The sequence below is a fragment of the Pleurodeles waltl genome, chromosome 7, assembly GCF_031143425.1.
Source record: "Pleurodeles waltl isolate 20211129_DDA chromosome 7, aPleWal1.hap1.20221129, whole genome shotgun sequence".
Classification (NCBI taxonomy): Eukaryota; Metazoa; Chordata; class Amphibia; order Caudata; family Salamandridae; genus Pleurodeles; species Pleurodeles waltl.
The window spans coordinates 266,986,283-267,274,640 of NC_090446.1; the positions used below are offsets into that span (position 1 = coordinate 266,986,283).

Below are 288,358 nucleotides of genomic sequence, written 5' to 3' on the forward strand. Positions count from 1 at the left end.
ATCCTCGTGCTTCAACACCCTTTGCATGTTACGCAAGACTTTCAAATGGATTATTTTAGAAACAAGAAGAACGGTCACCCTCGCCCTCATAAGCAGCAGACTGGACTACGGCAATGCCCTCAATGCAGGGACCACAGCCAAGTTTCAGAGAAAACTCCTGCGAATCCAGAACGCAGGTGCACTTCTCATCCTCAACCTCCCTCGCCACGAACACATCTCTGTCCACCTCAGATCCCTACACTGGCTGCCCATCAACAAAAGGATCATTTTTAAAATCCTTGTCCCCGCTCACAAGGCCCTCCACGACACCGGACCGGCCTCCCTCAACGAACGAATCAACTTCCACAAACCAACTTGACAGCTCCGCTCTGCCGACCTCGCCCTCACTACAGTCCCCCTCATCCAACGCACCACCTCTGGTGGCAGATCCTTCTCGAACCTTGCCGCCAAAACCTGGAACTCCCTTCCACCAACCTATGCAAGACCCAGGACCTCCTAACCTTCAGAAAGCACCTCGAAACATGGCTTTTCGAGCAGTAACCCCCTGCAGCACCTTGAGACCCTACCGGGTGAGTAGTGCACTTAAGAAATTTTTTGATTGATTGGGAGGCAGCAATGTTGTTGGCAGTTGCTGAGTGCGCTGTGAAATGCTCGACAATCGAGAAGATCTCCTTGCAGCTGTTAGAGCTTCCTGTGATGCGGTCCATTAGTGCTTTTTCTTGGTGCCTCTAATTTTCTGGTGATTGAGTTAGACTGCAGCCTTGTAGGTAGTTTCGTAAGTGGTGTCATGCCTGGCTCTCCATTTTCCTTTCTAGCTGTTTACAGTGTTGTATGGTGTCTTCGAGGTCTTGTGTGTACCAGCTGGCCTCTAGTATAACACCAGTATCTATCATGCTCCATAAGGAGTTCAACACTTTACTGCTTGAATACCATTTTCTGCGATACTATTCTTAAGTACTACCGCTGAAGTACGTTAAGTTTCATATTATACAATTCTTATGTTCCCAAGTCTGATTTAGTGGTGTAAAATGTTGGCTAGCATTTAAACTTTTGGTATATAAGATGCAGTTATGCCTACTTCATTCTTTTATCATATTATTACAGAAATCAATGAATACATAACTACTGAAATTTATGTTTTCAAAGAAGTTTAGAAACGCATTTCTCAACATTTTTTTCTACTGTTCTTTACTGGCTGAACATTTGTCGTGCTGGCTTAAAAACAGGAATGACATCTATTACCTACCTAATAACCAGAAAAAAAGCGACCAGTCCAAAACAACAAATAAGCATATTGGTGGTCCTCCTTGAAAAAATATGGTGGGTGTAGCACCCTTTGACAAGAAATGGAAGTTGCTCCAGCACTTCTAGTACCCAATTTCAAGTGGGCTAGTGGCACAATGTGGTAATACAGCCTCTGGAATTACCAAGATAAACCCTGATTTCGAGCTTGTCAAAGACAAGGTGCTATTGATCACTCCTTGTTCGTTATTTATTGAGTGACATAAATCGTTACTACCAGTTATTGGTGAAGAACATGCATATTTTGCCACTTAGTGCACCACAATCTGCATGGCACGGTAAATACCATACACTTTACCCGTATTAAATTTAGGCAGGTTTGACCTGTTGAAATTTCTTGAAAGTTGAGATATTTAACACAGTCTGTAATTAAAGGATGGGTTAAATATCACTAAACATGTAACTCCGGCCCCTTCATAAACCCGGGTTTACGTAGGGTGTCAGAAAATAACCACCCAATCGTATTAAGTGACATGAAGAGCAATTACCAAATTTATTGAAATCGGGCCCTTGGTGGCTTATTTCCAGCTGACCGCCTCTGATAATAGAACGTTCAGATGAACTCTTTTAAGCTGAACATCTGCTTTGCCTTCCTTTTCTGATTACCATATTCTTAATGAATATTTAACAAGCCATGAACTTCCGTTTATTTATCTGCTCTTTTCGTAATAAAGATACCCCACGCTGGACGTCTGGATCGTTTTCCGCAAGCATCCATGGATTTTTTTCTCGGAGAAATGTATGTATTGGTTGCTGAGAGACATCTGGGAGAGAGCTGGCTCTAAGCAAACACGCTGCATGCATTTTTGTTTATGAAAACAGGTTCCTTGTGCCGCCAAAAAGAGTGAGTCAAGGCTCTAATTGTAGGAGTCATGGGCAGCTGTGAACACTCATTGAACAAAAATGCATCAGAAGCCACAGGCGCTTTTATTGCTGCCCAGGCCAAGAGATCCAGTTTCACTCTGACAAATAACACAGGGGCTCAGACGTTTTGATAATCTTTCTCAGTTGCTAAGCAACCCGCTGCTGGGCTGCCCAGTCTGCGGTGATGCACGAATATTTATGAATGAATCCTTCAGTGATTTTTGGAACTTCCTTCATCATATGTGACGCTTTCGTAGACTCTTGAATGCTGATGTAAATGAGGACCTACAGCACTTTTTTGGACGCGAGCAAACTGAGTCTCAGAGGAAAGGTATGTGTGCGCTTTAGTGATGTTAGATGTTTAATGAGTGAAGGGCAAAATAGACAATTCTGTAATTTAAGAAAAAGGTTTGTACGGAATTTTATAAAATAAATAAATTTGAAAGTTCAGTATTTTCCCTAGATCTCTATAGTCGGAGGGAAAATCTAGGAGTAGTAAAGACAATATTCCATGTGTTCCCTTAAAGCCAGAAGTGTGGGTACTGAATCTTCACTTGAAAGCTGACCTTCCTCGCCTACTTGATTCTCCATGGTAACTCGGTTCAGCAGTTAACCTCTGGCTCAAAGGAGCGTGAAAGTTGAGACTTGTAGGGCACATGTACGATGCTTTTTGCACCTGCAGACAGTGAATGTGGCTTTTTGCAACATGCAAAAAGCACTTCCTGATGCACAAACCCAGTTTTGCGATTCAGTAACTTTATTAACGAATCGCAAAACGGGATTGCGACTCGCAATTAGGAAGGGGTGTTCCCTTCCTAATTGCGACTCGCAGTGCGATTTAGGATTGTTTTGTGACCGCGAATGCGGTCGCAAAACAATCGCAGTTACCACCAGTATCTTACTGGTGGTAACACATTCGCAAACGGGAAGGGGTCCCCCTGGGACGGACCACTGCCTGCTCTAAAAAAATGAAACAAAAATGTTTCATTTTTTGTTTTTGTAATGCATCGTGTTTTCCTTTAAGGAGAACGGGCTGCATTACAAAAAAAATAAACTACTTTATTGAAAAGCAGATACAGACATGGTGGTCTGCCGTCTCCAGCAGGCCACCATCTCTGTGAGGGCCGCCATTCCAAAGGGGGTCGCAAATTGCGACCTACCTCATGAATATTCATGAGGTGGGCATTTGCGACCCCCTTGCGAGTCGCAAATAGTGTCAAGGACACTATCCTACATTCAGATTTGCGACTCGCAAATTGTGAGCCGCTCTGACTAGCAATTTGAGATGCAAATCGGAAGCTTTGCTACATGTGGCCCCATGTACAGTAGAGTACAGTTGCTATATTTGCGAATGTCAAACCAGAGCTGTTACTCTATATTACAAGAAAAACACTTTCTTAAAACATTTGACACGTAATTAAACTTATAGGAAAAATAGGCACTACAGCACTAGTCAATAAAGAAACAAACGATCACACACATTAGAGTTGCAGAACTGGGCACGATACTACTAACAGTCTACCCTGTTCGAGAGGGTTAACTGATCACAAACACAGTGCTGTTCATACTTAAACTGAGAACATAAAGGCCCGATTTGCAAAGGTAAATTTGGTAATGAGCATTAGTTTACATCTGAATTTACCTTCGTATACTTGCCAGGAATCCACAAAGAAATCCCTGGAATACATAAACGCTTTGACTAGTAGAGACTTCTCCACCATGAGTTCAGAGGGATCGGCACTCTTAAATCCCACTCAAGAGACGGGTAACGGGCATTCCAAGTCATGCTTTGCTTTGAAGGTCTGGGAATGTCCACAAATCCTGTAAATAGTTGAACATGTATTTGACACTGAAAAGTGATCACGACATTTGCTGGGGGTGTAGAGAAAAGGCTATCTCAGGAAATACAAATGTTTTCCCTTGGAACAAATTGAAGTGTGTGCTGCTCAGGGGGCCCTTTCTCCGAGACTTCTGTTACACTATGGGAAATTCAACACAGGGGAAATAGGAGCAGCGGAGAGCAGACCTGGAAGCATACACCTTGTGCAGCCTTATGAACATATTACTGAGGTAAAAATCGATCCTTGTATATAACCTTAAATACCTAAAACAACAGGTGCAAATCTACTACTTTTTTCATGAATCAGCCCCAAAATATTATGAGCATCCTGATAAAACAGAAACTCTTACTCTATATTTGCCTTCACTAGAGGATCATAATTACTAAGAATAATATCAGAAACACCTGGGTCCTCATTACAATTTCATCCTTAAAATCTGAATTGCGAGTTTTATCACACCCTCGTAGTTTTCCCCTGCTTTATTCTAACAGGTCAAATCTGTCATAACTTATCAGGAGAAAAGTGTCTGGTATTGACAAGTACATGTGGAATTTGGTGCAGTAGGCATCAAAATCTGCATATCCCTAAAAACATGTACTAAGGTTATTTAACCAAAAACACAACAATATGACTGCTCCAGGAAAGACACCTTCCTTTTTCTATTATACATTAACACCTCTTAAGGTAAATTACTGGACTCACAAGACCTCACTCAGGTCATTTCCCTTTATGGAAGTAGAAACCTCCCACACCTCATAGTCTCATATTTCATCCTTGGCTTCTACTTTCCACCCTGGTAAGGTCGGTACCACCAGGATGGACTCAACCGTCTGGCTCGTTTTGAGCAGAGGGGAGTTCTTGATAAATATTAACTGGATAAAAAGACCAGGATCCAGACTTATAAAATACCTTGTGTTTACCCCTGGTCATTCCTTTATTAACGGCGAAAACAGGTACTATTAAAACCATACAGTGAAGTCACAATAGTAATGGTTTGTGTCACCCATTCAAGCCAACATGTTTCTGCCCATTCTTATAAGCCCTTCCGGGTCTTGGGCATTCATCAGGGCCTCGGATCCCTATTCACCAAAAGTTTAATACACTCTACAAGACACTGTGCAGGTAGTCACCCACAAAGGGTACCTTACATAGGACCACATCTGTACTAGGCATCCTTAATTTGGTAGTCTCTATTTTCTAGGTCCATGTGTAGGGTGACACCCTTTATAGTCACACCTTCTTCAAAAGGTGTGCCTCCTAAAAAAAAAAAAATTCTCCCCTCGTCAGGCCGGACTAATAGCTCAGATTATTTAAAACTTCAACTTTCTCAGTCAGATTTTATCACTTGCAATAATATTCACAGCTTTTATGAGGCCGCTCATAATGAGGGCCGTAGCCTAAATAAATGTTGCAACATGTGCATGTACAAGGCAAATCTTGAAAAATGGGAAAATGAAGTCATGGTAATGGAAAACCATACTTTGTGAAGTGATTTATGGTTTGCCAGTATATTAAAAATAGGATATCTTGCGATCCAAACATGCTAGCAAACCTAAATTAATGGCTCCAAGATTAGTGGGGGACTGATCTCTGTAGTAAAGGCCGGCAAACATGAACCTACCCTGAGGGAAAGTTGGTTTGCAGGCCCACAGACACTAAAAGCATATTTATCAAAGTTTGCATCACCCTTGCACCACACAAGGTAAGGAAAGGGTGGCACAAAACTAGTCCTGTGCAGGGAGCTCTGTTGGCAGAGCTAAGGGAGTTTTTGGAACTCTGCGCTCTGCTCGGAGCATGTAGTTATATAAAACATTCCGCTAGTCCCACCAGCGGAGCAGAGTTCACCCAGTGTGCACTGCAGCCCATAAGCGCAAACAGTCTGCATTGCGCTGTACACCCCATTACTGGGGTACAGCATGCACCGGAGCAGAGGAAGGAGGAAGCCGCTGGAGAGGAGAACTCGTCATCGTTGTCGGACTGCGAGGAGAAGAGGACACCCGGTAAGACCCAGGTAAGTCCTCATTTCTTTGGTCGTCATTGTTTGTGGACACTTGTACACAAACAAGGATTGAAACTGCAGTTTTCGCTGCATACGGCTCTGGCCTGAATTCAGGCCAGGGCAGTAGGCAGTGTAAGCTGCCATTTCAGGGCTCTTGTGCACTGGCCTGTCGAACTTGCGAGGCAGCATTGGATTAAAGAGTTGGTGGTGATATGAAGAACATCAAGAGAGAGTGGAAAGTGTTAGTTAGGTAAATAGCGGAAAAAATGGGTAAATCTTCTGGTAGCGCACCTGGTTCTTAGTAAATAAACTTACAAGGGGACGCGTATAGGTCGATTAACCTTTTGATTCGCCTGGAATATCCTTCTATATAGTAATCGATGACCATCAATAATCAATACACAAACCAATACGCAAAAATATTAATCATCAGAGAATAGCGTCAACATCTCATGAATAACCACCACTCAATTATACATTTTATAAATTTTATTTCCCTATTTGTTACAATACTAAGTCATAAGGTTAATTCAAACTTTATTCAATCCAATCAAGATTAATTCATTAGTGATCACCAATAACATAATCTAATCAGAACTTGAGAAAATATACGTTCTAATGCCTCAACATAAGCCAATAAAGAAGAATATGTTAACATGAGTAGCAGAGTTCCACAAATCAGTCCATCAATCATTTGTCATCGTATATGTCAGCGTCTCAGAATCAGAACCCTGCCTAACACAGATTAGCATTAGCATGTGGGACTTCATGCGAAAAGCAATTTGGAACATGAATTTGGAAAACATCTAGCTAGAAAAACTATTTAGACAGCGCTGTTGGTACCTAGAAAGAAAAGACACAAAAGTCAATCAGTCACATTGTTATAGCTACCTATCCACGGTATGGATCAGCAACAAAGTCAGCCTTCGTCTTCAGAGCATGAGCCCAATGACAGAATCTTGAATCTCTGCTCCCCCGATATCGCATCAATTTCGGATTAAGATCGGAAGATTTTTCACTCTGTCATAGCATTATATTAAAGTTGCCCAGACTATCCCCCAAATCCTAATTGGTCAATTAGTCACCATATATGACTCTACCCAATACATTCAGCTCTTCAAATCTATGAATTCTAATACTATGCCGTTCTCAGTGTGTCGATTGGTTCACTGTACGATGTCCTCATAATCCAGCTCATCAGGTATTGAAAATGTTGCATCTTCTTCTCCAGTCAGTGTCTCTATTGTTTGAGTTCTGGGAAAGTACATCCCGTATGCTTTACACAGACCTTGATACAAATTTGATTCCCTCATCTTCTATCCATCGATTCATTGCAGAAAATTCTAACTAAGCAGATTTTATTAACAAGAGTAGTTCAGGGTCAGTTCAACACATCAGCTGACATCAATTGTTCTCTGAAGAGATTTTGATAAAAAAAATAAGTTAATATGTTTAAATATAAAGAGAAATGAGATACACAGTAGTAGATGGCAAGGTAAGAGCATTTTGTGATTAACGGCAGAATTATGTTTTTTAATCACTCAGTTTAAGTGTATGGGGAGTACAGTGTGATCAAAGAAAAGTCAGGCAGCAGAGAATTGAGAACTTGAGAACCAGTTGCTTGATAGATTAGTGTCTAAAATGATGATAATATGGCCAGGATGAGATGCCACGTTTGACTAGGAGTTATCAGTACCAAATGGGCAAAATGAGTAGTGTAAGGGGAGATGGATTTGTGTGCTCCTGCTACTTAAAATGTACTCCATTAAGTGACACTAACATCATAGTCACTGCATGAAAGTGACAGATACAGATTGGGTCACTATATCGCTGACGACTCCTTTGCCAAAGGTAATATAATTTCATTTAAGTTATTTGTAATTTAGAAAAAATAACTAACATTAAGGGCCAGATGTATCAAAGAGTTTATACCATTTTGTGTGTATAGGAAACGTGTTCATATTTATGGCCCCAAATTAATTAACCAAATAAATGAACACGCACACACACAAAAGGAAGAGATATATGGATGGCGGAGCGTTCACAAGAGGAATATTAAATAGATATAATAGCCACACACTTAAAGTTCTAAGGAATGTCGATGAGATGTATGAAAAGGTTTGCATTGGGATAATATTAATTCATAACAAATGTTATGGAAAAATAAAAACCAGGGCTGTAATATTTAAAATATTACACAAACAACACTGTTAAATAAGATGCATACATTCATTAAAAAGTATATCACAAAATGAGGGCACTGACAGCGTTTTGCTGTGAGATTAAGTTATTATAGTAAACAAATTATAAACAAATATTTTATAGGATATGGGTAGTTTTCTAAATTAATTTAAAATATTTAATACGTATATGCTAAGAAAAGTGCTACGTTATAAAAAAATAATAATTGAATAAATTAAATGTAAAGGTTAGGCTAAAGTTATTAATAACAAATTAAATATGTGCATTTAAATGTGAGGGTTATGGTTTTAAAGAAATACATTACAAATCAGTTCAATTCAACACGCCTGAAAGTCAAAAAGTAAAAATATATTTAAAAAAGTAGATATAACATCAGTGCAGTGGTGGTCGATATATTAATGAAAGTTATTTAAAAAACTATCCTGATGACAAAGTGGTGTTAACTGTAGAGCGAGTGATGTAATGACCCAAAATACAGGGTTGATCAATGTTGTAGTAAACCAGCAGTGGGTTAATAGATGCAATATAGAGATAGGCAGAAATCAGCAGTATGGAAGAAGTATTAATAATATTTATTTAGTAGGCATTAGAAACTATTGCTTAACTGCCAAACCTCTACGTTGATCTCTCTGACCAGGATAGAGAGACACTCATAGACATGGAACTTGAGTACACAAGCCAAGTTCCAATTGAGAAGAAAGTATGATCTAAGAGCTAGATCTGCTCCAAACAAACATGCTTTACATTTAGGGGACATCATACTAGTGAAAAACCATGAGTAGGCGAGCTGATGGAAGGTTGATATTGGAGCTCAAAGATTTGAAAAATGAAGCAGTCAGCATATGGACTCTTAATATCGCAAGCTGTGCCCATAAAACTAGTAGCTATTTTGGGTGGTGAAAGATGTATTATTTCCTAGAGAAGTAAATGAGCTGTTTCACACATGTTGGACCTGGAATGTAGACTGGTTCTGGATGTGTGCATCCTGTCTGCTGTTTGAGGTTTTTTGTCCTTAATGTTGAGGCCCAAGTAGTTGTAGCCAAGCAATATGCCTTATACATCTGGAGTGCAGGATTTTAGAATATTTAAAAAGAGACCACCTCAAGTAAACCTTGAAGCTGGAAGGTAGGCCCTCAAACATCAGGTCTTAGCTGGCACAGGAATTGCTGTTGACAGCCAATGTGCTGTGTGGTGAACCTGTCCCCAAGGGGAATAACTTGGAAGCAAAACTGAAGATAAAATTGTAAGTGTGGGTTTTCCTAGACATTGATAGAATCAGCCACATGCAATAGTATTTCAAGTCTGCATAACACAACTAGGACAGGTACCTTACTTGATCCAATGTAGATCCTGACCTGTTCAGATGTAACTGGAACATTTTTCACTCAGATCCTTTCAATCACTGGTATGATGCTTCATTGAAGATGCTGTCAAACTAAATCTGAGGTTGTATAATATTCTCAGCATGCACCCTGAACAACAAAAAATCTGAAGGAACTGAAAAAAAAGAAGCTGCTCAGATTATTTGACCACTTTATATAGTGGTGTAGGCTCTGGTGTTGCCTTTCCTCAAATCAGAGCATTTTCTCAACAGCCTTTTCTATTTGTTATGATTGCCAATTTTCCTTATGTGATGTTTTGAAACTCCTTGCTTGATACCATTTTGAAATGACTATCAATACAGATATTTCAGTTCCTAACAGAAGTTTCATCCAGCCAAGTTAAAGCATTTCCCTACATTCTTCAGGGTACATTTGCTAAGTTTTAGCACCGTGTTTGCATCACAAAAGGGACGCCAATTGACACTAAATCTTTTTACTAATTTACTGTCCAGCACTAAATTTGTTAAGGACTGGAAAATCACTCAACAGTAGCGCTAGGAGTGAATAGGGGTGATTTGCATAACTTAGAGCCAAGGAGGGGTGCCATGTGTGGTGCATGGGTGTTTCCATGCAACCACCCAAGGTTTCTGATGCTAATCCCTATTTAACTAAAAATGTAGAGAACGTTTAGCGTCAGAAAATGGTGCCCACTTCAGCTGGGCGGTATCATGGAGAAATGCTTTCATTTCGCCTTTATTTTATAACTTTGCATGTGTTCTGCACTGTACAGCACACATGCAAAGTGGGAAACGTTTTAAGGTTAGTCTAAGCATAGTATTTTGTACTGGAATGGTATCCTTCCAGTACAAAACCTATGCTAGTCTCACTTAGACAACTTTGCACTATGGCGCAAAGGTGTGTATTTCGCCTAGACGAGGATATTTCTGCACTGGCACTAGGGAGAGGGGAGGAGGGTGCCATATTTTTGTAAATATGGCACTCTCCTACTCACTTTTTCTCATGCAGCACTGTGCAGCATTTGCAGCTGATGCACTGTGCTGCATGATTTTATAGTCATTACCAATAAAAGGTGAGGAACTGACATTCCTTTGACGTCGAGGTTTGAGTTAACACCATCTGATGAGCCACTACAGGCTGTTTGAAACTGAGAGAGGTTCATTCAAAAGCTTTCAGATTTTCACCATTACCCTGAATCATGGCCATTTCATTAGTATCCATTAGTAGTAAGTTTTCTATGGAGACAGAAGTAAGGAAGGCATCAAACCTAAAAATTCCTTGGATGCTCAAACATTTTGATGTGGAATGTTCTTTTAAGAATGTAGAATGATGTGCATCTGCTTTGTGGGGAAAATAGGTTAGTTATGAATTTGCATGATTTTTGGGAAACTAGATTGATATGTATCTGCTTTTGTCAGAAAAATAGTAGGTTACTTTTGGGGTCACCATTTCTTTGGCTATTGTATACATATATGTGCAACAAGAGATTCTGAGAGATTCTGAGAATCGTTGACCATTTTAAACTATTTCTCAAATTGTTTGATAGTGTGGTAGGATATTATGAGATAAGTAAGCTCTCTGCGCTGAAATGTACAAGCAAGTGGGTTGTGTTCTTGTTTGATGGTGGTGGGCAAGTTTGCAGGGAGACACATCAATGAAGTAGTAGGATTCAGCAGAAGATTTTCTTATTTTTTCATTAATTCTCTCTCTATTTCTTTTTATTAGTTGAGCAGCTTTGGCGTAGATGACTAAAGAGCTTTGCCAAGTTGTAATTTGCTTAGTGAGATGAATGTTTAATGATTTTTCAATTTTTGTTCTTTCTTCAAGCTATTATAGAGTGTTTGATGTTTCATCTTTGTACATGCTTGGTTTTAATCAGCTGTGAGTTGCCATTTACATGACAGTGGCACATCTGAATTTCTTCGCCCTACACCTGCAAACGTCTGTGACACTCAACCTGGTCTCCATGCCAAAAGCCTCCCTCTCACGACCTCCTCCAATGCGAGCATAACTCTTTGTGCGGACTTGACAAGGTAGCTCTTCAGCAGGACTGAACTGTTCCCTTTACCTGACCTGCATTCCTTTGCAGTTGGCCTGACCTTGTGACTCCCCTCCCAGGCCAGTGCCACCAGATAATCACATTCGCTGCTTCCTGCTCAATGGTGCTATCATCACTTAAAACCTGAAAATGCAATTACTTTGGTTCTACAGATTTTTTGTCATTCTAGTATATTTTATTTTTTTAAATGAGTCTGCACTTTTTCCTGTGGTGTGTTTTCACTATATTATTGTTTGTGTGCTGCATGAATACATTTTGCATTGCCTCTAAGTCAAGCCTGATTCCTTTTGTGCCAAGGTACCAGAGGGAAAAGCATGGGCTAAGTTAGTGACTTATGTGGTTCAACCTGACAAGGCTTGTAGTTGTTGCCTGTGTAGTACTTCCACCCTCTGCAACCAATAGCCCAATTTCTTACATTAGTGTTCACTGGATTGATCACCACTGAACACTAATATAACCACTGAACAACTGGCTCAGTTGTGCAGTGCCATTCAGTGATTTGTTTAACAAAACAATTCCCATATAAATTATCTGTCAGAATTGAATTCTTGCCTCATATTTGCTCCACTTGTGATACATGCTTGAGTACAATGAGTTGAAGCTTAGCAGCATTAACAACCTCAAGATGGCAGAGTTGGGGAAGCTCTGCAAGGAGAAAGGGCTAACCTAGGAGAAAGGGGTAAAAAAGTGTCTATTCAAATAACCCTCATAGTCCAGGAGGACGTCCACAGGCTGCAGGCTGCAACTGGAGCACTGCAGGAGAGTGATCCTGAGGAGGAAGTGGTGAATGAGAAGGACGAGGATGAGGATGAGGAAGGACATGGCATAGCCACAGGCCCAGAGATAAAGCAGGAGGAGTAGAAAAATCAGTCTACAGGAACAAGGAACTGGAGGACAGGAACCTGAGCGGGAGTTTCAACTACATATGGCCAAGGTGAAATTGGTTGCAAAGGAGGCTGACTGGGCTTTGGAGGAAAATAAACTATTGTTGGTTAAAGGGGGAGTCCGAAGGAGCTGGACCTGAAAGCAACAATGGAGCAGCAATGGTGGCAGTGAAAAATCACGGCCCAGTGGAGACAATAGGGTCCATATCCCCAAAGATCTGGGGCCTGTTTGTGTTGTGAGGTTTGACATAGAAAAGTAGTTTGGGGCATATGAGATCACTCTAGAAATGCAATAGGGCCCTGAGAAGGATTGGGGAACCAGTCCCAGGGGGTATATATACCTACTGAGGGGAGGGATTCTCTGTTGGCCTAGGGAGACTTCTGACAGGATAAGGTGCCCACTCATGAAATAAGCCATTGTCAGGAAATATGGTTTGATCCCTGAGAAGTACAGATTAAAGTTTAGAGGCAGACAGAAGCTGTCAAACCAGTTCTTGGATGATTTTGAGGATTATGTTGGCAAGTCACTGGATGATTGGGTGAAGGGCTATGGAGTGAGTATTTACAAGGAGTTGTGCAATCTGATTGAAAGTGAGTACATGTTCAGTAATTGCTTTCCAGAGCTGCACCAGCACCTGGTAGACTCCAAGCTCACTGTTCCTCAGTTCTAATGAGAAAAAGCCCTTTGGTCAATTCGCCCCCAAGTGCTATGAGTGTTATGATCCCAAATGCCCAAAAAGAAAACAGCACCCCCACAGGTGGGCAGACTCTTGGAATGGCAAATGTAGTACTCATGGAGCTGGTTGCCTCAGTTAGTATGGGGGAATGCAGAGATTACCCTAGTGTTCCTGGGTGACAGAGAGATGGTACCCAAAACTTACAAGCCTAACAATACTAAAAAGTACAGGCAATAAGTCACCATCAATGGGCAGCAGGTGGAGGCTCTGAGAGACAAAGAAGCTAGTATGACTACTGTTAGTTGTCATCTGCTGTTCCCATAGCTGGTAATCCCCAAAGTATTCCACCAGGTTGTAATATCTGACAATCACGAGAGTCACTACCCTATGGCTCTGGTTCCCTTTAAATGGGGAATGCTTAGTAATGGCATGGGTCACACCACTGGTAAATAGGTAGAGATCCGGTCACACTTGGAGATGTTAAGGTTGGATGAGTGGATATACCTGAACACATGATACATGGAAGCCCAAGAGGAATGTCAAAACCTGAGCCTGAAAATATGTCCCAAGTACCTGCCATAAAGAGAAACAGCGGGGGTGGTAAACCCGCAGCTGAGAATCCCATGTCCGGGTGGAGGTTTGATTCAGATGGTGATGCGACCGAGCTGACATGGGAGGAGTTGGTGTCCTGGTGGACCTACCCGAGTTGGTCATCTGCCAAACTGAAGAGGGGCCACTACAGACAGAGTTCTGCAAACACAGACAAAGGCGGTCATTACAACATTGGCGGTAAAAGCCGCATAACGCTGTGCAGAAGACCGCCAACACACCGCCGCGGAATTCCGCTACAGCTATTATGACCCACATTTCGGAATCCGCCAAAATTCAGACACCCACACAAGTCTGCCACACCAAAGGTCAGTGATAAACTGGCGAAAACAAAACCTCCACCGTCACGCCAACAGAAATACGCCCACACTATCACAACGCACGAATCCACGCGGCAGTCTTTCAACCGCGGTATTCCATTGGCGGTACACACCGCAACGCTCAAAATACACACACATTTACAAAACACTACCACATTGGACAATTTGAAATACACACACCTGATACACATACACACACCACTCCCACACACCCAATATAATATAAAACACACACCCACATCACCCACAAACCCCTACGACCACATTTGCCGAGAGAAGGCCAGAGAGAGAGCACCAGCAAGAACAACAGCATCCACAGGCACACAACACCATCACCCACAGAACTTCCACGCACCTCACACAACACACCACTACATACCAGCACACATATCACCACACACTTCACCCCACACATCACCTACACCACCCCATGGCACGGCAAAGACACCCCAGGTTCTTGGAGGAGGAGCTCAGGGACATGGTGGAGGAAATCGTCCGGGTAGAGCCACAGCTATTCGGAGCACACGTGCAGCACACCTCCATTGCAAGGAAGATGGCGCTATGGTGAAGAATTGTGGACAGGGTCAACGCAGTGGGACAGCACCCAAGAAATCGGGAGAACATCAGGAAGAGGTGGAACGACCTACGGGGGAACGTGCGTTCCGTGGTCTCAAGACACCACCTGGCGGTTCAGCGGACTGGCGGCGGACCCCCACGTCCTCCCCCAGAACTAACAACATGGGAGGAGCAGGTCTTGGCGATTCTGCCTCCTGAGGGCCTTGCAGGAGTAGGTGGAGGAATGGACTCTGGTAAGTCACATCTTAACTATTACAACCCCCACCCTACCTGCATGCTATCACATACCCCCACCCTCACCCCAGCACCCCAACTCCTCACATATGTCCCAATATCACAAACCACTCATCCCAACACCAAGCCCTGCATGCAACAACAAAGCATGGACACCCATCACTAAAGCATGCCCACTGCACATACCCATACAACCCCCTAAACCATCCTCACACAAGGTCTCACACAGGAATGCAAGCACTGGGGTACACGGTCACCCACCCATTGAACACCATGACACACACAGATGTAATAACCATCCTTTTATACCCCTGCAGGACCCCTACCCAACGTCACTAGACAGGAGGGTCCAAACATGTCCACACCACCAACAGAAGAGGCCCACAGTGATGACAGCACCTCTGTTCAACTGGATCTAGATGACCAGCCCGGCCCATCGGGGACCTCAGGACAGTCGGTTCCCATCACCCAGTCACAGGCCACTACAGACCTTCCACCCTCTGGAAACACCAGCACAGCACCCACCCAGCGGGCCCATACCTCCGTCCCCAGGACACGTCAATCAGCTGTGTGTCCACCACTACAAGGAACCCAGGATAACCCACCACCCCAACAACAACAGGGACCTGGGGGCAGTGGTAGTGGGCACACGGTCTAGGGGACGGAGGCCCAGGAACACAGGGGAACTGGGAGGGATGCTGTGCGACAGCGGGCAGACAGGCCAAGGGAACCCACTCTCCACGAGGCCCTCTCCTAAATCATGGGAGCCTACCACCACTCCCAGGAGACAATGGCAACAGTACTGGCCAAGTTTCAGGAGACCCAGCACCTGCAGGATGAACAGTATATGGGCTTCAGGGAGGAACTCAGAACCATCAGCTCCACCCTCGGCACCATCGTAGGGGTGCTGAAGGAACTTGTGAACACCAGGAGGGACACTGTGGCACTACAAGGGGCCCCTGACACTAGCATGGATGATGAACTGCCCACCACCTCCGCCGGCGCCAGTAGACAGGAGGCACCACCATAGGACCACCACACCAGCACCCCACCCCCTGCAGAGGGAGAACCACCTCGCAAACAGTCCCTGAGATCCAGGACAAAGACAGAGCACGATGTCAAGACCCCCGCCAAGAAATGAGACCACCCTGATTGTCATCCTACTGTCCCACTTTGTCACCCTGTCCAAACTGAAACTGCCCCAGCTCCACTTCCTATGCCCATATGGGCAATGCACCTGTGAGACTAATAGACTGGACTCTGCCATGGACATTCATCCGCCATCACCCCTCACCATTTCACTACCCCCTCCAATATTGAGCACTTAAATAAACACACTTAAATCACAAAACAATCTGGAGTCTGTCTGTGATTTCGAAATAGTGTATTAGCAATTACAGTGACAAAATGCTCTTTCAAGTTGAATGTCAACATACCTATGTCACACAGCTCTAGTCCATGAGGAATCTAAGAGGATGTCACACAGTGAGACCCACATCTGTGAGATCGTAAGGGAAAGTGACAACTCAGTGACCATACACTGGGTGAAAACGACTCACAGTAGAGAGGTAGTAGTGTTAAAGTACATGTAGTAGGCAGCTCTACATTCTTACCTGTGTCTCATTGGAAATATTGCTGGATCACTGAGTCCCTGTTGTGCATGTCTTCTTCCCCTGCTTCCTCGTCTTCAATGTCCACAGGCTCCACAGCTGCAACAACATCGCCATCTGGACCATCCTCCTGCAGAAAAGGCACCTGTCGTCGCAAAGCCAAGTTATGAAGCATACAGCAGGCCACGATGATCTGGCACACCTTTTTGTTGAGTAGAATAGGGATCCACCTGTCCCATGGAGGCACCAGAACCTGGCCTTCAGGAGGCCGAAGGTCCGCTCGATCACCCTCCTAGTTCGCCCATGGGCCTCATTGTAGCGTTCCTCTGCCCTTGTCCTGGGATTCCTCACTGGTGTCAGTAGCCATGACAGGTTGGGGTAACCAGACTCATCTACAAATGTTGAGGGACAACTGTTAGACACGCACTAACCTGGAGGGATATCCCCAGACCCAGACAACTATTCCCACTGACTTGCTTCCAGGTGCTCATCTAATAGCCACACACGGTGCCTCTGGAGTTGACCCATCACATAAGGGATGCTGCTATTCTGCAGGATGTAGGCGTCATGCACTGAGCCAGGGAACTTGGCATTCACATGGGAGATCTACTGGTCTGCCAAACATACCATCTGTACATTCATAGAATGATAACTCTTCCGGTTTATGTACACCTGTTCACTCCTGTAGGGGGGGAGCAAAGCCACATGTGTCCCATCAATGGCACCTATGATGTTGGGGATGTGTCCCAGGGCATAAAAATCACCTTTCACTGTAGGCAAATCCTCCACCTGAGGGAAAACAATGTAGCTCCTCATGTGTTTCAGAAGGGCAGACAACACTCTGGACAATGCGTTGGAAAACATAGGCTGGGACATCCCTGATGCCATGGCCACTGTTGTCTGAAAGGAACCACTTGCAAGGAAATGGAGCACTGACAGCACCTGCACTTGAGGGGGGATTCCTGTGGGATGGCGGATTGCTGACATCAGGTCTGGCTCCAACTGGGTATACAGTTCCTGGATTGTGGCACGGTCAAGCCTGTAGGTGATAATCAAATGTCGCTCCTCCATTGTTTACAGGTCCACCAACGGTCGGTACACCGGAGGATGCCGCCATCTCATCACATGTCCCAGCAGACGGTGCCTATGAAGGACAACAGCGATCACAGAGTCAAACAACTCAGAGGTACGTACCCACAGTTTACACAGAACACCTATCATACACAAAAGGTGGCCTGTATGTGTGTTGAGTCTAGGCCTAGGTATGAGTGACGCAGTTGGAAATGAAGCCATGTGGGCCCCTGAAATGGCGGCTGCCTGACCTCTAATGTGGGACAATGGGATGTGAGGTAACTGCGCTGGCGTTGTACATCGTCGCGGTAGGCGGTCGAAGACCGCGGCGCAATGCTGTATTGGTTAACATTGGACCCTATGGGTCCCATGAGCCAATGACGATGTACGCCGGCGGTGACGGTACGCACCGCTGCGGACATGACCGCCATTTTATATCTGTTCAATCATTCGATACCTGATCTTCGACAGGAGAGGACCTACACTGCAAGTGCTGCTGTGACCTTGGTTCTGGAAGAGCAATGGCTCGAGTGTCTGGGGAAAGGGCCCCTGCCTTCACATCGGAGGAGTTGGAGAAACTTGTGGATGGGGTCCTCCCCAGTATACGCTACTCTACGGTCCTCTAAACAAACAGGTAAGTACTCTGGGAGCATGCTGTATGGGCTATGCCTGTGTGGAGAGGGGTGGATGTAAGAAGGAAGGGGTTAGAGTGCGGCGTGCATGAAACAATGGTGAGTGCATGTGCCACATGCCAAGGGTAGGGATGAGGGCCAATAACTGTGACGGTGCAGTTGGTAATAAGTTTCTCTTCCCCCTGTACAAATCATGTAGGTCAGCGCCCACCAGAAAAAAGATATTTGGCGTGCCATCGTCAAGGACGTCCGGACCCTGGGGGTCTACCACAGATGGAGCACCCACTACCGGAAAAGATGGGAGGACATTCGCCGCTGGAGCAAGAAGACGGCGGAGGCTCAGCTGGGGATGGCCTCCCAACGTGGGAGGGGCACCCATCGCACCATGACCCCCCTGATGTTCAGGGTCCTGGCGGTGGCCTACCCGGAGTTGGATGGGCGCTTGAGGGCATCACAGCAGCCACAAGGGGGTGAGTACACTCTCATCCTGCTGATTTAGCGTGCTGTGGAGGTGTCTGGGTGGGGGAGGTGGGCTGTGGGTTTCCCCAGGCCAGGGCGAGTTTAGTAGGCAAGGTCCCTCCGTAAGGCAGGCCATGTGGCACCCCACCCTACCTCTGTAGAGTCCCAAGTACACCTAGTCATGCCCCTGTGTCATCCATGTGTGCAGATGTCGTCCATAGCCTAGTAGGCCATTTCCCTGGAATTGAACAGTGGAGCCCAAGAGCGCGGCGTAGTGCAGGGGGCTTCTGTGTCTGTTGTGTCCACCAACGGTAGCGGTATTGCATGCACTCAACATGTATTTCTTCTGTCGTTCCCCCCCCCCTTTTTGTGGTCTCCCTGTTCTTGTGTGCATTAGCATCATCAGGCGAAGGAGCAGTAACACCGGAGCACGAGGGAGCTGCATTCCACATGGCCCTGGAGGGCGAAACTACGGACTCGGAGTTCACCAGTGAGACGGAGGGCGAGGGGAGCTCCACAGCGGGGACAGGAGCTGACACCAGCGACACGGACTCGTCCTCTGATGGGAGCTCCCTTGTGGTGGCGGCAACATCTGTGCCCCCGCATCTACAGGTACAGCCGCCACCCCCATACCAGCACCGCCCTCCCAGCAGCCCCTCAGCCTTTGCCCCATGCCCACTCACCCAGGAGGGTGGGCATCACCTTCACCCCAGGCACCTCAGGCCCTGCCCCATTCACCCCTGCTGCCCTCAATGAGGAGGCCATTGACCTCCTCAGGTCCCTCACTGTTGGGCAGTCTACTATTTTGAATGCCATCCAGGGTGTAGAAAGGCAGTTGCAACAAACAAATGCATTCCTGGAGGGCATTCATTCTGGTCAGGCGGCCCTTCAGCGAGCTTTTCAGACTCTGGCCTCAGCACTGATGGCAGCCATTGTCCCTGTCTCTAGCCTCCCCCTCCAACTTCCTGCACCCAGACCCAATCCCCTGTACCCCAGCCTATCCCAAGCACACCTTCAGACCAGCATGCACACACGTCAACACACAAAGGAAGCTCTGGCAAACATGAGCACCACACATCCCACAGGCACTCACGCAAGCATCACACACATGCAGACACACCAACATCCACTGCCTCCACTGTGTCCCCCTCCTCGTCGTCTCCCTCCTCCCTCCCAGTCTCGTCTCCACTCACATAACTTCATGCACTACATCTACAGCCACTACTGCCATCACCAGCTCACACACCACCACACCCCGCTCACGTGCAGTCACCACCCCCACTACCATTCACACGTCCCCTGTGTCCTCTCCCAGTGTGTCTGTGACCCCCCTCCCAAGATACACAAATGCAGGCACACACCCACCCAACGGCCATCCACCTCACAACAGCCTCCAGCGCATGCACCTTCACCCAAAGTCAGCAAACGACACCTCCTACAACCACAACCTCTTCCTCCACTCCCAAACCCCCTCCAGCTACCCATCCCTGTGTCTCCCAAAAACTTTTCCTGTCCAACCTTGACCTCTTTCCCACACCTCCCCCACCCCGTCCGTCTCCTAGGTCCCGAACTAGCACCTCAGCCACAACATCTCCGGGACCAGTGGTGCCTATAGTCACCGTAATCTGGAGTGCACCGGCCACCAGGGCAGCCAGTGTGGCATGGAGCCACAGCACAGACAGTCCCCCACCTGTAAAGCATCAAAGGTCGGCCAGTGCCCGGTGGGAGAGGGGGAAGACTCCAGCCGCCAAAGCCGCTCCCAGGGGTCCCGGTGGGAGTGTGGAGTGAGCTGCGACACCTTCCAAGGTGGGGAAGGGACACAAGAAACCAGGAAAGTCTGGGAAGAGCAGCACGGTGGAGGAGACCGCCATCATCCCCGCTGCCCAGGAGGCCACAGCCGTCATCCCCGCTGGCCAGGAGGCCACAGCCATCATCCCCGCTGACCAGGAGGCCACAGCCATCATCCCCGCTGGGCCAGAGAGGACCGCCAGCACAAGCCCCGCTGGGCTAGAAAGGACCACCAGCAGAAGCCCCGCTGGGCCCTGGGCCAGAGAGGACCGCGAGAACAAGCCCTACTGGGCAAGAGAGGACTGCCAGCCCAAGCCCCGCTGGGCTAGAGAGGACCACCAGCACAAGCCCCGCTGGGCCAGAGAGGACTGCCAGCACAAGCCCTGCTGGGCTAGAGAGGACCACCAGCAGCTGAGTCACTGCAAAGGAGCCCGCCGCTCCAAGCACCGCTGAACAGGGCACCGGCACCTCAAGAACCGCTGAACAGGGCACCGCCGCCTCAAGCACCGCTGAACAGGGCACCGCCGCCTCAAGCACCGCTGAACAGGGTATCGCCGCCTCAAGCACCACTGAACAGGGCACTGCCGCCTCAAGCACAACTGAACAGGGCACCGCCGCTCCAAGCACCGCTGAACAGGGCACCGCCGCTCCAAGCACCGCAGAACAGGGCACCGCCGCCTCAAGCACCGCTGAACAGGGCACCGCCGCCTCAAGCAGCGCTGAACAGGGCACCACCGCTCCAAGCACTGCTGAACAGGGCACCGCCACCTCAAGCACCACTGAACAGGGCACCGCCGCTCCAAGCACCGCTGAACAGGGCACCGCCGCCTCAAGCACCGCTGTCCAATGAGCGCTAAGGGCACTGATGCTACTGAGTCCGTCACGGGCAGGATGGAGCACTCTGGGCACAAAGCCCCCTCCAGAACCAGTGGAGAGATACATCCACTACCTCTGTCCTTAGCAGGATGAAGCACTCTGGGCACAAAGCCCCCTCCAGAACCAGTGGAGAGATACAATCACTACCTCTGTCCTTAGCAGGATGGAGCACTCTGGGCACAAAGCCCCCTCAAGTACCAGTGGAGAGATACATCCACTACCTCTGTCCTTAGCAGGATGAAGAACTCTGGGCCAATGCCTCCTCCAGAACCAGTGGAGACTGTTATCCATTTGCGAGACTGTGGCTTTGCACTCCCCATGATTGAACAGTGGGCAACCCACCCACTGTAGAGACTTGAGAGACTGTGGCTTTGCACTCCCCAGGATGGAACAGTGGGCAACCCACCCACTGTAGAGACTTGAGAGACTGTGGCTTTGCACTCCCCAGGATTGAACAGTGGGCAACCCACCCACTGTAGAGACTTGAGAGACTGTGGCTTTGCACTCCCCAGGATGGAACAGTGGGCAACCCACCCACTGTTGAGACTTGAGAGACTGTGGCTTTGTACTCCCCAGGATTGAACAGTGGGCAACCCACCCACTGTATAGACTTGAGAGACTGTGGCTTTGCACTCCCCAGGATTGAACAGTGGGCATGTGGCCCTCTCATGGATTTGGCGTCGTGCACTCAACCGGCTGAGGTGCCCCCCTTTCCCTCCCCCTGAGGTGCCTGTTTTCTTGCTCTCTGATGCCCCTGCAGTGTTTTCTCTTCGTCATGGTCGGGGATATTGTGTGGGCCTCGCCCATACCGTGTGGGCCCAGTGTTCCACAGACTTAATTGGAGCACTACCTGGACTACTATGCTTGGTGTATATTTTGTTTATGGTGTATATATATATATATATTTTTGCCTACTTGATTTTAATATATTACAATGGTTCCACTAATTTCCTTTTGTCTTTGCATTCTTCCAGGGGGGTTGGGGTGTGTGACTATCATCTATTAATATGTATTGGTGTGTGTGTTATAGTGGGTGAGGGTGGGGGTGGGGGTGTTGCGTGTGTGTGTCCCTGTTTTTTCCCTCCCCCCTCCCCTGTGTCGTAGGTGCAGTAGTCACCGTGGTCTTCGCCGCCAGCGTTCGTGCTCCTGGTAGAGGAGCAGGAAGACTATCGCAGGGAGAATTTGGGGTTCCGGCTCCATGGTGTCCTAGTTCCTCGTCGGGTGTGTAGAGGTGAGCGTTTTCCCTTCGGAATCCTGTTTCCGGCGTGTTTTTATCCTCGGTGAATCCGCCCCGGAAAAGGTGGCGGATTGGCCTGTTGTGAGATTGTGGGCGGTACTTTGTCTTCCGCCTGTCTGTTGGCGGTGACCGCCAAGCTGTTTGTTTGTACCGCCGTGGCGGTCGGAGTGTTAAAGTGGCTGTCTTTGCTGGCGGTTTCCGCCACGGTCGTAATTGCTAATTTTTTACCGCCGGCCTGTTGGCGGTCTTACCGCCGCTTTAACACCGACCGCCAGGGTTGTAATGACCACCAGAGTGTCTTGTCACTGTTGCAAAGCAAGTAATGAAAGTAAATATCGAGTGAGAAATGCTGACCATTTTACCATGCAAAATTAGAACACAAAAAGGCAGCTAGTTTCCAATCTTCCACAGTGTGGAGAGCATTTGAAATAGAGTCCACTTTATCAATCAATTGTAGTTCCTTGAGTGACAGGAGGTTTAGTTCGTCACCACCTCTCAGACCAAATCTCACATGCTCCTTAACGTGTAACAGGAGCTCCTCAGACATGTGTTGGAGCAGAAAAAATGCTTGACTACTCAGATGCCTTCTGCAGATCATGTCCCACTCGCCAGACCAGTGGGAAGTCAGTGGCAAAGTACATGCCCTTGCCTGTTGCCACCCCTCATAGTAGACACACCCTCTGAGAGGGTGGGTACAGACATTGATGGTCCCCTGAACCCCAAAACTGCCCTAGGTAACAGGTTTACCCTGGTGTTGGTGGACCATGCCACACAGTATCCAGAGGCCAGTCTTCTGAGGATGGTGGCTGTGTGCCTGAGATGGCCAGGGCACTGAAGGGGACCTTTACTCAATTGGGCTTCATCAGGGAGGTTGTGACAGACCAAGGTACCAACTTCATGAATGCTTACACAAAGTACATGTGGGATAAGTGTGGGGTAACTGACAAGTTCTCCACACCATACCACCAACAGATGAATGAGGTTTTGATACGTTCAACAAGAGCTTGAAGGGCATTATTATAAGCCTGCCAGAACCCGGGAGGTGTAAGTGGCATGATCGCTTGCTATGCCTTCTTTTTGTATGCAGAGAGTTGCCTCAGAAGGGAGTAGGGTTCAGCCCCTTTGAACTTCTATTTAGCCATCTTGATAAGTGGAGCAAACTCCTAGGAACCCCGCCCCCAAGATCTAGTGAGCTACATGATGGCACTCAGGTCTCAGGCTGAATGCTTCTGGAAGGACACTACTGAGAATAGGGAAGCCAGCCGGGAAGTGCTAAAGCACTTGTGCAGCCAGAAGGCCACTTTGGCTAAAATGTGTGGGTTATGAAATGTGTGGAGTCCTGGTCCTTAACAGAATGGTGGACAGGACCCTATCAGTCAAGGAACAAAAGGGTGGGGTCACCTACTTGGTGGACCTCAAGACATCCATGATCCCTTAACCCTTAAGGTTCATGTGTGCAAATGGCCTTAAATCCCACTTCAAGAGGACCCTAGTAAACATGCTTCACATGAAAGATGAAGGGGTGGAGGAGGACAGTGAGCCTCTATCCAACCTACTGTCCACCAAAGATCAAGATGAGACAGTGAAAGGAGTTGCGCTCTCTTCTACCCTGATCCCAGAGCAACAGATGGATTGTCGTTAACTTGATGGGGCAGTTTTCCTAACTTTCCTCACTTAACCCCAGACACACCATTTGTGGTACCTATTATATTGTCACTGGGCACAGCATGCCTGCCAAAAAAAAGAACAGCATGTCGGACAAAGTGGGAGCCAGCATCAAGGAGAAAGCCTTCTAGATTCTGGAGTTAGAGGTGATTGAGCACTCCAACAGCCCTTGATCCAGTCCTACCTCTCCTATTGACTAACTCTGGGCTCCTTATTACATTTAATAAGTGCTGACTGCAGATTAAGAGAACAGGTAGAGATATGCTAATTAACTCAAATGAGTTGTAAATGAAAATCCACTTTAAGGGTAGAGTCATATAGTTAAAATTCCAAAAAGCTTGTATTTTCTTGCCCAAGTTGTGACTTTCTGCCAGTCTCCTGGGTCACATGAATGTAAATGTCTCTGCCATTGGCATTTGTGTATTGCTTCCAGACAGTGAGACTGAGGGAGCTGTGTAGATAGGATGGGCCATCCTGACAGGATAGCTGGGGGAGGAGCCAGTCTCACTTACACTTTAGAGGCTTTGCCCAAAGGAAACACAAAAGAACTGTATAGCAAGTTGGCCCGGATGTTTGTTCCCCTAGACAATTTGGAGCCTTGACCAGGGAAAGGAAAATAACAGACCAGAACCAGTTTATGGGGTAGGTCAGGGCATTCCCCTCACAAAGCCGGGCACTAGGTATAAACATAGGAACTTCAGAACCACTCTTCAGAGAACTCCTGGATCTGTGGAAAATTCAGAAAAATGACTTCCCTGCTACCAGAAGGACTGCCCTGCTGCATGAAGGACTGCCTAGTCTGGACCTGCTTGTCATTATCCCAGGCTACACAGAGTGACCCAAGGGTCAGTGGATGACCTCCTGTGTGAGCACAGGGACAGAACTAGCTTCTAGAAGCTTCTCTGTAATTGCCCTTCTGACCAGCTGCCACTGAACATGCCCGAACTTCCTGCTTACCTCTGCTGGAGTGAGTCTTTGAGCCTTGGCTGACATTAGTTAATGCTCCTCTTAAAAAGAAACTGTGAAAATCCTGAAGTTTGGGCTCCTTGTGAGTGCGAACGGGCCGAATTGGATAGAAACTCTGCCACCTGCAATGACCACCAACTCGAAGCCCCGGTGAAACCTGTTATTTTGTGCAATAACGGCCATTGGGCAAGACCTGCATTTTGAGCAACAGCAAGGGTAGACCACAAGGCCCACCAGCATGAAGCTCCAGTGACAATGGGCTCTTTGTGCTACAGCTATGACCACCTGCGATGCTTAACCTCCTGTTCACACCAAAAGCCTCCACCTTGCAGCTTCCTCTAACACAAACAGAAGTGTACATGCCAGACAGGTAACTCTTCAGCGAGACTAACCTGGTCCCTTTACCCGACCGATGTTCTATTGCAGTTGCCTGAACATGTGATCTTCCCCAAGTCTACAATGACCAGATAACCGCGAATGGTGCTTCCCGCTTCTTGGCATTAATTTCATTTAAAACTTTAAAATTCAATATCTCCAGTTCTACTGATTGGATTTAAGTCGTTCTAGTATCATTTTATTTATTACACTTTACTCTATTGTTCTAAATTGGTTTGGAATTGTTCTTGAGTTATATTTTCACTTTATTACTGTTTGTGCCTATAAGATAAGCCTAACTGTGTTTGTGCAAAGCTAGCAGAGGGTTAAGCACAGGTTAATTTAGGGACCTTTGTGGTTCATCCTGACAAGGATGGTGGTTGTTACCTGAGTGGGGTTTCACTTTCTACCCCCTCATCAAATATCCCAATTTCTTACAATTTTGTTATGTAAATAAGCAACAGAAGAAGTTGAGATAATATAAAAAAGGGCTCCTCTGTTGCCATGAAACTTTGAATTTTTAAATGTAAAAAGGTTTGGTACAGAACATGATTTAAAATGGTGGTCATTTCTTTCACTAATGCTATAATAGTTTCCCTGTTACATTTTGCTGCAATAAGCATGTTGTTTTAATTACAGCTGCATAATACATGTGTATTATTGAACATGGATGGTCCTAACCCCTTGGGTGCTGTGGACGAGCTGGTCTCAGTTGCTGTGTGCAGAGGATGAGACAAGCTCATCCTGCACATAGCCCATGGGGCTGGGAGGTGGAGGGTGTGGGGGGGGGTGATGGGCACTAGCACTTCCCCTTGGGCCACCCAGGCACACAGGGGAAAGGGAAGGGGAAGTGCTTCCCCTGCCACCCTAACCCCACCCTCAGCAATCCTATGACATCAGTGAGCTCACAGCACGCCAACGTCATCACATGCTGCTGGGGACATGCTGGAAGCATTTGCTTCCAGCGCAAGGAGGAGAGAGGATGCCCAATGGGTAAGTCCTTCTCCTCGGGAGGTGGTTGCGGGGGGAACAGACACCAGGGTTAATGAAAAAGTTTTTCCTTTCTGCGTGCCTCTTTTGAATGGATTCTTGTTCCACGATCACGGGAGAGGCCTGTGATCATAGAGCAGGAATCCACCCACTAGGCACCAGGGATTTTTTTTGCTTATTTTGGGAAGGGACCCCTTAGGCAAGCGTCGCTCCCTATGAGGGGGAATATTTCGTCTGTGTTTCGGCCCCCCCTGGGGGTTAGATCACACATTTTTTAGGTGATCTGCCCCAAGGGGGGTCGCAACACACTATGCACCAGGGAATGTTTATAATTATGTTTTAGGGCAGTGACCCCTTGGGCAAGGGCCACTGCCCTGGGGGAAAGATTTTTTTTATGTTTCAGCCCCCCCTGGGGCTAGATGAGCCATGTTTGTGGCCGATCTGTCACCCGGGGGGTCTAAACCCAGTAGGCACCAGAGATCTGTGTGTGTGATTCGTGGGGGGGTGGCCCCTTGGGCAAGGATCACCCCCTAAAATGGGCACATAACTCTTGGCCATTTCTGCCTCCCTTGGGGGCAGATCGGCCAATTACTTTTAGGCCCATCTGCACCCAAGGCGGGCAGAAGCCACAAAGACACCAGGGATTTTTACTTTGTTTTTTTTGTGTGTGGGGGTTGCCCCCCCCAAAGGGGGCAACACGATCTGTCCCTCCCTTGGGGACAGATCGGCCTATTTTCTTTTTTAGGCCCATCTGCCCCCAAGGGGGGCAGGCTCCACTAAGGCACCAGGGATTGTTTTGTTATGAGTTTTATTTTTGTGGGAGGGCTGGCCCCTTGGGCAAGGGTTGCTCCCCCAAAGGGGCGCACATAACTGTTGGCCATTACTGCCTTTTAGGCTCAACTGCCCCCAAGGGGGGCAAATACCACAAAAACGCCAGGGATTTATTTATTTTATTTTTTTGGTGTGGGGGCGCTCCCCATTGGGGGCACACACCTGTTGGCCATTCATGCCCCCCCTTGGGGCAGATAGGCCTATTTTTGTAAGGCCCATCTGCCCCCAAAGTAGGCAGAAAGCCCACTAGACAAAGGGAAGATTTCTTTTTTAAAAAGAGGGTGGGGGTATGGCCATATCCCCACCCCAAATAAATGGGGACAAAGTTGTTCTGCCCAACGGTGGGCAGATGGGGCAATTACCCACAATCCATTCCCGGGGGGGGCAGAAAGCCTACTAGATGCCAGGGAATTTGAAAAAAAAACTAAAAACAATAGTGGGGTGGTGACTAGCAACCAGTATGGGCATGGTTGTGCCCCCACCCCAACTGAAGGGGGTAACAGTCTTTCAGATCCCCCCACACACTAAAAGATATTATCCTGACGGCAAGCAAGAGGGACATTTGATTCCTTTGGGTTTTGATTTTACATTTGGGCCACAAGAGCTTGGCTAACTCTCAAAATTGTCCCACTTGGAATGGTGAGGGCTGCACTTTTTGGACTTTGGGACGCTGACAGCTGGAAAACTCTATGAGACCTAGACATATCTGAAAACTAAACATCTGGGTGAGTCCAGGGTGGTGTGCTTCACATGCACATCACACCAATTTCTCACCCACAATGCCTTGCAAACCTCCAACTTTGCTTCAAATCACACATTTTCCCCACATTTTTATGATCGAACCTTCTGTAATCTACAGGAATCCACAAAATTCCTACCATCCAGCATTGTTGCATCTATACTGGTAAAAATTGTGCCCCATTTTTCAGCCTAAAACCGTTTTTTCTCCAACTGCCGTTTTGGACCCGCTGTTGGTTCCCCCTCAATTTCAACATGTTTTTGGCTGTTCTTCAAATCACACATTTTCCACACATTTTTCTGATGGAACCTTCTGGAATCTGCAGGAATCCACACAATTCCTACCACCCAGCATTGTTGCATCTATACCGATAAAAATTCTGCCCCATTTGTCAGCCTAAAAACGTTTTTTCTTCAACTGCCCTTTTGGACCTGCTTTGGTTTCCCCTCAATTTCAACATGTTTTTGGCTCTTTCCTGTCACAGGCACGTGGCCCACTAACACAAGTGAGGTATCATTTTTATCAGGAGACTGGGGGAACGTTGGGAGGTAGAAAATTTGTGCCGGTGCAGTGATCCCACACTGAAATGTGGGGAAATGTGATTTTTTTAGCTAAATTTGAGGTTTTCTGAGGATTCTGGGTAAGAAAACACTGGGGGATCCATGCAAGTCACACCTCCCTGGGCTCCCTCGAGTGTCTAGTTTTTCAGAAATGTCTGGGTTTGGTAGGTTTCCCTAGATGGCTGCTGAGCCCAGGACCAAAAACGCAGGTGCCCCCCTGGAAAACACAGGTAGTTTTGCAAGTCACCCCATCCTGGTTTCCCCTAGGTGTCTAATTTTCATAAATGTCCAGGTTTGCTAGGTTTTCCTAGGTGCTGGCTGAGCTGGAGGCCAAAATCCACAGTTAGGCACTTTGCAAAAAACAGGTCAGTTTTCATGAGATAAATCTGATGTGCCCATGTTGTGTTCTGGGGCATTTGCTGTCGCTGGTACTAGACCTGATGAAATGAGGTAGGGAGGCAATGAGATGTGGTAATAACTTCCACTTTATTCAAGTATAATTAAGTACACCCCAGCCATCACATATGCTTCTTCTTTGTATATGATCTCCCTCTTCAACTCCACATTGGCTTCCATAGAAACTAAGAATGACATCATGAGCATTATGATGTTATAGATTCAATACAGCAAATATAGCCCAAACTTGATCCCCCACCTGTGTAAAGGAAAGTCCACAGGGAAGGGGCATCAATGGGGCAGCCAGGCACCTCAGGGGCAGGGGGTTTTGGGGATGGGGACTCAGGTCTTGAAGGGGGGTTCTCGGGCTTAGGTTTAGGAGGTGGAGGGGGTTTGGGCTTGCACTTGGAAGGAGGGGGAGTGGGCCTGGATCAGGGGGTGGCGGAGGGACCTGGGGCAACAGGGGGCTTCTTCCTCCCTGGGGAAGGGGCATGGGAATGGTAAGGGCGGATTGGGGCAGACTTAGATGAGGAAGGAGTGGACTGGGCAAGGACATGGGAACATTTAGGGGCAAGTCGGGGTGGGCCAGTGGGTTCAAACAGGTCAACATGGGAGAGGAAAAGCTTCTTAGGTGCAGTTGGAGGGGATCTGGAGCTAGGTCTGAGGGTGGAGGTTGAGGGAGTGGTTATATGAGGTGTAGGTGTGCTGGACATGAATGCAGGTGCCTGTTGAGTATGCTTATGTATGGTCGATGTGTGTGGTGTGGCTGTGTGTGAACGTTTGAGTGTTTTAGGAGGGGGGTGGACACAGTGGGAGAAGACAGGCTGCCAGTGTAGATGGATGCTGTGTGGAAGTCTGCAGGTCTGGTGAGTGTGCTGCAAGTGTCTGTGAATGTAGTCATGGTGAGTGTAGGTGTGGTGTCTGGGGTGCATGACTGGATGTTAGCTGTTGTGGTGACTGCAAGAATGGGGGAAGCAGCAGTGACTGAGGGTTCAGTGCATGTGGGTGTTCATGGTGAGGTGACAGGCAGGGTGGCGGGGAGGTTAACATAGTGGGGGAGGTGGATGTTGTTGTGTTTGCTTTGATATGTGGGGTGTGTGCCTGCCTGTGGTGGGAAGTGTGATGCTTGTGTTTCTCTGTGTGCTTATTTTGTGTTGATCTGTGTGCAGGGCTGTCTGTATGTGTGCTTTGGGAGTGAGGTGCTGGAAGGGGTAGAGGTGGTAGGAGGGGGGAAAAGAAAGACCAGGGACACTGGCTGCCGTCAAATAGGAGGTCAGAGCCTGAAAAGATGTCTGTTGGACAGACGTGGCACCGTGAATGCCTTCCAGGTATGCATCGCATTGCTGCATCTGGGATGCTAGCCCCTGGATGGAATTCACGATGGTTGTCTGCCCTACAGAGATGTTTCTCAGGAGGTCAATAGCCTCCTTGGTGAGGGCAGCAGGGCTGACTGGGGCAGGGGATAAGGTGCCAGAGGCGAAGGAGATGCCCACCTTCCTGGGTGAGCGGGCACGGGCAACTCGGTGGGGAGCAACTGGGAGGGTGGTGATGGTATGGGGCTGGCAGAAGACGACAAAGAATGGGTGCGCCCAGTTGGATCCGCCACCACCAGGGAGCTGCCAACAGAGGAGGTATCAGAGTCACTACCTCCAGTGGTAGTTGCCTCCCCCCTGGTACTCCCCTCGGCCTCCAACCCACTGGTTCTCTTGGCATCGGTCGACTCTGCATCCTTGGAACCGTGGGCTGCTGCATCCACACTCGCCAGTGTCTCCGCTCCCTCACCAGTTGATGCAAATATACACAGGGATACAAGAGCACAGGGGTGGGGAAACAAATCAAGAAAAGAGTGTGTCAAATCCTTGAAATAGGTACATTTTGGGACACAGACACTCCCACCCAGGTCAGGCACGAACCCACAGCAGACACAACAAACGTTATGAATGTGTCCCTGACTAGTAGGCATGACCTCAGAATACACTACATTACCATCCTGAAACACAACTCTGATACACTGTGTGAAGTAGACTCATGAGAGACTATGCCAAGCCAATACATCTACAAGTTCATGATACCACAATGAATACCTTATGACAAGGCCTACAGACCCTGCCAAAACTAGCTATGACAGTACTCCAAGGATGTGGAGGGGGGAAAGACTGCAGGGACACACTTGTCTAAGTGTGTGGCACTACAATGCATGCATCCCTCAGCACCCAACTACATCTATCAAAGTGGCATCACAACAGTGTAGATACTCACCCCCTTGTGGCTGCTGTGCTGCCCTCAAGCGCCCACCCAAATATGGATAGGCCACTGCCAGAATGCGAGCCATTAGGGGGGTCAGGGTCCGACGGGCACCCCTTCCTTGTTGGGAGGCCTTCCCCAGCTGGGCCTCTCCGGTCTTCCTGGCCCAGTGCCTCAGGTCCTCCCACCTGTTCCTGGAGTGGGTGCTCCACCGGTTGTAGCCCCCCAGGGTCCGCACTTCCTTGGCGATCGCTTGCCACAGGCCCCGCTTCTGATGGGCGTTGACTTGCATGGGACACACAGAGTAAAGAAACAGATGATAGTGTGGGTGCCCCATACACAAATGCCATGCCCGTTCATATTGACATGGCCCATGGAGACTTGCAAATGAGCAAATTACCAGCAGAAAGTGCCAGACACACTACGGCTGGGCAGTCACACAGCGAACACAAACGCATACAGGCAACTGCCACAATCACACACATCTAAGGATGACAGATAGCAACTCATCTGCTCCTCTGGTTGCCCATACAACTTTGCATACAGGGATAGGACCCCGTCCACCAGCTTCTTAAGCTCCTCCGCGGTGAAGGCTAGGGCCTGGTCCCCTGTCACACGTGCCATCTCAGTGACCAGAGTCAGGACACAGCAGCAAACGCAGTGGAGTTCTACCCTTCACGTAATCCAGGAGTCAAGTGTCAAGGGTCTGTCAAAATGGCGGTAGGTACTGCGGTGGTGTGCACCATCACCGCCGGAGGCGAACATGATTGGCCCAGGCTCCCCATTGACAACCATGTCAATTACTGACATGATTTTTTGATTCCCACATGTACTCATGGTTAGAGGTGTGTCTACACTGTGATGCCATTATAACTGAGCAACCTCAGCACACATTAGCCTGACGGTGTACTTCATTCTTTTTGTTTGTGTGCTTTACCTATGTGTCGCATTGTAAAAAAGTATAGTGGCATCATGTGATGCAAGTGTATGTTGAAACTTAAAATGTGTTCCTTCGAGACCCATGTGGCAAGGGAGGGCCCCATCTGTTTACAGACCCCTGGTAGATCTGGCCACCATTGAGGAACGTCACATCATCATTACCTACCGACTTAATTGAGCTACAATCCTTGACCTCTGTGCAGTAATGGACCCTGTTCTGAAGCCAGCCAATCAGAATCAGCATGCCATACCTACAACTGTGCAGGTGCTTTCAGTGCTCCATTTTTTGGCCACAGGCTCATTTCAGGTGACAGTGGGCATGGCTGCAGGGGTATCTCAGCCAATGTTCAGCCACATCCTGTCCAATTTCCTGGATGCATTCGTTCAACACTTGCAAACGTATGTCCAGTTACCCAAAGGGCTGATCTCACCACCATCAAATCAGGATTCTATGCCTTTGCTAAAATCCCCCATGTGATTGGTGCCATTGATGGAACCCACATACCCCCAAGAGTGAATGAACTGGTGTATAGGAATTGTAAGAACTATCCCTCCATGAATGTCCAATTAGTGTGTATTTCTGATCAATACATTTCACATGTCAATGCAAGGTTCCCAGGATCAGTACATGATTCATTTGTCCTAAGAAACAGCAGTGTGCACACATGATGGTACAACTACAGGGGGACAGAGCTTGGCTCATAGGTGAGTGTGTATGACACTGGGTCAGTGACATAGCTGACAGACAGGCTGTATGCAAATACAATGTGTGTGTTCAAGTCCTCTTTTGCCCACTTTTGCAGGTGATTCTGGATACCCCAAATTGCAATGGCACCTGACACCTGTGTGGAATCCCAGGACAGATGCAGAGAGGAATTATAATGTGGTCCATGGTTGTACTAGGAGGGTGATAGAGCGCACTATAGGACTCCTGAAAGTAAGATTTTGTTGCCTCCATCTCTCTGGAGGATCCCTGTGCTATGTCCCTGACAAGGTGTGTAAGATAGTGCTAGCCTGCTGCATGCTGCTCAGCTTGGCTGTGAGGAAAGCTATCCCACTTCTTGAAGAGGAGGGTGCTGTCCAACCTGCCATGCCACCTCAGAGGAGGGATGAGAGTGATGGTGAGGAAGAAGAGGCGGAAGATATCAACTCCAGGACCAAGCTAATCCAGCTATACTTCCAATGACTCTCAGGTACTGTTCAATGATGCTGATGTCTTCACTGCATTGTTCCAGTCTGTCTCATTTAATAAGTACTGTGGTGTCCTTTGTCAGTAACAATGCAAAATCATGACTGAAGTAGCAGATGCCAGGGAACGCAATTGTGTGTACAGTGTGCCATACTTCAGACAGTACACTGTGTTGGATCCCCTCCTGCAATAAAAGTGGCATTATGATGGTAATTCATTCACATTCACAATTTATCTCTCATATTGATTAAGGACATCGATTTTGAGTGTACAGGTGTATTTATTCAATGTCAATATATACTTGAGTGTTTGGACAGTGAAAGGGAGTGGGCACATGGTGAACAACATACTCAGGTACATATGATCAGCTGTTGGTTGCACAGGGGTATTGTCCCTGGGGCCATTGGAACATGATGAGATGGCAGTGGCCTGTCAGCAAGGTAGCTCAGTGGCACACAAGGAAGACAGTTCAAGGCAGAGTCACTTCCTGGCACTGGGCTTGGTCTTGGCTGGTGTTTCTGTGGGATATCTGGGTCTGTGGGCACGTTTGCAAAGGTGCAGCTGGGATGCATTGGTAGGGGTGCTGATGTCCTTCGAGTCCTCTGACAGTGCCACCAGTCCAGTGAATGCTGCATAGATGGCAGGGCATTGTCCTGGTTTTTGGTAGGGGCCTGCAGGTGGGTGGAGGACTCAGGCTGGCTGTACTGTACTGCAGCACCCCTGCAATGGAGGCCATGGTGACACTGAGCTGTTTCCATTGCGCCATGGCCTCCTGGTGGTGTGCTATCTGCAGCCTCTGATTCTGCTCCAAGGTGGACAGGATCTGGTCTATTCTGTCCTGGGAATGGTGGTATGCTCCCAGGACCTCAGATATCACCTCCTGGGCTGCTGCATCCATCATTGGCCACCTCCCTGGGCCACTGATGCCCTTCCACTGGCCCTAGCCCCTTGTGCCTGTGTCCCCTGCACAGGTGTGACAGTCCCACTTGCAGTTGGCCATTCATCATCCTGCCTGTTGTTGGGTGGAGACTCTGGACTCTGTACATGTGGGCAGTCAGTCCATGGCCTAGCGACACTGGTGTGGGGTCGTTTGGCCAGAGCTGATGTTGGTGGCTGTGTGGTAGGAGTGTCTGTGGTGTCATGGGTGGGGCTTCTGGAGGTTGACTGTCCAGGGGTGTGAGATGGACCTGGGATTTCCTCTGTGTCCAGACATCCCTCTGCACTCTCCTGAGTGGGACCTCCGTCTTCAGGTGGAGGACTGGCACTCCTTGACGTCTCTGTCCAGGTGGCATGGGTGGTGGTGCCTGTGTGTCAGAGAATAGAGATGTGGGTGTCCTGTACTTTTTTGTCAATTGCAGCACTGGTCAGCACTAATTGATGCTTAAATTCCCATGTAGTGGCATGAAAAGTCCCTTTGTGTACATTTAGGTGCATTTTTTGAGGGGGGTAGAGGTGCATTGTGGGTGCTCTAGTGCCACTAGGATTCCATGCAGTGGTAGGTGACTGTGCACAGGGGGCTGTATGGTGATTTGTTTGGGGGATTGTGGGCATGCAGGGGACTTGGATGTGGGTGTGTCGGTGTTGTGGACAGGGTAGGGGATGGGGTCCTGGTGGTAGTGAGGGGATGGGGTGATACATGCATTACAGGTGTGGTGACTGTTAAGGTTTTGTAGTTGACTTACCTGAGTCCAGTCCTCCAGTGAGTCTGGTGAGGCCCTCTGGGTGCAGGATAGCCAGGACCTTCTCTTCCCAGTCGGTGTATTCGGGTGGAGGAGGTGGGTGACCACCACCAGTCTTCTGTACAGCAATGTTGTTCCTGGATGCCATGGACCGAACCTTCCCACCCAGGTCGTTCCATCTCTTCCTGATGTCATCCCATGTGTGTGGATGGTTTCTCACTGTGTTGACTTTGTTGACAATCGTCTGCCATAGCTCCATCTTCCTGGCAATGGGTGTCTGCTGTACCTGTGCCCTGAATAGGTGTGGCTCAACCCTGAGTATTTCGTCCACCATGGTCCTTAGCTCCCTGTCTCTGATGCGGGGGTGTTTAGGGGGTGCCATGGTGTGTATTGTGGGTAGTGTGTTGTAGGTGTATTGGTGAGGGTGCTGTTGTGTGGTTGGGTGTGTGGCTTGTGATGGTGGTTGAGCACTGTATGAGTTTAGGTGGTGTTTTTGTGTGTGTGACTTGTGTGATGGTTAGTTCAGTGTATGCATGTTGTGTTGCCAATATCTATCGTGCTATTGGCATTCCAAAGGATTGTGGGTGTGTATGTGGGTGTTTTGTAGTGTTGTGGATGTGTGTCAGGTGTGTGGTTTTCAAAATTGCCAATGTGTGCATTTGCTGTTGGCGAGACCCATTGCTGTCCGTGGCAGTCCGGACCGCCAATGGTCGTTCGACATTCACTGTCCGCCAAGCTGATTTGTACATCATTATTTGGTGGGCGGGGATTTGTCTGCATGGCGGTGGCGGGTGAGGTGTACTGCCTTTCAGCCGTTGTTGGCCCTGGCAGTGGGTGGAGGTTGCAAGATTTTGGGAGGTTTGTCTTTTTGGCATCATTCTACGGCGGTGTGCAGTTCACCGCCACTGGCAGTCTTTTGTTCACCGACAGCACGGCGGTTGGAGGTGATTGCCGCCACGTTCATAATAAGGGCCATAGATTTTCCCTGCAGTTAACCTATCTTTAAATTGTATTGACCCCATAAAATAGCCTAACAACTTAATGGGCTCACCACCGTAACCCTTAAGACAAATATCCGGTATGAATAACTTTATCCTGGTCTTAGGATTTTTTTCAAACATATCTCTGGGGATAAGTGTTATTTTTGCCCCTGAATCAAACATCATGGGAACAGATACACCTTCAATTTGTACAATTTCTACTGGACCACTAATGCCATCTTTCACTTGTAAAATTATTTCCTCAGATGGAGAATCATCTTCAAATGTGACCTCTTGTAATTTCTTCTTTTTAAAATTAACACTTTTACAACAAGTGGTAATATGTCCTTTCTTACCACACTTTTTTACAAGTGACTTTCCATCCAACACAACCCTTGTAATTCACGTAGTGACCAAACTCACCACACCTAAAACACTTCCCTTGTCCCTTTTTCTCTTTACTATCTTTATTAGATTCTTAGTCACTACATGATCAGTTATTTGTTTTCCCTGACCAACAGATTGTGCTTCACTTTCTTTGTCACCAAAACTTGCTTATTTTAATCTCTTCAACACATGCTGAACTATGTTCACATGTCTTAGCAATCATTATAACCTCAATGAGAGAAGTATTTTATTCATGTCAAAAGGATTATTTTGCTTTCTCAATGTTACACCCTAACATGAATTGGTCTCTCAATCTTTCTTACTTCCCCCAAAACTGCACGTTGAGGCTAACCTTTGTAAAACAGTCACATACTCTTCGACAGATTCACCTGATTTTTGTATTCTTTTACCAAATTGATATCTCTCTAAAACTGTGGACATTTTTGGAAAATTATGTAGATCTAGCTTTTTTATGCAAATTTCATAGTCATTTAGTTCACCAGTTTCTTCTGAAGAGAGTTCTGGCAAATTTTTAAAAACCTCTTGCCCTTCAGAACCTAAGCAATGCATTAAAAGTGACATTCTACGTTCAGCGCTCAAAGAAGTACTGCATACTCTTGCGTAATGTGTAAACACAGATTTCTATTTCTTCCAAGGTATTTGTGAATCACCTGGAGAAGTAAAAAAAAGGTGAACAAGTAACGTTTTGCATAATGCTTTCGAGTACAGAGGTGGCTTGTTACCAAATGAAGTAAAATAATTAAATTATTCTACTTAAGTAATGTAAATACATATGCTCTTAAATGATAACAGAAGATGTGCTCATCATCGATTTAGAATTTAAGGAAAGCACAGAAAGTTTCCCAAACAAATTGTGCATTTGTCACTTTAAGGACATGCTTATCACCGATTGCCTAAAAAATGAAAGCACTATTTAAATATCGAAAGAAGATGTGCCTATCACTGATTTCCAACATTAGTAAGGCACAGGAAGTAACAAATGAAACCAAAGGTCTGTCGCTGTTCAAGGTGTGCTTATCACTCATGATAAAAGCTCAATAGGAATCGTGAAAGCATACTGTGAGATCGCATACAGGTGTGCCTGTCACTGAATGACGTGAAGTTGGTTGATACAGATTGCAACCAGCCCAGCGATACAAAATGGCTGCCAAAAAGCATGAGGATGTAATGTTCATCAGGAAATCTGGCTTGTTTTGAAGACGTGATGTTTTCACGTTTGTTTCTCAGATTAGTAGAGCACAGGCCACAAGAACACGAAGAGCAGCAGAATTCAACTAATAAAATTCCAACCGTTCTCCTGAAGCGTCGGGAACACAGCATGCGCCATAAAGGTAAAACCTATATTGATGTTGATGTTAAAAATAATAGCTAATTCCTTTACGCTTGACGAGTTAATGGTAAAAGCAAGGCTTTTGAGCAATACTTATGAATTACATACAGTTAGATGGGGTTCTCCATAAGTTGTGAGATGAGGTGGTGAAGACAGTGGCAGGTCTGTAACCTCTTCTAAGAACTTGTTGCCAATGAAATGAGGTACGGAGGCAATGAGATGTGGTAATAACTTCCAGTTTATTCAAGTATAATTCATTACAACCCAGCCATCACATATGCTTCTTCTTTGTATCTGATCTCCCTCTTCAACTCCACACTGGCTTCCATGGAAACCAAGAATTACATTGCAAGCATTATGATGTTATACATTCTATGTTCAGAATACCACACAAGTGAGGTACCATTTAGGGGAATGCTGAGTGGAAGGAAATTTGTGGCTGCTCTCAGATTGGAGAACTTTCTATCACCGAAATATGAGGAAAAAGTGTTTTTTTGCCAACTTTTGAGGTTTGCACCACGATTCTGGGTAACAGAACCTGGTGAGAGTGCCACAAGTTATCCCATCCTGGATTCCCGTAGGTGTCTAGTTTTATAAAAATGCACAGGTTTGGTAGGTATACCTAGGTGCTGGCTGAGCTAGAGACCAAAATCCACAGCTAGCCACTTTTCAAAACACATGTCAGTTTTCAATGTAAAAATTTGATGTGTCCATGTTGTGTTTTGAGCCCTTTCCGGTCGCAGGCATTAGGCCTACCAACACAATTGAGGTACCTTTATTGGGAGACTTGGGGGAATGCTGGGTGGAAGGAAATTTGTGGCTCCTCTCAGATTACAGAACTTTCTATCACCGAAATGTGAGGAAAAAGTGCTTCTGCCAAATTTTGAGGCTTGCAGAGGATTCTGGGTAACAGAGCCTGGAGAGAGCCCTACAAGTCACCCCATTCTGAATTCCTCTAGGTGCCTAGTTTTCAGAAATGCATAGGTTTGCTAGGTTTCTCTAGGTGCCGGCTGAGCTAGAGGCCAAAATCCACATCTAGGCACTTTCCAAATAACACGTCAGATTTCAATGTAAAAATGTGATGTGTTCATGTTGCGTTTCCTGTCGCGGGCACTAGGCCTACCCAGACGAGTGAGGTCGCATTTTATCGGGAGACTTGGGGGAACATATAATAGAAGAACAAGTGGTATTGCATCTTGTCTTTCTCTACATTTTTTCCTTCCAAATGTAAGACAGTGTGTAAAAAAGACGTCTATTTGAGAAAAGCCCTCTAATTCACACGCTAATATGGGACCACGGAATTCAGAGATATGCAGATAACCACTGCTTTCCAACACCTTTCGTTGTGCCCATTTTGGTAATACAAAGGTTTCCTTGATACCTAGATATATTTTGGCTAATTTCTTGGTCTCCTCCAGGGGAACCCACAAACTCTGGGTACCTCTAGACTTCCTGGATGTTGGAAAAAATGACACAAATTTGGCGTGGGTAGTTATGTGGACAATAAGTTATGTGGGCCTTAGCACAAACACCACAAATAACCAAAAAAAAGCTTGCAATCTGACGGGAAAAGGCCTGACAGCAAATGGGTTAATCAACCATTTGAGACAAAATTGTTTTTAAACAATGTAACTATGAAAATTGGTTTCTATCATAACTTTTTAAATGGTTTGTAAATTGTAGGAGAACATTTTCCTGCCCATGAATTAGTTTAAATGACTAATAAAATGTCTGCTGCATATTCGGCAATACCCAGGAAATAAATCTAGATGATTACATAGTTTTAAGCCTGATTCATTCCATGAATGCTGAGTCTTACCTCCATAATTCAGTTACTGTATTTGACGCATGACTTGGTGGTTATTGCATGGTTTTAGCTGTAACAAGGAGCACTTTGTTTTTCATGCTTTGGAAATGAGACTGGTAACATGTACGTATTAATGGCAGGAACATTTGTTTTTTTCTAGATGCTAAAAGTGGTGCTGCGCCTTGCGGACGCGAAACAAAATGCCACAAAAATTATATGAAATTATGCAAACTGCAGTGAGGTATGTTACGTTTTACTGCAAAATGCTTACTCACATGTTGGATGTGCGGACGCTTTTGCATAAAAGATAGGGCAATATCAAGCAGGATGCGAACAATACCCACCGGTGTTCTATTCCTTCATGTTATTCCCGGTCTCCCATGATATGAATTTTTAGCCGAATGAAATCACAGTTTTGAGATTTGACGTAAAGGCGTAATATCAAAGACATTAAGGCCCATATTTATACTTTGTTGCGCCACATTTGTATCTTTTGACGCAAAAACGGTGCAAAATTACAAAACACAAATGTATTTTGTAAGTTTGCGCAGCTTTTACGTCAAAAGATTACGCAAATGCGGCACAATGCGGCAAATGCGGTGTAAATATGGGCCTAAGTAACAATTGTAACTTGAAATCTTGGAAATTACAAGCTAATATACTGTGGAAGAGACAATTTCACCCACACCTATTTACTACAAAACCCACAATAAAACTGTGCTAATTGGTAGCTTTTAAAAAGGTTTGTAAATTGTAGATAAACACATTTCCCTGGCTTTGAACAATGACCCAGGAAAAATCTGGATGACAACATGGTTTTAGGCCTGATTCATGAAGACTGAATCTTACCTCCATAATTCAGTTACTTTATTTGACGCATGACTTGGTGGTTATTGCATAATTTTAGCTGTAACAAGGAGCACACGTTTTTCATGCTTAGAAAATGACACTTGTAGCATGTACTTATTAAATTGTAGTCTGACTTTCCTGTGTTTCTCTTGTGTGTTCCCTAGTGTGCTGCTGCCTTCTCAGTACACGAAGAATTTAGGAGTCGGGTTTCTAGAAGACATTGTGACCTTTGTCCCGTCTCATTTTGATGAGATATTTGATCCAGGCCTGAGAGTAAGTTGAATATACAGATCATAAAGGACTGTCTGGCCCTTGACCATGTTCTTCATGTACCCTGTCTTAAATATATCAATAATACAATGCCAAGATAGGGAGTAGCTTTTCAATACTCCTGAGAGTAATGTCTAGGTAGACCGGATAAGATTTAAAGTTCACTGCTTGAGGGGAAGTGCCTTGAATAGGGAACAGATGACTTTAACGAAGGTACACACACGCAGCAGTTTGCATTATGGAACCATATTTATCGGTGGTACCTAGAGGCCTATTTAAGAGCCCTTAGCGCCACCGTAGCATCACTTTTCGTGATGCTCCAGTGGCGCAACGCCCTGCGCCATATTTACAAGGTTGAGTTCAGCCACTTTTTGTGTCTTAATGCCACATTGCAAATACAGCCCATTCACACACAGCACTTTGCGTGGAAGGGGTGCAGAATGGGTGTTGCTGTGGGCGTGCCACAGCAACACCCATTGCATTTTGATGCTGCCCCAGAGTTATGAGTTTTCGTTAACCTGAGGCAGTGCCAAAACCTAACGCCACCCCAAAGGTGGCGTTAGCATGGCTCAATGAGGAGAACTGCTTCAGTTTCTCCACGTTTTTTTCTCTTTCTATGTGTGCTGCATTCTGCAGCACACCTAGAAAGAGCAAATTGCCATTTAAGATTGTTTCCTGCACAAAAACAATCTCTTTCACAACACAGCCGTCCTTGCACTATGGAGCAATGGTTGCTGCGTTAGCGCACCGCAGCAAATTTAGTGCTGGTGCATGGGGAAACACAGGGGTGCACCGTATTCTAGTAAATACAGTGCATTCCTACATTTTTAAAATGATGGTGCATGAAGCTGCTGAATCTGGCGCAGCCACACACACCACCATTTTCTGTTAAATCTGGCCACTAATATGTATGATTGCTTCTTACTCACTAGGTTCAGGGTGGATCTGCTGCATTACTTGTTAGCATTCCCTCGGCGTGGATCTTGGGGCTACAATTTGGAGCTCTGCGTCTGCAACAACGTGTCTCCGCAGGACACCTTACACTTTACTATGTTTTGTAGTTTTTATGTGGTCCCAAGAAAGGCTTTTATTTTTCCTATACTTAAGTGGACACATTTTGCTTAACTTTGACCTGCCCTTATGTACCTGCACATTCTCCCTGGTGACATTATCATGAAGGCAGATAGCTTTTTAAAAGCTGCAGTAACAGTGAGAAATAGTTGTGATTTTTTAAATTTGTTGTGTTTTAGATATTGAGGCCCATATTTATACTTTTTGACGCAAAACTGCGTCAACGCAGTTTTGTGTCAAAACAATTAGCGCCGGCGAACGCCATTCTGAAGCACCATGCGGGCGCCGTATTTATTGAATGACGTTAGCCGGCGTTAGCCGCCGGCGCCGTCTGGTGTGCGTTAAAAAAAACAACTTACACCAGGCAGCATCGGCGTAGGGGGATATGGGGCTTGGGCGTCAAGAAATGGGGCAAGTCAGGTTGAGGCAATTTTTTCGCCTCAACCCGATTTGCGCCATTTTTTACGACTCCCAACCCCCATAGAAATGACTTCTGTCCCCTGGGCATGGTCATTGGGCATAGTGGCATGTAGGGGGGCACAAATCAGGCACCCCTATGCCACAAAACAATTTTAAAAAAAAACTTACCTGAACTTACCTTAATGTCCCTGGGATGGGTCCCTCCAGCCTTGGGTGTCCTCCTGGGGTGGGCAAGGGTGACAGGGGGGGTCCCTGGGGGCATGGGAGGGCACCTCTGGGCTCCTTCAGAGCCCACAGGTCCCTTAACGCCTGCCTTTTACAGGCACTAAAAAACGGCGCAAAAGCGGACGTACGTAATTTTTTTTTACCCGCCCACTCCCGGGCGTGATTTTTGCCCGGGAGTATAAATCCGACGCACATGCCTCGGAGTCGATTTTTTAGACGGGAACGCCTACCTTGCATATAATTAACGCAAAGTAGGTGTCCACGCTAAAAAATGATGCTAACTCCATGGACTTTGGCGCTAGACGCGTCTAACGCCAAAGTATAAATATGGAGTTAGTTTTGCGTCGAAATTGCGTAAAAAAAAACAACGCAATTCCGGCGCAAACGGAGTATAAATATGCCCCTAATTGTACTCCTATTTGATCTTCCACCAATACAATCAGTATTTGTAGGATCATTCTGCTGTTTTCAGTCTTTTTATATTGTGGTTCCAACTTCTAGACAGTTTTGACTTTTCTATGTAAAGGATTGTAACTTATGTCGTGCTATTTTGTAAATGTTTTTAACATCTGCTTTTATGGTTTGTTCAAAAACCGAAATAGAGCTTGCTTTGACTTGACTTGAATTTCCCGTATATCTTTAAATATAGAAAACAAATATTTCATCATCACAACTAAAATGCACTGAAGAAATAACAGAAGGACGATTGGACAGAAACTGAATGTGAGTGAAGGAAGTGTAATTCAAACTTTGGTTAGTGAAAATAATTGGAACGTACCAGTTAAAAAATGCACTCCTGCCGCCTTCTCGGCAAGACAAGGGAACAAAGGTTGATAATCTAGGTTTTTGCAAAGTATCAAGATGTGATAAATGCTACAGGCAATGCTCAAAACATTAGTTTATGCTGACAAGCTTCAACTAGCAGTTTTCCTTGAGTAACCTGGTATAGATTTGGGTATTTTGAAATATTGAACAAACTGTATTGCTCCCCTGCACTCTACTAAATCTACTAGTGCGTATTTACAGCTTTGCCGGTGAATCAGCTTTTCAGTCATTCATATCCAGCCTTAGAAATGCAACTAGAACCTTGATGATTCAGCAACAAAGGGGCAGATGTAGGAGCCCCTAGTGCCACCGGAGCATCACTTTTTGTGATGCTCTGATGGCGCTAACCACTTTTTGTAAATATGGCGCCCTCCAATGCAGTTTTCTGCATCAGAGGGGCGTGCAATGGGTGTTGCTGTTGACGTTCCACCGAAAAACCCATTGATTTTGACACTGCTCCAGATTTACGAGTAATCATAAACCTGTGGCAGCGCATGGCAAAACGAGGAGAAATGCTTTTATTCCTCCTCGTTTTCTGCTTTTCTGCAGCACACATAGAAAGAGCAAAATACCCAGGGTGATTGGTTATGTGCAGGAAGGTGTTCCTTCCTGCACATAAACAATCATTCCAAAATTACCCTTTGGTACTTCTATGTGTGCTGCACCATTATAGATTGTTTACGTGCAGGAAGGCACATCTTGCTGCACATAAGCAATATATCCCCTCAACCCAGACACCCTTGCACTATGGTGCAAGGATGCCTGTGTTGACGCAGGAGCTTAATTGAGCGCTGGTGTAGGGGGAAATGCAGGGGTGCACCGTATTCCTCTAAATACGGTGCAAAGCTGTGTTTCAAAAGTGGCGCAGTGCAATGGTGCTATTTTTGGCACAGCACCAGGCTGAGCCACCTTTGAATAAATCAGGGCCTAAGTGACTCAAATAAAATTGCAAGGGGCACCATTCCCATGAAGAAAAAGGGCAAACAGTTCAATTTCTGTGAGATCTGTCTCCCTTTTAACCTTGAGGCTATGCAGCAGGGGTGAAGCTTGCTTAGTAAGATTGGGGCATATGAGCTTCAGGTTAGATTTGCTAACAATCACGCTGGCACATAATGTTAAAATGCATTATAACACAAGCAGGGTGCATCGGAGGGGCTCAAGGTGCAGTGAAAAAGGAGAGGAATGCAGATTGGTAGGGGTAGGAAGTGAGATAAAAAAATTATTTGGTGAAGTAACCAACATTTTTCAAGCCTTTTCAAACAGAGAGGAGGGAGAGTGAGCGTGCGTTTTGTTTGTATTAGTAAACATTCGTGGTGAAATCTGACAGTCTTCCTAAACCGAAAGAGCCCAACTGTTATGTGTGAAAAAAGCATATGTCCCCTATAGGTAAATAGAGCACTTAGCTTTTTTGTGAAAAATTCTTGGGGAAATTTGACAGACACTACACCATACCATCTGAGAGCACCTGTACCCAACTATTTATTACAAAATACATTTATTAGTGGGGGGAGTAACACAACAAACACCAACCCTGAAGCTACATCCCTGGCTATGCATTCCTGGTATTGTGAGAATGATACTACTGGGTATGAAGTTGACTCATTACTATTCTATTTTATCTCTTTAGTGGCTCCCAAACCATTCCAAAGTCTGTAATTTCTTTCCTCTCGGACTCTGTCATGGCTCTGTTTCTCTGACTATCTAATCCAGTGGCAAGGTTGCTTGCTCGTTTTAGCTATTGTTTCAGCCTTATGGTAGAGCTATGACTTTGTTAAACTTCCATCTTAAGTTGCTACTAACCATAAACATTTTAGCATTTGGCTTGCCCTCCCAACATTTAAGAGAAACTAATAAAACTAATAATGCTTTGTTGGTTGTACTTGTATTCATACTATAGGATTGAAAGATTTCAGTTAAGTTCCATTCTTTGGCAGTCTAAGCCTGTTCTTAGTGTAAGAACTATTGGTTAAAATTAGTATAGTCTTAGTGCCTTGGCTGTTTGGTGGCCATACTTTTGAAGACTGCTTGGGTGGAAGATTTATGTAGAGGAGTATAGAGGGAATCCAAGATTTCTGGAGCCTAGTATGAGAAAACTGTGTCATGTTTAGTTATTTGTGAACCCTCAGATTTTTACTAGCAGAGTTTCAGAACTCTGAAGGGAACACAGTTCTATAGACATTTTCAGGTGCTGCAACAGATCATGTGGAGAGCCAGTGGTATTATTTCATAAATCTAGCAACTTGTTTTTCGATGCACTTAGCATCTACTGGTAACTATTGGAATGAGAATGAATACGTTTTATCGGCTTGAAGATTTAACTCCAAGAAACAAATCAAATTCCTGCAAGTTGCTCAACTTTATGATAGGGCAAATGAGTTTTTGCAATGGCATTTAGCAAGGTGTTACTGTAAACTAACCTTGTTAGTATGGTGTGGCCAAGCAAGATGGCTGGAGGGACATGTTCCTAAGAGGCTCCTCTTCTCCCTGGCCTAATCGTGCAGCATGGTGAACTGCCAGCCGCCCGGGGGAGTCTTGGAGAAGTGGGATGAGGCTCTGACCCCGGCTTCATTCTCCCGATCGAGGGCTTGGGGGCCGGTGAACGTGGGGCTGGCCTGGGCCGCGTGACACTCAGCCCCAGATGGGCCTGGAGTGGACCCGGGCGTGGCCTTGCCCAGTCGGCCTGCGTCCTCGCAGGCTGCATAAGGAGGGGGTGTACCCTGAGTCACGGGGTGCCCGCGTGGCCTAGTGGATGCCAGGATTGGCCCGGGGGCCCCCTGCCTGGAGGAATAGGAGACACAGTACCAAGGTGTCCCTTATGGGGGCCTGGAGGATGGTGGTGGGGCCCCAGCGAGGGCTCGCCTGCCCTTTATATTGATGCCTCGGAGGTCGCGAGGGGAGCTTTGACTGGAGCTGTGGACCAGTGCAGATATCTTGCTGCGGGCCGAGAGGGGTCTGAGAGAGCTGCTTGGCTGGCCTGGGATTTGTGGCTTCTGGACTTTAAACCAGGGAAGTGGCAGAGGAGGTGCAGCGGCTCGAGGTTTTGGCCCCTTGGGCTCCGTGAAGGTATTATTAGTGGTGGCACACAAATTCTGGAGGTAGGAAGGAAGCTGGAAGCCACTGGCTGATCCACTTCAGACCTCGAAGAGTGCAGTGGCATTGGAAATGTTTACCTGACATTCTAGGACTGTGCGGAGAACTGCCCTGGTGAGCAGACAGATTCTTTGCTGGTGCAGAGTCTCATTCTACTGTGGGAGTTGAGGAGAGCAATGTTACGTCTTAGATCCTTGGAACTGGTGGAGAGCGCTGGCTTCCTTGCCTACTGGATGCATCCTTGTGGGGCACTGATCCCAGGCCTATTTAGACTGTGTGGAGTAATGTTGTGAGGCACCTGGGTGAGGTATGGGTGGGTGATTCCCGCCTTGCCTTCTTCATTTGGTGTGTGCCGAGATGGGGCAGCACAGGGAGACGGCTCCTTCGCAGGGAAACACCATGGAGCAACACTCCATGATGATGATAATGAAAACCAGATCACATGCATAACCATGGAGGAACCATCTTGTGCTGAACTTCTCATGGCAATTCAGGGCTCAAGGGTTGCACTTGAGGGAAAAATAGAGACTGTGGCAATGAGGTGAATCTTCTCCGGGCAGATCTCCGGAAGGAATCAGATAAGGTCAAGGTGGTAGAGGGATCCATTGTGGAGTTGCAGTCAGAGGTCGACACTCTGTGCAAACAGATGGCACAGGTCACATTCAGAATCTTGGAGGCGAAGTTGGAGGACCCTGGGGGTAGGTTGGGATGGAAGAATATCTGCCATCTTGGATTCCCAGAGAGGTTGGAGGGACCTAGTGTGGAAGTCTTTGTGGAGCGCTGGATAACGGATGTGCTGCAACCTACAGGGCTATCAGGCATGTTCGTGGTGGAGAGTGCCCACGGGGCGATGGTGTGCCTCCTCGGCCAGAAGCCTCTCTGCGGGCTATCATTGTTCGCATCCCGAACGATAGGGATCAAGACTGTATCCTGCGGGTGACCCGGGAAACTGACAAAGCCTGGTGTGACAACTACAGAATCAGTATTTATCCTGACTATACAAACAAGGTGCAAACGTCGAGAAAGGGTTTCATGGAGGTGAATGCCAAGCAAAGTGCAATAAATGTACGTTGTATGTTACTGTATATGGCAAGCTTGAAGGTCATCTCAGGGGGAAGATCTAATTTCTTCGACTGCCTGGGGGAGGTCTGGAGATGACTGGAAATGTGCGTCAAAGCCTCTCCAAGTGGGTTGAGCCTGGCCCAATCTGCTGCCAGATCAGTGGGTAGCTCCGGTGGCCCTTACTGGAGAGCAGGTAATGAGGACCAGATGGGCAACTCTCCAAGGGAAGGGGGAAGTTATAGTAATAGAAATAGATTTGAAAATCAACAGGACGGCACAAAGGCACCAGTTTCCCCCGGCCAGTCCGCTCCACTTGCTGGTCCTACCCAGGCTCCTCACCCGGGACCGGAGTTGGTGTCAGCTGACAGTTAATTTTATCCTTGTTAAAGTGACCTGCTTCTGCTCTTTTTTTCCATGTTGTTAGGCTTGGGAGAATCTTGTCTACAGAGTAAGAAATAAGAGGTCTGTAATTGAGCTGATACTGCTATGGTAGCATTTGCACCATTATCCTATAGAGGGAGGACGTATGGCCTGGTCTGGAATGCTATTTTGAGGATATAGGCATGGTATATTTGTAAACATGAGGTGGGGGTCTTCTCCACCGCAGTGATAGGCTTCAGTGGTCGGGGGAGGGGGATCTTAGGCTGCGTGTCCTTGCAGCACATACCCATATGGAACTGCAGTATGTTTTGATTTATTTTGTTCTACTGTTCATCTGGGGTGGGAATGGGGTTAGGGATTGTTTAGTATATGCATGTTGGCGTATGTTCAATGGTTATACCAGCAGTGCATACTCGTATGAGAGACATGGGGGGTAGCTTTGCTGCATTACTTCATCATGGAGGGAGGGGAGCAGCGGCTGGCTGATGGGGAATTCACAGTGTTATCATGGTGCGATAGGTAAATATACTGACCTGGAATGTCATGGGCCTGAAAGACTACACGATACAGAGTGCATTCCTTTCTGTGGAGGCATAAGATTCAAATTGCCTGTTTATAGGAAACACATATGATGGAGGAGAACGCTCCGAAGCTTGCTAAGAAATGGCGGAGGCAGTAGTTCTATGCATCATTTTCCACGTATACCAGGCGAGTGGAGATATGGGTATCCCCAGGGATTTCATTTAAACACATCTATAGTGAGCTTGATGTTGAGGGGTGGTATATACTCATCCAGGGTACACTTGATGGCCCACCCCTTACCATACTCAATTGTTATGCACCTAATACTGATGATTACACCTTTTATTACAATGTAGCTAGGCTGCTGGAGGCTGGAGTGGGTTCCCCCATTGTGTGGGCTGGAGACTACAATTGTATATTGGATGGTGAGAAAGATCGCCATCCCGCCAAACAGGGCACTAAGCCTTTGATGACGAGATCCCTTACTGCGACTAGGCATAACCTACAGTTATGGGATAGATGGAGGGGGGTTGCACCCGGAAAGTAGGGAACACCCATGTCATTCAAAAATGCACAAAGTGTATATCCACTTGGACCGATTTCTACTGGGAGGCCTGGATATTGCCCAGGTGTTAGGCATATCGCACTTGGGAAGGTTTTTATCTGATAATGCTCCTGTATTGATGGGGCTGAGATAGGGATCAGATGGCTGGGGGACTCGTAGCTGGTGCATGCCTCCTGACTTCCTGACAGACGCTGGGTGTTGTGAGTCTATGGCACCAGTGGTAACAAATTCCATTCATATCGAATGGGGCACTGCGGCAACCAGGGGGACTGAGTGGGAGGCAATGAAGGCCGTCCTGAGAGGAGTATGTGTAGATACTACCTGTGGGGTGTGTAGACAAATAGAGCAAGATCTCAAGAAATGGGAGGGGCAGCTAGCGGAAATACAGCATTGTGACGACCTCACGAGGGAAGCACAAAGAGAGCAGCTTCGATTGCTCAGGGAAGTAAGCAAGAGTAGGTGAACGCTGGATAAGGTAACACTTAGGTCTTGTAGAAAGAGGCTACATAGGAAGGGGGATGAGTCAGGCAGGCTTCCGGCATTGATCCTAATTTGTGAGGTGGAATCATCCCCTGTCTTGCATATCCGGAACGCTAAGGGCGTACAGATCAGCAACTGTAAAGATATATTAAGTGTGTTGGTGGAGCATTTACAAATGGTGTTGAGGGCTGGTCCTCAGGTGACAGATTAATTCCTGTGGGGGATTTTGCGGGACACACAGCTGCCACAGTTAGATATTGAGTGTAGGAGAGAATTGCAGAATGTGATTACTGTGTAGAAGCTGGATGTGGCAATGGCAGCGTTGTCTAAATCTAAGACCCCGGGGGGGATGTGCTACCTGTTGAGTTTTACCAGACATACTCCTCCCTATTGGGAGATAAATTATTGGCAGTATTTGAGGAAGCCCACGAACAGGGAATTTTGCTAGAGTAGCTGCGGCATGGTATTGTTTGTCATATGCTTAAGCTTGGGGGTGATTCAAGGGACCCCTCCTCCTACCGACTATTCACAATGTTGAATAGTGATGTAAAGATCCTTTGTAAGATACTAGCTAGTAGATTGTGAGGAGTGGTTCGGGGGTTGGTTCATGAAGACCAATGTGGAATTATACCTGACAGGAGTATGACCTTTAACTTACGACATTTGGCACATGCGCTGCATGAAACTATGGATGTGGCGGAAGAACTGGCATTGTTATCGTTAGAACTTGAAAAGGCCTTCATTACTGTGGAATGGAGCTACATTATGGCGGTACTGCAGGGAATGTGGTTTCGTCCCAAATTCTGTGCTTGGGTTCACTTGCTTTAAAGTGAACCTATTGTATGAGTACGGGTGGGAGGGGAGGTCTCGGAATCGTGGATGGTTGGCAGGGGAACCAGACAGCGGTGTCCTCTTTCACCCCTCCTCCTTGCCCTTGCTGTGGAGCCATTGGCAGTGTTACTGAGCAGGGAGCTGGCATCTTGGGGAATTTGGTGGGGCTTGCCAGATGTTTCGGGGGGCTCATGAGATATGCACTGCATTATGTTTGTCTGGTTCTGTACATACCAACTCAATAAAAAGAGTTCATTAAAAAAAACTTTTTAGCACTCTGAAGTGAGCAACTGTGTGAAGCTATTTACATTATTCTCCCTTTTGGGAAGCTTAATTAGAACTGTGGGGGGTTTTGCGGGACACACAGCTGCCACAATTGGATATTGAGTGTAGGAGAGAATTGCATAGTGAGATTACTGTGTAGGAGCTGGGTGTGGCAGTGGCAGCGTTGTCTAAATCTAAGACCCCTGGGGAGGGAGGAATGGCTACCTGTTGAGCTTTACCAGATGTAATCCTCCCTATTGGGAGATAAATTATTGGCAGTATTTGAGGAAGCCCGCGAGCTGGGAATTTTACCAAAGTAGCTGCGGCAAGGTATTGTTTTTCATATGCTTAAGCCTAAGGTAATTTGAGGGACCCCTCCTCCTACCAACTCTTCACAGTGTTGAATAGTGATTTAAATATCCTTTGTTAGATACTAGCTCGTAGATTGCGAGGAGTGGTTCAGGGGTTGGTTCACGAAGACCAATGTGGATTTATACCTGACAGGAGTATGACCTTTAACTTATGACATTTGGTGCATGTGCTGCATGAAACTATGGATGTGGCGGAAGAACTGGCATTGTTATCGCTCGACCTTGAAAAGGAGCTTCAATACTGTGGAATGGAGCTACCTTGTGGCAGTACTGCAGGGAATGTGGTTTTTACCCCAAATTCTGTGCTTGGGCTCGCTTGCTTTAAACTGAACCTATCATATAAATACGGGTGGGAGGGGAGCTCACGGAATCGTAGATGGTTGGCAGGGGAACCAGACAGGGGTGTCGTCTTTCACGCCTTCGCCTTGCCCTTGCTGAGGAGCTATTGGCAGTGTTACTGCGCAGGGAGCTGGCCCCTTGGAGAATTTGGTTGGGACTTGCCAGATGTTTGGGGGGGTCTCATGAGATATGCATTACATTATGTTTGTCAGGTTCTATACATACAAACTCAATAAAAAGAGTTCATTAAAAAAACAACTTTTAGCACTACGAAGTGAGCAACTGTGTGAAGCTATTTAAATTGTCCCCCCTTTTGGGAACCTTAATTAGAACTGATCACTATTCAAATGTGGGTCATGATTAGAAATCTACTCATTGATGAAGCCAAGATATTTGGGAATAACTTCAGATCTATACTAAACGATAGTAAACAAGATGATTAGCAAATCAAGGTAAGGGGGATCAAACTCATTTTTATTTCTAGATTCCCGCTTAGGGAATGGAAACTCACCCATGACTGAATTTTTTCTAATGTCAGGGACTATCATGTATGTCATCAGGGGATGAGTTCTGCAGGCACAAGTGAGTGTCATCTCTATATAGGTGGCATCATACGCCTCGATACTGGAGTGAGCTTCCACAGAGTTTGAGGTACAAACGGAGGAGAGCTGGGGACAGAATAATGCTGGAGCCTCAAGAAACACCCTAAATTAAAAAGACTGGTTCTCTGAATGGGACTGTAATGCTTATCAGAGATCAACGTGAAAGAGAGGAAGAGAACCAATGAAGGGTAGTTTTATCTACACTCATGCATTCATTTGGTATTTCTAGCAGAAATACGTAGTTAATTGTATCGAAGGCCAATAATACATTCAAGAAAATCATTGAGCAGGATTCACTTGGGTAGAGTATTCACAAAGCTTGAGATATTCATTTAAGCATAACAAAGTCAGACTATCACCTAATTGAGGTTCATCCAATCAGTTTTCTACTCAAAAAGTAAATTGAGTGTTGGAGCCACACGCATTCCTTGGACTTTTGTTTTAAAAGGGAGAACTGAAACATAGTGAAAATTGATTGATTCACTTGGTCCTTAGAGATGATAGTGAATAGAGATTTCACTTGCACTGTTTTGGGAAAATCTGTGAACTCTCTGCTAGTAGGAGAATGAATTGTTACAGAAGAGAAACAGGTTGTTAGAGATCAGCTGTTTATTGTATTAATGATTGCTTCTCAAGAAGAGGAGAGATGACTGGTAAATGCAATTTCCAGTGAGGTTTGTTATTTTTGACATTTTCATCCAAAGATTAATCAAATGCTTCACATTTCCTTAGGTATTTCCAGTCTTGATTGACGGGGGAGTTTTGGTCACCTGGTTTTTATCAGAGCCTGTTTTGGTCTATTTTTGGCTGAGCTAATTATGGTCATAATGAAAAATGCTATTACAACAAAAATCTGTCAATGTTTTTGGTGTCTGAGACCCATGTCTGTCATCTTTTAGAGGATTGGCACCCCATGGTGAGAGAAGATCACATTGAAAAGACATGTTGGTACCTCTGAATTAGAAGGCAGTATATCCATAGACACAAAAAAGAGTAGAAAGGAACATTGGGAAGAGGAGTGTTCCCGCTGCGACTCAGGGGACGACAACGATATGGGATCGGAAACCCCGACCCCCTGGTGGAGGCCATTGATGTTCTAGAAGGAGGGGATGAGTTAGTACCTTTCGACGACATGGTGAAAGGACCAGCAGCGGTGTCATACTATGAAGCATGGTAGTACATCCTGGGCCAGACAATTTAGAGGATTTGACCCACCTCGTCCAAGAAGACTCCAAAGCTTTGATAAGCTCTTTCAACAAAGTTAGCAGGGCTGTTGCACTCCAGTTTACTGTAAGTTTTGTTGATGCTCTTTTAAAACTTTGGGGTAGTGCACAAATAGATAATGAGTGGGCTACTGGCCTCTCAGACTCTCTTTAAGCATAGTTTGGTGCAGTTGGCATGTTTAAGTGCTGGGCTAAATATTGGGGTGGTGGTGGGGGGAGAAGCTGGTTATCTGGATAGCTATATTGAGTTCAAATGTTTCTTATTTTATTTTAACAGAAGCAAAGCAGTCACACAGTCAGGTTCCCATCCACTCTGATACTCTGACACTAACACAATACAGACCTGCATCACACAGGCCAGACAGGTAGATGACCCGGCAATAAAGATATTGACATGGAACATTAACAACCTCTGTAAGAAATTAAACGGTGCCTAGTGGTGCAAAATATGTAGAGGTTACTGCCATATGTGGTCCTTCTCTAAGAGACCTACCTCCAAGGTACGTACTGTAAATTCTTGGGTGGATGGGTATGTACTAGCCGAAGCAAGTTTCACCAGGGGGACCAGGCAGTAGCCATACTGATCAGGAAAAAGCTCCCTTTTAAAGCGTCAAGGACATGAGTTGACCATTAGGGAAGGTGCGTGAGGGTACAGGACCACAGGGACCATACTGAGATGACCTTGTTGAATATATATGCACCCCCTAGACTCCAGGCACCCACATTGCCAAAATTACAGACACTTTCTTGGACTCTACATTCATGTAACACATAGTATGTGGGGACTTTAACAACGTGATGGACATGGCAGCAGACCTCTCTGGTGTATACATGCAGGCTCCCCAGATGAGGACGCAAGCTCAAGTTGCTGATAGGGTGGGATTAGTTGATATCTGGCATCATAAGCATTTAAACACATGGAAATACTTATATTTCTCAAGGGCACATAGGGTGTACTTGAAGCTGGACTACATCTTTGCACCCAATGTTGAGGTGGGGAAGTAGGACAGACGAAATATCTGTCAAGGGTACTCTCAGACCACTCCCCCCTATTGGTTCAAGTGGGACATCTTAAAACTAGGCAGATACAGGTATGGAAATTAAATGCCTGGGACCTGACTGAAAGTGAGGTCGCACTGGGCCTCCAGACCGATATTGAATTCTACCTTGTTGAAAATGAAGATTCAGTGGATTTCAAAAGCATAACAAAACAGTTCTTAGGGATCTGGCCCTCAATATGATAGCACAGAAAAAGAGGCAGGAGACTAGGGACTTGGAAGATCTGGAAAACCGGATACTGCAACTAGAAGGATTACCTGGGATAGAGACTAAACTCCTGACCCTCAGACAAATTGCTTCCTTACAGGCTGAATACAGGGAGCTGGCACAGAAGGAGGCCAAAAAACAAATGATGGCCTCTCTTCACTTTATGTGACAGGGGAGAAAGTCAACCTGTTGCTGGTGTGGTTGAGCAAAGGGGAGCAAGAATCCAAATGGGTACATAGTATAACTGGTCCAAACGGAGAAACGTATCACACAGATGACTTCATAGTCAGTGAATTTGCCTGCTACTTGGAGGCAGCTCTCAGCAGCAGACACCATAAGATAGTACTTAGCGGAAATCCCTACCCTTGTACAGGAGGTGGAGGCCAGGGACCTCCTAGAGAGGGACTTAACGTCATCTAAAATACAAGCTGCCATTATGAAACATCAAGGAAGGCACTGGGACCTAATGGCATCCCAACCAAATGTTATAAACGATACGCAAAACTCCTAGGGCCTCATTTGCTGCATATGTTCCAGGAAGTGGGAGAAGCAGGATAACTCCCCAAGGATCTTCGAAGGGCCACTATTGTTGTCCTTCTAAAGGAAGATATACCTAGGAATAAGTATGAGTCTTACCGCACAATTTCTTTGCTTAACATAGAAACCAAACTTTTGTCCACTGTCCTTTCCAACACATTGCTACAGGTCATTGTTTCTTCAATTCACCAGGACCAGTCAGACTTTATGCCTGGTAGATGCAAACAACTCAATCTACAACGCTCCCATAACTGGCTCAACATAGTTCTCTCTACCAAGTCTGCAAGTCTTCCTATCCCTAGACGCCAAGACGATGTTTGATAAAGTCCATTGGCCATTCTTAGAACAAACACTATTGAAATGTGGTTTTGGCCCTAAGTTGTGGCACTGGGTAGAGGTTTTGTACCGGAACCCAGTGGCAGCAGTGAAAGTTAACGGGAACCTGTCTACTGAATTTACGATTGGTAGGGGAACCACACAGGGCTGTCCCTTGTCCCCTGATGGTAGAATCCTTGGCATGCCTGATATGATGTCACTCGGGGGTTTGGGGATTTCGGGTGGCAGTGGAAGACTAAGAAATTGAGAAAATATCTCTGCACACTGATGACACTCGCCTCCATATAACTGAATTGGAAAATACTGTCCCAACACACTTCCGACTTCTTGAGGCGTATTTGTGCCCATTCTTGCTAAAGGATTAAATGGAATAGGTCAGTGTTATACACCCCCAAAGGAGTCAGGAACATCTACATTTGTCCTCTGGACTCCGGAAATTGGTGGGAGGTTTTAAAAGCCTAGGGATATTCATGACGTTGCAAAAAGAAATATGTTTCAGTTGAAATGTGGGGAGGGTGGTACTCAATTTCCAGGCAGACGCAACTAGATGGAGAGGCTTGCCTCTCTCTTTGATGGGGCATGCTGCAATATTCCAAATGATTACAATGCCTAAACTGCTGTATCTACTTCAAAATACATACTACCTGGTTCCGCCAAAGCTATTCACAGATAAACAGAGAACTGACAACTCTGCTATGGGACAGGAGAAAACACTACATAAGAACCAGTACAATAGGGGCCTGGCATTTCCAGACATATAAGGCTATTATTGAGAAACACATCTGATCATTATTAACAATTGGATCGACGCCCCACAAGATCACCCAGCATTTTGACTAGAAAGAGTCCTAATGGAGCTCATGACAAACACAGTACATATATGGACGGAGGGGCATCCAGGGACTCCTGCCGGCATCACAGGTGACCTTGGGAGCCAGGGCAACGAAGACACTGGGATGGGCCTACAAAATAACCCTGCAAACACTCCTCCGGAAAGTAACATGGTTGCGAGGAATAGCAGAGATATCGGGCTTTGGGGCTTGGGATAACATAGGTATCTCAAATGCAGGAGACATTGTCAAAGATGGGGACATAATGTCCTTCTCTGTGATGCAGGAGGAATACTAGATACATTCATCTCAGTTTCTGCAATATGCTCAACTTCGACATGCATGGAGGGCGGAGGGAATGGGGATGTCGGCCACACCGGAATATGCACCTCTAGAGGGTTATGTACCGGTGGATGAATTGGATGGGGTTGCCTTTTCTGCTATATATAAAACCATAATTAATATCATAACAAACACAGTAGACCAACTGGAAAAGAAGTGACAGAGAGACATGGGTGATATAGAAGACATAAATTGGGAGGCAGAGCTTATACACCCCATTGAAGTAGCTACTAAGGCGCGCCTACCCTGTTCTTTTCTAAATCATCTATGCTTGATTCTAAAGAGCCCACATTGCCCAAGAGTTCACTAAAATACAATCCTCAATCAGCTTTGATAGTTCTAACTTGCAGGTTAATATCCCTAAAAAACTGCTGCTTGAATTCAGGAGTTGGGTCCACCTTCTCTTGTTCTACTGCTGGCTTCATTAGGGAAAGGTGTGCTGCATCTGCTGTGTGGGTATCTTCATTTTGTATTCTATTTGTGAGTTAAATAATCAGGTAGTGTGTGTCTGCTGCAGTTGCAGGCCATTGTGCTGCTGTTAGAAACACACAACTTGCTTCACTGTGAGCAGCAATCTGAATCACACAGAGATTCAAAACCCAGACAGCAACGAGCTGCAGACCTGATCACTGTATGGCACAGATTACTTGGTGCACCATGATGACTGGGTTGGTTTTAGTTATCTCCTCACATCTCCTTTTAAGGAGCACAGCACTGTTGGACTACCTGCTTTAAAGCTCTGATTCGCTGTGTAGGTACTTTGCCTTTTCGATAGAAAGGCCTCCATAACGGTTACATCACCTCCCACATTGTTTGACTATGTAGGTTACCAATCAATCTGTCTCACCTCCCCTTGCTAAGTAATGTTGTCGCCATTCAAAGTTCTTAATGTGTGAATTACTAAATGAATTAAAACATTTATTGCAGGTTTAATTGAAAGTATTGCAACATTATAAAACCACCCTTTAAAATGTTCAGTATCAAGAGAAATCTGAACAAGTGCTTACATAGCATCTATGTCAATTAAGCATCTGAATGTGTTCTGCAGAATGGAAAACAATAAAATTATGACTGACATTAAGAGATCAGTTTTTAAAACAGTCACCATTGATAAAGTAATATCCACTCTATCATGATCTCCTTTAGATGCCATAATTATCAGGTACTCAACCTAATATACATTCCTCTATCTGGCAAAAACTGCAGAAGAACCCACACCGCCAAGACCAGGGCTCACATATAAAAATTTAGTTAGGCCCATGCTTAAAGATACTATTGAGTGCAACTCTTAGTTTCAGAGTTGCACACCCTAATTAGCCCACCAACTCATTGTCTCTTTTTCTCAGGGCAGCTTATAGCCTTGCTGATTGTCTTCATATATTTTTAAAAACCTGACATTAACTGTCCAGAGTCACGCTATAGGCATGCATCCACTGCCAATTTACAGTAGTGAATGAACAAACATCTAAATACCAGGAGAAGCAGATATTCACGAGGCTCTGCTAGATAGGCAAATATAAGTAACTAAATCAATGTGTCAATCGCTGAAAACGCATAGACTAGATGAACCGTCTGAGCCATGGCCTATCTAGTCTACCAATAGATTTTATGGTAGGAGGCCAAAGCGGTTACTTATCAGTTCTACTTTACATTCTAACACCCAGTGTTGTGTTGAGTAATGTGCAGCAGTTAGAGAGTCATGAAGAACAAGTGCAAGTTTGTCATGAGATTTCTTTCTTAGGGTCTCAGGATCAAAATGAGCTAATATTAATTTTGACTGTTCATTCTAAAACTTGGAAAAAGATTTGCCTGGGAGACCCTTGCTCCAAAGATCCACACCATTTAAGTCCAATATAGATTTTCCAGTCAATTAATCAATCAATCAGTATTTGTGAAGTGTAGCACTGTCCCCCCTGGGGGTATCTGTAAGCTGGGGTGCGAGTTCTCAGTCGAAAAGCCAGGTCTTGAGTTTCTTTCTATAGTCAATAAGGGTGGGTGCTATTGAAGGTGGAGGGGTAGGTTGTCCCAGGTCTTAGTGGCAATTTTAGAGAAGGAACAGCCACTGATGCAGCTGTGACAGATGTGGGTGTGTGAGCTAGGGCTAGTTAGGACACGCACAGGTGTGTAGTGGGAAAATTCAGTCTGTGGTTGATGTAGGCTGGTCCTTGATCGTGTAAGGCCTTTTAGGTCTTCGTGAGGATCTTGAATTGGTACCTTTTCTGGATGGGGAGTCAGTAGATGTTTCTGAGGTTGGGGTGATGTAGGTCAGTTTGGGGAGGTCCAGGGTGCGTCTGGCTGTGGCGTTCTGTATAATTTGGAGTTTTTTGAGTAGATGGGTGAGGATGCCAGAGTAGAGTGCATTGCCATAGTCGAATTGCCTGGTGGTGATGGTCTGGGTGACAGTCTTTGTGGTGCTCACTGGGATCCATCTGAAGATTTTGCAGAGCATATGGAGGGTGTGGAAATAGGAGGTGGCAACTCAGTTAATTTGCAGTTGCTTCATGATCAGTTCGCTGTTAAGTATGATGCCTAGGTTGTGTGCGTGGTCTTTTGGCGCAGGAGTTGGTCGGAGATCTGCTGTCCACCAGCTGTAGTCCTATATGGATGTATTTCTCTCAAAGATCAGTACTTCTGTCTTGTTGGAGTTGAGTTGGAGGTAACTGGCTCTCATTCAGTTGGCTACATTGGTCATGGCATCACAGAAGTTAGTTCTGGTGGTGGTGGGTCTTCGGTGAGTGAGAGAATGAGCTGTGTGTCGTCTGCTGAGGATATGAGGTTGAGACCATGTGGTCTGATGATGTCCGTGAGTGGGGTCATATAGGTGTTGAATAATGTGTCACTGAGGAATGATCTTGGCTTCAAAGATGAAGTGAGGAAGCTCGATGCTCTGCGTACGTCCTGTAAGAAAAGAGGTGATCCTCTTGAGTGCGTTCTCCTGTATGCTGATGTTGAATAACCTGTTGATGAGAGCATGGTGGGATACAGTGTTGAAGAATGCTGCTGAGAGGTCAAGGAGGGTTCTGATGTCAGCAGTGGCTGCGATCAGTGCAATCTCAGTGCTGTTGTTCGCTCGGAATCCTGATTGGGAAATTACAAGCACACTGTTTTGTGCCAAGTGTTCAGTGAGCTGTTGGCTGATGGCCTTCTCAATAATTTTAGCAGGGAGATTGGTTGATAATTTTTGAGTTCGCAGGAATCGGAGAAAGGTTTCTTCAGGAGAAGTCTGATCTCTGTGTGTTTCTATCTGTCCAGGAAGGCTGCTGTGGTAATGGAGGTGTTGAGGAATGCTGGTGGGTTCTGTACAGATTTGGTTGGTTCCATGTTGAAAAAATGGTGAGGGCATGGGTCGGTGGGTGCTCCGGAGTGGATAAACGACTTGATGGTCATGATGGCTTGTGTGGTGAGCGGGATCTATGTAGATATCAGTCAGCTGGTGTGTGTTGGTTGACCAAGGCAGTTGAGGTTTAGAACTATGAATTGGAGGTCGAAAATGTTATGGATGGTGGCAATTGTGCTCAGGAAATAGCCCAAGAGTGTGTCAGTTCTTGGGAAGGGCAGATTGTGTTCTCTGTGGCTGCCTGCCTTGACTATTTTCTTTTGTGTGTTTGGCTGCGGTGCTGCTGGAATCTGTGATAGCTGCTCTCTTGGCTTCTATGATGTGCAGGTGGTAATGGCTGAGGGCCACTTTGTGAGTTGCTCTGTTGGAGGGGTTCTTGGTGGAGTGCCATTGTTTCTAGAGTCTGTAGTAGTTGTGCTTGGCGGTTCTGAGCTCTGGGTTGTACCTGCTGGCTTGTCTTGATGTTTTGTTAATTCTTGCTTGTTATATCGGGCGACTTTGTGGGCACATTCGGTGAGCCAGGTGGAGAAGTTCTGGATGGCCTGTTGCAGGTATGATGAGTAGTTGGGTTGGACGGTCCCTAGGGCTTGAGACCACTGTGTTTCTGTTAGATTGCTCCAGCTGTGGTGGGAGGAGCTATGGTGCCTGGTGATTGTATGCTGTGTGCCAGAGATGGTGAAGTGAATGATGGTGTGGAAGGACCAGGTGAGTTCTGTAACATGGATGAATTTAACTCTGTCACTGGAAGCATTGATAGGGTCGAATGTGGGTCCAGTTATATGTGATCTCGATGACCAGTTCGGCGAGACCAATGTTTTTCATGTTCTCCAAGAGAGTTGTACAGTTGGGGTCATTGATGTGGTTGCAGAATAGGATGTAGTGATAGGAGTTGATGGTAAGTGGGGCGATGAAGTTGAGGATGGCATTGCAGAAGGCCTTAAGGTCCTGGGCTTGTCTATATACAAGGGCAATCCTTACTGTTGTCTTGGCTCTGTCTGTATTTGGAAGTTGAGTTGTGTTCCATGAGTGGAGTGCAGTCATCATCCGTGGCGATGTATAGGACGGTTTCTTTGAAGATGATGGTGATGCCTCTGCTGTGTTTGTTGGTGCTGTCTAGGCGTATCATATTGTAGCTATCGGGATTGAGGAGGGGGTGAGTCAGGCTCCGGTGATGATTGCTATGTCAGGGGAGATGGTAGTGATGGTGTCCCAGATTTCCTTTGCATGTTAGCAGAATGATCGGACATTGAGCAGGATGCACTGATGTTGTTCCGGGTTGTTTGTGTTCTTTTGGGCCGGTGTGGCTGAGGATCCTGTGTCGATTGGTGGTCCTGTATTGCATGAGAATTGACAGTGTAGGCAGGTAAACGGTCCTTTAGTTGCTCAAGGGGAGGAGGTGCAGCAGTTGGTGTTGCAGCATCTGGGGGCCAGGGCCAGGAGCTTCTCTGTGATGTAGCGGTGTGTGGCGGGAGGGCAATGGTTCCTGGTGCTAGGCACTGTCTGGGTGCAGATCGGCACAGACGGGCTTGTCTTTGGTGCACCGCCTACATTACGTAGGTCCTTCGGGGAGGGAGAGGTTCTGGGTGGCAGGAGACAGGAGGGAGGAAATGGTGGGAAGTGGGAGGGGAGCATGCAGCAAAAAGTAAAAATTGAGCAGAGGCGAGAAAACTGCAAAACAATGGAACAGAGGAGAGTAAAGGCAAAGCAGAGGTCAATAAGGGCAAAACAACCAGAATAAGGCAGAAGGGGGGCCACAAGCAACCAGGTGGCAAGAGGGTAGTGGGCAGAGAGTGGCCTACGGGCAGAATAGACAGGACACCTGTCACATTGGAAGCTGGCACAAGGATCTGCTTAATGGGGTTAAGTAGGTCCTGGGTAGAGGGAGAGGTGCTGGATGGTGGGAGGTGGAAGGAACATGTGGCACAAAGCAAAAACTGAGCAGATGAGAGAAAAAGGCAAAACAGACGAACATAAGAGAGAAAAGGCAAAGCGGGTGTCAATAAGGGCAAAACGAGCAGAATTAGGCAAAATAGATTAGAAGAAGAGAGAAAAGGCAAAACAGATGAGCAGAGAAGAGAAAAGGCAAAGCAGAGGTCAATAGGGCAAAAAGAGCAGAATAAAACAGGACTGATAAGCAGAAGAAAAAGCAGAGGTCAATAAGGGCAGAAAGAGCAGAATAAGACAAGACTGAGGAGCAGAAGAGAACAAAACAGAGATCAATAAGGGCAAAACAAGTCAAATAAAGCAAAACAGATGAGCAGATGAGAGAAAAGGTAAAGCAGAGAGGAGAAAAGGCAAAGCAGAGGCCAGTAAGGGCAGAAGTAGCAGAATAAGGCAAGACAGATGAGCAGACGAGAGTAAAGCCAAAGCAGAGGTCAACAGGTCAACATGAGAACAATAATGAAAACAGAGGGCAACAAGAAAACATATGGTGAGAGGGTAGTGAGCAAAGAGCAGACTGCAAGCAGAACTGACAGGAGACCTGTCGCAGGGGGAGCTGGGGCGAGGAGGACCACCTGGATTTTCCTTTCATTATTGTCCTCCACAGGAAATACTTCAAGGTGTTGTTATCTCCCTTCTGAGCTTACTACAGTATGAAAGGAATCTGGCTTGAGGCAGTAGTTTACAGCTTACGAGGTTGAACTCCAATCATTAACTGTGGTTGAGAAGAAATGTTTGGCAGTCGCAATGCGGAGCAGTAGATGTTACATTATTTGAGAAGGATGAAACTCCTGGTCGAGATGTATGATGACTTTATATATATATATATATATATATATATATATACATATATTTAGGTACAATATGAATATCAATAATGATCTTAAAATGCTGGATCGTCATCCAGTGTATTCTAACATAGCTAGTTCTTGAAGGGCAAAGTGGGTGTAAGCTGCAGGCTGATTTGATTTGAAAAGGCCATTCCGAACTTGAAGGCCCTGATTGGACAATTAAATAACTAAAGATTTTCCTTTCTTGCCGACTTTCAAACCACACCTGTAATCATTGGCATGCTCCAATATGAGTGGGGGGTGGAGTCAAGCTTGTGAGTGTAAGTTACTACTACCGTAACATAAACAGTAGGAAGTCCAGCACCACAAATATACAACCACTGATTCTGCAGAACCCTTCCACAGAAAATAATGGAGGTATGGAATTAAAATACAATCATATAAGAATTAAATTAAATTAAGTTTCAACATTTAAACAGTTTAAAAAATAATTTAATGTTATAAAAATTCTAAGATGTGTTCATATTTAATTACAAAATATTTGAATAACCTCTATGAATTAAAAAAATATAACATACACTTTTAATAACAATGAAATTACTTTTAAGTCATTATATACATCCTTTTAAAAATTATTAAGGTATAGTAAAAAAATATTTCAAATTTTATCATAAACTTAAAAAACTATTTTTAATTTAAAATATGTTTATATCTCTTCATTTTTTTTCTCTTTTTATGTTTGCATAGCAAGAGGGAACAGTCTCAGATTAATGTTTTTATGCAGAAAGGTGTTATTTCATGCAGAAAACTGTAACACTTAACAATATTGCACCATGGTGCAAGGGTGCCTACATTGGTGCGAGCCTGCATTCAGTGCACCACTGCAAGGAGAGGACAGGAATGTGCCAAAACCTAGGAGATATGGTGCACTCCTGCCTTCTCCCTGTCACACAACACTGTGTAGCAAGTTAGCTTGCTGCAGTGCATTGTGTGACGTATTAGTAAATATACCGCATAATTCAAGGGACATGATTTGGCAAGAGTCCTTTTGCCAAAAAAATAGGACAAGTATGCTTCCAGAACCCTTGGTAAGTAAAGATCACATACCATAATGCTGAGTTGGACTTATCCCATTGTCATCCCTGGCATGCAGGGTTTAGACCCATACGATGAAAGAGGATGTGAGGCTTATTTAACAAGGCTTATACCCAGAAATGTTAATTCCTATTAGTAAGTAAAAGAAATCCTTCTGATACATTTCTCTCCATTATAATGCCCAGCCATAAGCCTGGTAACACCCTTAACTGGCGACAATGATTGGACCTCTTCCAATTGCTTACTTTGAAGAATGAGGTTTGACTCATTTAGTCCTTTGGAGATTTTTTTATCTTTTGGAACACCCCGGTTTTGGATCTCTGCTGTGAGCCTCACTCGCTGTAAGATCTGGTAGAAATGTTTTGAATGCTGACATTGAGGGCCAGCGTTTTAAAATAAGGTCTGCAATTGGGATAAGAAACTGAGGTCTGGTTACACTTGATCACCTGCGCACATGTGTGAGTGGGACTACTTTTTAACTCAGACAGTGCCTGCAGGGGGTGTGTAATTAGCACAGAAGTTCATCCCCTCTCTTAATATGGGTGAGAGGGAAGGCAAGGAGGCTGCTCCTGCACTTGCTTCACAGAGATGTACCACGCATAGGCAACAGCTCTGAGTGTGAGGATCCCTCATGAACCAAACAGAGACCCTGTAGTGGCGTTACCTGCAGCCACATAAAAGGGGTTGAATGAGCCTTGAATGAGTCCCCTCTACATTAAAGGGCTTGTGTGAAATTTCCCTAGGGGATCTGTGTGATGTCCTAGAATCAATGGACACTAATTAGAAAGTTGCTCTACACAAGGGAACATGAGTGACAGTGAGTCAGCCCACCACGCACTGGCACTTTGTCACCCTATGTCTTCCTAGTGAGTGAATTGATGTTCCCACAAGAGGCTTTCATTGTTTTAAGCACACCTGGAGGTGGCCTTTAACTTTTAATCATATGGGTTTAGGTTCCATAGGGCCAGATGTAGGAAACTCCAATTTTGCGACTTGCAAATTGGATGCAGAAAGGTGTCCTCCATGTCTGTGACTGCTTTTTCAATAAAGCAGTTTTTTTTTCTCCATTTTTCAGCCCGTTTTCCTTAAAGGAAAACGAGCTGCAAAACGAAAACTAAACCGAAACCATTTGGTTTCGTTTTTTCAGAGTAATGGCCTATGGACCACTGCCTGCTCTGAAAAAATATTTTTTTCGGCATTCACAAAGGGGAAGGGGTCCCATGGGGACCCCTTCCCTTTTGGGAATGAGTTACCACCAGTGTGACACTGGTGGTAACTTCGAGTTGGTTTGCGACCGCATTTGCGGTCACAAAGCAACTCTGAATTGCGATGTGGTCGCAATTAGGAAGGGAACACCCCAAATTGCGATTTGGTACCGACTTGCAATTTGGGAATGAGCATCACGTGAGGCCGCTTACATGGCGCAAACTGCGTTTTTCGCAGTTTGCGCCATGCAAACGGCTTGCTACATCTGGCCCATAGACCTTTGTTTTTAGGTTGTGCGACTGCTTTGCAGCAAGTGCAAAAGTATGAAAGAAAGAGGAATACCTTGCATAGTATAGAATAATGAAACCTTTATTGACAGTAACAATATTAGCAGTGAATTATTAACATATTGTTGAATGATAGTGAACAGTGATGCCATTATGCACAGTTGTCAATATTAATTGCATTATGTATTGGGTTTATAGTTTGCAATTATTAGGTGACACACTGCCAAAACCAGTAGATCTTAACTTTGATAAATGTCCCCTCCCGCTGCGATAAGCTTATAGGGGATATTGAGTTTTTAGGGTTCTGTACTCCTAAACCTGGGACGTTTAGACTCAGACTTAGAGAGCCCCTGCACAAACACAAAGTGGTGTGTGGTCTTTACTGTTCAGAGCAAAAGGCATTTTGAGCTTGAAAAGTGCCCTTTTCTCAATACAAAAAACACTTTGTGCTGCATTGCACCACTTTGTGTCAAGCGGTTGCTACTGGGGTGTTACTTTGGCAGGTCAGCACAAACACCCATCAGTTTTGAAACACATCCTGATCAACTAATACAGCCAGTCTGGGTTTATGTCAGGAACCAGCGGCTCCCTGAAGCAGGCTGTAACAAGGAGAAATGTTTTCATTCCACAAAAAAATAAAATGCATTGCATGCGTACTAAAGTAAACAGCACAAATGGAGTGTGTAGGATCATTCTAGGCATAGCAATTTGTCCTGGAATGGTATATTTCAAATATAAATCCTACGTCATAGTTTACACACTGACTCCTGTAGGGTTCTGCATCATGCAAGACAGCTTTTTTAGAGCACTAGTGCAAGCGATAACAGTAGCAGAAAGCTAATCTTAATAGATACGGCTCTATGCTGTGCATTTCCAGTGTACAATGCAGCAGAGCTAATGTAGCTGCTGCATTGCACTGTGTGAAAAAAATATTAACATTGTGCCTTAGCCTTATGATGCACTGACTGTGCTGGTGCACTGACGTTTAGAGATGTCTCCAGGACAGGGACATTGAGGGTAATGATATGTGGGGCCTTTCTTCAGTGTGGGACCCTTTTTGGTTACGAGGCACCTTAAAGGATATCATTATGGGCATTTCCACTTACCATTTCTTTACATTTTTTTAATGTGTGTTTGCATTTACTAAGGTATACAATAAAAGTATTTTTTCACTTTATAAGAAAAAGCACTGGCTGGAGAGTGATTTTTTTAAAGAGTTGAGTCGCTGAAAACTGAGCCTCTAACCCTTAGAACCATCTCTGACTAAGCTTTGGTCTGCTCTGCCTTTGTACCCTGATAGTCAAATGCTAAACAATTGTACTTTGTTCCTGGTGAGTAGTTCCACAGTATGGAGTATGGGTGTATGAAGCAGGCACCCTGCTGAAATACCCTGATTGTGAGAATAGGGATCCAGAGCCCCCTGTGTGCCCTAGTGCTGTCACTTACGGATTCCCGACATGGTAACTGCTGACTCTAACTGACTCACTGACTTATATGGATAGTTATATAGTTCAAATCAGGCTGGTGTTTGCACGTTATACTGCAATACTAACTGTGCTAATCCCTCTTCTGTAGGGACATTTCAGTTGAAGAGCTTGATCACCTTAAGCACTATAATTGTGTAGGCAGACCATAAACACTAAAATTGTGTAGGTAGGCACAGAACACCACTTTTATTAATTTCAAGTGATCCCCTGGAAGATGAAAAAAAGTGGTATTCATGCCATTACCAATCAGGTGTACATGTTTTAGCTCCCATGCTCTAGTCAGGTCCATTCTTCAGGGACAGTTTCAAGTGATATTGGGCCAGATGTAGCAAAGGGTTTTACCCATTTTGTGTCTAAGGGAAAATGTGTTCGTACATATGGCCCATTGTTCTAAAAACAAGAATTTATGGAATGGCTTCAATTGTAGGTCATTGTATATTACTTGATAAGCAATACCATAAGTTCAAGTGTCTTTTTGGTCTGTGAGATACATAGGAACAGTGTCAATTATCTATTTAGTGACATTTATCTTATCACACCAGTACTAGAATATTCAATTGTAAAGGTTGTCTTTAGTACCAGAGTCTATGATTTGCTTATAAAACTGACTCTCTTTTCCTCAGGCCCTGAACATGTGGAATCATGAATCATTGTTCCTCGTGAACGGTCCCCTTAGCAAACTGCAGCCACATTTCAAGAGAGACATTATTGTAAACAATGTTCCAAAGGCAATCATTAAGAAGAACATAACAAATGAGCAGGGGGAAAGATTTTTACTGGCAAGAAATGCGACAGGAAAGAAAATGCAAACACTATTCAGATTTAATGATTGGATTAATCATATTCAAACTCCTCATGTGACAATTCCAACAAATATCACCTGTGACAGTGCAGTGCAAGTATAATTAGCTGAAATACTGTGAATGAGTGTATAAAGTGCTTAACACAGAGAAGAAAAAGAAAACAATCAACCAACACAACACAATTACAAACTACAATCATGTCAAATCTCGTAGTAACAAGGTATTGGTTGTCCTTTCAATAAATGAACATGTGGTTGGGATAAAGTCAACATCTCAACTCTGTAATTCGGAATTTAGAAGGGTCTGCCTCTAAATGCTACCTGAAAAAGATGGGAACTGTCAGAAAATGGTACGCAATGTAAGAAGACTTTGAAAAGTATATAACAGCCGGCAGCTCACCTGAGCTGACTACAGGCTAAATCTCTCACATGAGAAGATTAAAGGAGATGAATGAGTCTGAGGTAGTAAAAATGCAAGGTGTGTGGCATTATTTGAGGGACGGGCTTGTAAAAGTCAGTTCTCATTCCTTGATAAAATACAACTTTCGCCACACAACTCCAACTCTGTAGCACATTAGCACATCTCACTATATTATTTGTTTGACTCCATGGATTGTCCTCAATAGAGTGCAGGGTTTTGCCACAGTCATAGGGTGTATTGCTTGTTTGGCACTTTCGAATCACACAAGAAAATTGCGGTGTTTTGTCGCAATCATGAAGAAGAGTCCAAGTAATCTTTGAAAATGAACCTAAAGAAATGTGTGCTATGTTGGAATTGGTATTTAAAAATGAACCCTCAGCCTGATTCCAAAGTTTCAAGAGAACACAGGTCATGGCTCACAAAAAATAATCTTTCATATTCTTGCTTCTTTCTATGTCATAAAGACACTTGGCATTGTTGACTGTTATTGAAAAAGTATGCCATGATTGTTGTTAGTGCAATTCCCTTTGATGAATGGTCCATGTGTATATGAAGAAAGGATAGATGTTTAAATTGGGAGATGTTGAGAGGTGAAGAACCACAAGATTTCCACCAACGGAACCTCAGCTTTCTCCACCACTGAAAACCCTTGATATGGTAGCAAATCTACCACGGAGCACCTAGGTAACAGTGTTGGTTGCTCTGCACCAATTAGGGTGAGGCAATTGTTAGTGAATTTTCCTACCCACTAATAGTTTGCAAGGCATGGTGGGTGTGGGTAAGTGCACATATATGCACAAAGAAAACTCCCTCTGTATCAAGGCAGTTGGTTTTTGTTTAATTTAACAAATGCCTCCTTTAGGAGCTTGTGTCAGTAAAAACAAAGAATGAATGCCAAATGTGTGAAAAAATATGGCACTGTCTCGTCATTCATCTGTGCCTTCGGAACACATGGACATCTCCAAATGGGGTGTAACGTCATCCATCTTTGGTTTCTTAGAAACCAGTATAAGTATAGCCAGGATCAATCAGACTGCAGAGCTGTAAAGTATTCGTACCTACCTTATTACCAACTTTGCTCTGTTCAAGCTCTAAGGCATTGCATGATGTTAGAAATTGTGGGCCATATTTATACTTTTTGATGCAAAACTGCGCTATCGCAGTTTTGCGCCAAAAAGATTAGCGCCGGCTAACGCCATTCTGAAGCGCCATGCGGGCACCGTATTTATTGAATGGCGTTAACCGGCGCTAGCAGACCGGCGCTGCCTGGTGTGCGTGGGAAAAAACCACGTACACCAGGCAGCGCCGGCGTTGGGGAAAATGGCGTTAGGGCGTCTTAAAATGGGGCAAGTCAGGTTGAGGCAAAAAAATCGCCTCCACCCGATTTGCACCATTTTTAACGACACCCAGACGCCATTTACATGACTCCTGTCTTAGTAAAGACAGGAGTCATGCCCCCTTGCCCAATGGCCATGCCCAGGGGACTTATGTCCCCTGGGCATGGTCATTGGGCATTGTGGCATGTAGGGGGGCACAAATCAGGCCCCCCTATGCCAAAAAAAATTATAAAAATAAAAAAAATTATACTTACCTGAACTTACCTGAATGTCCCTGGGATGGGTCCCTCCATCCTTGGGTGTCCTCCTGGGGTGGGCAAGGGTGGCAGGGGGGGTCCCTGGGGGCATGGGAGGGCAGCTGTGGGCTCATTTTGAGCCCACAGGTCCCTTAACGCCTGCCCTGACCCAGGCGTTAAAAAGAGGTGCAAATGCGGGGTTTTTTGCCCCGCCCACTCCCGGACGTGATTTTTGCCCGGGAGTATAAATAGGACGCATTTGCGTCGCAGTCATTTTTTTAGACGGGAACGCCTACCTTGCATCTCATTAACGCAAGGAAGGCGTTCACGGAAAAAAATGACGCTCATTCCTCATACTTTGGCGCTAGACGCGTCTAACGCCAAAGTATAAATATGGCGTTAGTTTTGCGCCGAATTTGCGTCGAAAAAAACGACGCAAATTCGGCGCAAACAGAGTATAAATATGCCCCTGTGTCTCTAGTTGGCAGTCGGTTTGCACCCTCTCTAAGTAGGGACTCTCACTCTAGTCAGGATAAGGGAGATACCCAGCTCAGATAACCCCTCCTCACCCCATTGGTAGCTCAGCATGAGCAGTCAGGCTTCTCTCAGAAGCAATGTGCATAGCATTTACACATAATACACAGTAATACACTAAAAACACTACAAAAGGACACAAGATAAAAAAGACAGCCAATATTTGTTTGTGTAAAACAAGACCAAAACGAGAAAAATCCAACATACAATAATAAAGATATGAATTTTGTGAGACTTAACTTAAAAATACAGTTCCATGAGGTCAGTAACTCCAACTGGGGCTATCATGGCATCATGAACAAAAAATCCAATTGTTCAAGCCGGCCGGAGCATCGCGGGTCAGGTACGGTGTCTGGAAGCAGACAGTACCTTGGAAAAGCAGGGTGTTGTGATCCTCGCAATGAGATCTGGAGTGCGGCAATGCTGGCGTTGGTACCGGAACTCTGTGCGGGGGTTGTCTGACCTTTGAAACCACATATGTTGCAAATTGAACTCCAGGCTGATGACAAAGTCAGGAGCGCTGGTGCTATTGGTGTCGGGGCTGCGGTACAAACAGGACAATGCAACATGTGGTGCCCACAGATCATGGTGCAGGCAGCGGTTAGACTAGGGCTGTGGTGTGAAGCTGGCTCTGTGCACTAGCCACGGGTCACGATGCAGACAGGGGCGTCTGTTGACAGTATTGGAGTCGATGGCCCTGGCATCAGTGGACCAGGGCTGTATTGTGGTACCGGACGGTGTGTTGTGTACCTCATGAGCAGTGTCCTTAGGCCACAGTGCAGACAGCGGCCCCGGTGACAGCATGGTGCATCGTCGTCAGGAATGCCAAGGCTGTGGTGTAAGCAAGGTGATGCAGAGTGCGGGTCCTATGGGTTACAGTGCAAGCTGCGGCTCAGTGAAGGCATCAGGTACTGGAAGGGGTGCGACCAGGATTGCTGTGCACAGTGGGGCATGGCTCCATGTAGCTGGGTCTGGTCACGGTGAAGTCAGCGCTGAGTCGTTGACGGTGTCGCAGTGGTTTTTCTTCTGTTGCAGCACAATACACACAGCTCCCAGTGCTGTAGGCAGATGAAGCTGAAGTCCTTGATATCCCTGAGACTTCCAACTGGAGGCAAGCTCTGCTTTAAGACCTTGGAGAAGCTTCACAAACAGGATACACAGCAAAGTACAATCTTTGCCCTCATTATGGCACAAACAGCAAATGCAGTCCAACCCAGCAAAGCACACACAGGAAAGGGGCAGTACTCCTCCTCCAACTCTCTTCAGCTCTTCTCCTTGGCAGAGGTTCCTCTCGATCCAGAAGTGTTCTAAAAGTCTGGGGTTTTGGGTCCAACACTTATACCAGTTCTAGCCTTTGAGGTAGGCAAGCTTCAAAGGAAAGGCTCTGTTGTTCACAAGATCCTGCCTTGCCCAGGCCTGGCTCCAGACACACTGCTTGTAGCCAAAGTCTGTATTGTGTGAGGACAGGCACAGCCCTTTCAGGTGAAGATGTCAGCTCCTCCCTCCCCACTCTAGCGCAGGCGACTCGTCAGGATATGCAGGCTACATCCTGGCTGCCTTTGTGTCACTGTACATAGGGAATTTACAAACAGCCCAACTGTCAGTCTAACCGAGACGTGGATTCCACCGGCTGGCAGAGGAACAGAATGCTTAAGCAATAAAATACCCACTTTCTAAAAGTGGCATTTTCAAACAGACAATTTAAAAACAACTCGAGATAAAAAATTATTTTTAAATTGTGAATTCAGATACCCTAAACTCTTTATCTCCATCTGCTACAAATGGGAAACTGTGCATACAAGATATTTAAAGACAGTCCCCATGTTAACCTATAGGAGATATAGGCCTTGCAATAGCGAAAAACGAATTTGGTAGTATTTCACTATCAGGACATGTAAAACACACCAGTACATGTCCTGCCTTTTAAATACGCTGCACCCTCCCCATGGGTGCACTTGCCAGGTCGAATTGGCAGTGCAAGACTGAACACACAGACACTGCAGTGGCAGGTCTGAGACATGTTTACAGGGCTACTCATGTGGGTGGCACAACCAGTGCTGCAGGCCCACTAGTAATATTTGATTTACAGGCACTGGGCACACGTAATGCACTTTACTAGGGACACACTAGTAAATCAGATATGCCATTAATGGATAAAACAATCACCAATACAATTTAGACAGATAGCATTTACACTTTAGTACTGTTTAGCAGTAGTAAAGTGCCCAGAGTCCTAAAACCAACACAAACTGGTCAGAAAAAATGGGGGAAGGAGGCAAAAAGTTTGGGGATGACTCTGCTAAAAGAGCCAGGTCCAGCACATGATTCATGTTTTTCTAAGAGAAAGGTGACTGCTACCTAGAATATGATGTGTGTGGGGCGGGGAGGGGCTTAACCCTGAGTAGGCTTAATAGACTATGTCAGCCTGCTGTAATAGTAGTGTTCTCTTGCGGTTTGTTATGAGTAACATAGAGGATTTTGCTGTAGTTGAAAACGTAAAATCATGCAGAATATCCTAATCTAACTTTTGGTGGTGACTACTCAGACAGGATGTGAAAACTGTTTTTGAACACTGTACATATTTTCAGATAAATAAATTAATTCAGTGTGGACCCCATTTTAAATTGCACAGATATTGCCTGTCATTACTAGCAGGGAAAGCTAACTGCAAGTTTTTGGGGAATGTGTTGGGTCAGCATGGAATAACACGATTAACTTCAGTTTTCACACAGATATTTAGGCTGTTTTTGCCATTCAAATTTAAAATTATTCTGTGAAACCCCATATTATGCAATCCTGTCGGGGCCAATCACTCCTGTGATAGTCCCCATATAACGTTCTGTGTGGCTTTATCATGGAAACATAGGGCCTGATTTTAACCGCGGCGGGCGGCGGTCGCCGCCCGCCATGCGGTTACCGCCAAATGACCGCACCGCGGTCACAAGACCGCGGCGGGCATTCTGGCTTTCCCGCTGTGCTGGCGGGCGACCGCCAAAAGGCCGCCCGCCAGCACAGCGGGAAAGACCCAGCAACGATGAAGCCGGCTCCGAATGGAGCCGGCGGAGTTGCTGGAGTGCGACGGGTGCAGTAGCACCCGTCGCGAATTTCAGTGTCTACTAGGCAGACACTGAAATTCTTTTTGGGGCCCTCTTACGGGGGCCCCTGCAGTGCCCATGCCATTGGCATGGGCACTGCAGGGGCCCCCAGGGGCCCCACGGCACCCCCTACCGCCATCCTGTTCCTGGCGGGAGACCCGCCAGGAACAGGATGGCGGTAGGGGGTGTCAGAATCCCCATGGCGGCGGAGCGCGCTCCGCCGCCATGGGGGATTCTGCAGGGCAGCGGGAAACCGTCGGGAGACCGCCGGTTTCCCGCATCTGACCGCGGCCGAACCGCCGCGGTCAGAATGCCCTGCGGGGCACCGCCGGTCTGTCGGCAGTGCTCCCGCCGACCCTGGCCCCGGCGGTCAGAGACCGCCGGGGTCAGAATGACCCCCATAGTGCCCAAGCAGGGGCACATGACAGCAATGTGAGCAGAGACGTAGCACAATATTACAAAATAAAATGCTCCCTTCTCGTTACATGAATGCTGGGGGTATCCTCACAAGTCAGGGGTAATTTCTGATTCTTCTGAAAGTCTTTCCAGCTGAATTATAAATAAGAGTCCTTGTGTTCCGTTTTTACTGTTTTTTCATATAACTAAAGACATAAAAACATTTATTTTTCTGAGTTTATTTTTGAATGTGGATAACAACGGAAATCAGGATGTTTTTTGAGTAATTCTAAATACTATCAGTCATGACTGTCAGGCCAATAGCTGTGCGAATTGACAAATAAGTAGTTTAAAAAATAAAGACGTATTAATAATGATGTTTAAACAACAAATTATATTCATAAGACTGATATTAAAAGTTCCATATTTTCTTAAAAATGCATTGATTTACCATCTACAGGTCCTAATATCATTGAAACCTGGCAGAAATTCAAGAATGTACATTTTTTCGGTTAAACAAATATGAAAATATACTAGTTTCAACTTCACTTTTCACAAAACTTAAAATAAATACGGATAAATACAGATAAAATTAGCAAAAAATAAATAAAGATAAATACAGATGGAAATGTAAAAAAATACCATAAAACAGGGAACCCTAATCATAAATTACAAGTAATGTGGGAATACAGCAGTCAAGATTTATTCCCATACGGACTGTTTAACCAATTTACATCTGGCAAAAGGTTTGGGTAGGGAAAGGGGCAAATATAGACCTGCAATAAGAATCAAGTGTGCTACTCCTGATACTCTTGGTAATTTGAGACATCTTTGTTTGTCAAAGTCAGAATACCATGACATTTCTGACTTCTGAAATTACCCACGGACTCAGTAATTTCAGGCAGAGGAACACTAATATTATTGACCATTGTGTTTTAGGCCTAAAATTGGCAATTGAATGGGAGAGTGCTAATACACAATAAACAGCTACCTTCTTATCGGCTTCTCTTTCAGAGTATATTCACCTTTGAGGAAAGGCCCTATTCTACATCCTGATGGGTGCATTTGTAAACTACATGGACGCTTGTTGAAGAGATCAGGTGCGACTCAATTCAAAGGTTGCAGCACGTAATGCACATACACTGATGCCAGTCGTGTTTCCAATCATAATGTCACTGTTTGTCCATGGACATCTCTGGACAGTTTGCAACAAGCATAAATTTGTCACCACCATAACTACACCCAAATTATGCACTTTGTGTTGGTAATTCCCAAAACAATTCTTGACACATGTGAATGGTTTTACTACTAGGGATTTCTTTAACACGACTGTGGAGAAATCCGCAGTGGTGAATCCCACAGGAGTGGTAGGACGTGGTAGGAAAAGGTGTGGTTTAATTATGTTTGTGAACACCCGCAAATACTCACAAATATGTACGTTGGTGGGTTTTCACAATCTATGATCAACCCCTTTCCCACCCTGGAAATGTTCAGAGATGCACTTCAGCAAAGAGCTGGTGAAATTTCCCTCGAAGAATGTGGATCCCACCCAGATTTGGTTGCGTCGTGGCAAGAGGAATTTCTACATTAGGGAAAAGTTTTTCCCTTTTAAGAAAAAAACATAAAAGTGGTTTTGCACATCTAGCTGCTCTTCCTAGAATGCAAAACTACACGCCACGTACCACCTATCATAAGGGGAAACGGGTAACTCAAAAAAGTCACATGATAATTGTAATAGTACACCTAGAAAGGGGAACATGATATTGCTTCCAAGGTGCGCAAGTTCATATGTTTTGCGAACAGAAAAACAGTGTTAACTACATTAAGTCCAAATCGTAGCACTCCACCCGTACTTCCACGCTTTTCTATATGAATTGAACCATAGTGTTTGCACCGCACATGGCTCTGTAACGGGAGCATGCACGTGGGTGCTGAGGATTCACATACTACGTAGAACACGTCCCTTTGCAAATGAAAAAAAAACAGCTCAGATTCACTATTACAGCTGGAACGTCTTGTGCTTCACGTCTGGAGAGCAAGGAGGCATTCATTGCTGATTGTTGGCTGGACCAGCATTAGTAATACTTCACAGTTTTCATGTTTACTTTTTGTGACCTAAAAGTATAACATTTCATTCCAGGTTCATAAAATGATTATTACTCTTGCTGCTGTCATTACAAATTGAGATGCCATATTCTTTCTCTCAATTTTTACTCACTGCTCCCACTTTGTCTCATCCACTGTCCCTCCTCCATAGTTTTTTAGGGTGAACATAGGTGTCCAACCTCTTGTATACTTTTAAGTATACTTTTTCTATGGGCTTCCAGCTATTTCATTTGTTAGTTTCAGTTTCATTTGAATGTCCTTGCTTGTTAGTGTTCAGTCATGCCTCTTTGTCCCTCCTTCTTCTTTCTAGGAGCAGGGACCAACAACTGTATAATTACACGTTGTCCTGTTTATCTGGCTTGTAGGGGACTTTTTTTTTATCATTGTTTACTACTCCTGTCCAGGGAAGCTTCCCTTTCATTTGTACAGCATTCTTCCTTTGAGCTTAGCTGTAAACAAGGCTATAAATCAAGTCTGTTATCTTGGTCACATTTGGTCTTTGTGGGATCTCTGCTCCCTCTCTCAGCTGCCTAGTCTCCACCCTTCCTTGGCATGGATTTATTTTCTTTACCATGTGCACCTGTGTGCTGAGAGCAAGGACGGAGGATCGCTTGTAATTGCTTATAGCCTATGCTACCCAAATCTAACAGGGATCCGTGATCCTTAGAGACATGCACACTTCTGATCCATATTGGGATCCCACTCGCAGATCCACCAGTTTATCTCAGTTCACACACTCGAAGCCCTCAGCCGTGCCAATGCCAGGAACCTCACACACGCTGTCTGCCAGAGCACCTCAGTACTTGCAGTTAGTTCACTCTGCTGCTCCAGTACTGGGACCTCGGGTGCAGCTCCATCAGTGCACCTCATTTCACACACTCCAAGCCCTCAGCCGTGCCAGTGCCAGGAACTCTATGCACACTGTCTTCCAGAGCACCTCAGTTCTTTCATTCAGTACATTCTGCAGCTCCAGTAATGGGACTTAGGGCACAGCTTCATCAGTGCACCGTAGTTCACACACTCCAACCCCACACATGCTGTCTGCCAGAGCACCTCAGTACTTGCAGTCAGTACATTCTGCTGCTCCAGTACTGGTATCTCAGACTCAGCTCCATCAGTGCACCTCAGTTCACAAACTCCAAGCCCTCAGCCATGCCAGTGCTAGGAACCCCACACATGCTATTTTCTACAGCACCTCAGTTCTTGCAGCCAATAAACTCTGGCTGCTCCAGTACTGGGATATCGGGCGCACCTACATCAGTGCACTGCAGTTCACACACTCAAGGCCTACAGCTGTGCCAGTGACAGGAGCCCCACACATGCTGTCTGCCAAAACACCTCAGTTCTTGCAGTCAGTACACTCTGCTGCTCTAGTACTGGGACCTCGGCTGCAGCTCCATCAGTGCACCGCAGTTTACACTCCAAGCCCTAAGACGTGCCAGTGCCAGGAACCCCACACATACAGTCTGCCAGAGCACCTCTGTTCTTGCGGTCAGTACACTCTGCTGTTCCAGTACTGGGACCTTGGGTGCAGCTCGATCGGTGTACCTCAGTCCTCTCACTCTAAGCCCTCAGCTGTGCTCAGGCCAGGACCTCAGGGCAGCTCCATCAGTGCAGGTCACTTGCTTTCCTATACTGGGACCCCACTCACATACGGTTCCATGACAGTTGCTTAATTGTAATATTCAGTCCCACTGCCAAGCCAATGCTGGACCCAAAATAACAAAAACACATTTCAGCCAGTCCACCTCAAGTCTAACATCCAACTCCACTGTTGAAGGGAGCAACCAGAGCCCTGCCAGAAGCCATCAATTCTAGGATTCAGTGCACATTTCTTCTGAGTACTAAGGTTCACACACACCCTTCAGGATTCCTTGCTTCTGTGGTTCAGAGAGGCAGTGCCACTTCCATACTGGGCCCCACTCACAGCTTCACCAGGGCACCTCAAGGCTAACACTCAGCAACAATGGAACACAAATACTAGATTCCACACATAGCTCCATTTACATACCTCACTTTTGACCTTGTGTGCCCATTATTATTCCAATACTGCAGCCCACATACAACTCTAACAGAGCACCTCAACCCTAATCTGCAGCGTCCCATTATTTCAATACCAGGAATCACATGATGATCCATTTCCCATTACTCACCTGCTGCCCTCATGTTATTCCAGGACTGGGCTGGGACACAGCTCTGTCTACAACCCCAATCCTGATCTGAAGAGCCCCAATAGTTTAGTTTAGTTTAAATGATTTGTAAAGCGCATGGCTACCCAAAGGCCTCCCAGCGCTAAAGGTAAGTAACACCCCAGAAGCAGAAAACTAAAAAAAGAGCTATGTTGAGAATAGGAAGGTCTTTAATTTTTTTCAGAACGGTAGTTCCAAAGGTTCTTGCCGAAGTTCTAGGGGTAGGGAGTCCCAGAGGTGAGCTGCCTTAACTGAGAAGGAGTTGCCTCCCCAAGCCCGTCTGCGCCCGTCCGCGCCTGGACCGCACCTACTGCCAGTCCCCCTGGCCCAGGCACCCCCCACGCTGCCAGACGCCGCTACACTGCAGAAGAACTACTCACGCTCAACCCTGGCCGCCCCATGGCCTGCGTCCAGACCTCGCTTAGGCACACCCATGGACCCTTCTTGTGCCGCACCACAACTTCACCTGCGCTCAACTCACTGAGCACTGCAACAACACCACCCACACCACCACCTCAGCTGCATCCTCCTCAACACCCACTCCGTCCACAAGCACACCATCGAACTATCGGACTTGCTCACATCTACCTCCCCAGACATCGCCTTCCTCAATGAAACCTGGATGAACCCCTCCACGGAACCCGACATCACCGTAGCCATCCCTGAGGGATCTCCGTACCTGTCAACGTACGTCTGACCCAGGACCTCCTGACCTTCAGGAAGCACCTCAAGACCTGGCTCTTCGAGCACTATCCCCCCCCCCATGGCTTGAGACCCTACCGGGTGGGTAGCGCCCTTAACAAATTACTAATTGATTGATGAAGATCTCTTAAATCATGATATATAAACTAGCAGGGTGGTGGAAAATCTCAAGGTTCTTATAGGAACATAGGGTGAGATGCTTTGTCTGAGAAATATTGGGTCTTTGTTATGAAGGGCTTTGTGTATCATGCATAGGGCCTTAAAGCAGATCCGCTGTTTTATAGGTAGCCAATGAAGGGAGGCTAAGGCTGATTTGGCCGATCAATGTCTGGGTATATTCATAAGTAATCTTGTGGCCGCATTTTATACAACCTGCAGTCTCCTTACTACATAACCAGGAGAGCTGAGATAAAGGGACTTACCATAGTCCAGATGTGAAAGTATCAGGGCCTGGATGAGAATTCTTCTGGCGAGAGGTTAAAATCTTTCCTTTAGGTTCTTAGGAGGCGAAAGCAAGATGAAGAAATCTTTTTAGATAGGTGCTCCCTCGTGAGGCGACAGTCTAGCCAGAAGCCTAAGCCCTTTATATGATCCTTGGGGGGGCGGAATGTTGTTGAAAAACTCTGGAAGTAGTGCCGGGAGGTTAGAAGGGGCACAATTGCCCACAATCAAAACTTCTGACTTTCCATCATTAAGTTTAAGTTTGGACTTAGTCATCCATTTGGCTACATCAGCCAAGTAGAGAGAAAGATTTGTAAAAGAGGGGTCCTTGGCATTATAGAGTTAAACTACTAATTGTGAATCATCAGCATATGTGACCACAGAAAGGCTGTGAGGTTTTACGACTTTCGCTAGAGAAAAAAGATATATATTAAAGAGAGTGGGGCTCAATGAAGAGCACTGAGGGACACCACATGTAAGGGGGAGTATTTTAGACAGAAAAGAGCGGTCAAGAACTGGGAAGTTTCTGCCTTTCAGAAATGAGGAAAACCAGGCCAATGCTGTGCCTTCTATTCATATGTTGGAAAGTGGAAGGAGGGTGTTGTGATCTACAGTGTCAAAAGCGGCACTGAGATCTAACAGAATAATGACTGCGTGCCCTCAACAATCTAACAATTGGTGAGTACTTTTGGTGACCGCTAATAAGGTTGATTCTGTGCTGTGTTGGGGTCTGAATCACATTTGAGTAGAGTCTAGAAGTTCATGATCCTCAAGGAAACATGTCAACTAATTGTTGACATGCTTTTCCATAATCTTGGCCAGAATTGAGAAGAGCGATAGGCCTGTAGTTACTGAGCAAAGTGGGGTCACGTTTAGGTTTTTTCAAAGGGTTTGACAACGGCATCTTTGTGGGATTGAGGCAAAAATCCTGACATTAAAAAGTGATTGAGGATATTTATCAGGGGAGGGGCAATAGTATTGGAGGCCAGCGCGAGAATAGTTGGAGGAGTAGGATCAGGTGGAGATCCTGATTTTATGTTATGGAGATAATTCGTGACCAGTGTCTCTGTCAAGGGCTGAAAAGCTGCAAATGAAACCGATGAAGGTTGAGGATTGACATTCTGATCCCTACTGGCTTTGTGACTGGATATAGCGGGGAAAGAGGAGTGTATATATAAGTGATCTTTTCCTGGAAAAAAACTGCCAGCTTATTGCTATGCTCAATAGAAGCCTCTATATGCGGATCATCTGGAAATATGTGGGTGAGTTCTTTGAAAATATGGAAGATCTCTTTCTGGGACTTAGTCGATTGTTCTATTCTAGTGCTATAGAATAAAGATTGAGCTGATTTAATCCCGTCATGATCAATTCTGATATTGCTTTATTGGGGTTCACAAACTACTCTGCTAATGCACCTCCTTATGTTCCGCAGTAACCCCTGCGGTTCCACATTCTGACTTCTGTTTGAGGACGTGTGGGAGCCAATTAAATCTATTCTTAGCTGCAATCTTTATTTGCGAGGGTCTATTTAACCTTTCTCACCCGGTTCTTTCCTTTTTTATTCACTCTTTCTTTTGACTCAGTAGGTGTTCTTTCACTTTTTTTTTAGATCTTTCTTCCTTCCTTTCTCTGGTGTTTTTCTTATCTTTATCTATCAATTCACTTTATTCCTATTTTCCCTGTCTGTATGTGGAAGCCACAAGTTACTTGTTGGGACCCAAAGTGTCAAAGTGGTGTTCCCAGTCTGTGTCTATCGGCATGTGTCAGTACATACATGTCTGGTTCTTTCGCTGCTTGCTTCTCTCACTATGTCTCTTTTATTCTCTTATGTTAATTTTTATCTTTTATTTTACACTTCTTTCATTACTTTTCCCTCTTTAACTTTTGTTCACTAGCTTCCTTCTCTTTTTTCTTTTGTCTCACACATTTTTTCTCTTTTTTCTCTTAGTTGTGATTTAATTTTCTTGTATTCCCTTCGCTTCTCTTTTTCTGCCCATCCGCTTTCTCTCCTGAGGCCTAGTTTTCAAGGGAGCAACAGGTGCAGTGGCGCCAGAGCCCAGAGACATATGGACTTCACTCAGCTCCAATAATTGCTGTATTTTCTTACCGAATTTGATGTCAGACATTTTTCTTTCTTACTCCAGGGCCCATGACATAGTTACTATGCCACTGTCCTCTCCATCTTTACTCCCGACTCCCTCTTTCCTTTCACCCTCCAATCTGTCTCCATATGATATTTTTGTTATGGTGTTTTGAGCATTAAAATCTAATGCCAAAAGTGTATTTCTGATAAAGGTTTATATGATAATTGCATATGTTTTAAGGTAGGTGAAGAAGGTAAATAGAAGTGCTTTAGATAAATGGTGGGCCACTGGAATTATATGCAGGAAAAAGACGACATTATCAGGTAGGGTTCACCAGTTTATGTGGGAAGAAAACTCAATTAATGAATTTACACTGCCAATAACCCTAACTCAAGAAAATGAGAGACCTATTGCATTAGAAATGCTTGTTCTATTCTGTTTTCCCATTAAACAGTGTAAATACAAAACATCTGTCATGTGCAATACTTATACATTAATTTTACATGATTTGTCATTTATAACCCAGTCCCTGTGCAGCTTAATTTATTTATATGTCGGTATTTTATTTTTTTGTAAGCACCTTTATTCTTGTTTAAACAATGATTTATACACAGGAACAAGGGCACCTGCCCATTTCTCTGCTCCTTTGTTTTTAGGCAATATTTGTAACGTTATTTTACGGATCGGCAGACTTTGAACTACTTATTTAAAATAGTCTAAAAAGTATTTTTTATGAACAACCTCTCAATGGAATTGACATGAATAATCTCTGGAGGAGTTTTTGAGTCATCCTTCTCGATGTGTCACTCTTGGCAATGAAATAATGCGGCATTCTGTGAAAACAAAATTACTGGGGTGGGGACGGTTAAGCAACGACTGTCTATGCGGTAAAGGTCAGTCAACACAGACACCGCTGGTGCTTAAGTATTCCCAGGCACGTGTGCCTGAGGCAAACTCGCCTGATTTGCTCACGAGTGATGCGATAGGTGGTTCATTCTGCAGTGGCACTTGGTTACACATTCTTGCACCATTCATCACGTGAACGAGTGTCCAACTAGTTTGACAAATACGTGAACTTGCCGTTGATCCTCCGCATCCGTTCAAATACTCTGGTTTGGCAGCATAACCAGTGAATGTGTGTTAGTTTGGAAAAAGTCTACTCTTTGAGATCGTGGTGAACTATCTGTATTGGTATTATGGTATTTGATAGGATCTCAGGAGCAAACCTTGCAGCATATAGAGACAGCGGCTTACTGCAAAATGATGGGCCTCCTGCAGAATGTGAAGATGAGTCCCATATCTCACAGATATTTAGTGGCCTTGGGCTGAATTTTGGCCGCCTCAAGGACTAAGGTTACCCTGAATGGATGGTGGCCCCCTACAGCACATTGGCTGCATGGGCCGAATTACTCGCCAGTCAAGGTCAGGTTTTGGTCATAAATGCGGCTGAAGCAGAATTATGACCTAGATGTGGAACTACTCTTCCAAGTTCTTTCCCATGCAGATTTGGCAATTAGAAGCCTGGTGCAATGTGCACAGGGAATGGGCTTTGTAAAAGTTAAAAATGAGCGAGAATCAGTGCACAAACACTGGTTCTGGTTGTTATTGGTCCTGCGCAAGACCAAAGCTTGGAATAGATGATTAATCTTGCACATGTAAATTACTGTACCCTGCACTGCCAGTAATTCCGGCTCGAGATTACTGATACAGTTACCTCCATATTGAATAATGAGTGCCTAGGAAGTTTGCAGCCAGGGCCTGGGGCGTCACAGTGGGGAAGATTAGTGTGGCAAGGGGTCTTAGTACCATAAAGATAACATGAGATTAGCATTATAACACTTACCATTACCCAAGACAAGACACCAAGTTACTCATGCTTGCATCCACTTCTACTGCGTGAGGAATGGGGGAAAGAGTTGGCTCTATGTCAGTGAATGTTAGACTGCTGGGATGAAGAAGTTTCAGTGAAAAAAGGTACACGTTTATTTGAGCTGCAGATTACATGTTTAATATGACATATCACGTCATTAGTCTGCAGAAGAAATAAAACGAGCATAACTAGCCATGATAAATTACTGGAACCATTACTGCCTTTGAGAGACGAAATCACCTACAGAGGCAGTGAAAGGAGAGGAGAGCTGGGAGAACAGATTTTTTTCTTATTGACTGTAAAAAAGATAGAGCTCCAACTTACTTGTGTGCAGGGTTGTCTTTGGCATACCTGGAATGAATCCCGGCATACCCACTTTTCCAAATTGTGTGATCCTAGACAATTGTTTAGTCTCACTTTCCCTCCTTTTTCTGCATTATCACAATTAAGATGACCTCGAAATACATGATTCATGGTGTGCGCTGCACAAAACCTGCTTCTATGTTTGATTCAATAAACTATAATGTTGTTAATGTATGATAGGAACCTAGGCCACCCATACAGTGCACATACCAAGTGACTTGCCTCTTTAATTTACTATTAGTGTTGTATTCAGGGTAAGGGAAATAAATGTTTCAAAATGTACGTTTCCAAATGTATGTTTGAAAGCTATCCCCTTTAAAGGATTGCATCTCAATGCACTGATAAAATAAATTGTAGTAAGGCAAAAAGGTTCTGCATGTTAACTAAATACACTTTTTTTGAATTTTGAAGAGCCTTTCTTAGTTTTACACTTGTCTTTAAAAATGAAGGCGTTTCTAAAGTTAAGTGCAAGAGTTCCTAGTTACTTCCTTTCTTTAACACCAATTAAGTTTGAAATAAATGATTGTGTGTGTATCTATTATTTTTATTGTTAGTGCTGAGTCGAGCAAACAACTGCCCAGTGCTCCTGTTGCTCAAGGGGCCGCATGTAAAGGTCAGAGGGGCCGCATGAGGCCCGGGGCCGTACTTTGAGCATCCATGCTCTAAGTGGAGGCTTTTGATTCTGAAGATGAAAACTGATGAAAACCGAAGGTCTTCTAAGAGGCACAGGTTAGGTGGTGAGAAGCCAGTTTTTTTTGGCCTTCCTGAATTTGAAATTCCAAAGCCGAGCATCCTGAAAATGAAATGGTCTCAATCCGAAGTAGAGATTCTAATGGGGGGAATTTCAAAGGTGTTTCGTACAGCAGAATGGAGATTTGTGTTTGGTGTATAGTTATTGATTTTGTTAATAATCTCATGATACATTTTGAACATCAAACAGGTCAATTTTAAAAGTAAAACCCCTCGTTACTGAGGCATCAATGCAGCCCCCAGGCGCGTCACAGACCAAACCTTTTGGCCCCTGGGAAAATGTTTGCGAGTACCTATGACTTAGGGTGTACCTTGCACTTTACAAATACTGTCAAATAAATAAATATTGAGAAATGGTCTTGACAAAGAAAATATCGCTTTTCTTCTGATTTTATGGATTCAATTTCAATTCAGAAACACCTGTAGATTTACTCATGGTTGAGCGTACAACTGCACCAAATACCTACTTTTCAAGTGTAATTTTTCTATATGGTTTATATTTACATATCTTCACTAATTCTAAAAAATGGATGGGATGTTCTAGAATAGTAATAACTTTACAAATGCAGGAGAGGTTTTTGCCACCGGCGTGGAGATCTTTGTATGGTAAAGTATAAGGAAAAAAACAGTTTAATAATTATTAATTAAAATAATTTCCATGTGAAATAAAAATGTATGATAACTTAGTTATCTTATTTCCTAGAGTTAAAAAATAAATGTTACTGTATAAAAACTTATCAAAATAAATGTTTAATACCTAATTAAATCAATAAAACATTCCAATAAGATTTATGTTAATTATTTAAAATAAATTTGAAAACAGAACCACACTGTCGGTTTTATATTTATTTATTATTTAGTTAATTTTATTACAAAATATTTGTGTAATTACTTAGAACTATTTGGACTTTTTTTTTTTTTTCTGGTATATATTTATTTTATTTTTTAACACAAATGTCAATAATAATTTATTTTTTACGCAAAATTATTTCCTGATGAGGTGGTCTTTCAAATTCAAGTCTCCATTGTGTTCTACAGGAGTGTGTTTCAGTACCTATAAATAGTCATGTGAAATGCTGTACTTACTCCAAGGCTGGGTGATTATATATTTACAATTGTTTTGGGCCATTTCTTTCCTTAGTAACTTTAAAATTGGAGTTTTTGAATAGCAATGGGCTTACTCTTTCATGGGAGGGTGTTTGTATTTGCATGTCCCTCTCTAAACCCCTCCTTACCATTCCCTAATGCCCTCCTGTTAGAAATTGGGTCTCTAGTTGGCAGAGGTATGCAGCTTGTCTAAATAGGGACCACAACCCTAGTCAGGGAAGTCGGATACACACCCTAAATTAACCTTTGCTCACCTCCTGGTAGCTTGGCACAGAGTAGTCAGGCTTAACATAAGAGGCAGTGTGTAAAGTATTTGTGCAACATTTAAATTACAGTAACAGAGTGAAAACACCACAAGAAGGACTTCACACCAGTTTAGACAAACAGAGAATATTTATCTGAGTAAAACAAGAGCAAAACACCAAAAATACAATAGGTATATCCTGAGATATGCAATTTTAAATACTTAGGTGAAAATAGTGCATAAACACGCCAACTGTGGTTATATGGTTGCCCTGGACCGAGACAAAGTTAAGAGTTCAGACTGACTGCGATAGAGTGTGGGTCGGATAGAGAGGTTAGGCCCACAAAACCCAGTTACTTAATCCTGGTGCGCGGTCCACAAAACGTTACTTTGCGAGGCTTTGCAGTGGTTCTGATGAGGACCACAGAGGGCAGAGCACCTTATGCCCACTCCCAAGGGTCCAGGACTTGGAGGGCAGACTCAGAGGGCAGAGTGCAGGCGCAGGAGCAGGTCGGTTGGAAGTCTGTTCTATCCTTGAGACTTCAGAAAATAGGAGGCAAGTCAGCTGGCCATTGGAGTCACTCTGGGTTTTGGGTTGTAAAGATTCAAGTCCAGTCCTTCTCACTTCCAGGCAAGTTAGAAGCAGGCATAGGTCAGCACAGCAAAGTAGGAGCCCAGCAAAGTAGCAGTCCAGCAGAGTTGCAGTCCTTTTAGCAGCACAGCAGTCCTTCTTCACGGCAGAGTATCCACAGGTCCAGAAGCGTACTGAAGTGGTAAAGTTCCAGGATTTATACTTTGGTGCCCTGATTCTGGAAGGCAGGGGCATCTTCTAGATGCATGCCTTAGAAGTGCTCAGATGCCCTGCCTCCCCTTTCCTGGCTCCAAGCTGGCTAGAGCAAAAATGCACGGTCATTAAGCCCTCCTGTGGGTGGACAGGAGAAGCCCTTTCAGGTGTAAGTGAAGCAGTGTTAAGCTGTGCTCCCATCAATCCAGTTAACAACCCATTAATCCATTAAGGCCCAACAAGTCACACCTTATATCCCATTGTGTGTGGCCCCATTGACTCTAAACGTGACAAGTGTAATGAAAAGAACTGCTAATTTACCCAATAAACCAGGAAGAAGTTAATGGCCAGAAATTACTGAACCAAACCTTTGTGGAATACTCCTGTCTCTTGTAGAATACATTGGTGAAATCAGAGGCATTTTCCAGATACCCCCTCCAATAGTTTCCTCATATACTTAGTACTAAACATACCTATTTGTTTGAGGACCTCCTAAATTGGGGTGGAGACCACAACATGGAAAAGCTAGAAAAGGCAGAGGTGAACGTCTTTCCACATAGGTTTATGCACAGCATTTTGTAGAACTATAAAATATATAGAAGTGGATGCAGACCTCATCTCTTAGTCCCATGCTTTTTAATACTTTTTAGGCTTCCTTGAAGATCATTTAATTTACTTTACTCGTCTATCGCTTATGGCATATGCAGTTGAAACTTAGAATGTTCTCATGCTTGAAAAGAAATGGAGGGCAGGCCAATCCAATTTTCATTCAGCTCTCTCCAATTTTGCCTTCTGAATGAAGGAAATTGCTCAGAAACTTAATTGGGGAAAAATGGAAGTTTGATAATAGGTGGAACATCCATTACCAAGAGCACAGAACAGTGGCAAGCTGAATTGTGCTTTCTCCACCTCCGACTATTTCTGCTAAAACGTGTGTCATTTATTTTAATCAAATAATATATTTTTCTGTCCAGCTTAATAAGGTTTCTACCAACTAAGAATGCTTTGGAGTATTATCACCTTCCAGTTATCCAGTATATATTATTATCCTGACAGCATAACAGGAATTTCATCTGGGCCCTCCGCCATACATCTGCTATACATTTTATCATAGCTCCAGGTATTTTAAAACTCTGAAGATCATAAGGTGTCTTAGTATTACCCCACTCCCTCAGCACCTTTATAATTTGTTTGGTGTCTGTTTGGTGTCCCATTTATAAGTAGTCACTTATCAAGTTTCTTTATCTGACTCTTCAAGATTTTCATAAGAAAAGGTCCCTTTATTGCAATCTCATGTGCTTCTGAAAATACTTGCACCATCTTTGCACTCCAGCCCAGACAGGCCTTGATTTATACTTTTTGACACTAAACCGCTAAACACAGTTTAGTGTCAAAAAGTATACTGCTGGCTAGCAGAATTACAAGATGCCTGCTGGGCATCATATTTATGAAATGGCGCAATCCGGTGCAGAGAGTGGAGAATGACATTAGCCGGGAGGGGGTGGCGGTATGGGAGTAGTGGGTTTAGCGTTAAAAAATGACGTTAGGCTGGTTAGAGTAAAAAAAAGATGACTCTAAACAGCCTAGCGTCACTTATTGATGCTTAACCTACTATACCACATGACTCCTGTCTTATTAAAGACAGGAGTCATGCCCACCACCCCAATGTCCAGCACAGAGTACAAGGGTCCCCTGGGCAGGGGCATTGCACCCAGTGCCATGTATGAGGGCCCATTTCTGAGGCACCTATGGTACTTTAAGGTAAAAAGGTAAATACTTACCTTTATTTACTTATACTTACCTGGGATGGGATCCCCCATCCTCTGCTGTCCCTTTGGTGTGGGTGGGGGTGTCCCCGGGGCCTGGGGAGGGCACCTGTGGGCTTATTCCATGGTGCTCCACCATGGAAATGGGCCCACAGGTCCCCTAACGTCGGCCCTGACCCCTGGCGTTAAATAATGGTGCTAAGCAAGCTTAGAGCCATTATTTAGGCCCGCCTACCTCCCGCAAGCCATTTGTGCACAGGCAGATAAGTAAGGCTTTAGGGTCTTAGAGTCATTTTTTTTCCCAGGAACGCCTACCTTGCATCTCATTGACGCAAGGTAGTTTTCGGCAGGCAAAAAGTGATTTTCACGCCAATATTTTGGCACTAGCAAAATATAAATATGGAGTTAAGTTTTTGCTGGGATTTGCGTAAAAAAAAAAATGACACAAATCCGGCGCAAAGAGTATAAATATGCCCCACAGTGTTTTAGATCCCTATGATTCATATCATTTTGAGTAGGCTTTGGGGCATATTTATAAGCCCCTAGTGCCTCCTTGCGCTGCACTAGCGACATTTTTTTTTTACGCTAATGTGGCCCAACGAGGCCCAAATCCTAGCAATATATTTACAAAGTGGCCCAATGCATGCATTGCGCCACTTTGTAACCCTTTGCGCTACATCATGCCTGCCAAGGCATAATGTATGCAAAGGGGGCCTTACACCATTGGGGGGGCAAACAAATGGCACAAGGAAATCTAAGGGATTTACTTGTGTTATTTTGTACTGCATTTTTAACGCCTGCTCAGAGCAGGAATTAAAAGAGGGCTTCCATTATTTATAATGGGCCTCTATGTACTCTGCAGGAGTAGCACCAATATTTTGGAGCTACTCCTGCAGAGTACATCAATAATGTCATGAACAATAACGCTATTGCCCCCTACCCTGCACCATGGTGCGCCGTATTTTAAATAAGGTGCACACCTGGTGGCGGTAGGGGAGCGATGGTGAGTGCAGGGAAAGTGGTACTGCATGTGGTGCAGCACCACTTTCCATAAATCTGCCCCCATATTTTCTCATGTTTGGACCTAAAATTCAGAATCAGCTCCTTCTTGCTCTTTGCAATCAATTCATCTTTCTTTTCTCCAACAGTGGATACCTTGGTTATTTCCTGTCAACTTGCTTCTGTCTTCTGCTATACTCTCTTCCTTAAACCCTTGAGTAGCACCAGAACACACTAGTAGGGTGCTCCACAAATATTCCTCATTAACTTAAAGTAAGTCTGATACTCCTTAGAAGTGAAAGGTAATACTTGATTGGGTTATTTTTTAATAGCTTCTGAAGATGCTTGTTCTTGGCCTTAAATGTTTCTATATTGAAGATCTGTAGATGTTTTCTATTGAAAGGTAGAGAAGAAAAGCTCAAGGACAGAGAAAGGTAAAGTAGGACATGATACCTATGCATAAGAAAGGAAGGCAAAAATTATGGAATCCATTGAGAGTGGCCTACTGCATTTTCAACAGTTTCAGGTTCTGATATTCCCAAATCTTAGTTAAAGGATGGAAATGCGAAGCAAGCAGGTGGAGCAGGTGCAATATGAATCATACCAGAATTGGGTAATGAGAATTCTCATATTTCACCAATCCCTAGAAGTGCCCTCAACAAAGGTGTGTGCTACAAATTGTCAACAATGTTCAACTTACCACATTGATATCTAGTGTTAAGGCAGTTACTTAAATATAGAGTGTTATCCTTCAAAGCTGTAAATGTCCCAACAAAGCCTTAACAGTTGTGGATAAATGGTATACATGATCTACAAATGCCTTCCTGCTGTTGCTATTGATGTCTTGTAGGTTCTGACAATTTCATCCCATCTTTTAAACTACTGTGACATCCCAATACATTTTCACCATAGCAAGAAAAGGGCTTCATTGTGTCAGTGCCAGTCAAGTAGCTTACCACATAATAAAGGTTGTTGGCATACATAAATTTACATGGCTTATCTTGTCTAAAAGACACAGCATGTACTAGTTAAAATTGTAATGTATCTGCTCACAGGGACAGCCACTCAATGTTACCATGTCACAAGAACCACTCATCACATTGGATCAAGGGACACTCTGCCAACAAAACACCAGCCATATGACATCCAACTGTTAAGTATGTGAATTGCCCAAGGTTCTCCATTTAACTGTCTGACCATAATTACTACAATGTCACGTTAAAATATGTAATTCATGCTTGTAGAGGTGGGATATTTGGAACGGTTTGGCTAAAAATTACATCCCCTTATTAATTTTAAGATATTTTAGATGCACTGTGCTTTTTAAGTCATGTGTGCATCCAACTTCATTTTTGATCAGCACTTTTAACGTCTAAGTGTCATCAACCCCTGCATCCATCATCAAAGTAGTCATCTGCTGCATTTCACTTATTTACATTATTGGTCTCATTGAAAGCATCCGGAAGGCAACCAGAATTTAAGTCAGAAATTGCCTCTTTCACTCTCTCACATGCACAAGTCAAGTCATGCCATGCAATGTATTTGAGGCTGATTTTACTTACATCGTACACAAGCAGATGGATCAACAAGTCTCCCTCCATAATTCACAGCAGCTGGAAAAACCTTGGAAGAGAATCCCATCTCATCCAAGAGCAAAGACTGATATGAATTTTCAAGCAAAAATCCTTTGCTTGAGCAGGACCCCATCATGGAGGCACACAACATCATGGAAGAAATGGGGAATGTTGGTCTTACATAGGGTGTACCTACTACCATGTCACTGGTAGTCTCCCTCATCAGGCAACATCCATATTGCAAGTAACTTGAAGCCAAAATTGATTACATGGATGATTGTTCCAGCTATGTAAGACTTACACCCACCATGCAGGTATTCATGTGATCATTTTGTTTCTTCATAGCACCAAGTGGAATTCCAGTGTTCTGTATACCATTGTATGGCCAGGGATTTCCAAGTGTGCCATGGGTTGCTCTCATCTGACAATCACCACGTCGCCCCTAAGAAGTCAGCCCTCCATATCCAAATCAACTAATTGGCAAAGCATACATGTGAGGTTTACATTGAGAAGAATGGCTCTCTCTGAAGAGGATACTTTGTCCAATAAGAATCATTGTGATGTGGTATATTGACAATGTGGAGGAGTCACTGCACTCCATAAATACCTTGATGAGGACCCTGAACAACCACTTACAAGATTGGAATGGTGAGGTGATGAAGAGGCACAGGCAGTTCTTCTGGATCAGAATTCCAGGGAACCTTTGAGAAGAACTGGCAATGTCTCTGAATGGCAAGGAAGAAAATGTCAGGTAGCGTTCTGAACACTAGCAGTTCACTTGGGCCCTAGTTGATAGGCTCACATTTGATGAAAAAGGAGCAAGTAATGTCCCTGGTCCATCTGGTGTGTGACAAGTACCTGCATGTTCTACAAACACATTCTTCAACCTGCTTCCAAAGCACAACATGATATAGAACTCAAACAAGGCCTTGCATGTCATTGGCAGGGATGTGGACAAAATTCCTATCGACCTAGATTCACACCACCACCACCACTATCCTAAACATATGACTCATTTATGACAATCACTATCGTCACACACACCCCAGCTCAAAATGTAGGAGCATATTCAAACTTTTACACATTCCATCATCTCTTGTGCGCTAGCCACTCAGGAACTTATCTACAACCCCTTGTGTGCCGCTGGAACGTCACTTTGATGACGGTCTAATGGTGCTCACTGCAGATCTAAATCTACAAGGCCAAGGAAAGCCAGCCTGCATGGCTTACATTTCATTGTAGATATGGAGTGAGAAAACGCAGTGCAGGTCACTCTGTTGCCTCACACTGTGATAGGGTGGCTTGCCATTAGCATTACGGTGGGTGTTCCCAAGTTACACCCATGGCATTTGACACATTCCCAGATTTACGAGATTTCGTAAACCTGAGAATGCGTCACAGCTTAAGCCTCAAAGGGAGAAAAGGTGCTCCTTCCTGCACAAAAACAGGCACAATGCAAGGGTGCCTGCATTGGCGCATGGCAACCAATTGTGCACCAGTGCAGGAGGAAAGGACAGGAATGGGTCACATCTCATAGATATGGCACATTCCTGCCCTTTCCTTCTCATGCAGGGCAGGGCGGGGCAGCAAGATTTCTTGTGGTACTGGCCTGTGCCAAAACCTCATAAATTAGGCCCTAATTATGCAACATTATGTAATATGAGTTGCAATGTCTAAAGAAATTAATAGGCTTTTGAATTTAAAAACTACAACATGATCACAGCAACATCAACAAGCATTCTCATGCATTTAACATGTGGGTCAAAAAACTTTGAGAAATGGGAGGACATGGAGGTTAGCATATTGGTAATGGTGTGAGGCCCATACACCTCCTGTGAGGAACAGTCATAAGTGCATAGCCAAGAGTGGTAGGATTGGTGAGACTAGGAGAGCTCTGGGTTGGTCTTGAGGAGGGAACATAGCTTTCCAGGAGAAGAGGAGGCAGATAATCACCCAATGGTATGCAAATTGTGCAGACCACGCTGGACCCTACAAGATTGTGCACCCTGTAGGGCCCAGATCATATCCTCCTTTATTAGGAATCATCTCTCCAAGACTTGTAGAATGGTATTCTGTACTTCCATCAAATGCTTCAACAGTTACAGAAGACATTGGTGGTAATTACAACCCTGGCGGACGGTGTTAAAGCGGCAGTAAGACCGCCAACAGGCCGGTGGTAAAAAAATAGCAATTACGACCGTGGCGGAAACCGCCAACAAAGACAGCCACTTAAACACTCCGACCGCCACGGCGGTACAAACAAACAGCACGGCCGACACCGCCAACAGACAGGCGGGAGACAATGTACCGCCCACACTATTATGACAGGCCAATCCGCCACCTTTTCCGGGGCGGATTCACCACGGATAAAAACACGGCGGAAACAGGAATTTCAAAGGGAAAACACCCACCTCTACACATTCCACGAGGAACGAGGACACCATGGAACCGGAACTCCAAATCCTACCTGCAATAGTCTTCCTGACCCTCTACCAGGAGCACGAACGCCGGCGACGAAGACCATGTTGAGTCCTGCACCTACGACACAGGGGAGGGGGGAGGGAAAAAACAGGGACACACACACGCAACACCCCCACCCTCACCCACTACAACACACACAGTAATGCATATCAATACATCACAGTTACTCCCCCCAACTGTCCACGAAAGAATACAAAGACCAAAGAAAATGAGTGTAACCATCGGAATATATTACAAACAAGTAGGCAGAAATATATATATATATATATATACACCAAGGACAAAATATATACCAGGCAGAGTAGTCCAGGTACTGCACAAAGAAAGTCCGTGGAACACTGGGACCACACGGTATGGGCGAGGCCCACACAAGATCCCCGACCATGACGGAGAGAACACTGCAGGGGCATCAGACAGCAAGAAAACAGGCACCTCAGGGGGAGGGAAAAGGGGGGCACCTCAGCCGCTTGAGTGCACAACGCCAAATCCACGAGGGGGCCACATGCCCACTGTTACATCCTGGGGAGTGCAAAGCCACAGTCTCTCAAGTCTCCCAAGTGGGTGGTTTGCCCACAGTTCAATCCTGGGGAGTGTAAAGCCACAGTCTCTCAAGTCTCTACAGTGGGCGGGTTGCCCACTGTTCAATCCTGGGGAGTGCAAAGCCACAGTCTCTCAAGTCTCTACAGTGGGTGGGTTGCCCACTGTTCAATCCTGGGGAGTGCAAAGCCACAGTCTCACCAGTCTCCCAAGTGGGTGGTTTGCCCACTGTTCAATCCTGGGGAGTGCAAAGCCACAGTCTCTCAAGCGGATAACAGTCTCCACTGGTTCTGGAGGGGGCATGGTGCCCAGAGTGCTTCATCCTGTTTAGGGCAGAGGTAGTGGATGGATGTCTCCACTGGTTCTGCAGGGGGACTGGTGCCCAGAGTGCTTCATCCTGTGAAGGACAGAGGTAGTGGATGAATGTCTCCACTGGTTCTGCAGGGGGACTGGTGCCCAGAGTGCTTCATCCTGTGAAGGACAGAGGTAGTGGATGGATCTCTCCACTGGTTCTGGAGGGGGACTGGTGCCCAGAGTGCATCACTCACCCTGTGACGGACCCAGTTGCGTCAGTGCCCCTGCCGCTCATGGGCTAGCGGTGCTTGAGTTGGCGGTGCCCTGTTCAGCGGTGCTTGAGTTGGTTGTGCCCTGGCCAGCGGTGCTTGATTTGGCTGGATGTTGGTGTGTCTGCATGTTTGTGTTGCTTGCGTGAGTGCCTGTGGGATGTGTGGTGCTTATGTTTGCCTGAGCTTCTCTTGTGTGTTGAGGTGTGTGCAGGCTGGTCTGATGGTGTGCTTGGGATATGCAGAGGTACAGGGGATTGGGTCTGGGTGGAGGAAGTTGGGGGGGGAGGCTAGAGACGGGGACAATGGCTGCCATCATTGCTGAGGCCAGAGTTTGAAAAGCTCGGTGAAGGGCCGCCTAACCAGAATGAATGCCCTCCAGGAATGCATTAGTTTGTTGCAACTGCCTTTCTACACCCTGGATGGCATTAAAAATGGTAGACTGCCCAACAGTGAGGGACATGAGGAGGTCAATGACCTCCTCACTGAGGGCAGCAGGGGTGACTGGGGCAGGGCCTGAGGTGCCTTGGGCGAAGGTGATGCCCACCCTCCTGGGTGAGCGAACACAGGGCGAAGGCTGAGGGGCTGCTGGGATGGTGGTGCTGGTAGGGGGGTGGCGGCTGTACCTGTAGATGCGGGGGGCACAGATGTTGCCGCCACCACAAGGGAGCTCCTATCAGAGGACGAGTCCGTGTCACTGGTGTCAGCTCCTGTCCCCGCCGTGGAGCTCCCCTCGCCCTCCGTCCCACTGGTGAATTCCGAGTCCGTACTCTCGCCCTCCAGGGCCATGTGTGATGCAGCTCCCTCCTGCTCCAGTGCCACTGCTCCGCTGCCTGATGATGCTAATGCACACAAGAACAGGGAGACCACAAAAAGGGGGGAGACGACAGAAGAAAGACATGTTGAGTGCATAGATTACCGCTACCGTTGGCGGACATGACAGACACAGAAGTCCCCTGCACTACGCCGCGCTCTTGGGCTCCACTGTTCAATTCCTGGGAAATGGCCTACAAAGCTATGGATGACATCTGCACACATAGATGACACAGGGGCATGAATAGCTGTACTTGGCACTCTACAGAGGTGGGCTGGGGTGCCACATGGTCTGCCTTACGGAGGGCCCTTGCCTACGGAACTCGCCCTGGCCTAGGGAAACCCACAGCCCTCCTCCCCCACCCAGACACCTCCACTGCACGCAAAGTCAGCAGAATAAGAGTGTACTCACCCCCTTGTGTCTGCTGTGATGCCCTCAAGCGCCCATCCAACTCTGGGTAGGCCACCGCCAGGATCCTGAACATCAGGGGGGTCATGGTGTGACGGGCACCCCTCCCACATTGGGAGGCCATCCCCAGCTGAGCCTCCCCGTCTTCTTGCTCCAGCGGCGAATGTCCTCCCATCTTTTCCGGCAGTGGGTGCTCCGTCTGTGGTAGACCCTCAGGGTCCGGACGTCCTTGGCGATGGCACACCAAATATCTTTCTTCTGGTGGGCGCTGACCTACATGAAATGTTCAGGGGAAGAAGAGAAGTCATTACCAACTGCACAGTCAAAGTGATTGGCCCCCATCCCTACCCTTGCCATGTGGCACATGCATTCACCGTCTTTCATGCAAGCAGCACTCTGCCCCCTTGCTTCTTACATCCGGCCCTCTCCACACAGGCATAGCCCATACAACATGCTCCCTGTGTACTTACCTGTTTGTCTGGAGGACTGTAGAGTAGCGTATACTGGGGGAAGACCCCATCCACAAGCTTCTCCAACTCCTCCGATGTGAAGGCAGGGGCCCTTTCCCCAGACACACGAGCCATTGTCTCTTCCAGACCAAGGTCACAGCAGCACTTGCAGTGTAGGTCCTCTCCTGTCGAAGATCAGGTATCGAGTGATTGAACAGATAGAAAATGGCGGTCACGTCCCCGGCGGTGCATACAGTCACCACCGGCGTACATGGTCATTGGCTCCTGGGACCCATAGGGTCCAATGTTAACCAATGCAGCATTGCGCCGCGGTCTTCGACCACCTACCGCGACGGTGTACAACGCCAGTGCAGTTACCTCACATCCCATTGTCCCACTTTAGAGGTCAGGCAGCCGCCATTTCAGGGGCCCACATGGCTTCATTTTCAACTGCGTCACACATACCTAGGCCTAGACTCAACACACATACAGGCCACATTTTGTGTATGATTGGTGTTCTGGGTAAACTGTGGGTACGTACCTCTGAGTTGTTTGACTCTGTGCTCGCTGTTGTCCGTCATAGGCACCGTCCGCTGGGACATGTGAGGAGATGGCGGCATCCTCCGGTGTACCGACCGTTGGTGGACCTGTCGACAATGCAGGAGCGACATTTGATAATCACCTACAGGCTTGACCGTGCCACATTCCAGGAACTGTGTACCCAGTTGGAGCCAGACCTGATGTCAGCAATCCGCCATCCCACAGGAATCCCCCCTCAAGTGTAGGTGGTGTCAGTGCTCCATTTCCTTGCAAGTGGGTCATTTAAAACAACTGTCGCCATGGCATCAGGCATGTCCCAGCCTATGTTTTCCAACGTATTGTCCAGAGTGTTGTCTGCCCTTCTGAAACACATGCGGAGCTACATCGTTTTCCCTCAGGTGGAGGATTTGCCCACAGTAAAAGGTGATTTCTATGCCCAGGGACATATTCCCAACATCATAGGTGCCATTGATGGGACCCATGTGGCTTTGGTCCCCCCCACAGGAGTGAACAGGTGTACAGAAACCGGAAGAGTTATCATTCTATGAATGTACAGATGGTATGTTTGGCAGACCAGTACATCTCCCATGTGAATGCCATGTTCCCTGGCTCAGTGCATGACGTCTACATCCTGCGGAATAGCAGCATCCCTTATGTGATGGGTCAACTCCAAAGGCACTGTGTGTGGCTATTAGGTGAGCACCTGGAAGCAAGTCAGTGGGAATGGTTGTCTGGGTCTGGGGTTATCCCTTCAGGTTAGTGTGTGTCAAACAGTTGCCACTCGCCATTTGCAGGTGACTCTGGTTACCCCAACCTGTCATGGCTACTGACCCCAGTGAGGAATCCCAGGACAAGGGCAGAGGAACGCTACAATGAGGCCCATGGGCGAAATAGGAGGGTGATCGAGCGGACCTTCGGCCTCCTGAAGGCCAGGTTCCGGTGCCTCCATATGACTGGTGGATCCCTATTCTACTCACCAAAGAAGGTGTGCCAGATCATCGTGGCCTGCTGTGTGCTTCACAACTTGGCTTTACGACGCCAGGTGCCTTTTCTACAGGAGGATGGTCCAGATGGCGGTGTTGTTGCAGCTGTGGAGCCTGTGGACAGTGATGAGGAGGAAGCAGAGGAAGCAGACATGCACAACAGGGGCTCAGTGATCCTGCAATATTTCCAGTGAGACACAGGTAGGAATACAAACCTGCCTACTACATGTACTTTGACACTACTACCTCTCTCCTGTCTGTCGTTTTCACCCAGTGTATGGTCACGGAGTTGTCACTTTCCCTTACGATTTCACAGATGTGGGTCCCACTGTGTGACATCTGCTTAGATTCCTCATGGACTAGAGCTGTGTGACATAGGTATGTCGACATTACTATTTAAAAAACATTTTGTCACTGTAATTGCTAATACACTATTTCGAAATCACAGACAGACTCCAGATCATTTTGTGCTGTAGGTGTGTTTATTTAAATGCTCAATATTGGAGTGGGTAGTGAAATGGTGAGAGGTAATGGCAGAGGAGGTTCCATGGCAGAGTCCAGTCTATTAGTCTTGCAGGAGCATTGCCCATATGGGCATAGGAAGTGGAGCTGAGGGAGTTTAATTATGGACAGGGTGACAAAGTGGGACAGTAGGATGACAATCAGGGTGGTCTCATCTCTTGGCGGGGGTCTTGGCATCGTGCTCTGTCTTTGTCCTGGATCTCAGGGACTGTTTGCAGGGTGGTTCTCCCTCTGCAGGGGGTGGGGTGCTGGTGTGGTGGTCCTGTGGCGGGGCGTCCTGTCCACTAGCGCCAGCAGAGGTGGTGGGAAGTTCATCGTCCATGCTAGTGTCAGGGGCCCCTTGTAGTGCCTCAGTGTCCCTCCTGGTGTTGAGTAGTTCCTTCAGCACCCGTATGATGGCGCCCAGGGTGGAGCCAATGGTTCTGAGCTCCTCCCTGAAGCCCATATACTGTTCCTCCTGCATGCGCTGGGTCTCCTGAAACTTTGCCAGTACCGTTGCCATCGTCTCCTGGGAGTGGTGGTAGGCTCCCATGATGGAGGAGAGGGCCTCGTGGAGAGTGGGTCCCCTTGGCCTGTCAGCCCCCTGTCGCACAGCAGCCCTCCCAGTTCTCCTGTGTTCCTGGGCCTCCGTCCCCTGGACCGTGTGCCCACTACCACTGACTCCAGGTCCATGTTGTTGTTGGGGTGGTGGGTTATCCTGGGTTCCCTGTAGTGGTGGACACACAGCTGATTGACGTGTCCTGGGAATGGAGGTATGGGCCCGCTGGGTGGGTGTTGTGCTGGTGTTTCCAGAGGGGGGAAGGTCTGTGGTGGCCTGTGCCTGTGTGAGGGGAACTGACTGTCCAGAGGTCCCCGATGGTCCGGGCTGGTCATCTAGATCCAGTTGGACAGAGGTGCTGTCATCACTGTGGGCCTCTTCTGTTGGTGGTGTGGACATGTGTGGACCCTCCTGTCCAGTGACATTGGGTAGGGGTCCTGCAGGGGTATAAAAGGATATTTATTAAATCTGTGTGTGTAATGGTGTGCAATGGGTGGGTGACCGTGTACCCCAGTGCTAACATTCCTGTTCGCGAGGTTGAGTGATGATGGTTTAGGGGGGTGTATGGGTATGTGCAGTGGGCATGCTTTGGTGATGGGTGTCCATGCTTTGTTGTTGCATGCAGGGCTTGGTGTTGGGATGTGTGGTTTGGGATGTTGGGACATATGTGAGGAGTTGGGGTGCTGGGGGTGAGGGTGAGGGTGGTGGTATGTGATAGCATGCAGGTAGGGTGCCGGATGTAATAGTAAAGCTTTGTCTTACCAGAGTCCATTCCTCCAGCTACTCCTGCGAGGCCCTCAGGATGCAGAATCGGCAAGACCTGCTCCTCCCATGTTGTTAGTTGTGGGGGAGGAGGTGGGGGTCCTCCGCCAGTCCGCTGAAACGCCAGGTGGTGTCTTGAGACCACGGAACGCACCTTCCCCGTAGGTCGTTCCACCTCTTCCTGATGTCCTCCCGAATTCTTGGGTGTTGTCCCACTGCGTTGACCCTGTCCACTATTCTTCGCCATAGCTCCATCTTCCTAGCTATGGAGGTGTGCTGCACCTGTGATCCGAATAGCTGTGACTCTACCCAGACGATTTCCTCCACCATGACCCTGAGCTCCTCCTCCGAGAACCTGGGGTGTCTTTGCCGTGCCATGGGGTGGTGTAGGTGATGTGTGGGGTGGAGTGTGTGGTGATAAGTGTGGTGATATGTAGTGGTGTGTTGTGTGAGGTGCGTGGAAGTTGTGTGGGTGATGGTGTTGTGTGCCTGTGGATGCTGTTGTTCTTGCTGGTGGTGTCTCTCTCTGGCCTTCTTTCGGAATTTTTGGTAGTAGGGGTTTGTGGGTGATGTGGGTGTGTGTTTTATATTGTATTGGATGTGTGGCAGTGGTGTGTGTATGTGTATCAGGTGTGTGTATTTTGAATTGTCCAATGTGGCTGTGTTTTGTAAGAGTGTGTGTATTTTGAGCACGGCGGTGTGTACCACCAATGGAATACCGCGGTTGAAGGACCGCCACGTGGATTCGTATGTCGTGATAGTGTGGGCGTATTTCTGTAGGCGTGACGGTGGAGGATTTGTTTTCGCCAGTTTATCACTGTCCTTTGGTGTGGCGGACTTGTGTGGATGTCTGACTTTTGGCAGATTCCGAGATGTGGGTCATAATAGCTGTGGCGGAATTCCGCAGCCGCGGCGGTGTGTTGGCAGTTTTCTGTACGGCGGTAAGCGGCTTTTACCGCCAATCTTGTAATGACCGCCATTATGATTTGGGAGAGGAAGAAGGGACATGGGAAAAGTTGGGCTGATAGAGAGTTGGATGGACACTGAGTGTGAGAGAGTTAAAGATGACAGAGGTGGACTCAGGCTTTGATGTTAGGGTAATTAGGTCCACAGAGACTAATGGTTGCTCTTGGTTAGAAGGATGACCGTCATATCTGTCCTCCTCGAATATAGTAGTGTCCACGATGACCATATGTCCCTCCTTTGTGCCCTGTTTTCAAAGATGCTTGTTGATGTGATTGACTACTTGTAGGTGGACACAAAACCTCTCTTAGGAAAGGATTCTGCCTCTTTTATGGTTGTGATGGATGTGGTTGCCCATCCTACAGCTAAGGCCTTTCTTGTTTTCCCTTGGACTCACCTCGTAGTGCCTCTATCACTGCTGGTCAACGCAGAGTAAAGAGGAGAGAGATACAAAGCTATCAGCCCGTATGTGTAGGGCATCTTGTGCAACAATTGACACAGTAATGATGAATGATATTTATTTTATTGTTGAATATTGAATTGCAACATTTATGTTAACCACATCTCTGAAAAGTAAGATATTGTTCATGGCCCAATGTCACATTTACACACCCTCACAGGAGTTAAAAGTCAACCATCCCTAACTTACGCACCTTTACTTAACTTTACCTGTAGAATGTGATAAAAGATTCAATGGTCAAAACTGAGATGGCATCACTTAACAATGCCATGTGTCAATGACACATTTTTGAAACATAAACGAACTCCAGACTAGTCATATCAGCATGAATGTGTTATTCCTAGCTTGCTGTTTGATATAAGTATTGACATGTTACAGTGTGTGAGAATTAACATGACATTACAAAGAATAAAAAGTGCATTGGTATTTATTAGTGGCAGGCATCAAAAAGGGGTAAGAAGGGGGGACAGAGGACATACTCACCATCAACTATAAAGAGCATATGGATTCACCGATTAAAGTTTGTCTCTGTTCATGTACTACCTTCACATGTCAATCATGTATGGCTTGACAACTTCAACACCTGTCATGTATGGAAGTTTGTTGAAAGGTGAAACAGTTACCTCAATGTCAAAGCCCAAGCAGCTATGCATGCCCTGTGTGCATTTACTCTACTCACCAAGTAGCCACATGTCACAGTAATTCAGAGCAAACAACTGATTTGTAGTTGATAACTGATGATAAGGATGTCATTATGCTGGTGAAAGGCTGCTTGCATCAGCATAAAGCTTCCCTTGGAATTATAGACAGATTGGACATTGTGGGAATGCCAGTAGTGTCGATTGAGGTAATGGTGCAGCTCTGCTAGGGTAGTTGAAGTGCCCCAAGGGATCAGGCAGTGGCTCTTTTAATGCACATTGAGCTGTGGAATAGAATTTCAGAGCCACACATTGCCCCCCTGCAGTGACTATGGCATAGTGATGCACTTCACTGGCAATATCTGTCAATACATGGTACAGAAAGGAGGACTAGCTTGCTTTTGAGATTCAAGATGGCCCTCTGGAATGATCCAGCAGCCGTGAAGAGGAGTTCAGCTAGTAATTTCACATGTTAAGGATGAGATGAGTGCAATCTGTTGGTGCAGTTAGCTCCTGCTCCCATTCTGAACACATGTAATAGATCATATATGAAAAGAAGCAGTATCTCCCCACTTCCTCTTCCTTTGACATTACATAGAGTGTGATACTTTATCTGTAGCTCTTCGCTGTCCTCCTTAAATTATTTTTACTCAGACTCGGGTGCAGTGTGACAAGTACTGATACAAGCATTGTGCAAAATAGTTTTACATGTGGTTGCTTTTGTATTTCAATGATATGTATGTGATTGGTTGGTGGCTCGATGAGATAAGATGAGGTATGTCATGCAGATAAAATCAATAACCACTCCTCTTGCTTCTGCAAGTCTCCATCTACTTTGGACTGTACTCTTTGAGATGGTTGTGTTTACTGCGATCATTTAACATTGTCCAGATATTTCCCAGTGTAATTTGCATTTCTCTGTGATTGTGTGGCCTGCATAGTTTGTTTATTATATTTGCTTATACAAACCACACAATTCCAGTGACAGTGTTCTCCAGTTGTGGGAATTTTTATATTGATTTTTATATTGAACCTAATGTGTATTTTGATGTTTTAATGGTGCTAAGTATGGGTGTATTAACTTTTCTTCTATTCATCTTTCATTAGTTTTCCTTTGGCCTGGTACTGCTACTCCCTGCAAATGTTGATTTCTGTGTAATTCCATTGAATATCTTATGAATGGGATATTACTTAATTCAAAGCTGGCTTATAGTACGTTGGAGCATATTTTGCCAGTTGTACTGCTTGCATATATGTTGGTGCAACTGTCCCTCCCTTTGCTCCTCCTTGATTTTCTGTTTATCCCTCTCATTTTAGAAGAGATAGTGCATTTTTTTAACTAATTCAGGCTTTCATAGTAGCTTTTCATGTGAGAAATATTCACAGTTGTTTTTAGAAAATTCCTGACATAAGTGGTAAAGACCAGTGTATAGGTTCCTAACTGGCATTTTGGGAATTGCCTCTGGATAGACTATACTCTAATCTTACTGTAGTACTGTTCTTCAAGTTAGGAGGTACATGACATTCTAAATCTGGTTCTGTAATATCTTCAACCCCAATTACTTATTGACTCATCCTTAATGAAGTGGGTCACAATAATAATACTTTCTTCAAGTTGAGAACTGGAAACCTTTTTATGAATACACTTCTACCATTTGTGTACTCTGGCAATGGCTTCTGCTAAATCAATCCCAAGAAAATCTAATGTTTATTTGAACCATATAGCACATAAAACAGTCAATAAAATGAGTCAAAAAACCTACCACCTGACTCTAGGGTATTGGACAACATTGCTCTGATTTAATGTGGTCTCTAGCCTGCCAGACCACACATGATTCATAGAAAGTGAAGGGATATTTTAGAAACTCCAGCCTCAAGCTCATACGAAGTACAGCAAAGGTGTTATTCAATTGTCAAAAGGAATGGTTGCATAGGAGTTCAGCAACTGAAAAACATTTCCCGAAAGAGACGATTGCATTGCAACTTTCCAATTGTTAATCTTTAATCTAAAAATAGTATTGATATCATGAATTTATTTTTTGATATAGTGTATTGCAGCAAATCTTAACTGGCCTACAGAGGCATACTTACATCATATCTCAATTATGAATTGCTGTTTGCTCATTGGCTAACAGGAAATTTGATACTAACTTTTTCAAAAGCCAATTGCATTTAAGATATACAAATTGCTGATTTTTCCCAGGTGAAATAACAACCACTAGTTCAAGCAATGTAGTTAGTAGATGTGGAAAAGGCTTTTACAAAGCTTTCAAATCCTGTCCTTTGCAAATATTGACAAATGTTAGAGCAATTGTAATATACACTTATTGATGGTCATTTAAAATCAATATAACAACATAAAAAAACGTGGTCACATTCATTATGAGAGAAATGTTTAAGATCCTTTACAGGTTAAAAGCTACATTGTGAAGTTTGCAAGTTTACTTTTGTCTGTGCGTGTGAACACTTTTTTTGTGTTGTTATGTGAAATATACTGGTCACCACTGAGCAAGATCATTTAAACTCTAAATGAAATCCTGACAAGTTGAAAAATATATGCAGACTTTCTTTGCATGTTCCACTTTATTGAAGCTTTTCTATGCACAGTGGCAACTCGAAGACGTTTACAATTCTTCAAGGTGAATATGTTTTGCATTGCACCAAAATTTCAAGATGAAATGTAAATGGTCGAAACTGGGCTGCAACAAAAAGAAACTACCATCATTACCAAATCTGATGGTTGGGTAGCCTCAACTCTTTTAGCCAAAAATGAAAATCAGCAAACAATGGGTAAAAATATGCCATGTACAAGCCAGACAGAACCCACAATACTGCTCCATGCTGAGCTCCAATGGATGTGCTAGTATGGTAACACAGACTGATGCAATAGCAAGAACTGAATCTAAGAGAAGGTGGAGTAGGGGCAAATATACAGAGTGACAGCCATATTGTTTGTGTTAACATTGGACATCAGAATGTACAGCCATATTAGACCTCTTTTTAAGATGCATCATTCATTGAGCAAACATCTGGAAAGTCACATGAAGCATCAACACCTTAAATAATGTTTTCCTACTACTGGAAAAGGGTTTTAAAGCTATTCCTCTAATTTAAATAAATCCCATTTCCTCATTGATTTAAACGTTTTTTTTTAAATTATGAAATTGTAAATCACTCGACTTTGCAACTTCACATATCCCTACTGACCTCATAAATGTATTCACTACTCTTTATTAGTGATTGCCTCATTCCACCTCCTATCTCTGCTGACATCAATTCCCTTGATGGACTACTTATTTTTATGTTCGTCTTAGTGTTTAGATACTCATTATCAATATATGTGAATTCTCAACCTTGATAATGCCTCAATTTCTTATCTTCATATTGAAATTATTATGTGGCTTGATCTCCTATGCAACTGAGCGCCAACAATCCCTTAGTTAGATCATTCCTTAGTTGATTGATCTCCACAGTGAACTGTGTTTGGCCTGTCTTCCTTTTATGGAACTGCTACTGGAGCATTCTAACTAAATATCAGTGTGGATATCTGTACATCAAAACAATCTTCATATCTTCTCGAGCTTTCATAGTTTTGTTCAAGTATCAATACACATAGAAAGCCCTAACACTGCAGGATGAGTCACAAGGAAAGGCTTTTATCCACAAAATGAAGCATGTGTAATATGACCCCAATGTGCGTAAATCTGCCACAACTATGAGTTACAAAAAAAAAAACATATGGTAAACTAAGAAGCTCTGGGTTGATGAGAACTCACCCTCTTTTGTATATACAAATCACATGTGAGGCGCCATACAGCTAGTTTTTTGTAATTTTCTTAGACGTTTGCATACACAGTTTATGAATTGATGTAATATTATGCCAGCTCACAAAACCATAGTGTTGAAAAATGTAAACATAGATGGCACTATAAGGCAAATGGAGAGAATACGAAAATAGCCATATCTGACTCTGATTAGACTCATAGGAATGTCATTATTGGGCCAGGGGAGAATTTCAATTATGCCAGAGTAATTAGAGTAATTTTGGTAATTCTGTGTACCATTTGATGCTGAATTACGGATAGTTACATTCCTCACCTAATTAAGAGTAATTTTGGGGAAACGGCCCTACCACAAGAGCACATTTAATGAGTCAAAGAGGCTGTTCATGCTTGCTATCTTGCTGTGCTGCATTTATGTATGTTTCTTAGTGACAAATGCACCCTCCCATCCATTTTCGACATGCAGATGCATTTTGCAATAATAAAACAGTGCTAAATTATAGTAGTAAGTTGGGGGAAAATCCTACCCAAGAGCACATTTAGTGAGCGTGAGTGGCTGTTTGCACTAGTCATTTATGGTCTGTTGCATTTAGAGCTATTTCTTGGAGCAACATGCATACTCACATCCATTTTGAATGCAAAAGGGCATTTCTGTGTTAAGAAAATTGTGCTAAATGATGGTAGAAAGCTGGTGGAAATCCTAACCCGGGAGCACATTTAGCAAGCAGCTGCTCATGCTCACTATTCATGCCTTGTTGCATTTGGCACTATTTTGCAAGGAGGCATTTTCATACTAAAAATAGTGCTAAACGCAGAAGTACTCTTCTCTCATAATTCATGAATAATCTAGTACAATTCTGTCAATTCCACATGATTATGCTATACAGAATTATACAAATTATGCCTGCCCCTAGCAATTACGCCTCAAAGCACATAAAAAGCTGGCTTGGCAGTGTTGCCCTGTTCCACTTCGCTTGCTGGTTCAACAGGTACACCCACAATTTGGAACCAACTCCCAAGAAGAGGAAGAGAAATTTTACTGAGGTGGACGCAGGCATTTAGGTCAGATATGCTAGTTACAATAAGGAACTATTTAGTCTGCCTCAAAACACTGTCTGTTCAGCAGACAAGCAGAGTTGTATGTGAGATTATCAAGTTGCACTGCAACAATATTTAGGCCATAATATCTACTACCACAATCTTTTGAAGGTATGTATACAATGGTAACTATATGTTGACTATTTTTATCTCCACATCTAAACACTTAGAAGATATATATTGTGCAGGTACGCATATGTAGAGTTAAGACTAGTAAACCCATATGTACTTTGTAGATGGTAAAGGTAAGCATATCTTTCTTCAAGGTACATTGTTGGTGTAGTTAAGAATATAAACTCTGCCTTTCCTTTAAGAAATACATATATATTGTGAAGGTACATATACGTAGAGTTACGAATAGTCAATCAATACTTACTTATATACATGCACCTTTACTAAATTGTAACAGATGATATTCTGGTTTGATGGGCGATATTCTGCTACATTGCCCAGACAGACAATATGGTAGGATGTCAGTGACACGAGGAATTCAATGCTGATGGAGAGGCACACTATGGTGTACATCAAGAAAAAATTACAGGAAGAGAGTTGTGAATTGAGAGTACACAAAGCTACCTGTGGCTGCCTCGTTGGTTTTATTTAGCAGTTAGTGACAGCATGTTCTGCAATCAATCAGTCTTTTTTACAGGATACTTAAGTAATGATTGCACATTAAATATATCACTAAGCACTGCATATCATAAAACATTGTGCATTAATTTAATTTGTGTATTGCAAGAGTAAACATTGATTGCAAAAATTAATTGGTGAAAGACAGTTTGACATACATAGAACAAATGTAGACATTTGTGCACGAAAAAGTAACGTTGTGTCCTACAACATTATACAAATGGGCTATTATTTGATAGAGGATATGTGAGTTCTAAGAAAAGGGTGGAACTGGTGGTGGACTTGTGGTGGGTTTGCATAGCATCTTTGACTCACTCCCCATGGAGCATAGTATCATGCTGCATTGATTTATAAAACTGAATTTTTACCCTGGAGCATCATAGCCCCAGAACAGGGGAACAAGACAGAAGAGAAGAAAATGATGAGTGAGAGAAACCACTTATAAGAATTAAAAGAAAAGGACATTTTTCAGACATTTTCTGAAGCGTGGGTGTGTGGTAGTCTGGCGAATTTCTAAAGGTACGTTTTTCCAAAGTATAGCCCCCATGGTGCTGATAAAACTACATGTGGTCTAAGCATGACAATGTTAGGGCACCTGGAGGAGCAGCAAGGAACCTGACCTGAGACATCTGATTGAGCATTGAGAGAAAACAACCAGGGCAAAGTGTTGGGGATGGTATTGTTATAGTGCCTATGAATAATGGAGAGAGCTTTAACTGCATTCTCTTCTTGGTGGGTAGCCATTGAAGGTACCACTATACCTCAATGATAGCCAATTATAACTCAGTGATGTGATCAAACTTTCTGGTAGGCAGCTACACCCAGCTATAAGACATTACAGCAGTCCAGCCAGCGCCTAATTACACCACAGAGAAACAAAATAATCTTCTCAAGGAATTTCAGAATAGCAAAGCCTAGATTGTATTAATCTGTGTTTTAAGAGATAGAGAATACTCTATCCAAAAGCCCAAGGTTTTCATTTCCCTAGGAGATGGAAAAGAGCCTAAGGCTGAATGCCAGAGGTACCTGGACCACATCAAAGAATTGTTTCCTCCAGCAATCAGGATTTCAATTGTGCCTCTTTATTCAGTCTTAGGAGGTAGGCTGTCATCCAGTCACTAATTGTAAGAAAACAGTCCTTGAAGATAGGAGCTGAGTCGGTAATCACCTAATAAAAATTAATAAGAATTTTAGTATTGTCAGCATAGGATAGCACCTGAAATACATAGTTCAAAATCATGTTATCTAGGGACTGGAAGTATATGCTGGAAAGAATAAGTGATAGTGGATGTTCTGCATTTATAAGGGTAATAATTTGAAGGGAAAAATGGCAAAGAGAGTGGCGGAGAGAGCGAGCTGCTAAAAATACATAAACCAGGAAAGTTTTGTGTTTCTAAGGCTGACTTCCTGGAGCCTCTTGACCTAAATGGAGTGGTCAATCATATCAAAGGCCAATGATAGTTCCAAAAGCACTAGGCAATCAGAGGTGCCTTGATCCTAGGTGATGCAAAGGAAGTCAATGCTTGTATGGAACCCCAATTGGGTCAGGTATAAAAAGGTTCATGTTTTCCAACTAGCTGGCCAGCCACTTGAGTAGATGTTTTTCCATAATCTTAGGAAAGGCAGACAGGAGGATGATGGCTTTGCAGTTTTTGATTTGATTAGTGTTCATCCCCACCTTTTTTTACAAGGCAGAAACAATTTCCATTTCGCATAAATCTTTAACAGTCCGCTGCAAAGGGACTTATTAATGGCCTTGCATAGATGGGGGCCTAGTGCAAGGTCCAGTACTTTCCAGTTAGTGTGCAGGGTAGAAGGTAAGGGTTGAGTGAGAACTGATAACGCATGCCAACCTTGATAATTTAACTCACACGGGGACTCGTTTTAGGCCAATGAATCTTTTGACCCTGTTTGGAGACTTCCCAGGACGAGATATCTATTTAACATTGCAATTAACAGATCAATAACCTCATCAATATTCACAATAATAATCAATCAAACTAATCAATAACATAAAATAAGAATCAAACACACCATGACCTTTCAGCCATGAATAACCACACAAATCTAGTGAGAGTTAGGATATTTATTCTCTATTAGTTACACTCTAGTATCATGTTTATTAGTCTCAATATCAGTAAGCACATCAAAACCACTACAATATGGCAACTTGAGTAAGACTTTATCAGAGCACAGATAATGAACATTAGAACAAAGCACGACGTCAACATGAATCAACTTTAGCAGGGTATCATTAGCACGTTATTCAACAAAGCAAGAATTCAGTTATTTGTCTATTTGCATCCAATTGTAGTGAACTACTTAACTAACCTCAAATTAGCATCAGCATGTTGGGCTTCATGCAAAACAATTTAGAAACATGAATTTAGAAAACATCTAACTATGGCCTCTATCAAAAGAGCAGTTGGTGCCTAGAAAGAAAAGGCAAACAGACAATTACAATTAATCATCAGATAGTTACCCATCCAAATGGGTCAGCATACAACGTCAGTCTTCGTTCTCAGGAAATCAGTCGATTCGCCATCAGCCAGGATAGAACAGCTAAGTCTCAGCAGGGCATAGCAAGAAGGAACTCTTCCCTCATAAGGAGGAGAAGTAAGTATCGGGCAAGTAAGAAAGTGAGATAGTTTAAAGTCACACCAGTCAGTAGTTCCATTGTCTTCCCTAGTCCAGGCGACCGTGTACCTGTCGCAAATTACACTAGTGCATTCGGCAAGAATGTCTCCTTGAGCAAGTCGGGTCCCACGAGGAAGAATTTTCTACGGCTACACACATATCTCTAGCTTCTGGAAAAGTACAGCTTAGTGTCCTTCAGGAAAACAGAACATTGCATGTTAGAAAAACACAGTTAATATGAGACCAGGCAGCTAGGCCCAGACCCTTGCTAACTAAGGCCTAGTGATTAATTTAGCAAAACCTTAATACATAACTCTTAATGCTAATATAAAATCATACATTAGTACACTATTAATTCATTATTAGTCAGTTTTATTAATCATCGTATACATTGGTGGCCACTCCCCATGGGCACATTTCAAATGTGTGCATTAGTACTGTTTTAACACATCTTCTATGCGGCTTCATTATACATTATTTTGCTAGTTTTTCTTGTTAATACTGATTATAAAAGTTACACTCCAACAATCCCTCCTCTGATGACTCTTGTCATCACACAAATCCTGCACCTTTTCACAATTTCATTTTTCAAAATTCCCTCATCTCAATTTCTTCCCTCGATTTTGCCTTCCCATATTTTGCTCTGAACATTTTCTCCCTTTTCTTTTCTTCCCTCCTCTCATTATTTTTCCCCATTTTCAATTTAATTATTTTGCTAATTTTGTATGACAACCATAATCCAAATAAGCAAGCCAGAACAATCAATATTCCCTTTATTATTTTTGCCAATGTCCCATGCCAAATATTACTAAACCAACCTCCCACTTTAGCAAGTCCCTTTCCAACCTTTTACCAAACTCCTGGTTCCTTCAGTTCCTTCAAATCTGTACTATGTCTTGTTAGGTTAGTAAGCATACTTCTAATCTCATTACTATTATCAGGTATATAGGCACAACAATGTCGCTCATTAAGCATCTTACAAACTCCGCCATTTTTTGCTAAAAGAATGTCTAAAGCAAGCCTGTTTTGAAGTGTCATAGCCCTCTCCGCAGCAAGTTTAGTATCCATCAGGAGTAGAGCTCCTGTGAAATTTGTCAGCATGTTATCCACAATAGTAGACAACTATTGAATCTTTATCGAGTTCAAGATAACTCCCACTGAAGGAATTATCGCCCCTAATATGTCTCGTGCTACATCAGCAGCAGTCTCTCTTCTTCCTCTAACTGATATATCTTTGGGAAAACTAACCCCAAATAACATGTCCCATACCATCCCTTTGGAAGACGGTAATAAGCGTTAAGCCCACATATATAATAGATCCCAGGGATCGCTGGATCCTGTCCATTTAACATGAATGTCCATTTACTCTGGAACAAAAACACATGCCTACATTCACTCGTTCCTACAAACACATTGTCATAATATGACTTTGGTCACGTTATGCAAAGCTTACCTACATGTAGTGCATCTAAAGCTAATTTCCCCTGTTCCCTAACTGCACTATAACTCTCACTACTAATAAAAGATCGCTGCTGCAAGCCTTTCTCCAATTTCTCCTTCAAAGCCCATCTTCTATATTCCGAGTGATCTAAAAAGCTTTTCTCTACAGGTGTAAGCAAACAGGTCAGATTATTGCGGTGTGCATAAGATGTACTAATTGTTAACGTCGCTTCAAAGAACCGCTTAACTAGTTTTATGCTATAGTATTTAGCTACACTATTCAAATCCTCAATGATAGGCACATAAGAAAACACAAGATCATGGCTTGAATAAAAGTACTGGATTTCCTCTTGGTTATAGAATTGTGTTAGTAACAGACTACAGCTTATCCCATAGGTTAAAGGATAAACTATGATAAGTAACTCCCTCTTGCACTGAAACAGGAATCTGCGTACACACATAAAAAGCTTTTGCATCCATAGTATCAACATACTCACTCAGAAAGCGATAATAAACATTAGTAGAGAGTTCCTCTTTTACGTTAGTTCCCTCATGCAAATATTTTGTGTCTTGCTCAAACCTTTCCCAAGCTGTTAGTATAGCGACGGTCTCAGGAATTGTAGCATTGTTAGTCTCACTCTTATCCACCAATGGCATACCTACAATCAGAACTATGATGAATATCACACATACGACACCTAAAGCAATACCCATGCATTTACAACGCCTACTTCCCCTATTATCATCTCTAGTGTTAGCTATGATCTGTAAAGAATCAGAAAGCGAAGTATTATTAGTTCAAACAACAACTAACAGAGGACTGTTGGAACATATTATTATTTTTTCTTTTCAGCAAAGGCTAAGCAAAGTCTCTCTTTGGCAAGTATTTACAGATGTTCATTCGCTCCCCGGATCCTTGCCAATTCAGGTTAGCAGCTTGTCAAAATCGGTTCCAAAAAGTCCATTCAGGTTAACAGTGTCACATCCGGTAATTTCTCAGTCTCTTTTCTCAGGTTTCTTTAATTAAATTTTCGCATCAACAGTCTTTTCTTCTGGTTAGACTCAGGTACCAAAGTACTGACCTGGAACTTCTCGATCAAAATGGAATGCCAAGAACTCTTGTTGCCACTCAGCTGATGTTGCATATGCCCACTCAGGGCCTGCGTATCTTCTGTTCGCTATTCTCTTTCTTTTCAACTTGCGGTCACCTTGCAATTCCCCTTCGCTCAGGTCTTCTTTCCTTGTTGTATCAACCTCTTCCTCTATTGTATCGTCAACAACCACCTTTCCTTTTGTCACTTGCGATTCTGGCCACTTATCTCCTCTCAGTGTCTCTCTAGCCTTTGATCTTCCTTGTGGCAACTCGTTGCCCTCCTCTGACTCTATGGTGTTTTCTCTTGACGGACCTGCAAATTGCTCAGGGGGAGTCTGGACACTCTGATTCTCTTTTGGCTCAACGCCTTTGCCTTCTGGGTCTGTCAGGGGCTCAACTTCAATACCGCATCCGTCTGCTTCTGGGAGGACCTCTCTCTGGGTCGGACCTCCTGGCGCCTCAGTTGAGATAGGCTCACCGCCACCCCTCTGGGTCTCATTTGACCGTCCTCAATGGGCCCTCCTTCTGTCTCAGTTCCCCTTTGATAACTCTCCGGCCCTGAGACTTCCTTTTCTGCTGTTGTTACTTTCAACAGTTCAATTTCCTCATCAGTTGGACACATCACCTTTTTCGTGTGACTGGCATGGATCCAGTTTGGAATTCCCGCACATTTCACAGCAGTAGTAGTCATCAGTATTACTTGATATGGCCCCTTCTAACGTGGCTCCAAACACGACTTCCTCATGTTTCTTGATGACAACCCAGTCACCAGCTTTCAGGTTATGATCAGGATCATTTATCGGTGGCAATGTGGTGGCCTCCACCTGGTGAGAGAAAGAGCGGACCACATCAGCCAGACCCTTGCAGTAGTCCAACACCATATCATCCGTGATATTCACAAGAGCATTTGCAGGCACTGCGGGCAGTCTCATAGCTTGTCCCATGAGAATTTCATAAGGAGACAGTCTTGTTTTCTTGTTGGGTGTATTTCTCATTGACATTAGCACCAAAGGCAATGCATCAGGCCATTTCGAATTTGTAGCGGCACACATTTTCGCCATTCTCGACTTCAGGGTACCATTCATCTGCTCTACTAGTCCTGATGTTTCAGGGCGGTAACTACAATGCAGCGTCTGTTCAATGTTCAATGCTGCGCACAATAGCTTAACCACTTCATTGTTGAAGTGACTTCTTCTATCTGATTCTAAAGAGATCGGAAATCCAAAACGTGGTATCAATTCCCTAAGCAGCAGCTTCGCTACTGTGAGGCTGTCATTTCTACGTGTGGGGTATGCTTCAATCCAGTGACTAAAGATACACACAATCACCAACACATATCTTAAACCTCCACACACAGGCATCTCAATAAAATCCAATTGCATTCTGCTAAATGGACCTCCTGCTCTCCCAGTGTGGCTCAGATTCACCACTGTCCCTTTCCCCACATTCATCTGTTGACAGATGATGCACCGGTGACAGATCACTTCTGCAGCTTGTCTGAATTTCGGATTAAACCAGTCAATTTTGAACCACCTGATCATGGCATCTCTCCCAATATGTGCTTACCCATGATAAAACCTTGTAAACTGTGACAGAAGACTGTTCAACAAAACCATTTTCCCTTCATCTGAAACCCACAAATCATCTGGTCTTTGTACACATTGCATCTTAAGCCAAGAACGCTTCTCATCTCTGCTGGCACGTCCCTGCAACAATTTCAATTCCTCCAACGTGTCAACCACCCTCAAAGCGTAACCTGTGCATGTCTCATTTTCTGTTTCAGGTAACAATTCTCACTGATCTTTAAATGATATACAGTTCAATGTGCAAAACCTTGCGACTTGATCCCCATATTCATTTCCCATTGAAACAAATCTTGTGATTTCACATGAGCTCTGCATTTTACCACGCCAATTTCATGAGGCAACTGAATCGCGTGCAACAACTCCTTAATTCTTTCACTATTTTTCACTGGAGAACCAGAAGAGGCCAGGAAACCCCTCTGGGACCATAGCTGGCCAAAATCATGGACAATTCCAAATCCGTACCTGCTGTCAGTATAGATAGTTACCTTCAATTCGGCAGCGGTATGGCATGCCCTGGTAAGAGCAACCAATTCTGCCACTTGAGCAGAGTATACTCTTTCAAGCCAAGATGCTTTTAGGATACCAGTGATTGTACACACAGCATATCAGGCTCTCAGCACTCCTACTGAATCTCTCAAACATGAACCATCAAGAAAGATAATGTAGTCATTTTCTTCCAATTGGGTATCTTTAATGTCAGGTCTCGGTTTGGTGCACATTTCTGTTACCTCAAGACAATCATGTTCTACATCATCAGCATCCTCAACTTCTGTATTCTCATTTGGAAGTAAAGTTGCCGGGCTCAGCACTATACATCTTTTCAAAGTTACATTTGGTGACCCCAATATAAGTGTTTCATATTTCGTCAGTCTTGCATTTGTCATGTGCTGCGTCTTGGTATGGGTTAACAAAATCTCAACTGAGTGTGGGACCATTACTGTTAAAGGATGTCCCATCACTATGCCTTCACATTGTGCGAGGCTTTGACCAACTGCTGCTACCGTACGCAGACAACCCAGTAAGGCTGCTGCAACAGGGTCCAAAGTAGCTAAAAAATATGCTACAGGTCGGTTTGCACCTCCATGGACCTGTGTCAAGACAGACAAGGAACAAGCATCACGTTCATGACAAAACAGGACAAAAGGCTTCGTGTAATCAGGCATACCTAAAGCTGGAGCCCTACACATGCACTCTCTTAACTCAGTGATTGCCTTCATTTCTTTCTCGGACAAAGTTAAGACATCTGGCCCATCTTTGACCTCCTTAACAGTCAGTCTCACCAATGGCTTGGAGATGACTGAGAAATTCAGGATCCACTGACGACAGTAGCCCACCATTCCCAGAAACATCCTAACATCTCTCCGTGTTGTTGGGGGATTCATCTGCAATAGGGAGGTCACTCTTTCCTTGGATACTTTCCTCGACCCCTTCTCAATTAGATGACCTAAGTATTTCACCTCTTGTTGACAGTATTGCAGCTTCTTTGTGGACACTTTATGCCCATTCTTTCCCAAGTTGTTCAGTAAGGCAATCGAATCATATTTGCAGTTGTCTCTCGTTTTGAATACAATCAACAAATCGTCAATGTACTGCACTACAGTCGAATGGATACATAATTCCAATGACTCCAAGTCCTTCTTCAATATCTGATTGAAGATGGAAGGTGATTCCGAAAACCCTTGAGGAATTTGACACCAACTGTAAACCTTGTCCAAGAATTTGAAACTGAAGAGAAATTGGCTGTCCTCATGAAGAGGCACAGAAAAGAATGCTTGGGGCAAGTCTACAATTGTGAACCATTGTGCAGCACATGGGAACTGGAACACTATTACAGCTGGATTTGGCACCACTGAGCAACATTTCACCACTATGTCATTGATCTTTCTCAAGTCTTGGGCAATTCGAACTTTCCCACAAGGCTTTGTCAGTCCCATTATTGGGGAATTACATGGACTGCTCATCACCTCCTTCAAGACTCCTTGCTTCACAAAGTCCGCAATCATCTGCGTTACCTGTATAAGGACATCTTGCGTCATAGGATACTACGGTACTTGGGGAAACACAGCATTAGGCTTCACACTGACTTTAACTGGTTCTACTCCTTTTATCAGTCCCAGTTCCTTTCCTGTCAAGTCCCACACTTTCTTTTTAACTGTCCCCTGCAAATCTGCTGGCAGATCAGTCATTGTGAACATTGGGAAAAAGCTTATCTAGGGGTACTCTTCATCTGTTGTCTCCGTCTCAGGCTCTGAGATCTGTCCCTCGTCCCCTTCCTCGTCACTGTTCATCTGCACCTCAATTCCATCATTGGAACAGGTGATAGAACACCTCGTCTTGCACAGCAAGTCTCTTCTCAGTAGGGACACAGGACTTGAATCACAGACTACAAATCTGTGCAATCCCTGGAAAGTACCAATTTCAACCTGGACCGGATCTGTGATCGGGTTAGTCAGGAGCTGGTTTGCCACTCCTACTACTTTTATTGTACATCCCGAAAGAGGCAACTTCGGAACTTCTGCACTTCTGACTCTAGAGCGTGTAGCTCCTGTGTCAACCAAGAATGAGACCTTGTGACCCATTACCTTTCCCTGAACATAGGGCCCTCTCTGATCTACTTCTAGAGACGATGCAAGCCTACACTCCTCACTGTCTGAGCTCTCATCCGACCATTCATTGTTTATTCCATTCTCACCACGCAATGGGAACTGTTGTACTGCATTATTTTGACTCATTCCTTGACCTGTGACCTGTTGAGGAAGCATCACTTGTTGCTGTCCCATTAGTGCTAAGGGCAACTGCATTTGCTGTCTAGGTACCACGGGAATCAGCTGTTGCATTTGCTGCATCTGCACCGGTTGTACACGTGGCATCTGCACTTGTCGGACCCCTCATTCTTGGTCCTTTAACATTTTGGAATGCATTAACATCATTGCTTTGTTGAACAACACCCTCCTGCACCATCATCGGGCATTCCCGCTTCCAATGTCCAATGCACCCGCAAGCATGACAAGGTAACACCTTCTTCATCCCCTGCACATCATTTTGAACTACTACTGTATTCAGATCTGGACCACGGTTCACAAAACCTCCTCGACCTCTGCCTCTCACTTGCGCCTGAAACATCTAATTTCCTTGCGGCTGTTGCACCATCTGCTGTAAACCATTTCCCTGCATCCCTGCTTGTGCTGCCTTAATTTGCATCACCATCACCTTTTCCTTCAGCTTTCTCTGCTTCAACTCAATCTCATCACTACAGTATTTCGCATACTGCAACACCTCGTCAATCGGCTTCGCTTGCCAACAGAATAAATGATTCTTAATCATCTGACTAATCTCAGGTCTCAATCCCTCAACAAAACTGAACACAAGGTGATTCATGTCCTTCGGCTCTATAACCTCTGTACCACTGTAGTGTTTAAACGCTTTCAACAACCTCTCATGGTAGGCATGTATCGACTCCTTAGCCTCCTGCGCCATTCGATCAATCTTTTGCCAATCAATATTTTGCGGCGACACCTTATGCTTTAAGAACTCAATCACCTTATAGTAGTACCTCATTACATCAGGAGACTTGCTCCTGTGGCTCTGTCTCTTGCCTGTTCTGCTGTCGGCCAATCCACACTCCTCTTGCACTCAAGCCACAAGTCAGCTGGAACTATGATCTCAAAAGAGTATTCAGGTCTTCCCAAAGACACTTTGCAAGCTTCACAAACCGGTCCGTCTGCTGATACCACTCTATCGGCTTCTCCCTCAGCCGGGGGAAGTATTTGTGAAAGACAAAATATCACCCCTAGACCATGGTACATGTACTAAAACCCCTCCAGCCATTTCTCTCATGGATAACATCTTTATTGTACCAGTATCCGGCACAGCTTTCACCTGCTGCTGTTCCGAACAGTCACTTTTCCTTTTATCTCTTTTTTTTGCCCATCTGCCTTCCCACTTTTCCAATGCTCCCCAGACTTGTGCACTCTGCAGTATTTCTTTAAGGTGTGACTTCATCCCAGTCGATCTCATGTGATCAAAATCTTTAGGCTCGAAGTCTAACCTAAAACTCCTTTTCAGATGTTTTGTGTTGTCTAGGTCTATGTTATATTTATCTGACAGGTTTGCCAACCTCTGGTGCACCTTGCTCACTTCCTTAGTTATCTTTGGGCACAGATACCTCAATTCTGCTTCAGGATTTGATTCTAGCCAATTCACTCCCATGCTCCCTTCAAGTAGCTCAGCTGCTTCCAAGCCCAACGTCACAAAATTCAGGTACTCTTCTCTTTCTGACCGCTCTGCTGTCGCAGGGGTAGTCTGTGGAGAATTCAACTTGTCTAACCTTTCATTCAATTGATGCACAGTTAATCCTTGCAATGAGATAGTTCCAGCATGCATCATTGGTGTTTGTGGCACATTCGCACTTGGGATCTGCGGAGTCAGCAGTCTTAAACCTGGTTGTCTCATGGTATCTGGAGGAACCCCAATCGACTGAAGTCTAACAGGGATCTAGATCTCTCTATTGTCTGTTCCACTGGAGTCATCCCTTGGGAGCTCCCTACAAACCCTCCTCTTGTCATCTCTTGGGTCATTACTCCCTGATCACACATACTAGACTTTGCCTGTGCATACAATGGTACTGGTGGACCAACTGTAATAGGTAATGATATGGCGGCTGGCGTCTGCTTGCTTCCCAAAACCTGTAGAGCGTTAGCTCCCATATTCTGATTCATTATTGGTGCTGTGGCTGATTGCAGTCCAGTGACCGGGATGCAATTCGGCATCAATTGTTGCTGTGCCTGAGGCAGTAAAAGTGGAGTTGGCTCTGTTTGTATTCGCTTTGGTCTCGTATATGCCGGATCTAACAGCACCATCAAACTTGTAGTAGTTTCTAGTACTGGGACATCAGGGTAGAGCCTTTGAACCGGTGGTGGCTGTAACTGTGTCTGCATCTCTGGAGCAGTAGACACACTGACACTATTCTGTATCAGAGCTGGTGTTGCAACAGTGTTTACCTGTACCTAGTTTGTTGTCCCCTGGTTCTGCGTCAAATTTACAGGACCTGCACTAGTACTTGGTCTATTGTCATCTATGGCATATGGTGGTGGTCGATCATGTAACAACTGATTGAGGAACACATCATCATCTGAGTCATCTGCATCTGCCCAGGACTTCTTAGTCTCTTTCCCTTTTCTAGAGCCCTTATCCGTCTTACAAGTGGCTTTACCCCCTTGCGCTTCACTTTCTTGAGTTATTGCTGGAAACATCCTAACTCCAGCTATTATTTCCCTTCTCCATATCCTGTGCTCACTATCCCACCTAGCCTCCACTAGTGTCTTTTCTGCTTTCCTCATTCTCCTCTCAAACTTTTTTGGCCATCAGTTCCAAAATGGCTAATGCTTCAATCTGTGCTGGCCTCGGAGGTGGCTTTTGTTCATTTAACACCTTCCGCAAATTCTCTAAAATCATTATATTGCACGATCCGTGCTCCGGAAATGCTAAACACCCGTCATTCTCTGTCATTTTGCACCACTGCTTTAGCCAAAGACATAGCGCGACTCCCCTCTCCTCCATGACGGCATAAGCGGTGTATCCTCTGGCGGTGTAGGCTCCCCCACACTTGCGGTAATGTACACATCTCCCCTCAAATGCTCGTTAAAGCCTTGAAAAACTTCATTTTTACGTCTTTTATTTAGTTTACTATTGAATCAGGAAGTGAGTTTAATTCCCAGAACTCTCTTCGCTCACCTTCTCAGCCAATTGCCTCTAATGGACGGCTGCCAATCCGTGCGCGACCCTTTCTCACTAACCAACCTATCCCAGCGTGGCTGGCTGCGGCTGTCCAGTCTTGCGGCTTGTCTTCCTCGCTCTCGATCCACACAGAACTAATGCAATATATTGCGAGCACTAAAACCTCGAATTTACTACAGGGAGGGTAACACAATCGCTTCAGAACTTTACAGAGATTTTGCTTTAAGCCTCGGCTGCTACTCTCTCCTTCTCAGATCTCGCACTCGCAAGCAAAATTTGACCTGCAAATTCTACTCTCGACTTGTCAATGGTTTGTCCTAGTGCACTTTAGAACTCGCCAAATCTCCATCGAAGTTTTCATTCACTCACTTTGACTCAAACTCGACTCGTCAACCATGCCCGATTGACCTATTAAACCGCACAAATTACAACATGAACCATCAATATACTCCGGAGTCTTAGACCACGCAGGGTCCGTACATCACCAACAACTTTTTTCACTAGGACGCCGAGAACATACCCAACTCACTTCGGCATGCTCCGAGATTCTGGGAAAGTCATTTGGGACTTAGGGGCACATCATCTCTCCAATTTGCATTATTTAAAAACAATTTTCAAACAATGGTCCCTCGTCCTAGGGCCCCAAAGGGCCGAAACCGTCCTCTGCTACCAGAACTGATAACGCATCCCAACCTTGATAATTTAACTCACACAGGGACTCGTTTTAGGCCAATTAATCTTTTGACCCTGTTTGGAGACTTCCAGGATGAGATATCTATTTAACATTGCAATTAATAGATCAAAAACCTCATCAATATTCACAATAACTAATCAATCAAACTAATCAATAACATTTAATAAGAATCAAGCACACCATGACCTTTCAGCCATGAATAACCACACAAAAGTGTTAGGATATTTATTCTCTATTAGTTACACTCTAGTATCATGTTTATTAGTCTCAATATCAGTAAGCACACCAAAACCACTACAATATGGCAACTTGAGTAAGACATTATCAGAGCATAGATCATGAACATTAGAACAAAGCATGAAGTTAACATGAATCAACTTTACGGCATCAGGGTATCATTAGCAAGTTATTCAACAAAGCAAGAATTCAGTCATTTGTCTATTTGCATCCAATTGTAGTGAACTCTTTAACTAACCTCAAATTAGCATCAGCATGTTGGGCTTCATGCAAAACAATTTAGCAACATGAATTTAGAAAACATCTAACTATGGCCTCTATCAAAAGAGCAGTTGGTACATAGAAAGAAAAGGCAAACAGACAATTACAATTAATCATCAGATAGTTACCCATCCAAATGGGTCAGCATACAACATCAGTCTTCGTCCTCAGGACATCTGTCCATTCACCATCAGCCAGGATAGAACAGCTAAGTCTCAGCAGGGCAAAGCAAGAAGGAACTCTTCCCTCATAAGGAGGAGAAGTAAGTATCGGGCAAGTAAGAAAGTGAGATGGTTTAAAGTTCCTTCCCTGGCACTGATAGGGGTCTCCCCCACCCCCTCCACCACCCCATAGTCCTCCTCCCACACCCCCACCCCCCTGCCACCCCCCAAAGGTGGCAGGACCCCCTCCCCACCCCTACCCCCAACATTGAAACACACACCCACCCTACACGCATGCAGACACCACTATTACACATACCCACACACATACCAACAAACATACCAACAGACACACACACAGTCATACACACACACATACATACAGACATACACACACACATACTCACAGACATACAAACAGACAGACACGCTCACATTTCCAAACACACAACACCCCTGCATACATACACGCACTCACACACCCCCTCTACATACTCACAGGCACACCCCCATGCACGCACACAACACACCCCCCTCCCCTAACGGACGATCAACTTACCGTTGATCCTCCGGGAGGGGACGGGATCCATGGGGGCTGCTCCACCGCCAGCTCCCCGTCACTAGAGCACCGCCACACCGAATCAAGGAAAGCGTGATTCGGTGGGCGGTGTTCTGTTGATGGGGTGGTGGAGGTGGAGCAACCTTCACTTCCCCGCCAACCGCCAGTTCGGCTCCGTCCGAAAAATGTTCTGTAAAAAACGTGCAAAAATGCTGGGAATGCTAGGATGGATTTCGACACTTGAATGGGGTTAAGTTATTGAGCAATTTCCAAAATTGGTCTCTGTAAGCGGGAACAGTCCAAAAATAAAAATTAAACTTGAAGTCAAAGTCAGTAAGAAAGAAAATTAAAAATCACTCTGTATACTCCTCAATGAAAGTTTAATCTCTTGGTACCATCAGCTGCGGTGCGTACTCATCGATAGTGAGTGTTTCCACATTGAGAACGGCAGAAACAGGAATTATGGCCTTTCACCTCCAGAAGGGTTTGTGACATCAGTGAGAGGGCCAAAAGGCCTGACATTTTGGAAACGCTGGGAGGGTTGAGGGGGTTGGAGAGAACTTTACTTCAGGTGGGATGCAGATGTGCAATATTGTCATGATGTGCAGCCTAGATCTCCCAAAAACTGGGAACAATACCTTCCCTGATCTCCTTGATGAGTTTCATCACGTCTTTAGGTGTGTATGCTGTTCAGAACTCACACACCAGTGATCCTCCTGGATGTCAGCCTGACGGGCTATTTGGGTGGAAGATGGATGTGAAACACAAGAGATCCTGCATCCTCAGATGTAGGATGATGGGACAGGCAGAAGGTTCTGACAGGGGAGGTGGCTGCAGGATGAGGTTATGTTGTAGCCATATCAGATAGCACCACGGTGTCCTCAGGCCAAGTTGCTCTGTATGTCTTTTGGGTCTGCTGGGTTTGTGTGTCACTTACCTTGCTCTGCATAGGTCTAACTTTGAGCAAACTGTCCTCATAGTACTATTTGAGTAGTTATGATTGTTTTCCTTTGAAAATGAGGGTTCCTCTCAACTGACTTGTTCACGTGGGTGTGTTGGTTGATTTGTACTGTCCATCCTGGGCCACTCCTTCATTTTGTTGCTAATAACATTAGCCCTCTTTGCCAAATTTTGAGAAACCTTTCCGAAACAAAAGTTCATCCACTTCTCCTCCTTCCGGAAAAGTCTTGGGGTGATCGGTCAAGTGGTGGCTGAGAAAAAAGGAGGGGTCCAAAATGCCAAATCCCCATGCATTTTCCATAGTCCTCTTTAGGCAGGGCTATAGCAAAAGCAGCCAAACAGAATTACACCAGCTTTGGTGGGAAACTAGATCTTGGTCCCAGATTGTGCTTTTTGTGATTTGGTGTAATTCCATTCAGTAGTTTTTGAAAAATTAAGGTTGAAAAGTAATTGTATATCTGGACGGTTGAGTCCATGAGAACCTCTCGCAGGAGTACCAATTTCAAAATAGAGCATTCTGTTTGGCCCAGGGAGTTTTAGTTATCTCAGTGTGCTCTGATTAGCTGACACCAATATGGGAAAAATGTTGCTGGCAGCCATTTCAGGACTAGGGGACTAAGCACCCTGTCCTGAAGTTTAAAAAAAATCATATAAGGTGGCAGGGTAGGCATACCCTGACCCCCCTAGGTGATCCAGTGGGAACAATAAAAAGAAATGGTGGCTCCACCACATTTACTATGTTTATGCCCCAGGCAGCCCACCATGGAGCTGTATCCATAAAGGATAGGGGGGCTGGTGACCTCCTCCCTAAAGCTACAGAGGTCCTGGGGAGCTAAATTTGTTTATATTGTTATATGGGCGTATGTGGGGGTGTGCACCCCCCTTCTTGACCCATTAAAGGCCCTAGAAAATCTACTCATGGGGCTGATTACATTAAGGGAGGGGGCCCATGGGGCCCACCCTCCCAAAGTCATTAATGGGCCCGGTGACCACATCCCCCATGTGTACCCAATGCCTGTAAATCACATGCTACCAGTGGCCCTGCAGCACTGATTGTGCCACCTACACGAGTAGCCCTGTAAACATGTCTCAGACCTGCCATTGCGGTGTCTGTGTGTAGAGTTTTAAACTGTCATGTCGACCTGGCATGTGCACCCAAACAATCCCTTTTAGTATATGTAAGACACCCCTAAGGTAGGCCCCAGGTAGCCCCATGGTCAGGGTGCAGTGTATTTAAAAGGTAGGACATGTACTGGTGTATTGTACATGTTCTGATAGCGAACCACGGCCAAATTCGGTCTTCGCTATTGCAAGGCATATCTCTCCCATAGACTAATATGGGGATTGCCTTTAAATATTATTTAAGTGTAATTTCCCATTGGGAACAGGTAGAGATTGGAGTTTGGGGTCTCTGAACTCACAGTTTAAAATACATCTTTTTGTGAAGTTGTTTTTTAGATTGTAATTTGAAAATGCCACTTTTAGAAGGTGGGAATTTTCTTGCTTATCCATTCTGTGCCTCTGCCTGGCTGTGGAATACACATACAGTTTTTGCTTCTGCTTTGGAGAGGGCAAAGACTGGACTTTGCTATGTATCTTGCTTGTGAAGTTTCTCCAAGAGTTTGGACTGAGCTTGCCTCCTGTAAGGAAGCCTGAGGGACAGCAAAGACTTCACCTATCAGCCTCTGGGCTCTCTCTTGAGGACTCCAACTACCAAGGTGGTGCCCACTCCAGTTTCTGGGCTCTTCTGAGTGAAATCTGGCCTAAAAACAAGAAGAATCATGCACATCGACCAAAGACGATTCCAGAACTGGAGACGTTGCCTGAATCTGCCTGCACCAAAGCTGGAGTGCGAGAACTGCGACTGACCTCGGAAGCCTGATGCCGCGTCAGAGCCTCTGAAGTCCCGTGACATTGTGAGTCCCAAGTGCCGTGTCACCAACATCCGTGACACCTGTTTCCGCTGCAGTGCCTGTGCCCTCATGGTGTGACTGCGACCTCGAGAGGTCACCCCATCGCATCTTGACCCGCCGGCTTCATTGACCCCACCCGATTATAAGGAACTGACGCCTCGCCACTGACGTCGGATCACCTCCCCTGCAACCGTAAAGAACCGATGGATCACCTCCCCTGGTGCGCAGTAAGGAATGAACGCCTCACCTCCCTGGTAGTAGTAAGGATTTGATGCCGCACTGGCTCCAGCGATGCCTCACCTCCCAGACTCCACGCAACATCTTTGTTTCATCGTTTTCAAAAGTACTGTACCTGGGTGTCCATGTGACTTCGTGACCGGCTCTGCACTCCCTCGGGAGTGGCGTCAGACTGTTGGGAACTACTCAGTCAACGACGTCTTGATAGCCCCCGTTGGAGCTATTGTGTTTCTAAGGGCTTTATTGGGACTTAACATTTAAAAATGTGTATCTTTGCATGTGTATGTTGAATTTTTTTCATTTTGGTCTTATTTTACTAATATAAATATTTGCTATTTTTCTAAACCAGTGTGGAGTACCTTTGACGTGTTTTCACTGTGTTACTGTGCATCTGAGACAAGTCTCACTGATTGAGCCAGGCTACCAAGGGGGTGAGCAGGGTTTATCTTAGCTGTGTGGCTCTCTTTCCCTGACTAGAGTGAGGATCCCTACTTGGACAGGGTGCAAACCAAGACCAACTAGAGACCCCATTTCTTACACACTTCAAAATACTGCTCCTGTCCGTAGGGAGCAGCATTAGTAGCTTCTCCCTGCTTCTCCCTGCTGGGGGAGCAATGCCCACTCCTGCTGCATGTGGGGAGTCAGCTAGGCTAAGTTTTGGGGCTCCCCCCACAGCCTCTAACAAGGATATGGTGGGTGCCTTGGGTGGGCACCAGGATAACCACCTTTAAAAAATTTGGGCCCAGGGTTTCCCTCCCCTTACAAAAAATACACAGCCATGGAACTGGGGTCCCTAGGGCCTTGCTAAGGCTCAGGATGGAGACCAGGTAGCCCCCTCCCAGGTGGCCCCATCCCTTTTAATTTTAGTAACATGCCTGAGGGGTGGGGTCCCCAGGGCCTTACAAGGCTGTGGAGGTGGGCCAGCAGTCCCTCTCCCCTTTTGGTAAATGAGTGGCACTGAGGATGGGGTCCCCAGGGCCTAACAAGGCTTGGGGAGGAGGACCACACTGCTTTCATTTTAAGTAAGAGCCTGTGGGATGGGGTTCCCAGGGCCTAACAATGCTAGGGGAGCAGGGCCATTAGGCCCTCCTCCCTTTTAAAATATGTAGGCCCAGGGGGATTGGTACCTAGGGCCTAATGAGTTTAAGGAAGAATGGGCATGCAAATCCCTCTCCTTTATTAAAAAAAAGGGCCTGGGGGATGGGGTCCCGAGGGCCCAGGCCCTGTGGCCAACTGTTAACTGCCCACTTCCTTTGATAAATGAATATTACTTTACTTTAAAAAAAAAAAAAAACGTAGGCATTCACTGAAAAAAACAAAGGTTAAAGTAACGTTATAGTTAGGTGTAATAAAAAGATCTGATTCTATTAAAAATAAAACCTTAGAAATTCACTGAAAAAAATAAGCATTTAATAACTTTATAGTGAATTTGTCAGTGATAACATTGACGTTTTGATCTAAACCAAAAACACAGAAATTCACCAGTCATAGCCGAGCTTATGACCTCACATTTGACATCATTTATGACAAGTTCAATGACATTATTTATGATTTTACTGATGATATCTCAAATGAACTTCCAAAGCCATTCTCTTGAGTGGAATTTACAGGTGCAGTGAGTTTCGCATTGGTGCGGAGGTCACTCCACAGGTAAGTGAATTTAATTCAGCTAGGAATCTATTTGTGAACTTTAAGGTGTGCAAGTTGGCTAAATTTGCTTTTACAAATATATTTTGAAACGAATTCACCTGTTTGAATATCCCCTTGCGTGCACACTATGGAATTAAACAAGGCACAATGTTTCGTTTTTTTACGTTTTGTGAATCAGACTTCATGTATTTATCAGCATTTTCATTTATACTCACTTCAGTCTTCTACGGGACACTTTGCCACGTATAGCTCTATAACGCCACTTTACGCCTCTACAAAAACTGCAGAGAAAGCTGAAATAATGTTTTGATGTGCTGCTGATTTTCAGCCAAATCATGGCAGATTGTGGAGGGAAGCTAAGTGTAATTGAGAGGGTAGCAGAACCATATACACAAACCCTACCTCATAAAAAGGAGGTTCACTTGGGCTGTATGGAAACTGCCTACAATGCCTTGTTCTACATTAGGCATCCAAGTAAACTACGTATGACTTGGAGTTTTTATGATTTGCAGACTCTTGTGAGCCAAGTTGTAAAAAACACAAAGACTGGTCATTGTTTGCATACGAATGTTAATGCCAATGCCTTCAGCTGCACTAATCCCCATTCATTGGGATGATATATAATTTAAAAACAAATGGCAAGCATTAACACATCTTTAAGAAAACACATCATTTTTTAACACATGTGAATAAATGGAGCATTAGTAATGTGTCAGGGGGTGGTTTGGTTGGAGAAGCCGCTTCACTACGATTTGATAACATACTCTGATATTTTTCTGTAACCACAAGCATGAAACTTAGTTGGACCACTTTTTGTGGTCGTGCTTATTATATTTATATTCTGAGTCACCGGTGCAAAAATATATCATCTAAGGAAGTACATTGTTTTGATTTGCCTCGTGTATTATTTATATAAAAGCAATAACTATGTGTACGAACATTAAGTACTTCCAGACACTGATGATTTTAGTCACGCTGAAATAAATGTAATATTTTTATTTGAAAAGATGTAACTATGATCGAATTTACTTTCAGCCATCGAACCAAATATATTCATCTGAAATAAAATGTGTAATTCACAAAGATTTGTAAATTGACGAAGTTTACTTAGAGATATGATTTGATTAGATTTATTGATTTTGGAAATTCACTCAATACAATTAGCGTACCCCTGTAAATTGAAGATTTCTATTTGTGCTTTCTTACTCCATTATGCACACTTTAACAAACTGACCACATTTTGTTAGCCCATTAGGAAATAGTGCCTTCCCCTGTAAAACCATTGAATATGAGGGTGTGGCCTTTCTTTCCTGCCCTGAAAACACACTTACATTTTCTCTTAATAGGAGTAACTATTGAGGATGGCAATCTTTTATGCCTTTATACGTCATGCACTCCCTTGGCACATGCAAGCTGGACTAGGGATACAACCTCTACAAAAAACTCACCATAATGCTGCCGACCATTCAGAACTTGGTGGTCACAATTACTTTCAACCTTGCATGCCATACTCACATCATACCACACCGAAGGAGCTGAGCTGGCTCCTTGTATACAAACAAGCACCATTCAAACACCTCACCCACATTTTAAAGCTCTCATGACACTGGTCCAGCATACCTCAACAATCTCATCTGCTTTTACAAATCTTCCAGACATTTCCGCTGGTCCAGACACTTGTGCACATCCTACTTATAAGGAAAACCAGGTCTGGTGGTTGAGCCTTCTCCTACATCACTCCCAATGCATTAAACAACCTTGTGCTTCACCTAAGAGCCTCCTCCTCACTTCTTTAATTCTGCAAGGGCTGAAATCTACCATTCCAAGCAGTCTCACAAGGCCCTCACAGTTGCTCAGGGCCAGGATAGTATCCTGTGTGATAGTGTATTCTACAAATCTGCATACCTTAAACATTATGAGTCTGATTTATCAAAAGGCCAAAATGTCAACTTCTGGCACTGTTCTGCAGGACAGGGTGAGAGCAAGAATGCTCCATTGTTACTAAGATATGACACATTCCTGCTGAATGCCTGTGCCATGGTTCAAAGCAGCAGCGGCTCCTCCACTATGGCAGTAGAGCGTAACCCTCCACCAGCAGCAGCTGCTACAAAACCTTTACAATAAAACAATAGTAAACTGTGTTTATTATTGTTTTATTGTGAAATGGGTGTGGCCGTGGAGCATGACAGGGACACACTGTGTTTGGCCAGCCATCTCAGGCCAGCCACACACACATGTGCACTGGGCTCTTTCCAACGGGCACTGTGTTGCCGGGTTGGAGACAGCAGACAGAGGTTCCCACTCTGCCTCAGAGAGCTGTGGCTGGCGATCCACCCAATCCTAATGCTGCTTTCATGCTCCATTAGCATTAAGATTGGCTGCAGGGAAGGCCGGAAGCCTGTGCCTGCAGTGAGGGCCGAGGAATGGAGCAACATTGTAGAGGCAGCGAGGAAGGTAAGTAATTTTGCTTTACTATAATTTTTTTGGGTTTGTTGTCTCCCCCCTTCCCCCTGGCAGGTGCCGCCCCTTTTCCCCCACCAGCCACAACTTATTCATAGGTGCCTGCATTACAGGTTGGATTGTTTTGTGCTGGAAAGGACATCTCCCTACACAAAAACAATCCTTAGAGCCACTTTCCTCTTTCTACGTGTGCTGCAGAATGCAGCATGCGTAGAAAGAGGAAATAACGAAGAGAAATAAAGTCATTTTCTACTTGTTACACCTATGATGGGAGAACGTTCCATTTTGAAAATGATTCCACATTTACTAACCTTAATAAATCTGGGATTGCATCAAAATCCATGTGTGGATGCATGGGAACGCCCATGCTCTTCTCATGGAATGCCTTCTCAATGCAGAGTAACGTAAGACAGCAGTTTGTGTTATCTTGCATTATTTTAGATTTATTGAGTCAAGCAGAGCCACAAAAGGTGGCCTTGCATGGCTTAGTAAATCTCACTTAAGATGTTATGTTGCCTTCCATTGCCTTGCATGACTCAAAGGCATTGTCAGGGCGTAATAAATCTGGCCCTACATTCTGGAGTGTTACTGAAAAGCACCTGGTCCCGCCCTTACTTGCAAAATATTACAATGTGCTATCCTCCCCAAAGGTATATTAGACAATGCAATAAGTTCAATCTGATGGAACAAAGCAATGGTGACCCTCAAATTTCCTACTTTATATAAATTTGACTTTTTTCTTCAGATTTTGATCCCCGGACGAGGGTGCCGGCCCCAATTCCATGCATGATTATCAGGAGATCAGTAGCAGGAGTAATTTATATTTGTAGACACATAGCCTTCATAAGCCATATCAAAGGAAGTCTTAACCTACCATAATAAAATTCAATTTAATTTTTAACCTTTTGATGAACAATCTTGCCATTGATCATAGTGTAATTAGATTTAAAGTAATTGAATTATGAGCATAAAGAACTGATCGGCCATCAGGAGACTAGTTTCTCACTTCACACACGCACAGATGGTCCTCTTTTCCAGATCCACATGTTTTGGCACTAAAATTCCACAATCAGTTATTAAGTGCAATTACCTAGTGCTGAGTAACCTGTTTGATGTCGCAATAGAAATTTCAGGAGCAGTCTTAAATCCTGTTCATTCACCTGCAAACTATAACATAGGGCCACTGACGTGACTGCAGTTGGTATCATTGGAAGTTCTTTATTACATTTAATAAGCAGTAATTCCTGACTGACGAGAGGTAGATACGTCATGTTTAGTACTTATGGAATTGTACTGATAAATCCTCTTTAATGGTAAAGTCAGATGTATTGTTACAATTTAGAAAATGGCACTTTTAGAAAGTTTACATTTTCCTACTGTTAGCCATGTATGCCTGCAGCTGGTCTTCAATCCACATCTGGGGTCAGGTGGCAGATGGGCTTTGTGTATTCCCTTAAGACAGCCACACACAAATGGAACTTAGGTGTGACTGATGGGCCACCCACATACTGTTGGGCCATCGTGGGCAAGATGGGAGGGAGAAACTGGCCACAGCCTCACGTTTACACCAGAACAGGCTGTGCCCGGTCCACACACAATGGGCTTAATGACCATATATTGACACTCCAGCCAGCTTGGAGCAAGGGCAGGGGAGGGAGTGAGTTCCTTGCACTTCAAAGCCACTCTATAGAAGCTTCTCCCACTTTCAAGAAGTATAAATATTGGCCCTCAGACACCACCACCTCAGTACACTTCTGGACCTGTGGATACTCTGCCAGGAAGAAGGACTGCTGTGCTGCTACAAGAACTGCCACTGTGCTGGACTGCTACTTTGTTGTACTCCTGCTTCAATGTGCTGACCTTCTGCTGTGGCCCTCCTTGCCTGCGCAAGAAGGACTAGACCCACATTTTTTAATCCAACAACCACAGTGACTCCAAGGGCCAACTGACTAATCTCTTGTCTCCTGAAGTCTCAGGGAAACAAGTGACTTCCAACTCACCTGCTAGAGCACCTGGACTTTGTGAACTATGAGTTCTGCCCTAACATGTGGTGCCAAACCAGTCCTGGGCCCCTCAAAGTGGGTATAAAGTGCTGCTCCAGTCAAATCATCCATCGCCCTTATTGCGTAGATCGGAACCAGTGCATTGTGTGGATCGGAGTTAATGCATGGCCTCGCTAGCGCAGCCCGACCTCTGTGCATCATCTTCGGAACCACCACACCTCAGACTAGATGCATCGCCACTGCTGCATGGAGAAAATTGACACATCTTTGCTACTGTGTGGAAAGGATTAGCACATTGCTTCCATTGCAGGGATCAACACCAACACATCTCTTCACTCCGCTCCTCGCATCTTCAATGTTAACACAACCATGATTAAGGTACTTTTGTTCAGCAGTCCTCACTGGTTCCCTGTAGCTGGCCGGGCTCTATTGTGGCTGGCCTGACTATATACTTGATTGCTGGGGGAAGGGTCATGTGAGCTCCCATCATGCTCTGTGACTAGGAGCCTGAAGGGTTCGCAGGATGGTGGCAGAAAGCAGAACTGCCGAATGACTTCCTGAAAACCCGACTAAAGCGAGTAGCAGCATTCCCGTAATTGTATGCTTGAGAAGGACAGCAACAAAGATGGGGCGATTTAATTCTCACCGGAGGGCTGGATTATTGAAAAGCGGTTTGGCGGTCGGAGTGCCGATAGCAGCAGTATGCGGCTCCACGAGGCAGTGGAAGTGCAGCGCTTGCTTCCCTACACCCATCCCGTCCCAGGAGCAATGGAGAGCATCTCCCTTGGTTAGAGCCTAGCTACAGCAGGGAGACGGGAAGAAGCGACGTCTGTGGGCTCCCTACTCCCCCGCGGTGGTATTAGATGGAGGCAAACAACACAATGATACAAGCGGACCTGTGGCTTTAATATTTCCGTGTGTCCAGGCCAGCTCAATTACGAGGCGAGCTGCAGCAACGGTGGCAGGGGCAGGTTCCCAGGAGTACTGGAGCAGCGCCAGCAAGATTCAGAAGAAAGCAGAGGATAACGATTTACTTTGGTATACGCCAGGGTCTATTCAGGTATTTTTCAGCCAAAAAGCAAGATAAGTGAACTTAAATAAAAATGGGGGCTACATAAGACTTATAGTTCGATGTTGCCGATGTTCTCAACCTTATTTGGGATCAAAGGAGGAGAGGGGGAAGGTGTAAGAAAAAGGGAAGAACAGTATGAAAGACTGAAATGAAAGAAGGAAGAAGAAGAGATAACAAAGAGAGGGAAAGAAGAAAGAAAGCAAGGGGGAAGAGGGAAAGAAGAAAAAGAGGAAGAATGGAGGAAGAGAGGAAGAGAAGGAAAAAAGAGGAGAGAAAGGAAGTAATAGAGAAAAAAGACGAGAGAGAAGGGAAGAAAGAAAAAAAAAGTTAAAAAAAAGAGGAACTATTTCTAAGTTTTCCCGCGGCTGATTATAAGTAGACATTAGCCTATACATATAATGAAGTGTATGACCCGCGACGTAATAGGCAGGGCACGAATGATGGGAAAAAATGTGAAGGGTTCCAAAATGAAGATTTTGTCGCTGGCTTCAAGTAGACCAAAGTCAGGTTCCGGGCAAAGATCTTTTGGAGAGTTACAGTGAGATTTCTCAGCGGAACAGGATATCTCACAGTATATATCCCGCCTCCAACCAATCTTTGCTGAACTCCAGAGAACCAACCTGGGAGAAGCTTGTCTCCAATCACCAGTTCACGCAGCATTAGCAACAGAAAGGTCAACCCATTCCCCCGTAACGCATACAATCATGTCTTCAGGCAGTCTTATCGCTTCTGACAACATTTCTCATATGGCCCTGGAAGGCAGTTCGCAACACAAAGAGAGGACTATATATCTTTTGTTTGCGTTTATCAGCGACCATGCCAATCCCAGCACAGTCACAAAGGACAATGATAAAGGCTTTGAGCAACCTTCAATTTCTCTGGGAGACGAAAGGGGCATGTAGACCACTCCTGTAACCACAACTCCTGCCAGCACTATGATAGACAACCATGGCTTGGCATCTGACCTTGTATTTCCAATGGCTGGAGCTGCTAAAGATCTAATTCCCGGCACTTCTAGTTCTAGCTGCACTACAACATTTAAATCTCCTCGTACAAGCGCAATGGAGGAGTGGATGGGACAGATTTTAGTAGTGCTGCGGGCAATCAAGCTATCTCAGGAGGAGGCTCACAAGGAGACTAAGGATCAGCTTAGTCAGTTAAATACCCATTTGACTAACATATCTACAAGGCTATCCCAGGTCGAACAGCGTGTATAGGACTTGGAGGATTTGGGAAATCAGTCTGGGTCGACCATACCACGGAGTCAATCAGAACTAGAAGAGCTTCAGATGAAGCTAGAGGATTTAGAAAATAGATCATGATGCTCAAATCTTAGATCCGTAGGGATCCCGGAGGATTTGGAGGCAGCATCATCAGTCACCAAGATAGTTTCAGATCTCATACGCAATTCTATTCTCCCGGAGACAGCCAAGACGGATTTAGATCTTTCTATAATGAGAGCACATAGGGTACCCTTTGTGCACCCTACATACCCAAAATACCCTTGTACTATTTTAGTTAACTTTGGGGATTCCAGGATCAAAGAGCAAATCCTCTCGCAGGAGGATCTTCAAGTCAGGAGATCTATGCAGCTTCCGTGTGTTCTCAGACATGTCGGCCTCAGCGGCCAAACGGCGTTGTGAATTTGTGGGATTGATTGATGACTTCAAAAAGCTTGGGGCACCGGCAGGGATCGTTCAATTAGCTAAGTTGAAAGTTTTGAGTAATGACAAAATGCTTATCTTCCAACGCGTTCAGGATGCCAAAGACTTTTTCAGCTCTTTAAAATTATATTCGAAATGTCATTCACCCACAGAGGGCAAGGAAATAAGTAATGTGGATGGTGGGGAGTAGGCGGGAGTAGGCAGGGAAAACAGGGGTTGTATAAGGTGTTTTCTAAAGGTGCTCTTTTTCCTTTTTTTTTCTTTCTTTGAAATTTTTTTCTTTCATCCGCCGGAATGCACATTCTTGGGAGTCAGGCTCCCAGAGTGGCAAGCCAGTGCACTAAATTGTGGGTTATTGGGGTGGGGGTCATGCCAGTGGGGGCACTGGGGGGGCACAAGGGAGGGAGAGGCCAAGACGGGGAAGGGAGTTGTCGAGTACAAGGGGGAGGGGCAAGGGGGGTTCCACAGGGTGGAGAGGGAGGGGCAAGAAGGGGGGCTCCACAGTGGGGGGGTGGGTCCAGGAGGGAGTCAGAACAAAAAAATGCAGGTGGTAATCAACCAGCCTTATTATTTGCTTGAAGAGGAAACACAAGACAAAAGTTTAGTTAAACTAGTAGTACTAGGACAATGGGGTATGGCAACAAGGATCAGCTTTTTGCATAAGGATGGGATTTAAATTAAGAGTAGCCTCCTGTAATCTGAATGGGGCTAATAATAACGCGAACCTTCAAGCTGCGCTTAGCTGGCTTGAATCTGCACAGGTTCAAGTGCTTCTTCTACAGGAAACACATTTACACATTGCCTCTTAGTGAGCTCTATTTTTCTACCCAGGTGTGATATCTTATTGTGTGGTGTTTTCATTGTTTTACTGTTTGAAGTGTTGCACAAATGCTGAGCACATTGCATCTTTAGTTATGCCTGACTGCTCTGTGTCAGCTACCAGTGGGTAAGCACTGGCTAATTTAGGGTATGTTCATGACTTTCCCTGACTAGGATTATGATTCCTGTTTGGACAGGGCAGATACCTCTGCCAATCAGAAACCCAATTTATAACAGCTGTTCAAAATTAGGGGCCAGATTTAAGGAAAGTGGCGCTGCACCCAGTGCAGTTCCACTTTCCTTGTGCCCCTTAGCGCCCACTTACCACCATCATGAGTGGCCGTATCTAGGATACGGCTCACCATGGTGCAAGGTAGGGGGCAATAGAATAATTTTTATTGAAGCTATTGATTTACTCTGCAGGAGTAGCTCCAAAATATTGGCGCTACTCCTGCAGAGTACATAGAGGCCCATTGTATTCGATGGTGTGCCCCCTTTTAATGCCTGCTCTGAGCAGGCGTTAAAAGTGCTGAACAAAAATGGCACAAGCAAATCCATTAGATTTCCTTACGCCATTTTTCGGCCCCCCATAACTGTGGAATGCCCCCTTTGCATACATTATGCCTGGAGCAAGCATAATGTGGCACAAAGGGTTACAAAGTGGCACAATGAATGCATTGCTCCACTTTGTAAATATGGTGTGGGGATTTTGGCCATCTAACAAAACATTAGTATAAAACAAATGATGCTAATGTGTTGATAGATGATGCTAGGAGCTGGTAAATATGCCCCTTGGTTTCTGGTTGTCATAGTATGCACCCTGTACAAGCAGGAACCAACATCCTAGTAAGGGTAAGTCAAATACACTAAAAGATAACCTGTGCTCACCCTCTGGTATCTTGGCACAGAGCAGTCAGGCTTATCTAAAGAGGCAATGTGTAAGGTATTTTTGCACAATCACCAAATGCGAGCCAGCTACCTCAGACATCATAGCACACTTAGATGCAGTAGGGGTCTTGGGTGGGAATCTGATGATGAACCGTGCCACTAACTCAAGTTAGTTAGTGAGGGATCTCCAAAAAACTAGATAGGAGTTCCCCTGTCATCAGATTAAAGGTGGTTGTATGATAGAGGCAGCAGGCTCACTTTTGTCGATTATTTAGGGGAGGTGAAGTGAGCTCTTTTACCTCTATCTCTTGGTGTTGAAAGTTGTGAATGTATTTGTGCATCACCCACATGCACACACACACACACACACAGTAACACAATAAAAAAAAACACACAAAGACTTCACACAGGTTAAGAAAAATAGATTATTGTATTCTGAACAAAACAAGCTCAAAACCAACATTTTAGATCTGAATTCTAGAATAAGACGTATAAAAACAGAGCTTAAGAGCAAATAGCACTTTTGGGGTTACTTGAGGTCGTGCTGGACCGGGGCAAAGTGAAAGTTCGGGCTGACCTCAACGGACTGCGGGCCGTATAGAGGACCCACACTGTCCTTGGTGAACAAAGTACCTTTCTTTGTTGCAACAACGAGATGTATGGTGAGATACATCGATCGGGTCATCATGCATGTGCTATGCATTGAAGGTGATTCATTGGTTCCAAAGACCAGCACAGGAGCCAAGATGGCTTGGTTCCGAAGTGCGATGTACCAGGTTTCTCCACTCAGTCAAGGGATTCCTTGATCTCCCTAGACTGATGTGCGATGTAGTGTTTCTGAGAGTGATGAGCTGGTTCTGCTACACACATAGAGGAGATGCACTGATTTTCTTGATGTAAGTATCCGGGTCCACTTCCAGTGAAATAGGCACAGGAGCATAGGTAGAGACTTTGATATCCCTGAGTCTTAAGCAACAGGAGGCAAGCCAACAATCCCTTGGAGCACAATTCAGGCAGAAGGCAGAGTCCAGTCCTTCTTCAGCAGAGTCAGTGTCTAGCAGGCCAATACAAGAGAAAAGAAGGCATTCAAAATCTATCAGTCCAGCAGATGGGTCCTTTAAGCAAGACAGCAGTTCTGACAGAGTGCAGTTGTAGGTTGAGAATGTCTGATTTTGTGGGGTGAGAGACCCAGTACTTATATCCAAAAGTGCTTTTGAAGTGGGGGTGACTTCAAAGAAGGGTCTTTTAAGTGTACAAGTATCCTTTCTTCCTCAGCCGTGGGTCCAGACTATTGATAAAGGAAATCAGCACTTTGTGTTGGGACAGCCACTGCCTCTACAGGTGTGTTAATCCTTCCCACCCTTCCTGACCAGGAAGAGCCATCAGAATGCTGATGAATGTAGATTATCCACACCTAATCTTCATGTGTGTGTGGCTGTCTAGAGGGAATGCACAAAGTGTAGCTGTCACTCATCCCAGATGTGAATTGAAGACAGACTGCAGGCACACAGAGCTGTAAGAGCAGACATATGTCAACTTTCTAAAAGTGGCATTTTTAAAGTAGTAATGTTAAATCCAACTTAACCAGTGAAACTGATTTATCATAACAATTTCAAAGATATGAAACAAGATACAGCTACCTCTTTCTAATTAGGAATTACAGCTTAAAAGTGTTTTAAGGCATTCTCAAAGTTACCCAGTTAAAGGAGAACACCTCACTGTAGTGAAAAGTGACTTTGGGAGTTTTTCATTACTAGGACATGTAAAACTTAATAGCATGTGCCCTATCTTTTAGCTATACAGCACCCTGCTTTATGGGAGATGTAGGTCCTACCTTAGGGGTGACATATATGTAATAAAAGGAAAGTTTAAGGCTTAGCAAGGGTTTTCAATGCCAAGTCGAAGCAGCAGTCAGGCTGCACACTTAGGCTCTGCAGTGGCAGGCCCAAAACATGTCTAAAGGGCTACTTAAGTGGGTGGCACAATCAGTACTTTCAGTGAGGAGGAGAAACAAATCCTAATTACTGGGGGAACAAAGAAGGAACACCTCCTCTTTGTCACCTCAAAAATTACCATAAGCAAGGAAGGATGCAATTTGGCAATCCATGGTGGACAAGTTAAACTGTGTTGCACAAACAAAAATGACAGCACTGTAGTGTAAGAAAAGGTGGCATGATTATAAATGCAGGGCAAAAGAAAATCTGGCTAGGAATATCATGGCAACAACGAGGACTGGAAGAGAACCTCATTCCCAGGAGGAGTTGGACCCATTGGAGGAGTTAGTGGCATCACTCATTCCAATAGAGTACGTTGCTGGAGTGAAAGACAGGACAGTGCTAAAGAATACTACAAGCAAGAACTGCTATGTGAGTGAAACCAAGAGATCACATTGATTAAGCTGTCATGCAGCGATACCCAGCAAGACACTTCCTGTGCTGTGCTGTGTGGAAGGGAAAGGAAGGAATATCTCATGTATTAAGTCATCCATCACATAACTGTTATTTTCTTGGGCAGTGACAATATATTCAGCTCAGTCCTGGCCTGCTAGTTGTCTCAGGTCTATGCGTGTTGTGCTGCACCAGTCCAGGGTTTTCCTTTGAAAACTGGGACATGTAGTGCAATCTATGGCATTAATGGGCAGGACTACAAGTCCTGGAAAACAACAGAAAATACCTGGAGTGAAGCAGCACATCATGCATGGTCGCTAAAAACATGGCAAATATTCCAGTGCCAATTAAGGCCCTCTTAGAAAATGATGCAAGGGTGCTGGTATTGGGGTTAGACAGTCAAAAGTATAATGTAATGTAACACAATGTAATGTGTCTTTGTAGATGGTCACCTTGTCACCTGAGAGGATATCCAGGTTCTCAGTAGGTGCATGCTCTACAAGTAGGGTCACTTGAAGAGCCAAGTATGCAGTTACTAGCACAAATCTATATTTCATGTAGCTGTCCTGATGTGTCTGGTAGGTTTTCCCTGGTATAGCCTACCATGAAGACACCACCCTACCTCCTGTCTTGCTCACATGGTTATTGAGGGTGGTGGTAAGTGTAAATGATGCAGAACAGAGGTCCATTTTTTTTGGTGGAAGCATAGATGGTGTGTGAGTTAGTTGGGTCCCTGGTAGTGTAGTGCATTGTAGGAGTGGATAACCATCTTGAACTGGCAGTGTGTCTGAATGGGTACGCATTGTATTTTTCTGAGGTGAGGTGCGATGTGTGTGCTGCAAGCCAGGCCGAGTAATAGTTTGGCAGTGGATTGTTTGCCTCTTATGTAGCAGGTGTGCAGAAATGGTGTTGTAGAGGGCATTGGTATACCAAAGTCTGCCATTGATGAGGGTCTGGTTGACGTTCTTACAGGTGTCTATAGAGAGCCATATAAAAACATGTGTGTACATGTAAAATATGTGAAAGGAGGTGAAGGTGATAGTGGCAATTTGAAGTGCCTCTCCATTCCTACAACTAATATTGAATATATATATATATATATATATATATATATATATATATATATATATATATATATATATTCCAATATTCGATATTGAAATGTCGACTTTTCTTCCATTACAATGACTTCTCCAGTTATAATAGGTCATAAGTTCAGTGTAGGTGTACAAAACATCTATTTAGGCACAAAAGAGAACCATACATTTCACTCATACAAGTGTTCCCCACTCATTCAGATATGTCAATGGTAAATGAAACTTATGGGCTGGATATGTACACTTTTGCTGTTGTTCTTTCATCCTGCAAGGGTGGAGGTGAGGTCATGGGAAAATCTAAGTGAGATGTATAAAGGTAATCAATAACAGCTTGTGTGGCTGTGCATGCGCTAGGTCATCTTCAGTAACGCAATGCAGATCACATTGATAACTTGCCATACTCTGCGGCAAGAAGCCACTACAGAGATGGAGGGTGAATGTCTCACTGCATCAACACCCTTACTTTGTTTGCTTCACATATTTAGCATCAGTGCTATACCTGGAAATGTGTCATAATGCAACCAGTCAACAAGTGAACCAAAATCGGGAGAAAAAAAATCAGCATTCCGCAACACACAAGAGTAAAAAGCCCCTCTGTAGTATGTTTGTGCAGGCAGCTGTCCATACCTGCCCAAGAAAATTTGTATCTACAAAACAGGCCCCCTTGCACTATGAGGGAAGGATACCTGCCTTGGTGTTAGCCAGGCAAAGGTATGCCACCAGTAGGAAATGAGTGGAAAGTCTTTTAACGTGAAATCACTGTGCATTCATTCCCTTTCTCTTTCACGCAATGCAGCAAGGTGGCTTGCAACATTGCACTGCAGCTTGACATAAATGCCACATAGGTTACGTACTGCCATGAGGTTGGCATTGATATGGCAATATATGTTAAATATTGAGCACATGTCCTACTGGCTAAACTTAGGCCAATTAATATATGTTCATGCAGTGACGCCTACTGGGGCTGCATAGGTATTACAACAATGCTTTTGCCACTCATAAGATACATAAATTACTGAAATATGCAGGTTGCCATCCACTTTACAATTGCTATGCCACAGCGCAAGTTCTCTTTCATGTGTGCATCTTCCTGCACAATGTGCTATAGGCAGGCTGAGAGCTGTTGTGATGAGGAAAACCTTGGATTGATACAGGAGCATCACTACATTTGCACAGCTTCCAGAGCATCAGTGTAATGGGGCCACTGTCACTAGTTTCCATATAGATCTGACATGGGCACCTCTGATGGAGGCTCAATCACCCCTGAGACAGGATATCAACAGCTATTCCTCAGGTAAGTGGTGGTACTGAGGGAATGTTAAGATGTCATACAAATGACACACACTCCTGTGGCAACACATGTTGAGATGTCAATTGTACCTTTTCATAGGTTGTACCAGGATGCAACCACGGTTGGGATGTTCCTGGCACATTTCTAGCATCTATCTTTTGTGCAATGATTGGAATGTGATGACTAACCTGCCAACACGATCATGAATGTTTTTGCAGTGTCGTTGGGCATGACACACAGATAAACCATCCCCATATTTCAAGTGGGGTACTGCAGAAAACACTTACCCACACCTATGTTTACACTACATTCACCTGAACACACCTCCTTGTTTTTCCTGAAATCTATTGACATGCGATGTTGAGTTTGCTCAATGATTCTGATTGAGTTGTTGCCAGACACATCACATTGTTACAACTATCATGGATCACACACACACGTCATAGACCTACATGTACTCATGACGCTTACTTGCCACATCACTATCTTCGAAGTGGTCAACTTCACCTCAGGTGAAATGGCAATGTTCACCTGCAAAACAACAATGAAATCATTGTATGAAATGTAGAGCACATTCACACACTTCTAAATATTAACTAAGCACTATGACATTCCAGTGTCATGGCACATTTAGAACACCCGCACACACATATGTATACTTTTTCAGACCATGGAATGCAGACTGATCTGACAGGAGGTAAAAGGTCTGAAATGTCTTACATTACAGGGGATGATCTAGCCACATATTGTGCAGTGTTTGCATCACATGAGAGAGGGAAAACCAAATGATTTATCAAAGTATATTTACAAGCCCAAACATTGTTCAATGCGGAGAGTACTAAATGGTAACCCTCATTTGTACAAAAGGCTACTTAGCAATACTTGGCATCAAGGGCCTCATTCTGAGGCTGGCGGGCGGCGGTCGCGGCCCGCCTGGCGGGAACCGCCATATGGCCGCTCCCCGGTCGAAAGACCGCGGAGGCCATTCTGGCTTTCCCGCTGGGCTGGCGGGCAACCGCCAGAAGGCCGCCCGCCAGCCCAGCGGGAAACCCCTTCCCACGAGGAAGCCGGCTCCGAATGGAGCCGGCGGAGTGGGAAGGGTGCGACGGGTGCAGTAGCACCCGTCGCGAATTTCAGTGTCTGCTAAGCAGACACTGAAATTCAAAGTGGGGCCCTCTTACGGGGGCCCCTGCAGTGCCCATGCCATTGGCATGGGCACTGCAGGGGCCCCCAGGGGCCCCACGACACCCCTCACCGCCATCCTGTTCCTGGCGGTCGGAACCGCCAGGAACAGGATGGCGGTGAGGGGGTCGGAATCCCCCATGGCGGCGCAGCAAGCTGCGCCGCCATGGGGGATTCCTCAGGGCAGCGGAAAACCGGCGGGACACCGCTGGTTTTCCTGTTCTGACCGCGGCCATACCGCCGCGGACAGAATGCCCTGCGGAGCACCACCAGCCTGTTGGCGGTGCTCCCGCCGACCGCGACCGCCGGGGTGGGAATGACCCCCCAAGAGTGGTAGCTCCCTGTAAGGCAACACTGTATTTATGGTGGGTTTGCTACTTTGATTGACATTTTGATGCATCTGGATTCACTCTGTTTTGCCTTGTGGGTCACAAGGTAGCTATACATTGCAAATACATTTTTATATAAATATGTACCTTAACAAAGTTATCTATATGAACACATCTGGATGGTACATTAATACATACTTATGGACTCTCTGATCTTCAATCCCATATAGTCCACATCATCTGCTTCCTGGCCTATGACAGCCACACAATGATGTTGGGAGATAGAGCATTCCTCATGAGCCACCTTGCTCAGGTATCATTGCACCCACTCCCAATGATCCTTCTGACTTTTTGGTCTTCTGTACCCCCGGCTGACCTTTCCACTTGCAGCTAGTGCCTCATCAGTAGGATGAGACAGCCAACCTCTCTGACACTGAAGCTCACACATCTTCCCTTCCATGACATGGCCAAAATAGCACAAGTCCTAACTAAATCTTAACACACTAAACAAAAAATGATACCTCCTTAAACCCACAGCTATACCTAATTAGTTCTAACCCCAAAATGCACAAATACCCAACAATACAGATACAATTACAAAGACAAAAATCAATGCTTAAACAATAAAATTACCCAAAATATATTTGATAAAGACAGACCAGGCACATGCTACTCCACTAACAGCCACAACAATTTCCAAGCTGTTAAATATGCCCCTTAGTGTCCAGCACTGTAGTCCACATGTGTTTTGCTATCACCAGAATACTGACATGCAGCACACACAGGGGCATATTTATAATGCCCTAGCGCCACCTTTCGCCACATTAGCATCATTATTTTTTACGTTGATGTGGCCCAGCGAGGCCGAAATCCCCACCCCTTATTTACAGCATGCATTGCGCCACTTTGTAACCCTTTTGCGCTACATTATGCCTGCTCCATGGTGGCAGTAGAGGGGTTCTAAGGGGCTCAGGGAAAGTGACACTGCACTCAGTGCAGCACCGCTTTCCATAACTCTGCCCCAGAGTCAGCACACACTGTTTAGTACTACAGACCCTTTGTACTATACTAGAGTGTGTCACATTAAAAACACACTACCAGCACACACATATTAACTATGTGCACATAGTTCCACATTTCACCCTATTTGTTGTGTGTCTTGCATGGGCACATGCATTCAGCGCATGATTTTTTCACACACAAACTTCCAGATCATGATGTTGGACAGGGGTGATTTGAACACACAGCAGCAGAACTTTAGAAGGGGTGAGGGAGCCAGTGGGCCTCTCTCCAGGGACCCAGGGTAGAATGGTTATGTTCACTACTATAGAGCAACCCTTGACCCTGCTTTAGCAGGCAGGTCGCTCCCCGCTCCGCCGCCCAGCGCCACCTCCTCACCGTCCGTTCCCTTTGTTTTTTTTACAGCTTCCCCAGCCGCTGCGTCCCCTTCGGCCCCTCCCGCCTCCCCCCTCCACCACACCATCCGTTCCTGTGTTTGTTCCAGCTTCCGCTGCTACTGCGTCCCCTGTGGCCCCACCCCCCTAGCCTTCCCATTCGTCCAGCCCTCCCTCCTCCCAGCTGCCACTCCCTCCCCCCTCATTTATGGAAGCTGCGGCGCGGTAACGAGGAGCAACCCTTGACCCTGCTTTAGCAGGCAGGTCTCTCCCCGCTCCGCCGCCCAGGCCACCTCCTCACCATCCGTTCCCTTTGTTTTTTTTTTACAGCTTCCCCATCCGCTGCGTCCCCTGTGGCCCCTCACGCCTCCCCCTCCACCTCACCGTCTGTTCCTCGTGTTTGTTCCAGCTTCCCCAGCTGCTGCGTCCCCTGCGGACCCTCCCGCTTCCACCTCACTGTCCGTTCCTCATGTTTGTTTCAGCTTCCCCTGCCACTGCGTCCCCTGCAGCCCCACCCCCCCTAGCCTTCCCATTCGTCCAGCCCTCCCTCCTCCCAGCTACCACTCCCCCCCCCCATTTATGGAAGCCGCAGCACGGTAACGAGGAGCAACCCTTGACCCTGCTTTAGTAGGCAGATCGCTCCCCGCTCCGCCGCCCAGCGCCACCTCCTCACCATCCGTTCCCTTTGTTTTTTTTTTTTACAGCTTCCCCAGCCGCTGTGTCCCCTGTGGCCCCTCCCGCCTTCCCCTCCACCTCACCGTCCGTTCCTTGTGTTTGTTCCAGCTTCCCCTGCTGCTGCGTCCCCTGCAGCTCCTCCCGCCTTCCCCCTCCACCTCACCGTCCGTTCCTCGTGTTTGTTCCAGCTTCCCCTGCCGCTGCATCCCCTGCACCCCCCTAGCCTTCCCATTCATCCAGCCCTCCCTCCTCCCAGCTGCCACTCCCTCCACCACCATTTATGGAAGCCACGGCATGGACGTGCCACTGGTGCGCCGAAGGCGCGCCAGAGGCAAGCCAGTCTGCGCCCATCCGTGCCAAGACCGCACCCAGTGCCAGTCCCCATGGCCCTCGCAGACAAACCTACTCCCCCCTCATCCTCCACTCACTCAACCCAGGCCCTCACCACACCTGCACCCTTTCCAGCCCCACACACACTCATGGCCCCTTCACTTGCCACACCTGTCATTTTTCCTGCTCCTCCTCCCTCACACCACACACCAACCATAGCCACCCCCCGACAACACACACAACACCCCCAACGCAACACACACCTGCTCTGCCCCCCACCAACCAGCCCCGCAGCACACCACCCCACAACCAGAACACACCCCACAACAACACCCTCATGCACCACACCAACGCCACCCACCACAATCACCTCAACTGCCTGCTCCACAACACCCGCTCCCTTCACAAACATGCCATAGAACTCTGGGACCTCATCACATTACACTCACCCGACATCGCCTTCCTCACGGAAACCTGGACCAACCCCTCCTCAGAACCGGACATAGCCATCGCCACCCCCAAGGGATACAAACTCCAACGCAAAGACCGCCTCAACAGGCCAGAGGGTGGCATCGCCATCCTACACAGGGACACCATCAAAGTCACCACCAGCTCCCAAAACACTATTGACAACACAGAACACATGCACTTCCTAATCCACATTAACAACAACTCCACCCTCAGAGGTACATTAATCTACAAACCACCAGGACCACGCCCCGCCTTCTGCGACACCATCGCCGACACCATGAGCTCACACGCCCTCACCTCCATAGACTACATCCTTCTCTGTGATTTCAACTTTTACTTGGAGAACCTACAAGACCACAACTCTACATCCCTCATAGATAACCTCACCAACCTCGGACTCAAACAACTGGTCACCGTACCCACCTACTCAGCAGGACACACGCTTGATGCAATTTTCACCTCAAGCCAACACATAGCCTACACCCACACCGCTGAGCTCCTCTGGACTGACCACCACTGCGTCCACTTCTCCTTTGCCAAACCCCCCACACACCACCATCAACACACCACACCCTACCGCATGTGGGACAAGATCCCCACAGAACGCCTGAACTCCCAACTGGCTCACAACCCCCCCACACCAACGACCCCAACACAGGAGCCCACAACATCTCAAAATGGATCATCACCTGCACAGACACACTAGTCCCCCTCAGAAAACACATCGCCACCCGCAACATCAAGAACGCCCCGTGGTTCACCCCCGAACTCCAAGACTCCAAGTGCAACTGCCGCCAAACGGAGAAAATATGGCGACAAAAACCCTCTACAACCAATTTCTCCACCCTCAAAGCCACCATATCTACCCATCACCAACTCATACGCACTGCCAAAAGAGACCACTACAAGACACGCCTTGACAACAACTCTCAAAACAGCAAAGAACTCTTCATCATCATTAATGAACTAGCCAAACCCAAAGCCAGCAACATAGACTCTTCACATACACAGCCCATATGTGACGCCCTCTCTAACCACTTCCACCACAAAATCCTGGACATCCACAACAGCTTCATACCACATCCACCCACCACACACACCCCTCACTCACCCAACTCAACCCCCACTCATGATCCCCCCACCACACTCACCACCTGGTCCCCCACCACACATGAAGAAACCGAAAAAACCATGAACTCCATCCGCTCCAGATCCCCCTCCTTTCCCTGCCCACATCGCATCTACAACAAAGCCAGCCCAACCATTGCCCCCATACTCCACGACATAATCAACTCCTCCTTCGACTCCGCCACCTACCCAGACCCCTGGAAGCACGCGGAAATCACCGCTCTCCTAAAAAAAAACAAAGCCGACCCAGAGATCCTCTCCAACTATCGCCCCATCTCCCTCCTCCCTTTCCACGCCAAGGTCGCTGAGAAACTAGTCAACACCCGCCTATCCCACTACCTCAAAGAAAACAACACTCTTGACCGCTCACAATCCGGGTTCCGCAAGAACCACAGCACGGGAACCGCCCTCATCGCATGCACTGACGACATTAGGACCAAAGTCGACAAAGGCAAGACAGTCGCACTCATCCTCCTAGACCTCTCCGCAGCCTTTGACACTGTCTGCCACCACACACTCCGCACACGCCTCCACAACATAGGAATTCGCCAGAAAGCCTTGGACTGGTTCACCTCCTTCCTCACTGACCGGACCCAGAGAGTCCGCCTCCCACCTTTCCACTCCACCACCACCAAGATCATCTGCGGAGTCCCCCAAGGGTCCTCTCTCAGCCCCACACTCTTCAACATTTACATGATCTCTCTAGCCAACATCCTCCGATCACACAGAATCACTATCCTCTCCTACGCAGATGACATCCAACTCATCCTCTCCCTCACCCGCAACCCCACCACCGCCAAAACCAACCTAAACGCAGCTCTCCTCGACACCGCCAACTGGATAACAACTAAGCACCTCAAGCTTAACTTCAACAAAACCAAGATCATCATCTTCGGCACCAACAAAACCGTATGGGACGACTCCTGGTGGCCCACCACCCTAGGACCCGCACCCACCCCCGCAAACCACGCATGCAACCTCGGCATCATCCTGGACCCCTCCCTCCCCGTGACACACCAAATCAATGCTCCTACCTTCTCCTGCTTCCCCACACTCCGCACTCTAAAAAAATCCTTCAAATGGATTCCCCCAGAGACCAGGAAGACAGTCACCCATGCACCCATCAGCAGCAGACTAGACTATGGTAACGCCCTCTAAGCCGGCACCACACTCAAACTCACACGCAAACTCCAGAGAATCTAGAACACAGCTGCGCGCCTCGTCCTTGGCCTCCCCCGCCATGAACGAATCTCACCACACCTCAAAACCTTCCACTGGCTCCCCATAAACAAGAGAATCACATTCAAGATCCTCATACACGCACACAAATCCCTCCACAACACCGGCCCGACATCCCTCAACGAAAGAGTGAACTTTCACACTCCCTCCAGCAAACCTCCGATCAGCCAACCTCGCCCTAGCCACAGTCCCCCGCATCCAACGCACCACCACAGGAGGCAGGTGCTTCTCCTACCTCGCCCCCAAAACCTGGAACTCCCTCCCCATCAACCTCCGCAAAACCAAAGACCTCCTGCTCTTCAGAAAGAACCTCAAAACATGGTTGTTCGAACAGTGACCCTCCTGCCCCCCCCCCCGCAAGCGCCTTGAGACCCTCACGGGTGAGTAGCACGCTTTATAGCTTTTTTTGATGGATTGATTGGTTGACTGATCACTACTCGTTATGCTGCCATCCCCATGCTTGTGCTATTGTGCTCCCAGCGAAGAAGGTAGCATACTGCAACTATGAGGGTAGCTCTTTTGGTGCCCCTCCTGGTCTAAGAAGACTGTAATCCATGACAGAGGCCTATGTAATGACACACACATATTTATTGTTCCCCTTTCAAAAGATAGCAGCATTGGTGATCCAGACAACAATACAGTTAGACACGTAAGGCAGGGGTAGACAACTCCTGCCAGGTAGTAAAAAATTCCAATACAACATCTGCCATTACACCACATTTCATATATTTGTGTATATCCGCAACCATTTGTGCTTGCATCATGACATACATGCTTCGCACATTACACATCCCTGTGTTCCTGAAGTAATGTGATGCTTGGCATCTCCTTTGTCGTACTTTTCTGAAAAATGTCACGCATTGCTACTTCAGCAATTTAGTAAGTTTTCTTATGGGCTTTTGAGCCTGCTGGCATTGCTCTGCAAAACATGGTAAATGTATATTGTATCAAGTGTGGGCCAATGTAGACTTTACATCAATCAGCCCTGGGAAGGTGTTACATGTGTTCTACTTTGTGAATCCCCACACATGCATGAATGCATTCTTTACAAATGTCATATTGATATCTACACCTGAGACTAGGCCTTTGGCCATGACAGGTGTCTATCATGATCTGTGATGGTATCTGATGCAACATTTCTTCCAGCAATGTTGTGCCACTCTGCATTCTAGGCAATGTGTGAAACACACATCAATTAGGAGATTGCCGCTGGGACTGACTTATTGGTAAATTTGTGGTCTATCATACACTGAGTGACATATTTAACTCACTTTGATGTACCAAAACACAGGAAGACAGCTTGTTGTGCTACACTGCATTGTTTAAGAGCGGGAGGACAGGCATGCCCCTTATCTATCTATATATCGGACAATCCTGCCCTCTTCCTTTCATGCAGTGCATTGCAACACATTGGCTTGCTGAGTTGATTTGTTCTTATTTGAAGATATGCCCCCATGTTTATCAACAGCTCAGAAATCAAGATCATACATGTCGAGGCCCACATCTAGCTGAAAAGATGTGAGTGACTAGATATAAACCTTGAAAATCACACAAACACGACACAATGGATGAGTTAAAAAAAATATTTATTGGATAATAACTTGACATATTTTATGTCATTATTATCATTATTTTCATCTAATTATGCAAAACAACTAGCCATGATCTAGTCTAGTTTCCGACGACCTGCCATTGTGTGCTCTGTGTCTGCATCTTTTTCATCATTCTCTTTCAGTTCATGTGGGATTTCTGTGTCATAGTCCCATGTTACATTAGTTTTTAGACAACTGTTATGCAACATTGTACACACTAGGATGATCCTGCGTGCCACAGAAGGCGAGTACTGTAGTTTTTCCTCTGGTTTGGCTAGGCAGCGGTACTGGGACTTTAGGACCTCAAATATTTGGTCAACAACATTTCTTGTTTTAGTCATAGACAAGTTGTTTTGGCCCCTCTGTCTGTGGATTGTGAAATGGGTTAATGAGCAATAGCTGCAACCCATATCTTTGGTCACCTGAAAAGTGGGAAATACGAAACGTCAATGATTTGGTACATTATCACTTAGCTATAACTAACTTTGGGTCTAATTTAGATGTTGGCTGAGGGAATACACCATCATAAATGTGACAGATAACCTATCTGCCGAATTATGATCCCCATAGGATAATGGGATTGTAATATGGGAGACGGGATGTCCAACAGGTTTGTGATGGAGTATTCACCTCTGCCAACATCTAAATCAGGCAGTATGTGTGTTATGTATGCATGCAAACACATACTCATTTCTTTAACTTTTAACACTTATGTCTTAGGTACTCTTGACCATTGCTTTATGCATTTATGTTCAACTTATATGTGTCATTGCACATATTGTCCATGGTGTGGAACATGCAACACCTCACATGCTAACTCTCACACTTAGGCAGAGTTTATTATGATAAGTACTTTACAATGTTTTTAACAGTTATATGACATTTGCACTCAATATGTCTGCAAAGAATCAAATTTATGATCAGGTTATATTGAATACATAGGTTGTGACAGTGCCAATTGTTTGACACTCACACATACATTTGTACTTTCTCACCTATGATGTCCTTGCTTGCCTACAAGTCATTTGCACAGCCTTTGATTTGTTAACTTAATTTAGCATGGCTATTTGCTTAGTACATGTAACCAATTTTGAACATGTAACATGGATATTTATATTGGAAATTTTCGTACAGCAGCTGCTGCTTTTTGAATGGCAAGTTGTCTTGATGAACTTAGCTTAACGCATAGGTATGGCAATGGTAAACATGATGTAGATGTAAGTAACTTTATACTAAAGACCTGTTCACAACACCTTCTGTATTCACATGTTTGCCTTGTAAGTGATTCTGTACTTACATACCTTGATTCTGACATCATTAATTTAGCATGATAAGGTTCAGATTTGGATCATGAGTACACTGTGATACCTTACTTTGGTTGCATCACCTATGTTATTTCTTAGTGTATGACATATTTCACATAATATGTATTGATTGTGTCAGTTGTACATTGTTGGACTGAGATGCAGGATATGTTGGCAATTTGAGGCACTAAATTGTTCCTCTATCATGTTATTAAGGTATGTCAATGTGGCTTATCTATTTATGTGGTTGGACCTAGAATGTTTGCATGCCTGAAAAATAGGTGACCTTTCTACCTTTGATATTACATATGTACCTAGAGTTGACATTTACAAAAAAATGTATGCTACACTTTGAGTGCATAACATACATGGAATTTAGAAGTTATTTTTACATTTGTTCTCCTGATGCTTTGGTCAGCTCAACAGATGTGCTGCAAGGTATGACTCATATACTTAGGAAGACATGATTTGTTCAACACCCGTTATTTTAGTGGAACATTAACTAGTAATCCAGACTTGTGACAGCATTGCACATGAACACATCTCAAATATGGCTAGGATGTATCCTTTCTAATCATATAGAATTTAACTGTGGACCACATGACTGGTTCAGCATTGCAGAAAATGTGGTTCTGGACACTCACACAGTGTGAAATGACAGAATTCTTCTCACTGTGGGATTTCCCTACTTCTTTTGCAGGATTGGAATGGCACATGGGACATCATTGACAACATGTGACATCATTGACAACATGTTGAAGTAAGTTGTTGCCACGATGTGACCGTAAAACAAGCTCCATACACAAACACAGAGATAGCTATTGTGTCATACATTACAACTTCTTAGTTGGTATAATGTGTATTTCTGCTTTTCGTAATAACGAGTAGACGATTCCCATATCCTCTATTCTGAAACCGCTCATTCGTAGTACTGGGGCAGAAGATGTATGCATCATATGTACTTCCTGGAAATTTTACCAGAACATTGCAGAAAGTTCCCTGATGTTCCACTATGGATTGGACATTGATGAAGTAGTTGAGCTTGCAGTTTCTGTACAGGTGCGATGTTGCTGAAGGGGGCACAAATTGCACAGGTGTGCAATAAACACCAAGCACATTAGGGAATCCAGTAATGTAGTAGAAGTCTTGCTTGGTATCCAGTTGTTGTTGGGTAGTTTTGGGGAAGAGAAGGTACTGGGGTGTAAGTTTTATGATGGCATCTGAGACAGATGGGAGAAAGGTAGAAAATACTCCCTATGGAACTCCAGCTAATCTGGCTGCTGTAATTTGGAAGGATCCTGATGTCAGTATATGGAGCACAGCCATCAATTATACATGTGCTGCAATGGCATGGGTCCTTGCACTTTTCTGGCTGGTGATTTGGCCCTATCGTCTCCAGCAATTCCATGATGGACTCCCTCTTCAGTCTGTAGAACTGTATGACCTCCTCTACCCTGAGTCAATGAGGGACATGCACTGCAGAAAAATCTACTTCTTCCTCTTTCGCTGAGTACATGCTGGTTTCTTATCTACTCCCAGTTGCAGCATGAAAACCACCATGGGATAGGTGAGCTTGCCAGAGTGTGTGGTGGTGGTGGGGTATTTGTACTGACCTTTTCCATGCCTGGTTTGTCGATGGGCAGCAATTACGGTGCATTTCTAGCTTTGCATTGGCTACTCCACGATGCATGATGCAATGGCATACTCATAAATACCACTAGGTTACGGTTGCGTTGGATTTTGCAGGGGAACACCCACATTGCATATATTTATTCTTGCATGATGCAGCTGGATCAGGCATAGCTTTTGCCCAGACGATGATTAAAAAAGTGCATATTTTTGCAGATGCGTGATGTTTTTAAATAAGACTTACCACTTGTGCTGGCCTTTCATCACATTACGTGACACAAGGATGGTGCAACCCATTCATAAATATGCCTCTCAGTGCCTTTTTAATGCGTCTGCATTGCCTAAGGTGCATGGGTATAACTCAGAATTTATCCAAGTTAATGCACGATTTGCAGACCACAGAAGTCATAAACAGTGAGCAGAGACTGTCTCTGCCTGTTTTGAGCTGAGCTGTATCCAGTTAATGCATTAACTTGGAGATATTCTAAGTTATCCATAGGCAGGTTAGGCTGTGCCAACACATGAAAACCTGCACTGAGCTTTGTGTTGAGCTTGGGAAGCTGTTCATCATACTGTCCTATATGTGTTCAGAACCATCACAGCCTTTTTCCTGTCTGACACTAGTTGTCTAAGTAAACACAAAAAAGGGTGACTCACATTGTTAGTGCAGCTTTTTCTTTTAACAGTTTGGCATGTCTAGGTCTTTTAGCAGTGGCAGAAAAAGCCATTGGTCATCCCATGAGGAGAATGCTACTACCCTTCAGTCAGCACCCAGATACACAGTGATGACACTAGACACCACTTTCTGCTCAAATAAGTGAGGGGAGAGAGAGATGACAGTACAAGGATGTCAAAAAGTAGACACAAGCTCTACTAGAAATACAAAGGGACAATCTAAAAGTACAGATATATCTCTCTTTGTGTTGTCTAGATCTGAGGATCAAAACATAGAACAAGGAATGGAAAAGAGGTATGCTCCATGCAAATAAGTCACAAATGTGATTTCTTTTTAGTGGTATCCACAAATGTATGTTTGTGTTTGTAAGTATGAGTTATTGTTAAGCACAATGCCATAAAAAAGCAGCCAAGCACTAAACAGGGCCAAAGGCAAGAATGCAGCTCAATGATAGGAGAGGTGGCTTGTTTCTTGTAGCGCAGGTGTACGTTTACTTTCTCAGGATGTAGTGTTCTTCAAAGACGTGTGTATTCAGCTCCTCCAATAATTGGGGTAGGTTGGTCTTGATGGATCTAGTGATTTTGTTTATATTCTGGTTGTGTAGAAGAAGGCCTATTGCTTTGTTTTCTATTTTTATACTTCTTTTTCTCCATTGTGATGTATCCAGGCTACAGGTATGTCAAGAGCCACCAGATATCATGTACCTGCCAGCCAGGTAAACGGGGATGCTGGTTCTTATGGCTTTGTTAGATAATACAGATAGTTTTGAAGATGGTGTGGGCCTATAAATGGAGCTAGTGGATTTCCATCAGGATGTTTTTAATGTGATTATATTTCTTCATTTCCTAGGTAAAACATGCTGCAGTTGTTAGGCAAAAAGGGAGTCTAGGAGCCATGGCACAAAGTATTTGCACTATCCAGCTGTAAGTGTATGAGTACTCCAACCAGCAGATCTGAAGTGGCTTACTAGGAGGAATGGGTCAACTTTCTTAGTAGAGAGAATTAGCACCAGGACATTTTTGTGTGATTTGGCAATGTACTCTGTGAAGGTTAAGGTATCTTCCAGGATGAGTCCATGTGACATGGCAATAGGTGGAAGTTAGGGTTAGATGTCAAACTTCATGTCATTGAAGGATGATTGGACTGTTTATTGCTTGACTTTATTGGCAAATAACTGGCATTCTATATCAGTAGTGTTTCGAGTTTCAAGTAGCTGCTAAGCATTCAGATCTGGATGAGTTGTGAGTAGTTTTTTGAGGTACTGAATGCTTGGAGCACAGAAGACTTTCAAGTATTGTTATGTATCATCAGCATATTGGCGAATTTCAATGCTGTTATTGGTGAGTTTAGTCCCAGAGTGGTCCATGATGAGGTTGAAAATTACAGGGAACAGGATCGAGCCCTGCAGAATTCTGCAAATGAAAGGATGTTGTAGGACATATAGGTGCCCATGTGAATGAACTGGTGTTTGTTGGACAGGGAGGAGGAGAACCTCTGATGGCTTCTTCCAATGAATCTTAATTGAAACTTATGGGCTTGATGAGGGTCTATGGCTGAAGGTGTCCAAAAAGACTGAATGATCCAGCAATATACAAAGGTATCCCTCATCTTTGTGTAAAGTCACAATGCCGTTCTCTATCATGTGTAAGGTTATGTATCAGTGCTGCAGAGTGATCAGACTAATAATCGTGCAGGCGACTGTGAGCATTTAAGTGCTCTAAGAGTTCAATACAGAATTCTTTTTTAATAATGTTGTCAATGAAAAGTAGGTAAGTGATGGGCCAGTAATTGCTAAGGTCATCCAGGTGTACTGTATGTTTCTTTAGTGAGATGATCATACCTGTTTTGAGACCTTCTGGGAAGATGGTATAAATGAGAAAGGTATCAACAATGGTGAGTAGAGGGGAGAGAGCATTTTTAGAGAGAGGTTTGATAATTGAGGAAGATAAGACATCATCTTCATAGGAGGTGGCTTTGCTGGAGTTGAGTTTGAGCAACCTTTGTTTCTTGGTGAATATGTAGGATAATCACCATCTATCTGTTCCAAACAGGTTACAATGTTTCTGCAGGGGTTAGTGAAATCACAAAGGACTGCTGGGATTACATTCTGTGGTATCATGGAGTGTTCTAAGTAGGTTAACACACGCTGTCACCACACTCTCAGAAGACAATTATTTTAAATATAGCGTACAATAAAAGCCTCATTCAAAGGTTGGTGAATGTGAGGCATCAAGTAAAAAACAGCAGATACCTCATCTGCCTAGTCCTTAAATCCCATAATCCTATCAAAGGTGGGGGAATCACAGAGTTTCTGCAGTGGAGTCTTTCCTGGCTCCCCAGTAGAAACCCTTGACTAGGTTGTGTTTCTGTCTCTTAGCCACCAGGTCACAATGAAATGATCAGTCAGGGAAAGCAAATAACAGCCCTGAAGCATGAGGAAATGTCTCCCTACGCATCCAGTTAACTACCTTTTATTTTGCTGAAGAAAGGTAGGCAGAGGCCTCCACATTTCTAGTAGGTTGTAAGACCCCCCCACAAAGGCCTACATGAGTCAGAATCTTCTCGAAGTGCAAATCAGTGTTTGCTTTTCTCAACCTATAGTTATTAATCATTTAGATCGAGAAAAGGACAAAATAAATCACAATAATTGTAAAATGTTACTTTCAGAAGAACATAGAATTACCTTCCATGTGCACATCCATCAGCTCAAGCAGACACATTTAGCTGTGTTATTTACTACAGTATAGCAGAGCTGGTGTTTTGATCATTGCTCAAAATGTTATGCAAAGTGTAAAACTTTGAACATCACCCATTCTTTGGAATTTATCAAGTTTTCAACTGCAGGAAATGTTTTTGACAACGCAATTTATTGTTGAAATTTTTGCAAGATACCTCTCTTTTAGGGCCTCATTTACAAGGGCATTGTGCCACCGGAACGCCACTTTTTCCGATGTTCTGGTGACGCAATACCCTGCTCCATATATACAAAGCAACGTTAAGCCACTTGTAGCTTACCGCCGCCTTGTAAATTCGGCCCCTTTACATGCATCACTTTGCATGAAAGGGGCGTGCAATGGGTGTTGCTGTGGGCTTTCACCGCAAAACCCTTTGCATTTTGGCACTGCCAGAGATTTACAAGAAATCATAAACCTGAGGCAGCGCCAAAAACTAATGCCACTGGGGGGTGGCGTTAGAGTGGTGCAACCTTGTTTCTTCTTTTTCTCGGTGTGCTCCATTCTGCAGCACCCATAGAAAGAGCTAAATGCCATTAATGATTGTTTATGTGCAGGAAGGTGTCCCTTCCTATAATTCAAGAATCATTAAATAATGTTGATTTGCTACTTTTAAGTGTGCTGCATTCTGCAGCACACATAGAAGTAACAAATCACCATTATTGATTGTTTATGTGCAGGAAGGGACACATAGCATTTAAACATAAACAATAATTCCCTGCAACACAGGCACCCTTGCACCGTGGTGCAAGGGTGCCTGCATCGGAGCTAGGCAGCTACTGTTAGCACCAGCACTAGAGGAAAATCAGGGGTGCACCGTTGTTGTAAATACTGTACATCCCTGAGCCTTTGAAATGTCAGAGCATGGTGCTTCCAAATTTGGTGCAGCTCCGTGCTATGACATTTCCTTGTAAATGACGTCCTTAGTTTTTCATTGCAGAATTTTAATTTGCAAGGGTACGTTTAGGGAATATTTGCTACTCCTTTGAGTGCATCAAATATTTCAAATCTAAAAAATGTTAATGAAGTCGTGGAGGAAAAATCTTTGCAAATGTGCACATGCTTATTTTAGGGGTGAAACCATAATAGCAAAAGAGCATTGCATGCCAAAGGAGACACAATTATAGTCCTGTAGTTTTAGAGGTGCAATATTGTCTTTAGTTATGTTGTTGTTCTACATTTGAAGTTTGGGATGATAGCTACAGTGGTGTAGTGTTATCTCTATAATGATGTGGTGTTCTATTTTTAGTGTGAAAGTTTTTTACTTCCAGTGTGATCTTACATTGGTAGATCTGGAGTTACTGGTATTCATCAACTCTCTAGAAGTAACTTGTGCAAGTGAAGTCTAACCCAGTAAGTCATACAGGGAGGTTGGACACATTGAAGAGGTAGAGCCTGTCACTTTTACACCCTTGTAGTCACATGAAACCATTAGGAAGTCTACAAACAAATACATAAACACTCTCAGTGACAGCCTGGTGAAGTGGAAGGGCCTGCAGCATGACCAACTGTACCTACTCTCTAACTAGTAAAGTAGCATAGAGATTGGTCATGTTGCACACTCCACTATTATTAGTCAGACTATGTGAATGAAAAGTGAACAGGAAAGAATGACGTGTGAAGCCAGAACACTCATTTCTGTGTGAGCTGCAGAGACTGATCATTATTATTGGCTGCAGATTAGGGAAAGAATCCTCTTTAAAACTCTAGTCCTGCCACATAGAACTATTTATGGTCCAGGTCCTCTATATCTCTCAAATAGATTAATTCACTATAATCCTGAAGATGACTTTCCGATCTTCTGATGCATGCTGTAGCATCTAGATACCATGTCAAACCATACATATCGTGCAGGTATGTTATTTGTTCCTCCATATCTTTGCACTTCCACTGAACAACAAACTAACTTAAGAATCTTAAATACATAAAGAAACATTCTATTCCCAGTGGTCATGCTCAAAGCATTAAAGAGGACAGATAATTCTAGTTGTGTATTGCAATATCACATTACATGACATTCTGGAGCTTTCGCTGCCAATCCTGGAAGACCACTTTGTCTAGTGTAACCAAACATTAGTTATGACAGACATTTCCCTGTTCAACCATGGTAAGTATTTCAATGATCTCTCAATCCTTGACACAGTGCTTGATTCAACATTATTTGTGTTAATTTAGCTATCTGAACTGTTTTATTTAGAGTACTGACAAATGTTTCTACATCCCCATTTCCTTGAGGCCAATACAGTTATCTTCTGGTGAGTTATCCCCATGTAACTCATACATTTCCTAAAATCTACTCCATTAAATGATGAGCCATTGTCTGTTTTGGAAGTGGCTGGATTCCCCAGGTTGAAAAACGCCATCCAAAACCTGGAGTATGGGAGAGGCAGAGGTTGAGTATACCACTTTAACAATGGAAAGTCTAGAATACTCATCTACAACAAATAAGCATTTTCCTGAATGCAGAAGTTCAAAGAATTCTGCTGCCAGAGTTGTCCAACTATGTCAGGTAATACAGACATGTTGAGCTCTTCTGGACAAGTTCTTTTGGACTGGCACTGACCCAAATGACCAGCTTGCACAACTTCCTCCACTCGATTGGCCATATTTAGAACTACACTTTTTCACACTGAAATTATTTTGTTATGGCTTAACTTCTGTGACTGTCATGGGTAATGGCAATCACACGTCTCTGAAAAATTACGATTTTTGTTCCTCGTAATAAAATACTGAAGGCACTACTGCAATTTCCTCATTTACATTCATAAGAGCAATCATGTCCTTTTTAGTAACACCTACAGGAAAACATACTGTGTCATTCTTCATCTGTTTATTTCATGTATTTGTTTTACTTCCTTTATTAATTGATCATTTTCTAAAGCTTCCATTATTTCCTTTTCTGAAATTCGTTCCGGGACAGCATTCTTGATTACAAAGAATATGTACTCCTCTGCCATCGACTTCTGATTATGACTTCAGCAGCTTAATGTCTGGCCAAATAATCTAATGGATTATACTCTTTCCCCAGTTTATTTATAACTTTGAATTTATAACCCATTAACACCACTCCCCTCCTTTCTATATGTGGGGGCATTTTAGCCTTTGGATTATCAAATATTGACAATAATGTTAGATGGTCTGTAATTACCACAAAATTTTTGCCAAACAAATATGATAGTATTCACATGCCCACACTACAGCCAAATTATCTTTCTCTGATTGAGACTAATTCTCACCTTTAGATAAGCTTGACTAGCATGTGAAACAACATGTCTTGCTATTTCTTTTTCAGGTTTATGCTGCATAAATATAGCTCCACTATTAATTCATAGTACATAGCGTGAGATCAAAATAGGCTAAATCCTCTGCAGGAGATATATCCATTTTGATTTTTCTGAATAATTCTTCTTATTCTTCATCCCAATCAACAGTTCTTCCTTTCCGTGTCAATTCATGTATAGCTGTGCTTATACAAGCATAATCTTTGATGTAAGATGAACAGTAACTTGTCCTTTCCAAAAAGGAATGTAGTTCAGATACATCTTTAGGATGTGATGTATTCACAAATGATGATACTTTGGTGGGACCTGGTTGCATCCGTTCTCTAGAAAAATATGTCTATAAAATAAAACTCTCTTATAGCAGTCTTACATTTCTCAGCATTCAAGCTGAGTTTAATAGCTTACATACTTATAGTAGCGCATGGTCATTGATTCCTCCCAAATAATCAAAGTGCCATCATTGTAATTCATACAGTTTTTTGTTAGTCTGATCATATTTTTTATTGTCTCCTTGAAAATGTCCGAAATTGAAAATATTCTGAAGTTTAATCATTGGTATCTAATGGAGCAGAAAATTTAGTTACATATTGTGATTGTTTATCTAAGTTGGATTTGTACAAATCCAACTTTGAAAATACTAATGAACCATTGAGACTGCTTGTCATTTCATCTAAGTGCGGACCTGTATGTCTCTCAATTTCAATTGTTAAATTAGGCATTCTCATATCTACACATATGCAAATATTATCTTTGTTTTTTTTCCGAACCACGACTATTGGAGAAACGCATGGTGTTGGGCAATTACTGGTTCTATAATATCCTGTTTTCTCAGAGAATGAAACTCCTCTACTTATTAGGAGGTGTTTAGATAGTTTTCTATGCATCTGAGCTATTTGTTTAATTAATAAATTTATATGAAGAGTAACCATACTTCTTTTCAGTTTTCCCAGTACTTGAAATAATTTAGGATACTTACCTAAAATAAGATGCTGCGCTGTTACATGAAAATTCATTGCAATTACATCCATCACATGTGCTATAATGTTACTTAGCAAACAAGGTCCAGGTACTTATCCTCATCAAGCATACATTTTCTCCTCACTAGTTACCTTTTGGTACATAAGAATTTCTTTGAAATTTCCCATGTGAGCAACTAGACAGCTTGCTACCCATTGACACATATTTACAATTGATGCTCCTGGGTTGATTTTTGAGACATTTTCTTTTATTCAGAAACACACATAACATAACAAGTTGCAACACTCTCTATATTAAGAATATCTACTGTAGGTGTTTCTAACATGATCCCTTTTAATCATACAAATATGTTGCCAGTCTCTATGTTTTTATGTTTTTTTGCATCATTTATAGAGGTTGCATTTAATTTTCATATATTGTCACTTCCTGTCTAGAGTAATCCTCATGGTATCCCATTTGTCTAATATGTCTACTGTTCTCTTGCTTCTCCATTCTCTGACATTCCTTTTTTCTAAACTTTCTGAGTTTGCTTTATACACAGTCAAAAATTATTACATTTTCTGCATTTCTACCCTGATGCTGGACAAGCTTCCACATGCAGAATTTGCAATTCGCATTTCTAAAATTGTTTCTTTCCTTTCTTTTCTAGTCTTACTTTCAAAGTTCCTTGACATTTGTCTTATTTGCTCTATTATTTTAATTCACCCTTGCTCCATATTAGCCACATGTGTCTTTGCACTTGTTTATTTTTTAGCAATATGTATAATGGTTGGCAAATTGTATGTCTTTTCTAACATTTTTTTTTCTGAATGCTTCCTCATGATTGAATTTTTCAAATTCACAAAATATTACAAGTTTCCTTAACCTTGTAATACCCTCATACATATATCTTTCATAATCTACATTTCTCTGTAGGTCAAATCTTTCATTAAGACATTTCATGAGGCCTGTTTGTTTCCTGTTGAGGAATGGCACAATTAGGCCTTCTATTTCATCTCCTACTAACTTGAGTAGCAAGTCCCTTGCTTGCTCATCCAAATGTTTTTTTTTTTGCATGTGGCTATTAAAATGTTCAAATCTCCTTTTCCATCTCTCCAACCTTCGTGTGATTTTTTTGTTGTTCTGTCATGCCAAATGACATAGGTCTGTCAAAAAGTTGCACTACAAATACTCTCTTCCTCTTCCATTAAATGCATTTTTCTGTTATCTCTATTGATTTTGTTTTAGATAGCTAGATAGATAGATAGATTGATTGATTTTGTTTAATTATCATTTGTTTCCTTTAGTAATGTGAAATGTTAAAAAATGCCCAAATGGCTGGTTCAAAACGCATTCATTGCATGGGTTATATCCAATTGTTTGTCTTTAAAATAGCTGTTCTTATTTAATTGTAGGGGGAACTGTTGAAATGCCTCATCATAGGATGGTTGCTGACTCAGTGCTCTAGCAATATCTTGTGTTTGCTGAGTAAATGCTTCAATAAATGAAAATCACTATTTACCTTCCTTTGAAGCACTCCTCATTGCTTAAATAAGAGTGTGTGCCAATGCCATTTCACTGAGCTGAGAGCGCTCACCTTCCTTTCTTTATGTGTGGCAATGGAGAATCAGCCGTTTTCATTGTGATGGTAAGATGCTGCCACTTTCCTATTACCTGAGATTCACTTCTACAGGCAGGCTCCTCTGTTCCCCTGATTAGTTGCCAAATTGGGGCATCCAGATGCCACAAACCAAAGTATGGCTATTGTACAGGTATGTTCTCTACTCCTCTATATTATTGCCCTTCCAGTGAACAACAAACTCACTTCAGAATCCTGCACACATAAAGAACCATTTAATTCCCAGTGCTCGTACTCTTATCACTAAAGGGAACATATAATTTTAATTGGGTATTGCAAAATCACAGCATCACATGCATGAAACTACCTCCCTATGCAGCTCCAAACGATTGGTATTGAAGGCCAATTGAAAAAGTTCTTAAAGTCTGACTGTTTTAGATAGCCAAGTTGGTAACTGTATGTAAACATTAAAGGAGTCAGTATGATCCCGGCGGTAAAAAACACCTACTGCCGCAGCGACAGCTGCTAAAAGACCGTTGCCCAGCTAGCACAGCTGGGTTTCTGCCAGAAGGATGGCGGAAATCCGGCAGTGGCATGACGGCAGATGGCGGTAAGGTGACACTGTAGACTGCCGCCAGCTGTATTATGAGAATATTATGGCCTGGCGGTGTTCTGCAGGCGCGCTCCATCCCGTCTCCTGCCGGAGGATCCCCTGGATCCAGGTAAGTGGGTGCTCCGACAGGGGAGGGTGGTGTTGTGTGTGTGTGTGGGGGGGGGTATGTGTGTATGTCTGTGCGTACGTGCATGCAGGTGTGTGTTGCGTGTTGTCTGTGTGTGCATGTTTGGGGTGTAGGTGCGTGTATGTTGAGTAGTGTGAATGTGTGTCTGCGTGTATGTATGTAAGTGTAAATGAATGACTTGCGTTGTGCGTGTGGGTGTCTGTGTGCATGTACATGTATGCAGGGAGGGGGTAGCAGGGGTGGGGGAGTGGGGGCGCTGTGTCTGGAGGGGGGTTGGGGGTTTAGTGCTTGCTGGAGGGGTGGGTGAGTCATCTACCGGTGACAGGGAAGAAATTCCCAGTCATCGGTAGCCTTTCTGCCAGGGTTTTTGTGGCAGTGCTACCGCCACAGAAACCCTAGTGGAAAGGTGCTCCTAATGCCACCAGCAGTCTTCTGTGGACCGGCGAGTCAGAGATGCTCATCTGCGCCTAGCGGGTCTGACCACCATGGCGTTATGAGTGGAGAAGTGGCAGGTTGGCAGACGCCAACCCGCCACACTCATTTGAAAAGTAAAGAAAAATACAAGTGAAAACATAATTAACTCAAATCGGATAAATGGAATAAATGGAATGAATTTGTAAAGTTTTAATCAAAAAGAGCACAGAAAAAGAAAAGCCCCAATCAGAAATAGCGTTTCACCGTAGGCCAAGACCTGAATTTGATTTCCAGCCAATTGTGATAAAGCACAGTTTGGATACATAAGGAATCTACCATTGTCAAAGTTTTTATCTTCTAACTAAATAATTTTTCATGGAGACAAAGTCCTTGAGAGGGACAAGGACTAAGACTGAAGCCAGCAATTGTCTCACAAAGTCAGATATGATTGAGAAACTACTGAGCTCCGGCTGTTGGGTTAGGTGCCAAAAGCTCTGAGAGGTCTGAAGCTGGATTTCAGAGCTGCTGAGGTTGCTCTGTTACTGAAATGGATTTTCTTCCAAACCCGTGTAAAAGGTCTTCACAAACATTAACGGAGTCAGTATGATCCCAGTGGTAAAAAACACCTACCGCCGCAGCGACAGCTGCTAAAAGACCGTTGCCCAGCTACCACAGCTGGGTTTCTGCCAGAAGGATGGCAGAAATCCGGCAGTGGCCATGCCGGCAGATGGCGGTAAGGTGACACAGTAGACTGCCGCCAGCTGTATTATGAGAATAATATGGCCTGGCGGTGTTCTGCTGGCGCGCTCCATCCCGTCTCCTGCCGGAGGATCCCCTGTATCCAGGTAAGTGGGTGCTCCGACAGGGGAGGGTGGTGTTGTGTGTGTGTGTGTGTGGGGGTATGTGTGTATGTCTGTGCGTACATGCATGCAGGTGTGTGTTGCGTGTTGTCTGTGTGTGCATGTTTGGGATTCCCTGTCACTGATAGTGCCTATCGCCATGGTTTTCGTGGCGGTAAGGGAGCCACGAAAACCATGGCGGTAGGCGGGTTCATAATCCCGCAGGCAGGGAAATGACAGCCGCCGGGCTGGAGATTGTTGTCTCCAGCCCGACGGCCATTACCGCCGGGGCAGTCGGTGTGTGAAGCTAAACCGCCAATGTCACAATATGGAGGAAAGTACTGCCAGCCTGTTGGCAGTACTTTCCTCCATATTAATGGCAACCGCTGGGGTCATAATGACCCCCTAAGTCAGTCAAGGCTGAAAGCTCTAGACAATAAGGGCTCCATGAGGCTAACAACCTGTTTCTTGAGGTACCTCAAAACCCGCTTTCAATGTAGCAAAAAACTCCAAGCAGGATAAGCCTGGTTTTCTCAATACCTTGTACTAATTCTCTGGTGGTAGAAAAATGACTGTTCAACTGTTGGGGAAGCTCTGAGTTGCCACTCTTGCAGCCCCGGGGGAGACCTCTAGGCACCAAAATATCTCACTATCTATGTGTTAGACCTGACAGCCTTAGAGTGGTCATTCCCAAAAGATTTGCCTGCCTCCCTCCACTTTTCTGACACTGTTTTTGTTGGTTTTAGGACTCTGCACACTTTATCACTGCTAACCCGTGCTAAAGTACATATGCTCTCTCCCTTAAGCATGGTAACATTGGTTCATTCTCAATTGGCCTATTTGATTTACTTGTAAGTACCCAGTAAAGTGCACTACATGTGCCCCTGGCCTGTAAATTGAATGCTACAAGTGGGCCTGAAGCACTAGTTGTGCACCCACATAAGTAGCTCTCGGACTTCGCTGAGAAGTGCTCTCCAAGGGTTTGAATTAACATCCATCATGTTTTCCGAAGTCTCAGCGCCAAATAGACTTCATCTCTTCAGGAAAATAGATGAAAATCAATGCAGGACTGCCGGATATGGTGCACAGCCTGCCTTATGGTGAGAAATCGCCACATAGCTTGACAGGAGCTACGCAGCCCAACTTCCCCAAGTAGAAATTCGACTCAGTGCCTGCCTTGCGACTGGAGGTTCAACGCACAGCCCTACTGTATCGACGCACAGCCGAACCAGAACGTCGCAGTAGATTCTCTGAGTGGAAAATCGACCCATCGTCTGCCATGCAACAGAAAATTCAACGCATCTCCCTACTGGATCGGCGCAACGCCTATGACTTCTTCCAGCATGCCTAGGATTTCCCCACATCATCCCAGGGTGTCAAAAAGATCGCCTCATCGCAGTGAGGAACCAAGACTGGACGCCGAAAAACAACTCAAACCTCTTCCAGCGTGGAAAGAAGCAACGCAACATCTGTTCCGCTTTGGAAAATCCAACGCACACCTTAGTTTTCCATCCATCTCCTCCTCTGCGGTCTCCGTGCGTGTTATTTTTGATGCAAACCAGGTACTTTGTGCAATCACAAAACAATTGATGAATTTTTAGATTTAAGGCTCTTTTTCAACTTGCAAAAGTGATATCTCAACCTGTTCTTATTGAATCTTTATCATTCTGACCTTATTTTAACCAGATACATATCTTTTATTTTTCTAAACCTCTGTGATGTATTTGTGTGGTGATTACACAGTGTTATTGCATGATTTATTGCACAGATACTTTACACATTACCTTCTAAGTTAAGCCTGACTGCTCAGGGCAAAGCTACCAGAAGGTGGGCACAGGATAATTTGGATTGTTTGTGACTTACCCTGACAACAGAGAGGGTCCTTGCTTGGATAGGGGGTAACCTGACTGCCAACCAAAGACCCCATTTCTAACAGGTGTGTTTCTCATTGTCATCAGACCTGAAGGCAATGTGTCAGGCCATTTCAAATTCATGGACGCACACATCTTTGCAACTCTTGACTTCACGGTACCCATCATCTGTTCCACTAGTCCTGATGCTTCAGGGCAGTAACTACAATGCAACTTTTGCTCAATGTTCAATGCTGTACAGAGTAATTTAGGGCCAGATGCAGGAAACTATTTGCGATTCGCAAACGGCAAAAAATGCCGTTTGCGAGTCGCAAATTCCAGTTTCCAATGCAGAAATGCATATTGCGAGTCGGGACCGACTCGCAATATGCATTTCAGAATCGCAAATAGGAAGGGGTGTTCCCTTCCTATTTGCGATTCGGAGTGGTATGCAATACCATTTGCGACCGCATATGCGGTCGCAAAGGGTGTCGCAGTTACCATCCACTTCAAGTGGATGGTAACCCACTCGCAAATTGGAAGGGGGCCCCATGGGACCCCTTCCACTTTGTGAATGGACCCAAAAGTATTTTTTCAGGGCAGGTAGTGGTCCAAGGGACCACTACCTGCCCTGAAAAAATACCGAAACTAAAGGTTTCGTTTTTTTTTTAAGTGCAGCTCGTTTTCCTTTAAGGAAAACGGGCTACACTTAAAAAAAAAAAACTGCTTTATTTAAAAGCAGTCACGAACATGGAGGTCTGCTGACTACAGCAGACCTCCATGTTTGCGAGTGCCTAGACTCGCTATGGGGCCGCAATTTGCGACCCACCTCATTAATATTAATGAGGTGGGTCATTGCGACCCCATAGCGACTCGCAGACGGTGTCTGAGACACCGTTCTGCATACCAATTTGCGAGTTGCAAATTGCGAGTCGCAGGGACTCGCAATTTGCAAGTCGCAAATTGGCTTTTTGCTACATCTGGCCCCTTATTACTTCATTGTTAAAGTGCCTTCCCCTATCTGATTCTAAAGAGATCGGAGGCCCAACGTGTGGTATCAGTTTCCTAAGCAGTAGTTTTGCTACAGTGAGGCTGTCATTTCCTTGTGTAGTGTAAGCTTCAATCCAATGACTAAAAATGCAAACTATCACTAACACATATCTCAACCTCCACACCCAGGCATTTCAATAAAATCCATCTGCATTCTGCTGAATGGACCTCCTGCTCTTCCAATGTGGCTCAAATTAACCACTGTCCCCATTTGCTGGCAAATGATGCAACAATGGCAAGCTGTTTCACCAACTTGTCTAAACTTTGGGTTGAACCAATCATGTTTGAACAGACGAATCATGGCATCCCTCCCAAAGTGTGCTTGACACCTAGCCATTTGAGACAACAAACTATTAGGACAAAACAATTTACCCCCTTCTGAAACCCTCAATTCTTCCTGTCGCTGAACACATTTAATTTTGCTCCATGAACGTTTTTCCTCCCTACCAACATTATTCTGTAACATTTTCAATACCCCAATTTATCAATTACTTTTAATGAATAACTTGAACATGTTTCATCTTTTTCTTAAGGCAACAGTTCCCACTTATCTTTGAATGATATACAGTTCAACGCGCAAAACCTTGCGACTTGATCCACATGTCTATTTCCCGTGGACACAAAGGCCCTCATTACGACCCTGGTGGTCGGTGATAAAGTGGTGGTAATTACCACCAACAGGCCAGTGGTAATTACTGCCAAATCATGACCTTGGAGGAAAGATCTCCGAAAGACAGTGAATGTACCACACTGACCAACGGGGCGGAAACAACAGCCACCACGTCGGTAGCCGCCTACAGCCAGGCGGAAATCAAAGTTCCCCCCACCATGTTACAACAACACAATCCTCCACCTTTTCTGGGGCGGTACCAACAACATCAAAAGCCCGGCAGAATCACTGCACAGAAGTGAAAGGACTTACATTTGGAGACACAGGGATTCTATCTTCTGCTCCACCACGAACACCAACACCGGCAAAGACGACAACGATGAGTGCAGCCACCTAGCACACAAGGGAGGGGGGAGGAAAAAGAGAGTGACACACACAAACACACAACACATACCACATACACACACCCCATACTCACAACCAGATGCACAAGAAAACAAGTTAATCCCCCTAAATCGGCTGACTAATTCTAGGACAAAACAAATTTACTAAAGTGAGTGTAACAAGATCAACACAGTATAAATAATAATTTAGCCAATGTAACAGATATTTACAAATATACAGAACAAGGGACACTGCCCAGTCCTCAGTTCGTGTGGGCCACATGGCCACAGGTCAAAGTCCAAGGCCTCACTTGTCAACTGCATCAACACAGAGAGAACACTGCAGGGACATCAGTTTGCAAATAGGCGGTGACCTCAGGGGGACGGGGAGGCACCTCAGCCAGGAGCTGAAACAAGACCACTGGTTCTGGAGGGAGCAACATGTCCTGTGCTTTGTCCGGGGGAGTGAAAGGCCACAGTCTCTGAAGTGGGTGTCTTGCCCACTGGTTCTGGAGAGGGCAACATGCCATGTGCTTGGTCCGGGGGGAGTGATAGGTCACAGTCTCTGGAGTGGGTGTCTTGCCCACCGGTTTTGGAGGGAGCAACATGCCCTGTGCTTGGTCCTGAGGAGTGATAGGCCACAGTCTCTGAAGTGGGTGTCTTGCCCACTGGTTCTGGAGGGGGCAACATGCCATGTGCTTGGTCCGGGGGGAGTGATAGGTCACAGTCTCTGGAGTGGGTGTCTTGCCCACCGGTTTTGGAGGGAGCAACATGCCCTGTGCTTGGTCCTGAGGAGTGATAGGCCACAGTCTCTCAAGTGGGTGACTTTCCCACTGGTTCTGGAGGGGGCAACATGCTCTGTGCTTGGTCCTGGGGAGTGATAGGCCACAGTCTCTGGAGTGAGTGCCTTCCCCACTGGTTCTGGAGGGGACAACATGCCCTGTGCTTGGTCCTGGGACGTGATAGGCCACAGTCTCTGGAGTGAGTGTCTTGCCCACTGGTTCTGGAGGAGGCAACATGCCTTGTGCTTGGTCCAGGGGAGTGATAGACCACAGTCTTTGGAGTGGGTATCATGCCCAATGGTTCTGGAGGGGCAACATGCCCTATGCTTGGTTCTGGGGAGTAATACGCCACAGTCTCTGGATTGGGTATCTTAACCATTGGTTCTGAATTGGACACGCCGCACAGCAGCCCATGAAGGCAGGATTACATTGCGTCTGACTGCGGTGACAGCTGGTGCTGGTGATGGTGGGAGGCTCCTGCACATCCCCTGCACCCTTGGATGGATGCACTGTGGTGGTGCTGGTGGTGGTGGGAGGCTCCTGCACATCCCCTGTACCCTCGGATGGATGCACTGTGGTGGTGCTGGTGGTGGTGGGAGGCTCCTGCACATCCCCTGCACCCTCAGATGGATGCACTGTGGTGGTGGTGGTGGTGGGTGGCTCCTGCACATCCCCTGCACCCTCGAATGGATGCACTGTGGTGGTGGTGGGGTGGGCTCCGTGACAGCTGATGGTGCAGGCTCCTGGCACCTCCTGCCTGTGGGTGCAGGCTCCTTGCCCTTCTTGCCTGCTGGTGCAGGCTCCTTGCCCTTCATGCCTGCTGGTGCAGGCTCCTTGTGGGTGGCAGGTGCAGGCACATTGCTCTTCTTGCCTGCTGTTGTAGGCTGCTTGCCCTTCTTGACTGCTAGTGCAGGCTCCTTGCCCTTCTTGCCTGCTGGTGCGTGCTCCTTGCCTTTTCGGGTGGCAGGCACATGCTCCTTGCCCTTCTTGCCTTCTGGCGCAAGTGCCTTCCTCTTTAGACTGGCTGATGCAGGCTCCTTCCCCTTCAGTAAATGTGGCAGGATTCCTTTCCACCACGAGTAGGTGCAGATGGAACTGGGCCAGTGTACTTTGTGGCTGAGGTGCTTGATACCCTGGCTTGATACCCTGGCTATACGTGCAGGATTGGAAGGGGAGTAGGGAAGAGGTCAATGGCGGATAGGAAAAGGTTCTTATGGACATTGGGGCAGGAAGAGGGAGAAGGAATGGGAGTGGAAGATGAGGGAGTGGTTGTTGGAGGTGTCGGTCTGATGGATTTGGGTGCAGGTGCATGGGCTATATGCTGTTGTGGGGTGGATGGCTGTTGTGTGTCTGAGTGCTTGCGTTTGTGTACTTTAGGAGGGGGACAGACACAGTGGGAGAGGACACAGGGGACGTGTGCATGGATGTTGTGGAGGTGTCTGCCTGTGATGTTTGTGTTCTGCTTGGTGTGGTGATGATGCTGGTAGTGGTTGAAGATGTAGTGCATGCAGATGTGAGTATGGACGTGGTTGGGAGGGAGGTAGTGGAGGGGGAGGAGGGAGAGACTGTGGAAATAGTGGATGTTGTAGTGTCTGCAACTGGATGGTGTTTGTGTGAGTGCCTGTGGAATGAAGTGTGGTGCTTGTGTTTGCCTGTGCCACTCTTAGGTGTTGTCTTGTGTGCATGCTCGGCTGTATGTGTGCCTGGGATGGGTTGGGGCTGAGGAGAATGGGACTGGGAAGTGGAAGTTGGAGGGGGACGGTAGAAACAGGGACAATAGCTGCCATCAGATAGGAGGCCAGAGCCTGGATCAATCTCTGTTGGGCCCCAAATCTAGTGTGAATGCCCTCCAGGAATGCATTAGATTGTTGCATCTGGGCTGCGAGCCCCTGGATGGCATTCACAATGGTTGACTGCCCTACAGAGATGGATCTCAGGAGGTCAATAGCCTCCTCACTCAGGGCAGCAGGGCTCACTGGCGAAGGGCCTGAGGTGCCTGGGGCAAAGGAGATGCCCACCCTCCTGGGTGAGCGGGCACGGGCAACTCGATGAGGGGCTGTTGGGAGGCGGTGCTGATACAGGGGGTGGCGGCTGTACCTGGAGCTAGGGTGGTTACAGAAGTGTCTGCCACCACCAGGGCGCTTCCATCGGAGGAGATATCTGTGTCTGAAGTGTTCCCTCTAGTCTCCACTGTGGTGCTCCCCTCACCCTTCATCCCACGGGCACCCTCAGCGTTGGTGGACTCTGCCTCCTGGGTCCTGTGGGATCAGCTTCCTCCTTCACCGACGCCTCTGCTCCTCCGCCAAATGATGCTAATGCACATAAGGACAGGATGACAAAACAAAAAATGGGGGGAGAGAGACAATGGAAACACTGGGTCAGTGGCTGCACCAACACCAACGTTGGCGTACACAACACCCTCACACACAGGGATCAGGCCTACGCACTATGCATTGCACCACCACTGATCTCGCTAGCCACCAACGCATGAGGAGGGGCACACACCGCCAACTGCAGCACACCTGGGACCCACACAGCCCTGACCAGTAGTGGATGCTTATAAGTTAGGTGGCAGGATTATCCCTTCAGAACTCTAGCCACCAGAGGACCTATGCTGCTATGTCTGGCCTGGCCTAGGGGCACCCACTGACACACAACCACCACCCAGATACCACCCCACCAGGCGTAAGTTGTAATGATGGGCACTGCACTCACAACCTTGTGGCTGCTGTGATGCCCTCAAGGGCCCATCCAGCTCTGGATAGGCCACCGCCAGTATGCGGGCCATCAGGGGGGTCAGGGTTCGATGGGCGCACCTTCCTCATTGGGAGGCCATCCTCAGCTGGGCCTCTGCCGTCTTCTGTGTCCAGAGTCTTAGGTCCTCCCACCATTTGCGACAGTGGGTGCTCCGCCTGCATAGAACCCCAGGTTCCGCACCTCATTGGTGATGGCACGCCATTTACCCTTCTTTTGATGTGCGCTGACCTGCAGAGGCACTACACACAGGAAAATATCATTAGATAAATAGTCCAGCCTGTTACACATATGGTCCACCGTACCTGTTCCTATCACCATTGGCACACACATAGCCCAGCACACAAGGTGTACGCTCCAAAGAGGACATCTACCCACCCCTCTTACACTAGGCCTTCACACACACCACTCCATGCATTCATGCCACATGCTTCGTCCCTACAGCGTACTCACCTGTTGGTCTGAAAGCCCATGCAGCAGTCCATACTGGGGTAGGACCCCATCCACCAGTCTCTACAACTCCTCCAAAGTGAAGGCTGGGGCCCTTTCCCCGGTCACACGGGCCCTGGTAGGTTCCAGACACAGGTCACAGCAGCACATGCAGTGTAGGTACTCTCCTATTGAAGGTCAGGTAGCAAGTGAGGAATTAGATAGAAAAAGGCGGTCACGTCTGTGGCGGTGCCTACCGTCCCCGCCGACGAAGATCAACATTGGTCACTGTAACCCATAGGTCCCAATGTTAACCAATGAGGAGTTGCACGGTGGTTCCTGACCGCCTCCCCCCACGGCGCACAACGTCAGCAGAATTACCTCACTTCCACCTGTCCCTCCACACAGGACAGGTGGATGCCATTTCAGGGGCGGACAGGTGGATGCCATTTCAGGGGCGGACAGCCCTATGGATTCATGCTGCATCACAGGAGAAATAGGCACATACTGAACAAACCACACTGACCCATTATAAGTTTATAGATTGCAAACTCCTGTTGTGGCTCTAATGTTCAGTTTGTGACAGCCTCCTCACTCTTGTGTCGCTTAGATACCTACCGCTGTGGATGAATAGGAGATGGAAACATACCCCTGTGTACAGACCCCTGGTCGACTTGGCAACACTGGAGGACAGGCACATTATCCTCAACTATAGACTTGACAGGACCACAATCACAGTACTGTGTGCCCAATTGGAGCCTGACCTGATATCTGCTATCCGTCACCCCACTGGGATCCCCCCCTCTTGTGCAAGTGCTATCTGTACTCCATTTACTGGCAACTGGTTCTTTCCAAGTGGCAGTGGGCTTGGCAGCAGGTATGTCACAGCCAATGATCTGAAATGTGTTGACAAGATTGTTGCCTGCCCTGATAAAACACATGTGCAGCTACATTGTTTTCCCCAAGGTTGAGGATTTGGCCACAGTGAAGGCCGAATTTAAAGCAAAAGGACATATGCCCAACATAATTGGGGCGATTGATGGAATACATATTGCATTTGTTCCCCCCCCCGGCAGAATGAACAGGTGTTCAGGAATCGTAAGAGTTTCCACTCCATGAATGTTCAGATGGTGTGCTTGGCGGACCAGTACATCTCCCACGTCAATGCTAAGTATCCTGGGTCGGTGCATGATGTCTTTGTCCTGGGGAATAGCAGTATCCCAAATGTGATGTCCCAACCATAGATGCACAAGGTGTGGCTAATAGGTGAGCCCTGGTTCCCACCCAGTATATGTTGGTGTATGGGTATGGTGTGGGATATATAGGATAGTGTGTGGCTAAATGTTGTCCCTCAATATTTGCAGGTGACTCTGGTTACCCAAACCTATCATGGCTGCTGACCCATGTGAGGATTGCCAGGACAAGGGCAGAAGAACGTTATAATGAGACACATGGGTGAACAAGAAGGATAATTGAAAGGACCTTTGGCCTCCTGAAGGCCAGGTTCCAGTGCCTCCATCTAACAAAGGGATCCCTGCGCTATTCACCCAAGAAGGTCTGCCAGATAGTAGTGGCATGCTGCATGTTGCACAACCTGGCCCTCAGACGACATGTCCCTTTTCTGCAGGAGGAGGAGACTGGAGATGCCTGTGTGGCAGCAGTAGACCCTGTGGACATTGAGGATGAGGCGGCAGAGGATGAGGATGAGGACAACAGAACATCAGTTATTCAACAATAATTCCAATGGCACACAGGTAGGACAGTGTAACTTTACATTTCAATGACTTTGGTTGTAATCTGTGTGGCAATGGCATGCTGATGTTCCCCACTTCTATGCCCACTTGCTGTTCCCTCTGGCAATTCATTTTGCAGATGTTGGTGACCTGACATATATTCCTGGTGTGATCACTACAGCCTGCTTCAGGTCGTTAATCTATGCTCATTCTATGTACAGTTAATTTGCAATGTTTGTACCTGTTTCAAAGAATACATATTTGATATACATGACATACTCCAAATGGATTTTTTTCCAAAGGTGTTTATTGAAGTGCTAACATATAGGGGGAATGTGCAATGGCATTGGGTGATGATGGAGGAAAGTCCAGGGTATTGTTCCAGTCTTTGTGTAGCACAGGTGCATTGTCCATGGTGACATAGGAAGGGGAGCAATGGCAGTTCAAGGTGGACAGGGTGACTGAGTGGGACACAAAGGGGACAACCAGGAGAGTCTAATTTCCTGGCGGGGGTCTTGGCAAGTGTCTCTGGCTTCTGTCTGGATCACATGGAACGTTTGCAGGGTGGTGCACCTTCTGCAGGGGGAGGGGTGCTAGTAGCCAGTGAGTCCTGTGGCGGGGCCTCCTGGCCACTAGCGGCAGTGGAAGTGGAAGGCTGTTCAGATATCTGGCTAGTGGCAGGGGCCTGCTGGTGTGAGACTGCCTCCCTCATAATGTTGGCCATGTCTGCCAGCATCCCTGCTGTGGAGATCAGGGTGTTCTTGATGGCCTGCAAGTCCTCCCTGATCCTCTGGTACTGTCCCTCCTGCAGCGGCCTGTTCTCCTGCACGTTGTCCAGGATCTGGCCCATTGTGTCCTGGGAATGTTGATAGGCTCCCAGGATCTCGGCGAGTGCCTCCTGGAGAGTCGGTTCCCTGGGCCTGTTCTCCCCCTGGTGCACAACAGTCCTCCCAGTTTCCCTGTTGGATTGTGCCTCTGTCCCCTGAACTGTGTGCCCACCACCACTGACCCCAGGTCCCAGATTGTCTTGGGGGTGAGGTGTGGCCTGGGGTCCCTCTAGAGGTAGAGACACTGCTAATTGACGTGTCCTGGGGACAGAGGTGTGGGTAAGCTGGGTGGGTGCTTTGGTGGTGTTTCCAGATAGGGGAGGCTCTGTGGTGGTGTGTGACTGGGCCTGGGTAACTGGCTGTCCAGTGGTCCCTGATGGGCCAGGTAGGTCGTCCAGCTACTGAAGACCAGAGTTGATGTCATCACTGTGGGCCTCTTCAGTTGGAAGACTGGATAGAGCTGGCACCTCCTCTCCGCTGACATTGGCTGGGGTACCTGTGGGGATGTAAATGATGTGTTATTGTTTATGTGTCTGACATACTGCACAGCCGTTGCTTCCCGTCTATGGTTGGATTTGCTCTGCCAGCTTTCCTTTGTGTATGTTAGTGCATGGTGGGATTGTTAATTCTCTATGGTATTAATGCTTTAGTGATGAGTGTCCATGCTGGGCTGTGAGGGGTGTCCATTTATTGGTACAACATGCAGGGCTTGGCATTGGGATGAGTGAGATGTGATGGTTGGGTGTGTGGGATGTAGTGGAGTGATGGGAGTGAGGGTGAAGGTGAGCGTATGTGATGGCATGTAGGTAGGGGGGGTGATAATAGTAGAGAGTTGACTTACCAGAGTCCAGTCCTCCTCCGACTCTTGCCAGGCCCTCAGGATGAAGTATTACCAACACTTGCTCCTCCCATGCTGTGAGTTGTGGGGGAGGAGGTGGGGGTCCACCGCCAGTCCTCTGGATAGCAAGCTGGTGTCTTGCTGCAATGGAGCGTACCTTCCCCCGTAGGTCATTCCAACTCTTCCTGATGTCATCCCTGGTTCTGGGGTGCTGTCCCACGGCGTTGACTCTGTCCACAATTCTCCACCATAGCTCCATCTTCCGGGCTATTGTTATCTGCTGCATCTGTGTGCCAAATAACTGTGGCTCTGCCCTGACAATTTCCTCCTCCATGACCCTTAGCTCCTTCTCTGTGAAACGGGGATGTCTTTGTGATACCATGGGTGTTCTGTGAGGTGTGTTGGTGAGGGAGTGTTGGGTAATGTACTGGGATGTGTGATGTGGAGTGCGTGAGTGGTGTATGGGTGAGTAGTGTGTGGCTCTAGTTGTGTTGGTGGTCTTGGTGACTCTCTGGTGGCAATGCTTTGTAGTCGTAAAGGATTGTGGGTAATGTGGGTGTGTGTTTTATAGTGGTGTGGGTGTGGTGTGTGTATGGGTGTCAGGTGTGTGCTGTTTGAATTGTACAATGTGGTATTGTTTTGTCTGTGGGTGTCTTTTGTGAGCATGGTGGTCTGTACCGCCACTGGTTTACCTCCATTGAATGTGCGCTGTGGTGATTCGTGGGTCATAATGTGATGGGTGTTGTTCTATTGGCGTAACGGTGTGGGTTTAATTCTCTTACCATTTCTCACTGGTGAACCAGATGAGGTCATGAAACCTCTCTGTGACCACAACTGGCCAAAATTATGGACTATTCCAAGTCCGTATTGGCTATACGTATAGATTGTCACCTTCATTTGGGCAGAAACATGGCATGCTCTAGTAAGGGCTACCGGTTCCACTACTTCGGCAGAATACACTCTTTGAAGCCACAACGCTTCCAGGATACCAGAAATTGTGCACATGGCATATTCTGCTCTCAGTGTCACTTTATTGTCTCTGAGACAAGAACAATCAAAAAAGATAATTTGGTCATTCACTTCCAATCGAGTATCTCTAATGTCAGGTCTTGGTTTTGTGCACAAGTCAGTTACTTCAAGACAGTCATGCTCAATGTCTTCTAACTACTCAATTTCAACATTTTCATTTGGAAGTAAATTTGCTGGGTTCAGCACTGTACACCTTTTCAATGACACATTTGGTGATCCTAAAATACTTGTCTCATAACAGGTCAATCTTGCACCGGTTAAACATTGAGTCTTAGTGCAGGTAAGGAGAACTTCAAACGAGTGAGGGACCATTATTGTTAAAGGATATCCCATTACAGTAACCTCACACTGTGTGAGGCTCTGTCCAACTGCTGCAACTACACGCAGACAACCAGGTAAGGCTGCTGCGACTGGGTCCAAAGTATCGGAAAAACATGCTACTGGGTGGTTTACACCTCCATGGACCTGTGTCAAGACAGACAAAGAACATGCATTACACTCATGACAAAAAAATATTAAAGGTTTCGTGTATTCAGGCATACACAAAGCTGGAGCTTTGCACATACACTCTCTCAACTCCTAGAACGTTTTCATACCATCCTGGTCTAATACTATTGGATCAGTAACGTCTTTGTGGGTCAGCTTCTGCAATGGCCTTGAAATGACTGAACAATTGGGAATCCATTGGCAGCAGTAGCCTACCATCCCTAGAAACATCCTGACATCTTCCTGTATAGTTGGTAGATTTGTTTGCAATATTATTGTGACTCTTTCTTTGAATATCTTCCTTGATCCTTTCTCAGTCTGATAACCCAAGTATTTCACTTCTTTCTGACAGTACTGCAATTTATGTGGTGACACTTTATGACCAATATTTATCAAATGGTTTAACAGGACCATAGTGTCATACTGGCACTCGTCCCTTGTTCTGGACGCAATCAGCAAGTCAACAATGTCCTGTACCACGGTCGATTGGAAAGGCAATTCTAACGACTCCAAAGTCTTTTTCAAGATCTGGTTGAATATAGAAGGTGATTCGGAAAACCCTTGAGGAATTCGACACCAACAGTAAACTTGGTCCAAAAATTTGAAACAAAAGAGAAATTGGCTGTCCTCATGAAGAGGCACAGAAAAGAAAGCTTGTGACAGGTCAATGACAGTGAACCACTCAGCATCAAATGCAATCTTGAACATTATCAAAGCTGGATTGGATACAACGAGGCAACATTTGATCACAATGTCATTTATCCTTCTCAAATCTTGGACAATTCAGACTTTCCCACAGGGCTTTTTTCAATCCCATTATCTGTGAGTTACATGGGCTGCTCAATACTTCTTTCAAAACCCCTCGCTTCACAAATTCTGCAATTATTTGGGCAACCTTTATAAGAACATCTTGTGCATATGATACTGGGGAATCTGAGGAAAAACTGCATTCGGGTTCAAGGAAACTCTATCTGGCTCAACTCCCTTTATCAAACCTACCTCTTTCACTGTCAGATCCCACACTTTTCCCTTAACTGTTCCCTGTAAATCAAGGTGAAGCTCCTTCACTGTGAACATTGGAAAGAAATTAATCAGAGGGTATTCCTCATCTACTGTCTCACACTCTGGCCCTCATTAAAACCCAGGCGGTCAGTGGAGAAATGGCGGTAATACCGCCAACAGGCTGGCGGAAGAAAAAGGGCATTACAACCTTGGCGGTGACCACCATGCTAAACCGCCATTTCTCCACTCCGACTGCCAGGGTGGTAATGACCGCTGGGCTGGAGACTTCTGTCTCCAGACCAGCGGCTGTCACTACACCACCGGGGGTATCACGACCCTGCATACCGCCATGGATTTCGTGGGGTTTTGTACCGCCACAAAATCCATGGAGGTAGGCACTACCAGTGCCAGGGAATTCCTTCCCTGGCACTGATAGGGGTCTCCACCACCCCCTCCCCCACCCCGAGTCCTCCCCCACACCCACAACCCCCCACCACCCCCAAAGGTGGTAGTACCTCCCTCCCCATCCCCCCACATCGACACATACACCCTTCACGCACACAGACACCACCACCACAGATACCCACACACATACTAACAAACATTCCAACAACACACACAGTCATACAGGCACACATACATACAGACACATACTCATATACAGACATACAGGTAGACAAGCACACATTTCCAATCACACAGCCCCCTGCATGCATACACGCACTCACACTCACACCCCCATGCACGCACACAACACACAACACCCCCGCCCCTCTCCCCTAACGGACGATCACCTTACCTGGTCCTGTGATCCTCCGGGAGGGGACGGGATCCATGGGGGCTGCTCTGCCGCCAGCACCCCATCACCAGAACACCGCCACACCGAATCATGGGGCGTGATTTGGTGAGCGGTGTTCTGATGACTGTGGCGGTGGAGGTGGAGCAGCCTCCACTTCCCCGCCGACCGCCACTATGGCTGCTGGAGGCTCTCTGTCCGAAAAAGGATGAAGGGCTGCCAGCAGTCATAATACGCTGTGCAGAAAACCGCCTGCACTGGCGGTCTTCAGCGCAGCGGTACCTCAGCAGTCTTTCCAAAAAACCACAGAGGAAAAAATGAGGGTCTCTGTCTCTTGGGTTTTGTCCTCTTCGTCATTGCCATTTGTCTGAATTTTAATTCCATCATTTGAACAGGTAATCGAGCACCTTGTTTTACACAGCAAGTCTCTTCCCAGTAGGGATACTGGACTTGAATTGCAGACTATGAATTTGTGCACTTCCTGAAAGTTGCCAATCTCAACCTGAAACGGATCTGTTATTGGGTTTGTCAGAAACGTATCCGCTACTCCTACAACCCTGACTATCTTTCCTGAAAGGGGCAAATTCTGGACTTATGTACTTCTCACTGTTGCGCGTGTAGCTCCTATGTCAATCAAGAATGAAACTCTGTGACCCATGACTTTTCCTTTCACATAGAGACCTTTCTGGTCTACTTCTAAGGAAGCTGCAAGCATACATTTCTCTTCCTCCGAACTCTCACTCACCCAATCATCATTTATTCCAATCTCACTGTGTAACAGGAATTGGTGTACTGTGTTATTACTTTGGTTAAACCTCTGACTTGTGACCTGTTGAGGAAATATCACCTGCTGCTGTTCCACTGGGGTTTGTGGTATTTGTATTTGCTATCTAGGTACCATGGAAACCTGCTGTTGCATCGGCTGCATCTGTGTCATTTGAACACTTGGCGTTTGCAGCTGCTGCATGGGTTGAAAACCTTGCATTTGATTCACATTATTCTGGAAATTCAAGTTATGACCTTTCATTCTCGGTCCTCTCATGTTCTGAAATAGATTGATGTCATTACTTTGCTGAACAACACCTTCCTTCACCATCGTCGGACAATACCGCTTCCAATGTCCGACGGCTCCACAAGCATGACAAGGCAACAATTTCTTCATTCCCTGAACATCATTCTGAACCACTAGAGTATTCATGTCTGGACCACAGTTACATTACCTCCATGACCTTTACCTCTCATCTCATCTGATGCAGTAGCTGTTGTAGAAAATTTCCATGTATTCTTGTTTGTGCAGCTTTAATCTACATCACCATCACCTTTTCTTTAAACTTTTTCTGCTTCAATCAATCTCATCACTGCAGTATTTCACATCCTGCAACACCTCATCAATCAGCTTTGCTTGCCAGAAAATTAAATGACTCTTAATCATCTGGCTAATTTCAGGTCTCAACCCTTCAATAAATCTGAACACAAAATGGAACATGTCTTTCGCCTCAATTGTCGTTGTACCACTGTAACGCTTGAGCGCCTGCAACAATCTCCCATTATATGCATGTATCGACTCCTTTGGTTCCTGAGCTGTCCTGTCAATCCTCTGCCAATCGATATTCTTGATTTTCAAAAATGCAATCACCTTATAGTAATATTTCATTACCTCAGGACATGGTTGCACCTGTATTCTTGTCTCTCTCCGGTTCGTTTGTTGGTCAATCTACACTCCTCTTACACTTGATCCACAGATCAGCAGAACCACTATCTCTAGTAATGTGTTCAAGTCTTCCCACAGGCACTTTGCAAGTTTCACAAACCTGTCTGTCTGCTGGTACCATTCCAATGGCTTCTCTCCCAATTTGGGATAATCATTTGTAAATGTCACTTCTGCTCCATTGGACATGAACAAAATTCCCTCCCGGAATCTCTCTCATTAGTAACATTTTTATTGGGTCCCTGTCCTGCACATTTGCAGTCAGCTCCACAGAGTCTCCTTTTCTCTTATCTCTTTTCGTTACCCATCTGGCTTCCCATTTACCTAATGCTCCCTATAGCTGGGCACTTTGAAGCAATTCCCTAAGGTTTGCATTCATTCCGGCAGATCTCATGTGTACAAAATCTTTAGTCTCAAAATCTAACCTGTAACTCCTATTCAGATGCTTCGTCTTCTCTATTTCTATGCCATACTTTCCTGCCAGGTTTGCTAGTTTCTGATGCACATTGCTCACTTCCCTTGCAATTTTGGGGCACAGATATATCAATTCTGCTTCTGTGTAGGATTCTAACCTGTTCACACCCATAGTTCCTTCAATGAGCTCACCCGCTTCCATGCTTAGTCTAGCGTAGTTCAAGTACTCCTCTCCCCTAGGAGCACTCCGCAGGATATTCAGCTTGTCAAACCATTCAGTTAATTGCTGGGCTGTTAAGCCTTGCAATGAAATGTTTTTAGCCTGTGCCTGTGGTACCTGTTGCACAATTGTTTTTGGGATCTGTGGTGTCAATAAGTTCAAGCTCTGACTAACGTTTGACCTTATCACGGCATCTGAAGGAATTCTGAATGGGCTAAGGTCTAGCAGTGTTCTTGACCCATAAAAAGTCTGTCTCACAGGAGAGACTATTTGAGTATTCATGTTATGCCCTTCCCCTATTGCATTCTGTGTAATTACACCCTGTTCACATACACTGGGTTTCTGTTGAGCATACAAGGGTACAGCTGGACCAACAGTAATAGGTAGAGATGTAGTATTTGGGGTTGGTCTGGTACTTAAATTCTGTGGGACGGTAACTCCGACTGTGTCCCTGTCACTGGAGTGAATCTCGGCATGGCTTATGGCTGCACTTGGGGCAGTAAGAATGGAGTTGGCTCTTTCTGAACCAACATTGGTCTCGGATAAACCTGTTCGGTAGGCACCATTAAGTGTGTGGCAGTTTCCGTAATGGTTACATCAGGATAAATTCTCTGGACCTGTGGTTATGGCACCTGACTCTGTACTATTGGGGTAATATCTGCGTTAACACTAGTCTGCATTGGACTCTGTTTCAGGCTAGTTTTAACCTGCATCGGATTCACTGTCCCATTGATCTGTGCCGGAGCTGAAGGATCAGCACTGGTGCTCGGACCACTTTAATGAGCTGTATATGGTGGTGCATGATTTCTCAATAGCTGTGTAAAAAACTCATCTGACTCTTCCTCCATTGTCGGAGATTTTCTAGCCTCTCTATTCTCAGAAGGGCTTCTGTTTGTCTTCCTAGTAGCTTTCCTTCCTTCCTTATCATTGTCTTGAGTGATTGCTGGAAATAGCTTAATTCCCTGTAATGTATCCATTCTCCATTTTTGCTCATGATCCCATCTAGCCAACGCTAATGTCTTTTCTGCTTTTCTCATTCTCCTCTTAAATTTCTGTTGTTGTTGCTGTCTGGCTACTAGCTCCCAGATACCTAATGCCTTGAACTGTGCTGGTCTCGGAGGGGGTTTCATATAGCACCCCGCTCAGATTCTCTAAACTCCTCAAATAAAATGTTCGATTTGTAGGGAATGCTAAACTCCCATCTTTCTCTGTCTCTTTGCACCATTGCTTTAGCCAAAGATAAGATAAGAAAAGACACCCTTTTCTTCCATTACAATGTAAGCTGGTGTACCTTTGGGCGGTGTAATTTCCCCTATACTCATTGTAATGTACGTATCTCCCCTTTAAGCACTCTTTAAAGCTTTGAAAAGTTACCTTTATTTATTCAAAATCAAACCAGGAAGTGACTTTTAATCCCAGAGTTCCCTTCACCCACTTTCTCAACCAATTGCTCTTCACAGACAGCTGCTAATCTGTCTGCGACCCTTCTCTCTAATCAACCTATCCCAGCACGCCTCCAATAACATCAATCACACTCACACTTACTGCGGCTGAGAAAGTCTTGCAGCCTGTCCTCCTACTCTCAGATTCACACAAAACGAATGCAATATATTGTGAGCACTAATCAAAACCAAAAAACACATTTGCCGGTTTACTACAGGTGAGGTAAAACAATCGCTTCAGTAACTTTATGGATTTTTCACTGACTGTTTTTTCCGCTCTTACAGCTACGCTCTCTTTCTCAGCTTCCCTGACTCGTGAGCAAAATTTGACGGGCAAATTTTACTCTCTACTGATCAGTGGATCTGTCCTGGTGCACATAGGACTTGCCAGATCTCAGTCGAAATTTCTTTCACTCACTTAGACTCACTATCTGACTTGTTGACCATGCCCGATCAACCTACTAAACCAGACAAATTACAACATAAACCAAGTGTCTCATGGAGTCTTAGACCACGCAGGGTCTGTACATCACCAACCACGTGGACAATTTTTTTAGCACAAAGCGCCACACACATGTGAAGTTCGACGACTTCCCTACTCCCACACTGCGAATTACGCACACTCCTTCTACAACTTCATTTGGAGCACGCAAACTCCCTAAATCTTCGCAAACATCACAATACACCTGCGAGTTGCATAAGCTGTGCAAGCGTAAAAACCTACTCCATTCACACTGTCACTAGAAAGCTAAGAATATACTCACACAACCATTGGCGGGCTCCAAGATTCTGGGAAAGCCATTTCAGGACCTAAGGTAAAATTTTCTCTCCAATTTGAATAATTGAAAAATAAACTGAACCAAATCTTCAGTCTGCTGCTATTCTCCTATCTCTGTTAACGCCTATTATTTCTTACTACCATGTACCAGACTCCACAATGGCCTTCCAAGGGGACAAACCATCAATCTGTTATTATCTCTGTGAATATCTGCTATCATGGACCGGGCCTCTACGATGGTCTCCCAAGGGGACGAACCATCAATCTGGTATTATATCTGTTAACATCTGCTATCATTTACCAAGTCTCTATGACAGCTCCCAAGGGGACAAACCATCAGTCTGCTACCATCTCTGTTAGCACGTCTGTTAGTACGTCAGACCTCAATAGGTAAACTCACAAGGGGACGCGAATAGGTCGATGAACCTTTTGACCAATGCGTCAGGTGTTCCCATCATAAAGACCCAATACCAACATTGAACAATAACCAAATGTCAATTATTAATATCAATTATCAACAATAATCAATAACATTTGTAACCAATATGAGTAAGTAACTGAAACACCATGGCCTTTCAGTCATGAATAACCATACCTTTATGTAAGAGTTAGAATGTTTATTTCCCTTATTTATTAAAATGCTGTTATCACTTAGGTTAATCTCAAAATCAAATGATAAACATACTAAAACAACACTGGCTGTCCGCAGCGGCGAAATAAACACAATCTAATCAAGGCTTGTGGTACTACACATTCTAATATCACAGTGCAAATTAATAGCAAGAATAATTGCGCAAACGATATCACACACATTTATTTTCAGCAAAGAAAGACATCAGTTGTTCTTCCCTATATCGAATGTCATTAGTGTGAAACTTAACTTACACCTGATTAGAATTAGCATGTTGGGCTTGATGAAGCAGAAAATGAAGGTTTTGATTTATTAACGCATAAACGTAGTGTGAAATAATCATGTGTGACATTAACCGAACTAATAAAGATTGTACGGGGACAAAATGTGCCCTTAGAGTAGTTCGCCAACATTTATACGCGTGCTTGATATAACGTGGTGTATTAGAATTGCACTAATCCGACATAATCATAAACGTGTGCTACGATTTGCTTGTTTGAAATGCTTTAGCTTAGCATTACTTTAGGGGAGGCTTTGGCCTAGTTGCCTGGTCTCACGGTTTAGATGCTCGTATTTTTCCAATGTGCTATTAAACGTGTATTTCTGCTTGAAGCTGTACTTTTCCACAGAAACTGTTCACATGCTTATCTTAAAGTTTCGTGCCAGCCTGGCATATTTTCTCTTTAATTCAAGGTCGACTTGCAGGTGCGGACAATGGAGGCTCTGAAAGTGAGCTAATTGGTAGACAATGTTGCGATTTGCGTACCCATCTCCAAGGATAATGTATGCTTAAGTAAAAGCTTGAGAACTGTCGTTTTTGATTGGACAATTTGAAGCTAACCTATGAACCCTCCAATGGAGACCCTACTGGATTCGAACTGTTGTCTATAAAAACCAGGTGCACGAGAAGAAGGGAGCCATTGAGCGATTATCAGCCATTACCAGCTCGATACCCGCCATTTTGCAGACTTCGTAGCTATTATGGCCCACTTTGCTGCGACGCCATTTTGAGAGACTTTGATGCTTTCTCTAATCGAGAGAAAGAGACTTTAATGATTCTTGCCCTAGAGACTTTAACTTTGATTTGTCCCTTTGCATGAAGTAGTAGTCTTAACTTGCCGCCGTGAGGCGATTGCCCCGCTCACCCCTGCCCCTTTGTCCCGTCCCATGCTGATCGAGAGACGGTACCTGTGAGACGAAGACTTCCTTGTATGCTGATCGTAATTGGTAAATATGAAAGGAAATTGTACAATTGCATTGTGTTCCTTTTAGGTAACCAACTGCTGATTTTGATGAGATCCCTAGATAGGAGTTTTCTAAATTTATGTTGCTAAATTGTTTTTGCATGAAGTCCCACATGCCGATGCTAATTTGAGGTTAGATGAGGATTCCATATGTTGCACGATGCAATTTGAGATCTTGTTATGCTGACTAAATGTACGCAATTAGCCCATTACAGATTATCGTATTAGTGCTTTGCATTGCCATTATCGAATGCCTTGTGATTCAAATGCTACATAGATTACACTTGTTCCGACGTTATGGACAGCTATTAATGTTCATTTATGTTTATCATTTGGTGTTGAGACACATCTATATCGTGCTAGCTTTGTTAATATAGGGAAATAAATTCACTAACTTTGCAATAAACTGGTGTGGTCATTCCTGGCTGAAAGGTCAGGGTTCGCCGAAATGTATTCTGGATTAATCATTAAGTGTTATGTTGATCAAGGTATTGCTTATGTTCGTTATTGATTATTGATTTGATGCGACTGATCGATTAAGAGTACAGAGAGTTCCCACTTAGTCAAAAGATTCATCGGCCTAAAGAGCGTCCGAACACAGGTAAAATTATTAGTACGGACCGCTCTATCAGTAGATGGTAGCAGAGGATGGTTTCGTCTTTTGGGACCCTGTACGTTTAAAATACATGGTGTTGAATTAACGGTTACGCATTTTTGAGGCCTCATTCGAGAAGTTGAATTAGATTTTTCTTGGATAAAACTGATTGACAGAATGATGATGGGCTAGGTCCACCGTGACTTTCCCGGGATCTCGGAGCTTGCGAATGGAGAGAACGGAGGTGTGGAAACAGCGTTGGCGGTACTAGAGATGGTATGAGTGAAGTTAGGGTTTTGCGCTTGCACAGCTTATTGCCGCAGGGTGTGTGAAAAGGTTGCGAGGATTTTTTTCTTTTAAAGGATAGCGGAGGTGCGACTCCGAGTGTAGAAGTAGAGAAGTCGTCGAACTTCATAGAGATAGCGGAGGTGCGGCTCCGAGTGTGAGAGTAGGGAAGTCGTCGAACTTCATGTGCGTGTGGCGCTTTGTGCAAAAAAAAGGTCCACGTGGTTGTTGTTGTTGAGACGGGCCCTGCGAGGTCAAGAGACTCCGGAGTATGTTGATCCATGTTGTGGTCTGGGCGGTTTAGTAGGTTGATCGGGCGTGGTCAACGAGTCGGTACGTGTGTTAGGGAGTGAAAGAAACTTCGACTTCGGGCTTTGACAAGATTCTAAGTGCACTAGAACAGATCATTGACAAGTTGAGAGTAGGTCTGCAGGTCAGACTTGCTTGCGAACGTGGGGACTGAGAAAGACGGAATAGCGGCCGAGGCTAGTGAAAAGTCCCTAAGGTCCTGAAGTGATTGTGTTACCCTTCCTGTAGTAAACCGACAGATCTGTTTTAGTTTTTGGTAGCTCGCGATACATGCAAGAAGTTATTACGAGAGGAGCTGAGTGAAGGAAGACTAGCCGCGAGGCTTTGTCAGCCGCAGTGTGTGTGAGTGTGATGTCACTAGGAGCCGCGCTGGGATAGGTTGGTTGGAGAGAAGGGTCGCGCACGGATTGGACGCAGTCCGTGGGGCTCGTTTGGAAGGGGAAAGGCAAGCGAAGAGTATTCCGGGAATTAAAGTCACCTATTGATTACAAATTTTGTGGAATAGAAGTGACCTATTGATTATAAACTTTGTGAATTAAAAGACGAGAAAATGAAATTCCTTAAAGCATTTAGGAGCGCGATGAAGGGGGAGTCTTACATCAAAGCGAGCGTAGGAGAGGAGACGCCGCCCGAGGGCACACCAGCTTATATTGTAATGGAGGAAAAAGGGGTAGCTCCGTGTCTTTGGCTAAAGCAATGGCACAAACTGACAGAGAAACATGGGAGCGTAGCGTTCCCGATACATGGGACGTTCAATATAAGGATCCTAGAGAATTTGAGATTCACGATGTACGACATGAAGGTGCCTCCAAGGCCGGCGCAGTTTGAGGCTCTAGCAATCTGGGAATTAATGGCTAGACAGCAACAGAAAAATAAGTTTGAAACAAAGATGAGGAAGGTAGAAAAGACACTAGCGGATGCTAGGTGGGATAATGCGCAGAAGGTGTGGAGGTCAGATGTATTGCAGGGAATAAAATTGTTTCCCGCAATTACTAAGGAGGAAGAGGAGACAGGTAAGAAAGCTACCTGTAAGACAGACAGGAAGTGTTCCAAGGATAGAGAGGACGAGGAAAAATTGAGAAGAGAAGAGGAGTTAGAGGATGAGGAGTTAATAATGCAATTGCTGAACGACCGTCCACCACCTTATGCGGAGAATGGACAAGGTCCAAGTACCAGTTCTGCCCCTCCAGCATCGGTACAGAACAGTGAAACCCAGAGTTCAGGAGCGCCATCGGGATCTAAGGACCCGAGTTTGCTGTTGACCCCGCAGATACCGCAGGTTAGGAGAATATATCCAGATGTGCCCATAATGAAACCAGCAGAAAATTATCAACCGCAGATGCCAGGGTACTACAGCAGTGACAACAGTGGAGGAATGGTTCTACAACAAACAGTAAGGGGAGTACAGAATGGTCACAATCCAACAATGACACAGGCTGAATCAACTCAGTTTATGATGCCTCAAAAGCAGATGCAGGGAGGAAACGCTCATGCTCAGATGACGGGGAGTCAGATGGGCATGCTGGCAATGATGACCCATAGTATGGGGATGAACATGCCTCAGAACATGGGAAATGGACAGAACCCAGACGCGATATCACTACCCATTACTGTAGGTCCACCGGTACCTCTGTACAGTCAGCCTAACTTAGGTATGAGCGGTCAGGGATCAATACTGCAGAATGGGACAGAAAGGAGGTGCATAGAGAACACTCCAGGGATAACTCCTATAGCGGCTCAGCCAAGTGGATCTGGATCCTTGATGGAGTTTAGTCCCATATGTGCTCAGTCTACACTGGTGAGGTCGAGCCCCCCACTGATAATACCTTTAACATCGAATACTGAAAAGTTGCCGCAACCATCAATGGCAGTCGATGTGAATGCTACACTGATGGGGGTAAATGCGCAACAGCTGACACAGTGGTTCAACAGCTTGAATTCCACACAAAGTTCAGACAGTGGGAAAGGAGAAGATTACTTGAATAGGATGAGGCTGAACATGGAAGCACAAGAATTGGTGGAAGGGAATATGGGTGTGAATAGGTTAGAGTCCTACACGGAAGAGGAACTGAGGTATCTATGTCCAAAGATCACGAAAGAAGTGAACAAGGTACATAAAAGTTTGCAGGAAGTAGCGGACAGAAACGGGATTGACATAGGCAAGACGAAACACTTGAGCAGGAGCTATAGGTTAGATTTTGGGACCACAGATTTTGAACACATGAGGTCAGCAGGTATGAAGGCACACCTTAGAGAATTGTTGCAGAGTGCCCAAGTGTGGAGGTGCTTAGACAAGTGGGAAAGCAGGTGGGTAAAGAGGAAGGATAAGAGGAGGGACAGTGCTACAGAGCACAACGAGAAAAGACCGCAGAGCAGCGAGACAGTAACCATGTTACCAATGAGGGAGACAGCAGGTGGAAAATTAATACATGTACCATGGCACAGAAGCGACATTCAGTCATTTACGGATGATTTTCCCAAACTGAGAGAGAAGCCGATTGAATGGTATCAACAGACTGATAGGTTTGTGAAACTTGCAAAATGTCTCTGGGAAGACCTGAACACTCTCTTTGAGATCGTGGTTCCGGCAGATTTGTGGGAGGATTGCAAAAGAGCTGTAGGTTGGCCGACAAGTGAACCAGAGAGAGACAGGGAGACGGGTGCACCATCACCTATGGTGATGAGTTTGTACTATAAGGTGATTGAGCATTTGAAGACGAAGGTTGCCGCGAAAAATGTGGATTGGCAGAAGATCGATCGAACTGCCCAAGAGACTAAAGAATCGATTCATAGTTACTATGAGAGGTTGTTGAAAGCGTTCAAGAATTACAGTGGCACGGAAACAATCGAGGCGAAAGATATGCTTCATTTTGTGTTCAGATTTGTGGAAGGGCTGAGACCAGAAATAAGTCAGATGATAAAGTCGCATTTGATTTGTTGGCAGTCTAAACCGATTGATGAGGTCTTGACTTACGCGAAATACTGTAGCGACGAAATTGAGGTGAAACAGAAAAGGCTGAAAGAGAAGGTGATGATGATGCAACTTAAAGCAGCTCAGACAGGTGTGCAAGGTTTGCAAGGGATGCAAGGGTTCCAACAGCAGGTACCGCAACCGCAGCCGCAGTTGCAGGGAAACATGGCATTTCAGCCACAGGCGAGAGGCAGAGGCAGAGGAGGTTTTGTGAATAATGGTCCGGATTTAAACACTGTTGTGACGGGTGTGCAGGCAATGAAGAAAGTGATGCCGTGTCACGTGTGCGGAATTGTAGGTCATTGGAAACGCGAGTGCCCGATGGTGGTGCAGGAAGGTGCAGGTGCAGGTGCAGGTGTTGGTCAGCAAAACAATGATGTCAATGCATTTCAGACAATGAGAGGACCGAAAATGAGAGGTCCAAACCCAAATTTTCAGACCATAAATCAATTGCAGGGATTACAACCTATGCAGCCGCAGCAGATGCAGATGCCTCGTATGCAGATGACGCAAATGCAGCCGATGCAACAGCAGTTACCCATGGTACCTAATCAGCAAATGCAAATACCTTTGGCACCAATGAGTCAGCAACAAGTGATGGTTCCTCCACAGGTCTCGAGTCAGGTAATGAGTACAAATGGCACCGTACAACAGTTCCCATTACACAGTGAGAGTGGAATAAACAATGTATGGGAGAGTGAGAGCTCAGAAGAGGAAGGAGATTGTGTGCTTGCAGCATCCTTAGAAGTTGATCAAAAGGGTCCGTACGTAGAGGGAAAAGTAATGGGTCATCGTGTTTCATTCTTGGTGGACACGGGAGCCACACATTCAACTGTTAAGAGCAGTGAAGTACCAAATTTGCCACTCTCAGGGAGGACAGTTCAAGTGGTGGGAGTAGCAAACAGGCACCTGACGAACCCAATAACAGATCCGGTACCAGTCAGCATCGGTAACTATCAAGGGGTACATCAGTTTGTGATATGTGACTCAAGCCCAATAGCACTGTTAGGGAGAGACCTATTGTGTAAATTGGGTTGTTCGATCATGTGTTCGAACGAAGGAATAACAATCCAGACGAGCAGTGATGGGGAAGAAGAGGACAGTGTAGAGGGGGATGAGATGGAAACGGTAGATGAAGAGTATCCTCTGATTTGTCTTTTCCCGATGATAACTGAAGAAGATATTCCAGCCGAATTACGGGAAACTGTCGGAAAGGAAGTGTGGGACATGACAGGGAAAGAGGTGGGATTGATGAAAGGAGTGGAACCAGTGAAAGTGACTGTAAAGCCCAATGCAATCTTTCCCCAGACCCCACAATACCACATGCCACAAGACACCCTCATGAAAGTTGCCCAACTTATTGACGAATTTGTAAAACAGGGGGTACTGAAAGAAGTGTTGAGCAGTCCATGTAATTCACCAATAATGGGACTAATAAAGCCAAGTGGAAAGGTCCGACTTGTGCAAGACTTAAGGAAAATAAACGACATCATAGTCAAATGCTGCCCTGTTGTACCGAATCCAGCTGTGATAATGTTTCAGATCCCTTGCGATGCCGAGTGGTTCTCAGTCATTGATTTGTCACAAGCATTCTTTTCTGTGCCTCTTCATGAGGACAGCCAATTTCTCTTTTGTTTCAAATTCCTAGACAGAGTATACAGTTGGTGTCGAATTCCTCAAGGGTTTTCTGAGTCACCGTCAATATTCAATCAGGTTCTAAAGAAAGACTTGGAAGAGTTAGAGTTGCCATTCGAGTCAACCCTAGTACAGTACATTGATGACCTACTGGTTGCATCAAAGACAGAAAGCGACTGCACGGCCGATACCATTGCTCTGTTGAACCATTTGGGAAGGAAGGGACACAAAGTGTCTCCTTCCAAATTACAGTTCTGTCAGAAGAAAGTGAAATACTTGGGTCACCAGATAGAGAAAGGGTCACGGAGGATAATGAAGGAAAGAATTACAAGTGTACTTCAGATGAGTCCGCCCAAGACGAGAAGGGAGGTGAGGAAATTCTTGGGAATGGTGGGCTACTGTCGCCAGTGGATTCCCAACTTCTCGACTCTAGCGAAGCCTTTACTGAAACTGACCCAGAAGGATGCTTTGGATCAAATTGAGCTGAAAGGAGATGAGATGGATGCTTTTATTGAATTGAAAGAGTGCATGTGTAGGGCTCCAGCTTTAGGTATGCCTGATTACACAAAGCCTTTCACATTGTTTTGCCATGAACGTGATGCATGTTCTTTGTCTGTCTTGACTCAAGCCCATGGTGGCGTAAACAGACCAGTAGCGTATTTTTCAGCTACTTTGGATCCGGTCGCAGCAGCACTCCCAGGGTGTTTGCGCGCCGTAGCAGCAGTTGGTATCAGCCTCACTCAGAGTGAAGGAATAGTGATGGGACACCCAGTAACAGTCATGGTCCCTCACTCAGTTGAGATACTTTTGACCCGCTCCCGAACGCAACACATGACTGGAGCTAGACTCACAAGGTATGAAACGATAATTCTGGGCTCACCGAATGTGCAGCTGAAAAGGTGCACTACGTTGAATCCAGCAACCTTAATTCCTGGAGAAAATGTCGAAATTGAGGACGCTGAAGACGTCGAGCATGACTGCCTTCAGGTGACTGAATTTTGCACAAAACCCCGACCGGACATTAAAGATACTAAGCTTGATGAAAATGACCAAATTCTTTTTGTGGATGGTTCATGTCTAAGAGATGGGATGGGGATTTTGAAAGCAGGATACGCTGTATGTACTGTAACAGGTGTCTTGGAAGCGGGATGGCTTCAAGGAGTCTATTCTGCACAAGTAGCAGAACTTGTAACCCTCACCAGAGCATGTCAACTGTCTGCATTGATGAAAGTCACCATTTACACTGATAGCCAATATGGGTTTGGGATTGTGCATGACTTTGGACAACTATGGTCACAGAGAGGTTTCCTGACTTCTTCAGGATCCCCAGTGAAGAACGGGGAGAGAATAAGGGAATTGTTACATGCCATTCAAGTGCCAGCTGAAGTTGCAGTGGTAAAGTGCAGTGCTCACACGAAAGGACAGGACTATGTTTCTCTGGGAAATGCATATGCGGATCAAGTCGCAAGATTTTGTGCCTTGAACTGTATATTACTGAGAGATGAATGGAACTCAATAAGTGAGCCAGAACTCGAACCAGCTGAAGCATTTGCCTTGAAGGTCGTAGATACAATAGAGGAACTAAAAGCACTACAGAATAATGTCAGGGAGGATGAAAGAGATTCCTGGATTAAATCACAATGTACAAAGAGACAAGACGAGTTATGGGTTTCACATGAGGGAAAATTTGTTTTGCCAAATGGTCTCTTATCACAGCTTGCGCGGTTCTATCATGGGCAAGCTCACCTAGGGAGAGATGCCATGATAAGATTGTTCAAAACTGATTGGTTTAACCCCAGATTTCGTCAAGCTGCAGAAGCAGTTTGCCATCGATGTGTCACTTGCCAGCAGATGAACCCAGGAAAGGGAACAGTTGTGAACGCGAGCCACATTGGTAGGGCAAGCGGTCCTTTTAGTCGTATGCAGATGGACTTCATTGAGATGCCTGTGCATGGAGGTCTGAAATATGTGTTGGTAATTGTGTGCATTTTTAGTCATTGGATTGAGGCATACCCCACACGTAGAAATGACAGCCTTACTGTTGCCAAGCTATTGTTGAGGGAGTTGATACCACGTTTCGGATTCCCGATCTCTTTAGAATCAGATAGGGGAAGTCACTTCAACAACGAGGTGATAAAGTTACTTTGCGAAGCGCTGAACATTGAGCAGAAACTGCATTGTAGCTATCGCCCTGAAGCATCAGGACTGGTGGAGCAGATGAATGGTACACTGAAATCAAGAATGGCGAAAATATGTGCATCGACAAATTTGAAATGGCCTGATGCATTGCCCTTAGTGCTAATGTCAATGAGAAACACTCCTGATAGGAAAACCGGATTGTCTCCGCACGAAATTCTCATGGGCAGGGCTATGAGACTTCCTGCAGTTCCCGCAAACGCGCTTTTGAATATTACAGATGATATGGTGTTAGACTACTGCAAAGGTCTGGCTGACGTGGTTCGCTCTTTCTCTCACCAGGTGGAAGCAACCACCTTGCCACCGATCCAAGGTCCAGGACACGCACTGAAAGCTGGTGACTGGGTCGTGGTGAAGAAGCACGTGAGGAAGTCGTGCCTGGAACCCCGTTGGAAAGGCCCTTTCCAAGTGATCCTGACGACAACTACCGCTGTGAAGTGTGCGGGGGTTCCCAACTGGATTCACGCCAGTCACACAAAGAAGGTGCTGTGTCCCACAGATGAAGAAGTTGAAGCGCTGAAATTGCCAGTGCCTGATAAAACAGTGCCGAGTGCTGAGACAGAACAAAAGCGAACTGAAAGCGAACAAGCAGCAGCAGGAGAAAAAGAGATATTATTGGAGAACGAAGAGTCCGACTCACTTGGGGAAGACCAAGGAGAAAGTTCAGACAGCGACGAAGAAGCTGCAGGTGACAAAGAGCCTGAAGCAGCTGAGGGTAGCAAAAAGCCTGAAGCAGCTGAAGGTGACAAAGAACCTGAAGCAGCTGAAAGTGATACAGAGCCTGACGAAAGTAACGGTGACGAAGGGCTCGAAAAAGGTGAAAAAGCAGGAGAGCCTGATCAGAAGGGGGCTTTCCCAGAAACAGACGATACAGAAAAAGAAAAGGAGAACGTGATCGATTCCCCTGAAGGAGGGGACAAAGCAGAGCAGAACGAAAAAGTTCAAACCTCTACAGAAAAGGTCGCAGGTCCATCAAATGGACATGGTGCAAAGAGGAGATTAAGTATATCACCAGTAAAACAAAGGTCCGGAGAAGGTTTGAACGACGGAGAAAGACCAAAAGTAAAAGAGAAAAGAAAAGAAGTGTCTGTCGTGATACCAACCTCGAGTGAAGAAAAAGACTTGACAAAAGAGGAAAGTACCAGCGAGGCAGAATCGAAAAGAGAAGCAAAATTGAAAAGGAAAAGGATACCGAACAGAAGGTATTCCGGTCCAGAATGGGCATATGCAGTCAATGACGATTGGACTGACGAGTTTGTATCTCTAAGCATCGAGAACGAAGAAGAGGAAGAGATACCAATAGAAAAGAAAAGTTTTATGGACAGTATTGATTGAAGGGGTGATAAATGATATTGCTTGCTACAATCTAACGTGAAAGAAACAACCAGCTGAGACATTGCTAAACCGGATGAGACATTTGCTAAACCGATAAAGACTGAGTTATTGCCGAATTGAGACAAGTGCTGCTAACCGATAAGTGACTGGCCTCTTGAAGAAGACGGTGTGAACATTGCGCTCGCTCAGCTTTGTAACTAAATTGCTAAATAAGTTTCATTTATAAGTGCTTCTAACTCTCTGATTCTATACAGATCATGACGCAAAACAATAGAAAGAAATATTGTAAATATGTGTGTATAGGCTTGGTAGTTACATGTGTACTAATAATAATGGCAATTGTGCTTGGAATGCATGGAAAGGGTGGGAATGAGACTATTGAGGCTTCTACTATTGCTCCTGTTACTGTCACTGAACTAACCGCATTGAAAAGGCTAGCACTGGATGAGAGACTCTTGCATGAAAGGAAAGAGCTTTCGTATAATGTTTTCTATCGCTTACTAACAGAATATGTTGAGACAATGGATGCGAAAGATTGTTATGTATGTACCCAGATACCGACATCAGTGAAGGAAGGGGTGACATATCACCACATGCCTCTTACATACGGGATTACATGTAGTATAGTAATGTCTAGGTTTTATGGTCAAACTAACATACAGTATTTTTACTCAAATTATGATGTTACCTTTGCTTATGTTCCTATAATAGCACAGCTAAGCCAGACTGCAAAGGATTGGGATGCAAAAATTATGAGGGAATTTTTCGAGCCAATGCAACCTTTTGAAACGGCTCACGCTCATAGGGAAAATCTTACCTGTTCACTCTCTGCAGTAGAAATAAGCTTTTTAGATCGCACAGATGATAGAAGGGCACAAATGAAGGCGAAGTTAGAAAAGGAGTTACATAAGAGGACTTCAGTAGATAATTATGATTTTGCTGCCATAAAGACACAAGGAAAAATTGCTTTAGATGCTTGGCATGTAGGGAAGTTTTGTATATATCGAGGTGAATCCTATTATGACAACATTTTTGTAGGAGCGAGTGAGTGTAAACATACGTTTATCTTTAAGGCCAAATGGACATTCATGATGGACGGACTTGACCCTGTCATTCCAGGCGTATCTTAGATTTGTGGGTATAATGCCTATTATCGTCTTCCAAAGGGATGGTGGGGAAGATGTTATTTGGGTATAGTGTTCCCAAAGGTTTATCAACTGGATGACCTATCGATGATTCAAAAGACATCTGGATCCCATCGTATCCAGAAAAGAGAGACCGCAGCTGCTGTGGTAGGTGATATATTTGGAGCAATGATTCCTTCATTGGGAGTTGTGCTGAATTCCATCAAAATAAGAAAGTTGTCTACTATAGTGGATAACATGTTGACAAAGTTTTCAGGTGCTATAATCCTGATAGATGCTGAACTTGCAGCGGAAAGAGCTATGACTCTTCAAAATAGGCTTGCTTTAGACATTCTTTTAGCAAAGGATGGTGGTGTTTGCAAAATGCTTGGCGCAAGACACTGTTGTACCTATATACCTGACAATAGTGTGAAAATTAAAACTATGCTTGCTAATCTAACAAAAGAAAGTGCAGATTTGAAAGAACTTAAAGAACCAGGAGTGTGGGAGAAGGTTGGAAAAGGACTTGCTTCAGTGGGACATTAGATTGGGGGAATTTGGAATGGAATACTATTGAAAATAATAGAAGGAATATTAATAGTAATAATTTGCGTATTTGGAATTTGGGGAATAAAAAGGGGAATAATAATGATTATGGAAAGAATTAAAAGAAGAAAGGAGGAGAAAATTATGAAAAGAATGGCAGAAGAATACAAAGCGCAAACTAGGGGAACTAAAAGGAAAAGGGAACTGACAGAATTTTAATGGAATAAAATTTGTGGGCTTAATTTGTGTGATGACAAGTAGTCATCAGAGGAGGGATTGATGAAGCAGAAAATGAAGGTTTTGATTTATTAACGCATAAACGTAGTGTGAAATAATCATGTGTGACATTAACCGAACTAATAAAGATTGTACGGGGACAAAATGTGCCCTTAGAGTAGTTCGCCAACATTTATACGCGTGCTTTATATAACGTGGTGTATTAGAATTGCACTAATCCGACATAATCATAAACGTGTGCTACGATTTGCTTGTTTGAAATGCTTTAGCTTAGCATTACTTTAGCGGAGGCTTTGGCCTAGTTGCCTGGTCTCACGGTTTAGATGCTCGAATTTTTCCAATGTGCTATTAAACGTGTATTTCTGCTTGAAGCTGTACTTTTCCACAGAAACTGTTCACATGCTTATCTTAAAGTTTCGTGCCAGCCTGGCATATTTTCTCTTTAATTCAAGGTCGACTTGCAGGTGCGGACAATGGAGGCTCTGAAAGTGAGCTAATTGGTAGACAATGTTGCGATTTGCGTACCCATCTCCAAGGATAATGTATGCTTAAGTAAAAGCTTGAGAACTGTCGTTTTTGATTGGACAATTTGAAGCTAACCTATGAACCCTCCAATGGAGACCCTACTGGATTCGAACTGTTGTCTATAAAAACCAGGTGCACGAGAAGAAGGGAGCCATTGAGCGATTATCAGCCATTACCAGCTCGATACCCGCCATTTTGCAGACTTCGTAGCTATTATGGCCCACTTTGCTGCGACGCCATTTTGAGAGACTTTGATGCTTTCTCTAATCGAGAGAAAGAGACTTTAATGATTCTTGCCCTAGAGACTTTAACTTTGATTTGTCCCTTTGCATGAAGTAGTAGTCTTAACTTGCCGCCGTGAGGCGATTGCCCCGCTCACCCCTGCCCCTTTGTCCCGTCCCATGCTGATCGAGAGACGGTACCTGTGAGACGAAGACTTCCTTGTATGCTGATCGTAATTGGTAAATATGAAAGGAAATTGTACAATTGCATTGTGTTCCTTTTAGGTAACCAACTGCTGATTTTGATGAGATCCCTAGATAGGAGTTTTCTAAATTTATGTTGCTAAATTGTTTTTGCATGAAGTCCCACATGCCGATGCTAATTTGAGGTTAGATGAGGATTCCATATGTTGCACGATGCAATTTGAGATCTTGTTATGCTGACTAAATGTACGCAATTAGCCCATTACAGATTATCGTATTAGTGCTTTGCATTGCCATTATCGAATGCCTTGTGATTCAAATGCTACATAGATTACACTTGTTCCGACGTTATGGACAGCTATTAATGTTCATTTATGTTTATCATTTGGTGTTGAGACACATCTATATCGTGCTAGCTTTGTTAATATAGGGAAATAAATTCACTAACTTTGCAATAAACTGGTGTGGTTATTCCTGGCTGAAAGGTCAGGGTTCGCCGAAATGTATTCTGGATTAATCATTAAGTGTTATGTTGATCAAGGTATTGCTTATGTTCGTTATTGATTATTGATTTGATGCGACTGATCGATTAAGAGTACAGAGAGTTCCCACTTAGTCAAAAGATTCATCGGCCTAAAGAGCGTCCGAACACAGGTAAAATTATTAGTACGGACCGCTCTATCAGGCTTCATGCAAAACAATCTAGACCACACAAATTTGGAAAACATTTAACCATGACTCTACCAAAATATTGCAGTTGGTACCTAGAAAGAAAAGCAAATAGACATAATAATCAATATTCTATCTCATAATACCTATCCTCAGTATGGATCAGCAAGCAGTGTCAGTGTTCGTCCTCAGGACATCCGTCTGGTCAGCAAGGATTCAGGATTCCGCATCAAAGTTCGGAAAAGGCGAAGTCTTTAAACTTTAAAGTTAAGCATGTCTCTTCTGAAGACGCTCAGAAAATAATGACCTCTTGGTAAGATAGAAAATGGGTAAATGTGATGTCTTCTCTTGGTGCAGTCCCGTTAAGTTAGACTCCCTAAAACTTCTTCCCATGTCCCTATTGGTCAATGGATCGCATCTTCACACTTTGTCCAATAACACTAAAATATCAAATCTATAATTTCTACTAGTGCACAATTCACATGGCACTGATTGGCTTCATTTGTAATGTCCTCATCATCCGGCTCGTCAGGTAACAATATTGTTTTAAACTAGGCCAAGACCTCCGTTAAGTTTAAGGCTTTCAATTAATAAAGCAATTTCATAATGCATAACCTTTAATTTGATGTGTTACTACATTAATCAAACATAAGCTCAACATTTCATATTAATAAGCCATTAATAAGTACACTTCAGGAACGTTGGTGTTCACTCATTGTGATCACACTTTCAAATGCATGCATTATTTTTCCTAAGTTATTATATTTTCTACATAAATTCAACACTCATAATACATGAATATTCCTTAATATTTCTATTAGAACACCTGCTTTAGCAGTAGCTATCCTGCCTTATGTCTAATTTCTTCCTATTCTCCTGAGTGTTTGGGTTCCTCAATGGAAGTTTCATCGAAGAACCTACACCATGCACTATTTGTTCTCCCTGCCCCCTGGTCTCCACACCCTTCAATTGATCAGAGACATTACAGAAATCTTTCATCTTCAACCTTTGCCAAATGTGTTTATATTCTTTCCTGTGGCAGATTTCTTTGAGGAGGTTTTTCATAACCTGCAACGGGTCTGACTACCTAGTACCCTGGGAGAGTGCTCAATTCTCCTTAAGTAGTTAGTTTTTATTTCTCAGAAAGGAGACAAATGGCACTTCAATGGAAAGTGGACTGAATGCTCCGTGGATTAGCAATGGGGTGAAGGAAAATGTAATAGGAAGGCTTGATAAATATGGATAAAGAAACTTTAAAAAATCGGTAAAAAAAGACACTGATCTATTTTTGCCTTTTGTTTTCCGAGAAGAAATCGTCTGAAACATACAAATTTACTAAATAAATGGTACCGCTAATGTTCTGAAATTGGTGCTTTGAGGTATCTGCAGTTCAGTTTGCCCTCGTGTTTTGCTTGTGTCTGTAAAAAATATTTTGACGTCATGAAATAAAAAATGAAAAACATTGCAAGTACTGTAGAATTTTTGCAACCTAAAAACTATAACAGCGCTGTTGAACGTTTCTAAGTTACGATATTTTTGTTATCCAGTGGGCCATGGGAGCAAAAGAGTCCAACCCTTCTAAGGATGGTTTGAGGAGGAGGGTTCTCTGCTCGGGAAAAAAAACATTACAACAACAGGACATATGATGCACTTGTCTGCCCCACTTGTCTGTAAATAAACAGTACCCAATCCCACTAAGGGGCAGATTTAAAAGCCCTGAGAGGCTCCTTGTGCCACATTAGCATAATTTTTTGCGCTAATGTGGGCCAATGAGGCCAAAATTGCTTTGCCAAATTTACAAAGTGGTGCAATGCATGCATTGCACCACTTTGTAACCCTTTGAGCTACATTATGCCTGCGCCAGGCATAATGCATGCAAAGGGTGCGTTCTCCCGTGGGGGGGGGGGGGGCAAAAAAATGGTACAAAGAAATCCAAGAGATTTCTCTGCATTATTTTTTGGCACTTTTAACGCCTGTTCAAAGCAGACATTAAAAGGAGGCACACCGTTGTTTACACTGGGCTTTAAAAGGAGGCACACCATTGTTTACACTGGGCCACAACTGGCTTTGCAGGATTAGCATCAAGATATTTGATGCTAATTATGCAAAGACCTGAACTAGCGTAAACATTTTTTATGCTAGTCCCCCTAACTACTGCCATGGTGCGCTGTATTTTTTACATGGCGCATACATGGTGGCGTTAGGGGGGTGGGCGCTAAGAGGCTCAGGAAAAGTGGTGCTGCTCTGGGTGCAGCATCACTTTTCTTAAATCAGGACATACGTTTCTTGGTAACCGCTGTCTTCAATGAATGCAGGTTCACTTGTGTTTCATATAGTTTCGAACTCAGGGAGATTCTGGTAGGTTCAGGCAGCTATTGTAGAGATCCCTATGTATTCTCTAGGAGTAGAATAATGGATACCTTTTGCCATCACACAAAAAGTGACAGTTGTCTTGCCCCGCAAGTGATGTCACCTCTGTTACTGTGACTTCTGGGCCCTCAGGGGCCATCCCCAGAAATGGTGTCACTTCCATGGGGATCACATGACAGTGTTGGGTCACGTGTGTTGTGACGTCACCCTAGTCATGTGTTAGTGCTCATGACCCTAACCACATTTCTAGGGTGATGTCCCCGGGAAAATTGCAGCACTAGCTGTGTGTACAGCCTGGAAGTCTCTATCAATACAAGCCTGGGCCTGTTCTGTCAGCCGCAGGCGCAAGCAGCTTGTGTGAGACGGGCATGTTTGTTTTTGTGTTAGAGACTCCCCATTTATTATGCAGCTTTTTTTGAGAGGGCTGGGGTTTTGTCAAATAAGGACAACATTACTTTATTGTATTATGTAGCATAATCAGAGGTCCCAGGGTTTGGGGAGAAACAGAGCAGGGAGTGATTGGTAGAGTGGTGTAAATAGAGCGTGAGAAAGAGGGTGCTAGGAGAGGTGTGGGGCATGAAAATCAGAGTGAGAGAGGCAGAAAGAGAGAGAGAGAGTTTTATCAGTTGGAAAAAAACATGTTTGTCTAAACTATAGTTTGGTATGAAGAGAAGCCAAAGCCCCTCTATGAATACCCTACCCAAGGATTAATGGCACGTAGCGTGGAGCTCAAGAATCCATGGTGAGGTGTGGGAACCCACTGCTCTTCCGGCACCTCATCATAAAGTCTGAAAGTAGCACTGGCCTCATTAACAAATCACAAAAAATGTGATTTTACTAACTCAATTACTGACAAAGTCTAGACATATTTTAAGGCGTTGGAGCTGTGCAAAACAATCCATACCTAGCAATCTCTACTAGATATAAAATGAAATCCATAGGAGACTCCAACCAGAATCAGACCACCACACTGTTGATTTGAAGTCTGCCACCAACAGGGATTCCTGAGGAACATGGATAAAAGTGTTGTGATGTACATCAGTGAAGAAGCCGTAGCAACGGGACCAGACTTTCTACAGGTAAAACAATGTTGTATTTTATCTTTTACAAGATTTTCAACAATATGGGGGTCATGGCTACCGCCCAAGGAAAATGGGCACCTAATTAGAGAGCTTTGCCGCGTTGAGGGACAAAAATGGCCCGCTCTGCTGATACACTTCCTCCATGGACATTTCATACAGTGCCAAGCATATAGGAAGGTGTGGTGCTTCCGCAACTGATTTTGGCGAAAGAACTTCGAGAAAAACATGTCTTATAACCACGTTCTCCAGAAGCTGCCTCACAATGCCTGACCCTAAAATGGACGACACCATGACTCCACTCTACTCGACTACTCCATCATCACTATGAACATTCTGCCCCTAGATGTGAGCACTTAGTGGCACTACTCTACAATGCTCTATAAAGGTAGGAACCTATAATATCCAAAACTAACCTGCCAACCAGAGCACGTATGTCAGAGGCCCTCCCATCCTATGCCTGACGCTAAGATGGCCACCTCCATTTAATACAGCTCTCTCTAAAGCATGCTCCAGAACTTTATTACTTCTAAACTACACACATCGGAACCCTGAATCTCTCCACCTCAACAACAACCCAACTTGCAGAAATGAGGGTCAGGAGAATAATCCCTCACACTCCAAAGTGCTGTACCTTGCTATTCAACAACCCCTTACACTCCAAAAGTGCTGCACCTTTCTATTCAACAATCTGCATTGCTGCACAATATAAAATTATTTAAGTGTTACTAACCCAACATTTGCCACCTCTGTCAACCATCTCAAGGACTATGAAATCCCACTAAATGCACCCAATGAGAAGTATACAGAAAGGTTTGCTCTCAAAATGGCAAACTCCAAACTGCACGACCCCAAAGAAGCATGGGGCCTGAGAATAATCCCTTACACTCCAAAGTGCTGTACCTTGCTATTTAACAATCCCTTACACTCCAAGAGTGCTGCACCTTTCTATTCAACAATCTGCATTGTGGCACCATACAAAATTATTTAAGTGTTTCTAACCCAACATTTGCCACCTCCGTCAAACATCTCAAGGACTACAAAATCCCACTAAATGCACCCAATGTGAAGTATACAGAAAGGTCCACTCTCAAAATGGCAAACTCCAAACTTCACGACCCCAAAAAAGCACTGGGCAGTCTGAAAGACACCAAACCAGCAGAAAAGAGACCCAAGCAGGACACCCCTGCCCTAGACTCCCCTATAAAATCTAAATCCAAGAACTCTGCAACTCAAGACCTAATTACGCAGAAACTTAACATCCTGCACATGCTTGCGCAATTCACAAAATCCTCTACAGAAACTGAACAGAGTGACATTGCATCTTTGAAACAAGAAACAATACAGCTGGGTGGCAGAGGCTCTGAAATAGACTAATGGATAAACCTCCTGGAAGACCACAAACACAACTCTTCTAAAACTTCATCAACCACTACCTCTAGACTGTTGAGACTGGAAAGGAACATCACCAAACTCCAAGATAGAAATAGAAGTGGCAACTTAAGCATTTTTGGACTTTCTGAAGGTAGTGAAAACTAAGCTCCTTCCTGTGCAAACCTCATTGAAAAATTGATCACCCAAGTACTCAATGTAAACTTAGACAAGGACTTTGAAATAACCTGAGCACACCGAGTGCCCACACACAAGCCCGCCAACAGCAAAGCTCCAAGAGCCCTCATTTTCAGAGCCCTCCGCTACTTACATACTGAAGCCATCCTCACAAAGATGAAGAAAATACAGAGAATTAAATGGCAAGGAGCTTCCGTTGGGATCTCTCAAGAGTATTCCAAAGACACTGTCAAGAAATGAAAGGTGCTCTTTTTCCAAAGGAAAACTCTGAAAGACCTGTCAATACAATTTTCGTTTATTAGTCCTGCATGAATAAGAACAACTTACAACAGCAAAACCATCATTTTAAAAGATCCTAAGCAACTGGGCTTCTACGTTGCAGAAATCTTAGACCTGAAAATGCCTTCTCAGAAGGAAATACTAACACTTAACTTTCACTAACTTTGTATTCACTTAGTAACATGTCATAATCAAGACTGCCCACAAACGGTCTAAACAAAACCCAATTCACGTTCTTCCCATAAAGCTGCAGAGCTCTGATTGACCCGTGGGATTAACAAATGGGAGTAAAAGCTCACTCTTCCATAATAACTATAACAATCTGTAATATTTGTTTGAGTTGGTTTCCCTTCTTCAAACCGAGGCAGAATAAATAAAGTGGTCAGCAACCTACAAACCTTGACTAAACTAACTAACTAGCACTTACTAACCTACTAATAACATAACAATAAACCTAACAACCAGCTATTAACCCTAACCAATGGTAAGGTTTCTCTTCTCTCCTTCAATGACTGGTACTGTATCTCTACAACAACCTTCAACCTTTTTGGGTTAAATTGGATGTTTTATAATTGCCTTCAATTCAATGAGGGTTTCATTGCAATGTTTCATCTTCTCACTTACAACATAATTTAGATTTTTCACATCTCATATTGACATTTATAATATTGATACCAGCCTCATATTGATAATAATACCATACAAATCTAGTGCCATCCACTGGGTACTTAGCTGTTGTGCAATTGTTATTGAAACTGTGTTTTGAGGCACAGGTTGGACAATACAAAAATCACTAAAGGTTGCCTAGACTACCTGCAATACATTAAACTGGGGCCACTTAACCGACTCACTTTTATATCAGTTGGATCTTTGTTGGATATATGTTAGTTCCAGGTAGACACCTTGCTGATAACTTGTTGAAACCCTGTTGGCTCCACGTTGAGACTATGTTGATATTATGTTAGCACTGCAATGACAGTAGGTGGAACATTTACTGCAAACTGTACATAATACTCTATAATTATGAAATACATCAGGGGGCATATTTATACTCCGTTTGCGCCAAATTTGCGTCGTTTTTTTCGACGCAAATTCGGCGCAAAACTAACGCCATATTTATACTTTGGCGTTAGGCGCGTCTAGCGCCAAAGTAGGAGTAAAGAGCGTCATTTTTTTGCGTGAACGCCTTCCTTGCGTTAATGAGATGCAAGGTAGGCGTTCCCGCCCAAAAAAATGACTGCGACGCAAATGCGTCGTATTTATACTCCCGGGCAAAAATCACGCCCGGGAGTGGGCGGGTCAAAAAAACCTGCATTTGCGCCGCTTTTTAACGCCTGGGTCAGGGCAGGCGTTAAGGGACCTGTGGGCTCAAAATGAGCCCACAGCTGCCCTCCCATGCCCCCAGGGATCCCCCCTGCCACCCTTGCCCACCCCAGGAGGACACCCAAGGATGGAGGGACCCACCCCAGGGACATTCAGGTAAGTATAATTTTTTTTTTTTTTTTTTACTTTTTTTGGCATAGGGGGGCCTGATTTGTGCCCCCCTACATGCCACAATGCCCAATGACCATGCCCAGGGGACAGAAGTCCCCTGGGCATGGCCATTGGGCAAGGGGGCATGACTCCTGTCTTTACTAAGACAGGAGTCATGTAAATGGCGTCTGGGCGTCGTTAAAAATGGCGCAAATCGGGTGGAGGCGATTTTTTTGCGTCAACCTGACTTGCACCATTTTTAAGACGCCCTAACGCCATTTTTCCCTACGCTGGCGCTGCCTGGTGTACGTGGTTTTTTTCCACGCACACCAGGCAGCGCCGGTCTGCTTGCGCCGGCTAACGCCATTCAATAAATACGGCGCCCGCATGGCGCTTCAGAATGGCGTTAGCCGGCGCAAACATTTTTGACGCTAAACTGCGTTAGCGCAGTTTAGCGTCAAAAAGTATAAATACGGGCCCTGGTACCATTTTTCACAACCCTAGATGTTGACATAAAAACCTAACTCAGTAGAAATAATGGCACATGGCACCAACAAACACCCATCCCACAAAAAGCCACCTCAGTCACTACAAATATTATACTTTCCACATATAACACAACTATTATACCTGCAAATGCATTAATTTAAACAACAGTATCCACATTATTATCCACTCCCACCAAATGGCAACTAACTCACTAGGCACCACTATAGAAACAACGCCAGGCATTCCAGCACCATACAATATAGGTAAACATACCATACTTATACACTGCCGTGACTCTTAATACACACCCAATTCTATACAGGCAAGACTGCGATTCGAACCTAGGCTTGACCACTTGTGGCCTTCATTGCCTCTCCTTATTTAGATTTTGTTGGATACCTCACCATGGTATCTAAATTCTCACTACAAATATTCAATCATTGATTATATTATCATTTTCTTCTCTATTTTCTTTTTATCTTTCATATCTTTTCTCCTGTCCTTTACTATGCTACTCTACTATCTTTGTTCCTTCCTCCCTACCCTTCCTCTCTCCCCATTCCTTTTTCTCTCACTCATACCATCCCTTCAAACCCACCCGCCCACCGCCCCTCCTACCCCCACCTCATTGACAAACAATAACTGGCACTTAGCTGGTTACATCAATGAGAAGACTCACCTCCCACAAAAATGCAGAACATAAAAATACTCTTCTTTAATATCAAGCATCCAAATCTCCCAACCAAATGATAGAAAATCCTAGACTATAGACACAGACTTAAGTGGGACCTCATTCTCCTTCAAGAAACCAAGGTGACCATGAAAGAGGCAATCGCCCTAAAAAAAGCATAGGTTTGTGACTTATCATGTTTCCCCGCCACTAACAAAAACAATGGGCTGATCACCCTTATCTCAAAAGCCTCTGGCCTCATTATCCTGCCCTCTGAAGCAGACACCAAAGGCAGATGGCTTCTAACTAACTTTCAGAGGGAAAACACGGAAGTTATAGTCATGAACATCTATGTCCCCTACAACGATAACCCTATCATTTGGAATAATCTCAGTAAAAAACTCTCAACTTTACCTCCCAACTGCAGAATGATTCTCGGAGGAGATTTCAATTTACCCTGGGGCGCCACCTTTGACAGGAAATCTGCATGTCAAACTAAACACAACAAATCCCATAAACAATTGCTAAATATGTGTAAATCTCTTAAACGTAAAGACATATGGAGACTAAGCAATCCCACAGGGAAAGATTACAAATTTTTCTCCCATTCGCACAATACATTGTCTCACATTGATTATATCTTAATTGACAAAACTCACATCCCCACCACATTTTTCCCAACCATTGAACCAATCCTAGTCTTAGACAATGCCTGTAGTCCATTATTCCATGATATCGCTTGCAATACATCTGGAACCAAAACAAGGATAGTGAACAACCACCTCACGAAGGAACCTTCCTTCAAGGAAACAATCAAAAAAGAGATTGATGATTACATAGAACTTAATAGTGCTTCTGTACCAAATGCACAAATCATCTGGGACACCCTGAAATGCACTATCTGCGGGCACATGATTAAACTTATGTCAAGGAAAAACAAACTAGATAAAATAAATCTTAGAATCAACTAGAACTAAAAATAAAAGCATTAGAGTAAGATCTCAGATGCATCATAGACAAAACTCAATTAAACAATCTAATTACACTCAGTATGAATACAACAAGATTCTGAGTAACAAAGCGTACCTAATAGTCCAAAAATACAAAGGCATTGATTTCTGTGGAAGTAATAAAGCTGGCGAAATACTTGCCTCCTATTTAAAAGAGACCCCTCAGAAGATGAGAATAACCTCTATAACCAACAAACATGGCGTCACATTGAGAGGTGAGAAGCACATCCTAAATACCTTTGAAAAATATTACCATACTCTCTAGTCCAAAAGTAATTACACATGTTATGACATGTGCTTAAACTACCTTCATAAAATTAATGTAACGAAGATAGATGAATCAACAAAAGAATCACTAGAGCAACTGATTTCTCGCAAGGAAATAATAAATGCGATCAATACAATGAAAGCCAGGAAGGCTCTGGGCCCAGATGGCTATCAAACATGGGGTACCTCTCTAATCACTCTCTTTAGAAGACTTATTTGCCCACTTCTCCTCCACTGGCTTATCCCTCACTTAATTTCTAACCATCAAAGAAATTAAAACACACCACTCCATAAACATTTTATCCAGCACAGCACAACCACTCTGAAATATTGACAACAGAATACACAACAAAATTAAAACTCATGTCTAGCCTTGCTATGGCACAATAGACATTTTAAAGTAGAAGGGAGAATGATGTATATAGAGAAATGGGCAGAAAAAGATATTCTCCTGGTGAGAGATATCAGCATCCTATCAGATTAAAGATAAATTTGAGCTAAATGGCCTAGACATTTACCACTTACTTAAAATAAAATCTCCAATAGCCAAACATAAACCTCAAAACCTTCCTGACCTACCCAACACATTAGAAACATTTGCCAAAGGTGGTCACCTACCTTCCAAACTGTAGTTCCTCCTATTCCTGCACAAAAATCTCACTAAATAAACTAGTACAATACAGTGGGAAACTCTACTATCAGACTCCAACAACACTCCAAAGGTCTCACCGGACTGACCATCTACCTGGAGTAACCTCACTCCCAACATATTAACCCCATTACTAGCACAAAGCCTACTGCCGATTGGACTCTGGCCAAACTATATAAACTAGGCCTCCATTCCTCCGATGCATGCTGGAGCTGTGAGAAGGAAACAGGAGACTTAAAACACATGCTAATGGAGTGCACCTCCACCAAAATGTTCTGGCAGGACATCAGTTATACAATATCTCAAATACTTCATACAAAATGGACTCCTACTTTAACCTCCTTTACACTCTGCATCCTCCCCACTGACATTAAACAGGCAATAAACAAAGAGGACCATCTCCTATGGGACATTCTAGTCACAACTGGCCTTAAAGTTGTCCTTAATGGATGGAAAGACTGATCCAAACTATCCCCCATACATGGTAAGAATGGGTCCAACTCACCAGAACTGTATGTAACTCACTAAACTTATACTTGCTGACAACACCAATGATGAATGGTAAACTCTGGTGCAAACTGGACAACGTAATGTCTCACTCGTCTATGTAACCATGATCATCTGATCACTTGATCATTCATGCATTCACTCACTCATTCTCCCACCCTCCACTCCTCTCCCCACTTACCCACCCCCTCCTCTCCATACCTACCCCCTTCCCTATGTACTCCCTACTTTTCACCCCCATCATCTTCTTCTTCTCTTCTCTCACCTATGCCCCTTTACTCTGTCTCACTCATCTACAACTGAGGTACCTTAACCATTAACCAAAACACCAAAACTGCTACATCACAAAACATACACTGATTAAGCTCACCTCACCTTTGCAAACAAATACACTTATCTCTACTCTCTACTTTTATAAATGCGAACCAACTCCTCATGCTTAAACAACTGTTCCCTACTTGATTTGCTGGTACCATACAATGTTTTGTTTCTTTTCATTTATGTTTTTTAATTTTCCTATTGTATAAAATCCAAATAAATACTCCAACATGTGTCAGCATAGGCACTCAATATTGAAATTATCCAAAAGTATTACACCCGGCCCTAAAGCCAAATGCCTTATTGTGTAGAGAATGTTTGCGTACAGAATTATGAGTTGTTTAAGGAGAGTTAAGGGATTCTGTGTGACTGGAAACAACAAGTGGGGTTAAAGAAATGAGTGATTTCTAATATGCTGCGCTGTTCTGAAGTGATGTACAAAGTGTAAATGTTGGGAATTTAGGCATCTGTAATACCTTGTACTAAATAAATGCATATGTAAAAAACAGTTGTCATTCATACCAGATATCTGTTTGAAATGCCTGGGGTGTTCTTTACAAAGTTTCCCATGGCTAATGTTCTTAGAATGCATGCGATCCTTTCACTGTGGCAATGCCACAGCACCGTATCCTTCTGTGAGGAAGGTTTCCCTAGTGAGGAGTCATGCATTTGAGGTCTTAATCGGTATTTGCAAAAATGTGTAAATCTGTTGCTTAAAGAGTGGAATGTGGTATAATATTCTTTGCAGTGCTTTTTGTAAGGGCTCGTGCTCATCAGTTTATGGAAAGTGGTTCAATGTCGCTGAGCTGAAAGCCACATAGTAGGGGCTGTTGAAGGGAGGGATGCAGACTCTGTAGTCAGAGCTAAGATAGCCTAGAGGGTTGAAGCAATACAGTTGAGAATCAGAACCATGCATGTACAGCGCCCAACAGGGACAACAGCCCTGATAACAAAATGAAAGTGGTGTGCAGCTTTATTTTCTAGCAAAAGACTGAGGCATTTTTTCTTGTAATTGCTTTTCTTTGTGTGTAATGATATACATTGCTCATGGATCTTCTTGCAATAAAAGATGTACAAATAATCACTTGCTTAAGCTGGCTGTTTTGATTCTAATATTCTTTGCATTGTTCAGCAAGGGTTGAAGATCTAATGCATTCCTATGCTTAGGCATCTGAATTGTTTATGGAAGGTTTAAAGACCCTGTGTTAATTAGCCCTTCATTCTATGAAGGTAGATAAGGAAGATAGTTGAATCCCCCTTAAAAGGTTTTAATATATTGTGTATATCTGTCTAGAAACTTGTATTTTTTTCAAAATAAATTTAAGGAACTATGGCATGTGAGAGCCTTTATTTTAAAAAGCAAATTTTATTTGTTACACTTGCAGGATCTCCCACCTATATCATAGAGCCACGAATAAATGGTTGACTTTCAACAAGGTACAGATATTTAGAGCGGTATAGTTCTGAGTTCTCTCTACACCATTGCCTTTTTTTTTTTAGAAAGGTATTCATGAGTGCATGTTTTTGCAGGTTTTGAGGTGAAAGGGTGACTGACTGTTGAAGAGCTACACCAAATGACAAAGGGGTTAAAACTGATCATCTCGTACCTGACTGATCCTTATGTACACAGCTTCTCAAGGGTCAGACAGGGGAGTCATTGACTTCTGAAACACCAGCCTGAGGCACAATTGTTCACAGTGTTCCTTCTAATGTGAACCCGAGGGGCAAAAGCCACCTGCTCCCAGACCCAGCATTTCCTACTCTTCTACCGCAGAGAGCTATTATGACGATCATTTAAATTCGTCATACCCTATGCCACCAGGCACGTACGATCCCTCCAGCGCCGCGTCAAGTGTAAAACCTCTATCACCCTCCTCAACATAACCTGACAGAAGTACAAGATGGAGCGGATGTCATAATCACAGCTTTGAAACATAATCTACCCGTGAGGCTTCCTCAGGAGCAGCGGGCGAATATCCTATGGGGTGTTTTGATTGAGAAGCGCCTTTATTGATCCCCGCATTTTCAGACCTTCAGAACAACGTTTGTGGGGGTAACCAGAGAGTGGTGCTCGAGGAGATTGAGGTTGATATACGCCCCACCCCTCCAATTCCAGGTAATGTTCAAGAATATGGGTTTTTAGCCCAAAAGACTGTACTAGGGTCGTATGTGAAATACATGCACCAGGTTGTCAGAAAACTAAAATCCAATCTGAACTTGAAGGCTATAAAACTGTGGAAGACAGAAACCGAGAACATACCCATGAGAGCTATACAGAGGGAGCTAATTCAGAGGGTACAAAAGTGTACAAACGAAGTGCTGCCATCTTGCGAATCAGCCATTACAGATATGGAGACTATTTCATTTTGATGGTGTTTGTGGCGACCCCTAAAACACAGGGGTTCCAGCTCCATTAATAAACTAGTCCAAAGCCCCAAATATAAAAAAAAAGGTACAAGGCATCATTACTAAAGTGTAACAATTCTACAAGATCCAAAAAGAAGTTAGAGCCCAGCAGACCGGTTCTAAAAGTTGCAAATACCATGACAGCGTACCCTAAATAGACAAGGGTTAGACCCCCAAACACAAATTTAGGATCCAGCCGCAGGTGCTCCAGATGTTTCAAGTATTCACTGGGCACATCGATCACATATTTGGTCTGGAAGCAAATTCGCCAGCCGGGGAATTAGGGAGGCCACCTCTAGCAAATACTCGGTATATTAAAGAAAGCCAGAATTTTGCTTCAAGGAGGCTTAAACATTCAACGCCTCAGAATCAGAGTCAACTCACCCAAAATGATTGGCTAGAGAGCTCGACATCCACCGCAGAACATCAATCCGAGGATTCAGAGATGGTGTTTTTTTAAAGCATCAGAAGGTACAGGCGAAATGTAGAGAGATTTAAAGCTACGGAGAATTATGAAGAGTCCAGGTATGTTAACTTAGTACTCATAAACTCCGCTGAACAGGGTCCCTTAGGTATTCACCAGGCCGTACAAACTCTCAGAGAGCGCTCATTACAAGACATGAGCCCTAATGATTTCTTTCAGCTCCGTTTTCACGGTCAGGGAATTTCTAAGGTTCTCATGGTAAAGCAGAAATTGTCACCTTTGGACCCTTCCGAATAGCCAGCCTCATTGTTAGGGGTCATGAGGGGGGCATGCCCAGACCTTTAAATCTTTTCCACTAAAGTAATTGATAAAAAAACAGTGGTGGTTGCTTTAACTTTAACTTTAACAATTGTAAGACCAACACGTGTCTGTCAGCGAGCATCGAAACTGGCGGATCACAGCACTAGTGACGTGGTCCTACTGTCTAGAGTGGCTCAGGCCCACTCTGCACTTGAAATACCTCCAAACTGGTAGGTTACTGAGAACTGGGTCTGTTTGAGAACTATTTTGATGTCACAGTAAAAGTTCTTTCCTACAGCGGATCCTGGAAGTACTTCACATCCAGAGAGTTTGTGAAAAGAAAGACGGTTTACATACTACATCATGAAAAACACTTTTACAATATCTTAAACCTGAAGGGTTTTCTAGGAGCCAAGTATGTGCACCCCTTGCGATCACATCTACAACACACAGACAGCTCATCAGTGTGAAATGCATTGTAAAATGTGTCAAAGGGATGGCTGCATCGTAGTCAATGATCATAAGGTGAGATGTCATAGATGTAATCTATTCTGCGCTCACAGAACTGCTTGAGCATGCACACTGGGGTTATTCAGTGCATCCCTAAAACAGACTGTGCGGGGTGCCGGTGCTGCACAGCAGCTGATCACAAATGCAAAGGTATGAAATGCCCCTGGTGTAAGGTGTCTTTACCTCTGGGGAAAGAACACTAAAGGCCGGCCACAGACCAAAAGAGAAGACTATATAATGTTGGATATAGAGAGTACCCAAGAGACTGGAGTGCCCAAGCCTAACCATATTTTCACGCACCATAAAACTTCCAAAGAAAACTGTGAGTTTGAAGGCCCTTCTTGCGTGAACTAATTCCTTAACACCTTCATGCAGACAAAATTCAAAGAGTATATCCTTATGGCCCATAACTCAAAAGCGTATGAATCGTTCTTTATTTTGCAAAATATAGTTCCTGAAAAGATGCCTGTAGAACTCATCACCCAGGGCTGAAAACTGATGCTGCTAATGCATGTACCTTTACATATAAGTTTCATAGATACTTTGAAGTTTCTGCCCATGAAATTGAGCAAGTTGCTGAAAGCCTTTGGTTATCTAGGTTGTAAAGGTTTTTTCCCCCCACTTTTCTAACACCCGAGTGAATCAGAATTACGAGGGTTCCATGCCTACTCGAGACAGCAATGGTTTTGAGTATATGATGCCATAGGAGAAAAATAGTTTTCTAGGGTGAAAACCGTGAAAATAAGTTTAATTTTCAAACTGAATTGAAAGCTTACTGTCAGACAGATGTAATGATCTTGAGAAAAGCTTGCAATCTCTTCAGAGACGTGGTTGTAGAGATGACAAAGCAAGGAACAGTTCTGAAACCCAGTACCACAAAGATGACAAAATCCGTAGAGTACATCAACCCTTTTCAGAACGCAATGCTGGATTCGATGTATATGTCAATCTACAACCACATGTTTTTGCAACCTGAAAGCAGAGCTCTATTGCCACCTGACCTATATAACGGTAAGCAAAAGCATTATTCTACACCCTCTATTAAGTGGGTCGTATACGTCTCTGTAAATGGAAAACATCTTCATTCAACACTCTTTGCAGAGTGGTGAATTCTGTGTGGGTCCGTATTTCCTAGATGGGTACGTTGTAAATAACGGTGTGCCAACTAGATTAAGTTGTAGTGGTCGCCCTCTTCCATTTCAGGAGTCAGATTGAAAGTGAACAGTTTGTAGCCTGACTCCTATCCTTCTCTTGATATTTTGACTCCCGAGTCACACAGGTGCTTCCTCGTTATCGAAACCAAGCCCAGATATTCTCATATAAAATTAACATCTCAAAAGCTGGATGTGTATGGTTTTGCAGGAATCACAGCTCCCTTGTCGAACAGTGCTGCATAGCTGATGTGATGGTGTATGAAGTTGAATGGGTTTGAGGTTTAAAGGCCAATAAAAGCCATAGTATTGACAAAACCTATGATAATAAGTTTCTGCAGTTGTCCCAAAAATAAATTTGCTGTTGGGTTAATTTGGTGCTAGCTGGGATGCTGAATATCTTTAGAGCTACTCTCTCTATGGCATACTTGGCGTTCAACAGCTGTAAAATTTCAACATTTGGGGACACTTTCACTCTCCGTACAAACAAACTAGTGGACAGTATGACACCTTTATACTATTCTGCATCCCCTCTGATGAAACAGAAAGAGTCCTTGTTATGGTTAAGTTTGATTTTAAGATCGATACCATTGAAGAGTAGTTTATCTTGGAAGAAAAGGCTGAATGTATACGCCCAAGGAGGTCAAACCGTCTACTGCCAGTGGCAAAGCTCACTCTTTTTACAAAACTTTTATTGTTTCCTTCCAGCTCCTTGTCTTCAAAATGTGCAAAAGTATCCCAGTAGAAAAGTCCTGTTGAAAGCTGCATGACTAGGGTGTTTCTGCTGTAATTTAGAATACTCTTGATGTAGGCTCTGTAGGCATACATGCTATCACTTTGTGTGATGAGTCGGTCACTGAGGGTGACCTGATTAAACATGGTTGCAATGGGGTAAGCGATCGTCGCCACTTTAGCTGTGGCCAGTATGTTGGTACCATGCGCTTTTATGATTTTACAGACCAGATGCAGCAGAGTATTTTTGAGATCCAAATACATATCTGTTGGCCCTGACACAAAAAACTCTAATGACACCAAAGGCGATAAAGCTGCTAGAAGTGATACTTCCATGAAAAAAACTGCTTTTGATGTTTGTCTTGGTGGGCTTTAGAGAAAACAAATCTAACTCTGATTTAGCACATTCTCCTGATGCACAGTGCACGAAGGCCATGGTTTCAGGTTATTGTGTTTTGAAGAGTATTTACGTTAGCAGGTGTTCTCTTGTTCTCTGAGGCTCTCTTCCCTCTCATGGATCTTTTTTTGTGAGCGTTTTTTGAACAGTGCCTTAATTTTTTATAGGGCACCGATGTCCCCTACGCCTCAAAGCCCTTTGCATCCTTTTAATACTTGTGGTTGGTCTGTACATGAGTCCCGCTCCTTCTTGGGTTATTTGTTCATGCATTCAGCAACAGCAGAAGTCACAGATCCCGCCACATCTGTGGCACTGTTTGAGGACGCAGCTTTAACATGGGGTTTTGCCATTTCGCAGCCTCTCATCAAGAAATGCTTAACTCTTCTAAACAAACTAAGGAAGAAACCTCCCAGCCTTGCCCCATACATAACAGGGGACCTGTGAAAGAATGGTGACCCTCCACACCCAACCTGGTGTCTGTAATACTCCCTGTACAGAGCGGGGTCGCCATATGTTTCCATGATCACCATGATGACTTCTTAATATTTGCTGTCACTGCCATAAATGAAGCTTAACAATCACTTTCCCATATTTAAAAGACACTGGCTCAGGCTGGTCATTAAAGATCATGAACGACATAGTGTCAAAATGGTTTCTAGAAATTGCTATGTATTCTGGTTTGACATGTTGAATATTAATCACTGTGTTATTTCTCCCTTTCACTGGCACCCATCTTAAAAATGGTGAATAACTAGACCCTCTGTGGCTCTCTACAAGATAGAGTGTATAGAACCCCCATTAATATCGGGGCACGAGGGATCTAGTTCTCCACAGCTTTTTATATGTTGCAATGTGCCTAAAACCCTCCTTAATTTACCCGCACAGCTAAACTCAGTATCGCGATTTGAAGCCTCAAGAAACACCTTCCTTATCTAATACCAGCTGAATTGTTGAATAAGTTTCGATGCTGGTTATAGATTTGTTGATGGACTCAACAACCCCCGCAATGTTTGGGTAGTAGCAGTGAGGAAAGTGAGCATGGATGATCCATGCGTCCTGATCACACTTTACAGTAAATTTGGCCTCCAGCTTAGTAAAAGTACTCCAGGTTCTCAGTTATTGGATTTCGGTTAGGCATATCTCCCAGTCCCCTTTTAGGTCCACAGGTTTAGTGAGTTTCACAGTAGAATTAAAAATGTGATCGTCGGGAAACGTCCTTTGAAACATTGGATGGCAAGGTGGTATAAAACAACACTGTTGCCATCTTGTCACCTTCAGACTGCACGGGCTCTCACATCCTGAAGAGAGCTGGCCAGCACCTAAATGTTAAATTTATTGGGCCACCCCATCCATTTGACAAAGGCCTATTTGTTAGCCCAGCTACCTTTCCATTTCAGAATCTTTACAACCCTGTTCCCCCTGTTCGGATTGTGCAGGACCTTTTGTAATTCTTTGTTGTAAAAGGCACCCAACACAGATTTACCATTGTTGACCTTTATCCGGTAAATATATACAACTTCTTTAAGCTCTCCACTCTCCACTATAAATATTTAATCACTAAAAGTATGCTGGTAGCCCTTCATAAAGACCCCTTTCAACTGTGACACCCTAACAAGATCACCTTATTTTAAAAGAGGCTTCTTCACGTCATCAGTGAAACGGCTCCCATTCACCTTTCTCCACATCTTTAAAGAATTATCAAGTGTTACATCTAAGGGACACATTTTTAAGGTTCTGTGATAACTGGCCTTATAAACATCTATAAACATGTGTAGAATGTTCACATAGCAGTATGTGTTGTAAGCCATGAAATAGCGCCACATCTTAGATTTTAGAGTTCTATTAAAATGCCCTATCACAGACATTTTTACCTCTGTGTTCATGACAAAATGCTGAACTGTGTGCTTTTTTCATAATTTATGAAACAACTTGTTTGACATTTTTTGTCTGCCATCTGTTTGCAGTTTTTGAGGGATTCACCCTTTCCTGACAATGGCTTTAAATGCCATGGTGACGCTAGTCCCAGTTTTATCTCTTAGTGCTTCTGCAAAGGCATACTTTAACAATATATCTATAACCATTATTATACTTGGCTAGATCTTGAATATTGATAATATCCGCCTGCCATTGGTAATTTAACTACTACTACTGATGGTCGGAATCCTCTTAAAACACTTCATGACTGGCTTATGGAGTGAATATGCTTCTTCCCCAGATAACCCCGTCTTCACCTGCTCTCTGTTTACAGACTCATCTTCAACTAGAGCCCTTTTAAAAAGTACTCCAGCACTTTCAAAGCTTCCGACCCCACTTGTATCATAATAAATCTTCCTTAAACCGCCAACAGACATTTTTGTCATCCCAGTCATTCCATGAAAGGAAAGCAACAGTTTTTGTGTAAGTTCAATGTATTAAAAATAAAGAATGTTTGCAACACATGAACAAGGCAAACTTTACAGGTTCATGGTACACAGTTTGTTGGTGTTGGTAGTTAGCTTGCGAGTTTTCACTACGTATAGATAATATGACACACTGTGCAGATATTACTAGGGAACCTGCAGATTATTTGTCAAGAGTCACAAGTTTTGAAATTTTTACAGCTAGAAAGTCAATGTGTCTAGATAGAACTTCACGATCACCCCTCCTATGACTTTGGGCTTTGCACACTTAAAATACTAACGGCATTCAAAAGATTGTACTATTCTCTGTCGTACAATACAAAACCTTTATTTCTGAAATGATCTTCAGTCAAGCATTCCAAGGTGATATGTAAACTGGTCGTCGTTGATAGTGTTAACTCCCACACATGTTGTTTGTATGTGCTCCAGTATTCATCCATTGCAGGCAGCCATGCATTGACAGATCAGTGGGCTATAGAATTAGGACTGTCACACTGCAGCACCTCGGGCGGATCACCAAACTTCAGATAGCGTAGAGTTGCAAGTTGTATTTCGGCTATACTGTGTTTGAGGAACAATATATCAGTCCGGCAATACATCCCGGACGTGACTCAGAATCAACTTGCACACCGACATTCTGATGCTTGTCCTAAAAGTGAGTAAGAATGTAATGTTAAATAATATATTAATGGCATGTTACCATTGGGACTCGTCTTTTTAAAAGTTTTTGTGAAGTTTAGGAGCGGACACATTGTATATTTTTAAAATAAATATAGCACATACATCTTTCCATAGTTCTTTCTGCCCTCCTCCTAACAAAATATGTACACAAGCCTTGCACATGACAGAGTTTTGAGCTTGGCTCACACGTGCATTGGATCTCTTTGAGAGTATCGACAAGGTCTTAATCATATTGGCGTGAAAATGTTTCTTTACCACTGACAAACCATATGCCAACCTTAACAGTTTATACACATTATGCGGGTCTAGCCAACTACATACATGACAAATTATTCATGATGTGTATGAGGTATATAGACACTCATGAGCCTGGTGCTGCGGGTCATTATTTTATGGCCGTGACAAAGAATATAAAAGTCACACATATGCTATGTAGAAAACAGAGAGTGGGAAAGGATGTAGCGCAGCTGGCAGAGCAACCGCTTCAGACCCTGGTGGTCTTGGTTCGAGCCTTGGCGCAATGTCCTGTAATTTTGAGCAAATCCCTTAATTTCCTTGTCCCCATGGACAGTTCCTTCAAGCCCTCATGGGTGATAAGCTGCGCTATATAAATTTTAATTTCAGGTAGTAACTGTTAAGACATTACTACCGCTACGATATAACGTTAATATGGAAAAACATTCATCAGGGATACCTGGCAGCAGCACAATTTCAATAAAATCTTAAAGGAAGGTAATCAGTGTTTCTGGGAAAAACTTAATCATACAATCATTAGCTAATACTAAAATGGTGTTTTAAAATCTTAATTGCTGCTAACATAAACTAAGAAATAATCTGATTGGATTGTGGTACAAAGTAAAAAAATGCATCCTTCTTTTCTTTACTTTATATTCCTTAAATACTTCACAGAAAAAAAATATATTGTTGAGATCATAAAACCTTGTGACATGGTAATTAAGTGGCTCGGATTTTATATTGAACACAAAAGGCAGGTTTTCTTCAAGTTAGAGAATTTTAGACTGAGCCCAATGATATCAAACAAATGCTGCGGATGAAAACGCAGTATTACAAAAACTTGAGAATAACTGGGCCGACACATTACTGTCATGTAAGGTTTTGGTGATATGGAGATATTAGATCTCACTAACATCGGTTCAGATTCCAGATTTCCAAGGTAAGTATTGTTTTTAAAAATTGACTCAAGCACCTTTGTTGGGCCAGAGCCATCAAACTGCATATGGAGGAACTAAATTCATGTACAAAGCTCTTTCGTGATTTCAAAATCTGTCATTTGCAAAATCAGAGGGTTTGGGGTTACAAAAGTGCTCTTCTTTATGTACAAAAATCCATTCTAAGAGTCACAAAACTATTTATGGCTTGTAAGAGGACTTTATGTGACTGTTTGAATCACAAATAGAAGGAAGGGTGTGTCAAAGGGTAGTACCTTATATATCATATAATATATTAACGGTTTGTGACTGTTATTGTGTTCGCAAACCATCGATGAGACATCAGCATCGCAAAGGGTGTGGTATCCATTCCGCAAAGGGAAAGGGGTCCTCTTTCGACCCATTCCCCTTTCTGAATGTTGAACGGAGTCGAGGGTAAATTTGGCAGTGTGCCATGAGACTGCTGTCAGTGGAACTTTTTAATAGTAGTCGCTTCTTTTTTGTAAACACTGTCCTGTTTCATTTAAGTAAGAGGAACAGTATTAAAAAAAGGTTTTCTTTATTTAAACTTAGACACGGACATAGTGATCTGCTAATGCGTGTAGGCAACTATCCCGGAGATATTCAGGCCAATATTTATACTTTTTAGCGCCGCATTTGCGCCACTTTTTGACGCAAAAACGGCTCAAACTTGTATTTTGGAAGTTTGAGCCGTTTTGCGTCAAAAAGTGGCGCAAATGCGGCGCTAAAAAAGTATAAATATGGGCCTCAGTACTTTTTGTGACTGGAATAATAGTACATGACACCTAAATATCTAAATCCTAACCTATCAAGTAGTTCTCTAAATTCTGGATTATTTTTATGGAGGTCATTCACTTCCCCCCATATAAATGTTAGAAGTACTCCATCAGCACTACAGTTTTGACCTATTAATACATAAAATGTCCCCTTCTCGACTCACTCCCATATTGCTGAAATGCCCAGTCTGTCTGACTAAGCACTGAGGAAGTTGAGGGACACTTAAGAAAAAGTTTATGGAGACCATCGCTTTCTTTTTGATTTAGTGCCCCTCCTCCCTTTTGAAGCAGTTCAAAGGAGCAATAAAACAACATGGGGACCTCCTTGACTTCCAAAATCTTCAACAAAGTAGAATAAGATCCACCACTGTTGTGATTATTAAACTATACGAATCCACTAGAACAACTTTGGGCCCTTATGGAAATAACTTTCAGCGAGGTTCTCAGTTTACATGAGCAACAACTTTGACTCCGTTGTACTATGCTATGTACTGTTTACAACTTGGCGCCGAGGGTGAACAAGGTATAATTAGCCTGGGATAGAACCCGGAATGAATATTGCACCTTCAAGTACGATTTACAGTATACACCCTGTAAATATGGAACAGCCCGAACAGCACATTACTTTCTTTATCTTTATTTATCTTGTACGTGAACATTCTTTCTTACAAAAACAGAGCCAATTTAATTCTACAGAGAGTTCTGTGGGACAGTTTCTTTGTGCCAACATTTTACCTTTAGAATTTGTTGGTTTCCGAATCATCAAGCTCTGCTTTCAGCGATTGTTAACTCGACTCAGCACTGCCATCTAGCGTGGTTTAGTTCTACCACAGAACCAACCTCACGGTTATATTATGAGATTTTGTGGCATGTTCAATATACTGTACGGATGTTACTGTCAAATCCCATAATAGTAGAATATATCTGCAATTTAACTATAGGCAAAAACGTGTGACACTCGTTTACTGGCTATGTTGGACCTTATTACATGGTTACTCATTATTTATTAATTATTTATTTTTCTATGTATATAAGTATATATTCCTACATTTGCCCATTATTTTATGATGAACAAAGATATCATGACTGAACATAAGGTGCAACTTGCAATTCATAGTCATAATATTTCACAACAAGTTCTTTGGGTATAAAACATTGTTATTTTTAATCTTTAACAGGAACTTACTATTCAATTAAAAGGATAACAAATTGCTTTGAGCATGTTCCTAATGTCGAACGTTTTATGAGTACAATTCACACAAAATGATTAGGTGATAATAACTACTTACTTTTAAATACATTTTCTTCCCTGTAACTGTGGTTGCATTGTTTACTTTACACTCATCACTGACCGCATTTCAGCTTCGAGGACCACACATCAAAATCAATTTGTGATCTGAGAAGCCTGGGAACTCTCTCAAGATAAGCCTAAGACAGACCAGGGGTAACTTTGAAACTGGAACTTATTTTAGAGCTATTTATACATAGAAGTCTATCAAGCTACCAAATTTATATGTGGTTAATCTGCCTTCTCTGCTCCACTCCTGATTTCTTTCTTACCAGTTTTAGACAAAATGTCTCTTCCCTACCACACTAAATCTCAACATTACATTGAAGACATCATACCACTGGCAAGCACTGGAGAGTTATCACCACGTCCTAGGCACTCATCCACTACATTACAGGTGGGGTGATTTACTTTTTAATATAGGAAGATGAACAGGAAATACTACTTTAAAGACCCTCCCATACAGTATGGGCCTCATTTACTACAAACCGGCGCATCGCTCATTATGCACCAGTTTGCTTGCACCATCCTGTGCCCCCTAACAACACAATGGTAGCGTTTTATGTACAATACTGTGCACTATGGCAGTCGTTAGCACAGCTGCATCAGAATTTCTGATGCAGTTGTGGTGCTTTGCTGGTCTAGTGTAAAAGATTTTGATTGCGAGACCAGCAAAGCACAAGGAGGCCCATTGAACAAAGCACAACGTCACTTTAACGCCTGACCTGAGCAGAAGTTAAAAAATGACACTAGAATGACTCAGTGAAATCTTGTAGATTTCACTCCGCCATTCCCAAGGGCATCCTTGCAGGGGAATGCATCCCTGTATACATTTTACCTGGCGCAGGTATAATGTGGTGCAAGGGTTTACAAACTGGTGCAACAGTCCCATTACACCAGTTTGTAAATAAGGCGGCGGGGTGGGGGACTGTTCTGCGCCACCGCAGCATCAGAAGAAATTATGCTACGGTGGCGCAAGGGGCTTGTAAATGAGCCCCTATGTGTTATAAAAATGGCCTACCCAGAACTCCACTTGTTTGTTTTCTGTCTCTTGGAAGACTTATGGCATAGCTACTTCAGATCCCTACCAGGTTAGGATACATGACGTTGTGATTGCCTAAAAAGAAAGGAGAAAAGATTGTCTATAATTCCTGGTAGCCTTTATAGAATGATTTTCTTGTTCCTTTCTGTGGCATGGGCTTTGTAGAATTGTCCATATGTGCTCAATGATAGTACGTTCAGGTTTTTTTACGCTCATATACAGAAATGTGCTGTCTGTGTATTGGAAAATGTTCTTTTTGCCACTGAGTCAGGAATGTAACTCGGGTGATGTAAGAAGATATTTTGTGGAGTGAGATAAGTGTGGTGGCATTATACTGTGGTTTCTGAGGTAACCATATCGAAGAGATGAGACTCGGACAGAGAAAGCAGAGTGAGGAGGGAGCAAGCACTCTCTCGGAGGGCAAGTGGGCAGCGTGTGAGTATTCATCCCCCACAGCTCCTGCAGACCTGGCTGGAGCGTGGTCCTGCCTGGAGGCGGCCAGCTGCTGGCTGCTGATTTCCCCACCATTTCCCAATGTCAACATTGCTGGCCCTGAGGGCAATATTTTCAAGCCCCTTGTGCCACCAGTGCATCAACCTTTTGTTGGCGCAGAGTGCAGACCCATGTCTATGAGGCCACGCAAAGCCACTTTGCATAATTTTTCATGACTAGTAGATGCGGTGTAAGGCAACGCAGTGCAAGTCACTGAATTTTCTTACACTCCACCAGGGAGGCATTCCATGGGCATTGCAGTGGGTGTTCCCACGCAACACCCATGGGTTTTGACGCATTCCCAGACATACAAGGATTTTAAACCTGGGAATGCATGAACACTGTATGCCTCCCCAGGGCAGAAACAACGGGAAGACAGATCTTTATTTCTCCTCTTTGTTTACTCTTTCTTTCTTGCAGTGCACATAGAAAGAGGTAAACACCTCTCTAAATTGTTTTTGTTTCCTGCACAAAAACAATCCTACGAACAACCAGACACCCTTGCACCATGGTGCAAAGGTACCTATGTTGGCGCTAGGCAGAAAATTGTGCACCAGCACAGGGGGAAAGGACAGAAATGCACTGTATCTTCTAAATATGGCACATTTATGTCCTTCTGAATTGGCACAGGGCAGTTCAGCACAAAGATTTGTGATGCTGCTTTATGTCAACTCCTTGAAAATATGCACCTGACTGTGAAGTTCCCACTGCACCTTGTCCTCCTTTTTCCTTTAAATGCTGGACTTTGGGTGGTGCAGATTTGGCGCTGTGACCATCTCAGATCCCATTCTGGAAGCCTTGCTGAGCGGAGGCTGAGAGGTGATTATGGCAGCTCAGTGTTGTTTCTCAGTGCTAGCAGGAGGCTATGGGGATGGTGAGATTGGATGACTCTAAGGCTAGACTGCATATCAGTGCTCTGACAAAGTGGCAGACACCTTTGGGGAAAGAGCACAGTGGAGCTTGGCTCAGCTAGTTCTCCTCCATAAGGCAGCCTCTGGTGTGGCGAGAAGGAGTTTTAGAAGTCTCTTGCGTGCTACACAAACAAAATTCCTGCCATCAGCATCGCACAGCCCCTGCACAGCCCCTGCACTCATGAACAAACCGCGCATCAGTCGTACCTAGTGAAGGAAATTCAGAAGTCGTTGGACAAAGCAAGTTCTTTTGTGACCTAGAACACCAGAGTGCACTGGAAAGTTGGGCACCAGTTCTATCAAAGTGTTGTCAAACTTCTCATTGTGATGGTTTTTTCTACAGGGACTAGTGGATTGGGTCTCTTCAGTTCTTCAGCTCTCACCACCAATCACCTTGTCTTCACTTTAGCAGCACGGTTGAAAAAAAAAATACAACAGTATATCACACCGAATATTGAGAATTGAGGATTGAGCAACTGAGTGATTAACTCCAAATAATAATAACAGTAACAACAATTTGCTAGCACAGAAATGAAGATATGCAGCAAAAACTGCAGAAACATAACAACTTAACCCTTGCCCACAGTGTAAAACATGTACCTCAGTCTCCAAAAGACACAGGAGACCAGATCCCTGGTAAAGGAGCAGCTATTCATTGCAGCAATGAGGGCCCAGAAACGTAAGGTGTGGCAGCATTACCAAAGCATAGAGCAGTATTTCCACAGGTCTTCCAGCAGGTTTCCAAGGATCTAAGTGAGGATGTGGCCGTAGGATCCACTCAAGTAAGCATCCTCCCACACTTGCAGCCCCTAAACCTTAACAAGTGTTGCTGATTTAATTAAACTTAGGAGCACACCAGGGGTGGCTGCCGCAAATCTCAAGGGGAGGGGTGGGAGAGGGTAGTGATGGGAGGATAAAAAAAATAAAAACCTTACTTATTCCCATCACCGCCGCCTGTCGCATTTCTCCTCTGCTTTTCTTCTGGTGACCCAGCATTCACTGGGACAGCAATTCTGGTGCTTCTCTCATGCTAAACCTAGCATGAGATGAGCACCAAGATTAGTCTGAGTGGCTTGTTCTGCTGCTGAGACAGTGCTCTGGAACCTGTGCAGTTTCTCCAACTCAACTGTGCAGCACAGCGAGGTTGAAGAAACCTAAGTCCACATATGTGTCTGGCCGGCCTGAGATGGCATGCCAAGCACACATGTGCACTTGAAAGTGCACAGATCCCACTCCCTCTCCCCTCTTCCCCTTCCCGGGGCCCAGCCCCACCCCTCACTTCACATGCTGCTGGCTTAGCCGGGAGCTGAAAAATGAAAGGATAATGATTTATTGTTTTATTTTTCAACTCCTGGCTTAGCCAGGGGTGCGAGGCTCCTTCACTATTGTGAAGGAGCCGTCTGTGGAGCCCACCAACAAAGGGACTCCACTTTTCCACACCACTTACAGACTTACTTACAAGGGAACTCTGCTTGTCTAAAACAGATGCTTACCCTCACCTGGCTTATTACATCTCTAAATTCCCGTAGTTTGAAGTAATTATTACTATATAATGACATTGTCCCCTCACTCAGGCCAACTGATGAAACCGATCTCTTCCGAGTCTCAGCATCACATTAAAGCTTCATACCTCCCCGAGTGAGACATTCAGAGCATCAAATACTTTTTGTAACCTGGCTGAGGTTCACAGAGTGCCACATATACCAGGTCTGACCCTCTCGTTCTGAAAGTGACACAATTTTAGGGGGAGAAAAGTTTGAGGAGCCTATGTCTGACGCCTCATTGGCCCGGCTAACAAATCTAACACACATTAACCTCTACAAAGGATTCCCAATTTAGAAATAATCCCTGGAACAGGGAGACAAATTTAGGGGCATATTTAAGAGCCCCTAGTGCTACCAGAGTGCCGTATTTATAAGGTAGCATTAAGCCACTTTTTGTGGCTTAACGCCACCTTGTAAATACGGCCCCTTCGCACGCAGCACTTTACGTGGAAGGGGCGCACAATGGTTGTTGCTGTGGCCCACCCATTGCATTTTGACACTGCCACAGATTTACAAGTTTTCGTAAACCTAAGTCAGCGCCAAAATCTAATGCCACCCGCATGGCGCAATGAGGAGAAATGCTTTCATTTCTCCTTGTTTTTTGCTCTTTCTTTGTGCAACTCATGTCATATTCATTTTGCAGCACACAGAGAAAGAGCAAATCACCATTTAAGATTGTGTTTGTGTAGGAAGGTGTTCCTTCCTGCACAAAAACAATCTCCCCTTAACTCAGCGATCCTTGCACTATGGAGCAAGGGTTGCTGCATTGGCGCATGGCAGCAAATTTAGCGCCGGTGCAGGGGGAAACATAGGGGTGTGCCGTATTCTAGTAAATAGGGCGCATCCCTGCATTTTGAAAATGACAGTGCGCGATGCTGCCAAATCTGGCGCAGCGACACGCACTGTCATTTTCTGTTAAATCTGTCCCTGAGTTTATAGTGATGTTGTAAAATCCAGTCTGCCTCATTCAAGACCAATGCTATTGATACTGAGTGCCCCAAAAAAACGGGAAGGCTCAAAGCACCCATGTAGATTGTTCAAAACAACATTTTGAGACTTACGTAGGTAAATGGTGACTGAAAAAAAATGAAATAATTCAAACAAAACTTGGATGAAGGGATATTTATGTAAGCATGCAATACAGCTGCAAGCAAAAACACCAGGGAAGCAAAAATGTTTCAAGAATCTATCAAAAGCTCACTCAGAGTCCTCGCCATTGCTCTCTAATACAGCTGATGATTAGGGGCATATTTATACTCCGTTTGCGCCGGAATTGCGTTGTTTTTTTGACGCAATTTCGACGCAAAACTAACTCCATATATATACTTTGGCGTTAGACGCGTCTAGCGCCAAAGTCCATGGAGTTTGCGTCATTTTTTAGCGTGGACATCTACTTTGCGTTAATGAGATGCAAGGTAGGCGTTCACGTCTAAAAAATCGACTCTGAGGCATGTGCGTCGGATTTATACTCCCGGGCAAAATTCATGCCCGGGAGTGGGCGGGTCAAAAAAAATGACGTACGGCCGCTTTTGCGCCGTTTTTTAGCGCCTGCAAAAGGCAGGCGTTAAGGGACCTGTGGGCTCTGAAGGAGCCCAGAGGTGCCCTCCCATGCCCCCAGGGACACCCCCTGTCACCCTTGCCCACCCCAGGAGGACACCCAAGGCTGGAGGGACCAATCCCAGGGACATTAAGGTAAGTTCAGGTAAGTGTTTTTTTTTTTTTTGTGTGGCATAGGGGGGCCTGATTTGTGCCCCCCTACATGCCACTATACCCAATGACCATGCCCAGGGGACAGAAGTCCCCTGGGCATGGCCATTGGGCAAGGGGGCATGACTCCTGTCTTTGCTAAGACAGGAGTAATTTCTATGGGGGTTGGGAGTGAAAAAAATGGCGCAAATCGGGTTGAGGCGAAAAAATTGCCTCAACCTGACTTGCCCCATTTCTTGACGCCCAAGCTCCATTTTCCCCTACGCCGGCGCTGCCTGGTGTACGTCGTTTTTTTTAACGCACACCAGACGGTGCCGGCGGCTAACGCCGGCTAACGTCATTAAAAAAATACGGCGCCCGCATGGCGCTTCAGAATGGCGTTAGCCGGCGCTAATTCTTTTGACCCAAAACTGCGTTAGCGCAGTTTTGCGTCAAAAAGTATAAATATGGGCCTTAGTCTATTGTCGAAGCTATGCCTTCCATAATGGGAATATTTAGCTCTGATCATAACAATGGCCCAACATACAGTCAGGGGGTAGTAAGGAATGCACCAATCCCAGCCATACAAATCTCTTCAACAGTATTACCAGCAAACAATGATGTATTACCATATGGGATGTAAGCCCCCTGACAGAGCATCAAGTCCAACTATGGACAAAGAGAAAAAATCACTGGTCAACATTGTAGGACAATGGAGCCAGAAGTATTTCCCCGTAAGTGGTACCGAAGTTCAGAGAATAATGATAATGCATATCATGAGAACCAGAGACTGGAGCACTTACCTATGGAGGAACCTACACCACCTGTGACGGACTTGTTACACCAAGTGGTAGATGGGTTTTAATTCTAGTTAATAAAATCAGCACTCCAAGTCAAACGAAGGAGCACTCATGGGATAACAATCATATATCTTCTTTAGGAAAGTCATGAATGAAGGATCGTTTATTATCTCAAATTACTGATAAGTCCTCAACAAATGCCCTAGTTCCTAAAACTATTTCAGGAATCAAGCTTTGTGGTCATTTAAACCAAGGTAGTCAAAGTCAATGATCTTACACTCAAAAAGAAACTTGAATACAAGTGTCGGCCAACCAAGCCCTGATTTTCACACGATTATGCCAATCAAGAGGATTCCACATTGTACAAAATATGCAGAACCTGTTAAGAACAAGCATTTGCAATGCAACGGGTCTGGCATTACATTGAGTTAGAGCTATTAGCATTCTAAACTCCTCACCAGACTTTTCTTGCCGCATTAAATAAAAATAAAAAAAAAACGAGCGCAATTGCGCTGTGTAAAATAGAGCTCGATTGCGCTGCAAAATAAAGGGAAAAAGTAGTCCAGAAATCATATGGAGAACATGGAGCCCCATATGTTTCCAGTAGTTTACCGGTGCTCTCAAGGAGGGCTAAACACTGGAAAAGGCATGACATATTCATGCCTTTCACAAATGAAAAGAAGCAGATTTTAAAAGGAAAACCCACAAGCCAATGAAAGTGACTGACATAACATGGGCCTGGTTAAAAACCCCCTAAAGAGAGATTAGAAGAGGGACGGAGCGCTTTGCGCTCACCCCTATTGATCAGATCCTTTCCCGACCTCAGTTCGGTGACCTCAGCTGACCTACTGCCAATGCACTCATGCATTCTATTCTGGTCTACTGAGATTATGCATCAAATTAGGGCCAGGAAAGAAGACCTGGGTGATGGGGCATCTCCTTAACACAAGTGGACAAAATGCAATATCCACCCATGTTTGCACAGCCTGAGGATGTATTTAACCAGAAGCAGCCTTAATCTCATGAGACTAGACACATGAGTGAGCGCAGTTTAGCTAACATCAGCAGTGCACACACCAATGAGGAACAATCAACTCATACAAATTTGCTCCTGAGATATTGCTGGTATTGCTAGTGCTAGCACAGGTGTATTAATAAAAATTATTAATGAGTGTTCGTGTATTCTGAATAAGGGATTTGTGAAGAAAATATAATAATGTAGAAAATTAATACACACATTTGAAAATGTGATTACGGTGAGTGGCTACCAAAGTTCACAAAGTGTACTTATTAGTAGATAATATTGTGGAATGTTGAATATATCTTTGACTTATGTAGTAATGTGTCATATTAAGGGTTATGCATTATGTTATAGCTTTATTAATTGCAGGCCTTAACTTAGCGAATTTCTTGGCCTGCTTGCCAGGCCTCATGTCAAAGTTGTATTTCTTAACGTTTAATGAATGGCCGTCCATGAGAGTTAAGCTGTGATTTTTCATTTTGCATTGTTTAAATGTACTTGTAGCTGAGAATCCTTTCCCATGAGAACCGACTACTAGAAGATGCTGTTCTTGCTAATGTAACATTTTGTGTGTAATGTGTGTGAGATTGACTTTCTCAGGAGGAGAACAATGGAGATACTGACTGGAGTGGAAGCTGCAACAATATTGTTACCTGACAAGCCAGATGATGAGGACATTGCAGGACAACCAATCAACGATATGTGAACGGAGTAATGGTAGAATTCATAGATTAGGAGTTTTAGTTTTATTAGACAAAGTGTGAATATGCAACTAACTGACCAATAGGGATTTGAGATATAGTTTTACTAGTTTTTATTTAACAACACTGCACTGGGAGAAGACACTGTCATTGCTCATTTTCTTGCTGGCCGAAAGGTCGATATTGTCTTGTGCAAGAGACGTGCTTAACTTTAATGCCTAAAGTCTTTGCGATTTCTGAACTTTGATGCTGAATCCTGATGCCTTGTTGACCGACTGATGCCCTTAGGATGAAGACTGACTCTGCTTGCTGATCCACACTGAGGACAGGTATTATGAATTAGACTGTTGACTATCATGTATATTTGTTTTTCCTTTCTAGGTACCAACTGCACTGTTTTGTTAGAGCCATAGTTAGATGTTTTTTTCTAAATTTGTGCTACTAAATTGTTTTGCATGAAGCCCAACATGCTGATGCTAATCTGATGTTAGTTAAGGATCCTCACTAATGAAGTGGTGCTAATAGGGAACAATGTTTGATGAATTTCTCTGCTGAATCGAATGTATGTAATCACTTTGACACAGTTGGCTTTGTTATTAATTTGCACTGTAACCTTAGAATGTGTTGTAGTACAAGCTTTGATCGTATCACATTTCTTCTGCCACTTTGGACAGCCAGTATTGATTCTGTACGTGTTTCATATGATTTTGAGGTTGATCTACTTGACCTTAGCATTGGTAATATAGGGAAATAAATATTATAACTTTTACCAAAGGTGTGGTTATACATGTCTGAAAGGTCATGGTGTGTGACAATTACTGACTCCACTGATTATTGAGATTATTGATTTTTGTTGATTATTGATATTGTGTATTGGTTATTGATTATTGATGTGCATGTACTGGAGCTATGGTAAGAACATCTTAATTGCGAGTCAAAAGGTTCATCGACCTATCCGCATCCCCTTGTAAGTTTACTTATTAAGGTCAGACGAGCTATCAGAGATGGTAGCAGAGGATGGTTAGTCTCTTTAAGAGCTGATCATAGGCGTCTGGTACAGAGTAACAGGTATTAACAGTGTTGGTAAAGAGAGGTGAAGGTTTGTCTCGTTAAGAGCCCATTGTAGATGTCCAGAGATAGTAACAGAAGTGAAAGTTCATTATTATTGAGAGTTGGATTTTATTTTTCAATGATGCCAATTGGAGAGAAAATGATGTTCCCTTAAGCCCAGACATGACTTTCCTAGAATCCTGGAGCCTGCTAATATTTGTTTGAGGATGTTCTCGGCATTCTAGTGACAGTGTGAATGAAGTAGGTTGCGCTTGCACAGCTTATGCAAATCGCAGGTGAATTGTGAGGTTTGTGTGGGTTTAGGGAGTTTGCATACTACAAATGAAGTTGTAGAAGGAGTGTGCGTTCTCGGCACTGTGAGAGAAGGGAAATCGTCGAACTTCATATGTGAGTAGCACTTCGTGCTCAAAAATTGTCCACGTAGTTGTTGATGTACGGGCGATGCGTGGTCTAAGACTCCGGAGTACATTGAAAAGTGTATGAGACACTTGGGCCCATATTTATACTTTTTGACGCTAAACTGCGCTAACGCAGTTTAGCGGCAAAAAATTTTGCGCCGTCTAACGCCATTCTGAAGCGCCATGCGGGCGCCGTATTTATGGAATGGCGTTAGACGGCGCAATCAGACCGGCGCTGCCTGGTGTGCGTGGAAAAAAACCACGTAGACCAGGCAGCTCCGGCGTTGGGAAAAAATGACGTTAGGGCGTCTTAAAATGGCGCAAGTCAGGTTGACGCTAAAAAATCGTCTTAACCCGATTTGCGCCATTTTTTCGACGCCCAGACGCCATTTCATGACTCCTGTCTTAGTAAAGACAGGAGTCATGCCCCCTTGCCCAATGGCCATGCCCAGGGGACTTGTGTCCCCTGGGCATGGTCATTGGGCATAGTGGCATGTAGGGGGGCACAAATAAGGCCCCCCTATGCCACCAAAAAAATAAAAATATAAAAAAAATTATACTTACCTGAACTTACCTGTACTTCACTGGGATGGGTCCCTCCATCCTTGGGTGTCCTCCTGGGGTGGGCAGGGGTGGCAGGGGGGGTCCCTGGGGGCAGGGGAGGGCACCTGTGGGCTCATTCTGAGCCCACAGGTCCCTTAACGCCTACCCTGACCCAGGCGTTAAATTCAGGCGCAAATGCGGTTTTTTTTGACCCGCCACCTCCCGGGCGTGATTTTTGTCCGGGAGTATAAATACGACGCATTTGCGTCGCCGTCATTTTTTTAGACGGGAACGCCTTCCTTGCATCTCATTAACGCAAGGAAGGCGTTCACGCTAAAAAATTACGCTCTTTCTTCATACTTTGGCGCTAGACGCGTCTAACGGCAAAGTATAAATATGGCGTTAGTTTTGCGCCGAATTTGCGTCGAAAAAAACGACACTAATTCGGCGCAAACGGAGTATAAATACGGGCCTTGGTTTTATGTTGTAATCTATCTGGTTTAGTAGGTTGATCAGGCATGGTCGGCAAGTCAGAGTGTCAGTCAAAGTAAGTGAAAGAAAATTTCTACTGAGATCTGGTGAGTCCTATGTGCACCAGGACAGACCCACTGATCAGTTGAGAGTAACATTTGCGGGTCGAACTTTGCTTGCGAATCTGGGAGACCGAGAAAGAAGGAGTAGCTGTAAGTGCAGGAAGAGCTGTCAGTGAAAAATCCGTAAGGTTTCTGAAGCAAGTGTGTTACCTTTCCTGTAGTAAACCAGCAGATTTGGTTTTTGGCTTTTGATTTGTGCTTGTAATTTTTGCATTAGTTTGCGTGAATTGGAGTTTGGGAGGACAAGCCACAAGACTTTGTGAGCCACAGTACGTATGAGTGTGACATCATTGGAGCCGCGTTGGGATAGGTCGGTTAGTGAGAAGAGTCACACACGGATTGGCAGACGTCCGTGAGAGGCAATTGTTTGAGAAAGTGGGTGAAAGGAATCTTGGGATTAAAAGTCACTTCCTGATCTGATTTTGAATAGCAAAAGGTAGAAAAGATGACATTTTTCAAAGCTTTAAAGAGTGCTTTAAGGGGAGATACATATATTACTACGCCTATAGGAGAGGTTACACTGCCAGAAAATACCCCAGCTTACGTTGTAATTGAAGAGAAGGGTGTTGTGCCATGTCTTTGTCTAAACCAATGGTGCAAATTGACATAGAATGATGGGAACTTAGTGTTTCCTACAAATGGGACGTTCAATTTGAGGGTTTTGGAGCATTTAGGGTGGTGCTATATAAATGCAAGCCCCTTCCGAGACCAGCACAGTTTGAGGCATTAGAGATTTGGGAGTTATTAGCCAGACAGCAACAGCAACAGAAAAGACTTTCACAGAAGCTAGATCGGAGAGTGATCAGAGAGTTTGAAGGATGAAGACTTTGCATAGAACTAAGTTATTTCCGTCAATCTCGCAGGACAATGAGAAGGAAGGAATGAAAGCTACTAGGAAAACTAACAGAAGCCCGTCCGAGAGCAGGGAGGATAGAAAGTCTTCAACAGTGGGGTAGGAATCAGATGATGATGAGTTTATTACACAGTTATTGAGAAATCTCCCACAACCACATACAGCACATGAGAGTGGTCCAAGTACCAGTGCTGATCTGACAGCCCCAACACAGGTTAATGGGACGATGAGCCCGATGCAGGTTAATGCTAGCTTGACACAGAATGCAATGTAGAGTGGTCTTAATGTGCCTACGAAAAAAATCAGGTGCAACCACCACAGGTTCAGAGAATTTATCCTGATGTACCCATTATGGAAACAACTTCGAACTTAGCCATTTTAGTTTTAGCTCCGTGCATGTTAGTTAACACACTAGGCCGCTGTGCACTTTGACCTAGACATATTTTATTCTGCTTTGCATTGTTATTATTACAATAACCAGTTTTACGTTCTTGTTTTATTTTCATCTATCTAACTGTTTTTGCTTAGCCCAGCACTGTGTTATCAAACAAGACATTCTTGATCACTTTGTGCTTCAGTCAAGGCTACAGTACATTGCCAGTCATCGTGGTAGAAGTTTAGTCTCCAACATTCGTAGAAAATATACATCCTTACGTAGGGACATTTTCTTAGAACATCAGCTGTGTTATTATAAAAACACTTCCTAGTCCCATTACACGTTAAGCGGGAGATTCCAGCCAGGGAACCACAACTGTATGCTGGTTGCTGAATGCTTCGCTGAAGATGCTAATGCAGACTACAGGCCTCTGCTCAGGTAGAGGGTTGATGTCCTCCTGGTAGAATCTGAAAGGCAGAATTAGAGCTTAACATGCTGTGCTCAGATTATGGATTAGATAGGAAATAGTCCATAGATTCTAGTGACAATATGATAGCGTTATCCTTATGCTTCACTGTCCTCATCACCATTTTAATATTGTCATGTTGTGTCGTCCTGGTTATTGCAGCTCATGCTTTTCTATCTAAAATGCAGTTGTTTTATTGAACCAGTCTTTAAAACTCATACTGCTTTTTATTATCATTTATATATGAGACTGAATTGTGAATGAGAGAACCGGATGTGATCTGATTGACCACGACTTCACTGAGAAGTATATGTCATGCGCTCGGATGCCCAATCATCTCTATCTCTTGGTGGAGATGAGGCACTGCTAGTTAGCCGGAGCAAAACCTGGATTTAGAGCGACAGGTGTCACCGGCAGTGGGTCAGACTCAGTCGTCCGCACCGTGGGCAATCTTGCTGCTCCAAATACAGTAGTCTCATTAGAATAATGAGAGCCTACAAGACAATGGTGCCTATGGAACAAGTTTTCCCGAGAATGGTGTTCGTTCAGATTGAACCAACTCCACTCTTACTGCTCCAAGTGCAGCCGCAGGTAATGCCAAGGTTTACTCCAGTAATAAGGACACAGTGAGATGTGACCCAATGATGAATCAGAATATGGGAGTTACTCTCCAACAGAGTATAAGTGCCAGAACAGCCCTAGATGCTATACCGCTACCTGTTACTGTTAGTCCAGCTGTGATCTTATTTGCACATAAGAAAACGACTGCAGGTGAACAGGGAGCAATGCCACACAGTATAATGAGGAGAGGTCATAATGAAGATGCTCGAATAGTCTCTCCTGTGGGGCAGACTTTTGACAGATCAAGATCATTGTTAGACCTTAGTCCATTTGTAGCACTTGCAGATACTATGGCAGGGTTAAACATTATCCAGAGTTTGTGATTGTTGACACCGCAGACCCAGAATGCAGTTGCCAGCAGGTGCCACCAGTCCAAGCACGTAACATTTCACTGCAAGGGGTTGACAGCTCAGCAGTTGACTGAATGGTTAGACAAGATCCCCACAGAGTTCTCCTAATGGAGAGGAGTGTTTGAATTATGCTAGGCTAAGCACAGAAGCAGGTGAACTCATTGAGGGAACTATGTGGGTGAACAGGTTAGAATCCTACACAGAGGCAGAGTTGAGATATTTGTGCCCGAAGATTACGAGGGAAGTGAGCAATGTGCATCAGAAATTAGCAGATTTAGCAGAGAAGTACGGCATAGAAATAGAGGAAATGAAGCATTTGAAAAGGAGTTAAAGATTAGATTTTGAGGTTAATGATTTTGAACATATGGGATTTGCCTGAATGAAGACATACCCTAAGGAATTTCTCCAAATGCCAAAACCTGGGGAGCATTAGACAAATGTGAAGGCAGATGGGTAAAGAAGAGGGGCAAGAGAAAAAGGGATTCTGTGGGATTGACTACAGATGTGCAGCAGGATAAAGATACAGTGAAAATTTGACCAATGAGGGAGATTCCAGAGAGAAATTTTGTCATGTCCCGTGGAGCATAAGTGACAGTCTATCACTTACAAATGATTATCCAAAATTGAAAGAGAAGCCAGTAGATTGGTATCAGCAGACAGACAGGTTTGTGAAACTTGCCTGTGGGAAGACTTGAACACATTACTAGAGATAGTGGTGCTAGCTAATCTGTGGATCTAGACTAAGAGGAGTGTAGATTGGCCAACAAGCGAACCGGAGAGAGACAAGAATACAGGTGCACCAACCCCCAAGGTAATGAAATATTACTATAAGATGATTGAATTTTTGGAAATGAAAATTTCGCCCAAGAATATCGATTGGCAGAGGATTTACAGGACAGCTCAGGAACCAAAGGAATCGATACATGCATATTATGAGAGATTGTTGCAAGTGTTCAACCATTACAGCGGCACAGAGATAATTGAGGCGAAAGACATGTTCAATTTTGTGTTCAGATTTGTGGAAGGGTTGAGACCTGAAACTAACCAGATGATTAAGAGTCATTTGATTTGCTGGCAAGCAAAGCTGATTGATGAGGTGTTGCAGTAGGCAAAATACTGTAGTGATGAGATTGAGTTGAAGCAGAAAAAGTTGAAAGAGAAGGCGATGGTGATACAGACTAAAGCAGCTCAGACAGGAGTGCAAGGGAATTTTCCACAGCAGTTGCTGCAGCAGCAGCAGGGAACCATGATGTTTCAGCCCCAGATGAGAGGTAGAGGTCATGGAGGAAATGTGAATTGTAGTCCAGACCGAGGTACTGTAGGGGATCAGAATGATGTGCAAGGAATGAAGAAGTTTTTGCCATGTCACATTTGAGGCGATGTTGGACAATGGAAACGGGAGTGTCCAATGATGGTGCAGGAAGGTGTCATCCAGCAGAGTAATGACCTCTCTTCATTCCAGAACGTGAAAGGACCGAGAGTGACTTACTCTCGGTCCTTTCACGTTCTGGAATGAAGTGAGGTCATTACTCAGCTGAACGACACCTTTTCAGAATAATGTGGATCAAGTGCTGAATTTTCAACCCATTCAGCAGGTGCAAATGCCACGTGTACAAATGTCACAGTTGCAGCCAATGCAACACCAGGTTCTCATGGTACCTAGACAGCAAATTCAAATACCTCAAGTGCCAATGGAACAGCAACAGATAATGCTTTCTCAACAGGTCACAGGTCAGAAGTTTAACCAAAGTAATAACTCAGTGCACCAATTCCCGTTACACAGTGAGATTAGAATAAATGATGATTGGACGAGTGACAGTTCAGATGTGTGTTTTCAACTTCCCTAGAAGTAGATCAAAGGGGTCCCTATGTGAATGGGAAAGGTTATGGGTCACAGGGTTTCATGGAACTACACGCTCAACAGTGAGAAGTGCAGGAGTTCCAAATTTGCCCCTTTCAGGTTGAACAGTTCAGATTTTAGGAGTGGCGAATCAGCCTTTGACCAACCCGATTACAGAGCTGGTTCTGGTTAAAATTGGCAACTTTCAGGGATTGCATAAATGTGTAGTCTACGTGTTCAAATGTGGTATCTCTACCGGGAAGAGACTTGCTCTGTAGAACGAAATGTTCGATTACATGTTCAAATGATGGAATTGAGATTCAGATGAATAGTGATGATGAAGACGACCAAGCCCCAGAAATAGAGGCAGAAAGTACAAATGAGGAGTAGCTGGTGCAGAATTCCTCAAGGGTTTCCAGAGTCACCTTTCCTATTCAATCAGATCTTGAAAAAGAATTTGAAGTTGTTGGAATTGCCTTTCCATTCGACCTTGGTGCAGTACATTGATGAACTGCTGATTGCGTCCAAAACATGGGACAAGAGCAAGTATGACATGATTGCTCTGTTGAACCACTTGGGAAAGAATGGTCACAAGTGTCTCCACTTTAATTGCAGAACTGTCAAAAAGTAGGGAAATACTTGGGTCACCAGATTGAGAAGGGATCAAGAAAGTTATCCAGAAAAAAGGATTACAGCCATATTGCAGATAAATCCCCCAACCACACAGAGAGATGTCAGTATGTTTTTAGGGATGGTATGGTATTGTCGCCAATGGATTCCAAAACTTTCAGTCATTTCAAGACCATCGCAGAAGCTTACTCATAAGGAAGCCACTGATCCTATAGTGTTAGGCTAGACTGGAATGAAAGCGTTCACTGAATTGAGAGACAGTCTGTGTAAGTCTCCAGCGTTGGGTATATGTGACTACACAGAACCTTTCACATTGTTCTGTAATGAGTGTGATGCATGATCTTTGTCTCTCTTGACACAGGTCCATGGAGGTGTGAACCGCCCAGTAGCATATTTTTTAGCTACTTTGGACCAAGTTACAGCAGCCTTATTCGGTTGTTTGCGTGCAGTTGCAGCAGTTGGTCAAGGTCTTAAACAGTGTGAAGGCACTGTGATGGGACATCCCCAGACTGTGATGGTCCCTCACTCTATTGAGATTATACTTACAAAGTCAAAACCCCAATATTTGACTGGTGCGAGGTTGACCAGTTACGAAACGAGTATTCTAGGGTCTCCAAATGTGTCATCGAAAAGATGTACAGTGCTGAACCTGGCAACCTCACTCCTAAATGAAAATATTGAAATTGAACAAGTGGAAGACGTTGATCATGATTGCCTTGGAGAAACTGACGTGTGCACAAAACCGAGACCTGCCATTGGAGACACCCAATTGGAAGAAAATTACCAAATTATCATTTTTTTCTTGTTTGAGAGACAATGCAGAGACACTGAGAGCAGGATATGCTGTGTGCACAATTACTGGTATTTTGGAAGCTTCTTGGCTTCGAGGAGTGTATTCTGCTCAAGTAGGGGAACTGGTAGCCCTTACTAGACCATGTTTCTGCTCAGCTGAAAGTTACAATATATATCGGATAGCCAGTATGGATTTGGAATAGTCCATGATTTTGGCCAGTTGTGGTCACAGAGAGGTTTCATGACCTCTTCTGGTTCACCAGTGAGAAGTGGTGAGAGAATTAATGAATTGTTACATGCTATTCAAATGCCTGAAAAGATTGCCATGGTGAAATGCAGTGCACATCAGAAGTCGCAGGACTTTGTATCGTTGGGAAATGGATGTGCGGATTAAGTCGCAAGGTTTTGTGCATTGAACTGCATATCATTCAAAGACAAGTGGGCATTGTTATCTGAAGAAGATGAAACCTGTACAAGCTACACATTGAAAGTAAATGACACCTTGGAGGAATTGAAAATGTTACAAAATAATGCTGAAAGGGAGGAAAAACGTTCATGGGGCAAAATGAAATGTGTGCAAAGACAAGATGAATTGTGGGTTTTAGAAGAGGGTCAATTGGTTTTGCCAAATAGTCTGATGTCTCAAATGGCGAGGTACTATCATAGTCAAGCACATATTGGGAGGGATGCAATGATTCAATTGTTCAAACATGATTGGTTTAACCCAAAGTTTAGACAGGTTTCTGAAGCAATTTGCCATTGTTGTGTCATTTGCCAACAGTTGAATGCGGGGAAAGGGACAGTGGTAAATTTGAGCCACATTGGAAGAGCAGAAGGTCTATTCAGCAGAATGCAGATGGATTTTATTGAGATGTCTGTGTGTGGAGGTTTAAGATATGTGCTGGTAATTGTTTGTATCTTTAGTAACTGGATTGAAGATTATGCTACACAAAGAAATGATAGTCTCATAGTAGCAAAACTACTGCTTTGGGAACTGACACCGCGTATTGGGTTTCCAATCTCTTTAGAATCAGATAGGGTAAGTCACTTCAACAATGAAGTAATTAAATTACTGTGTGCAGCATTGAACATTGAGCAGAAGTTGCCTTGTAGTTACGGCCCTGAAGCATCAGGACTAGTGAAATAGATGAATTGTACCTTGAAGTCAAGAGTTGCAAAGATGTGTGCGTCCACGAATTTGAAATGGCCGGATGCATTGCCATTAGTGTTGATGTCAATGAGAAATGTATCTGACAGGAAGACAGGATTGTCGCTGCATGAAATCCTTATGGGCCGAGCCATTAGGTTGCCAGCGGTGCCTGCAAATGCACTTGTCAACATTACAGATGATATGTTGTTCGGCTACTGCAAAGGTCTGGCTGATGTGGGTCGTCTCTTTCTCTCAGCAGGTGGAAGCCACCACACTGCCACCAATCCATGACCCAGGGCACAATCTGAGAGCTGGAGACTGGGTTGTGGTCCGGAAACACGTGAGGAAAACGTGTTTGGAGCCTTGTTGGAAGGGACGGTATTAGGTAGTTCTGAAAACTACCACAGCTGTGAAGTGTGCTGGAATCCTGAACTGGATTCATGCAAGCCACACAAAGAAAGTGGCATGTCCACTGGATCATGAGGAAGAAGAGTTGTTGAGAGAACCAGCTAACAGTGAAACAAGTCTTAGGGCCGGAAAGAGAACAAAGATGAACTGTGACCAGGTCTGAACCAGTTGAGGATGGTTCAATCACTCCTGTGAGAGACGAAGGAGAAGACCTCTAGGAAGGTGACGGAGAGCCCATCTCAATTGAGGCAGCAGGAGAGCCTAGTCAGAGGGGGGCTTTCCCAGAAGCAGACAATCGAGAAACAAACAGAGCAATTGCCTCCTGAACCGACTGCAGGTCTGTTAAGAGAAAAAACCACAGAACAGGGAGAAGGTTTGAGTTTGACTCTGAAAAGAACACTGACAAAAAGTCCACTGGCCGGAGCTGCAATTAGAAAGGAAAAAGGAAGTGGTTGTTGAGGAAACAATCGAGGATGAATTAGATACGACAAGGAGAGAAGATCTAAGTGAAGGAGAATTGAATGGTGATTGAAAGTTAAAAAGAAAGAGAATAGCAAGTCGAAGATATGCAGGTCCTGAATGTGCGTATGCAACTACAAGTGAGTGGCAGCAAGAGTTTTTGTCTTTTTGTTTTGATAGAGACATTCTGGGTCAGTAGTTTGGCACTTGAAGGAAGCTGATGAACTGAACTGTAGAAACAATCTGAGAACATTTTTTGAAAAAGGGACTGTCGAAAGTAACCAGAAGAGACATTGATAACCTGATTTGACTTTTGAAACCTGACTTTGACAAGCTGCTTACCGATTTTGACAAGGGATCCTGGAAGTGAGGCTGAAAGCTGTAAATAACGACTGAAAGAAGAGCTGTTTGTTTTTGATCTTTGCTGCAGTTTTTCCAAATTTTCTTCTGCTTTCTGAATCTTTACAGATCATGAGTAACATTAGCCAGCAGGGTAAAGATTCTAGGCACTGTAAATACATAAGTATTGGTTTGGCGATTATATGTGGGACATTGTTTGTGATGTTGATTGTGGGTATGTCGGTCTTTGATAAGAGTGAAGCAAACCATACTTCTGCTTTTGAGATGACTACTGCACTAACGGCAATAGAGAAGTTTAGCTTAGATGAGAAATATTTGCATGGGGATACTAATGCGCAAGGAGAACTCTCTTCTAATGTCTTCTATCGCTTATTGAGTGAGTATGTTGAGACGATGCGAGGAATTGTGTTGTGTGTATGCAGATTCCTTCATCAGTTGAGGAAGGAGTTCCATATCATAGCTTGCCTTTAACTGATGGAATACGTTGTAGTCTACTATTAACAAGATTTTAGAATCAGGAATACATTCAGTACTCTTACTCAAACTATGATATGATGTTTTCGTTTGTGCCTATAATTAGGTATTGGAGTAGAATAGCTACAGATAATGACATAGTAATAGAGGTTTCTTTGAACCTACATTGATGTTTGGCACACTTTCCGTGCACAGGAATAATCTGACATGCTTGCTTACTCATTTAGAGAAAAGCTTCTTAGATCACACAGATAAAAGGATAAAACCATTGAATGAGAAGTTAGAAAAAGGCTTAAAGAAAAGGACATACAGGAATGAATATGCTTATAGTGCAATTAAAACGCAAGGGATATTAGCTTTAGATGCACAACACATTGGGAAACTTTCAGAATTCTCTTGCTTTAGACATTCTTTTAGCGAAGGATGGTAGAGTATGCAGTATGAGGCTTTCTAGGCATTGTTGTTCGTATATTCCTGATGATAGTAGAGAAATAGAGGCTTAATTACTAATCTGTCTAATGAAAGCGCTGATTTGAAAGAATTGAAAGGACCAGGTGTTTGGGAAAGGGTTGGCAAGGGATTTGCTTCAGTGGGAAATTAGCTTAGCAATATTTGGAATGGGATACTATTAAAAATCTTGCAAAGGATATTAATTATAATGATTTATCTAATTGGAAAGTGGGGATTGTGTAAATTATACAAAGGGATTAAATTGAAGAGGTCAAAGAATAATCAGAGGAGGGAAGAAAAGAAAAGGGAAAAATTGTACGGGGAAAATTCAAAAGGGAAACAAAAGTATGAAGGGATTGGTAATATAGGGAAAGAAATATTATAACTTTTACTAAAGGTGTGCTTATACATGACTGAAAGGTCATGGTGTGTGACAATTACTGACTCCATTGATTATTGATATTATTGATATTTGTTGATTATTGATATTGTGTAATGGTTGTTGATTATTGATGTGCATGTACCGGAGCTATGTTAAGAACATCTTAATTGCGAGTCAAAAGGTTCATCGACCTATTTGCGTCCCCTTGCAAGTTTACTTAATAAGGTCAGACACGCTATCACTAGCCACCTGAAAAGCCCAAAATACATTCTACACTCTTTTCTGAACAGTTTTCAGATGATTTGTCTGCAATAGTCCTTGGAAAACGATTCCTTCTTTCTTACCAACCTAATAACGTTTGAGAAAAAAACAGTTAAGACTACATTAGACCATCTATCTGGAGGTCTACTTAATTAACACCCATAACCAATTTATCTACAATGAGATCTCAACTCCAACCAAATTCTGTCTGTAAAGGTAATCAACTCCAGAAAGGAACAGTTTTACATCTACTTACTTTTCTCAAGGAGAGACGTTATAAATTTCACATAAAAATGGATGAACTAGAACATCTAACTAAGCAGTGCAGAGATTTCTCCTGTCGTTACTTGGGATTTTAATGAAGACTCTCAAATCATTCTCCCAACTAAACTTGAATAACAAAGCACCTAATCAAGCTTATCTCCTCTGGTGATGTTTCAAAGAAAAACATGGAGCTACTACTGAAAACCTTCATTGCGAATTTGGTGCTCCATTGTCTCAATGGTCATTTTCCGAATAACCAGTCCGCAAGAAATGCATTTGTCTTGTCAAATACAATTGATTTTACTCTGATTCGTTACTCATAATTCTACGTATGTAAATATTGTATAGTTATTTCAAGGGGGAAAACAACCATAATCCACAAGCAAAAACTCTACAATACTCTCCCTCATTTATAGACACTGTATTTAATGGCAGTCTCACCAAAGGCTTTAGAGATAATATAGTGTGGAATATAAAGTTACTGCTTCCCTCATGACAAATCCAATGCTTGGAGAAGCATTGAACAAACTCAGTAATTTTGATGGAAAGAATGGCTCATGGAGAGAAATGTGGGATAAAATTACAAAAAATATCATCACCCATCTGTCTTCACAAGATAGTAGAACTAATTTACAATCTTGATGCAAGCAGCTTTTTAGGCAACCCAATAAAATACCAATTAGAATGCAGAAATAGAGGAGATACTTGACACATTTACGCACCTTTCCACATAGTATATCATAATCAAACACAATCAAGGAGCGACCTAGAGGAAGACAATAAAGGGGAAAATATTGAGTAAGCAACAAAATAATCAAAAAAATGCTGGTACTTAATGGGGACGGAATCTTGCAGGCCAGCAATGATTTATGATATTTTGTTATACATCTGGGAAACATTTCTCAAGTTTCATCAAGCAGGTCAAGACTACCCACTGTGTATCTTAAATAAATATGTTAATAAGGGGATGGAATTATCAGAAATACAGCTCCCGCCACTAATAGCAAAAAGAAAGACCTCCCGACCTCCTGGCCAAATTGGGATTCTAATTGTTGTAAAGAATCAAAATGCAAGGATCTGGAGTATGTTGTAGGTGTTACCTTTCATTTTCGTTATTATGTTTTATTTAGTCATGTTTTTCTGAGCCACACAAACTGTTCCTCTCCTGCTATGTGTTCTATGTTCCAAAGAGAATGTTTGTGTTCTATTACCTTGGCATTTAGTCATTTTCCACTGCCTTAAATAGCTGCACTGGGGATCTTCCTGTAGAAATAGTAACAACATGGTGGATCTTCGTTAACTTCTTTATTCGGTAGCTAAGAATGCCGACCGCCAACTGCCACCCCAACACTCCACCTCCGCTCTCCAAGCCCCGTCCCACATTCCACATTCCAACCCATGATGCCACACTTTCATAGAATAAAGTTGTGCTGCATCTTACCTGCTGCCAGCCCTCCTCACATCAAATTGGTGATGAGGGAGTAGTCCCTAGCTGAGTATTTCACCTTCGAGCCAGAAGCTTTTCTGCCAGAGCTGTGTCTCGGAACCGAAGCTCCTTCATTTCAGGAAACGCGTATTCCTATTAAAAGCTTCACCAGTAACCTCAGCGGCTTGCCTGTAACGATGTCTCTTCTGCGGGTGTGGTGAGGAATTACATACATTTTACTGTGCAGTAACTACTCCAGTCAGAGTTTTCGAGTCACATTGCGCCCACGCCTTCCTGTGACACACTTTCTCCTAGACTGCAATGCACCATGCACCTTTAACCACCCAGTACTCATGTCAACTATATTCCGTCATATTGGATTATCCTTGTTCAAGGTTTTACACATACTATTCACATCGTTTGACCGTTTTTTTTTTTCACTCGCGCTTTGCTATTACGCTTGCTACAAAGCGTTTAGCTTTATTAATATAGTCTACTTCTTAAGGTGCCATAATTTCGATGTTTTTCATTGTATAGCTCATTTCTGACATTCTTCATCCTGGATTCTATGCTCTGGCATTTACCATTATCATTATACAGCAGTATTAAAACCCACCACCTCCTCTTCTTTAAAATCCAGGAGATATACCAATGAAATGGTGTAAGTGGTTTGGTTTATTCAATAAGTCTATGGTAGCCATAGATGCTAATTCATTTTCTGCCTAACAAAAAAAGGTTCACTTTTAAATTCTATTCTTACTGAGGCACAGGAAATCTTTGACCATTTGCCTCAACTTCAAGCTCCTACTAACGTAAAAGAGTACGATGAGCACAGTGAAGCTCTGGGCAAATTAAAAACGCATTTTACTGTTGAACCCAATGTGGTGATGGAGTGCTTTAATTTTTATTCGTGACATCAAATACCAAATGAACCTATTGAGAGTTATGTTGCTGGTCTCCGTAGCAATATGTGAGTTTGATATTATTGCTGATAAATATATCAGAGATCAGGTGACTATACGCTGCTTAAACACAAACATCCAAGAACAATTTGGGAAGATATAAAATCTGAAATTAGCAGAGGTAGTTGAAGTGGCAAAGGGCATCAAAAGATCAGAATGCTCATGCAAAATGCTTAATAATGAAAAGGATAATCACATTAAAGTTTTGTTGGTCTGCAGTGTTAACTAAAACATATTCAATAAAGGAAGTTATAAAAACAGCAGCATCAAGACAAAATGCACCAAATGTGGATCTGAGATCATTCTAACAAGTCATCCTGTCCAGCGCTATCTAAAGAATGCTTCAAATGTGGAAAATGGGACATTTTTCTCCTTTTTGCAAGTCACAACGAAGTGTCAACTCCATACTTGATAACAAATCTGACTATGGTCATGATATCCAAGATGATGAAAATCAAATTCTCACTATTGATTATGAGAAGAACGGTCATAATGAGCTATTGTGCTCTTCTATTAAAGGAGACCCTTGAAAGTCACCAAATTGTGAGATTTATATTGATGATGTCAAAACTACCATGTTGGTAGATTCAGGATCTAAATTTTCTTTAATTTATGAGGATTTTGTTTAGAAACAATTGAAGCTCCCGAAACATGGAGAATAATGATATCAAAGCTTACAGTTATGGGCAATCTGTAATTAACATATTAGATTATGTGGTGGCTTCTATTTCATATATGTCTGACACCATTTTAGGGAAAAAATACATTGGTAAAAATGGTCATCATGTTCTAGGATACAGTTATCATGGGAACCTCTGACTTGTTTTGGATCCATCATCAGATGTTCCTATGTACTTCATGACTATTGTCCAAAGAATTGATTTTTTTTTTCTCAATACAAAGATGTACACAGGAATGAACTGGGCACGGTCAAAGGGTTATCGCATGAAATAAAACTTAAAGTAGGAGCATCTCCTGTTAGACACAAACACAGGGACAAACTCTCAATAAGAAAGGACCTTACTACCCTATTAAAACAATTACCAGAGGAAAGGGTAATTGAACCTGTTAAATCATCTGAATTGGTATTTCCTATAGTTTTGGTTAAGAAGAAACTGGCTCTCTTAAGCTGTGTGCAGACTTAAGGTCTTTAAATAAACAAATCAGTGTTGATTTTTGCCCCCTCCTTAAAATAGCCGAGTAATTGGCACAACTGGAAGGTGCAAAATTCTTTACATCCTTAGATCGTAAGTCTGCATACCACCAAATTGAGTAGTGGGGAGTTGTAGACACTTCACCACGTTTATTACACCTAATGAAGCCTTTAGTCATGTTTGGATGCTCTTTGGTTTAGCATCAGCGGCATCCATGTTTCAAAGACTTATGTTTTCCCTTTTCAAAGACATAGATGCATTCCCAGCATTCGAGCTTTGCCATCACCATAGGATTACCCAGTTTACGATTGTCAAAGGTGTTACAATTATTACAGGAAAGAGATATGACATTACAAATGTAGAAATTCAAGTTTCTCACACGAAGTTAATTATTAAGGACATTTAATTTAATGAAAGGGAATTACGCCAAAATTAAGCTTGATTCAGGCTATTGAAAAACTAACCTCACTAAAGGAAAAGGATCAATTGAGGTCTTACCTTGGGTTGTGTGAATTCTATTCTAGATTTGTAAATACATTTTCTCGCAAAGCATTACCAGTAAGAAACTTACTAAATAAGGGTATCAAATGAAATTGGTCTTTGGAACATCAAGAACCATTTTGTAAACTCAAGGAGTCAATTGTAAAGGCTTTACCACTAACCACTAACCCCTTTTAACTAAAATGTTTGTTGTTATTGGTATGCTGATGCAATTTCTGAAGGGTTAGGTGCCATGCTTAATCAGAGACACCAAGGAACAGACTATTGTGGCTTTCGCATCAAGACCTCTTTCTTGTTCCAAAGTCAGATGATCTACATAGACCATTGAACACTTCAAAACATATTTGTGGGGTAGAGAATTCATCGTAAAAACAGATCACTAACCCTTGTTATCTTTGTGGATTGACAGACACCGGGACCTCTACTCAACTGCTAACATCATGATATCAAGTGGGTGGGGTTGCTTTTTAAAGCTTTGCTTGTTCTATGTGATGTCTTTTATCTATTAGGTACTTCTCTGACACCTCCAATTGAAAATGATGTATGATGTGTCTCTCGAATCTTAACTTTCATGAATGATCATTGCAGTCTCTCTTGACTCTGACCTCCCCTACTACTTTCCCGAGTATGTCTTCTATATTGTTAATTGAAAATTACTTAAATAAATTTAAAAACAAATATCCTAAGGATTCTAGAGTTACCCTGGGCTTGTGGATTCCCCTGGAGGGGACCAAGAAATTTGCCAAATATAGCTATATTTTGATAGATTTTTTTAAATGGGGAAAAAGTGCCCACAATTGTTCCTGAAAATGACATCAATAAAAGGGTTGGTGTGGTAAAATCACCATCTTCCCAGCTATCAGGAACAGGCAGACCAATTTGTTTACCACAGTTTTGGCATTGCACTCGGAGATAGCCCATTGTTCCTATTTTCAGTGTTTTCAATTTCCTTCTAATTTATGGTGGAAACAGGTGCGAAACCCATGGTTGACCCTGGAAAGCTATACATTTCTGAAAACTAAACAGAATTCTGAATTTAGAAACTAAGGGGCATATTTACAAGTCTCTTGTGCCGCCGGTATATCTCTTTTCCCCCATATAAAAACAGCATCACCTGCAGTGCATGGGGCTTATAAATAGGCCCTTAAGTGTTGAAATAAAAAGTATTGAAAATTAGTAGGAAATAATAGGCATTTGTGATAACATTTTCATTTGTAACTTCTCATCACAATGGCCGATTTCCAAAAGCAATATAGCATTACATCAGCTGCTAGACTCTTCTGCTTGCTGGGATATGTAGGGTTTTCCAAGAACTCAAGGTACCCAGAGCCAATAACTGAGCTGCACCGTGCAATGGATTTTCATTATGTACTGGACATAGAGCAATTCATATTGTAAAATATAAATCGTGAAAAGTAGGTATCAAGGAAATCTATGTACATGGACACATCACATTTTTCACTGAAAACCTACCCTTTTTTGCAATGTGCCCAGCTGTGGATTTTGGGCCTAGCTGAATAGGCATCTAGACAAATCTAGCAAACCTGTACATTTTTGGAACCTAGACATCTAGACAAATCAAGGATGGTGTGATGTGTATGGCTCTCACTATTTTTTCCACCTAGATTCCCTTGCAAATCTCAAAATGTGACTAAAAACACATTTGACTCACATTTCTGTGATGAAAGTTCTGGAATTTGAAAGGAGTCACAACCTTCCTTCCACCCAGCATTTCTGATAAAAAATGGTACCTCACGTGTGTGGGAAGGCCTAGTGCCTGCAACAAAACACAACATGGACATATCACATTTTTCCACTGAAATCTGAACCTTTTTTTGCAATGTGCCTAGCTGTGGAGTTTGGGCTCTAGCTTAGCCGGTACCCAGGGAAACCTAGAAAACCTGTACATTTCTTAAAACTAGACACCTAGCGGAATCCAGGATGGGTTGGCTTGCATGACTTTCACCAGGTTGTGTTACCCAGAATTCCTTTTTCAAACATAAAAATGTTACTTAAAAAACATTTTGCTCACTTTTCTGTGATGGGAAGTTCTGGAATCTAAATGGAAACACACACTTCCCTAAAACCAGCATTTCTCTAAGTCTACGGATAGAAATGGTACCTCACTTGTGTGGGTACGCCTAGTGCCAATGACAAGAAATGACCAAAAATGCAACATGGATGCACCAAATATTTGGACTGAAAACTAACTCTTTTTTGCCATGAGCCTAGCAGTGGGTTTGGGTCCTCGCCTAGCTGGCACATAGGGAAATCGAGAAAACTTGTACATTTGTAAAAACTAGACACCTAGGGGAATCCAGGATGGGGTCACTTGCATATCTGTCACCAGGATGTGGTACCCTGAATCCCTTGCAAACCTGCTAAAACTTTCCCAAAAAACACATTTTCTTGACAATTCTATGATCCCTTGCAAACCTACTAAAACCTTCACTAAAAACACATTTTCTTGACAATTCTATGATGGAAAGTTCTGGAAGCTGCAGGGAGCCACAAACTTCTTTCCTCCCAGCGTTCCTCCAAATCTTCTCTATAAAGATGGTACCTCACTTGTGTGGCTGGGCCTAGTACCTGCAACAGAGCAAATCAGACCAAGGTCAATGCGAGGACACCTACTGATGTTAATTTGATCTGTTCCAGTCACGGGCACTAGGCCTAGCCACACAAGTGGGGCATCATTTTTACTGGGACAAGTGGGGAAACACTGGGTGGTAGGCATTGTCTGGTTTCCTACCAATTCTGGAAGAATATGGCACAGAAATGCAAGGAAAATTCATGATTTTAGTCAAATTGTGAGGTTTTCAGGGTATTGTGGGTATGAAAAGTTGAAGATATACCGACGAGAAGCCCACAACCCTGTACTACACTGGCTGCCTGATTTGCAAAAATATATACAGTTGTTAGGTTTTCCCTACAGAAAATGTACACTCTGGCAGAGAAAGACAGACGAGACAAATATTTCTGACCAACCATCTATTTCTCAATTACACACACATACTGGTTGGATTTGACACAAGGGTGTGTGAAAGGTTCAGAATGTAAATGTTATTAATAAGAGATTTCACAAACATTAAATACACTGTTATTAATTGAAAGTTCCAAAAACTGAACAATGACTCAAACCTCATGATATATAAAACCGCAACAAGGCACTAAGTGGTTTACATGCCATTCACATGCCTTTCATGCGTGTCATACTCAAAACCATTCACACCGCCAGACTTGGGTCCAGCACATTACAACACTCCTATCAACAGACAGAGCCATTCAAGGGCCCATCACTTTCATACGCCGACATGACTGACACAGCACTCACATTGGCTGGCAGCTGGTGGAGTGTGTGGACTGGTGTTTGGCTGGGAATGTATGTGTAGTGACCAGACGCAAGTCACTACACACACACCACCAGCTCTCATAAATAACCTGCCAGCAAATGTCCACGCACACCACCAGCCAAGCACCAATCAACTCACACTGCCAGCTAAGTGCCAGTCCCTGCATACCACCAGACGAGCACCAGTCCACACACACTGCCAGCGAAGCACCAGTCCACACACACCACCAGCCAAGCACCAGTCCACGCACACTGTCAGCCAGGTACCAGTCCACGCACATCTCCTGCCCAGCTCCTGTACACACACAGTGCCAGCCAGGCACCAGTCCATACACACCACCATCAACATAAACACAAAGCAATTTGAAGAAGATGAAAAACCAATTATGATCACAAGCACAACAGGTACAACTAAATATTTTGAACTGCTGCTAACTGCTGCTTACTGTGAAACCGAACAAAAAATATATAGCTATACAGACCAGTCAGGTCAGTTTTATTCTCATGGATGCTCCCAATAATTCTGTTGTGTGTGGTACAATTTAAAACATAGGGGCACACATAGCCCAGGATAAGAAGGACACTCAGGGCAGTACATATGGCTCTCCTTCTGCACGCCTCTTCTGACACAGACTCTACATCTCCTACAGGTAAAGGTTTTTTGGGGGCGTGGGAGTATGTAATCAGCAAAGTAGTGATCTTTCAGTCTAGCGACATCCTCCACCACTCCAACTCTAGGAACACTTGCCTGCTTCAGTACAACAAGGATGCCTATCCCAGACTTCTGAAAGTGAACAAATGCCATCTTTAAATCTGGAGAACAAGCCTTGAATACAACAAAAGCATAGAAGGTTGCTAAATAAAACACATGGATAGCCAATTTCTTATACTAAATGGAAGCCTTACAAACAGCAGTGTAAGGCTCTAACCCCTGATCTACTCTATCTACACCATCCAGGTGCGTATTGTAGTCTAAAATGCACACAGGTTTGCGCGCTTCAGCAACCTGACTCCAAACAGTCACAGGTAAAGTACTTTCATCATGAATGGTTGTCAGCATGTGGCCATCTCTCCTGTCTGAAAATTTCACAGTTAGAAGTTCATCACCACGCAACGCTCTGCACGGACCCCTCTGAAGCTTTTTACATACAAGCTCTTTAGGGTAACTTTCACTATTAGGGTGGATTGTGCCACAAGGAAGAGTGTCCACTTTCAACAAATTCCTGAACAACTGCACACCATTGAGATGTTATCTACATATAAATGGCAACCTTTGTGAAAACGTCCTCTACCAAGTTCCCACACAATTTTCTCACTGACTCCAAAAGTGGACGGACACCCAGGGGAGTCAATAGAACATTCTCTGGCAATGTACACCTTGAAATTATAGACATATCCAGTACTAATCTCAGACAGTAAATACATTTTAATTCCATTATGTTCCTTTTTGCTAGGAGTGTACTGTCTAAAAGCCAAATATCCCTGAACAGGACCAAATACTCATCCACAGCTATTTCTTTGCCTGGAACATTGATCTCTGTAAAGCGATCTACAAAATGATCAAGCACAGGCTGAATCTTGAAGACTGCCACAATCAAGGTGATCTTGTGGCAATGCTCAAGAATTATCAACAAAATGCAGCATACGAAGCAGAAGCAAATACCGATCACTCATCGTTGCTGGAAATTTACCAATTGCCATCCAGGGAATAGTAGACCTATATGAAGACACAGATGGCTTCCTTATCAAGCCCATCCAAAAAGTTAAACCCGAGAACATCTTCAACTCATCCAGATTTGTGAGAGTCTACCAGCTAGCTCCAGAGTCAGGTTTAAATCTGGCGCTGTTGTCCCTGAAATACTGGTCAGCATGCAATCGATCTGGTCAACAATCTCATCCAAACATACATCGTCCATAAACAACTGAAAGAAATTTATAGCCAAAAAGTTTTCAGTATTCACTCTAAACCCTGCAACACTCGTAACGACATGCACCATGTTCGGGGCAACCCAGAGTACAGCACTTCTAGTCGGAAGCCTTTCAGCCCTATACTGCAATTCAGATTCTTCTTGCTGCACTAAAGCAAAATCTGGCCTTCATACTATATTGCTGTACCTTCTGAGTATACTTTTTCTTTGCATATATACCAGATTGCTTACCATATAATCAAATTGATTACTGTTTTTGGTCATCATTGTGGAGTCGCATTGGCTTCACAAATTAGAAATGTATTTCTGATGTTAACTCTCTTAGCTAACTAAGGTCCATACAACCAATAGTAGCAAAATAATTGATGAGTTTACTAGGAGGATGGGTGAAAAGATCTGCACGCCATCAGGCATGTTGCTTGAACTGCTGCCACATGTTTAGACAAAAATGGGTTCTCAAGAAGTACCTGGACCTTCTTCAGAAGGTGTTTTTAGACACTTCCAGTAAACCTCTTAATTGGAAGTGCCAAGCCATCATCATGTGGCTGATAGTAATATGAGAGAATGGAAGGATCTGGACAGAAACATTCTTCCAATATTCGTGGCAAAATTATGCCCTTTGGGTGCCATGTATAAAAGCTTTCCCAATTCAATACTTATAGGAATACTTGTGTCATGTCTTTTGGGCAAAATGTTCTTAATGGAGAAATCCATTATTACAGATCAAGTAGAAAAGAAGATAGACTCTTCTTTGCGAAAACATATTCAGGAACACATCTTGCCCTCAGAGCCGAAGTCTATGGGGCATACACACCACAGTTCCTTAATTCAGATTTTAATGAGCTTTTTAAAGCTGTAGGTGAAGGAAGTGAGTGTTCCGCATTGTTGGAAGGCTTTGAAAGGCAAATAGAGTGCATTTCTGATATTTATTTTGATATTTTCTTAACGTTGTAGGGTCTGCAGGCTTGTCCGGAGTGCTTCAGTAGCAGAAAGATTAAGGCCAATTTTTATACTTTTTTAGCGCAGCATTTGTGTTGTTTTTTTACGCAAAATCGGCGCAAACTTACAAAATACCATTGTATTTTCTAAGTTTGTGCCGATTTTGCATCAAAAAATGACACAAATGCGGTGCTAATAAAGTATAAATGTGGCCCTCAATCTGGAATTGAGGGCTTGGAGAACAGATTCAGCCCAAAGAGTAGCAGCACCAAGAAATCCCTTTGGAGGAGAACATTTACTTGGGCCCAAAATGGAGGGCAAAGTACATAAATTGTGCAAGGAAAAACATTTGTCTACCAAAAGTAATAAAATCACTAATCTCTGAGGTCCTGGCAAAGGATTCAAAAAGGTAAACCTAGCTCAACACCTGGTTGCTATGGCACAGAGTAGACAGTCTTATCTTAGTGAAAATGCATAAAACATTTAGAAGTATCAAAAAAGCTAAAAAGAAAAACTTATATTAAAAATCTGACTCCAATTTACAAACACAGACAATAATTTAATTTATAAATACAAATGATATAAAAATAACAAAACCCCAATAGGAGCAACCAGAAATATGGATATTAAAAGACTTGCCAGAAAAAAGGCCAAGCAAAAGTAAGTTGGCAATGAAATGCACTGTTAGTGTGTGACTGAGATCTAGACAGAATTACAGGCCAACCTCGATGGAGTGCTGCTCTGATACACTAAGGGGCATACTTAAGGAAAGTGGCGCTGCACAGAGTGCAGCACCACTTTTCTTGCACCATTTAACGCCCCCTACCGCCACCATGTGTGTTCCCTATTTAAAATACTCCACACCAGGGCGCATGGTAAGGGCCAATAGTGTCATTTTTATTGACGCTATTGATGTACTAAATATTGGCTTTACTCCTGCAGAGTACATAGTGCCCATTGTATTCAATGGTGTTCCCCCTTTTAACGTCTGCTCTGAGCAGGCTTTAAAAGTTCCAAAAAAAATGATGCAAGGAAAACAGGGTAACGCCCCCTGGTGCAGGCATAATGTAGAACAAAGGGTTACAAAGTGGTGGATTGCCACTTCGTAAATATGGCACAGGGAGTTTAGCCATCTAACGAAACATTAGTGTAAAAAAATGACGCTAATGTGTCGGTAGATGGCGCTAGGGGCTCTTAAATATGCCCCTAAGTGGGTTCCTGCTGGTCAGAAATCATAGCTTATGATTCTGTAATGGAAGGCGAAATCATCCAGTGGGACAAGGTTGCAGATTGTCTCTGAACAAGTCCTTTGAAATTTGGACAGACATGGGACAAGGTCCTGCTGACGACGTTGATTTTGGCAGGAAGATTTCAAATTTTGTACTTAGAAAATTCCTCTCGTGGGACGAATACTTTTCACTCATTCTTCCATTCAGGATTTCTTTAGTCGGACTTTGGGCCTGATTTAGAGTTTGACAGACGGGTTACTCCGTCACCAACGTGTTGGATGTCTCATCTGCCTTATTATGATTTCCATAGGATATGATGGAATTGTAATATCGCAAACTGGATAGCTGTCATGTTTGTGATTGAGTAACCCCATCCGCCAAACTCCAAGGGCCTGATTACGAGCTTAGCGGTCAGTGCACCGCCCTGGTGGCGGCAGTCCAACCACCATAGGCTTGACGGTCAGACCACTGTATTACAATGTTGGCAGCCCCACAGAGCAAAGACTGCCGCGGTCCCACCGGCACTAACAGGCAATGCTGACCTCCGCGGTGACGAGGCAGGACAAACAGGCCGACGGAGCTAGTGCTTCCGCCTGACACATTTTGATGCTGCACACCGCCATCGTGACCATGGTGGTTCAACCACCAAATATCAGCAGGCGGAAATGGAGAGTATAAAGGGAGCAACTCACCTGCGGGCAGCTTTACATGTCCTGTGCCGCTGTGGAGCCCATCAATCACATCCTGCTGCTGCTCATTGATGAAGCCCAAAAATCCACTTCACTGTGGATGCAACCAATGGTAATACACACACCTACCTGCATCATTAGGTTCTACAACAGATCTTTGTTCCGATATCCACATGATTTGGAGGTCACAGTACGGGCGCCAAGTACACCTATCATTGTGTCCACAGTTGAAGTAATTCAAAAGAGTGACACATTCACAGCCACAAAATGCCCCCTTTGGGTGTGTCACTGATACTGTACTGCAACAGTCCATAAAAACACATGTCTGACCATCTCAGGCACAGGGAAAGTGAAGTGTACATAAAATTGTGTCACACAACAGCAACATCACATCTAACAATTCAGCTGCCACCCTCACATTGCACACATGCCATGGACTTCATCAGATTGAATTCACATGTATATGGATGTGTCGTAGAACACAAAAACCCCTCCCATGAAACAGCCCTGCAATGGACCCACACATCACCCACATTGCAACGTAATGGAAGGTCAATGGGATGTACAATAGTCAAATATCCAAAGCTCACAATGTAAACAGTACATGCACAATTGGGATGGGGGCATCAGGAACACTCATGGAAGGATGCTGCCCCAGGACACAGTACACTTTGCTCATGCCCCTAAATCAACATTTGCACAGGAACTGACCCTTCCTGTATCTCAGGGACAAACAAGAAGGACTTTGTCTGTCTTCAACTGGTTCAAGGGGGGACTCCCTGTTTGCTACAGGTGAAAACTTGCTAACCAGAGTTCCCTGCACCAACTCCTGAAAAAAACAACCAGCTGACCACTGTCCAGTGGCCAAAAAAGAGTTTGCACCAGGTGCATTCTGGGAGTTGAAGTCCGCACCGTCAAGGAGCATCTCAGAGTTTATGGAACCTTGGGGTGAACTGTGGACTTCAAAAGAACCTTAAAAGATCATCTGGAAGAAGATCCAGAAGTTTGGAGAACTTTGGAAAACTTTTGGAAAAAAGCTCCATAGAGGGACCGACCCGCCGTGGCAACTTTAGCCGGCTTGCCTCAACCGTGACCCGGCCTAACTTGCAGATTCATCCTGGTGAGGAAAATCTCCAGAAAAGTGACAAAGTCCGAACGTAGGAAGTTGACCGGGCCCTCCCAGGCAGTGTATCTGAAGAGAGCTCCAAGGACGTCGGATCAAGATTCAGGTTTGCCCTGGTCGAAGGATTTTCACCTCGAAAAAATGACTACGTCGAAAGGTAAAAATCTCCACCGAGGGCTCCCGCGACTCGTATCCGAGGAAGAGTTCCAGGAGGTCAGATTGGACTGGCAGGTTTGTCCTGCAGAAGAAAATCTCCAGAAAAGCGACTAAGTCCTAAGATAAACTTTTGACCAAGGCCTCCCGGGGGCTGTCGCCGAGCCGGGCTCGATCGCGGTCGCCCTTAAACTTTGACTTTGCCCCGGTCAAGGTGCGACCTGATGACCAGATTGGCGCTTTTTTTTTCTATGCGCTAGAAAGCATTATTTCTTTAAAAATTCATATCTCTGGTTCCCCTGATCCGATTTTATTTGTTTTGGTGTCATTTTAAAGCTAAACATATCTCCTATATTTATAAAATGATTTTGGATTTTTAAACTGTTTCCTGTTTTTTATTTAATTACAGTTTTATAATATGTGAATGCTTTACGCTTTGTCTCCAAAGTTAAGTCTTGTTGCTCGTTGCCAAGCTACCAAGGGTTGAGCTAGGTTTAATTTACTGGGACCTAACTGGGCCTAAGTGGAGGTTAGTGGCCTATTGGTAAGTGTAGGTACTTACCTGCCCTTACCAATAACCCATTTTCCAACATTGTGCAATCACAGTAACCAATGAACAAGTAGGGCACCACATAAGCTTCAATGCTTTGCCTCATGGAGCATACCTTAGTTACCTGTTGTCACACAATAGTAGGCTAATGGCAAGTTCATTTCCACAGATCCCACACAAGGTCAAGCAGACATCTATTTGTCACATACACAATAACACAACAATAAGAAATGATGCTCCTAAAATCTGCCATGTTGCTGACAGCAGTATAGTAGCCTGGGGAAGGTGGCATGGAAATACTCACTTCACACTGGAAACATACAATAATGCATACTTCACCATGTGTAATATGTCCTAATGGAGTCATGGAGGTAGTACGAATGTTGCTCATATATGCTACCCATTTGTCATGGAAATGTACACTGTCAACAAGAAGTGCAAATTGTCACGGTCATATGTCCCTAAAATCCACATCACAATGATTCAGCAAGCCCCAGTAAAATCACCCCGTACAATGACAAACTCTGATTGCATCAGTAGACGCCATGCGTCCTTTGTATGTTGGAGAGACCCAGAGATTTGCAAGTACTTGTAGAAGGTCCTCAATATGTTTCCCAGTATGAAGCAACATCACTGTCTCCATTTTGGTCCTGAAATCCAGATATCTGTGGATGAATGGTTGTACCTGACCACATGTAATTCCAGCATAACGGCAGTCACTCGATGATGCATGCCAGCAGTCAAGTAGCAAACCTTTCCCATTACACACGTGCAATGTAATTTTCCACATGATGCCACATCAGTGCCATGGAAATGCACATTGTGTGTCAAAACTCTAGTCCTACCCATCATGTCCCTTATTGCAACTGCAGTTGTACATGCCGCTACATGTACACTGTGACGGTTAGGGTATGTGTGAGCCAACAATCATTGGTAGCAACCTCCTGTCTTTAGAATAACATGAAATGTAGCCCCATTGCAAATGTCCTATTGAAAACACAGGTAGTCATGCACATGTATGTGAGGGAATACAGAACTCATCCCATGTGCACAGGTAGACCATGCATGAAAATGCAGTGTGCGCATTTGGTCAAAAGAGAAAGGGACACATGCCAACATACTGGCAGAAGGAATGTTGGCAACAGTAATGGCACATAAATCATGCCAATGGACATTCCCCACTTACCAAGGGAACGTATTGATCTGTAGATGACCCAAAAAACAATGTATGCTCTGTCACAAGTATGATGGCATCTTCACATTACAGACAGTAGTGAGTCACCTGCCTTCGTCACACACTTAAGACAAGTGTCATATGGGGGCAGATGCAAATTTCCACATTTGGCCAGACATATGCTGAGGACATTAATCCATCACTTCTTTTTCTTTGGCCACACTGAGGAGTAGTGGTCTGTAGCTTATAATTTACACCCACTCCAACAACAAATATTTCCTGATTGATCTATGTACACAGTCATGTGTTGGCCCTATAGAGCAAATTGTTTGTGGATTTGACACAGTTGTGTCCTAAGTCCCTGGGCCAATAGGCAAGGCACATCAGTTTGCAGCACAGCATCTACACAAACAGTTACTCATCTACTGTGCCACACATGGCTCCTCCCTAATCATCTGTGGTAAATGTCAGAGCCTTACACCTTCATTTCGCGATGTGACAGACAGGAATAAGCTCTATGTTCACCCCCTCGTGGCTGCTGTGTTCCCGTCAAATGCCCATCAAGGTCCGGGTATGCCACCACCAGAATGCGGGCCATTAGTGGGATCATGGTCCAACATACACACCACCCACGTTGGGAGGACAGCCCCAGCTGGACCTCCGCGATCTTCCAGGCCCATTGTTTCAGGTACTCCCACATCTTGCAACAGTAAGTGCTCCGCTGGCTGTGGACCCCACAGGGTCCGCACTTTCCAGGTGATGGCTCTCCATATCTTCTTCTTATGATGGGCGCTTAGCTGTATGGATGCAAGAGACAAATCAAGCGATTACAATCAGAGGTTTTTGTCCAAATGGTTGCGTCACACACGTCAGAACCTGCAAGCGAAAAAAAAAGGTTAATTTGTCCACACACCACAAATACAAAACACACATGCCAATAAGTACAGGGACATGATTGCACACTTTTGCATCCATCTGCATACTAGTCCACTACCCTGCTCATGGCCTACAATAACTAAGCAAGCCTACTCAGGTCAGGTAGCTCATGTTCCAGCAACACGTACTGTCCTGCTGTCATGCACATACATGTTGTTTGATATTTAGAAACATCATAAACAAAAAAAATTCTTTAGATGGCAGGAAAATCTCCTTGCTTAGTTATGTGCAGCTAACACAAGGAAGTTCTAAGATCGCAAATAACACACAACACAATGTGAATGAACACAACATATAGTACTGGTCACCAATCCCTGCACCATGTACATCCCATTGATGCCACACAGACTTGAACAACAGGCACACAAGAAGTCTAACTGGCACACAGGGGCACACTATAGCCTGTGAGAAGGGAAATGACAGAGTTGAACAGAGTCAATTATGCACATGAGATACTTACCTGCTCCTCTGGTGATCCATAGAGCTGTCCATACAGGGGAAGAACCTCATTCACAAGCCTCTCCATCTCCTCTGGAGAGAAGACAGTGGCCCTTTCACCTGCTGGTCGTGGTATGATTGCTCCCAGAGGCTGCACACAGCAGCTCAAGTAGTGGAGGTGTTACTGGCAGCAGTGTCGGGAGTCAAGTGACTTGTTTTGTATAACATGGTGGTCACGTCTTTCACGTACGTAGTCATCACCATTGACGGAGACGCCGGCAGTCGTGGTCAGATCCAAATGTCCAGTGGAGTAGATCAGGCACTTGCCATTTCTGTTTTGTTATGTAGGTCCTTCTACACAACCACCAGTGTAGTGTGTTTCAGTGCACAGATGGCGTATGAGGGAGGTGCATGCTACACCACCACTGACGTTAAATTTGGCAGTCCAAAATTAGTCTCATTTCGAGGGGCAATTGTGTTGCAGATAGTTGGATTTCGACTGAATTCATGATGTGGACACATGTGTTGACAACCATGGGGTCACATGTGACCCTTGTGCACCTGCCAGCTGGTAGGTGTACTGTGTGTCATGTCTATCCAGTCAGAACTGCATTGTCACATGACATTGTTGGTATACAACATGTATGTTGCTGTGGACATATTGACCAATGTAACAAATCATGCCTTGTCAAATATAGGTACTGTGGGAGAGGAAGGATTCAACAACCTCCTGTCTATCATCCACTGCCAGACTTTCAGACTGTGGAAGAATGCCACAAAATCCGGTTATATTGCCTGGTTATGCAAACTATAGTGGACTTATTGCCTTCATTTGGAGTGATATCTAATGCCAGCTAACAGTAATCCAACCTTCATACCACCCATTGTACAAGTAATGTCAGCATTGCATTTCCTGGCCACAGGGTCCTTCCAAAATACAGGCCCTCATTACAACCCTGGTGGTTGGTGTTAAAGTGGTGGTAATACTGCCAACAGGCCGGCGGTAATTACTGCCAAATTACGACCATAGCGGTGTTATCTCTGATAGACAGGCAATGTACCACACTGACCGCCAGGGCAGAAACAATAGCCACCACGGCTGTAGCCGCCTACAGCCAGGCAGAACATTGATGTCAATGTTCCGTCCACCATATTAAGACCCTGGAAACCACCACCTTTTCCGGGGCAGTACCAGCGACATCAAAAGCCTGGCAGAAACACTGCACAGAAGTAAAAGGACTCACCATTGGAGACTCAGGGAACAACCACGCTGCCATGGAGCCCGAGCTGCATGTCTTCCCTATGATTTTCTATGTGCTGCTCCACCATGAGCATCAATGTCGGCGAATACAACGCCGATGAGTACAGCTGCCTAGCACACAAGGGAGGGAGGAAAAAGAGAGTGACACACACACACACAACACACACCACCCCCCCACAACACCATACACACAATCAGCTGCATCACAAAAACATTTGTACCCCATACCTCGGATGAATAATGCAATGACAAAATGAGTTTAAGAAAGTGAATGAAATGAGAAAAACACATCAAGATAAATAAATGAGGCAAGACAAGAGATATGTATGCAAAATTGGACACAGCCCAGTCCACAATCTATGAAGTCCACATTGCCACAGGCCAAAGTCCAAGGCCAAACATGGCACCTGCCTCAACACGGAGAGAACACTGCAGAGGCATCTGTTCGTTAATAGGCAGGCACCTCAGGGGGATGGGGGATGGGGGGGCACCTCAGCCGGGAGATGGAACAAAACCACTGGTTCTGGAGGTGGCAACATGCCCTGTGCTTGGCCCTGGGGCATGCAAGGCCACAGTCTCACAAGTGGGTGACTTGCCTACTTGCTCTGGAGTGCGCAACATGCCCTGTGCTTGGTCCTGGGGAGTGCAAGGCCACAGTCTCTCGAGTGGGTGACTTGCCCACTGGTTCTGGAGGGGGCATCGTGCCCTGTGCGCTTGATCATGGATAGGATGGGATAGGTGGGTGTCTTACTCACTGGTTCTAGAGGGGGCATTGTGCCCTGTGTTCTTGATCCTGGGGAGGCTGGAGTAGGTGGGTGTCTTACCCACTGGTTCTGGAGGTGGCATCGTGCTCTGTGCTCTTGATCCTGTGGAGGCTGGGGTGGGTGGGTGTCTTACCCACTGGTTCTGGAGGGGCATCGTTTCCTGTGCTCTTGATCCTGGGGAAGCTGGGTTAGGTTGGTGGCTTACCCACTGGTTCTGGAGGGGGCAATGTGCCCTGTGCTCTTTATCCTCGAGAGTTCAAGGTCACAGTCTCTCAGGTGGGTGTCATACCCACTTGATTTGAAGGAGGCAAGCCCCACAGCAGCCCATGGAGACAGGATTACATAGAGTCCGACCGAATCGCAAAAATGGGTCTGTACATCCCAAATAGCATTTCCCACGTCTCAAACGGCCCAATTCGCCGTTTGCAACGTGGAAAATGCTTTGTACATGTTGCCATAAATCTCTACCACCCTACCTGGTCCAGCCTCCATAATTTGGGTTTGTAGGACAGGAGGGATGCTGTGTAGGTCTGTCCTTATGAAACCCAGGTCCAGATTTACTATTATTTGGCACAAGGCAGCAAGACAACTTGGTGTGCTGTGCATAGTCAAATTGAGAGATCAGGATTACACCATATGTTTACTGATATATGGTGATTTTCTGTTCTCTCTGCTCTGGTGCGCACAGTCTAACCTAGTGGAGAGAGGGAGCAGAAACGAACCATGGTGCAAGAGTGCCTGCATTGCATTCAGGGTTGTTTCTATGCAGGGAAGCACACCTTCCAGCACATAAGCAATCCTCAGAAGTATTTTCATCTTTCTATGTATGCTGAAGAATACAGCACACATCGAAGGAGGAAATAATAAGGAAAAATAAACATATTTCTCCTCTTTATGCCTCTGTTGGAAAGGCTTACCATTTTGACCCATTCGAGGTATGCTAGTCTTAAGAAATCTGGGAGTGTGCCAAAATCTTTGTGTGGATGCATGAGAGCACCCATAATCCACCCATGGAAAGTCTTACGAACAGAGAATAATGCATGGCAGCAACATGCTCTTCCTTATTTTACTCTAGATTAACTAAGCCATGCGGAGCCACACAAGGTGGTTTTGCATGGCTTAGTAAATATCACTGAAGCACTAGCATTGCCTTACAACCCCTTGGGTGACGCAAGGGCTTCATAAGTCTGGTCCCAGTGTGTGGGATGGAATATCTGCACAGCATTTTCTGTTTGTCTTCCTGTATTGGGAGCTGACCTCGCTCCCTCACTAGTAATGAATGAGATGAGGACCCATAGCACTAGAAAGATATTGGGTAAGAAATTAGCCATTCTTCACAATAGCACTCATGCAAACATCTTTCATAGAGACAAGCAAACAATAAAACATAAAACCCTGATAACTACAGATTTTGATCAAGAAACAACCAAAAGCTTTCACATAATTTGGCCAGATTAAATATCACCAATACACTCAACATATGTACCAGCACTACCCCTACTATGATACCCACCCCAATGAGCTAGACTACAGATTACACCTTTCAGATATCAATAAATGTATATTACTTGTGCTGAATTACGTTGGCAATGTAGGCAAAAAAACGTAGGATCTGGTTTAGATTTTGGCAAATGCCTTACTCCGTCACAATGATGGCAGACAGCCTGTCTACCGAAATATAAATCCCATTATTACCTATGGGATTTATATTTTGGCGGACAAGATATCCGTCACTGTTATGACTGAGTAACCAGTCCACCAAAATCTAAATCAGGCCCTTAATGCTCTCATTCAAACAATGCACAATTAGTCAAAAATTGAGGCAAATAAAGTGAGGAGAAAAAAATATTTCAAAATGATATAATCTAACGTGTTTATTCTTTAACAAACGTATTTAAATTATAAGAACAGGGCCACATTAAAATTTAACTTAAATGATGGGACATCAATACATTTACGTACATAATCAACACAGAACACAATACAAAAATATATTTGAGTAAATATGCACTTTTAAACCACTTTTTGCCAGCAGTCTTTTGATACATCTGGCCCTAATTTTTGTCTTTAACTTTTGAATGATTGAACAGTCATTGTTCACAACAGTACATACTTCTACTTATTTGCCTGTGTATTTATTTATACAAAAATGTATGTGATGCTCATAGCATACTATGTAAAATTGATTGCCTCAAGGTGCTCACCTCTGCCAACAATTGATTTCCAAAGATGCAAAGCAGACAAACAAAGAACTGTTTAGATGTGCTGAAACACTAATGCTCTTTTGTAAGGCCCACCTAGACAGCACATATGCTGCGTCTTCAAGACCTTTTGTTGTCTCTTAGTGGGTGCTGGCCCATTGCTTACCATTGCTTGGATTATTGCTGCTCTCATTTGCTTGCTTCATTTTGGTCAGCTGCTGTAGGCTTCCTTCCTCTCCATGAGTTTGCCGTTCTCCTGGAGCATGAACTCAATACTCGTGCCCCTCTACTGCTCATTTTATAAGAAACTAATTTTTCTTTGTGTCTAATTAGTATGCCTTTTGCTGCTGGCTCCCTCATGTACTTCTCCCTGTACTGTGTTCCTCCCTTCTGTGTGTTGGCTTGGGTCCACCCATCCTCCTTCCTCCTATTGTCAATGTTGACTTGCCCCCACTCCCCCTTCTGTTATCCGTAGTGCCTTGTCTCTACCCTTCCTCCCATTGTCCATGTTGGCTTGCGTCTATCCTCGCTTCCATTGACATGCTCCCACTCTCCCTCCATTGTCTGTACTGGCCCTCCCATCCTCTCAGCTGCTGTACATGTTGCTGCCTTACAAGCTCCCTCCCACTGTAGGTGCTGCCTTACCATCCACCCTGTCAAAAGAAAGCGCTATGATTAGGACACTGATGGTGCGTCATAGCACTTATTTCCCCCTCCTTCCTACCTTTGTGTTTGTTGCCCCTCTCACCAGTCCATCCTTCCCCTGTTGTCAGTGCTGCCCTTACCCAACGTAAGAAGAAAATAAAATCAATATGACAGGGAAACCAATAGTCACCAGACCTTTTTTTCTCCACCTTTTATCCATGCTGCTGTAAAACATGAATACATGAACATTGACAATTCCAGTATCTTTGTATGGGAGACGTTTGGCTTTGTCAATGCTTTTTTGACATTCTGTTCCCCTGTAAAGACACAGTTAGTTGGATGTGCCAAGATCTTTTGAAATTGATAGCAGTGGAGAACCATTATCCCCACGGAATGGGGGGTCCTGAGCTCCAGGGCAGTGGTGGCTGGTAATCTTATGAGGAAGTGGGGTGTAGGGGGATTACATACGCACCTCAAGCACACCCATTCATTCCCACACGCACTCACACACCCATTTATAACATTCACTAACAAATACACATACATTCATACATACACACACGCATTCACCAAACATTAAAAAGGAAAAGCTTACCTCAAGAGCAGCAGTTCTGACAGGGAAGCCTCGGAGGTCCCAGGAGAGTTGAGACTGCTGTCTTCCCTCACTGGCTGACCTAAGATCAGCCAATGAGGAAAGGCAGTAGTCCCAATCTTGTCACAGAGTGGGATCGGGTCAGTGAGACTGCTGACCGCATCCGACTCTGTGATGAGTTGTCACTGATTGACACTCAGCTCCGGACACTTTAGGGCTCAAAACTGAAGCACCCAGGTCTGAAGCAATTGGTGATGCTGTCCCTTGTCATGAGGGAGAGGGCCTTGTGGCACCTTTGCCAGGCTGAAGAGGTCATGCCCACAGGAGCTGTGACTTCTTCAGCCCAGAAAAGTTCAGCTCAGGCAGACAGGAGTCTGCACATTTTGCTCATATCCAGGTCCTGGCTTCCTGATCTGAACCAGAAGAGTGTCTGTCAGGCTGACTTTTGGTCAGGCTGAAAGACACCACCGCATATACGTACAGAGACACCCACACGCAGCCCACATGCACTCATTCACGCACCCCACATATACTCATTCACGCTCCCCGCATACACTCATTCACACACCCCGCATACACTCATTCACCAACACTGACATACACACATTCACTCACAAGCATCCATACATGCATACACTCACAAGCATCCATAAATGCACTTACTTCAACATTCATAGATGCACTCACTGCAACATTCATACAGGCACTCAATGTAACATTCATGCATGCACTAACTGCAACATTCATACAAGCATTCAACCACCCATACACACATACATTCACACACGCATACACACACCCGTACACACATGCATACACACATACAGGCACACACACAGACAACACCCTTACACACACTCATACACAACATCCCCAACCCTCTGGTCTCCCTCCCCTGTCCGATGTTTGACTTATCTTGTCCTGCAAGGAACGAGCGCTTCCACCGCCGTCAGCGCCCCACCATCACAACACTGCCAGGCTGTATTATAGGTCAACAGATGGCTGTTGGAATCCTTTTGGTGGGCCAGTGGTGGAACTGCCCATACGCCTCTGACTGCCAGCACGACTACTGGAGGATTTCCTTACAAAATGTGGTGGGAATTCTTCAGTACTCATGATCTGGTGGGCGGAAGAATGGTCTTCTGGCGCCCGTAGCTTTGGCAGTCTTGGAAAAAGACCGCCAGAGTCAAAATGAGGGCCTTAGTCTGGATTCCAAGATTAAGTTCTCTTGCCTGATCATTTAATCTAGCTCCTAAACTATTCCAATACTAAAGGAATATATATGAGAAAGGTTAGTAAACAGAATTTTAGTAGAAGATTCTGTTTGAGAGAGGGGCAGTAGCATAAAGCCACATAGCAAGAGGTCTGTACCTTGGAAAGGTCTGCTCTGAACAAGGGTCAAAGAGAATCTGAATCCCACGCCAGCTAAGCCATCCTTAAATCATACTTTCTCCAGGTGTAATGACATCATGACTATAGCTATTTGTGCCAAGATACTCCTTTCATCTTTTAGCGTTCGCTCAGACCCTCTGAGCTCTCATGCACAATGAGCTCCTTAGTAATTTCAGCACCTGCAGCTTTAGAAAGACAAGGCTTCACGTGGAAGATTAAAATGTGCAAAAAGCATATGGCCTTCACTCCAACCAACTACAGCCATCACAGATATACTTCTAAATCAAATATATTTCAATGTATTAACATATTGAATATAAAATTATGATAAAGAATATTTCTAAAATACTATAAGACTGACATTCTTGCAAATAAGTATAATGTAACATGCGATTATAATCTTCTCATTTTGCACCTTTACTAATATATTTCAGTGCACCATGTTTAACAATTCATTTTAAGTGTTATAAAAAAAAACAATCACCCTTATTCTTCATGTTTTAGAAAGCATAATGGCACAGCCAAGTGATGCTCTTTCAACCCTCCCTTTGATCATGTATAACGTCATCGTAAATCCACTTCATTCTTGAATGAAACTGCTAGACCTGCCAGCCCTTGGTGTGGTTTCCCCCATCTTTTTGGCTCCTGACCTCCTGTTTTGATCCTGTGCTGAACTCTGTTTTTGCTGGCATTAAGACTTCGGGCACTTCACCACTGCTGACCAGTGTTAAATGACAAGTGCTCCCTATCTAAATTGTGTTGATGATTGGTTTATCCATGATTGGCATATTGTAAGTCCCTAGTAAAGTGCACTGTGTGTGCACAGGGATGGTAAATCAAATGCTACAAGTGGGCTGCAGCACTGATTGTGCCACCCACATGAGTAGCCCTGTAAACATGTCTCACACCTGCCACTGTAGTGTCTGTGTGTGCAGTTCTGAACTGCCAATTCGACCTGGCAAGTACACCCGTTTGCCAGGCCCAAACCTTTCCTTTTAGTACATGTAAGTCACCCCTAAGGAAACCACATGGGCAAGGTGCAGTGTATTTAAAAGGTATGACATGGACTGGTGTGTTGTACATGTCATGATAGTGAAATACTGTTACATTTGTTTTTCACTGTTGTAAGGCCTATCTCTCCCATAGGTTGACATGGGGGATTGACTTGAAATATCTTTTAAGTGTAATTTCCCATTGGGAGCAGATTGAGATTGTGAGTTTGGGGTCTCTGAACTCACAATTTAAAAATACATATTTTGGTGGAGTTGCTTTTCAAATTGTTAGTTTAAAAATGCCACTTATAGGAAGTTGGAATTTTCTTGCTTAACAATTCTGGGCCTCTGCCTGTCTGTGAAATACATGTCTGGGTCAGGGTGACAGTTGGGATGTTTGTGAATTCATTCTAGACAGTAACACAAAGGGAGTTGAGGTGTGCCCTGAATATCCTGATGGGTCTTCCTGGGCTAGAGTGGTGGGAGGAGCTGACACTTGTACCTAAATAGGGCTGTACCTGCCCTTACACAAAGCAGTCTCCAACCCCCTGGAGTGTGTCTGAGGCTAGGACAGAAAATGCAGGGTCTTGTGCACTACAAAGGCTTTCCTTTGAGGTCTGCCTAATTCAAAGGCAAATATGAGTATAGGTATTGGGCCTCTGAGACCACGGCTTCAGAAACCTTCTGGCTTGGGGACATTCTGTAGGAAGAAGAGGTAGATGCCATATGGGACTGCCACTCTGCCTGTTGTTTTGCTGTACTGGCCTTCTGCTTGCTGCTTCTGTCCTGGGAATGAAAGGACTGGAGTTTGCTTTCTACATTATGCTTCCAAAGGTTCTCCAAGGGCTTTAACTGAGATTGCCTCCAGTTAGAAGTCTCAAGGACATCAAAGGCTTTATCTGCCAGCACCTGGACTTCCTTGCTGAGAGTTCTGACTTACCAAGTGGTACCAAATCCAGTTCCTGGAAGTGAGTTCTGGTAAAACAAACAAGAAACAAGTGCATCGACTCCAGAGTGACTTCGTAACCTGTGAAGCTGTCTGACTTTGCGTTGTTGCCTGCACCAAGAGCCGTGTTCCACACTGAGTGCAACGACTGTGATTGACGCCGCAGGCCTGATGCCACTGCATTACCCCTGAAGTCCCACCTCAGCGGAGTCCTGAGTGCCGTTTCCCCAATGTATAGGTCACCTGACTCCGACTGTTCCGCAGCACCTGTGGCCCCATGGTGTGATTATGACACAGCAAAGTTGATGAAACACATTTTGACCTGCTGGATTCATCAACTCTGACGGATTGTAAGAAACTGACGCCTTGCCACTGACGCCGCATCACTTCCCCTGCAACCATAAGGAACAGACACCCCACCTCCCCTGCCTCGCAGTAAGGAACCAAAGCATTATCTCCCCGGTAGCCATAAGGAAACGATGTTGCACCTGTTCCAGTGATACCTCACCTCCCCGACTCCATGCAATGTCTTTAGTTCATCATTTTTTAAGGTACTTTAACTTGGGGTCTGTGCGATTCTGTGACTTGCCCACACTCCCTTGTGAGTGGTGTCAGTCTGTTTGGGAACTACTCCGTCAATGACATCAAGATAGCACCAGTTGGAGATATTGACTTTCTAAGCACGTTACTCAGATTTAATCTTTAAAAATTGTTATCTTTGCTTGTATATGTTCGATTTTTTGTAGTTTTGTTCATGATTTTTTCAGATAAATATTGGCTATTTTTTTTAACTGGTGGAGAGTATTTTTGTGGTGTTTTCACTGTGTTACTTTGTGTGTGTGTACAAATACTTTACACATTGCCTTTTAGATGATCCTGACTGCTTGTGTCAAGCTACAAAGGGGGTGGGCAGGGATTATGTGAGCTATGTGGTTCCATTACCCTGACTAGAGTGAGGATCCCTACTTGGACAGGGTGCAAATTACGACCAACTAAAGACCCCATTTCTAACAGAGACTCTCTAAAACCTAGCCCCATATTTATAGGAAAATGACAGAGCACGACACTGTGCCAAAATTAGCACAGCTGCGCTCTGTCATTTTCACAATGCAGGCATGCTCTGTATTTAAATGAATATGGCGCACCCCTGTGTTGTCCCCTGAGCTGGCGCTCAATTTAGCTGCCAGCGTTAGCGCAGGCATCCTTGCACCGTTGTGCAAGGATGTCTGCTATGAGGGGTGTGATTGTTTATGTGAGGGAAGGTGTTCCTTCCTGCACATAAACAATCACTAATGACGATTTGGCACTTCTGTGTGTGCTGCAAAAAGCAGCACACATAGAAGTACCAAAGCGTAATTTTCAAAAGTTTGTTTATGTGCAGGAACGGACAGCTTCCTGCACAAAAACTATAATTTCTGTCATTTTGCTCTTGCTTTGCGGGCTGCAGAATGGAGCACACATAGACAAAGCAAAGTATTCCTTCTTGTTGAGCCTTTCTAATGCAGCCCCTGGGGTAGCGTTACATTTTGGTGCTGCCTCAAGTTTACAAAATATTGTAAATCTGAGGCAGTGTCAAAATGCAATGGATATTGCTGTGGCACACCCACAGCAACACTCATTGCACTCCCCTCTGATGCAGAAAACTGCATCGGAGGGGGCCATATTTACAAGGAGGTGTAATGCCACAAAAAGTGGCATTACACCTCCTTGTAAATATGGAGCAGAGGTCAGCGCCATTGGAGGGTCACGTAAAGTGACGCTCCAGTGGTTCTAAGGGATCTTAAATATGCCCCCTAGTCATTTTGCACAGCTTTCATCTAGATTCTTCCAAACGTTTCATGTAGTCGCAATATTTACACTGGCTATCTTCCACCTTAACCTCTGCTCTCTTTCTGCCTTGCTAAACCCTCACTTCCCAGAAAATTCTGTATCCAACAAACAGAACTATTCCCACTAACAAAATAATCAGCAATGGTCTCAACACGAGCCCTATAATTCCACTTCCCAAATTTCCAAACTATCTACCTATAGCAGAAACTCCACTTCTAAATGCTTCCCATGCACCAGTCACCTCCAATTCTTTAAAATCTTTGGTGAACCCAGAAATATTCCAGATATACTTCTGCAAATCCTTACTTTTATCCAGCATAAATGTACAACATTGTTGGACCTTACGCATCCGAGGGACTCCGCCCTCTTTTGTGAGTCAATATGATCAACAATGCTCCAGCTGTACTAGTAGCTAGTTTATCCACTATAGTAGGCAGCCTTCTAATCATTTAAAATCACTCCCACAGATTGAATAAAAGGGTAAAAAATGTCTCCTACCACTTCTCCTGCACTCACAGCTCGCTTGATCTAGAACCCTGAGTCCAAACAGGATTGTTAAAATGTTTCACATGGTAAATTGTGGAAAAACAATCCACAAGTAACACATTCCATATCATCCTTTTGGTAATTTAAAATAAGCGCATTTTCCACATACAAAAAGAACTCCAGGGATGACAAAATCTTCACCATCCAAATACATGTTATAGTTGCCTCAAACTTCAAAAGTATGTTCACATTCACTCTTCCCCACAAACAAATTCAAATTACCAGTTTGAGACCTTTCTATCCAAATACACAATCTCCCTTTGTGTACCCAATCCATAGCTAAAGCAGCTAAGTTTCCATCTAACTGATGTTCTGTTTCTTCTGTTGTCCACTTGTTTTGACCCTAGAAATGCTCATCTAGCTGTGAGCCAGCTCTCAACTGTCTTCTTATGTATTCACCTAAATTCAGGAATTTCTGCTCAATATCTGATAATATACACGTCAAATTGTGTCAGTGTGCATAAACTGTGTCTAGGGTGGAAACGGGTTTGAAAAAACGTGCAATTATTTTTATTTCTAAGGGAGTTGGATGTCTGTTCAAATGATCGATAATGGGGATTTCTGAAAGAACTAAGTCATAATTTGAAAAGAAATACTAATAACGTCCTGTTCCATACAACAAAATCAGAATAAAAGCGGCATGAAGTTCCATGAGTCAAGGAAATATGCTGATAGGTGATGTCTTGAAACGTGAAACAGAAGCAGGCAACTGAGTGCATACATAGCAATCCTTCGCTTCCATTGTCTCTACATATTCATATAATAAGCGGAAATATACACTTGCAGAGTAATCTCCCCTAGATGCATCTAAATGTGAGGCTTTCTCATCTAACTTGCTACTTTTAACTGGATTAATAATGTGTGAGGAATCAGTAGAAGATATTTCCTCTTTTATAGGACTCGTAGGGGAAAATTACTAGCAAAATTATTATTATTAAGGAAGTTAATAATAAAGCACCTATGTGTTTTTACATCTACTTTTCTTGTTTATCTCCATTACATCTTTAGAATCAGTTCTATTATCAAGCAAATATGGCAACAGCAAAATATGTCTTCATTAATTTTACCAAATGCAAGCAGCAAAAAGAAAATTTAAAAGTTCAATAGTATAAAATCTTCTTGAGACTTTCTGAGCCCTATTCTGTGTTCTTCTAAATGACAACCCTCTTTCTTCTACGGGGGCCTAGAAAATCTTCCAAACATTGTAAATTTCTCTAATGTGTACACAAACCAAACTCATGGATGACAATGAAAGCTCAAGGTACTGTTTGATCAGGATGTTCAGTTCATGGAGGTTCAGATGAACCTGCATTTTGACTCCAAAACTCCCAGATTTCTTTATCTGCATTATTCGCAAAGTAGGTCCATTCCGGTAAAGAATACCTATGACTAGGTACTCTTGTTCTTTTCACTTTTCTCAATGCCACACCTTCACCTTCACTTCCGCTCATACTACAGTTCTCAATTTCCTCATCAATCTCTGGTGGCACACACTCTTTAGGCAGACTCACTTTTCCTCATTCTTGTCTTCTGGGCCAACGGTCTCCAGCTTCTACTCGCTTTGTCCCTGCACTCATTCCTTCTCTGGGGTCTGTTTCTGAATTCGACTCACTTGCCACAGAAAAAGACTCTACTGTTTCAGCTTCAAAGTCAGCCAAGGCTTGTTCAAGATCCTCTCCAACTTGATTGAGTGCTGCTTTTGGCTCTCCATGGTCTCTGACAGCTTGACTGACCTTTTCCGGTTGTCTTGCTTGCACCACTGTGTTTTCTGGGACAGGTGCTGTTGAATCAAGGGGACACTCTACTCTGCGAATGTGGGAAGTGTGGATACAAATAGGAAGACCTCCACACTTTACAGCAGTTGTGGTCGCTAGAATCAATTGATAAGGTCAATGCCACTGAGGTTCCAGACAAGTTTTCCTGACTTGTTTCTTGACCAAGAACCAATTCCTAGGACTGATATCATGGCACTGTTCCTGTAGTGGAAATGCTGCAGTTGATCTGACCTGATGAGACAGAACACACCACATCAGCTAGTCCTTTGCAATAGTCTAGGAACATATCATCTGTTATATTCAAGAGTGAATTTGGAGGAATTGCTGGCAGTGTCATCACCCTCCCCATCAGAGTTTCATGGGGGGACATTCCAGTCTTTTGATCAGGTACACTCCGAAGACTCATCAACATAAGAGGCAAAGCATGAGGCCATTTCAACAATAGTGAAGCACATACCTTTGCCCATCTTGATTTCAGTGTGCCGTTCACTTGCTCAACAAAACCTGAAGCCTCAGGTCTATAACTGCAGTGCAAGCTCTGCTCCATTTACAGTGCTGCACACAACAATTTCAGAACCTCATTGTTGCAATGAGTTGCTCGATCTGATTCCAAAGAATTCGGAAAGCAAAACCAGGTATGAGGTCCCTCAACAGCAATTTGACTGCAGTAGGACTTTTATTTCACCTAGTTAGGTACACTTCGACCCAATGTGAAACGATACACACAATAACTAAAACATACCTCAATCGATTGCAAACAGGCATCTCAACAAAATCCATCTGATTCCTATTAAATGGTCTGCCTTACCTTCCTATGTGACTCGATGTAACTGCAGTTCTCTTTCCAACATTGTTCTGTTCACACAAAACACATCGGTGACATAATGCTTCAGCCATCAACCTGAACGTAGGATTAAACCATGTCTGTCTAAACAACCTTATCATAGCATCCCTACCAATACGAGCAGGGCCATGAAAATGCCTAGCTATAGGAGGCAACAGGCAATTTGGCAACACTGCTCTTCCATCCATTTAAACCCAAATATCATCATCTCTTTTGACACAACCTGCCCTGACCCAACCTTACTGATCTTCTTCAGACACATCCTCTTGGAACCTATTCACCTCATCTCAAGACACAGCTATTGTCAATGAAAGGTTCTTAGTCTCATCCATTCCCTTATTTTTGTATTCACCATTAAAGGTACAGACATTGTGAGCACAGTAACTAGCAACCTCGTCTGCATACGCATTGCCCAAAGTCACATGATCATCTTCAGAATGATGTGCAGGGCACTTGACCACTGTGACTTGTTCAGGCAATTCTAGCGCATCAAGGAGGTTTTTCACTTGTTCCCCGTACTGGATCGGAGATCTGGAGGATGTCATAAAACCTTGCTGAGACCACAGTTGTCCGAAGTCATGAACAACACCAAAGCTGCGACTATCGGTAAAAATTGTCACTGTTAATTGATCAGAGACACAGCATGCTCTAGTTAGAGCAGTCAATTCAGCTACTTGGCCGGAAAATATTTCTTGAAGCAAGAAGATTTTCCAACTCCAGACAACGTACAAACAGCATAAACTGCTCTCAAACTTCCACCGTTTTCTCTCAAGCATGAATCATCAACATAAAGAACATAATCAGAGTCAGGTAAAGGTGTGTGTCAGATGCCTGGTCTCGGTTAGGTACATAGTTCAGTGACTTCAAGACAATCATGGTCCCCTTCACAATCTTCAATAGTTCCCTGACCCACTATTGGCAGCAGAGTAGCTGAATTCTAAATCCTGCAACACTTGATTGCCAGATTTTCTGCAGCCAATATAATCTGCTCATGCTTAGTAAGTCAACTACTTGTCAAGTGCTGCGTCCTTGTTCTGGTCAATAAAAGCTCTACTGAATGAAGGATGTACACACTTAATGGATGTCCATTACAATATTTTCACACCTCTTAATGCTTAAGTACTAACTGCTGCTACAGATTTTAGACAGCCAGGCAAAGAAGAAGCAACAGGAACCAATCTGGCGGATTAATATGCCACGTGTCTTTTAGCATTTTGATGCGTTTAAGTCAACACTGAGAGCACAGCCCTTGCTCTCACTGCAGAAAAGTGCAAAAGATTTGATATAATTTGGCATCCCTGGAGCTAGGGCATGACAGAGACATTCTCTAGCTCTAGAAACGCGACAAAAAAATCATCCCAGGGTACCGGATCAGACATAACCTTGTGTGTCAGCCTCTGTAAAGGCTTAGCACCATGGAAAAGTCAGATATTCACTGTCAACAATAGCCCAACATTCCCCAAAACATCCTGACTTCTCTCTGTGTAGGTGGCGGACCCATTTTCAGGCCTGCTGAAATTCTCTCTTGTGACACCTTTCTCACTCCTTTCTCAATGTGGTGTCCAGGGCACTGGACTTGTCATTAACAATATTCCAATTTTCTTAGGGATACTTCATGTCCATTCTCAATCAGGTGGTTCAGTAATGCAGCGGTATCCTATTTACAAGCTTCATGAGTATTTGACACCACCACAAGGTCATCGATATACTGAACCAGGACCAAATTGCGTTGCATGACCAGGGATTCCAAATTTTTCTTTAGAGTCTGATTGAAAATTGATGGTGACTAAGTATACCCCTGTGAAACTCAGCACTATGCCAAAATTGTATTTCTGAGCCGAAATGCAAAGAGGAATTGACGATCTTCATGCCACTATATCGAAAAGAAGGCTTGGCATAAAAACATGACAGTGAAACACTCAGCCTCACAAGGAATTCGAAACAATATTACAGCTGGATTCAGTACCACAGGGTAACAAGGGAAAACAATATTGTTCATTTTCCTAAGCTCTTGTACAATTCTGTATTTCCTACTTGGTTTCTGAAGACCCATGATGGGAGAGTTACAAGAACTTCCACGATCTCCTTCAGAATTCCCTGCTGTATCGGACTCAATTACATGAGTTAGTCCAACAATTGTTTTGGGGGTGAAATTATACGGTGGAGTTTTCAGAAATTCAACAGTGCTCTAAAAGTAATCTGAACGGGTTCTACATCTTTTATAAGTCTGATATCCTTTCCTGAAAAATCCCACACTTCAAGTCTCACTGTTTCTCTCAAATCTGGAAGAAAAAAAATCAACTGATAACAAAGTCAATATGGTGTAACGTGTTTCACTTTTCATCAGCTTAACTCCAGCATACTCATCTTTGGCATGAAGATCTATTCCTGCTGGAGTACAATATATGATGGAGTTCAGCTTTGACAACAAAGCCTTTCCCAAGAGATTCACTGGCCTCCAATCACAAATTATAAACTTGTGCTTGTCTTCAAAAGATCCTATTTGTACTGTAACTGGGGCAGTTTCTTGAGCTGTCATTTTTTTATTTCCACACCAACAACTTGGACTGTTTTACCTGAGTGGGGTAAGTTTGGGACTTCTCAAAAAAGAATGGGTAGTACCAGTCTCAACCAAAAATGACACAGGCGGCCATCCACTTCACTATCTACGAATGGTCTTCTCTGGTATACATCCAAGGTTGGGCCACACACGCAATCTTCTGCCACTCTCAGGTACCATCAGGCTGCCTATTCAGAGACTTTTCTTTCACCTGTGTCAAACAAAGGGAACTGTTGAAACAGATTATTTTCCTGTACCCCATCATTCGCATGCATTCTCATGCCCTGATTTACATTCTGGTGTGATCCAAAAGCATTCTGCTGTGGCAAATGGGATTGGGGTACTTGCATCACCGGAGCTTGGGGCACATTAATATTCTGACTCCTGGGTCTTTCAACCTCCCCTTAATCTGGTTAAAATTGTTATTTTGAGAAGGCATAGAGAGTGCATTCTGGACCTTGATTAGCTGGATTCAAACAACATTGCTTCTTCCAATGTCACAGCTTCTTGCAGAGGTGAGAAGGAATAGGATTGGACCGTTTTAGACAATTTACATCCTTTCCTGTACTGGAATCGAATGGGACCCCTTCACCTCTACCTTGTGTTGCATTCTGTGGCTATTGCATTACACCAACGTTCTTTACAGCCACGAGCATCTGACTAGTTCTTTGAGCAGCTTTTATGTGAGCAAGCGTTAGCTTCTCTTTCAGCAGTTGCAGCTTCATTTCTATTTCATCATGACAATATTTAGCATAACACAAAATCTTATCAATCAACTTATTCTGCCATCAAATTAAATACTGCTGAATCATGACACTTATTTCTGGTCTCATCCCTGTCACAAATCTCGACTCAAAATGTCCCATATCCCTTTGCCTCTGGAGTCTCTGTACCACCATGCTGATTGAGTGCTTGTAACAGCCTTTCAAGTAAGTAAGTATTAATCGACCCCTTTGGTTCTTGAGTTGACCCAATCAACTTTCTTGAGGAGGTACCTTCCCTTTACGAAATGTCATCACCTCCTGATATTTCTTCATCACCAACGGCAAAGGGCTCTTAACCACTATATTCCAAGTTGGTTATGTTTCCAGGCCACTGAACAACTATTTTGCACTCAGTTCACAAGTCACTCGGACGGCAATGTCAAAACATGTATTCAAATCAATCCACAACACTTGTGGTATTTTCACAAACCTTTCAACCTGTCACTACCACTCCACTGGCTTCTCTCACAATTTTGAGAAATCAGTTTAAAGGATGTAAGGTCACTTCAGCTCTATGACACATGATCATAACCTACATCAGGCACTTCTCTTAAGGGAAAAGTCGTAATACCTCCCTTTGCTCCAATGGGAGACGGTTCAGCCGAAGGTTTCGTCTCCTCTTTCTTTCTGCCCATTTGGTGTCCCACTTACCTAATATATTCCATCTCCTAATGTTCTGGATCAATTCTCTAATCTGAGTTTTTTAACCTGGAGTTCTCATCTCAACAATATCCTTTTCACTGAAACACACTCTTTAGATTCTGTACAAAGCCTTGGATTTATTTAAGTTCACATCATATTTTAGAGCCAATTCTGCTAATTTATCATGACCTCTGCCCGCTTGCTTAGTAAAATCGCTACACATGAATGCAAGTTCATCTTCTTGATAGGTCTCTAACTGTTCCAAGCCAGGATTTTCAAAAATCATTGCATCCAATTCTGCTGACAACCTTACCATGTTTAAAGTCCTCTTTCCCTGTGTATATGGAAGTGTTCCCTGCCTCACTTCTGAACTAGTACTCTCCTTATTTAGGGTGTTCCCACTAAAGAACTGTACCCATTCATTTGTCTCATTTGCACTAATGGATCATGTCACCACAGGAATCTTAGGTGTGAAATCACTTCCTTGAACAGCATTTCCCACATTTAAAGGTGGTTCCCATGCTAAAGGATTTTGTGCGGGTATCTTCTGATATGTACCTATTCATGTGCATCCTGACATATTCAAAGTTGTGTCTGCACTCGCTCTACATGGAGTGCTAGTATGTGTTGGAACTGAAGGAACAAACTCCCTGATACCTGAAGCATGTGGAACTCCGCTCTGCCTTTCAGCAGTGTTGGGTATAGTCAAATTGTATGTAATTTTCCCAGAACCTTCTCTTTATCCATAGAAACTACCAAGCCTATAGTAACCGGGACCGTAAGGGCATCAACAGCACTCACTGTAGGATCAACTGGGGCACATTCCCTCAAACCTTAACTTCTCCACTGACAGGGTATGCTAGTGGCAGTAACTCCCACAGAACTAGGGGTCATCCTGGTTGGAGCACTCATGACATTAGTCAGACCAAAAGTGTGGATGTTTGGAAAGTAATACATGCAAAATACTATCTCCAGAGCCTTCATCGCTGTCCATATTCAGATCAGCAGGCTCTTTTTGTTTCCCCCTCTTTTGATTTCCAAACCATCTTCCTTTCCCCTTCTCCCTCAGCCGCATTTGCCGTCAAAGCTGGATACAACCTAACTCCTTCTATCATGTGAGTTCTCTACCTTTTCTGCTCTGCATCCCATCTAGCATCTGCATAAGTACACAAAACTTTCTTCACTCTGCCCTGATATTTTTCTTTATGTTTCGCATGAGCAGCATGTTCCCAAGCATTAAGGGCCTTATTTATACTTTTTGGTGCAAAACTGCACTAACGCAGTTTTGCACCAAAAAGTTTTGCACCGGCTTGCACCATTTTTTAGCACCAGCTGGGCACCATATTTATGGAATGGTGCAAGCTGGTGCAAAGGGTAGGCTAGCTTAAAAGAAAAATGACATTAGGCAGGTTTGAGTCAAAATAAATTATTCTGACCAGATTAGCATCATTTTCTGACGCTAAGGGGCATATTCATACTCTATTTGCACTGAATTAGCGTAATTTTTTTGCCTACCTTGCATCTCATTAAGACAAGGTAGGTCTCCACTTTAAAAAAATGACTTTAACTCCATACATTTGGTGCTAGAGGGGTCTAGCACCAAAGTATAAATATGGAGATAGTTTTGCACTGAATTAGAGTAAAAAAAAATGACACTAATTCAGTGCAAACAGAGTATAAATATGCCCCTAAGTGCTTCATTTTGTGAAGGTCTAGGAATTGACTTCTTTTCATATAACACCCTCCTCAAATTTTCAATAATTCTCAAAATAATGCCATATTGTGGAAATCTCAATGGACCATTCTTTTTTGTGATCTTGTACCATTGATCAAGCTCAACATACGTATGAATCCCTACATTAATTGCCATATAGTGACCTTGAGTACCTTCCAGAGGTGCTATTTATCCCTCCGTCCTGGGAATTAGAACTTCTCCTCTAAACATATCTCGTATAACTTTAAAGCATTTAGGGGGTCATTACAACCCTGGCGGACGGTGTTAAAGGTGCGGTAATACCGCAAACAGGCCGGCGGAGAAAAAAAGGGAATCATGACCCTGGCGGAAACCGCCACCAAAGACAGCCACTTTAACACACCACCCGCCACGACGGTACAGACAAGCAGCGCGGCGGTCACCGCCAACAGACAGGCGGAAGACAATGTACTGCCCATAGTATCACAACACGCCAATCCGCCACCTTTTCCGGGGCGGATTCACCGTGGATAAAAACACGGCGGAAACAGTTTCTGCAATGTGAAAACGCTCACCTTAACACATCCCACGAGGAAGGAGGACACCATGGAGCCGGAATTACAAATCCTACCTGCCCTTGTATTCCTTCTCATCTACGAAGACCAACGCCGGCGAAGACAACGGTGAGTACTGCACCTACGACAGTCAAAAGTCAGGGGGACACACACGCAACACACCCACCCCCACCCTCGCATATTACAACACACACACCAATGCATTTAGAAACATCACAGTAACAACCCACAACCCCCCCGGAAGAATGCAAAGACAAAACAAAATCAGTTCAAACATTGTAATGTATCCAAATACATGTCTCAAATATATACAGATATATTATAAAATCATTCAAAAGTATATACATTACGAGAAGTAGTGCAGATAAGCACATATCAATGTCTGTGCACCACTAGTCCAAAAATGCATGGGCGAGGCCCACACAAGATACCTGTCCACAAACGGAGAGAACACTGCTGGGGCATCAGAGAGAAATACAACAGGCACCTCAGGGGGAAGGGAAGGGGGTGGCACGTCAGCCGGATGAGAGCAAAGCCAGATCCACGACGGGGCTCCATGCCCATTGATGTATCCTGGGGAGTGCAAAGCCACAGTCTCTCAAGTCTCTACAGTGGGTGGTTTGCCCACTGGACCATCCTGGGGAGTGAAAAGCCACAGTCTCTCAAGTCTCTACAGTGGGTGGGTTGCCCACTGGACCATCCTGTGGAGTGCAAAGCCACAGTCTCTCAAGTCTCTACAGTGGGTGGGTTGCCCACTGGCCATTCTGGGGAGTGCAAAGCCACAGTCTCTCAAGTCTCTACAGTGGGTGGTTTGCCCACCGGACCATCCTGGGGAGTGTAAAGCCACAGTCTCTCAAGTCTCTACAGTGGGTGGTTTGCCCACTGCTTTATCCTGGGGAGTGCAAAGCCACAGTCTCTCAAGTAAATAATAGCCTCCACTGGTTCTGGAGGGGGACTGGTGCCCAGAGTGCTTCATTCTGTGAAGGACAGACAGAGTGGATGGATCTCTCCACTGGTTCTGGAGGGGGACTGGTGCCCAGACTGGATTAGTCTCCCCGTGACAGTTCCTGTCCCGTCACGGTCCCAGCTGCACATGGGATAACAATGCTTGATGTGGCGGTCTTTTCCTTCTTCAGCAGTGCATGCCCTGTTCAGCGGTGCTTGCCCTGTTCAGCGGTGCATGCCCTGTTCAGCGGTGCTTTGCCATGGCGGTCTCTGGACTGTTCAGCTGTGCTTTGCCATGGCGGTTCTGGACTGTTCAGCGGTGCTTTGCCATGGCGGTCCTGGACTGTTCAGCAGTGCTTTGCCATGGCGGTTCTGGACTGTTCAGCGGTGCTTTGCCATGGCGGTCTCTGGACTGTTCAGCGGTGCTTTGCCATGGCAGTTCTGGACTGTTCAGCGATGCTTTGCCATGGCAGTCTCTGGACTGTTCATCGGTGCTTTGCCATGGCGGTTCTGGACTGTTCAGCAGTGCTTTGCCATGGCGGTTCTGGACTGTTCAGCGGTGCTTTGCCATGGCGGTCTCTGGACTGTTCAGCAGTGCTTTGTCATGGCGGTTCAGGACTGTTCAGCGGTGCTTTGCCATGGCGGTCTCTGGACTGTTCAGCGGTGCTTTGCAATGGCGGTCTCTGGACAGTTCAGCGGTGCTTTGCCATGGTGGTTCTGGACTGTTCAGCGGTGCTTTGCCATGGCGGTTCTGGACCATTCAGCGGTGCTTTGCCATGGCGGTCTCTGGACCGTTCAGCGGTGCTTTGCCATGGTGGTTCTGGACTGTTCAGCTTTGCTTTGCCATGGTGGTTCTGGACCGTTCAGCGGTGCTTTGCCATGGCGGTCTCTGGACTGTTCAACGGTGCTTTCCCATGGCGGTTCTGGACCGTTCAGCGGTGCTTTGCCATGGCGGTCTCTGGACTGTTCAGCAGTGCTTTGCCATGGCGGTTCTGGACTGTTCAGCGGTGCTTTGCCATGGCGGTCTCTGGACTGTTCAGCGGTGCTTTGCCATGGCGGTTCTGGACTGTTCAGCGGTGCTTTGCCATGGCGGTCTCTGGACTGTTCAGCGGTGCTTTGCCATGGCGATTCTGGACTGTTCAGCAGTGCTTTGCCATGGCGGTTTGTAGTGTGGTCAGTTTTACGTATTCATTGCGCTTTAGCTTCAGGTTTTAGGCCTCTGTGCACTTTGCTCTACATGCTTTTTATTAGGCTTTGTACTGTTATTTTTCAAATAGCCAGTTCTACGGTGTTGTTTTTTTATTCATATCACACTGTTTTGCCTACTTCAGCACTGGAGTTCTCCATAACATATTTACTCTGTGCTTCAGTCAAGGATACAGTCTGGTACATTGCCGATAGACGTGGTAGGAGTTTAGACTTGGCATTCCTGCGTAGGGACATTTTGTGATCACGATGACATGTTAGTTATAAAATCACTTCCTTGTCCCAATACACGCAAGAGGGAGATTCCGACCAGGGAACCACAACTAGACGCTGACTGCCTGGTTGCAGATGCTGAACCAAGATCACAGGTCTTTGCTCAGGTATGAGGGCTGATGTCTCCACAGTGATTCTGACAGGCAAGCTAGAAGCTTAACATGCTGTGCTCTAAATAGAACAAGCAGAGGGAGAGTAGAAACTGTTAGACAATATGATAGCTTTGTTCTTATGTTTTACTCTCCTGGTGACTATTTCAATCCCACTGTGTTGTATTGTTCTGGTTATTGCGGCTCACGCCTTAATATCTAAAATACAGTTGTTTTATTAAAACATTATATAAAACTTATACTGTCTTTGTCATTTGTATATGAGATCATATTGGAAATAAGAGAGTTGGTTTGGATCTGAGTGACCACGACTTCCCTGCGAAGTTCCAAAGATGTCATGCGCTCGGCTGCCAAATCATTTCTTCCTCATGGGAGAAATGAGGCACTGCTAGTTAGCCGGCGCAAAAACCGGATTTAGGGTGACAGAGTTCTTTACACATGGGTCAGACTCAGTCCCCCACACCGTTATCGATCCTGCTGCCTAGAAATCCAGTAGTCTCATTTAGGATAGTGAGAGCCCACGCGACATGGCGCCGCCAACGTTTGGTCTGGCTCTGATGTTTAGGTCCAACTGACTCTCTTGGTCTCATATATATTTTGACTTCTCGGTTCCGTATGTGGAGACGTCCGTGGGGCTGAGGGTTTCCGCCGCCACGGGATAGGTGCATCCTATTGCTTAGTGGTTGGTTGTTCAAGCTTGAACTTTAAAAGGAAAACCCCGATATTTGTGTGCCTTCTCTGACCACGAGCTATTTTTTACAAATGGCGAATCCTAATGTAGTGAATATAGCAATCAATATGCGTCAACCGCTCACAGGACATCTGTTGGCACATGGACTGACGGTCCAGGGGGGTCCAGTCACTTTTGTGGTGGACGCCCATGCAGCCTATAGAACGGAACTTTTTTATTCTTGGGTCGGATTTCCAGCAGTGGATGGGGGTACAAATACTTTTCACGAATACACTGTTGCGAATGTCCCTGGACAATACAGGGCTTACGCTTACTTAGAGATTCCTCTTTCTTATCAAGAACACCATAATTGGCTTGATGGCGCCCTCCCACACACAGTAGCACAAGTTAGGTTAGGTCCGCTGAGTAATGATGGTCCTACCTGGCCTTTATTGGCTACATATACACCTCATCCTGCGGTTGCTCAATTGGCAGTGGTTGAAGTTCGTCGTTTATATACAGACTTAACGGCTACATATAGACGATTAGTTCAGTTTGTCATGCAGACACTAAATACAAATGCCGCGCGTGCTGCTCCGGCGCACCCACAGGCAGTGGTTCCGGGTATTAATCCGGCCACTGTACACTCAGTTATGGGTAGGGTACCGGCTAAACGAAAGGAGACTCCATTTTGGCTGGCGCAAAAAATTAATACGCTGGAAGCAGTATTTCCCCATACGGGACCTCAGGATAAACATAGAATTTTGACGATGTGTTTGCCGTACGGGATGGTTCCTCCGGTGGACCTTTGTAATACCTGGGGCACGGTGTTTGCCACGCTCTACACTACGGCACACGGTACACCGACATTAGGTAATTTACCGGATGTGCTTAAACAAATTCAAGATGAATATGGGGCTGCCCCTGCCTTAGATTTGGGCATGCAGTTGCTAGGCAATTTTGCCACAGTTTCTTCTATTATTTTGAGTAATCTCAAAGGGGAGGCAGTAGCACTAGCAGTGCGAATGCGTCTTCGGGATGTTCCGCTGCTTAATCAGGAGCGGGAGCTTCCGAGAATAATAGCGGAAACATATTCTAGTATTGGTCGAGATAGCCTAGGGGCTAGACCACAAAAACCCCAATTACAGGGTAAAAATAATACAGATAATGCAAAACAGCAACAACCTGAGGGTTCGAAAAAGCGCTGGGAAAAGAAACAGCAAACACCTAATAAAGATGGTGGGCAGTCTCCGCAACCGGAGACCCCACAGAATAAGTATAATCTCAGGAATAGGGATACTTTGAAGACGCCTGATAGATATCAATATACTGATAAACGCCAATCTCGTTCCTTTCAGGACTCCTCGGAAAAGAGAAGTGAGAGAGGTTGGCGGTCAGAGCGGAGAACGAAGTACGTGAAACCGAGACAGGATTCACAACGCTCGGCGGAGGTTTCTATTAAACAAGAAGAGAAACCGCTGCAACAAAAACAGCAATTTAAGAAGAAGAAAGTGGCAGCAGTCTCAGTTAGACATGCCGCTCAAGAAGAGAGTTCTCTTGACGAACAAGACATGGGCGTTAGCACTGTTAGACAGCGCGGCAGCGGTCACAATAGTTCGCCTGAGTCTTCTAGAGCATCTGGAGGTGAAAGCAACTGATGACTTCATACAAGTCGAAACGGCGGATATGAGAGTTTCTGATCCTGATAGAGTATATCAAGTGACTCTGGGATTGGAAGGGGACATTGACCGTATTATACAGGCCATTTTTTGGGACCATGTGGTTAAATCATATGATGTTCTGCTGGCCGAACAGGATTGGCCACCTGACTTTGTTCGCGACTGTCCGGTTGGGGAGGAGGTTATTACACCTTCCTTGTCACCACTTGTTCCGAGAGAACTAGCGGAGTCCTATGGTAAATCATGGGCTCTAGCACAGGCTCCCGCCCTGTATAGAAATAACGTGGGGTGGGATAGACAATCACCTTATCATGTAATTCCGATAAAGGGCGAACCTCAGCCACAACCGCAGTATCCTATCAAGTTTGAGGCAAGGGCATTGGTTAGAAAAATTCTTACACAATTGGAGTACCAGGATGTAATTGAGCCCTGCGTCTCGCCGATGAATAATCCCTTATTTCCGGTTGCTAAACCGGACCATTCATATAGGATAGTGATGGATTACAGACATTTGAATAGTCATACACGCACATATGCAATACAGAATTCACATAGCGCAGCGCTTATGAATAATATAGTGCGTAAAAAATACAAAACAACGTTAGATATCTCGAATGGATATTTCTGCCAGAATATAGCGCCCGAAAGTCGTGACTATACCAGTTTCAGTGTGTTTGGCTCTCAGAAATTTTTTTGTCGTTTGCCTCAGGGGTATAGGAATAGCCCAGGACTGTTTTCGGCTCGTGTAACTGAAATGCTGCACGAGTTCGACCCTGAAGCGTTATCATATGTTGATGACATATATCTGACAGACGATGAGATTCTGCAACATCTAAGGCGTGTATCGCGCATTGTTGTGGGGTTTGCTGATATTGGCTATAAGTTTAATTTTAAGAAATCAAAGATTGCCTTCCTCAGTGTCATTTTCCTGGGATATGAGTTGTCGAGTGAGGGCAAGAGCTTAACGCCACATTTTTTGGAGGAATGTGCTTTATTGCAGCCTCCTAATACGGTTCGGAAGCTCCAGTCATTGTTGGGGTTTCTGAATTTTGGCAGAACTTACATTCCTGATTATGCGACGCGTATAAAACCCTTATACGAGTTGATTTGCCCGAATTTTTCGAGTAGATTTTGGACGATTGAACATACACACATACTACGAGAGTTACAAACTGATCTCTTAGCAGTTACACACTTACACACACGGGACAATAAGACACATCTAGTCATCAGGGTGATACCTAGGGCTGTTGGGTTTACGTATGTCACCTTTAATGAGGGGGAGACAGTCCCGATTGCATACAAGTCTCACTTGTATTCTGCTGCAGAACAACGATTTGCACAGACTGAGAAGATTCTCACTGCAGTACAGATGGCTGTTATTAAAGAAAGACCGCTTGCCCAGGGCCAACGCATCATTGTCGTTTCCCCGATTCCGGCCTTAGAGGCAGTGACGAAAGCGAGTGTTCCTAATTCAAAAGCTTTACACCCGCGATGGATACAATGGGCTACGTCTTTGACAGCCACTGATGTAGATTACATATTTGACCCTAAGCTGCAGACTCAAGAATTTCTTCAATATGAGATGGAGTACCCTGTTCCTGCTGGTACGTTGCCTATTGACCAATATCAGGTGGTCATGTATACCGATGGCTCTGCGCAACCAGCGGTTGGGACTAAACAACAGTATTCTGCTGCATGTGCGGTGGTGAGCGGCACTATGGAGGGGGAAGTGTTCTGCCCCCGACATACTTATACTAAAACCTTGGGAGATTGCACGGCACAGCTGGCTGAGCTCAAAGCTCTATTGTTAGCGTTGGAGCACGCGGATCCGGCGATTTTGACCTTGCTGGTCTGTGACTCCTACTACTGTGTACAGTCTTTCAATGAATATCTACACTATTGGAAGATGAATGGGTTCAGGAATTCTAAAGGCAACACCATTAAACATAAAATGTTGTGGGGTAAGGTTGCGGATCTGATGGAAACGCTTCCTAACGTCCATGTTGTGCATACACTTGGACACCAGCGCGTTGGAGTACACGTTACTGGGAATACTTTGGCAGATGAAGCTGCGAAATCGGCAGTGGCTGTCGCCACTGTGGCCGCAGTGACTCGTTCGAGTTCCAAACCAGACACAGAAATTTCGGCTGCCATAAAGGCTACGGCTGATGGCACGCCCTTTCCTAAAGGATTTCCTTCTAAATATAGTTACTGCTTGAATAGTGCGCTGAATGCTACTGTTACAATTCCAGGCATTGGTGTACGTGAACTACCCAATAAAATTGAGAGACCTCGATTAATTTTGGCAGCACATGAGGGGGTGGCTTCTGCACATGCTGGTGTGGCTGCCACGATTTCACTTTTACAGGCTCGTTACTGGTGGCCTGGTCTCTATAAAGAGACAAAGCAATATGTCCTTTGTTGTGACATTTGTCAACAAATTAAAGGGTCGTCGGCTAGACGCCCGCAGCAGACGCCCCTTCTGATTTCAAATAAACCATTACAGTGTGTGTACTTGGATCATTGTGGTCCGCTGACACCAGATTGTGCATACAAATATATGTAGATTCGTGCTCCAGATTTGTGTGGGTATGGCCACAACGCTCGGCTGACGCTCGAACTGTTATTAAAGATTTGCTCATCTTTGTCGATACATTTGCAGTTGCGGCTTTTCATTCGGAACAGGGCCCTGCTTTTGCCTCTAAGGCATTCAGGGACACCATGGCTTCGTTGGGGGTCCAACTCCAATTCTCGTCTCCATTTCATCCCGAGGGAAATTCTGTCGTGGAGCGTTTAAATCGTGATTTAAAGCAATCCTTAACGGCCAGGGTTATAGGTACGGGTCGTGGTTGGCTAGCCCACCTGTATGGAGTACAGAGAGCACTAAATAACTTGCCTAGAAGGTCACTGGGGGGTCGTACTTCATATGAGTGCCTGTTCGGAACACGAATGTATGTTCCTGATCTAGATGGTCCTGGTGTGGAGGCGCAGTTACGCCCTTTGACATAAATGATCGTGTCACTGTTTTGCAGGATTTACAACAATTCCGTGAAGATAACTCTTCTGCCAGTGCTGCCTCCTCAGGAATTAAGGATGAGCCAGTAACGCCTTCTTGTTGGATACCCAGGATTGGGGATCTAGTGCGTGAAAAGGTCGCAGTTAAAAAAGAATTTGGTCCTTCTTATCGAGCAACTGTCCCTGTGTTGGGGGTAAGCGGCACGAGAACTGTGATTTTACCGCCGCTGCGAGGGGCCAAAGGAAATCGCTTTGTTTCCATTGATAATGTCAAGTTACAACATGTGGCCGATTCTGCACAGCAGACCAAGAGGGACACCCAGTAGTTCCGGAATCCCTCTCACTACTGGGGAAGAAGTCCCGCTGCAGGTGATTTTCACCGACACTGTTTCCTCTCCGTGCTTGGGGTGGGTGGATGATGATCTTGCGATTGTTCCACCGACGACGATTAATATGGAATCTTTTGATCAAATTGCTGTACGTTCTACTGATGTTTCTGAACATGTGGTTTATAGCGTGCCGAGGCGAGAGCCTCCATCTGCGTCTTTGTTCACAGTTGCACCTTTTGCTAGAACTGCCTCTGGCTGCTTCAACGACGCTGATAATGATGTGTCCGGCTCCTCGTCCTCGATGTCTTCTGTCCACGGTCCATGACAGATGCTGGGTTGGCTTAAACGCACATATTTTGTTTTTCCTTGGAACTATTTGTGGCTGTTTTTGGCCGTGATGACTCTTTTATTATGGTTGGGATTTGTGGTTACTTTTTTTCTGATAATACATGGTCATTTTCTTCCTGATCGATCTGACATTGAGCATGTGGAGACTGTGTTAAAACCGCATTTTTCGTCTCATATGGTTCGACGAGACTTGTCCACTGTAAACATTTCTGCAATACCAATTCCGGATGGGATTGTGTGGGATAAAGTAATGTTTGATATATATGGTCCCACTGAATTGATTCAAATACCGTATGTCCTCAAGTTATCAATGAATTATATTGTTATACCTGTCATTGTTTCTGATGATTGGGATGTGAAGACAGTAGATTCTATGCTAACAGATTTGCAATATTATACTGTCTATGACGATGAAGATGCTTACCAGTTTAGAGATAATCATGGTGACATGTTTTGCTACAACTATTATGGACACCACTTTATTCATAAAGCTAGTAGCCCTAAGTCCATGTTTAATTATGTGCAATGGGAACATTGCTCAACTCCTCCACAAGGGAGTCGAAAACGTATTATGATAAATTTGCATATTTTTCTGGGCATGATCAACGAAATGCTAAGTCTTACTATTTTAAAGTTGCCCCGTATTCTAATAAGCAAATGTTGTTGACAGATACTAAAATACTGTATTCAAATTTGTTTGTATCTAAACTTTCGGTCGAGGGGTATGAATACTGGTTTAAAACTGTTGACTTGAAAAGTGTTTGGGGTTAAAAAAATTGGCAGATGCAAGGCAGGGACACGTTATTTAGAGCATGTGTTATCCCTGTGCAGATGATTTTCCTCAATGACACAGTACAACAGACTAGCTGTTTGGGCTTAGCGACAATTAGGGAGTTGAATTTGCCTAGTATACCTGTCCCTTCTAAATTAAAAATTTGGCAGCACTATGTGAATGCTACTTTTAGTGAATTTACACATTGGGTCCAGAATGGTACGCTTAACATTTCGTCGTTGCATCCAGGCGGGTGGTTATTATGGCCTGTAGACACTAATGAGTGTCATCAACGTTTTGTCACCTCTTCAGGGGGGTTCAGGACTAGTAGGGCAGACCCTCGTTGCATTTCACCAGAACATGCTGATATTATAACTACATACAGTGTGGGGAAGCTTTGTCAGCAATGGTTGAAGTCATCCACGCTGGATGCAGTTAAGTCACATCTCACGTTACTGTCTAATGATACTGATTTACAAGATTTTTTGTCAGGTCCCAAAGTACCACGGAAGAAAAGGTTCTTATAAGAAGTTTATAATGAGATTTGGAAGCTTTCACAACAAGAGGCTGCAGCCCGGTTGAGGCAGATTGATCAGGAAATCCTGATGCAGACTTTGGGGGTGATTCTGATGTTGGCGGACGGCGGGTGCCGCCAGAAGACCGTACCGCGGTCGAAAGACCGCGGCGGTCATTCTGGGTTTCCCACTGGGCTGGCGGGCGACCGCCAAAAGGCCGCCCGCCAGCCCAGTGGGAAACAGCCTTCCCACAAGGACGCCGGCTCAGGATTGAGCCGGCGGAGTGGGAAGGTGCGAAGGGTGCAGTGGCACCCGTCGCGTATTTCAGTGTCTGCAAAGCAGACACTGAAATACAAGGTGGGGCCCTCTTACAGGGGCCCCTGCAGTGCCCATGCCATTGGCATGGGCACTGCAGGTGCCCCCAGGGGCCCCGCGGCACCCCCTACCGCCATCCTGTTCCTGGCGGGAGACCCGCCAGGAACAGGATGGCGGTAGGGGGTGTCAGAATCCCCATGGCGGCGGAGCGCGCTCCGCCGCCATGGAGGATTCTCAAGGGCAGCGGAAAGTCGGCGGTACACCGCCGACTTTCCGTTTCTGGCCACGGCTGAACCGCCGCGGTCAGAATGCCCAGCGGTGCACCGCCAGCCTGTTGGCGGTGCTACCGCGGTCATTCACCCTGGCGGTTTTTACCGCCAGGGTTAGAATGACCACCTTTGTCTGTTGTTGAAAATGGCATGCATACCCTTTCTGACCGTGTTTACACGATTGACAGCATTGTTTCCTCTGCCATTGACATTATTAAATCAGACATGTCTTCTTTATATCATGGGCAGAGTCAGACGCGGTCCATCCTGCAGCTGGGTTGGACTCTTCAGACCTTGAAGGCGGGTCGCGTTCCGTGGCAGCACGTTTGTGCCAGAGAGATCTTTATCTCTTTTAATTTGACTCGTCAGCAACAACTGATGGCTAAAAAGGAAGCGACATATGTTATGTTGAATATTGAGAAATTGGAGAAACTGCCTTTCACGGTGGCTGAGATTCCGTCAGCTGAGTGGTTGATTCATGGGGTTATTAATTTGCCTATCTCCACTCTGCAATTTACTTCTTGTATGAAGCACATTCCGGTGGGTAGATATGAACTATTGGGAGATAGTTACATACACGAGGTGCGGGAGCTTCCCTTTCAGTACAGATGTGTTAATGGTTTGAGGGAGGTTTTTCTTAGCGGCAGCGAATGCGAAGCTTCTGTCAGCCATTCAATGGTTTGTAAACAGCTGTCCTTGCACGGGGCGTGTAACGCTTCGATTGCTAACTTAGCTTGTTATCTGAAGTGAGTTCTAGTCCCGGTTATTAAAAACACTTTCCAGGTGCTTTCTAACGGCAGTTACATTGTTCTTAACAGCGAACGCTGCTGTGGCATGCGTGCCGGAATAGTTTACATTGTCGTTGTCAACAAGGCCGTTACGTGCTGCGGGAATGTGTTGTTTCCCCCCACTCAAATTAGGGAGGTAGCGGACATCTGGCCTCATATTGCTACTTCCAAGGTTGATTTTGACAAGTTGAGTCGGCTAAAAGCTTTATTGTTTCAAAAGCATGTGGCCCTTACATCTGCTAGCGAGACCTACGCACTTCAGGTGGCAAGGTCATCGGCGGAGATACAGTCCCTTTTGAATACTAACTTTCCAAGTCACTTCGGTGAACTTGTGGGACGTATATTTAATGCATCCAGCACTGCTGGTATTGCACATTTTTTCAAAGCCGTTGGTGTTGGTTTTACTCACACCTTCACTTCCATATTCGGTTTGATACCTTCGGCTATACATTCTATTTTCGGAAGCATTTTTGGGGGTTTCCCGTTTACTTTGGCTTTATTGGCTGGAGTCTTGCTGTTGTTGCTATTTTTTCGCAATGGCTGTCCCATCACGACGAGATCCTGTATTGCTGCTCCCGTCAGCTCAGCTTTCTCGTGAACGCATGATGCAGCATTTTGGAGCAACACTCCTGGGACATTTGGAGTGTGACTGGTCTCTGTCATTCAGACCGGTTTTGGATTGTGTGCAACCCGTGTTTCGATGCCTTTGGTGCTCGTTTGAACATGCACTGGCTCTCTGTCTCTCACTGCAGCGCCCTCCAATGGTCGATACTGATCTGTTGATGTTCCCGATTAGGGCTCATTCCCAGACTTGTGCACTACGGATGCGCTTGCTTCGTGAGGCGGTTTATGAGATTCCCTTCCTGGAGGAAGATGGTATTGTCTCTTTCATAGGCCCTGCACGGGGTGCCGCCCTGAATGGTTTTGGGGCTTTGGACCACACCTGCTCCATGGTACTTTGTGGCGTGGATCTTCCGATATTGACATA

The 288,358-nt window shown here is 44.3% G+C and overlaps 1 long non-coding RNA gene across 3 annotated transcripts; it reads left to right on the forward strand.

Annotated features, from left to right (window-relative positions):
* The first annotated feature begins 2,326 nt into the window (after window positions 1-2,326).
* On the forward strand, window positions 2,327-241,003 carry LOC138304002 (uncharacterized). 3 transcript variants are annotated; one of them, XR_011205482.1, is made up of 6 exons: window positions 2,327-2,497; window positions 37,769-37,872; window positions 39,839-39,919; window positions 40,692-40,800; window positions 149,681-149,740; window positions 236,756-241,003. It is a non-coding gene; the product is annotated as an uncharacterized lncRNA (long non-coding RNA). The 3 variants fall into 3 exon arrangements; XR_011205480.1 differs by lacking the exon at window positions 37,769-37,872; XR_011205481.1 differs by lacking the exons at window positions 37,769-37,872; window positions 236,756-241,003 and adding an exon at window positions 182,256-183,129.
* The last annotated feature ends 47,355 nt before the right edge of the window (window positions 241,004-288,358 follow it).